At 45.9% G+C, this 288,358-nt stretch overlaps 1 protein-coding gene across 1 annotated transcript; it reads left to right on the forward strand.

The window, feature by feature from the left end:
• The first annotated feature begins 951 nt into the window (after positions 1-951).
• On the forward strand, positions 952-243,501 carry LOC121002843 (cytochrome P450 2C29-like). The gene is made up of 10 exons (XM_040434454.1): positions 952-1,266; positions 75,628-75,809; positions 98,800-98,962; positions 137,953-138,093; positions 141,382-141,542; positions 154,432-154,605; positions 182,281-182,422; positions 188,336-188,523; positions 209,783-209,924; positions 243,280-243,501. Exons 2-10 carry the CDS (start codon positions 75,633-75,635, stop codon positions 243,471-243,473), a joined length of 1,482 nt encoding a protein of 493 aa, XP_040290388.1. The 5' UTR covers positions 952-1,266; positions 75,628-75,632; the 3' UTR covers positions 243,474-243,501.
• Positions 243,502-288,358: the final 44,857 nt, after the last annotated feature.

The following is a 288,358-nucleotide window of genomic DNA, read 5'->3' on the forward strand; positions in this document are numbered from 1 at the left end:
GACCCCCGCCATGATTCACAGTAGGCAAGGTGTTCTTTTCTTCATAGGCCTTGTTATTCCTCCTCCAAACATAGCGTTGATCCATGGGCCCAAAGAGTTCTAATTTTGTTTCATCAGTTCCCAAAACACTATCCCAAAACTTTTGTGGTTTGTCCACATGACTTTTGGCATACTGCAGTCGACTCTTATTCTTTGGAGAAAGCAAGGGGGTGCGCCTGGGAGTTGTGGCATGGAGGCCTTCATTACGCAGTGTGCGCCTTACTGTCTGAGCTGAAATTTCAGTACCCACATCTGACAAATCTTTTTTCAGTTCCTCAGCAGTCACACGGGGACTTTTCTCCACTTTGCGCTTCAGGTAGCGAACAGCAGTCGAAGTCAGCATCTTCTTTCTGCCACGACCAGGTAGCGTTTCAACAGTGCCCTTTGCCTTGATTTGCGAAAGATGCTTCCTATGGTGTCTCTTGGTATGTTTAACATCTTTGCAATCTTCTTATAGCCATTGCCCTTCCTGTGAAGAGAAATCACCTCTTCTCTTGTCTTCCTGGACCATTCTCTTGACTTCACCATGTTTGTAAACACACCAGTAAATGTCTAGAAGGAGCTGAGTATCACAGTCCTTTTACATCTGCCTAATTGGTGCTTATTATGCTTGATTGCTGCTCCTTGACATCCACAGGTGTTTTCAATACCTGATCGAAAACACTTGAATGAACCTCTGTTCTTAAGAGTGGTAGTCTTTAAGGGGTTGAATAATTGTGTCAATGAAGAAATCACAAAAAAAACATTTAATACTGTATTACAAAAACAATTGATGTCATTTTAGTTGCATTTGGTTCTTTAAAAAGTCCTTGTAAGATTTCATTCTGAACACAATTACAAATGTACACTAAATTCCCTAAAACCCTTTACAGCATTGGGGGTTGAATAATTTGGAACACAACTGTAGGTATAGTACATGTGATATTTGCTATTGCTGATTTTTTATTTATTTTTAATCAGTTTGCACATGTGATGAGTTAAGTGGAGTCACGCTGGATAAAAAGAGGCGATTCTGCAATTGTTGAGCACACTCTAAGTAAGAGCTGACACCTAGAAACACGTACAGTAAACCCATTTTATTTTTATGCACAAAAAAAGATCCTTGTCTTATTAACAGATTGATCATTAACTGAGGCTTCATATTATTGTAGAGCGGCAGGAACACATTTTCTTTTGCATATTTGGATCTGGATTGTGGCCCAAGGACGTGGACACAGACAGAACAGGGTGAGTTGTTCATCTTATTGGTATACACTATTGGAAATTATAAAATAATGGTTAGGCTGCCAGTACACATCCAGATTTTGAATTGGTTTTTATTATTTATTGTTTTTTTATGCAGCTTTTGAAACTACCATATTTGTTGGACTATAGGACGCACTTTTTCACACCAAAAGTGGGGGAATAATGTCAATGCATCTTATAGTCTGAATGCTAATGACCGCTTCCTTTATGAAAGCAGTCATTGGTATACAGGAGGTGCGCGGAGCAATAAGGGAAGCACTGCGTTGGTTGTACTCTCTCTGGTCTTATTCTGGGCCACGCTCTGTACTGTGTCTTGACTGCGTACAGCCTCAGAACATAGTGCACATAGGTGATCACTATGACCTGATGTCGTGCGATGTCAGGTCACAGTGTAGAGCGGTCCAGAAAAATAGCAGGGAGTGGTGAGTGAGTGGCATCTGGAGCAAGTTTTATATATATATGTGATCTGAAGTCTGATGGGAGTTTGATCTGAGGCTGATGGGGGTCTAATCTGAGGCTGATGAGGGTCTGATCTGGGGCTCATGGGAGTCTGACCTGAGGCTGATGGAGGCTGGAGGGGTCTGATCTGAGACTTATGGAGCTTGGGGGTCTGATCTTGAGGCCTGATCTGAGGTCTGATGAAGAATGGGAGTCTCTTTTGGGGGTCTGATGAGGATTGGGGGTCTGATCTGAGGTCTGGTTAAAAATATTTTTGTTTTTATTTTCCACCTCTAATTCCTAGGTGCTTCTTATATATTTTTTTTTCTTATAGTCCAAAACTACTGTAAAACCAGGAGTGGAATCAAACAACAGGATATTTTTTTCCTATGTACTTTCTTTCCCTTCTCCATACTTTATTTGAGTTTCAAAGCAGAATAAAAACCTGAGCATGTACTGGTCCCTATGGATAGCTTCACCAGTGGCAGATTTTGATGCAGTATTTTATGTGACTGAAAATGAGCTCCATGTACTTGAATATATCTTGCAGAAATCCATGTGTTGCTGCGATAACAATCCTATTCAGATCAATGGAACTGATTTTCAGCAGCAGAAATGACTGCTCCTCAATCTGCCACGTGTGAAGGCTCCTTATCCGTTATCAGAGGTAGAAATTCTTGTTTAGACTATAACAGTCCTGCAGGATCTCATATAAAATGAAGAGTAATTGCAGTCTTCATTAAGGAATTACAGGAAAAATACTGAATAGTTCTTGCATATTGCAAAAGGTCATGTCCAAGTGTCCATCATGAAGGTGAGGAGGTATTGGAGGTCAGAGATTATTCCCTTGAACTGTTTGTCTCTTCCATATCATCATTATCAGTCCTCTTATGACTGTTACTGTTCAACGTATATAATGAATATTACACTTAGATGTTTTTGTCATATGACTACAAATGTCCATCATTTTTAAGTGAGATTTTCTGTGTTGCTGTAATTTGCACCAAATTGATCAAATTTTGCAAAGTACAATAGATTTTTGATTCTAATAAATGTTATGGTAAACGAAAAGGTTATAAATAGGGATGAGCGAACCTGGACCGTACGGACCATGTATGTATCAGTGGATCACGAGTTGCACCGCCATTCTGCTCTGACTAGTGTAGGGACAGGACGCTTCTGCAGTGAGGGACTGTGTTAGGGTTTTATTGGTTTTTAATAACTCTATGGGTGACCTGTAGGCATTTATGTGGGTGCAATACAGCTCCTGTGCACCAGTGACACAGAAATACAATACTTAATCGGGCTGTTAATTCTGTGGGTGACCTAAAGCCATTTTTGGGGTTCAGAACTCTACATCCTCCGTCGTACTGTTATAGGAGAGTTAAACAGTCTGGTAATTGTGTCGGTGACATAACGCCTTTTTTGAGAGGGAGATACACCTCATCTGCATCTGTGACACGGAAATAAAATAGTTAATCTGTCTGTTAATTATTCTGTCGGTGACCTTTAGCCATTTTTTGGGGTGCAAACACTTCATTTTCACCCGTGACACAGAAATACAATTGTTCGTCTGTTAGCCAATTTTTGGGTTAAAAGTAAACATAATGACAGCTGGGTGTTTTGCGGTCCACAAATTACGGAACCGCAAAACACGGATACCGGCCGTGTGCATTCCGCATTTTATGGAACAGATGGGCCGGCCCCTAATAGAACAGTCTTATCCTTGTCCGTATTGCGCACAGTAATAGGACGTTTTCTACTTTTTTGCGGTGCAGCCATGCGGACATACCGACAAGGAATGCACACAGAAAAAAATATGTTAGTGTGCATGAGCCCTTAGGGAAGATAATAGGTAGTTAGATTGAAATAATGGACAGAAAGACAGAGATAGAGATTGTAGGTGGAGACAGGCCAGGGTCAGTAGAGCAGCCTAGGTGTGTCTGTCACTGGGCTGCTGACAGGCAGGGAGGCTATGATTGCCAGCACACTCATATTTAAAGGTAGAGCCCAATTTATATAGTCACTCACAGACGATACCTTTCTTCTGCCACTATCCCTTGTTGCATCTGCTCTAAAATAAATATCAGGAGGATGTGACATCATTGATGCTGGAGTTGTCCCTACTGACAAATCTGGTGGCCTCCCAGAAAGGCCTAACACGTGTCTCTGATAAGCTGCCACTGCCTGATCAAAATACAATACCTGCTCCCTGCTGAGGTGGTCTTGTGCAGGACAAAATCATTCACACGTTACGCTGCTACAGCAGACGCTCTAGCGCGTACAAAGTGGAATTCCAGGGAGTTGGAACATCACGGATTAAGTGGTGCAATGGCAGACCGTTCTGTTGCTGCAAGTCCAGGAGGGAGTTCCTTGCCACCTAAGAATGGCTGAAATGTGAGGAATGTCTCCTGGACATGGCCAGGATCTACTTCAAGCCATAGTTCTTTTTCAAAACGTGCTGCACCATGAAATTTATCACCTGCACTATGCAGGGAGCATGTGTTATTTTGCTCAAATGCAGCGCAGCCAAGATGTGCGGTATCCTGAAAGCCCACTATATAAGGGTCAATGTAAAGTGACTGCTCTTTATGTACTGTATATCTTAGGAGTTGTGTGCAGAGAACAATAGAAGATTAATGATCAGTAATCTGGTGCTGCAGGTTTTACCACTGACCAACCATCACAGTGTGGGTCACAGACTAAAAGAATTGGGTCCTTGGGCATGCTAACGAGCATGGCAATCTGCATGCTTCATTGCATATGTGGTGGAAAGCTTATCGCTAGCATTATGCAAAGTGGTAACTGCTGGATAGCATGCTTTTAGACCTTCACTATAAACGGAAAATGGGAAAATGTTTTTCTTATTTGGAAAGAGAGATAAAATTTTGCATTACCAGGAGATGGTGTTTCTGCAGTCTTTACCAAGCATACACCTTCTGCACACGTGTCTAACTAGGAGGCTAAACTCTGCCTCCGCTGAGTCACTGATCCATTGCCTCTGCCAGCGCTCAAGATCAGAGGCGGTGGATAGCACATACTGTTGCCAACTAGCAAAGCTGCCCTGGGAACGAGGCCAAACACAGATCCTCGCTCCCGAAGCTAAGCAGCAGGTCTGCGGCTGATGGGAGACCAAGTGCGCTTTCGGCGTCCTGTTACAGTACTTCCTCTTTTACGAGGGGCCACCGGACCCAAGCATTGTGGACGAGGTTTCTCAGGGTGTTCCCGGTGAAATTTAGTAATTAACCTGGAAGCATGCATCCTAGACATACAGTACAGACCAAAAGTTTGGACACACCTTCTCATTCAAAGAGTTTTCTTTATTTTCATGACTATGAAAATTGTAGATTCACACTGAAGGCATCAAAACTATGAATTAACACATGTGGAATTATATACATAACAAACAAGTGTGAAACAACTGAAAATATGTCATATTCTAGGTTCTTCAAAGTAGCCACCTTTTGCTTTGATTATGTCACGAGGGTATCTAGAGCCACGTCTGACTCCGTTATACCCGGGGTCAGGAGGTCGCAGCGGGTGGCTGCGCGCTCTATATCTAAAGATCACGTTGTTTCTTAGTGATTGTTTTCTGTGTTTGTCTTGCTATCCTTTTTGTCTCAATCAGGGATCCGTAGCTTCCCCTCCTCAGCTGTTTCTTGTCTGCCACTCCCAACCTCCTTATATTCTCCCCTCACTCTTCTCTAGTTGCCAGTTATAGAGCTTCCTGCCTGGACATCTATACTGACCCACTGGAGTGGTTAATCCTGGTTGTTGTTCCAGAGTGCTACCCTCCGGATCCCTGTTGGGCTTCTTGTTGTCTCCTGTTGTCGCCCACCTGGGATTATATGTTGAGTTTGTATTGTCTGTCCTTCCCTTGGTGTTTTCCTTTAGAGCTAGTGGTGCGGACTAGTGTTCCCACCGCCCTGTTCACTATCTAGGGCTCAGCTTAGGGAAAGCCAGGGCTTTAAGCACGTGATCGGCGTACAGGTGAGGAACCCGTCTAGGGACGTCAGAGCAGCCAGGTGCCAGCCGCTAGGTGAGTCAGGGGTCACCACCTTCCCTCTCACTTGGTCAGGGCCTTCCTTGTTCCCTCCCTCTGTGTCACGTATGTGATAGTCACGCCGACCGTGATAGATTACTGCTTTGCACACTCTTGGCATTCTCTTGATGAGCTTCAAGAGGTAGTCCCCTGAAATGGTTTTCACTTCACAGGTGTGCCCTGTCAGGTTTAATAAGTGGGATTTCTTGCCTTATAAATGGGGTTGGGACCATCAGTTGCGTTGAGGAGAAGTCAGGTGGATACACAGCTGATAGTCCTACTGAATAGACTGTTAGAATTTGTATTATGGCAAGAAAAAAGCAGCTAAGTAAAGAAAAACGAGTGGCCATCATTACTTTAAGAAATGAAGGTCAGTCAGTCAGCCGAAAAATTGGGAAAACTTTGAAAGTAAGGGCTATTTGACCATGAAGGAGCGTGATGGGGTGCTGCGCCAGACGACCTGGCCTCCACAGTCACCGGACCTGAACCCAATTGAGATGGTTTGGGGTGATCTGGCAGACCTCCGTACATAGTCTGAGCAGGTCATGACAGTACCCCCCCTTCTACGGGTGACCTCCGGACACCCCGGACCAACCTTATCCGGGTGGGATCTGTGAAAAGCCCTAACCAGTCGGCTGGCACTGACATCCAGCTCCGGAACCCACATCGTTTCCTCAGGGCCGTATACCCTCCAGTGTACCAGGTACTGAAGGGAACCCCGAAGAACTCTAGAGTCAAGAACCCTGGAGATCTCGAACTCTAAATTTCCATCGACCAGAACAGGAGGAGGGGGCAATGGCGATGGTTCCATCGGTTTCACATATTTTTTTAGTAAAGACCTGAGGAATACATCATGGATCCTCCAAGTCTGCGGAAGATCCAGCTGAAACGCTACTGGATTGATCACCGCAGATATTTTGTACGGACCAATAAATCTTGGACCCAGTTTCCAAGATGGCACTCTCAGTTTAATATTTGTAGTGGACAACCACACCAGATCACCCACACACAGGTCCTGACCAGTCACACGTCTCTTGTCAGCCATTCGCTTATACCTCTCACTAGAGTTGAACGAACACCTGGATGTTCGAGAAGTTCGGACGAACTTCCCGGGAATGTTCGGGTTCGGGATCCGAACCCGAACCGAACTTCGTCCCGAACCCGAACCCCATTGTAGTCAATGGGGACCCGAACTTTTGGGCACTAAAAAGGCTGTAAAACAGCCCAGGAAAGAGCTAGAGGGCTGCAAAAGGCAGCAACATGTTGGTAAATCCCCTGCAAACAAATGTGGATAGGGAAATGAATTTAAAAAAAAAAAAAAAAAAAATGACCCAATATCAATTGGACAGAGGTCCCATAGCAGAGAATCTGGCTTCACGTCAGCAGAGAATCAGTCTCTTCATGCCATAGCAAAGAATCTGGCTTCATGTCAGCAGAGAATCGGTCTTCATGTCATAGCAGAGAATCAGGCTTCACGTCATCCACCACTGGTACAGGCCACTGTCACACATTTAGGCCCAGGCACCCAGGCAGAGGAGAGAGGTCCCGTAACAGAGAATCTGGCCTTATGTCAGCGCAGAATCTGTCTTCATGTCATAGCAGAGAATCAGGCTTCACGTCACCCACCACTAGAACAGGCCACTGTCACATATTTAGGCCCAGGCACCCAGGCAGAGGAGAGAGGTCCCGTAACAGAGAATCTGGCCTTATGTCAGCACAGAATCAGTCTTCATGTCATAGCAGAGAATCAGGCTTCACGTCACCCACCACTGGAACAGGCCACTGTCACACATTTAGGCCCAGGCACCCAGGCAGAGGAGAGAGGTACCGTAACAGAGAATCTGGCCTTATGTCAGCGCAGAATCTGTTTTCATGTCATAGCAGAGAATCAGGCTTCACGTCACCCACCACTAGAACAGGCCACTGTCACATATTTAGGCCCAGGCACCCAGGCAGAGGAGAGAGGTCCCGTAACAGAGAATCTGGCCTTATGTCAGCACAGAATCAGTCTTCATGTCATAGCAGAGAATCAGGCTTCACGTCACCCACCAATGGAACAGGCCACTGTCACACATTTAGGCCCAGGCACCCAGGCAGAGGAGAGAGGTCCCATAGCAGAGAATCAGTCTTCATGTCAGCAGAGAATCAGTCTTCATGTCATAGCAGAGAATCAGGCTTCACGTCACCCACCACTGGAACAGTCCATTGTCAGATATTTAGGCCCAGGCACCCAGGCAGAGGAGAGAGGTCCCATAGCAGAGAATCTGGCTTCATGTCAGCAGAGAATCAGTCTTCATGTCATAGCAGAGAATCAGGCTTCACGTCACCCACCACTGGAACAGTCCATTGTCAGATATTTAGGCCTCGGCACCCAGGCAGAGGAGAGAGGTCCCATAACAGAGATTCAGGCTTCATGTCAGCAGAGAATCAGTCTTCATGTCATAGCAGAGAATCATGCTTCACGTCACCCAACATTGGAACAGTCCATTGTCATATAATTTAGGCCCTGGCACCCAGACAGAGGAGAGAGGTCCCATAACATAGAATCTGGCTTCATGTCAGCAGAGAATCAGTCTTCATGTCATAGCAGAGAATCAGGCTTCACGTCACCCACCACTGGAACAGTCCATTGTCAGATATTTAGGCCCCGACACCCAGGCAGAGGAGAGAGGTCCCATAACAGAGATTCAGGCTTCATGTCAGCAGAGAATCAGTCTTCATGTCATGGCAGAGAATCATGCTTCACGTCACCCACCACTGGAACAGTCCATTGTCAGATATTTAGGCCCAGGCTCCCAGGCAGAGGTGAGAGGTCCCATAACAGAGATTCAGGCTTCATGTCAGCGACTCGGCAGAGAATCAGTCTTCATGTCATAGCAGAGAATCAGGCTTCATGTCACCCACCACTGGAACAGGCCACTGTCAGATATTTTGAGGCCCCGGCACCCAGACAAAGGAGAGGTTCATTCAACTTTGGGTTGCCCCGCAATATAATGGTAAAATGAAAATAAAAATAGGATTGAATGAGGAAGTGCCCTGGAGTACAATAATACAGTCATGTGAAAAAATTAGGACACCCTTTGAAAGCATGTGGTTTTTTGTAACATTTTTAATAAATGGTTATTTCATCTCCGTTTCAACAATACAGAGAGATTAAAGTAATCCAACTAAACAAAGAAAACTGAAGAAAAGTCTTTTCAAGATCTTCTGTAAATGTCATTCTACAAAAATGCCTATTCTAACTGAGGAAAAAGATAGGACACCCTTGCCCCTAATAGCGAGTGTTACCTCCTTTGGCTGAAATAACTGCAGTGAGACGGTTCTTGTAGCCATCTACCAGTCTTCGACATCGGTCTGAGGAAATTTTACCCCACTCCTCAATGCAGAACTTTTTCAGCTGTGAGATGTTTGAGGGGTTTCTTGCACGTACAGCCCTTTTCAAGTCACCCCACAGCATCTCAATGGGATTCAAATCTGGACTTTGACTTGGCCATTCCAGGACTCTCCATTTCTTCTTTTTCAGCCAATCTTTGGTTGATTTACTAGTATGTTTTGGGTCATTGTCATGTTGCATGGTCCAGTTCCGCTTCAGCTTTAATTTTCTAACTGATGGTCTCACATGTTCTTCAAGCACCTTCTGATACACAGTAGAATTCATCGTGGATTCTATGATGGTGAGCTGACCAGGTCCTGCTGCAGCAAAGCAGCCCCAAACCATGACACTTCCACCTCCATGCTTCACAGTTGGTATGAGGTTCTTTTCTTGGAATGCTGTGTTTGGTTTACGCCAAACATGTCCTCTGCTGTTGTGTCCAAATAATTCAATTTTGGACTCATCTGTCCAAAGAACATTATTCCAGAAGTCCTGGTCTTTGTCAACTTTATCTCTGGCAAATGTCAGTCTGGCCTCGATGTTTCTCTTGGAAAGCAAAGGTTTCCTCCTTGCACACCTCCCATGCAAGTTAAACTTGTACAGTCTCTTTCTGATTGTAGAGGCATGTACTTCTACATCAACAGTAGCCAGAGCCTGCTGTAGTTCTCGAGATGACACTTTAGGGTTTTTGGAGACCTCTTTTAGCATCTTGCGGTCTGCTCTTGGGGTGAACTTGCTGGGGCGACCAGTCCTGGGCATGTTGGCAGTTGTTTTGAAAGCCCTCCACTTGTAGACTATCTTCCGGACAGTGGAATGGCTGATTTCAAAATCTTTTGAGATCTTTTTAAATCCCTTCCCAGACTCATAGGCTGCTACAATCTTTTTTCTGAAGTCCTCTGACAGCTCTTTTGCTCTCACCATGGTGCTCACTCTCACTTCAACAGTCAGGAGCACACCAAACTAAATGTCTGAGGTTTAAATAGGGCAAGCCTCATTCAACATGCAGAGTAACGATCTACTAATTATGTGCACCTGGTGTGAGATCTGAGCCAATTTAAGAGGGAATACATGTGAGGGTGTCCTATCTTTTTCCTCAGTTAGAATAGGCATTTTTGTAGAATGACATTTACAGAAGATCTTGAAAAGACTTTTCTTCAGTTTTCTTTGTTTAGTTGGATTACTTTAATCTCTCTGTATTGTTGAAACGGAGATGAAATAACCATTTATTAAAAATGTTACAAAAAACCACATGCTTTCAAAGGGTGTCCTAATTTTTTCACATGACTGTATATTGTTAAGAGGAGGTAGTTATAAATGGCTAATCTGCACAAGGGATGGACAGGTCCTGTGGGATCCATGCTTGGTTCATTTTTATGAACGTCAGCTTGTCCACATTAGCTGTAGACAGGCGGCTGCGTTTGTCTGTAATGACGCCCCCTGCCGTGCTGAATACACGTTCAGACAAAACGCTGGCCGTCGGGCAGGCCAGCACCTCGAAGGCATAAAAGGCTAACTCTGGCCACGTGGACAATTTGGAGACCCAGAAGTTGAATGGGGCCGAACCATCAGTCAGTACATGGAGGGGTGTGCACACGTACTGTTCCACCATGTTAGTGAAATGTTGGCTCCTGCTAACACGTTCCGTATCAGGTGGTGGTGCAGTTAGCTGTGGCGTGGTGAGAAAACTTTTCCACATCTCTGCCATGCTAACCCTGCCCGCAGAGGAGCTGGCCGCCGTGACACAGCTGCGTTGGCGACCTCTTGCTTCTCCTCTGCCTTCGCCTTGGGCTTCCACTTGTTCCCCTGTGACATTTGGGAAAGCTCTCAGTAGCGCGTCTACCAACGTGCGCTTGTACTCGCACATCTTCCTATCACGCTCCAGTGCAGGAAGTAAGGTGGGCACATTGTTTTTGTACCGTGGATCCAGCAGGGTGGCAACCCAGTAGTCCGCACACGTTAAAATGTGGGCAACTCTGCTGTCGTTGCGCAGGCACTGCAGCATGTAGTCGCTCATGTGTGCCAGGCTGCCCAGAGGTAAGGACAAGCTGTCCTCTGTGGGAGGCGTATTGTCATCGTCCTGCGTTTCCCCCCAGCCACGCACCAGTGATGGGCCCGAGCTGCGTTGGGTGCCACCCCGCTGTGAACATGCTTCATCCTCATCCTCCTCCACCTCCTCCTCATCCTCGTCCTCCTCGTCCTCCAGTAGTGGGCCCTGTCTGGCCACATTTGTACCTGGCCTCTGCTGTTGCAAATAAACTCCCTCTGAGTCACTTCGAAGAGACTGGCATGAAAGTGCTAAAAATGACCCCTCTTCCTCCTCCTCCTCCTCCTCCTCCTGGGCCACCTCCTCTTCCATCATCGCCCTAAGTGTTTTCTCAAGGAGACATAGAAGTGGTATTGTAACGCTGATAACGGCGTCATCGCCACTGGCCATGTTGGTGGAGTACTCGAAACAGCGCAACAGGGCACACAGGTCTCGCATGGAGGCCCAGTCATTGGTGGTGAAGTGGTGCTGTTCCGCAGTGCGACTGACCCGTGCGTGCTGCAGCTGAAACTCCACTATGGCCTGCTGCTGCTCGCACAGTCTGTCCAGCATGTGCAAGGTGGAGTTCCACCTGGTGGGCACGTCGCATATGAGGCGGTGAGCGGGAAGGCCGAAGTTACGCTGTAGCGCAGACAGGTGAGCAGCGGCAGGATGTGAACGCCGGAAGCGCAAACAGACGGCCCGCACTTTATGCAGCAGCTCTGATATGTCGGGGTAGTTGCGAATGAACTTCTGCACCACCAAATTCAGCACATGCGCCAGGCAAGGGATGTGCGTCAAACCGGCTAGTCCCAGAGCTGCAACGAGATTTCGCCCATTATCGCACACCACCAGGCCGGGCTTTAGGCTCACCGGCAGCAACCACTCGTCGGTCTGTTGTTCTATACCCCGCCACAACTCTTGTGCGGTGTGGGGCCTGTCCCCCAAATATATGAGTTTCAGAATGGCCTGCTGAAGTTTACCCTGGGCTGTGCTGAAGTTGGTGGTGAAGGTGTGTGGCTGACTGGATGAGCAGGTGGAAGAAGAGGAGGAGGAAGCTGAGTAGGAGGAGGAGGAGACAGGAGGCAAAGAATGTTGCCCTGTGATCCTTGGCAGCGGAAGGACGTGCGCCAAACAGCTCTCCGCCTGGGGCCCAGCCGCCACTACATTTACCCAGTGTGCAGTTAGGGAGATATAGCGTCCCTGGCCGTGCTTACTGGTCCACGTATCTGTGGTTAGGTGGACCTTGCCACAGATGGCGTTGCGCAGTGCACACTTGATTTTATCGGATACTTGGTTGTGCAGGGAAGGCACGGCTCTCTTGGAGAAGAAGTGCCGGCTGGGAACAACATACTGTGGGACAGCAAGAGACATGAGCTGTTTGAAGCTGTCTGTGTCCACCAGCCTAAATGACAGCATTTCATAGGCCAGTAGTTTAGAAATGCTGGCATTCAGGGCCAGGGATTGAGGGTGGCTAGGTGGGAATTTACGCTTTCTCTCAAATGTTTGTGAGATGGAGAGCTGAACGCAGCCGTGTGACATGGTTGAGATGCTTGGTGACGCAGGTGGTGGTGTTGGTGGTACATCCCATGTTTGCTGGGCGGCAGGTGCCAACATTCCATCAGAGGCGGAGGAAGAGGCCGAGGCGGCGGCAGCAGCAGAAGAAGTAGCAGGGGGAGCCTGAGTGACTTCCTTGTTTTTAAGGTGTTTACTCCACTGCAGTTCATGCTTTGCATGCAGGTGCCTGGTCATGCAGGTTGTGCTAAGGTTCAGAACGTTAATGCCTCGCTTCAGGCTCTGATGGCACAGCGTGCAAACCACTCGGGTCTTGTCGTCAGCACATTGTTTGAAGAAGTGCCATGCCAGGGAACTCCTTGAAGCTGCCTTTGGGGTGCTCGGTCCCAGATGGCAGCGGTCAGTAGCAGGCGGAGTCTCTTGGCGGCGGGTGTTCTGCTTTTGCCCACTGCTCCCTCTTTGTCTTTTGCTACGCTGTTGGCTCGGTCTCACCACTGCCTCTTCCTCCGAACTGTGAAAGTCAGTGGCACGACCTTCATTCCATGTGGGGTCTAGGACCTCATTGTCCCCTGCATCGTCTTCCACCCAGTCTTGATCCCTGACCTCCTGTTCAGTCTGCACACTGCAGAAAGACGCAGCCGTTGGCACCTGTGTTTCGTCATCATCAGAGACGTGCTGAGGTGGTATTCCCATGTCCTCATCATCAGGAAACATAAGTGGTTGTGCGTTAGTGCATTCTATCTCTTCCACCCCTGGGGAAGGGCTAGGTGGATGCCCTTGGGAAACCCTGCCAGCAGAGTCTTCAAACAGCATAAGAGACTGCTGCACAACTTAAGGCTCAGACAGTTTCCCTGATATGCATGGGGGTGATGTGACAGACTGATGGGCTTGGTTTTCATGCGCCATCTGTGCGCTTTCTGCAGAAGACTGGGTGGGAGATAATGTGAACGTGCTGGATCCACTGTCGGCCACCCAATTGACTAATGCCTGTACCTGCTCAGGCCTTACCATCCTTAGAACGGCATTGGGCCCCACCAAATATCGCTGTAAATTCTGCTGGCTACTGGGACCTGAGGTATTTGGTTCACTAGGACGTGTGGCTGTGGCTGAACAGCCACGTCCTCTCCCAGCACCAGAGGGTCCACTAACACCACCACGACCATGTCCACGTCCGCGTCCCTCACTAGATGTTTTCCTCATTGTTACCGTTCACCACAATGAGAAAAATATTATTTGGCCCAATGTATTGAATTCAAATTCAGGCCTTTTTTTACAGGCACCTAACACTATCTGGCTATCTATTTAGGTACCGTATTACACTAATACAGGCACACCAGTAATAAAAGATTTAGCTGAATATAAATTTGAGGCCTATTATTTAGGCGCTGGGTGACAGGTATACGTTTACGGACAGAATTAGACTTGGATATGCACAGTAGCGTGTGTGTGAAGTTATTGAGAATGACCCTATCAGCACCTTTTGAATCTAATATACCCTTTTAGGGATAGATTTAAATAAGCACACTATTGATGGTTAAATGGACTTGGTGGCAGCTTGCCCCTGATGTAGGATATAGCAAAAAAAATAACCACACTATCGATGGTTAAATGGACTTGGTGGCAGCTTGCCCTTGATGTAGGATATAGCCAAAAAATAACCACACTATTGATGGTTAAATGTACTTGGTGGTAGCTTGTGCTGGCGCACCACAAGACACAAAATGGCCGCCGATCACCCCAGAAAAAAGTGACTGAAAAACGCTCTGGGCAGCCTAAAAACAGTGAGCAATTGAATAGCAGCAGTTCAATGATCCACAGCTGTAGATCGATCACTGTCTTAAGTGTTTTTGAGGAGTTAATCACTGCCTAATCTCGCCCTAACGTCGCAGCAGCATCCTCTCCCTACACTTGTAACAGCAGAGTGACGTGCAGCCCTACGTGACCCAAGCTTATATAGAGGCTGGGTCACATGCTGCACTGGCCAATCACAGCCATGCCAATAGTAGGCAAGGCTGTGATGGCCTCTTGGGGCAAGTAGTATGACGCTTGTTGATTGGCTTTCAAAAAGCGCCAAGAAAGCGCCGAACACCGAACCCGAACCCGGACTTTTACGAAAATGTTCGGGTCCGTGTCACGGACACCCCAAAATTCGGTACGAACCGGAACTATACAGTTTGGGTTCGCTCATCCCTAATTATGAACACAAACAAGCCATACCTTATATTTATTGTTCTCACAGATGGGATGGATGTTGGAGAATGAGGAATGGACGTGCCCTGCATGCTCATGTTATTTTATATTATTGACAGCATTCATGCTGTATTCCAGGTTGTGTCAAATATATATATATTTTTTCTGTATACTGGCCTTTGACTATTAAGAGATCTTTATAAGGGGTGTAATATTGGAGATGCATTGCGGGCTCTGTAGAGATAGGCGTGGCGAGTCCCGTCATGCTTGCCGACACATTGAGCCCACTCGGGTGGAGGGTCTGTACCTCTGATGAGATACAGCTTCCCCGTATATTCTCTAAAATACCCTATATCTATGACGTGGTGTATACTGCCATACTCCGTGATGGCGCTGCCCGTATTCCAGCACCAATGGGCATGCGCGCACGGGAGGAGAGGTCTTGACCTATTTTAAAATGGCCGCCGATATGGCCGATAGTTAGAGCGCATGCTCTACAAACGGCACGCTGTGACCTCATGCCGTAGGTCTTTGACGCAACCTGGCGCCTGCGCAACAGCAACTTCCGAACGCCGGGTTTGGCGATAGTTTGCATGTCGGACTCAGGTGTTCTTACAGGGTATGTCATTGTCCTCCTCTTTCTGTTTCACAGATTTTCATGCATCGTATCACTCCTCCCACTCATATTTATTGATGTCATACACCTGTCTTCAATTGTTGGCACTTGGCACTTTATTATGCAACTTATTATGATTGCTATTATGTATGCACTTTATCTTTATATGGATATGTCCTCACATGGACCATATGCACTGTGTATGAAGTATAGGTTTTTTAATGCACTTTTTCACATTTTATTTTATGTAATATGATAATTGATGTATATTGCTTTGTTGATCATTATATGGAGGGGTTGGGCTATATATACCCCATGATGCACTTGTGTTCATTGCTTGAAAAAGGAATACTTGGAGTATACTTGGAGTGCTGTCCGGTTTTCCTATCTATATAATTGGTGGTGGAAGGGAGGCATATTTCCCCAAGATTCCTCTCCTATGTGAAGTAGCAGGTGGAAGGCTCTCACCTGTGAGGTAAGTAATGAAGCAGCACTGAGGGTGGGGATATAACAGAACCAGGAGGTCAGTCTCTCTCTGCCTGTGTGAGTGAGCCAAATGTAAGTAAAAGGTTGCTGAAAGTCTTGTTTTGTGAGCTCACAGGGAGCAGCCCTCCAGCAGATAGACAGGGACGTCTTATGTCTAGTAATTGCCGGGCAGACTAGGTTTTCTTTTGCTGCATTGTTATTTTATCTGCTGCCTTATCGATAAAACTTATACCTCGTTGTTTGATCTGAATTGGATGGAACAGTGTGACGGGGTTCCGAAGGTGCACTCGGTCCCCCATTACCCGCAGACCTGTTGCTTGGCTTTGGGAATGAGGATCTGTGATTGACCTCATTCCCAGGGCGGCTTTACTGCTGGGTGGCTCCCTGCTCCTAAGTCTGCCTTGAGCGCCGAGCTGATCACTAGGTGCTCAACTGGTTGGTCTGTCGATCATGTGACGCTGGCCACGTCACATGACCCTCACTCCCCACTATAAATACAGGCAGCCTGCTAGTCACAGGTTGCCTGTTAATTTCTAGGTTCCTGGCTATTTGTTGGACTACTGAATACTCATCTGATTCTGTTCCCTGACGATCCTTTGCCTGCTCCTCCTGTACTGCTCATCCGTCCTGGTATTGTGACCTTGGCTCCCACCTAACTACTCTCTTAGGACTCCTCTTGTACTTCTCTGCTCTCCTGGTATTTGACCCCGGCTTCTCTTGACCATTCTTTGCTTATACCCTTTGTACTGCGTAGCTCTCTTGGTTCTGACCCGGTCCGTTCATGTTCCATATTTTGTCTTGTCTGTCTTCCCTGCACGTATCCTAAGTTAGGGACTGTCGTCCAGTTGTCCCCTGTCATCAGGACTCGTGAGGCAAGTAGGCAGGGCCAGGGGTGAGGGTGGAGTGCAGTGGTCACTATCCCTCCCCCTGTGTGTGTGTGTGGACGTGACCGTTACAAACAGACCAGTGTCCTTTGCCCCCAGCAAAGGCGATCCTGAGCCTAACCCCTCACAGTGTATATATATATACACTGCGTGCAGAATTATTAGGCAAATGAGTATTTTGACCACATCATCCTCTTTATGCATGTTGTCTTACTCCAAGCTGTATAGGCTCGAAAGCCTACTACCAATTAAGCATATTAGGTGATGTGCATCTCTGTAATGAGAAGGGCTGTGGTCTAATGACATCAACACCCTATATTAGGTGTGCATAATTATTAGGCAACTTCCTTTCCTTTGGCAAAATGGGTCAAAAGAAGGACTTGACAAGCTCAGAAAAGTCAAAAATAGTGAGATATCTTGCAGAGGGATGCAGCACTCTTAAAATTGCAAAGCTTCTGAAGCGTGATCATCGAACAATCAAGCGTTTCATTCAAAATAGTCAACAGGGTCGCAAGAAGCGTGTGGAAAAACCAAGGCGCAAAATAACTGCCCATGAACTGAGAAAAGTCAAGCGTGCAGCTGCAAAGATGCCACTTGCCACCAGTTTGGCCATATTTCAGAGCTGCAACATCACTGGAGTGCCCAAAAGCACAAGGTGTGCAATACTCAGAGACATGGCCAAGGTAAGAAAGGCTGAAAGACGACCACCACTGAACAAGACACACAAGCTGAAACGTCAAGACTGGCCCAAGAAATATCTCAAGACTGATTTTTCTAAGGTTTTATGGACTGATGAAATGAGAGTGAGTCTTGATGGGCCAGATGGATGGGCCCGTGGCTGGATTGGTAAAGGGCAGAGAGCTCCAGTCCGACTCAGACGCCAGCAATGTGGAGGTGGAGTACTGGTTTGGGCTGGTATCATCAAAGATGAGCTTGTGGGGCCTTTTCGAGTTGAGGATGGAGTCAAGCTCAACTCCCAGTCCTACTGCCAGTTTCTGGAAGACACCTTCTTCAAGCAGTGGTACAGGAAGAAGTCTGCATCCTTCAAGAAAAACATGATTTTCATGCAGGACAATGCTCCATCACACGCGTCCAAGTACTCCACAGCGTGGCTGGCAAGAAAGGGTATAAAAGAAGAAAATCTAATGACATGGCCTCCTTGTTCACCTGATCTGAACCCCATTGAGAACCTGTGGTCCATCATCAAATGTGAGATTTACAAGGAGGGAAAACAGTACACCTCTCTGAACAGTGTCTGGGAGGCTGTGGTTGCTGCTGTACGCAATGTTGATGGTGAACAGATCAAAACACTGACAGAATCCATGGATGGCAGGCTTTTGAGTGTCCTTGCAAAGAAAGGTGGCGATATTGGTCACTGATTTGTTTTTGTTTTGTTTTTGAATGTCAGAAATGTATATTTGTAAATGTTGAGATGTTATATTGGTTTCACTGGTAAAAATAAATAATTGAAATGGGTATATATTTGTTTTTTGTTAAGTTGCCTAATAATTATGCACAGTAATAGTCACCTGCACACACAGATATCCCCCTAAAATAGCTAAAACTAAAAACAAACTAAAAACTACTTCCAAAAATATTCAGCTTTGATATTAATGAGTTTTTTGGGTTCATTGAGAACATGGTTGTTGTTCAATAATAAAATTAATCCTCAAAAATACAACTTGCCTAATAATTCTGCACTCCCTGTATATATATATATATATATATATATATATGTGTATTTAATCCTATCCTCTGTAATACTGCCTGCTGAACTGTGTATCTAATCCTATCCTCTGTGATACTGCCTGCTGAGCTGTGTATCTAATCCTATCCTCTGTGATACTGCCTGCTGAGCTGTGTATCTAATCCTATCCTCTATTGGCTGATAAGGGACATGTGACCGTGTGCATGGCAGTTGGGGGCTTGTAATGGCTAACGCAGGTCATTATTATTATTATTTTTTTTTTTTGGGGGGGGGGGATATCTCAGGAACGGTACATCCTAGAGAGCTGAGACGGTCTAAAACCTTCCCTGGCACCTGATGTACCTGTGTGCCAAATTTGGTGAAGATCAGTTCAGTCGTTTGGTCAAGCATAAAGAACAGACAGACAGACGTCGGAACAGATAGATACTCATTTTTATACATATAAGAGAGTAGCAGAAGGACCCGGCTTCGCACGGGTATATTTCATCTATTTAATTTAACATTTCTGTGTGTCATTAAAAGATATCGACAGTATCCCCCATAAAAGTGACCTCTACAGCACCCCGCCCCTTTAACAGTGAACTCCACAGTCCCCTACCCCTTAACACTGACACCCCCCCCACAGTGCCCCGCCACTTTAAAATGCCACCTCCACAGCAGCCCATCCTCTTAACTTTGACCTTCAAAGCAGCCCGCCCCTTTAACAGTGAATTTCACAGCACCCTACTCCATTGACAGTGACCTCCTCAGGGGCCCGCACTATTAATGCAATTGCAGAAAATAATAGGACTAGTGATGAACGAGCATGTTTGGCCGAACACCTGTTCGGCTTGAGCTTCTCGATGCTCGGCACATGGCGGTACTTGGCCGAGTAATGCATGTGCTCGAGCGCATTGCTTGTGTCTCCTCCCCGCACGTTTCGCGGCTACTATGCCGCCAATAAACATGCAGGTAAGTACTGCTCTCACTGTAATGCCAGTAGCCATGTTGGCTATTGGCATTACAGTGATTGGCTGGCCGGAACGAGTCATCGGGTGCTATATAGCACACGATGATGCATTTTCAGCTCATTCGTAGTCAGGGAGAGCTGAGCATAGGAAGGGACAGAGAGTGTAGGGAGTGTAATTTAATTATTTTTTTATTTTTTGGTACAAAAAACATTTCAGAGACCCAAAAGTCCTTGTAAGGACTATTGTGTGTGTGACAGCAGCAATATATGTTTGTAGCGCAACCTGCGCTAAATTGCTCAGTGTTAGGGAAACCTGTGCATAGGAAAGGACAGACAGTGTAGGGAGCGTAATAGGAATATTTTTCTACAAAAAACTTTTCAGAGACCCAAAAGTCATTTTAAGGTCTATTATGTGTGACAGCAGCAATATGAATTTTTAGCTCATCCCGCGCTAAATACCGTGTAATAGGCTGCTGTGGACAGTTAAATTATTCTTGCCACATCTCCTGTGTAAAGTGTGTGTATCCCTAAGATATCAGTGACATCCAGTGTACTTTTTCCGTAGACGGTGTCCGCTGCCAACAGTTAAATTATCCATGCCACATCTCCTGTGTAAAGTGTGCGCATCCCTAAAATATCAGTGAAATCCAGTGTACCTTTTTCTGTAGACACTGCGAAAAGTGACATTACCTGTGGTACCTGTCCTGTATAACGTTTCCTAATCACAAATACAGTCCTGATCAAAAGTTTAAGACCACTTGAAAAATGGCAAAAAATCATATTTAGCATGGCTGGATCTTAACAAGGTTCTAAGTAGAGCTTCAACATGCAACAAGAAACATTTTTTTGAGCATTCAATTTAATGAAAACAGCAAAAAAACTGAAACAGGCTGTTTTTCAGCTGATCAAAAGTTTAGGACCACACCTCCAAAAAAAAACTAAACCCCCCCAAAAGAGAAATCCAACTTCCAAACATGAACTCCGTAATGAGTAGCTCCGCCGTTATTGTTGATCACTTCAAAAATTCGTTTCGGCATGCTTGATGCAAGCGTTTCCATGAGGTGAGTGGGAACATTTCTCCAAGTGGTGAAGACGGCTGCACGAAGGCTATCTACTGTCTGGAACTGATGTCCATTTTTGTAAACTTCCCTTGCCATCCATTCCCAAAGGTTCTCAATTGGATTTAGATCAGGGGAACACGCAGGATGCGCCAAAAGAGTGATGTTATGCTCCTGGAAGAAGTCCCTTGTCCTGCGGGCATTGTGTACTGTAGCGTTGTCCTGTTGAAAAACCCAGTCGTTACCACACAGACGAGGGCCCTCAGTCATGAGGAATGCTCTCTGCAACATCTGGACATAGCCAGCGGCCGTTTGACGCCCCTGCACTTCCTGAAGCTCCATTGTTCCAATGAAGGAAAAAGCACCCCAGACCATTATGGCGCCCCCTCCACTGTGGTGCGTAGAAAACATCTCAGGTGGGATCTGCTTGTCATGCCAGTAATGTTGGAAACCATCAGGACCATCAAGGTTACATTTTTTCTCATCAGAGAATAAAACTTTCTTCCACCTTTGAATGTTTGGTGCTCTCTTGCAAAGTCCAAACGAGCAGTTCTGTGGCGTTCAAGGAGACGAGGTCTTTGAAGACGTTTTTTGTTTTTGAAGCTCTTCAGTCTCAGATGCCGTCTGATGGTTATGGGGCTGCAGTCAGCACCAGTCAGGGCCTTAATTTGGGTCGAGGATCGTCCAGTGTCTTGACGAACAGCCAATTGGATCCTCCAGCTCAGTGCTGGTGAATTTTTTTTGGGTCTTCCATTTGACTTTTTTGTTCTTTAACCCTCAGGATCATTTAAGAAATTCCAAATGACTGTCTTACTGCGTCCCACCTCAGCAGCGATGGCGCACTGTGAGAGACCCTGCTTATGCAGTTCAACAACCCGACCACCTTCAAAAAGGAAGAGTTTTTTTGCCTTTGCCATCACAACATGTGACTACCTGACAGAAAATGACAATGAATCCACAGATTTGCACAGATTTGGCCTTTTTAAAGGCATGTGGTCCTAAACTTTTGATCAGCTGAAAAACAGCCTGTTTCAGTTTATTCGTTGTTTTCATTAAATTGAATGCTCAAAAAATGTTTTGTCTCACTCCCATTTCTTCTTGTTGCATGTTGAAGCTCTACTTGGAACCTTGTTAAGATCCAGCCATGCTAAATATGATTTTTTTTCCATTTTTCAAGTGGTCTTAAACTTTTGATCAGGACTGTACCTTTGTAAATTTCTTTGAGCATACACTTCCAAATCCTACATTACTGTATGTGTGACATACTTTCAAGCATATATCACATTTAAAATGAAGAAGATGAGCAGTAAGGGATAGGGAAGTGGCCGTGATGCTGATGGTGCACGCAGAGGCCATGGCCCTGGGTGCGGAGAAACTGTGCCTGTCGCCAGAGCACAAGAAAACCAATCATCCACGATACCTACCTTCATGTCCCAGTTTTCACGTCATGGCAGGACACCACTCTTGAAGACAGACCAGTGCGACCATGTGGTTGGTTGGATTGCAGCAGATAATGCTTCCAGTCGGTTAAGAACCACCCTGTCTTCCACCAAGTCCAGTCTCAGTAGCCAGGAGTCTGGTCCACACAATCCTCACCCTGATCCTCCTTCCTCCCACCATGTACAGTCTGGCCAAACAAGTGATCCGACACTCGGATATTCTGAGGACCTCTTTTCATCAACCTTAATTGATTTGGCCCTCTCACCAAGCACGCTTGAAGAGGGACATAAGATCTTGTGCCCTGATTCCCAACCTCTTGAGCATCCACAGCCACAAGAACATGATGGTGGGGAATGAAAATTAATGTTTAATGAGGTGGATGATGATGAGACACAGTTGCCAATGAGTCAACCGCAATTACAAGAGGTTGATGAGACAGCGTCAATCACTGACGTTGTGGTTAGGTTAATAAATCAGGAAGATGATAAGCGTGAGGAAGATAAGTTGGTGGATGATGATGTCACTGACTCAACCTGGGAAGGTGGAAAGCCGAGCGAGGACAGCAGTACAGAGGGGGAGGGATCTGCAGCACTGCAACAGGCTGGAAGAAGCAGTGGCGTGCCAAAAGGTAATAGGCGGGCCACACCAAACAGGCCCAAAACTGTTCCATGGAGCACCCCCTTGCGGAACGAGTCGTACCCTGGGATGGCACAGGTGCTACAGATGCCAAGGATTGCAGGCCCTACGGCGATCAGGGTTTCCGCCAGCACCTACGTTAGTGGTTCCAACCCTCACCTCTCCTCCTCCACCTCCTCCTGCACTTCCACCTCCGAATTATCCGCGTGGAGCACCAGTCAGTCATCAGTCAGTAGCTGGAAGCAGTGTAGCACTGCAGTGGGGAAGCGGCAACAGACCATGCTAAAGCTGATATGCTTAGGGGACAAACAGCACACCGCCACAGAGCTGTGGCAGGGGATAAGAGACCAGACTGAGCTGAGGCTCTAGGCACTCAACCTAGAACCAGGCATGGTTGTGTCTGATAATGGCCGTAACTTGGTGGCGGCTTTGGAGCTCGGCAAGCTCAGACACATCCCATGCCTAGCCCATGTCTTAAACTTAGTAGTTCAGCGGTTTCTCAAAACCTACCCCAATTTGCATGAGCTACTGGTGAAGGTGCGCCGCATGTGTGCACATTTCCGCAAGTCATCAACAGCTTCAGCCGGTCTGTCAATGCTGCAGCAGCCCTTGAAATTGCCAGCTCACCAGCTGTTGTGCGACGTGAGCACACGCTGGAACTCTACGTTCCACATGTTGGCCAGGCTTTGTGAGTAGCAGAGGACAGTAGTGGAATACCAGCTGCAACATGGTCGCTGACTTTCCAGTCAGCTTCCGCTATTCACAAGTGAGGAGTGGGCATGAATGTATGAAACTTTGAGGAATCAACACAGATAATGATCTCTGATAACGCTATTATCAGCGTAACTATCCCACTTCTGTGTCTACTCAAACGCTTGCTGCTCACAATTAAGGACGACGCTTTACATGTGGAAGAGGTGGAAATGGGGGAATACATTTACACATGTGATAGCCAGACCAATCTCAGTTTGTCTTCTCAGCGCGAATTGGACGATGAGGAGGAGGAGGAGCAGGAGACGGTTGCCTCCGCTACAGAGGGTAGTACCCATGGAAGTTTAATTCCATCTGTTCTGTGTGGGTGGGCAGAAGAGGAGGAAGAGGATGAGGAGATGGAGAGTGATCCTCCTGATGACAACAGCGAAGTCTTGCTTGTTGGTACTCTGGCACACATTGCTGACTCCATGTTAGGCTGCCTTTCCAGCAACCCGCATGTAATACGCATTTTAGACAACATAGATTACTGGTTGTTCACCATTCTTGACCCCCGCTACAAAGAGAACTTCTCATCTCTCATTCCTCTAGTGGAAAGGATGAGCAAAAAGGTGCAATACCAGAAGATCCTTGTTGAAAAATTGCTCCAAAAATTTCCATCTGACAACGCTGAAGGCAGATTCTGTAGTTCCTTGGCCAACCGAGGAGATGAGACAAGGGGAACACATAGCAGTTCCAACAGAGGCAGTGCAACACTCTCCAAAGCCTGAGACAGTTTCATGACACCCTGCCAGCAGCCTCACCCTGACGCGCGGCCTAGTGTCACAAGGAGGGAAAAATTTTGGAAGATGGTGAAGGAGTACATGGCAGACTGTGTCAGCGTCCTCAATGATCCCTTAGTGCCTTACAACTACTGGGTGTCCAAGCTGGACACGTGGCACAAACTGGCGCTCTACGCCTTGGAGGTGCTGGTCTGCCCTGCCACTAGCATTTTGTCTGAGTGGGTATTTAGTGCTGCTGGTGGCATTATAACAGATAAGCGTATCTGCTATGTCAACTGAAAATGCTGACAGGTTGACTCTTATCAAAATGAACAAGGCCTGGATTGCCCCTGACTAGGGATGAGCGAACCCGAACTGTATAGTTCGGGTTCGTACCGAATTTTGGGGTGTCCATGACACGGACCAGAACCCGAACATTTTCGTAAAAGTCCGGGTTTGGGTTCGGTGTTCGGCGCTTTCTTGGCGCTTTTTGAAAGGCTGCAAAGCAGCCAATCAACAAGAGTCATACTACTTGCCCCAAGAGGCCGTCACAGCCATGCCTAGTATTGGCATGGCTGTGATTGGCCAGTGCAGCATGTGACCCAGCCTCTATATAAGCTTGGGTCACGTAGCGCTGCACGTCACTCTGCTGTTACAAGTGTAGGGAGAGGTTGCAGCTGCGACGTTAGGGCGAGATTAGGCAGTGATTAACTCCTCCAAAAGACTTCATTCTGTGATCGATCTCCAGCTGTGGATCATTGAACTGCTGCTATTCAATTGCTCACTGTTTTTAGGCTGCCCAGAGCGTTTTTCATTCACTTTTTTCTGGGTTGATCAGCGGCCATTTTGTGTCTTGTGGTGCGCCAGCACAAGCTGCCACCAAGTACATTTAACCATCAATAGTGTGGTTATTTTTTGGCTATATCCTACATCGGGGTCAAGCTGAGCCTGTCACGAAGTGCATTTAACTATCAATAGTGTGGTTATTTTTTGGCTATATCCTACATCAGGGTCAAGCTGTCATCAAGTGCATTTAACCATCAATAGTGTGGTTATTTTTTGGCCATATACTACATCAGGGGCAAGCTGAGCCTGTCACAAAGTGCATTTAACCATCAATAGTGTGGTTATTTTTTGGCCATATACTACATCAGGGGCAAGCTGAGCCTGTCACGAAGTGCATTTAACCATCAATAGTGTGGTTATTTTTTGGCTATATCCTACATCAGGGTCAAGCTGAGCCTGTCACCAAGTTATTCTCAATAACTTCACACACACGCTACTGTGCAATTCCAAGTCTAATTCTGTGTGTAAACGTATACCTGTCACCCAGTGCCTAAAAAATAGGCCTCAAATTTATTTTCATCCAAATCTGTCATTATTGCTTTAGCTGGTCAAGTTATTTAGTGTCCGTCAAAGCACAGTTTTTGTTCTGGGTTGAAATACAATTCCCAATTTTGCAATTCTCTAAATTAGTGGTTTCTGCTGTATCAGGCCTACTTTAAATCTATCCCTAAAAGGGTATATTAGATTCAAGGTGCTGATAGGGTAATTCTCAATAACTTCACACACACGCTACTGTGCAGATCCAAGTCTAATTCTGTCCGTAAACGTATACCTGTCACCAAGCGCCTAAATAATAGGCCTCAAATTTATATTCAGCTAAATCTGAGGTTACTGCTGTGCCTGTATTAGTGTAATATGGTACCTAAATAGATAGCCAGATAGTGTTAGGTGTCTGTAAAAAAAAGGCCTAAATTTGAATTCAATACATTGGGCCAAATAATAATTTTCTTATTGTGGTGAACGGTAACAATGAGGAAAACATCTAGTAAGGGACGCGGACATGGTCGTGGTGGTGTTAGTGGACCCTCTGGTGCTGGGAGAGGACGTGGCCGTTCTGCCACAGCCACACGTCCTAGTGTACCAACTACCTCAGGTCCCAGTAGCCGCCAGAATTTACAGCCATATTTGGTGGGGCCCAATGCCGTTCTAAGGATGGTAAGGCCTGAGCAGGTACAGGCATTAGTCAATTGGGTGGCCGACAGTGGATCCAGCATGTTCACATTATCTCCCACCCAGTCTTCTGCAGAAAGCGCACAGATGGCGCATGAAAACCAAGCCCATCAGTCTGTCACATCACCCCCATGCATATCAGGGAAACTGTCTGAGCCTCAAGTTATGCAGCAGTCTCTTATGCTGTTTGAAGACTCTGCTGGCAGGGTTTCCCAAGGGTATCCACCTAGACCTTCCCCAGCGGTGGAAGACATAGAATGCACTAACGCACAACCACTTATGTTTCCTGATGATGAGGACATGGGAATACCACCTCAGCACGTCTCTGATGATGACGAAACACAGGTTCCAACTGCTGCGTCTTTCTGCAGTGTGCAGACTGAACAGGAGGTCAGGGATGAAGACGATGCAGGGGACGATGAGGTCGTAGACCCCACATGGAATGAAGGTCGTGCCACTGACTTTCACAGTTCGGAGGAAGAGGCAGTGGTGAGACCGAGCCAACAGCGTAGCAAAAGACAAAGAGGGAGCAGTGGGCAAAAGCAGAACACCCGCCGCCAAGAGACTCCGCCTGCTACTGACCACCGCCATCTGGGACCGAGCACCCCAAATCAGCTTCAAGGAGTTCCCTGGCATGGCACTTCTTCAAACAATGTTCTGACGACAAGACCCGAGTGGTTTGCACCCTGTGCCATCAGAGCCTGAAGCGAGGCATTAACGTTCTGAACCTTAGCACAACCTGCATGACCAGGCACTTGCATGCAAAGCATGAACTGCAGTGGAGTAAACACCTTAAAAACAAGGAAGTCACTCAAGCTCCCCCTGCTACCTCTTCTGCTGCTGCAGCCTCGACCTCTTCTGCTGCTGCCGCCTCGGCCTCTTCCTCCGCCTCTGGAGGAAGGTTGGCACCTGCCGCCCAGCAAACATGGGATGTACCACCAACACCACCACCTGCGTCACCAAGCATCTCAACCATGTCACACGGCAGCGTTCAGCTCTCCATCTCACAAACATTTGAGAGAAAGCGTAAATTCCCACCTAGCCACCCTCGATCCCTGGCCCTGAATGCCAGCATTTCTAAACTACTGGCCTATGAAATGCTGTCATTTAGGCTGGTGGACAGACAGCTTCAAACAGCAGCTCATATCGCTTGCTGTCCCACAGTATGTTGTTCCCAGCCGGCACTACTTCTCCAAGAGAGCCGTGCCTTCCCTGCACAACCAAGTATCCGATAAAATCAAGTGTGCACTGCGCAACGCCATCTGTGGCAAGGTCCACCTAACCACAGATACGTGGACCAGTAAGCACGGCCAGGGACGCTATATCTCCCTAACTGCACACTGGGTAAATGTAGTGGCGGCTGGGCCCCAGGCGGAGAGCTGTTTGGCGCACGTCCTTCCGCCGCCAAGGATCGCAGGGCAACATTCTTTGCCTCCTGTCTCCTCCTCCTCCTACTCAGCTTCCTCCTCCTCTTCTTCCACCTGCTCATCCAGTCAGCCACACACCTTCACCACCAACTTCAGCACAGCCCAGGTTAAACGTCAGCAGGCCATTCTGAAACTCATATATTTGGGGGACAGGCCCCACACCGCACAGGAGTTGTGGCTGGGTATAGAACAACAGACCGACGAGTGGTTGCTGCCGGTGAGCCTCAAGCCTGGCCTGGTGGTGTGCGATAATGGGCAAAATCTCGTTGCAGCTCTGGGACTAGCCGATTTGACGCACATCCCTTGCCTGGCGCATGTGCTGAATTTGGTGGTGCAGAAGTTCATTCGCAACTACCCCGACATGTCAGAGCTGCTGCATAAAGTGCGGGCCGTCTGTTCGCGCTTCCGGCGTTCACATCCTGCCGCTGCTCGCCTGTCTGCGCTACAGCGTAACTTCGGACTTCCGGCTCACCGCCTCATGGGGATATGGCACACTATATTATACAAAGTAGAAGGCACAGTTCATCGGGGGTATGGCATGGCACAGTGTATAATAAGCAGCAACATGTACAGTTTACCAGAGGGTCTTGCACACTATAAAATATACAGTAAGAGGCACAGTTCATGGAAGGTATGGCACACTATGTAATACGCAGCAGGCCCAGTTCATGGGAGTTATACAGTGGGATGCGAAAGTTTGGGCAACCTTGTTAATGGTCATGATTTTCCTGTATAAATCGTTGGTTGTTACGATAAAAAATGTCAGTTAAATCTATCATATAGGAGACACACACAGTGATATCTGAGAAGTGAAATGAAGTTTATTGGATTTACAGAAAGTGCTATAATTGTTTAAACAGAATTAGGCAGGTGCATACATTTGGGCACCACAAAAAAGAAATGAAATCAATATTTAGTAGATCCTCCTTTTGCAGAAATTACAGCCTCTAAATGCTTCCTGTAGGTTCCAATGAGAGTCTGGATTCTGGTTGAAGATATTTTGGACCATTCCTCTTTACAAAACATCTTTAGTTCATTCAGGTTTGATGGCTTCCGAGCATGGACAGCTCTCTTTAAGTCACACCACATAATTATATTCAGGTCTGGGGGCTGAGATGGCCATTCCAGAACGTTGCACTTGTTCCTCTGCATAAATGCCTTAGTGGATTTTGAGCAGTGTTTAGGGTCGTTGTCTTGTGGAAAGATCCAGCCCCGGCGCAGCTTCAGCTTTGTCACTGATTCCTGGACATTGGTCTCCAGAATCTTCTGATACTGAGTGGAATCCATGCGTCCCTCAACTTTGACAAGATTCCCAGTCCCTGCACTGGCCACACAGCCCTTACAGCATGATGGAACCACCACCATATTTTACTGTAGGTAGCAGGTGTTTTTCTTGGAATTATTAGAATAATTAGTTCTAAAGCTTTTGGTATCAATAAAATGACAACAGTGCCCAAATTTATGCACCTGCCTAATTCTGTTTAAACAATTATAGCACTTTCTGTAAATCCAATAAACTTCATTTCACTTCTCAAATATCACTGTGTGTGTCTCCTATATGATATATTTAACTGACATTTTTTATCGTAACAACCAACGATTTATACAGGAAAATCATGACGATTAACAAGGTTGCCCAAACTTTCGCATCCCACTGTAGCACACTATGTTATATGTAGCAGGTATAGTTCATAAGAGGTATGGCACACTATTTACTATGCAGCAGACACAGTTCATGGGAGGTATGGAACACTTTGTAGTATGCAGCAGACACAGTTCATGGGAGGTATGGAACACTTTGTGGTATGCAGCAGACACAGTTCATGGGAGGTATTGCACATTATTTACTACAAAGCAGAGGCCACATGTTGCACATATGCTGAAAGTATGGTCAATAATTCCAATGTGCGAAGGTAGCGGGCTGGGTGAAGACAGAAGTGATTTTATTGAACATGTCCTGAATGAACAAACACAACACCGTCAGTATATGGGGATACAGGAAATGTAGCAGTAAATCCTGTCCTTTGTATATTAATTCACATCTCTAGTTTATTCTTATGGGGTGCCTATTTTTGACATCTCTTACACACAGTTCACAGGAGTGTGGCAAACTATATAATATACAGCAGCAGGCACAGTTCATGGGGGGTATGGCACAATATGTAAAAGCAGGCACAGTGTATGCTGGGAGGGTGTAGTACTAGACATGAGCAAACTACTCAAAATTTGTGTCAGGTCTGCCTAATTTTTGAAAATGTTCAGTTTCGACCCGAATCATTTCAGGCCACAGCAGTGGTATGTTGATGGCAGCAGCCATACAGAATGTGATGGTAGGCAGGTCACAGCAGTGGGATGATGGCGGCGGCAGCAACTGTACAAAAACGCGATGGTAGGCAGGTCGCAGCAGTGGCCTGATCACGGCAGGAAGGCAGGCAGACAACAGTGGAAAGACAGGGCGCCACCAGCAAGGCTACATGTATTTGACGGAATAAGCTGGAGAAGTGTGAAAAATTCTCCTGAATCCAGGCTTGGATTATTTTGACAAAAATGATGTTTTTGACACTGGCGGAGGACAACTTGGTCCGTTTGGGTGTCACCTCGTCCCCTGCAGCAGACTGAAATGGCTGCTGTTGCTAATGAGTAGTGTTGAGCGCGAATATTCGAATATCGAATTTTTTTTGCGAATATCGGCACTTCGCTAATTCGCGAATATTTCGAATATAGTGATATAAATTCGATATTTCGAATATTCGTTTTTTTTAATTTTTTTTTGTTATATTTTTTTCTTTCCCACTTCCCTAAAGTTGTTCTTACCTGTCCTTTGGATTCCTGGCTGCTCCAGTCAGTGCCCGTTGCCGCTTCTGCCGACTTCCGTGCTCATGGAGCGTCCCCATCACCATGGGAACGTCTCCATATACTAGAATGTACTGTCGGATTTGAGAATTTCGTGAAAAATCGCAATTCGATTTTTTAAAGTTAGAATAATCGAATTTCGATTTTAACTTAGCACTGCTATATTTAATTCTAGTCTAATATGGAGTACAGCAGTGCTAAGTTAAAATCGAAATTCGATTATTATAACTTGAATTAATCGAATTGCGATTTCAACTTGGACCTGGTTTACTATGGTTGGCTTGGTAGAATTAGCGAATATGACGAATGTATTCGTCATATTCCACAAAACGAAGATAACGAAGTATTCTGCATCTTCGTTTTAGCTACCTATTCATCAACTTCGCTAATTCTAGCAAACATATAGGAAAGTTTACTATAGAGACAGCTAAGTTTAATTCGCTATGCGATTATATTACTTTGCTTTTTAAAAAAAAAAAAATTGAATAATTATAATACCTGATAATTATTATAGTTATTCTATTTATAAATAAAAAGCAAAGTAATATAATCGCATAGCGAATTAAACTTAGCTGTCTCTATAGTCAACTTTCCTATATGATTGCTAGAATTAGCGAAGTTGATGAATATGGAGCTAAAACGAAGATGCAGAATACTTCGTTATCTTCGTTTTGTGGAATATGACGAATACATTCGTCATATTCGCTAATTCTACCAAGCCAACCATAGTAAACCAGGTCCAAGTTGAAATTGCAATTCAATTAATTCAAGTTATAATAATCTAATTTCGATTTTAACTTAGCACTGCTATATTCCATATTAGGCTAGAATTAAATATAGCAGTGCTAAGTTAAAATCGAAATTCGATTATTATAACTTTAAAAAATCTAATTGCGATTTTTCACGTAATTCTCAAATCCGACAGTACATTCTAGTATATGGAGACGTTCCCATGGTGATGGGGACGCTCCATGAGCACGGAAGTCGGCAGAAGCGGCAACGGTCACTGACTGGAGCAGCCAGGAATCCAAAGGACAAGTAAGAACAACTTTTGGGAAGTGGGAAAGAAAAAAATATAACAATAGAAAAAAATAAAAAAAATTCAAGTTATAATAATTGAATTTCGATTTTAACTTAGCACTGCTATATTCCATATTAGGCTAGAATTAACGAATATGGAATATAGCAGTGCTAAGTTAAAATCGAAATTCGATTATTATAACTTGAATTAATCGCGTTGCTATTTAAATAGGAGAGTAGCCTTTAAGTTAAAATCGCAATACGCGATTATTTAAATCGCATATTAATCGCGATAACAAGAATAATGACGAATATTCGATTTCGACGAATATAAAACGAATATTCTATCGAATATTCACGAATTTCGTCGAAATCGAATATGGCACCTGCCGCTCATCACTACTAATGAGGCTTCTGCTGCTCATGGCAGCGGGAGTAGGGTGACTCTGTGGAGGGTGGAGAGGGGTCTCTCTTGCAGACATGCTGGCGGCAGGCGGCTGCTTGATGTATGCTGCATACACAGTGTTTCCTGGTAGAGGACAAATTATGTTGCTATTTCTATGAGAGGAAAACATTCCCCTATTTTTCCTTTGTAGCGCGTCAGCTGCTCTTCCGCCATGGTCCCCAGCTGCATGAGTGTCTGTTGTAAGATATATATGAGAAGGATGACATTGTTTGTGCTGTAGTTGTCCCTATTTGAAGGGCTTCAGCACCCGACAGGCGTCTTGGATGAGCTGCCACTGCCTGACCTTGAAGCAACACATGCTCCCTTCTGCTAAGGCTGTCTGGTGCATGACAAAATTGTTCACGGCTTTCCGCTTCTCGTACAGACGCTCAAACATGTGCAATATTGAATTCCATCGAGTTGGCATGTCATGGATTAAGTGGTGTAGCGGCAGGCCATTCTGCTGCTGCAGGTCCAGGAGAGAGTTCCTCGTCATGTAAGAGTGGCTAAAGTGCTTAGACAGTCTCCTGGACTCTTCCAGCACCTTGCGCAAGCCAGTGTACTTCCAATATTTAGAAAGTGCTGCACCACTAGGTTGATAACCTGCGCTATGCAGTGAGCTTGTGAAATGTTGTCCAGATTCAGGGCGCCCACAATGTTGTGACCATTGTCGCTGACCACGTGGCCCAGTTGGAGTCAGCAGGGTGACAGCCAGAGGGATGTTTGCTGCTTGATGAACTCTAGTAACTGCTCACTGGTGTGGCTACTCTCTCCCAGGCCAATCAGTTCCAACATGGCATGGGAACAATTGACTTGAAACACATGATAGGAAAGAGCGACCCTGTGCTCTGCTGTTGGGGATGGGAACGTGTCCATGGAGGAGGAACAAGAAGCGCTTAAGTGCCTGATGTGGGAGCCAGGCAGACACAATCGTGGGGGTGTGAAAAGGACCTGACATCATTGCCAGGGTGCTTCCTCAACTCTACCAAAATAAACACTGACCCAATGGGCTGCGAAAGACATGTACTGTCCCTGCTCATAACAGCTGCTCCAGGTGTCCACTGTGGTGTAATCCTTGCCGCACAGTGAGAATCACTGGGAGCATCCCACGTTGTCCGCCAAGTTAGGCTGTGTTCACACGGGCGAGATTTTTGCGCGGGTGCAATGCGGTAGGTGAACGTATTGCACCCGCACTGAATCCCGACCCATTCATTTCAATGGGGCTGTTCAGATGAGCAGATGTGCGTTGCGTGAAAATCGCAGCATGCTCTATATTCGTTTATTATTAGGAAAAAACAGGAAAAATATATATCATAATTGCAGTTCAGCGGTGAAGTTCCATTGTACTACAGCCATTTACGCGGTGTATTAATAGGATAGATACGTACGTCCTATTAGCCATCCTGCGTTGATTTTACATTGTTTACCGTATTTTTCGCCCTATAAGACACACCTGCCCATAAGACGCACCTAGGTTTTTGGGGCGGAAAATAAGAAAAAATATATTTTTAACCAAAAGGTGTGCTTTTGGTGGGTTTCAACTATTATGGGGGGTCTGTGGATGGCACTGTTATAGGGGGATCTGTGAAGGACACTGTCATGGGGGATCTGTGAAGGACGCTGTTATGGGGGATCTGTGAAGGACGCTGTTATGAGGGGATCTGTGAAGGACACTGTTATGGGGGATCTTTGGTAGAGATGTCCCGAACTATTCGCCGGCGAACAGTTCCCGGCAAACATCGCTTGTTCGCGTTCGCCGCGGCGGGCGAACATATGCGATGTTCGGTCAGCCCCCTATACGTCATCATTGAGCAAACTTTGACCCTGTACCTCACAGTCAGCAGACACATTCCAGCCAATCAGCAGCAGACCCTCCCTCCCTGACCCTCCCACCTCCTATCAAAAAGCAAGGACAGCATCCATCTTAGATTCAGTCGGAAGCTGCAGTGTTAGTGAGAGCAGGGAGAGTGCTGCTGCTGCTGCTGCTGCTTATTTAATAGGGAAATCGTTAGCTAGGCCAGTGTTCTGTGTCCACTCCAGTCCTCAAAGAATCATCTGCTGTAAGGACAGCGTCCTGAACGCACCACAAAAAGCCCTTTTTAGGGCTGGTACATCAGTCTGCTTTATTTTATTTTAATTTTTCTATATATATATATTGCAGTTGCCTGCCAGTGTGTGAGAGGCCACAGGCCCACAGACTGTACTGTGTGCACACCACTCATATCGGGTGGCACAGTACCTTGCAGGCAAAAAAGTCATTGAATTTTTTCTCTGTAATATAATTGCAGTTGCCTGCCAGTGTGTGTCAGGCCCACTGACTATACTGTGCCCACTGCCCACCACTCATATCGGGTGGCACAGTAACTTTCACGTATAGAACCACTAATCTTAAAAAAAATGACAGGCAGAGGCAGGCCACCCCACAGGGGCCGTCGTGGTTGTGGTGCTGTGATTTCCTTTGGCCCTAGAATAATGCCCAGTGTTCAGAGGCCACGTACCCTGAACTCGAAAAGTTCTGAGGACATAGTTGACTGGCTTACACAGGACACCCAATCTTCTACAGCTTCCGCTCGGAACCTTGACGCACCATCCTCCTCCAGCTCAGCTTCGGGCACCTCTCAAGTTACCACTCGCCCGCCTGCCGCCACCACCAACACTAGCACCACAGCCGCATCACTTGATCTGTCAGAGGAGTTATTTACACATCAGTTGGAAGTAATGAGTGATGCGCAACCATTATTGCCAGAGGATGGAGATAACAGGGATATGTCTCAGTCAGGCAGCATTACACACATGGACGTACGGTGTGATGATGATGATGATGATGTTGTTCCCGCTGCTGCTTCCTTTGCTGAGTTGTCAAATACAAGTGAAGCGGTTGACGATGACGATGTGTCCGTGGATGTCACGTGGGTGCCAGCTCGAAGAGAAGAAGAACAGGGGGAAAGTATAGATGGGGAGACAGAGAGGAGGAGGAGACGAGTTGGAAGCAGGGGGAGGTCGTTGCAAGGAGCTAGTGGCACAGTCAGACAGCATGTATCGGCACCCGGGGTCAGCCGGACAGCACGCCAATCAACACATGCTGCTGCCACCACCAGAATGCCGTCATTGCAAAGCTCAGCAGTGTGGATTTTTTTTTTGTGTGTCTGCCTCTGATAACAGCGATGCCATTTGCAACCTGTGCCAAAAGAAACTGAGTCGTGGGAAGTCCAACACCCACCTCGGTACAACTGCTTTGCAAAGACACATGATCTCACATCACAAACACCTATGGGATCAACACATGATGAGTACAAGCAGCACACAAACTCAAAGCCACCATCCTCCTCCTGGTCCAGCATCTTCAGCCATGTCAACCACTGCTGTCCTCCTTGCCCCCTCTCAACCATCCGCCACTCCGCCTCTCACCTTCAGCAGTTCCATCTCATCTGTCCACAGTCAGGTGTCTGTCAAGGAAATGTTTGAGCGTAAGAAGCCAATGTCAGAGTCACCCCCTTGCCTGGCGTCTGACAGATGGCTTGTCGGAACTCTTAGCCCGCCAGCTTTTACCATACAAGCTGGTGGAGTCTGAGGCCTTCAAAAAATTTGTAGCTATTGGGACACCGCAGTGGAAGGTACCCGGCCGAAATTTCTTTTCACAAAAGGCAATCCCCAACCTGTACTCGATTGTGGAAAAGGAAGTCATGGCATGTCTTGCACACAGTGTTGGCTCTGCAGAGGAGTTGGTGACACTGCCACAACTTGCAGGCAGGCCTGCTGCCACCTCCTCTACTCCTTCTACTCCATCCTCTTCGGCTGAGTCCTCTTCTGCTGCTGCGTCTTGGTCCACATCAACTGCACCCCCCCAGCTCCCCAGGGGCTATTCCACATCCCGGATACGACAGTGTCACGCCGTCATGGGCGTAGGAAGCGGGTGGGACGGGGGGGATGGATCCCCCCAGGAAATAATGCGGGGGGGACAAGTTTGGTCAAATCCCCCCCAGCGGCAGTGTGTGCAGCAGTGGCGGCAGGCACTGAAATGAGCGCTTCCATTGTGGAAGCGAAGCGCTCATCTCCATAGTGATCTGTCTGTTTGTATCGCCGTCCTCAGGACAGCGATACAAACAGAAGGCTGCGGAGGAGCAGGGCAGGGAGGTGTGTCCCTTTCCTGTTCCTCTGATAGGCTGCCGGCACTACTAGGCCGGCAGCTTATCAGAGGCCGGCGCAGGCGGCGCGATGACGTCATCGCGCCGCCTGAGCCATACAGCGCTGGAGTCGGGACACAGGCCGGAAGAGGCCTGCATCGCATCGCTCCAAAGAGGTAAGTATAAGTGTTAATTATTTTTTTACTGCCACATAATAGGGGGCCCTATTACTGGCACATGATTGGGGGGGCGGCCTGTTATTACTGGCACATAATGGGGGGGGGCCTGGTTATTACTGGTACATAATGGGGGGGGCTGTTATTGCTGGCACATAATGGGGGGGGCTGTTATTGCTGGCACATGATTGGGGGGGCCCTGTTATTACTGGCACATAATGGGGGGGGGGGCTGTTATTGCTGGCACATGATTGGGGGGGCTGTTATTACTGGCACATGATTGGGGGGGGGGGCTGTTATTACTGGCACATGATTGGGGGGGGGCTCTGTTATTACTGGTACATTATTGGGGGGGGGCTGTTATTACTGGCACATGATTGGGGGGGCCCTGTTATTACTGGCACATGATTGGGGGGGCCCTGTTATTACTGGCACATGATTGGGGGGGGCCCTGTTATTCATGGCACATGATTGGGGGGGCCCTGTTATTACTGGCACATGATTGAGGGGGGGCTGTTATTACTGGCTGATGAGAGGCGCTGGGGGGCTGATGAGAGGCACTGGGGGCTGCTATGAGGCATGGGGCTCTTATCTGAGATCTGATTGGGGGTCATTCATATTGGGGTCTGATCTGAGGTGTGATCTGAGGTCTTATTAACATTGGGGATCTTACTGGGGCTGTTAGATGAGGTCTGATTAACATTGGGGGTCTGATTGGTGGTCTGACCTGAGGTGTAATGAAAAATATTTTTTTCTTATTGTGCCCACTTCCAGCCCGGAGCCCAGAGCACTGATCCGGAGCAGCTTGGAGAAAAAGGCCTCACAGTCTCCCACACTCCTTCTGTCTTCAGAACTGTAAGTTTATACCCGGCGAGCAAAAATGGTGTCCCCCCCCAGATTTTCGGAACCCGTGGTGTTGTACGTGGCTGGGGGGAAGAACAGACCTTCAATTAGATCAGTGAGGATGAGGAACGGGACATGAGTAGCTCGGCATCCAACCTTGTCCAAATGGGGTCTTTCATGCTGTCATGCCTGTTGAGGGACCCTCGTATAAAAAGGCTGAAGGAGAACGACCTGTACTGGGTGGCCACGCTACTAGACCCCCGGTATAAGAGTCGGAAAGGATGCAGCAGTTACAAAACAAGTTAAAAAGTATGCTTTACGCAGCGTATAAGGGTGATGTCACAGCACAACAGGAATCTAACAGGGGAAGAGGTGAAAGTAATCCTCCTCCTACCACGACCACACCGGCAAGGACAGGACGCTTTACAGACGTGTTGTTGATGGAGGACATGCAGAGCTTTTTAAGTCCTACGCATCGCCACAGCCCTTTGGGGTCCACCCTCAGAGAACGACTCGACCGACAGGTAGCAGACTACCTCGCCTTAACTGCAGATATCGACACTCTGAGGAGCAATGAACCCCTTGACTACTGGGTGTGCAGGCTTGACCTGTGGCCTGAGCTATCCCAATTTGCGATAGAACTTCTGGCCTGCCCCGCTTCAAGTGTCCTGTCAGAAAGGACCTTCAGCGCAGCAGGAGGTATTGTCACTGAGAAGAGAAGTCGCCTAGGTCAAAAAAGTCTAGATTACCTCACCTTTATTAAGATGAATGAGGCATGGATCCCGAAGGGACTGACAGTGGGGGATGCATTTGACTAAAAAAGGCCTGGTGATGAGATGCCTTGGGCTAAAAATGGTCCACACGCTGCTGTATTTAATCTCTGCATGCTGGATGACTTGCGTGACTTATCCACCACCAACTAGGGTTCAAGCCGCAATGTTTTAGTGCACTTTCTGCCTGGAAAACATCAATTTTTTCCGGCCGCTGCTACAGCAGCGGCTGCAACAATACCTAATTTTTCAGGCATGTGTACATGCCTAATTTTTCTGGCCTCTGGTGCTGCACTGTGGCTGCAAAAACAAAACAAAAAAAAAGGCACATACAATTGTCAATTCCCCTTCGTGATTGTTACCTTGTTGTGGTGAAGGGGCTTGCGTATCACAATGAAGCGATCACCTCTATGAGTGTGTTGGCAAAGTTGGCACACCCCAGATGATAAGGTCGTTGCTTCATTGTGAACAGACCAAAAGCGATCGGCTGGATAATTTTGCATAGAAAAAACATTAATTTTCTTTGTGATCATCTAAGGTGATCATTAAAGCCTACTAGGCCAACAATGGGCCCACACTGCAGAATCATTGTTTTCTGGGTCACTTAACTGTCACTGAACTACCTCAGCATGACCATAGGCTTTGAAAAACCGCCATCGCCTGCAATCTCCAAAACGTGCGCACGAGCACAGTCATCACTACACCAAGATTGACGCATAGAGGAATAAAATTTATGTCATGAGTGTGTCAACTATTGACAACTCTTTGCGGTTGTCTAAAATCTATTCCATACACGTCCCCTGATAGGGGACATAACAGGGATTAAACTGATAGGAATAGTACTACTTAACACACCACTCATATAGGGTGGCACAGTACATTGCACGGCGCATGCGCCGTGCTCCAAATTGGAAGTAAGAGGACCGACCAACCATCTTTTTCCATCTCCCGGTTCCTAAAATCTATTCCATACACCGGCTCCTGATAGGGGACGTAACAGGGATTAAACTGATAGGAATAGTACTACTTAACACACCACTCATATAGGGTGGCACAGTACATTGCACGGCGCATGCGCAGTGCCCCAAATTGGAAGTAAGAGGACCGACCAACCATCTTTTTCCATCTCCCGGTTCCTAAAATCTATTCCATACACTGGCCCCTGATAGGGGACAAAACAGAGATTAAACTGGTAAACAGATTTTTTTTTATAAAAAAAAAAAGAGGACAGCCTCTGCGGAGCTGGGTATTTTTTGGCCGCGTTACTGAACGCTCATGCACAATGGCTGTAGGCTCATGCGTCCTTTTGCGAAGGTGACAAACCTGGTCAGTCAAACCCAAGGCAACATCATCGACCTCATCCCATATGCGTTTTTTCTGGAGCGTGCCCTGCGAAGAGTGCTGGATCAGGCCGTAGATGAGCATGAAGAGGAAGAGTTGTGGTCACCATCACCACCAGAAGCAGCCTTGTCGTCGTCAATTGCTGGACCTGCGGCAACGCAGAGAGAGGAGTCTGAAGAAGAGGAGTCAGAGGAGGAAGGTGGCTTTGAGGAGGTGGAAGACCAACCACAGCAGGCGTCCCAGGGGGCTTGTTGTCACCTTTCGGGGACCCTTGGTGTTGTACGTGGCTGGGTGGAGGAAGAGACCTTCAATGACATCAGTGAGGACAAGGAACGGGACATGGCTAGCTTGGTATCCAACAATGTGCAAATGGCGAGTTTGCAATTGTGCAAATGGACTGTTTGAAGTGCGTTAAACGGGGAGTTTGGCCTGTCAGAGTTTGGTCTGTCACTGTGAAGCGGGCGTAACCCTTATACTACCTGATCGATACAACATCATACCTGATCGTATACACACACTGGATGTTTTAAAGCACGTTATTCCAAACAATTTAGGAATGTTAGGTTACTGGATTACCTGTTAGTGCCTAAGGAACATATCCAAATATGCAAAGACCCATGCATTGATTCTATCCACATGTCCGATCATGCTCCTATATTCATCTCCATTTCCCCTACAATACCCCCTCACAGAACATTTAAATGGAGACTCAATGAGCAACTCCTTTCCAACCCAAACTATGTGTCCAAGCTAAAGAAAATCCTAGAAGGAATGCCAGAATTTTGAGCACCAGAAAATGTACCAAACTGTGGATGGAACCCATATGCCCCAAACAACTCAGCTAATGACAAAAATGAAGACCACTATTCTCTTCCTGATTCTCTGAAACAAAACATCTCAAGTAAGTCTCCAGATTCTGATTAGTGCGCTCCGTCTGTCCGTTCGACTGAGGATAAAAAGCCGAAGAGAAGGACAATTGTACACCCAGACGAGTACAGAACGGTTTCCAGAATCACCCCACATCAGAGGGAATGTCATGTAGTTTCACAATGTTGTCGACAAACACCTGTGCAAGAGTTTTAGCATTGGGTAGAATAGGTAATGCAGTAAAGTGTGCCATTTTACTAAAACGATCGACAACCACCAGAATCACTGTTTTTCCTGAAGAATTCGGTAAATCTGTGATAAAATCCATGGACAAATGGGTCCAAGGTCTGGACGGGATGGGCAATGGAAGCAGAGATCCAGAAGGCTGAGTATGTGTCACCTTAGCATGTGCACAGGTACCACAGGCTGACACACTTACGCAACCCCGGCCACCAGAAACTGCGAGAGATGAGATCGACAGTAGATCTGCTCCCAGGGTGCCCAGCAAGCACCGTACAGTGATGTTCCTCGAAAACCATGTGACGTAATTCGGAGGGAACAAACAATTTCCCCGGAGGACAAGAGTCCGGAGCATCCTCCTGTGCCTCCAGCACCCTGGCCTCGAGATCAGGATAAAGAGCGGATATGACTACCCTTTCATAAAATGGGACTAGGGTCATTAGACTCCCCCCCCCACCCCCAGGAAAGCTACGTAACAAAGCATCCACCTTGACATTCTTAACCCTAGGGCAGTAAGTGACGATGAAGGTAAATCTGGTGAAAAACAATGACTATCTGCCCTGCCTTGGGTTCAGTCATTTAGCCGACTCCAGGTAGGCCAGATTCTTGTGATCCATAATTACCGTAATAGGATGAATTGCCCCTTCCAACCAATGCCGCCATTTCTCGAACGCCAGCTTAATGGCCAGCAATTCCCTATTCCCCATATCATAATTCCTTTCAGTAGTCGAGAGTTTTTTAGAGAAAAATGTACATGGGCGCCATTTACTGGGTGAAGGACCCTGCGACAAGATTGCTCCTACCCCTACCTCGGACACGTCAACCTCAACAATAAATGGCTGAGACAAGTCCGGTTGCACCAGAATAGGGGCCGAAGCTAAACACTCTTTCACAGCAGAAAAGGCCTGTAATGCCGCATCAGACCAGATAGAAATATCAACACTCTTCCTAGTCATGTCTGTTAAAGGTTTAACCACAGATTAATAGTTCAAGATAAATTTACGGTAGTAGTTGGTAAACCCAAAAACCGCATAAGCGCTTTCCGATTTTCGGGTCGATCGCAGTCCAACACGGCACGAAAACCTGAGGATGAGAGCAGGTAACCCAGAAATTGCACTTCCTGTACAGAAAATACACACTTTTCCATCTTAGCATACAACTTATTCTCTCTTAGGATCTGTAACACCTGTCTCACATGATCCTAATGAGTTTCCATATTAGGAGAATAAATAAGTATGTCATCAATGTATACAACGACAAACCTCCCCACCAGATGATGAAAGATGTCATTGACAAAGTGTTGAAAAACCGCAGGAGCATTGGTTCACCCAAAGGGCATGACCAGGTTTTCAAAATGACCCTCAGGGGTATTAAATGTGGTCTTCCACTCATCCCCCTCCTTGATCCTTAACAGATTATATACCCCCCTTAGATCCAATTTAGTGAACACCTTGGCACCAACAATCTGACTAAACAAATCCGGAATCAAAGGAAGGGGGTAAGGATCACAAACGGTAATACGATTGAGCTCACGGAAGTCCAGACATGGCCCAAGGGTACCATCCTTTTTCTTTACAAAGAAAAACCCAGCAGCCACTGGGGACTTAGATTGTCTAAAATGTCCCTTTGCCAAACTCTCTGTGATATACTCTCACATGGCCTTTCTTTCGGGTTCCGAAAGACTATATAACCGAGATTTGGGCAATTTAGCTCCGGGAATAAGATTGACGGGACATTCATACTCCCGGTGCGGAGGCAACTCCTGATTACCACTATCCGAGAACACATCAGAAAATTCAGAAATGAACGAGGGTACAGCTTTAGTGGTAACCATAGAGAACGATGCATTAAGACAGTTGTCCATGCAAAAATCACTCCAATCGTGAATCTGTCTCGCTTGCCAGTCAATGTTAGGGTTATGTTTGCTTAACCATGGTAAGCCCAAAACCATCGGAGCAGGCAGACCCTCCAACACATAACAGGAGATAGATTCCTGATGCAAATCACCCACTCTTAAATGAATGTCATTCACTACCTGCGACAGGCATTTTTGAGTGAGAGGTGCTGAGTCAATTGCAAAGACAAAAATACTTTTCTCTAATGCATTAGTAGTCAACCCGTGAATGGGTACAAACTGTCCATCAATCAAGTTAACTCCTGCCCCACTGTCGATAAATGCTTAGATTTTTCACAGTTTTGGACTCTGGCGCCACCTCGGCAGGCAGGAGAAATTGGGTACTACCATTAAAAGACAAAAGTACGTTTTCTTGCTCCCCACCAACACCACCAATAGTAATTTGGGGATTAAACATCTTTTTATTTTTGTTTTACACCTTGATGCTGCAAGTACAGCCAAATATTCACAAAATGTCCCTTCTTGCCACAACAAAAGCAGACTCCTTTCACATGACTACTTTTGCCAGTATTTCCAGAAGTAGCTCCTCCTAACTGCATAGGCTCATCACAAGGCGCAACCACCAGTTTCTTTCCACCATAAGTGTCAAAGAAAGCAGTACCCTTGTTGGACAGTATGTCCTGAAGGTGAGGACCCCTAGATCTCTCCCTCAGGTGTCTATCAAGACGTACAGCAAGTGACATAGCTGCTTCCAATGACTCAGGATTTTCATGAAAAGCCAACATGTCCTGCAGCCTCATAGATAGACCCTGACAGAATTGGCTACTGAGAGCAGGATCATTCCACTCTCTATATCGGTAGCCCATCTCTGAAATTCAGGGCAATAAGTCTCCGCGGAACGTTGTCCCTGCTGCAAACCCCGTAACTTGGTCATCGTAGTTAAGACCTAAATCTCTCAAGAATTCATCTACCGACTGGAGGGACGGTGATCCGGTCAGCAGAGAAAAAGCCCAAGATTGGGCGTCCTCTTTAAGCAACAAAATAATCATACCCACACGTTGACAGTCATCCCCAGTAGAGTATGGACGGCCTAAAGTATAATTTACATGACTCCCTGAACCGGATGAAATTGTCACTACCCCCGGAAAACTTGTCCGGGAGAGCCACCTTCCGTTCAGGGAAGGCCTGGGACCCACCACCGGAACCAGCAGCCTGTGGACTCTGAACTGCAAGACCGTCGCGCGGAGGTCTGCTAACTCCAAAGTCAGATTCTGCAGCTGTTCGAGTAGTGCAGACATAGTATTCATAGCTGCACAGATCAGAACAAAAATGGTGGTATAGGTTCTGCATAATGTCACGGATGTAGTAGGGGAGAACACCAAAAGATAACAAGAAGGAAGGGGAAAGACACTAGGCCTCACCGCTAGGGAAGGAAAAGCGTCACCACCTAGAAAACCCTGGTGACCCTTGGATGCCCTAAAGATAATGGCAGGGCAGAGACAACCTGTTCCTTCCCTGGTGAAGGAACCAGCGTCTGGCTGAGGCCTAGTAAACAACCGGGGGGGGGGGGGGAGAATACAAAACACAACCAGCGGAAAACTTAACTTCTGAGGATGATGGATGAACAGGACTTCAACAATAACCATACTCCAGCTCTTCTAAAACCAAATAAAGCTTTCCAGAGCAAGGAGTGATGGGTAAAGTCAGACTAAATAGGGAGAGGTAAAGGTCATATGATCCACACCTGAACAGGAGGTGTGGACATACCAGCAACACACAAAGTGAAACCAAAAGAGGCTCACAGATCACTCATGTGCAGTCAGTCTTTCAGACCTTCTAACACCTGTGTGAAAGACTCCTGCCCCCAGTGTCAGTTACACAACTCTGTAGTGACCTTTAGGAGTCCGTTAGTGCCACTACCAATTATTGAAACTCCCTTTGAGAGGATTGCAATGGATTTGGTGGGACCTCTTGTTAAGTCTGTTAGAGGTTACCAATACATTTTGGTTGACCTTGATTAAGCTACTCGCTATCCTGAAGCAATACCTCTAAGGAAAACCTCTGCAAAGGCTATAGCAAAGGAATTGTTTCAGATATTTACCAGAGTGGGCATACCTAAAGAGGTACTCACTGACCAGGGGACACCCTTTATGTCAAAGGTTACAAAGGAGTTCTGTAAACTATTAAAAATAACTCACTTGCATACCAAAGTTTATCATCCCCAAACAGATGGGGTAGTGGAGAGATTCAATAAAACTTTAAAAGGGATGCTCAGAAAAGTGGTGGCACAGGATGGGAATGACTGGGGTTGTCTTCTACCGTATCTTATGTTTGCTGTACTGAGGTACCTCAAGCATCTACAGGATTTTCTCCCTTCGAGCTAACCCTAAAGTCGACACCCTCAGTGTCTTTTGGATGTTGCCAAAGAGACCTGGGGGAGTGAGGCTACACCCTACAAAAGTGTGATTGAACACATTGCCCAAATGCAGGAAAGGATTGATAAAGTAATGCCCATTCTAAAAGAACACTTGCTGCAAGCTCAAAGTCAGTTTACAACAGGTCTGCTAAAGTAAGAAACTTTAACCCTGGTGATAGGGTACTAGTCCTTGTTCACACTGTAGAAAGTAAATTTTTGGCTAAATGGCAAGGGCCTTATGAAGATATCAAGAAGGTGGGAGAGGAGAATTACCGGGTTCATCAACCATGTAGACGTAAGCCCTACCAAATTTATCATGTGAACCTAATCAATCCCGGGATGGACCTAAAGGTGTTGTTAGCAGCTAATGGTAATTGCAAAAAGGGATGTAGCACTGAGATACCAGAGGTAAAGATTGCAGACACCTTGTCAGGATCTCAAACCCAAGAGACAGGAATTTGTACAGAAAGATAAAGATGTCTTTTCTGAGCTACCTGGTAGAACAGATATAATCAAACATGATATCATAACCGAACCAGGGATCAGAGTAAACCAAAAGCCTTATTGAATACCTGAGGCTAGACGTAAACTGATTTCTCAAGAAATCCAAACAATGCTTCAGTTAGGGGTTATAGAGGAGTCCCATAGTGGTCTAGTCCTATAGTCTTGATTCCCAAACCTGATGGCACCATACGTTTCTGTAATGACTTCAGAAAACTGAATACTGTCTCAAAGTTTGATGCTTATCCAATTCCTCGAGTGGATGAGCTAATTGATAGGTTTGGTAATGCCAGGTTTTTTACCACATTAGACCTTACAAGTACCGTTGACTGATGAGGCCAAAGAAAAAACAGCTTTCAGTGTCCCTGATGGCCATTTTCAATATGTAGTCCTTCCCTTTGGTTTGCATGGAGTCCGAGCCACATTCCAGAGCATGATGGACAACATTTTAAGACCACATCATAAATACGCAGCTGCCTATTTAGACAATGTGATAATCTATAGCCCGGATTGGAAAAGTAATCTACCCAGGGTGCAAGCCGTCCTGAATTCTATTAGGGAAGCGGGTTCGATAGCGAATCCAGAAAATTTGGGCAGGAAACGGCAAAGTACCTAGGGTACACGATTGGGCGAGGTGTTGTAAAACCTCAAACAAAGTTGAAGCCATTCAGAGCTGGCCAAGGCCTTTAAACAAAAAACAAGTCAGAGCATTTCTGAGTTTAGCTGGTTATTACAGGCGTTTCATTGAAAATGTTGCCAGCATTGCTACCCCATAACAGACCTTACAAAAGGGAAGGATTCAACCATGGTCAAAAAGAGTTTGTTGTGCAAACAGATGCCTCAGATGTTAGAGTAGGCACTGTGTTGTCGCAAATGAGAGGTGGTGAAGAGCATCATGTAGTTTACCTGAGTAAAAATTTAATGAGCATGAGAAGAAGTACTCCATTGTAGAAAAGAAGTGTTTAGTAATTAAGTGAGCAGTAGAAGCACTCAGGTACTAATTGGTATGGAGAACATTCTAACTGGTAACTGACCATGACCCCCTCAAATGGATGTGCCAAACACAGGCGAGTGACCAGATGGTTTGTCTTTACAACAAAGACCTGGGCGTCAGCTTGGAAATGCTGATGCCCTGTCTAGTGTACTAAGAGCACAGTGTGTTACTACCCCAAGGTCAAAACGGGGGGGGGGGGGGGGGGCTGGGACATGTGACAGGACCAGGGGAAAAGTGGTAGGAGTCTACATTTCACCTAGGTTCCTGTCTTATACATTCTAAATAGCAGCCAGGGAGTTGAGGCAACAAGGAAAACTGGGGTTTCTGTTTGTACGGGTTTTATCCAAAATCTGGTTAGAAGGGCCTGGCTGCTTGGAGCAGGGATAGTTGGGCGGGTCCCTGCTCCAATTAGCCACTCCAGGTATTCGTGGTAACTGTGGCTAATCACCTGAGAACCTGGGCGTGCTGTAAAAGGGCAGACAGCTCACTAGCTGAAGGCCTCTGCTCCTGGGAAGCTCTGATTTGAATAAAAGCAACTGTGTGTTCTATTTATGGTTCTGGGTACAAGGCTCAGTTTCCTGCTCAATGTCTAGAGGTAGAGGCCAGACGGCCAGGGTTTTCTTTTATTTTGTACTGTTTTGTTCAATACTTTCATCTGCAAAAGCCAATTAAATTGGCTGAGGCCAGTTGCACCATACTCTCTTGGACTGGACTGTGTTTTGTCTGGAAACAGCGCCCGTCTATCCCAGGAGACGGTGATCCCATGAGCAAATCCCTTTATAGTTTTAATTGCCATTCAGCGGTGAAGTAACATTGTACTACAGTCTTTTTGGGGAATATTATTTTAATTTAATTCTTTTATCATACAGTATGTCTGACAGACAGGTAGTGTTGATCGAGCACCAAAGTGCTCGAGTAGAACACCTCGGGATGCTTGGGTGCTCTACCCAGCACCCGAGCACAATTGAAGTCAATGGGAGAACCAGAGCATTAAACCAGGCACCCCCTGGCATTAAACCAGGCACTAGGTCGGAAATTAATAGAAACACCACTGAAATGGTTCGGGAACACCATGTAGACGATGTCTGGAGGCATCTTGGACTCCCAGGTCGCTGCTGGGAACCATGTTGTCCGAGTAGTATGCCAATTTTACAGACTGACAATAATACGCGCAAAACCGAAGATCATATAGATTTTAGAGGAAAATATGTTAGGAAACCTTCTCTCCTGTATATTTACTTGTATATAAAGTGCAAGTGCTGCTAAAAATTACAAGGAAGAGGCACTCCGATACAACCTGTATATCACATAAAGGAGGTCCTCATTCACATTGTAGTACAATTGTTCAGGTAGAGGGTCTCCTACACTCATAAAGCCTATGCATGAAGTGAAAGGGCTGCCAAAAATTACAAGGAACCGGCACTCCAATACACTCTTTATTACACATAACGGAGGGCATCATACACAGCCTTGAAAAATTATGATTGATGGCCTGCTGGTGACTATCAAAAGCATTAGGAGCAAGGGTTTGCTGGTGACTATCTAAAACATTAGGGTTGAGGGTCTGCTGCTGAGCTGATCATCTAAAACATTAGGGGCGAGTGCCTGCTGCTGAGCTGACCATTGAAAAAATTATGGGTGAGGACCTGCTGCTGAGCTGACCATCGAAAAAATTATGGTTGAGGGTCTGCTGCTGAGCTGACCCTCTAAAACATTAGGAGCGAGGGCAGCCCAATAAGCATGTTGATATGATGGAGGAGGAGGATGAGTAAAAGGAAGATTGAACCATATACCCTTTTTTGTGGTGGAAGGGGTGCATGGGAGTACAGTGTATTCAGTATATTATAAAAGCCACATTTAAAGTGCCTTTATGTTCATCTGCTTTCCTCTAGTGGAGTAGAGAAATCAGGGGCAATCCAGGCCTTGTTTGTTTTTATGAGTCAACCGGTCAGCATTTTCAGTTGACAGGATGCACTGATCAGTTATTATGCCCCCAGCAGCACTAAATACCCGCTCTGACAAAATGCTGGCAGCAGGGCAGGCCAGCACCTCCAAGGCGTAAAGCGCCAGTTCGTGCCACGTGGACACCCAATAGTTGTAAGGCACACAGGGATCACTGAGGATGCTGACACGGTCTGCTACGTACTCCTTCACCATCTTCCAAAATGTTTCCCTCCTTGTGATAGTAGGCCGCGCATCAGGGGGAGGGTGCTGGCGGGGTGTCATGAAACTGTCCTAGGCCTTGGAGAGTGTTGCCCTGCCTCTGTTGGAACTGCTGTGTGTTCCCCTTGTCTCCCCTTCTTGGTTTCCCAAGGAACTACGTACTCTGCCGCCAGCATCATCAGCTGGAAGGACCTTCTGGTATTGCACCATTTTGCTAGTCCTTTCCACCACAGGAATGAGAGATGAGAAGTTCTCTTTGTAGCGGTGGTCGAGAAGGGTGAACAACCAGTAATCTGTGTTGGCCAAAATGTGCACAAAGCGAGGGTCACAGGAAAGGCAGCATAACATAACATCAGCCATGTGTGCCAGAGTCCCAACAGACAAGATTTTGCTGTCCTCATCAGGAGGATGACTCTCAATCTCCGCATCCTCTTCCTCCTCTTCTGCCCATCCATGCTGAACCGATTGAATAAACCTACTATGGGTACTACCCTCTGTAGCGGAGGGAACTGTCTCCTGCTCCTCTTCCTCCTCATTCTCATCCAATTCGTGCTAAGAAGACAAAATTAGGGTGGTCTGGCTATCACCTTTTGTGTACTGTCTTCCCCCATTTCCACCTCTTCCACATGCAAAGCATAGTCCTTCATTGTGAGCAGCGAGCGTTTCAGTAGACACAGAAGTGGGATGGTTACGCTGATAATAGCGGCATCGCCGCTCACCATCTGTGTTGATTCCTCAAAGTTACGTAAAACCTCACAGAGTTCAGACATCCATGCCCACTCATCGATTATGAAGAGCGGCAGCTGACTGGAAAGGCGACGTCCATGCTGCAGGTGGTATTTCACTACTGCCCTCTGCTGCTCACAAAGCCTGGCCAACATGTGGAACGTGGAGTTCCAGCTCGTGCTCATGTCGCACAACAGTCGGTGAGCTGGCAATTGTAAGCACTTCTGCAGCGTTGCCAGACCAGCGGCAGCTGTAGATGACTTTTGGAAATGGGCACACATGCCAGTCACGCATCTTCACCAGTAGCTCAGGCAAATTGGAGTAGGTTTTGAGAAACCGCTGAACCACTAAGTTTAACATGTGGGCTAGGCATGGTATGTTTGTGAGCTTGCCGAGCTCCAAAGCCACCACCAAGTTACGGCCATTATCAGACACAACCATGCCTGTTGCCACTTCCCCACTGCAGTGCTACATTGCTTCCATTTACTGACTGATGGCTGACGAGAAAACAGGGGCAAGGTGAAAAATGGCCCGGTCCTTAAGGGGTTAAAAGGACTTCTGTGTCTCTAACACCAACCCTGCCTAACAAAAATAAAATTAAATTGAATCAATTTTCTGAACTATCTGTTCCTTCTACAGCACAGCATTCCCTGACTAACACTGAGCCGAACCACGTGTCATCGGGTGCTTGATAGCACCCGATGACGCGTTCCGGGCAGCCAATCATGGCTACAGTATTACAGTGAGTGGCAGTACTTACCTGCACATTTATTGACTGCGTAGCAGCCAACAAACGTGCAGGGCGGAGACTCCAGCATGGCGCTCGAGCACACGCGGTATAGGCCCAAAAACCACAATATATTACCCAGCATTGTGATGCTCGAGCCGAACTAGTGTTCGGACGAGCATGCTCGATCAACACTGACAGGCCCTTCAAAGGGAACGGGCAGTGGCTAAAATGTTTCTGTCGCAGGCAGCAGAAGAAAGGGGGTGGCAGAGGCTTGAGCTCCCGGTGTCATCTAGCAGTCGTGTATTTACCAGCAACACAGCGGTGCTTGAATGGTTGACTCGGTCTTTGAGTTCGTTGCAAGTGACATCAGACACCTCCAGCCAATAGTCGGTGGGTTCCTCTGACATGACACTTAGCTAGTATGGCCAAGGAGCAGGCCCTGTGCCCCCACCTGTCCTGAACCTTCCTCTGTCATTTTCAGTTCTCTCAGCGTGAGAAGTATTATATGCCGTAGGCTCGGATCTACTTTTCAGCGATGACGAGCTACTAGAGGACAGTCAGCAGCTACTGCCCAGCCAAGATCTGGAGGAGACATCCACCGCTGCCTCCAGTAGGTGGGCAAGTAGTGTCGAGCAAGCATGCTCGGCCGAACTGCTGTTCATGGCGAGCATCGCTATGCTCGGCATACCAGGATTTTGACATATAGCCTTTGTGTGTTTGTCTATTGTATGTCATAGATAATAGGAGTCCAAGAATCATCCAGCCATCCTCTTAATGCTGTTTCGAAACCATTTTGATGGGGTTTCCATCAATTTCTAACCTTTTTTTTTGTGAACCAGACACTATCTTTTCTTCAGAGCAGGGGGTGCCTTGTTTAATGCTCGGGTCTCCCATTTAGTTTCATTTTATTAAATTGTACTCGAGCACCCGCAGTATTCGGCCTGAGCACTGCAATATGCCGTGCATTGTGATGCTCGAGCCGAACAGCAGTTTGGCCGAGCATGCTCGCTCAACACTACTCTTCACTACTTGCCTACCTCTTCTCTTCCGAGCAGGGGGTGCCTGGTGTTCTCCCATTGACTTCCATTGTGCTCGGATGCTCAGTAGAGCACACGAGCACTTTGGTGCTCGATCAACACTAGTGATGAGGAAAGTCGCAGGGGGCAGTTGTTGCTGTTGAGGTGGACATCAGTGACGTGCAGACAGTAGTGAATGATGATTATGTAGCCGATCACACTTGGGAGCCAGGTGAAGAAGAGGCCTCAACATCAGAAGAGCGTGTCAGCTTGTGCGTAAGGCAACAACTGATCCAGCAGGGTGGTAGCGTGGCTGTGAGTCAGCAGAGTGGCAACAGTGGGAGGTCAGGAGCCAAACATGCCCGAGGTGAACCATCCTCTTCGTAGGAGCCTACCGGCCCAGAAAGTAACGGTGCAGGGGTTCGTGGAGGCAGTGGTAGCGGTCAGTCAGCACGGAGTGTTGGTTGGAAAATGCCATACTCGGCGGTGTGGCAATTTTTTGTTAGCCCGCTGGAGCAGGTGAACATGGCCATTTGCCAGATTTGTGGGCAGAAGGTGAAGCGTGGCCAGGGTGCCAATGTTGGCACCATGGCCCTGCCTCAACACATGCAGCCTCACCATAAAGTGGCCTGGGAGAACCATGGCTCCTATGTGGTGCTCCAGCCTGCCACAGCAACCGCTGCATAACCCAGTGGCACGCACCAAATTTCATGCAGTCAAAGCTCCACCACCTCAGCCGAAGGGAGCTGTCTGTCCTTCCCATCATCTGCTGGTCCTGATGCTCCTGCTCCTCCCTGTCAGTCATTCCATCAGCAATCGATTACTGAAGTGATTGCCAAGAGACAACAATATGCGTGCCCTCATCCAACAGCGCAGAAGCTGAATGTGCTCCTGGCCAAGTTGCTGGTGCTGCAGTCCGTCCTTTTCCAAGTGGTGAACTCAACACCTTTCAGAGAACTAATGGCTTGTACCGAGCCGAGGTGGAGAGTACCAAGCTTTTATTTCTTTGCCAAAAAAGCTGTACCAGCCCTGCACACACATGTAGAACAGAAGGTGGGCCAGTCCTTGAGCTTGTTGGTGTCTGCCAAAGTGCACAGCAGCGCCGACTAGAGTTGAGTGGACACCTGGATGTTCGGGTTCGACTGGTTCGGCCAAACTTCACAAAAAAGTTCGAGTTCAGGACCCGAACGCCGTTGAAGTCAATGGGGACCCAAACTTTTGAGCACTAAAATGGCTCTAAAAAAAGGGCTAGAGGGCTGCAAATGGCAGCAAAATGTGGTTAAGAGCATGGCAAGGGCTCTGCAAACAAATGTGGATAGGGAAATGACTTCAAATAACATAAAATACATAAAAATAAAAAATAATAATCTTGATCTAGGAGGAGGAGGTCCATATGGAGTAGGAGGTTGAGGAGGCAGTGGATGTGGTGGTGTAGGTGTAGTGTACGGGGACTGTAATGCCCGTCACTACAGAAGGGTCACTTGCGTGCTGTCGTTCCCCCCTCTTATTTATGGGGAAGTTGGTATAAGTCATTTTTATAAACTGTAATGCTATGTATTTCCCTGTTACTGTGAAACTTGCATGTACAGGCCTGCTAGGGGTGTCATTCCAGCTCTTAGTCACTAGAGGGAGCTAGGGAGCCCTAGGTTATATAAGGCCCAGTCAGGGAAAGGAGAGGCAGTCTAGAGTCTGGAGTTTGGAGTCTAAAGTCAGTCTAGTCTAAAGCCAGTCTACAGCAGTTGGAGTTTAGACTATGTCAGAGTCAAGTCCAGGCCGGAAGCCTGCGGACCAGGAGAGGGTATTGCAGTCCCTGTAACCGGGTTCCAGATCCAAGGAGAAGGTTCCCCTCCTGAAGTTATATATGCAGAAGCAGGAAGACCACTGTTAAACAGCGGTGTGTTCAGAAGTTTCTAGAGCCTGAGGAAGCTGAGAGAGAGACAGAGGCAAAGCTCAGAAAAGCAAGAGGTACTCAAGACAACAGAGGAGGTACTTGATCATTATAAAACCAAGGATATACACCAGAGCTAGGGTATTGGGCCTTGGAGAAGATTTTCTATGTTCCAGGATCAGTCAGGAATAGAGTGCAAGCTGCCTGTACTGCAAGTCCTGTGTTTAACACTCTGAAGTCACCTTGCTATACATATATTGCCTGCATCAACTGTATTGAAAATCAACTGTCTGCAAAGGAACTGCGCTTCCGTTAAGGTCCCTATATGATGACTACTAAAGTTTGAGTTCTGCTTTAACATCACGTGGTTCCTCAGTTATTTCTGCTATCAGCAAACGGCGTGCCACCGTTTAATTGGCACTGGCGTCACGAACATTTCTCATTATCACCTGCCCTTGCAGAGAGTCAGCCGTCTCAGGTTAGTGTCTATTGCACTACAACACCCAGGAACATTTCTACACCTAACTTGAGTACGCTGCACCTTCTCTTTTGGCGTCACGAACAGGATACGCACGCTTTCTAGTGCAAGAAGCGTGAACTTTGTGCCTTATACAGTTGCCCTGTGACCAAAGTGACAAATTGCCTGTTTTTTTAAAGTGGACTTTGGGGACTGAAAAACATACCAAAAGTGTCCCTAAAACCTCCAAAAAGCGCTGTGCAGTGTTGCGCTAACAAGAGGAAGAAAATCGCCACACCGGAGTGTGGTTTTATGGACTTTTTACCATCCTGCTCGCTGTCAGTAAATAGACAGCGTTTCAACCAAAGATGGCCGCTGAGGCTACTGAAATAGCTGCTGCGTCATCTTCATCCCGAAAAAGCGGGAAAAATTGGCGCCTTTCTGAGGAAATAGCGGGAAGGAGTTCAAGGTCAGGCGCCACTGCTTATCTGGACATTTGCATGTCGGCCAGCATGGACTCCGCCTTCCCCATACTGGAATACCTGGGGGGCGGCCTCCCAGTGCAATGGGAGGAGCTGGCTGATCTTATTGGCGCCACCCTATCGCTCTCCAGAGAAGGATCGAGCATGTTGGAGAGTGAGCACCGCTTTGCTGCAACGTCCACGCCTGAAATACCAAAGATGACTGATATTGGTGTAGAGCCAGAGGAGGCTCCGCCGGCCTACTCTCCGGGACCGGAGAAACCCGCCTACCCGCCACGGGAGAAAGAACCGGAGCCCTGCTATGGCTTCTGGAGAGACTTCTTTCAGCCCTCTTTCAAGTGGTCTTCACTAATGGCAGAGATCCGGGAGGCCGCTATCAAGCGGAATACAAAGACTAAAATCTATTATGAGGAATTGACCAAGACTATCCATGAACGACACACCGACACCCAGCCCCGCGTGGAAAGGAGAAAGTGGTTGGTGGTGTCCTTTGACAAAACCCGTGGCTACGGGTTCATCCAAGATTATTTGACTGGCAGAGACTTGTATGTTAACAGAAGATCTGTCAAGAGAGACTACCTCCCTTCCTATCAGCACAGCCTCCGCGAGGGAGAGGAAGTGGAGTTCACCCCTGCCGAGAGCCTGAGAGGCCCTTATGCAACTGCCGTGACCCGTCCCAAGCGAGAACCTGAGGACTGGGAGGCAGAAGAAGACTACTCTGGCTGCGAGCGGGAACCTGAACGCTCTCCAGAGCCGGCCCATCACGCCTTCCAAGAGCGGGGCTCCTTCATTGGGCCTAATGTCTTCTGGCAGCCAACCGTGTTGGAAAAATGGGTGAGCCCTTATCCTTCCCCCGAGCTGCCTCGTCGGGAGAAGACCATACAGGACCTGGAGAACTTAAATGGACTTCGGGTTACCTTGGAGAACATCCGGAAGGGTCGGAGACCCGATGCGCCACCAGAACCTGCAGAGGCCGAGTCCGAGCCATCGTTGACTGTACCTGCGCCGGCGGCGCCAGCAGACGACAGCGACTCCGACACGGAGAGCATCGGTCACCAGATTGTCCGGCTGGAAGAGAAGTTGCGGGAGCTGCGCAAGATCGCGACCGCCAGGATCCGGACGCCGCCAAAGAAGGACGAGGTAAGGGTGCCTGTCACCACCCGTAGACCACCTTCTGTCACCACCGCTCCGTTGCGGCCCCAAAGAGGACCCGCTATTGCTGTGAAATGCTGCACAGAGCCCACCGGACTGCTTGCGGCGGCGGTACCCAATGCAGCATCACCCACAATCAGTATGCCGGGACCGGTACGGTCCACCCGAGGGTTTACCCCTAGGCCCATGGGGCCAATACCTATTAGGGGCCCCTTTACCTTGCAGCTGCCCCCTGACACCGTTATGTGGGCACATCCTCCTGTAGAGGACTACTACAGACCGTACTTGCCAGCAGAGCCGGGTAATTATGACATGCCACTGTGAATCAGCCTACTAGGTCTTTGATTTATTTTGTTAGAAATGATGATGTTGAAAGCTTAACCCTTCCAGGACAGGAGTCCTATGTTTTCTGGTTCTTTGTTGCTGCTGCCAGTTCATCCACGGCTCAGTAGTAGGTGTTAACCACTGAAATCACAAGGTCAACAAAGCCAAGTTTGTTTCCAGGATCTTCTGCCTGCTTTTGCTATCCCACGCCAAGTTGTGCCTGTTCCTTTGTTGCACCTTTTACCCTTACCCCCCTTTTCAGGTTGATCAGGGGTATTACAGCACTTGTTTTATATTGTGCAACTTGATACTAAGGAACCGTGCCCGGAGATAGACTCAAAAGAACCTGAGCCTCTGAGATTCTTACTCTTTTTAAAGGAAATGTGCCCAGAGATGGACTCCACCGCACGAGAGCCTCTGTGATTTAATAGGAAAATAACCTGGGTACGGACTCATGTTTGTTCTTTGAGCCTCCAAGAACTTTTATACTGTTTTATCTATTTTGCTGTTCTATTATGGACTTATTCATTGTCATGGACTATCCTGGTTATAATGTTACGCTGTGCCAGGTCAGCGCCCCAGTTCCATTCACTATCCTGAGAAGAAGAGAACGACGCCCCTTTTCACCAATCTTCACCTTTGCCAATTGGACCTGATATGAATGTAAATGCGGATGAATTACATATATGTATGCCTGCATGTCTCTTTTTCTATTTCAGGTGAAAATTCCAGTTGGGCGGGCCCTGATGGAGTACGAGGTCGTACTCAGCTTAAAGCAGTGGGGTATGTAGTGTACGGGGACTGTAATGCCCGTCACTACAGAAGGGTCACTTGCGTGCTGTCGTTCCCCCCCCTTATTTATGGGGAAGTTGGTATAAGTCATCTTTATAAACTGTAATGCTATGTATTTCCCTGTTACTGTGAAACTTGCATGTACAGGCCTGCTAGGGGTGTCATTCCAGCTCTTAGTCACTAGAGGGAGCTAGGGAGCCCTAGGTTATATAAGGCCCAGTCAGGGAAAGGAGAGGAAGTCTAGAGTCTGGAGTTTGGAGTCTAAAGTCAGTCTAGTCTAAAGCCAGTCTACAGCAGTTGGAGTTTAGACTATGTCAGAGTCAAGTCCAGGCCGGAAGCCTGTGGACCAGGGGAGGGTATTGCAGTCCCTGTAACCGGGTTCCAGATCCAAGGAGAAGGTTCCCCTCCTGAAGTTATATATGCAGAAGCAGGAAGACCACTGTTAAACAGCGGTGTGTTCAGAAGTTTCTAGAGCCTGAGGAAGCTGAGAGAGAGACAGAGGCAAAGCTCAGAAAAGCAAGAGGTACTCAAGACAACAGAGGAGGTACTTGATCATTATAAAACCAAGGATATACGCCAGAGCTAGGGCATTGGGCCTTGGAGAAGATTTTCTATGTTCCAGGATCAGTCAGGAATAGAGTGCAAGCTGCCTGTACTGCAAGTCCTGTGTTTAACACTCTGAAGTCACCTTGCTATACATATATTGCCTGCATCAACTGTATTGAAAATCAACTGTCTGCAAAGGAACTGCGCTTCCGTTAAGGTCCCTATATGATGACTACTAAAGTTTGAGTTCTGCTTTAACATCACGTGGTTCCTCAGTTATTCCTGCTATCAGCAAACAGCGTGCCACCGTTTAATTGGCACTGGCGTCACGAACATTTCTCATTATCACCTGCCCTTGCAGAGAGTCAGCCGTCTCAGGTTAGTGTCTATTGCACTACAACACCCAGGAACATTTCTACACCTAACTTGAGTACGCTGCATAGGTGGAAGCAGCGGTGGAGTTTTTTTTTTTTTGTTTAAATTAGGGTACAACCCAAAACATTGGGAAATATAACCTGTGATAACCCCTTCCAGCCGTGCTAAACAAACGTCCAGAAAATACACTGGTTGCAGGGCAGGCCAGCACCTCCAAGGCATAAAGGGAAATCTTAGGCCATGTGCGCAATTTGGAGACCCAGAAGTTAAAGGGGGCAGACCCATCACTCAGTACGTGTAGGCGTGTGCACACATACTGCTCAACCATGTTGCACGTCCCCGTGACGTCCACTATCAAGGTGGATATCTTTATAAACTTTCAATGTTTTTTTCTGCGCCTACCATGGTGATCATGGGTAGCGGGGAATTAGGGTTCCAGGCCAGAGAGGGAAAAGTAGTGGCGGATGGGCACGATGTACTGTGGGACAGCCACCACCACAAGGCTTTTAAAACTCTCCGTCTCCACCAGACGGAATGACATCATTTCAAAGGACAGTAATTTTGAAATGCTGGCATTCAGGGCCAGGGATCGTGGGTGGGTAGGGAATGTGAGGAATGTGTTTCACTTGTGCGTGTAGCTGGTACATATCCACCACGTCATCTCCCTGCAACAGGAGCTCCACCAGCAGCACCACGACCAGGGCCACGTCCCTTATTTGACGCTCTCCTCATATTTCTCTAATTTATGTTCTTGCCCAAAATGGGTGTTTTTCTAATAGCAGAATAGAACCACAGTATCTAACGGGTGTATCTCACAATGACATATGCAGCAAGAGCTGTAAAATTGTGTATTTTGCCCAAAATGGGTGTTTTTTAAAACCCTGAAAATTATAGCTGTATTTCTAGCTTAAATTGCACACTGACTAATGCTGCAAAGGCACCAGATGTAGGATATTTCCAAAAAAGGGTGTTTTTTTTTTTTAAACCAGATTATTAACCACCTCAGCCCCCATAGCTTAAACACCCTGAAAGACCAGGCCACTTTTTACACTTCTGACCTACACTACTTTCACCGTTTATTGCTCGGTCATGCAACTTACCACCCAAATTAATTTTACCTCCTTTTCTTCTCACTAATAGAGCTTTCATTCGGTGGTATTTCATTGCTGCTGACATTTTTACTTTTTTTGTTATTAATCGAAATTTAACGATTTTTTTGCAATAAAATGACATTTTTCACTTTCAGTTGTAAAATTTTGCAAAAAAAAACGACATCCATATATAAATTTTGCTCTAAATTTATTGTTATACATGTCTTTGATAAAAAAAAAATGTTTGGGTAAAAAAAAAAATGGTTTGGGTAAAAGTTATAGCGTTTACAAACTATGGTACAAAAATGTGAATTTCCGCTTTTTGAAGCAGCTCTGACTTTCTGAGCACCTGTCATGTTTCCCGAGGTTCTACAATGGCCAGACAGTACAAATGCCCCACAGAATTTGATTTCAAACTCTTTACCACACATTTGGGCCCCTAGAATGCCAGGGCAGTATAACTACCCCACAAGTGACCCCATTTTGGAAAGAAGACACCCCAAGGTATTCCGTGAGGGGCATGGCGAGTTCCTAGAACTTTTTATTTTTTTCACAAGTTAGCAGAAAATGATGGTCAAATGCCAACTTTGTATAAAAAAATGGGAAAAGTTGTATTTTGCCAAGATATTTCTCTCACCCAGCATGGGTATATGTAAAATGACACCCCAAAACACATTCCCCAACTTCTCCTGAATACGGAGATACCACATGTGTGACACTTTTTTGCAGCCTAGGTGGGCAAAGGGGCCCACATTCCAAAGAGCACATTCCAAAGTTAGTGGAATATGAGACTTTGTAAGAAGAAAAAAAAAATAAAAATCATCATTTTCCACTAACTTGTGACAAAAAATTAAAAATTTTAGGAACTCGCCATGCCTCTCACGGAATACCTTTGGGTGTCTTCTTTCCAAAATGGGGTCACTTGTGGGGTAGTTATACTGCCCTGGCATTCTAGGGGCCCAAATGACTTTGGAAGAGAACATCTAAACTTTAACTTTTTGAACTGAACATTAACCTTTTTGCTTAGTGGTGTTTTTTTTTGTTTTTGTTTGTTTTTTTACCTTTATAGACCAAACCTCTCCTTCCCCATGGGACAATGTGCAAAGCACAAATCGCCCAAAGATGTGGCGAAGTGCGTTATGCACTTTGTCCCAGGTGAAAGGAGACGTTTGCAGCAGCTGTGAGTGAATGGGCCCTAATAGCCCTGTGTGCCTGTCCTGGTGAGATGTGATCCCTATGCTAGGTGTACCTGTGTGTGGTACTTCCGGAAACACTCTCCTAAGCATAGGGCAGGGTGGTCAGGACAGTCAGGACAGAAATAGCGGGTGTCACGCCTTATTCCACTCCTGCTACAGACACGACATCTTTTTCGGGGTGACGGTTGGGTTGAGGTACCAGCAATGACATTGGGGAAATGTCGCTCGTGTAGACGGCTGACTACACTGGTGGATGGGGCCACGGAACCTTCTGGATACAGGAGGTTCTCGATGATCTCTTCCTGGAATTTGAGGAAGGATCGTGTTCTCCCAGCCTTACTGTAGAGAACAAAACTATTATACAGCGCCAATTGAATCAAATATACAGACACCTTCTTATACCAGCGTCTGGTTCTGCGGGAAACTAAATACGGAGACAACATCTGGTCATTGAAATCCACCCCTCCCATGAGCAAATTATAGTCGTGGACTGAGAGGGGCTTTTCAATGACATGGGTTGCTCGCTCAATTTGGATTGTCGTGTCTGCGTGAATGGAGGAGAGCATGTAAACTTCACGCTTGTCTCTCCATTTCACCGCGAGCAGTTCTTCGTTACACAAGGCAGCCCTCTCCCCCCTTGCAAGACGGGTGGTTACAAGCCATTGGGGGAAGCCCACGCGACTAGTTCGCGCGGTGCCACAAGCGCAAATCCGTTCTAGAAACAAATGCCTAAAGAGGGCCACACTTGTGTAGAAATTGTCCACATAAAGATGGTACCCCTTGCCGAATAAGGGTGACACCAAGTCCCAGACTGTCTTCCCACTGCTCCCCAGGTAGTCAGGGCAACCAACCGGCTCCAGGGTCTGATCTTTTCCCTCATAGACACGAAATTTGTGGGTATAGCCTGTGGCCCTTTCACAGAGCTTATACAATTTGACCCCATACCGGGCACGCTTGCTTGGGATGTATTGTTTGAAGCCAAGGAGCCCGGTAAAATGTATTAGGGACTCGTCTATGCAGATGTTTTGCTCTGGGGTATACAAATCTGCAAATTTCTGGTTGAAATGGTCTATGAGGGGCCGAGTTTTGTGGAGCCGGTCAAAAGCTGGGTGGCCTCTGGGACGGGAGGTGGTGTTGTCGCTAAAATGCAGGAAACGCAGGATGGTCTCAAATCGTGTCCTGGACATAGCAGCAGAGAACATGGGCATGTGATGAATTGGGTTCGTGGACCAATATGACCGCAATTAATGCTTTTTAGTTAGACCCATGTTGAGGAGAAGGCCCAGAAAATTTTTAATTTCGGAAACTTGGACTGGTTTCCACCGGAAAGGCTGGGCATAAAAGCTTCCCGGGTTGGCAGTTATAAATTGTGTGGCATACCGATTTGTTTCTGCCACAACTAAGTCTAAGAGCTCCGCAGTCAAGAACAGCTCAAAAAAATCCCAGGGCCGAACCGATCTGAGCTGTCTCAACCCGAACTCCAGACTGGGCGGTGAAAGGGGGAACTAATGGTGCGGCTGAAGTTGGTGACTGCCAATCAGGGTTTGCCAGCACCTCAGGGATTCTAGGGGCTCTACGGGCCTGTCTGTGCGGTGGCTGCGACGGGGTAACTACTGCACGTGCCACCGTACCAGCTTCAACTGCCCTTCTGGTGCTCGCTACTTCACCATGTTGTACGGCAGTTCTGGTACTAGGTCCAGGGAGGGCTGCGCTGCTGGTGTATGCCTCACCACGTGATCCGACAGCGCCAGCCCCACTCTGCTGCTCTTGAAGCGGATCCTGCGCAACCTGTGGTCTAGCGACACGGGGCCGGGTACGCCTGGTGCTATCAGGGACCTCAGCCTCCTCGTCCGAACTTTGGGTCAGACTGCCACTGCTTTCTACAGGTTCATATTCTGACCCGCTAGATTCGTCAGATGAGGGTTCCCACTCCTCATCCGACTGGGTCAGAATCCTGTAGGCCTCTTCAGAAGAATACCCCCTGTTTGACATTTGGACTACTAAATTTAGGGGTATTCCCTGAGACTACCCAAGAAAAAAAGCAAGCCTGTCTTACAAAGGGGAGGCTAGCGAAGTACCGGAGGCCGCTGCGGTTGATAAAAAATATCAAAACTGATGTTTTTATCGCCGCAGTGCGTGTAAAATGAATGTGCAGTGATCAAAAAAATATATATTTTTTGTCACTGCGGCGGGGCGGGCGTGGGTGAACGCACGTGTGGGCGACCGATCAGGCCTGATCGGGCAAACACTGCGTTTTGGGTGGAGGGCGAGCTAAGGTGACACTAATACAATTATAGATCTGACCGTGATCAGTTTTGATCACTTACAGATACTATAAAAGTACAAATGCTGATTAGCGATACGCTAAACAGCGAATAAGTGACTGCGGTGCGGTGGGCTGGGCGCTAACTGATCCCTAAACTACCTAACCAAGGGGCCTAAACTATCCCTAAAACCTAACAGCCAATACCAGTGGGAAAAAAAAGCGACAGTTTACACTGATCACTTTTTTCCTTTCACTAGTGATTGACAGGGGCGATCAAAGGGTTAATTGGGGTGCAGGGGGGTGATCTGGGGCTACAGTGTACTGTTGGTGCTACTCACAGTTCAGTCTGCTCCTCTGCTGGATCCAACCGACGAAAAGGACCAGCAGAGGAGCAGACAAGCCATATAACAGATCATATTTACTAATATGATCTGTTATACGGCTTGTGATTCGTTTTTTTGAAAATCGCCAGCCTGCCAGCCAATGATCGTTGCTGGCAGGCTGGTGACGAACTTGTACTATAACTTTTGCCGGCCCGCGATGCGCGGGCCGGCTCTGACCGAAATCTCGCGTCTCGCGAGATGACGCACGGATGCGTCCAGGAGGAATGAATCAACCACCTTCCGGACGCATCCGTGCGTTAGGCGGTCGGGAGGTGGTTAATTCAGTATTTCAAGCTAGGATTTGAATGTCACAAAAGCACAGATGCAGTGCTGGTGCACTGAGCTTGCATAAAATGGCCGCCACCGCACACCTAACTAACAAATGGATAAAAGTTATTTTTCTATGTCACTGGGCTCAGGGCAGGGTAAAAAGATTGTAAAAAGATTGTGCACTGCACCCACACAACTAATTTTATGTAGATCGCTGAGTTCAATTGGCGTTCTGATTAAAGATTCTGTCCTATTCTCTCCCTCACAGCAGTCGCATCCTCTCCCTACACTAATCAGAGCAGAGTGAGGTGCAGCGCTACGTGACCCAAGCTTATATAGAGGCTGGGTCACATGGTGCACTGGCCAATCACAGCCATGCCATTAGTAGGCAAGGCTGTGATGGCTTCTAAGGTCACACAGGTAAACGCTTGTTGATTGGCTGCTCTGCAGCCTTTCAAAAAGCGCCAAGAAATCGCCGAACACCGACCCCAAACACAAACTTTTACAGAAATGTTCGGGTTCGGGGTACAAAAATCCTAAAGTTTGGTACGAACCCGAACTTTACAGTTCGGGTTCGCTCAACCCAATTCATTAATTTGTCTGTTACATATTCAGGTGAAATTCACCAATTTTTGGCTGTTATATACCACTGCTATACCTAGTAGACAGGTAAAAATATTTCACTAATTTGTCTGTTACATTCTTGGGTGACATTTGACCATTTTTGCAGTGATTAAATCCCTGCTCTGCATAGGTGACAGGGACATAAATGTAAAAAAATCGTCTGTTACATTGTCTGGTGACATTTTACTAATTTTGCCGTATACAAACCCCTGCTCTGCATAGGTGACAGGGAATTAAATTTCTAAAATTCTTCTTTAATTGATGTGCGCCCCCTCCTTTCATTCAATGCTTAAACTTTAATAACTTGTCCCACATTTGCGCTTCAATAATTTGTCCCACTTTTCCGCTCGATCATATTTAATTTCAAACAATTTATCTCCCTTGGATGTGGTCTCTCTTTCTCACGCTCCCTCTCCGGCGTGGAACCCTGATTCGCCGTTAACCGTGATCAACATGGTAGGCTCAGAAGAGAACATCGAAAGTTGATAGAGAAGATATCCAAATGGATGGTGGACATTACGGTGACGTGCGATCAGGCAGAAGTTATCTAGAGTCAACAAAGCGGCAGCAGGGCCTCTCCTGGCTAACGTTTCCAAATCCTAAATACCACAGTGACATTCCCTATAATTTTTTATTAATCATTCCAATGACAGGGCATCTTAAGAGTCCTGTATTGTTATTTATCGTCACTACCTCCCCGAGTCGGGAGTGGGTAATTGCTGCGCGTCCCCTCCTTTCTTTTGATTCTTCCGTTATAATAGCTTCTCCCACATTTCCGCTCAATCACAATTCAATTTCATCCATTGATCTCCCTTGGATGTACTATCCCTTCCTCACGCTCCCTCTCCAGCGTAGAACCCTGATTCTCTGCTAATCGTGATCAACATGGTAGGCGCAGAAAAGAACATCGAAAGTTGATAGAGAAGATATCCAAATGGATTGTGAACATCACGGGGACATGTGACCTGGTGGAGCAGTATGTGTGCACACGCCTACACGAACTGACTGATGGGTCTGCCCCCTGCAACTTCTGGGTCTCCAAATTGGGCACATGGCCTGAGCTTGCCTTTTACGCCTTGAAGGTGCTGGCCTGCCCTGCAGCCAGTGTATTATCTGAACGTGTGTTTAGCACGACTGCAGGGGGTTGTATTTGCCAGTCAAAAATGCACATATGCTGTGCTGGTGCACTGAACTTGCACAAAATGGCCACCAAAGCCCACCTAACTAACAGATGGATAAAAGTTATTTTCTGTGTCACTGGGCTCAGGGCCTGGGCAAACATAGTCACACAGGGGAGGAACTGCTCCGCATCCTTCATCGAGAAATCAAATTGCTTTCTCCTCGACAAATCAAAATCGGAACCATGGTGGCTGACAACGGGAAGAAGATGGTGTCCGCGCTGCGTCAAGGAGGGCTGAGACATGCACCCTGCATGGCACACGTGTTCAATCTGGTTGTAAAGCGGTACCTCAAATTTTCTGCCCATCTTAAAGACATCCTGAAAATGGCCAGGAAACTTTGCATGCACTTCAGTCACTCGTACACCGCAAAGCACATGGCATCCCCATAATAGGCTGATATGCGACTTTTCCACACGTTGGAATTTCACCATCCATATGTTGGAACGATTATATGAACAGAGAGGCCATAAACAATTTCTTGATGATACAGGCAAACAGAAGTACTCCACTGTAACTTTGATGTTAGCCAGTGGCAGCTTATGTGTGACACCTGCCGTTTGCTCGAGCCCTTTGAGGAGGCCACTTTATTTGTCAGTCACCAGGAATACGGGATGAACAAAGTCATTCCACTGATTCATGTCCTGGAACAGATGCTGCTAATTCTGGCTGGCCAGGGGACAGGAAACGTGGCAACTACATCTTATGGCCACATGAGCCTTGTGGGGGTTGAACTAGAGGAGGAGGACATTTAAGCACAAGCAATGCGTAGAGAAATGGGTGGGTTTTCTACACAGGTGACAGGAGAGGAGGAGCAGGAGCAGCCAGAGGAGCTACAGGATAATGAGGAAGAAAAGGCGGAGGACCCAGACACACCATGGCAGCATGCAGTGGAGATGGAGGCAGGGAGTCCCTCCAAGTCACTTGTGCAGATGGCCTGATGCTGTCACGGCTGAGGATGGGGAAAACCCTCAGCCGTGCGGTATCAGCAGATGGATGGTCAGTGCAAGGCCAGGACAGGAATCAGGGAGCAGGTCACCTCCTATCAATCCCTAATTCTGACCCTGTCTCCTAGCCGTATGAGCCGACCCTGATGGTGGGAGGGCTCATACTCCGGAACCTTGGAGTCCCTTCTGGCCCTCAGGGTGGCCCTAGACTAGGAGCAGGGTAAGACGACCTGTTCCTGCTAGATGCGGAGGAACAGGAGTCTCACTGGCCAATGCTACAAAGACAGGGGAACATAAACAGACATATGGCAATGACAGGTAAGTGAGACTAGTACCACACTTACCTGCCACAGACACACAACCTGGAACCCAAGTACAAGTGCTGCTGTCCACAACAACACAAAGGACACAGCACACAACAGACATCACACGGGGACCCAGGAAACATATGCTGCAATAACAAAAGACCAAAAAAACATCAACTAAACACCATATATGAACTTATGACCACAAGGGTGGCCCCCACTGGCAGATGGTATAACAGGAGGATGTCTCCAGCAACCATGGCTGAAGAACCCCTCAGCTAACTGAAAACAGCAGAGGCTTTATAGCCCAAAGTAGCCACACCCACACTCAGACACACCAGGTGATCACACACACAGAAGGGAGTTAACCCTTCCAACACAAGGCAAGGGAAGACGGCCACTTAAAGGGGAAGTACACACACAAACACACACTTCACCTGTTGCCGCGGGCAACGGCATGCGTGGCAACCATGTCCTGGGGATCAGTCATAGAGCTGAGACACTGCCACCACATGCACACAACACCACAGGTTGCCATGGGCAACCAAGTGAAGGAAAGTGTCTCAAAACACAGCATAGGCCGTGACAGATGCATGCTCACTTGCTTGCGTAGTGACAGCCGAATTGTCACCATTCGGCATAGGGATGACTACTGGCTCTCCACCATGTTAGGACCTCGCTACCGGTCCAAAGCTGATGACCAGTTTTCTTCACCCGCCTACTGAAAAAACTACTCACCAGCAGCAGCAGGTAGTAGACATAGAGCAGAACCTGAACCAGAAGGTTGGGGCATACTTGGAGTGCACCCTTCCACCCCACATCGAAGATCCCCTGGACTACTGGGCAGTCAAACTGGATTTGTGGCAGCAACTCGCCGAGTTTTCCATGGACAAGCTTTCCTGTCCGGCCAGTAGTGTGGCATCAGAGCGGGTGTTTAGTGCGGCTGGGGCCATAGTTACCCCAAGGAGAACTCGTCTGTCCACCCAAAATGTAGAGAAACTGACCTTTGTGAAAATTAATAAAGCGTGGATCAGCCAGGATTTTCAAACCTCAATGCCTGATGCATCAGACTAGATCATCCATGGTGCCACACCAACACTTTGTCAAAAGAGAATTGTTTCTTCTGGCTAACTGCTCCAGCTTCTTTTCTGATGCTGCCACTAGTGATGAGCGTCAGGTGCCATATTCGATTTCGACGAAATTTGCGAATATTCGATAGAATATTCGTTTCATATTCGTCGAAATCAAATATTCGTCATTATTCTAGTTATCGCGATTAATATGCGATTTAAATAATCTCGTATTGCGATTTTTAACTTAAGGCTACTTTCCTATTGGTTTGATAGCTAGAATTAGCGAAGATGACGAATATATCAAATGTATTCGTCATATTCCTCTAAACGAAGATAACAAAGTATTTTCCATCTTCATTTTAGCTACCTATTCGTCAACTTCGCTAATTCTAGCAATCAAATAGGAAAGTTGACTATAGAGACAGCTGTGTTTAATTTGCTATGCGATTATATTACTTTGCTGGAGGCACTCTCAGCCATCCAATTTACTCCTCTACTTGTTCTGGAGTGGTTTCACCATTTTTACAGTGGAATTCGGGCCTACAAAATGTCGTATAACGTCCTGCGTGCACCAGAGGAAGGTGTTTCATTTGTACGCGTACCTGGCTCCACCAACAAGAGCAACATTACGGCCACGTCCCCTAGTCAATGCTTACTCATTTTGTTACAGTCACCCACAAAATTGGCTGACAGACAAACAATTGTATATCTGTGTCACGGATGCAAAAGAAGTGTTTAGCACATAAAAAGTAGGTAGGTCTCACCGACCCAATTAACTGGCTAAATATCTATTATATATTCCTGTAACGGTGCCAAGTACAGTGTTTTTTCAACCAATACAATAGGTAGGTCTCACCAACCCAATTAACTGCCTGGATAACTATTATATATCCCTGTGACGGTGGCAAGTGCAGTGTTTTAAACAATAAAAATAGGTAGGTCACACCGACCCAATAACCGGCTGAATAACTATTATATATCCCTGTGACGGTGGCAAGTACAGTGATTTTTTAACCAAAAAAAAGGTAGGTCACATTGACCCAATTACCCGGCTGAATAACTATTACTGTATTTTTCGCCCCATAAGACGCACTCCCCCGCCCCCCAAACTGAGGGAAAAATGCCCTAGTGTCTTATGGAGCGAATACTAATGAACGCTTCCATTACCGGAGGACCAGGAAGCACTGAAGGCTCTGTACTCACCGCTTCCTGGTCCTCGGCTGTCAGCTGTGCAGTGGCTGCACACAGCGTGAGGGCGCTTTGTGACCTCACACTGTGCGCGCAGTTCACAGCACAGCCGACAGCAGGAGGAAGATGATCGCGCAGGAGGAGAGGAGCGGAGGCATCCAGGAACAGGAGAGGTAAATAGTTTATTTATTTTGTCATCTGAGGCTGGGGGCTGCTAAATAATGGCTGGGGGCTGCTGAATAATGGCTGGGGGCTGCTGAATAATGGCTGGGGGCTGCTGAATAATGGCTGGTGGCTGCTGAATAATGGCTGGGGGCGGCTGATTATATGACTGGGGCGGCTGATTATATGACTGGGGGCTGATTACATATGGCTGAGGGCTGATTACATATGGCTGAGGGCTGATTACATATGGCTGAGGGCGGATTACATATGGCTGAGGGCGGATTACATATGGCTGAGGGCGGATTACATATGGCTGAGGGCGGATTACATATGGCTGAGGGCGGATAACATATGGCTGAGGGCGGATAACATATGGCTGAGGGCGGAATACATATGGCTGAGGGCTGATTACATATGGCTGAGGGCGGATTACATATGGCTGAGGGCGGATAACATATGGCTGAGGGCGGAATACATATGGCTGAGGGCGGATTACATATGGCTGAGGGCGGATAACATATGGCTGAGGGCGGATAACATATGGCTGAGGGCAGATAACATATGGCTGAGGGCGGATAACATATGGCTGAGGGCGGATTACATATGGCTGAGGGCGGATTACATATGGCTGAGGGCGGATTACATATGGCTGAGGGCGGATAACATATGGCTGAGGGCGGATAACATATGGCTGAGGGCGGATTACATATGGCTGAGGGCTGATTACATATGGCTGAGGGCGGATTACATATGGCTGAGGGCGGATAACATATGGCTGAGGGCGGATAACATATGGCTGAGGGCAGATAACATATGGCTGAGGGCGGATAACATATGGCTGAGGGCGGATAACATATGGCTGAGGGCGGATTACATATGGCTGAGGGCGGATTACATATGGTTGAGGGCGGATTACATATGGCTGAGGGCTGATTACATATGGCTGAGGGCGGATAACATATGGCTGAGGGCTGATTACATATGGCTGAGGGCAGATTACATATGGCTGAGGGCTGATTACATATGGCTGAGGGCGGATAACATATGGCTGAGGGCTGATTACATATGGCTGAGGGCAGATTACATATGGCTGAGGGCTGATTACATATGGCTGAGGGCTGATTACATATGGCTGAGGGCAGATTACATATGGCTGAGGGCTGATATGAGGCATGGGGGTCTAATTGGGGCTGTCAGCTGAGGTCTGATTAACATTGGGGGTCTGATTGGTGGTCTGACCTGAGGTGTAATGAAAAATATTTTTTTCTTATTGTCTTACTCTAAAACCTAGGTGTGTCTTATAGGGTGAAAAATACGGTATATATCCCTGTGACGGTGGCAAGTAAAGGTTTTTTTCACCCCAAAAAATAGGTACTGTATGTCTTACCCAGACAATTAACAGACTGATTAACTATATTTCCCTGTTACTGGTGCAAAGTAGTAGGATTGCACCCCTCAATAACGCCTACAGGTCACCAGCACACTTTTTAAAAATAATAAAATCCTGTCTGATTTAAACACCCAATAAAATGCTGGATCTAGAGTGGAAGAAGTAATGGACCATGGTCCTCAGGATGAGGGGACGGAGAAGGAAGATTCAAATGATCTGCCAATTGCGGAACCTACCCCACTAAAAGAAATCTTGGCTACGGTTAACAATAATGGAGCACTAATATAGAACAGCTTGACACAGCTTGGGACGATTCAGAAAGACATGTCCCTAATAAGAGATGGAGGCAAACCAATTCCTGGAAGGCAACCACGGACACTTCTCACAAAGATTCTTGCTTCTCGAGACAGAGATATGATTATGAGGAGGGGGTGAAAGTGTCCTCCTATTCTATACAATGGGAGTAAATTGTCCTTTTTTTCCAGACTTTTCTAAAGAGATCCAGGAAAGAAGATGCACTTTTGTGGCGGTTAAAAAAGCGTCTGCAATAAAAGGACACTTAGTACTCGTTTGTTTACCCAGCTGCAGATTATATCTAATGGTGGAACTCACTTTTTTGACATTCCAGAGTTTTTTTTTAGGGGGAGGGCTTGTGGGAGGGGTTACGATGCATCTCCTAGGTTGGGTTGGACTGTGAGAATCTCTTTGCTATGGGAATTTTGATTGGATGACAGCTAGAATTTTTACTTGGAATGTTCGGAGCCTTGGTGGTAAGATATAAAGACAGACGGTCTTGTACCTGGTTCAGAGACATCTACCAGCGATTGTTTGCTTGGTGGAGACCCACTTCACCGAGGAGTCGGCTCTGCGATCCAATAGGGGATGGGCTGCGCAAACTTACAGTTTTAATCCATAGAGGGATTGATTTTGTCTGTGAGGCATCCTCACAGCATGGGACAAGCATGGGAAATTTGTTTTTCTTTATGGAAAGCTTCTTGGAAGACTATGCATTTTGGCTTTTATTTACATTCCTCCACCCTTTTCTTTATATGTACTTAATTGTTTATTAACATTCATGGATCGATGGCCTAATTGCATCTCGTTAGTTATCGGGGACTTTAATAGTGTTATTAATCCAGAGATGGATAGGATCTCTATGGGTGGAGATATACGTATCCCCACCCAAGGGTCCCCTCTAGCACGCTTCTGTCAGGAATCGGGCTTTGCGGATATATGGGGAACTTTGGGAAAGGGGAAAAGAGTATATTCTTGTATAAGCAAGGCTGGGAATTCCATGTCCAGGATAGACTTGGCCCTGATAAATAAAAATTATTTGAACGGACGGATGAAATATGAGGCCAGGTCTTTATCGGATCATGTTCCCCTTTCTCTAGAATTGATTAGGAGGGACAATAACTACAGGGAAAGAGCCCAATTTAGGTTAAAACCCCACTGGATTACTATAATGGATAATCACAAAGTTATGAAGCAGGAGATTGTGGGCTTTTGGGATAAATAGGGATATTATGCAGAATGCAAGTCAGGCGTATTCTGACTTTCTTCTGGAAAAGGCCCAGCAGAAACTTTTTTTCAAGGGATAAAAATACTTCTCGGAATCGGGTAGACCAGGGAAACTCCTGGCGAGAGTGATATCTAATCAGGAGCAAAAAAAAGAGACAGTCAGTATTAGTTCACCAGAGGGTATAATTATTGAAGATCAAAACTGTATTAAGGAAACGTTTTTGAAGCACTTTTCGGAATTATACAAGTCAGATAGGGTCATCCTAGATGAACTCCTATTTGGATTCTATCTCTCTCCGAGCTCTAACAGAAACCCAAAGAGAATTAGAGGCAGCACTGAAGGCATGTTCTTGAAACTCCTCCCCTAGGTCCGATGGATTCCCATATGAATCTTATCGTAAATATAGAGAGGTTATTTTTCCTCATCTTTTGAAGGTGTTCATCGGATCACTAGAGGAGGGTAGTCTTTCAGAATCAATGACAGAGGCCATAATAACATTAATATTGAAAAAGGGGAAGGACCCCTTAGATATGGGATCATATAGGCCAATCTCCCTATTGAACATCGATATGAAGCTCTTCTCAAGGATTTTGACGACACGGCTATCCAAGGATATTTTATCAATTATACACCCTGATCAGAATGGGTTAATTCCCAATAAAGGTATTCACTATAACTTACATCGGTTGTATGCGAATATTCAGTCCTCAGGGGGGGTATGTCTTTGGATGCCTCCAAGGCGTTTGACAGGGTGGAGTGGGGGTTCCTCTGGAAGGTCCTAGGGAAAATAGGATTTGGCTCTAGATTCATAAATACGATTAAGCTTTTGTATAACTCCCCTATCGTTAGATTGAACATCAATGAGAGTTTGACAAGGAGTTTTTCCTTGAATAGAGAAATCCGTCAAGGATGTCCACTCTCTCCATTATTATTTGATATTTATATTGAACCTCTGGCTGCTAGGGTTAGGCAAGACGCTAGGATTGAAGAGTTTGGGATATTAGGAGTAGAGGATCGTATTTCCTTATATGCAGATTATTTCCTGTTTTTTATAAACCATACTAATATTGTACTTCCATAACTTATCCAAATAGTTAACTCCTTTGGTGCAGTCTCGGGCCTAGACATTAACTGGTCAAAGACAACTCTTATGCCTGTGGAAAGACCTGAATATTCTATTGATGGGCCTTAGAGTATGTTAAAGATCGCAGATTCATTTGAATACTTGGGCATGATGATATATCCCAGGACTGGAGATTTCATTCAGCTCAATTTGATTCCTTTGATTAGTAAATTGAGGTCTAAAATTATGGTATGGCTTCGACTTCCTCTATCTAGAGCTGAAAGAATATCCCTAGTGAATATGGTGATACTACGCCAACTCCTCTATGTCCTTAGGAACTCTCCAATATGGATTGAGGATAAGTTCTTCAAATTAATTGAGAGAATTATTAGTGACCTACTCTGGGGAAGAAAGCGGGTAAGGCTAAAGTTAGAGTATCTCTACAAACCGAGCAAGGAGGGTTAAATATTCCCTACTTTAAGGGCTTTTTTATAGCTGCACAGTTATGGCTTTTTTGCCAATGGGAGAAAAGCTTAGGCTACTTTCACACCTGCGTTCAGGTGTCCGCTCGTGAGCTCCGTTTGAAGGGGCTCACAAGCGGCCCTGAACGCAGCCGTCTGGCCCTAATGCATTCTCAGTGGAGGCGGATCCACTGAGAATGCATCCGTCTGCCAGCGTTCAGCCTCCGCTCCGCTCAGTGAGCGGACACCTGAACGCTGCTTGCAGCGTTCGGGTGTCCGCCTGGCCGTGCGGAGGCGAGCGGATCCGTCCAGACTTATAATGGAAGTCAATGGGGACCGCTTGAAGATGACACCATATGGCTCAATCTTCAAGCGGATCCGTCCCCCATTGACTTTCAATGTAAGGTCTGGACGGATCCGCTCAGGCTACTTTCACACTTAGAAATTTTTCTAAGTTATAATGCAGACGTATCCGTTCTGAACGGATGCAAACGTCTGCATTATAGGAGCGGATCTGTCTGATGAAACATCAGACGGACCCACTCCGAACGCTAGTGTGAAAGTAGCCTTACTTTGTCAGACCTTGGTTAGCAGTGCTTCATACGATAATATATTTATGCTATTGGAGTCTGGCCGGCTATCCACTATCCAACAGGAACATAGAGAGTCTAGGAAGTTATTTACTAAAGTGTGGGGTACTATTAAAGGCAAAAGAAAACTATATTTTTTATGTTGCACAGGTGTTGAGAAATGGAGCTATGCTTTCTTTTTTGGAGTTGGCACAAAGGGAACATATAGTTAATTTATCTTGGTTTAGGTATTTTCAGTTACGTTCGGCACTCATTAGTGAAAAGGATACGTCTATCCTTGAGATAAACAATTCTACACCTTTGAATGATTTAATGGGAAACTTGGGTCGGAAGGTCAAGATTTCCCGACTTTATAAATTGTTATTGGAAGCACTATTTCATAATATACGCTCATCCGGACTAAGGGCTTGGGGAGTGGATTGTTCAATGATTCAATTAGGTGATTGGGGAAACATATTGGGTAACTTAAGATTAGTGTCTCATAACTTTAATCACGTGGTGGTTCAATTTAATATTTTACAGAGAAAATATTTCACGCCAGTATGGCTTAACAAGTGTGGTTTAAGAAATACTTCTAATTGTCCACGGTGTGATTCACCTGGAGCTGAATATGGACATATGTTCAGGTCCTGTAGAGAATTGATAGAATTTTTAAGTTTTCCTGCTTCCTCCTCACCCAGATCCCTTTTCCATCTGTTGATGGAGGGGATAGGAGACGCATCGCAACGAGGAGGGAGTTTTGGGGAAAGGTAGGGGGGTTAGGGTAAATTGGGTGAAAAAGAATAAAAGCAATAACGTTAATGGATTTTTGTATGGTAATTTGTATTTATTTTTTTTTCCAATAAAAACTATAAAAAAAAAAAATAATAATAATAAAATCCTAAGGCCCCTTTCATACAGGCGAGAATTCCGTGCGGGTGCAATACGTGAGGTGAACACATTGCCCCCGCACTGAATCCGGATCCATTTACTGCAATGGGGCTGTGCACATGAGCAGTGATTTTCACGCATCACTTGTGCGTTGCGTGAAAATCGCAGCATGCTCTATATTGTGCGTTTTTCACACAATGCAGGCCCCATAGAAGTGAATGGGGCTGCGTGAAAATCGCAAGCATCTGCAAGCAAGTGCGGATGCGGTACGATTTTCAGGCATGGTTGCTAGGTGATGATCAGGATGGGGACCCGATCTTTATTTTCCCTTATAACACGGTTATAAGGGAAAATAATAGCATTCTTAATACAGAATGCTAAGTAATTAGGGATGGAGGGGTTAAAAAAATAAATAAATTAAACTCACCTCACCCACTTGTTCGCGCAGCCCGGCTCATCTTCTTTCTTCTTCTTTGGGGACCTGGGAGGAAAAGGACCTTTGGTGACGTCACTGCGCTCATCACATGGTCCATCACCATGGCGATGGACCATGTGATGGAGCATGTGATGAGCGCAGTGACGTCACCAAAAGTTCCTTTTCCTCCCAGGTCCTCAAAAAAGAAGAAAGAAGACGAGCCGGGCTGCGCGAACAAGTGGATGAGGTGAGTTGAATTTTTATTTTTTAACCCCTTCATCCCTAATTTACTTCTGTATTAAGAATGCTATTATTTTCCCTTATAACCATGTTATAAGGGAAAATAATATAATCTGACAACACCGATCCCAAACCCGAATTTCTGTGAAGAAGTCCAGGTTGGGGTATGGGTACCAGACCTGCTGATTTCTCTCACGCGCGTGCAAAATGCATTAAAACGCTTTGCACTTGCGCGGAAAAATTGTGCATTTTCCCACAACGCCCATGTGAAAGAGGCCTAACCCTTTCCCTGCCTGCAGCAGCGTCCTGTCCCTACACTAGTCAGAGCAGAATGGATGGCAGCGCACCATGTGATCCAGCATTTATGCATGCATGGTCACATGGTGCGCTGGCCAATCACAGCCATGCCATTACTAGGCATGACTGTGATGATGTCACAGGTGAAGTTGCAGATAGCTGGAACTTATAAATAAACGACCGACTGGCTTGATTCCAAACTAAGGAGCATATAGGTGAGCCCTTTAAAACCCTAAGAGCTCTCCCTGACTGCTAAGCACATGCAAGGGTCTCAATGGTAGACGATTGCATGCCCATGTACCTAAGACTGTTTGACACCTGAAAACCCTATAATAGTGAGGGGACACGACCACCGGCTCCCTGCACTGAATACGGACGGAGTCAGGGTCACCTAGAAACAAGCCAGCAAGGAAACACAATAAAGGAAAAGACTTATCTGAGCAAACAGCAGCAGCAGCCTCCAGCAGTGAACACTTCATCCAGGAAGTAGTATAAACCGCAAAGTGAGGCAGTATGGGAGGGGATATAAAGGAAGACGATTAGTCTAAATAAGTGACACCTGGCAGAATGAAAGGAGCTGACAAAGTGAAACCAAAGCAAAGAACATCATACAAGAGGTAGAGAAGAACGTCTTTCAGACCTTCTCACAGAACTGGCGGTGACAGATGACTTTTAAGTGCCCACAGCTTAAAAGCTTGTTGATTGGCTGCACTGCAGCCTTTCAACAAGCTTTATTTAAAGTACGAACAATGAACCTGGACACGGACTTTGGTGCCAAAATCTGGGTTCGTGTTCGGTACGAAGATACCAAAATGTGGGGTAAGGTCCCGAACGTGGCGGTCCGGGTTTGCTCATAACTACTATGATTCCTTCATCGGTGACTCCTCTGTGCATGGCTCCTGTATCGGTGACTCCTACCTTTATCAGTGCTTCCTGTATTAAGTGATTTCTCTTTTGGGGACTTTTGGATCCATAACACCTGTTTGCTATCAGATGAAATTTTGCAATGCAGTCATGTATCCACATTCATCGGATCCCTTAACGATAAGTAGATCACTTCATATTAGCATAAGGGTACGGCCACACGGTCAGGTTTCCTGAAGTAGTTTTGGAAGCCAAAATCAGGAGTGGATCATAAAAAGGAGAGAACGTATAAAAGACAGGTACAACTTCTCCCCTTTTTCCAATCCACTCTTGGTGGCTTCAAAAACTACACAAGAAAACCTGACCGTGTGGCTTTACCCTAATACTCTGCCTATCACCAAGATGTATGGCAGCATATCGGAATCCAGTACAATAATCCTCCAGTGTGTGGTCAGAATAGGGTTAAACCCCTGAGGATATCTGTTCCATCTCCTTTGGTAAGATAATTGACTGTAGAGATCATTGAGCACCAAGATGGCACTAATCATCCACTTCTCTGTATGTTTCTCATCACAGGAGCCATGGAGCTGCTCACTGTCTTTGCGCTTTACTCTATTCTTATCTTCATTCTCTTTATTCTGCTATCATGGGCCAAACAGAAGTCATACAAGTCATTGCCCCCCGGACCTACTCCAATTCCAGTGCTGGGGACCCCCAAATATATCGACTTAAGAAATCTCACCATGAAGTTCCAAAAGGTAAGTGTTTACAAGGAGACAGAGAGCAGTGCGTGCTGGGTAATGTGGAGAGAGCGCTCCCACAGTGCATAATGTTAATGGGAGGTTGGACGACAATTATATGTTGAAAATTTTGAATCCTTAAACCTTGACCTCAAAGAAAACTGGTAATTTGTTCCAAAGCCGCCAGATGTCTTCAGAAAATAAGACAAAAGGAGGATCATCCACAGAGTGCAATCTCCAGCACAGTGCTGGAACACATAGACAACGGGCACTGCAGCCTCCTGACACCAGCTTTCATCTCCATTGCTGCAGTAATCATGATCCTTTATTTTGGGTTGGGGGCAGGGCTCGTGTAAAGCTGGTCATACACATTAGATGCATGTCAGCCAAACCGCCTGAGATGTTTATGGTGTTTCCCAAATCCTTTCTGACAGCAATTGCACCATCACAACTCCCGCTCATATCCAGAGCTCTTCCTCTCAGGCCGTTGTGTTGACAGAATGCACTTAAGGGGTATTCTGTTTACATTGTTATGCTCTCTTCACTGGGACCCCACAATCACAAAAATGGGGCCCCCATAACCCCTGCAGCCCCTTGAAATGAACAGAATAGCTGGTCAGGCTTGCAAGTGTCTGTTCTATTCATTTCTATGGGAGTTCCAGAAATAGCCAAGTACAGCACTCTGCTATATCCGGAATTCAGATAGACATGGAGCTTGCATGCCCGACCGGACACTCTGTTCATTTCAGGGGCTGCAGGGGATATGGGGACTCTGTTCTCATGATCGGTGGGGGTCCCAGCGGTAGGACTCCAACCATTCTAATAGTTATCGTGTATAGTTGTAAGCCGTGTACCAGGGTGGGCTCCCCAGGGTACGAACTAGGAAAGCAACTCAAACACCAGTTATTTTTTTACTTTAACGTGGTCATGGACGCAACCACAGATGTACAAAGGTTTTGTGTATTAGATTGCATACTGAGATTAGCTGCAGTGCCTTTATAGAAATTGTTCCCCACTATTTCAGTCCAAAATGTATAAAAAGGGGGTTAGGTTAGGGTCTGCGCTGCCATAAAGGAAAGCTTAGGGGTAACACAAAACATCACTAGTTCTTTTTATGCTGCTTCCTCCAATCTCCTCCTTATCCTTCCTCCTTCACAGCTTCTTAGTCTCTGAAGCAACGAGCGGTAGTGGGTATGCCTCTCACGCCTTCAAAGACCTGCATGTAAAATAGTTCACGCTTCTTTATTATACTTACAAAATTGTAATCGTGAACATCACATGGAACATATAATAAAGCTCGACCCAGGTTTCGCTCCTGCTTTGTCTGGGGCGTTTCCGTTTCACTTTCGGGTACGGGCGGTATTTATCACCACGTCACATACTCTCACTTTTTATCTAATTGCTAAAAATGCTCTTATAACATGTCCTCGTTATTATGGGCCTGTTTTCAGTATTGCTTAATCATTTAAATACTTATATGCATATATGTAAAACACTCATAAATAAATTAGAACAACAATAAAAACTTTCTCTTCATTTCCATGTTCACCTGACTACGTTCAAAAATAGCAGTTCCATGCGAAGCAATACTCCTGAACGGATCAGTACCCACATAGCTGCCCCACTTGCTCGTGAATTCCTGGATACTAAGTATCCTGTAAGAAAAATGTAAACTGGTATAGGATACATCAATCCCATCAATGCGACAAGGTCCCGTATCCCGCACCATTCTCTACACACAGAGACTCCACGTGTTCTCACTGCAATCATCTTCCTACAGGACGCCGCTGCACAATAAGTAAAGAGTAGAGTTGAGCGAACACCTGGATGTTCGGGTTCGAGAAGTTCGGCCCAAACTTCGCCCCGAACCCGAATCCCATTGAAGTCAATGGGGACCCGAACTTTTGGGCACTAAAAAGGCTGTAAAACAGCCCAGGAAAGAGCTAAAGGGCTGCAAAAGGCAGCAACATGTAGGTAAATCCCCTGCAAACAAATGTGGATAGGGAAATGAATTAAAATAAAAAATAAAATAAATAAAAATTAACCAATATCAATTGGAGAGAGGTCCCATAGCAGAGAATCAGGCTTCATGTCACCCACCACTGGAACAGGCCACTGTCAGATATTTAGGCCCCGGCACCCAGACAGAGGAGAGAGGTCCCATAGCAGAGAACCAGGCTTCATGTCATAGCAGAGAATCAGGCTTCATGTCACCCACCACTGGAACAGGCCATTGTCAGATATTTAGGCCCCGGCACCCAGACAGAGGAGAGAGGTCCCATTGCAGAGAATCAGGCTTCATGTCACCCACCACTGGAACAGGCCACTGGCAGATATTTAGGCCCCGGCACCCAGACAGAGGAGAAGTTCATTCAACTTTGGGTTGCCCCGCAATATAATGGTAAAATTAAAAAAAGAGGATTGAATGAAGTGCCCTGGAGTACAAGAATATATTGTTAAGGGGAGGTAGTTAATGTCTAATCTGCACAAGGGATGGACAGGTCCTGTGGGATCCATGCCTGGTTCATTTTTATGAACGTCCGCTTGTCCACATTGGCTGTAGACAGGCGGCTGCGTTTGTCTGTAATGACGCCCCCTGCCGTGCTGAATACACGTTCAGACAAAAACGCTGGCCGCCGGGCAGGCCAGCACCTTCAAGGCATAAAAGGCTAGCTCTGGCCACGTGGACAATTTGGAGACCCAGAAGTTGAATGGGGCGAACCATAAGTCAGTACGTGGAGGGGTGTGCACAGGTACTGTCCCACCATGTTAGTGAAATGTTGCCTCCTGCTAACACGTTCCGTATCAGGTGGTGGTGCAGTTAGCTGTGGCGTGGTGACAAAACTTTTCCACATCTCTGCCATGCTAACCCTGCCCTCAGAGGAGCTGGCCGTGACACAGCTGCGTTGGCGACCTCTTGCTCCTCCTCTGCCTTCGCCTTGGGCTTCCACTGGTTCCCCTGTGACATTTGGGAATGCTCTCAGTAGCGCGTCTACTAACGTGCGCTTGTACTCGCGCATCTTCCTATCACGCTCCAGTGCAGGAAGTAAGGTGGGCACATTGTCTTTGTACCGGGGATCCAGCAGGGTGGCAACCCAGTAGTCCGCACACGTTAAAATGTGGGCAACTCTGCTGTCGTTGCGCAGGCACTGCAGCATGTAGTCGCTCATGTGTGCCAGGCTGCCCAGAGGTAAGGACAAGCTGTCCTCTGTGGGAGGCGTATCGTCATCGTCCTACGTTTCCCCCCAGCCACGCACCAGTGATGGGCCCGAGCTGCGTTGGGTGCCACCCCGCTGTGAACATGCTTTATCCTCATCCTCCTTCAACTCCTCCTCATCCTCGTCCTCCTCGCCCTCCAGTAGTGGGCCCTGTCTGGCCACATTTGTACCTGGCCTCTGCTGTTGCAAAAAACCTCCCTCTGAGTCACTTCTAAGAGACTGGCCTGAAAGTGCTAAAAATGACCCCTCTTCCTCCTCTTCCTCCTGGGCCACCTCCTCTTCCATCATCGCCCTAAGTGTTTTCTCAAGGAGACATAGAAGTGGTATTGTAACGCTGATAACGGCGTCATCGCCACTGGCCATGTTGGTGGAGTACTCGATACAGCGCAACAGGGCACACAGGTCTCGCATGGAGGCCCAGTCATTGGTGGTGAAGTGGGGCTGATCCACAGTGCGACTGACCCGTGCATGCTGCAGCTGAAACTCCACTATGGCCTGCTGCTGCTCGCACAGTCTGTCCAGCATGTGCAAAGTGGAGTTCCACCTGGTCGGCACGTCGCATATGAGGCGGTGAGCGGGAAGGCCGAAGTTATGCTGTAGCGCAGACAGGCGAGCAGCGGCAGGGTGTGAACGCCGGAAGCGCGCACAGATGGCCCGCACTTTATGCAGCAGCTCTGACATGTCGGGGTAGTTGTGAATGAACTTCTGCACCACCAAATTCAGCACATGCGCCAGGCAAGGGATGTGCGTCAAACCGGCTAGACCCAGAGCTGCGACGAGATTTCGCCCATTATCGCACACCACCAGGCTGGGCTTGAGGCTCACCGGCAGCAACCACTCATCGCTCTGTTGTTCAATACCCCCCCACAACTCCTGCACGGTGTGGGGCCTGTCCCCCAAACATATGAGTTTCAGAACGGCCTGCTGACGTTTACCCCAGGCTGTGCTGAAGTTGGTGGTGAAGGTGTGTGGCTGACTGGATGAGCTGGTGGAAGAAGAGGAGGAGGAAGCAGAGTAGGAGCAGGAGGAGACAGGAGGCAAAGAATGTTGCCCTGCGATCCTTGGCGGCGGAAGGACGTGCGCCAAAGAGCTCTCCGCCTGGGGCCCAGCCGCCACTACATTTACCCAGTGTGCAGTTAGGGAGATATAGCGTCCCTGGCCGTGCTTACTGGTCCACGTATCTGTGGTTAGGTGGACCTTGCCACAGATGGCGTTGCGCAGTGCACACTTGATTTTATCGGATACTTGGTTGTGCAGGGAAGGCACGGCTCTCTTAGAGAAGTAGTGGCGGCTGGGAACAACATACTGTGGGACAGCAAGCGACATGAGCTGTTTGAAGCTGTCTGTGTCCACCAGCCTGAATGACAGCATTTCATAGGCCAGTAGTTTAGAAATGCTGGCATTCAGGGCCAGGGATCGAGGGTGGCTAGGTGGGAATTTACGCTTTCTCTCAAATGTTTGTGAGATGGAGAGCTGAACGCTGCCGTGTGACATGGTGGAGATGCTTAGTGACGGAGGTGGTGGTGTTGGTGGTACATCCTCTGTTTGCTGGGCGGCAGTTGCCAACGTTCCTCCAGAGGCGGAGGAAGAGGCCGAGGAAGCAGTAGAAGAGGTAGCAGGGGGAGCCTGAGTGAGTTCCTTGTTTTTAACCACTTCCCATCTGGGCCATTTGCCCTCTTCCTGACCCGGCCTAATTTTGCAAAACTGACATATCTCACTTTATGTGGTAATAACTTTTGAACGCCTTTATTTATCCAAGTCATTCAGAGATTGTTTTCTCATGACACATTGTACTTCATGATAGTCATAAATTTGAGTCACCTTTATTTATGAAAAAATCCCAAATTTACCAAAAAATTAAAAAAATTCACAATTTTCTAAATTTCAATTTCTCTGCTTTTAAAACAGAAAGTGATACCTCATAAAATATTTATTACTTAACATTCCCCATATGTCTACTTTATGTTGGTATCATTTTGGAAATGTCATTTTATTTTTTAGGACGTTAGAAGGCTTAGAAGTTTAGAAGCAATTCTTTAAATTTTTAAAGAAAATTGCCAAAACCCACTTTTTAAGGACCAGTTCAGGTCTGAAGTCACTTTGTGGCGCCTACATAGTGGATACCCCCATAAATGACCCCATTGTAGAAACTACACCCCTCAATGTATTCAAAACCGATTTTACAAACTTTGTTAAACCTTTTTTGAGTTCCACAAGAATTAAAGGGAAATGGAGATCAAATCTTTAAATTTCACTTTTTGGGCAGATTTTCCATTTTAATCCAATTTTTTCTTTAACACATCGATGGTTAACAGATAAACAAAACTCAATATTTATTACCCAGATTCTGCGGTTTACAGAAACACCCCACATGTGGTCATAAACTGCTGTATGGGCACACGGCAGGGAGCAGAAGAAAAGGAACTCCACATGGTTTTTAGATGCCATGTCCCATTTGAAGCCCCCTGATGCACCCTTACAGTAGAAACTCCCAAGAAGTGACCCCATTTTGGAAACTAGGGGATAAGGTGCCAGTTTTATTAGTACTATTTTTGGGTACATATGATTTTTTGATCATTCATTATAACACTTTATGGGGCAAGGTGACCAAAAAATTGGTTGTTTTAGCACAGTTTCTATTTATTTATTTTTACAGCGTTCACCTGAGGGGTTCAGTCAAGTGACATTTTTAAAGAGCAGATTGTTACGGACGTGGCGATACCTAATATGTATACTTTTTCTCATTTATTAAAGTTTTACACAATAATAGCATTTTTGAAGCAAAAAAATTATGTTTTAATGTGTCTATGTTCTGAGAGCTATAGTTTTTTTATTTTTTGAGAGATGAGGTGACGGTTTCATTGGTACTATTTTGTGGGACATACGCGTTTTTGATCACTTGGTGTTGCACCTTTTGTGATGCAAGGTGACAAAAATTGCTTGTTTTGACACAGTTTTTTTTTTGTTTTTTTTACGGTGTTCATCTGAGGGGTTAGCTCATGTGATATTTTTATAAAGCTGTTTTTTACGGACGCGGCAATACCTAATATGTATACTTTTTTTTATTTGTTTCACTTTAACACAATAATAGCATTTTTGAAACCAAAAAAATGATGTTTTAGTGTCTCCATGTTCTGAGAGCTATAGTTTTTTTATTTTTTGAGAGATTTTCTTATGTAGGTGCTCATTTTTTGCGGGATGAGGTGACGGGTTTTATTGGTACTATTTTGTGGGACATATGCGTTTTTGATCACTTGGTGTTGCACCTTTTGTAATGCAAGGTGACAAAAATTGCTTGTTTTGACACAGTTTTATTTTTTTATTTTTTTACTTGTTCATCCGAGGGGTTAGGTCATGTGATATTTTTATAGAGCTGGTTTTTACGGATGCGGCAATACCAAATATGTCTATTTTATTTTATTTTTTCTATTTTAATTTTTTTTTTCTTATTCCTTACTTGGGAACTTTTTTTTAATACATGTGAAACTTTTTTTTATTTTATTTTTTCAACCCTTTATTTTATTGTATTTTATTTTACACTTTTCGTCCCCCATAGGGTCATACAAGACCTCTGGGGGACATTTGCTTCACTTTTTCTTTTTTTTTTTCACTGTTGATTTCTCCTGTAACTGGGGCTGACATAGTAGCCCCAGTTACAGAAGAAATGCACCCCCCAGAGAGGCTGTACAGCAGCAATCCAGCGCTGTACAGCCTCAGTGCAGGGCTGATCGAGGTCTCTGAAAGACCTCACACAGCTCCTGCACTCTCCGGTCACGGCGGTCACGGCGGTCAATGCATAGCGCTTCCTGCTCTGCATACACAGCGCTCGGCGAGCGTTGTGTATGCAGCGATCTAGAAGGCAGGGACACCTGGGAACTGTCCCTGCCTTCTCTCTGGGTTGCCCTGCTGTCACTGACAGCGGGCAACCCGATCAGCAGCTGCACGATTAGCGTGCAGCTGCACTTTCTGAACGGACGTTTTAAAACGTGCTTTCAGAAATAGAGGTCCACCCATAGGACGTTTATATCCTATGGGCGGACGGAAAGTGGTTAAGGTGTTTACTCCACTGCAGTTCATGCTTTGCATGCAGATGCCTGGTCATGCAGGTTGTGCTAAGGTTCAGAACGTTAATGCCTCGCTTCAGGCTCTGATGGCACAGCGTGCAAACCACTCGGGTCTTGTCGTCAGCACATTGTTTGAAGAACTGCCACGCCAGGGAACTCTTTGAAGCTGCCTTTGGGGTGCTCGGTCCCAGGTGGCGGTGGCCAATAGCAGACGGACTCTCTTGGCGGCGGGTGTTCTGCTTTTGCCCACTGCTCCCTCTTTTGCTACGCTGTTGGCTCGGTCTCACCACTGCCTCTTTCTCCGAACTCTGAAAGTCAGTGGCACGACCTTCATTCCATGTGGGGTCTAGGACCTCATCGTCCCCTGCATTGTCTTCCACCCAGTGTTCCTCCCTGACCTCCTGTTCGGTCTGCACACTACAGAAAGACGCAGCAGTTGGCACCTGTGTTTCGTCATCATCAGATACGTGCTGAGGTGGTATTCCCATGTCCTCATCATCAGGAAACATAAGTGGTTGTGCGTCAGTGCATTCTATGTCTTCCACCGCTAGGGAAGGGCTAGGTGGATGCCCTTGAGAAACCCTGCCAGCAGAGTCTTCAAACAGCATAAGAGACTGCTGCATGACTTGAGGCTCAGACAGGTTCCCCGATATGCATGGGGGTGATGTGACAGACTGATGGGCTTGGTTTTCGGGCGCCATCTGTGTGCTTTCTGCAGAAGACTGGGTGGGAGATAATGTGAACGTGCTGGATCCACTGTCGGCCACCCAATTGACTAATGCCTGTACCTGCTCAGGCCTTACCGTCCTTAGAACGGCATTGGGCCCCACCAAATATCGCTGTAAATTCTGGCGTCTACTAGGACCTGAGGTAGTTGGTACACTAGGACGTGTGGCTGTGGCAGAACGGCCACGTCCTCTCCCAGCACCAGAGGGTCCACTAACACCACCACGACCATGTCCGCGTCCCTTACTAGATGTTTTGCTCATTGTTACCGTTCACCACAATAAGAAAAAAATTATTTGGCCCAATGTATTGAATTCAAATTCAGGCCTTTTTTTACAGGCACCTAACATTATCTGGCTATCTATTTAGGTACCGTATTACACTAATACAGGCACAGCAGAAACCACAGATTTAGTGAATTGCTAATTTGGGAATTGTATTTCAACCCAGAACAAAAACTGTGATTTGACGAACACTAATTAACTTGACCAGCCACAGCAGTAACTTCAGATTTAGCTGAAAATAAATTGTAGGCCTAGTATTTAGGCCCTGGATGGATGACAGGTATACGTTTACGGACAGAATTAGACTTGGAGATGCACGGTAGCGTGTGAAGTTATTGAGAATTACCCTATCAACACCTTCAATGTAATATACCCTTTTATGGATAGATTTAAACTTGGCCTGATACAGCAGAAACCACTGATTTAGGGAATTGCTAATTTGGGAATTGTATTTCAACCCAGAAAAAAATATATCCTTTGCCAGACAGCAGACAGTATTACAATTGGCTGGCCACAGCTGAAACACCAGATTTAGGGTACTGCTATTTTGGCAATTGTATTTCACCCCTCAATAAAATAGCCCCTGATGTAGGATATAGCAAAAAAAAAAAAAAACACACTATTGATGGTTAAATGGACTTGGTGGCAGCTTGTGCTGGCGCACCACAAGACACAAAATGGCCGCCGATCACCCCAGAAAAAAGTGACAGAAAAACGCTCTGGGCAGCCTAAAAACAGTGAGCAATTAACTAGCAGAAGTTGAATCATACACAGCTGTAGATCGATCACTTCAGTAAGTGTTTTTGATGAGTAAATCACTGCCTAATCTCGCCCTAACAGCAGCAGCTGCAACCTCTCCCTACACTGATCAGAGCAGAGTGACGTGCGACGCTACGTGACTCCAGCTTAAATAGAGGCTGGGTCACATGTTGCACTGGCCAATCACAGCCATGCCAATAGTAGGCATGGCTGTGATGGCCTCTTGGGGCAAGTAGTATGATGCTTGTTGATTGGCTGCTTTGCAGCCTTTCAAAAAGCGCCAAGAAAGCGCCGAACACCGAACCCGAACCCGGGTACGCTCATCCCTAGTAAAGAGCCCTGCATCCTTATTCTTATACTGATAACTAGTACAGTCATTTTCTCCTACTTCCCTCTATGCGTACTACCCTCCTGTCCTTCCCTTACAGCCCCAGTCCCTCCTTCTTTTCCATATATGTGACCTTACTATTTTAATATCCATAGCTATCATAATGCTATCTCCTGGTATTGTGAGTACTATGTACTGTAAGGCCAACCAAACTATAAAGCCCTTCTTTTTCTTTGAATTAGGAAATACCTGTCCCTGCACTCTCCCTAAGTAAGACCTCAGCCCAGGGACGTCCCCTGATGGTGGGGACTCCCTGTCCTTGAACCTGGACTGACTGCCCTTAGCACACTCTACTGCTAACATACGATCAGTTTGACAGTTTTTCACCCATGACTGGCTTTATACCCCCTGATGAACCCATGAATAGGGGAAACGCGTCAGGGTTGTCACGGGTGATATTGTGAACCCGTGACACAGATTCTGTCTTACCATAGTGTACCTTCATATCGTATGTTAGCAGTAGGGTGTGCTAAGGGCAGTCAGACCAGGTTCGAGGACAGGGAGTCCCCACCATCAGGGGACGTCCCTGGGCTGAGGTCTTACTTAGGGAGAGTGCAGGGACAGGTGAGACTTTTTGACACTCCCCAATTCTGCCCTGGTTACACTTATCTGCATGACCGGCTCAACGGCTAGATACAAAAGACGGGGACATACAACAAACAAAATACAAATAGGGAAGATGACACTTAACTTCACGCGGAGCAAAGGAGCTCAACCGAGATCCGACAACAAGCTAGCCCAGAGTCGAGAAACTGAAGTTATAAACCACACCCCAAATAGGGGTAAGCAGTAATAAATAGGGGAAGCTAAATAACCAAACCAACAACACCTGCCAGAGGTGTGGTCATTACCAAAACAACACAAACACAAATGATCCACAAGGAACCATTTAGATTAACACACGTGTTGCTAGTCTCTCTGATCTCCTGGCACCTGTCACGGGAGTGTCTGTGACGCTACCTCAGTACATGCAAACAGATTTTATATCCCACTCTATATTTAACCTGTTGAGGTGTAATGTGTTCATATTATGAATCCATTCTGCCTCCTTCTTATTTATATATTTGACAGTTTCTCCCCCTCTCCATTTATTCCATACTAACTCTAACAGCATAAATTTCAGACCATCTGGATTCTTATTATGAACTTTCTTAAAATGTGCCAAAACCATATGCGTCTTCAGCCCCTTTCTGAAGTTTCTTATGTGTTCACTGATTCTTATCTTCAGTTTCCTGAGTGTTCTTCCTACGTATTGGAGTTTACAGGAACACTCCAACACGTATATAACTCCTGTACTTTCACATGATAGGTGACCTTTTACTTTCAATTCCTTATTATTTGCCGTTGCAACCGTTTTATTTCTGTGCCTACTCCTTCTTTCTCCTTTCGGCCTGTTTTTACATCCAATGCAGAAGCTGCACCATGTGAACATGCCACTTATGGGCTGCGGTTCTCCTTTCTGCAAGCAGCTATGTATGATCTTATCTTTAATTCTTGGGGCTCGCTTAAATATAAACAGAGGTCTCTCTGGAAAAGAATGCCCTAACCACAGATGCTGGCAACACACAACACAAATAAATTTACATACACCCAGCCAGGAGGCTGAGGCCCTTGTGCTGTACAGCGCGGTGCCCCCCCCCCCCCCCCCCCCCCGGTGGATGCTGGAGGTATTACTGGTAAATTCACCAGGGCTTAAATAGATTAGCCGCACCTTACCTGTTATTACCCTAGAGTCAGGAACAATTGTTGGCTGCGTAATGCGGGATATCCTGTGGTACAGCACAATGGCTTACAATCTTATTATACTCTATATTATTACCCCTCCAATAACTGGTCATGTAGCACATGTGTTAGTGTTTCTTCTGAGTAAACGCCAGCCTGGCTTGAGTTTGTGGTGAAGCTTCTCAGATCTCAGGTATGAATTGACACTTTAAACATGAAGTCCTTGTTAAGATCTGTTAACAACAATTGTGGCCTGACACAAACAGCAAACCTAACTGACTATAGGCCTGGTCTCAGTCTCTAGGATCCTGTATGAGATGAGTGCACGATTAGTCTTACCGACCCAGGTCTGCTTTGTGTAAGCTGGAGACTGTGGATGGAACAAGGGTTTCTCCAACCAGCATGCGGTACTGCATTGTCTGTGACTTTTCTCATCAGCTCTCATCGGCGTTCCTGGCAGCAATTCATCTTCCTCTTGACAAGATCAGGGTCATGGACACAATCAGCTTCACTTCACTCACGCTTGGATGTCGATGGATTCTCCTGAATGCCTCTTCCAAGCTCATCCTAAGATGGCTGCTTCCTTCCTCTCTAGGCTTTGTAACTCCACCCCCTGAGAGTTTTCAACATCACATGACTCTAAAAATGCAGTCTTTTTAGCTATGCTTAGGAAACAGTGGCCTCTTGTGGCCAAAGAGCAAAATGTCAGACCAAATATCCCTGACCTTTTGTAAGTAGTGAATATTTAGTTGAATTACATTGAATTATTAGGTAGAATGTCATGTTTTATCATTAGGGACAGAATAGGGAACATTAGTGTTGTGTCTTACAGGCAGGGCAGGAGCTGTTCACAAATTACATCTATACAGGCTAGTGCACTGCTACAAAGAGATCCTTAACCCCTTAGTGACCACCCATATGTGTTTTTACGGTGGTCACCAAGGGGCCTTGGGCTGGAGCGCTGCCTTTTTAGGGCGGCACTTCAGCCCAAGTTAGCGTTAAAATCAATCGCTGCAGCGATTCTTTAAATTAATAGAGAAAATTTTTAACGATCTACTCTGGGGTAGGAAACGTGTCAGACTTAAATTAGAGCATTGGTATAAAACCTTGGAGAGGGGAGGACTTAATCTCCCCTGCTTCAAGGGATACTTCTTGGCCATTCAGCTTTGCTTTTTCCGGGAATGGAATGATAGCCCACTATGTAGGTATTTGCTGAAAAAATCCCCATATGATAACTTTTTTTCGTTCTTGGAGTCAGATCAACTGACCTACTCCGATAAGGAATTTAAATCCTCCAGGAATCTTTTTATGAAGTCATGGTATTGTATTTGATTTTGGTTGGGATTGAAGGGTTCAATAGGATGTACTCCTTTGTGGTACAACAGGCACTTTCAAACTTTAGTTGAATTAGATAGAGATCCATATTGGCAAAAAAATTATATATTACACGTCACACAGGTAGTAGGTAATGGGGATATAGTTTCATTTACGGTATTATCACAAAAAGAAAAAACACTGAAATTAACATGGTTTCGTTACATAAAGTTAAGATCGGCACTATTAAGTATTTAAAAAAAAAAGATAGGCTTGAAATACACAATTCTACACAGCTTAATGATTTAATAGGGAATTTGGGGTATAGGATGAAGATTTCCCAACTTTACAGAAATATAATTAGAGCACGATTTGTAGATACCCTTTCTCCAGGACAGAGGGCTTGGCAAAATGAATGTGCAATGACTTCTCTGGATGACAGGGAAGAGGTATTTCAGGATTTAAAAGTGGTTTCACATAATTTGAATCACGTTGTGGGGCAGTTTAATATTTTGCATAGACTCTATGTTACACCTCTTTGGCTTAGGAGATGTGGTATTAGGAGTGATTCCAACTGCCCGAGGTGTGATACTCCTGATGTGGATTATTTGCATATTTCCTGGTTCTGTTCAGAGTTGAAACAGTATTAGGGGACTATTCATGAATACATAGAGGGAAAGCTGAATGTCAAGATACCCATTACTGCTGAATGTTGGGTATTGGGTAATCTTGCCAAGGTGGGATGCCAGCGGGATAAAAAAAAACTTCTCTATAAGATAATGTTTTCGGACAGATTGTTAATAGCGCGATCTTGGTTTGCTCGAGATGCTCCTAGTATGAATATATGGTTAAACATGATAAACACTAATAAGAGATATGAATATATTTTATATAAGCAAAGAAATAGCGAGACAAAATGGCTTTGAATTTGGGGAAATTGGAGCCCTTAGAGCTTCCTTCGCTCTCTAGTCCTCTAAATCTCTCCCCCGTCTTGTTATGGGGCGGAGGCGGTGAGGGAGGACGCACCATGGGAGGGGATTGGGAGGGACTGGGAGGTTACTTTTGTTTGGAAAAAATTTTAAGATTTATATATTTTTATTTTGTTGTTGTTAAGATTTGAAACACAATAAAGAAAGTTGAAAAATAAAAAACTATTTTAACTATAAAAAACTATTTTAAAAGCAGAGAAATTGAAATTTTGAAAATTGCAAATTTTTCCAAATTTAAATTTGGTATTTTTTATAAATAAAAATGAAATATTTTGACTAAAATTTACCACTGTCATGAAGTACAAAATGTGACGAGAAAAACAATCTCAGAATGGCTTGGATAAGAAAAAGCGTCTTAAAGTTATCACCACATAAAGTGACACATGTCGGATTTGCAAAAAATGGCCTGGTAATTAAGGTGAAAAATGGCTGTGTCCTGAAGGGGTTAATTGAGAGGGTCTATAAGCATGGGTATTCAGTAATCATCAGACTGCTTGATGTAAATCATATGCTTGTCACTACATAAACAAGCATACAGCTAGCTATTTTGGCCAGTATGGCCGAGGACCCAGTTCTTTCAGGCTCCACCCCCACTGAGATGAATAACTGTTGTGATCGTCATCATCATCAGCCAATCCTGCTCCTCCTTCACCACAAACTCCCCCTTCGCTTCCTCGAGTGGTAGCTCCTTCTCCTTCTTGGGACTTTCCATGTGGGTCCCCAACAGGGTCGATAGGCATCTCTGCTGAGCTGCCACTGCCTGACCTCGAAACAACACCTGCTCCTTGCTGAGGCGGTCTGGTGCATGACAAAATCACTCAAGGCTTTATGCTGCTCATACAGATGTTCCAGCATCAGCAAGGTCGAATTCCAGCGAGTTGGAATGTTGTGGGTCAAATAGTGCAATTGTCACAGGGTTCCGAAGGTGCACTCGGTCCCCCATTGCCCGCAGAACTGTTGCTTAGCTTTTGGAATGAGGTTCTGTGTTTGACCTCATTCCCAGGGCGGCTTTACTAGCTGGGTGGCTCCCTGTTCCTAGTCTGCCTTGAGCGCCGAGCTGATCACTCGGTGCTCGACTGGTTGGTCTGTCGGTCATGTGACACTGGCCACGTCACATGACCCTCACTCCCCACTATAAATACAGGCAGCCTGCTGGCTACAGGTTGCCTGTTAATTTCTAGGTTCCTGGCTATTTGTTGGACTGCTGTATACTTACCTGATCCTGTTCCCTGACCATCCTTTTGCCTGATCCGCCTGTACTGCGCATCCGTCCTGGTATTGTGACCTCAGCTCCCACCTGACAACTCTCTTAGGACTCCTCTTGTACTTCTCTGCTCTCCTGGTATTTATGACCCCGGCTTCTCCTGACAATTCTCTGCTTGCTCCATTTGTACTTTGCAGCTTTCCTGGTGTTGACTCGGTCCGTTCACGTCCTGTTGTTTGTCTGTCTGTCATCCCTGCACTTATTCCAAGTTAGGGATTGTCGTCCAGTTGTCCCCTGTCATTAGGACTCGCGAGGCAAGTAGGCACGGCCAGGGGTAAGGGTGGAGCACAGTGGTCACTTCCCTCCCCCCTGTGCGACCGTTACAGATTAACAGGCCCAATAACCACTGTATTATGAATCCTCTGGTGACCCTGACTGACCATGTCTCTAATCTGACGCAGAGGGTGCAGGAGTTAGGGGAAAAACTCAGTTCTTTTGAGTTAGGGCAAGGTTCTTCCACTCCTCAGGCCTCCAGTCCACATTTTGAGCCCCAGATTAAGCTCCCAGAACCCTTTTCTGGAGACCGGAGGAAGTTTCTCTCTTTTAAGGAGAGTTGCAAACTTTACTTCCGTTTGCGCCCCGTGTCCTCTGGCCCCGAGAGTCAACGCGTGGGCATTATCATTTCCCGATTACAGGGTGATCCCCAGGACTGGGCGTTCTCTTTACCTGCTAGCACCAGTTGTTTATATTCTGTGGAGGGGTTCTTTCAGGCCTTGGGTACCCTCTATGATGAACCAGACAGGGCTCTAGTAGCCGAGACGGCTCTAAAGGCACTGGTTCAGGGCAATTTACCAGCGGAGGATTATTGCACCCAATTCAGAAGGTGGTGTGTCCCCTCAGGATGGAACGAACCAGCCCTGAAGAGTCAGTTCAGGTCAGGTCTGTCTGATAAATTAAAGGATCTTCTGGTCAGTTATCAACTTCCAGAGACCTTAGAGGAGATGATGACCCTTGTTGTCCGACTTGACCGACGGGTTAGAGAGAGACGACAGGAACAACAGTTCTCTTCCCAGATGGTGGTCCAGCCAGAGGCCTATCCCAGAGACAATGCTGAGGTCTCCACCGAGGAACCCATGCAGGTTGGCATGACCCGAGGGAATCTTCGCCGCAGACGTGGAGAATGCTTTTACTGTGGAGATCCTGACCATTGGATCAACCAGTGTCCTAAAAAGGTCCTCTCTGTCAAGTCTCCTAAGACAAGGCAACCTAAAGACCAGGTACACCCTGAATTTTCTAAATGTAAGTTTTCGGTACCCATTACGATTTCTCTGGGAGTAGATAAATGGCCGGGTAAGGCCTTTATTGATTCTGGCTCAGCGGCTAGCTTTATTGACTCTGAGTATGCTGTAAGATTGGGTATTCCTATGTTTGCCTTACCAACTCCTATCCATGTCATGGCTATTGATGCTACTCCTCTTATTGGTGGTACGGTGAGCTTATGTACCTCGGAGATTTCTCTAACCGTGGGTGTGTGCCACTCAGAGAGATGTTCGCTTCTAGTCCTGGAGAACCTACCTGCTGAGGTGGTACTAGGGTTGCCATGGCTCCGACTACATAACCCCACTATAGATTGGTCCAATGGGGAGTTGGTGAGATGGGGGCCTAAGTGTGACTCGTGCTTGTCCGTGGTACAGGCTGGGGTCTCAGTAAAGTCTGATACTTTACCCTCTGTTGTTAGAGAATATTCTGATGTATTCTCATCACCAACCCCGGAGGTTCTACCCCCCCATAGACCTTATGATTGTACCATAGAGCTAGTAGAGGGGGCCAAGTTTCCTAAAGGACGAATTTATAATCTTTCTATGCCCGAACGCAAGGCCATGGAAGATTACATTAAGGAGAGCCTTGGTAAAGGGCATATTAGACCTTCTGTCTCTCCTATGGGGGCGAGGTTTTTCTTCGTTAAGAAAAAAGATGGTGGTCTTAGGCCATGTATCGATTGCCGGAGATTAAATAAAATCACTGTCCAGAATAGATACTCCCTCCCATTGATTCCGGATTTATTTAACCAGGTTCTGGGGGCAACCTGGTTTTCCAAAATTGACCTGAAAGGGGCATACAATCTAATCCGAATCAAGGAGGGAGACGAATGGAAGACGGCGTTCAATACTCCGGTAGGACACTTTGAATATCAAGTGATGCCTTTTGGACTCAGCAATGCCCCAGCTGTGTTCCAAAACTTCATGAATGACATTCTTAGGGAGTACTTAGGTAAATTTGTTATTGTCTATCTTGACGACATTTTGATATTCTCTCCTGACTTCGAATCCCATGTGTCTCATGTTAAACAAGTATTTGAGGTGTTGAGGGAGAATCAGCTATCCGCTAAACAAGAGAAATGTGTCTTTGGTGTACAGGAGATTCTGTTTCTAGGGCATGTTCTGACTCCTCACGCCTTCAAGATGGATCCTGGTAAGGTACTAGCAATTAAGGAATGGGTAAGACCTTCATCCTTAAAGGCCTTACAACGGTTCTTAGGTTTCGCCAATTACTATCGTAAATTTATTATGAATTTTTCCGAAATTGCTAAACCGTTGACCGACCTTACTAAGAAAGGGGCGGATTTGGAGAATTGGTCTACTGAGGCCATTTCTTCATTTGAAAAATTAAAAAAGGCATTCAGTAGCGCTCCCATTCTGATCCAGCCTGATCAGGAGAAACCTTTTATTGTGGAGGTGGATGCGTCCGAGGACGGCGTAGGAGCAGTCCTTTCACAAGGTCCTGCTAGCCTCACTAATCTGAAACCATGTGCCTTCTTCTCCAGGAAATTCTCTCCCACGGAGAGAAACTACGACATAGGGAATAGGGAGCTGCTGGCCATTAAATGGGCATTTGAGGAGTGGAGGCATTTCCTGGAGGGGGCAAGACATTGTGTAACTGTTGTCACTGACCATAAAAACCTTATGTTTCTCGAGTCTGCTAAGAGGTTGAATCCCCGTCAAGCCAGATGGGCTCTGTTTTTTACTCGTTTTGATTTTTCCATCACGTTCAGGCCGGGAAGTAAAAATGTGAAGGCGGACGCATTATCTCGGAGCTTCCAGGCTTTTCAACCTACTGAGGTACCACCTGAATCCATCCTACCAGCAAAAATCTTCTTAGCAGCTCTTACCCAGGATATCTCGGCTCGCATTATGTCTGAACAACATCTGGCACCGGTATCCACCCCAACAGATAAGTTGTTTGTTCCCGTACAATTTCGTCTCCAGCTGTTGGGTGAGTGTCACGATTCTGCCTTTTGTGGACATCCGGGTGTTGAGGGCACTAAGGATCTGGTTTCTAGATCTTATTGGTGGCCCACTCTAACTAGGGATGTCAAGTCCTACGTGTCAGCCTGTGAGGTTTGTGCCAGGTCCAAGACACCTAAGACTCGCCCTGCTGGTAACCTACGACCCCTACCCATTCCCAGTAGACCCTGGTCCCATATCTTGATGGACTTTATAACTGACCTACCGCTGGCGGAGGGTAAGACTGTGGTTTGGGTAGTGGTCGATAGGTTTAGCAAGATGGTTCATTTCATTCCCCTGTCTAAACTTCCGAATGCTAAAACCCTGGCGTCTATTTTTGTGAGAGAGATTGTTCGTTTACATGGCATCCCGGAAAATATTGTTTCTGACAGGGGTGTGCAGTTTGTGTCCAAATTCTGGAGGGCCTTCTGTCAAAGATGTATAATTTCATTGTCTTTTTCTTCCGCCTACCATCCTGAGAGTAATGGGCAGACTGAACGCCTTAATCAGTCTGTGGAACAATTCTTGAGGTTGTATGTTGCTGATGACCAGCAATTATGGGTCAAATTCCTTCCGTTGGCTGAATTTGCTTTGAATAACCTGGTCAATTCTTCTGCTGGGGTCTCCCCTTTCTTTTGTAACCATGGTTTTCATCCCCGTTTTCATTCTGGGTCGTCCGTCTTCTCCTCTAACCCTGAAGCGGATAAACTCTCCTCCGAACTGTGCACAGTTTGGGCCCGGGTTCAATCGAACCTAGAAAAGGCTCAATGTTCTCAAAAACTCAAGGCCGATAGGAGACGTTCAAGGGGGGTAAACTTTCAGGTTGGGGATAAAGTATGGTTGTCCTCCAAGAATCTATCTCTCAAGGTAACTTCTAAAAAATTTGCTCCTCGTTTTATTGGACCATATAAGATCACGGAAGTGATTAACCCGGTATCTTTTAGGTTGGAGCTGCCTGAGTCATTCCACATTCATAATGTGTTCCATAAATCTCTGCTTAAAAAATATTTTGAACCGGTAGTACCATCAAAAGCCTCGCCTCCGCCGGTTCTTGTTAATGATGCTGTCGAGTATGTGGTGTCTCAAATAGTGGATGTCAGGAAGGTGCGTAATTCCTTGCAGTACCTGATTCACTGGAAGGGGTATGGACCTGAAGAGAGATCTTGGGTACCTGCCAGGGAGGTTCATGCTCCTAGACTTGTTCGTAAATTTCATTTAGAACACCCTGAAAAGCCATCGCCTGAAGTCTTGGGTCCGGTGGCCCCTCGTAAAAGGGGGGGTACTGTCACGGGGTTCCGAAGGTGCACTCGGTCCCCCATTGCCCGCAGAACTGTTGCTTAGCTTTTGGAATGAGGTTCTGTGTTTGACCTCATTCCCAGGGCGGCTTTACTAGCTGGGTGGCTTCCTGCTCCTAGTCTGCCTTGAGCGCCGAGCTGATCACTCGGTGCTCGACTGGTTGGTCTGTCGGTCATGTGACGCTGGCCACGTCACATGACCCTCACTCCCCACTATAAATACAGGCAGCCTGCTGGCTACAGGTTGCCTGTTAATTTCTAGGTTCCTGGCTATTTGTTGGACTGCTGTATACTTACCTGATCCTGTTCCCTGACCATCCTTTTGCCTGATCCGCCTGTACTGCGCATCCGTCCTGGTATTGTGACCTCAGCTCCCACCTGACTACTCTCTTAAGACTCCTCTTGTACTTCTCTGCTCTCCTGGTATTTATGACCCCGGCTTCTCCTGACAATTCTCTGCTTGCTCCATTTGTACTTTGTAGATTTCCTGGTATTGACTCGGTCCGTTCATGTCCTGTTGTTTGTCTGTCTGTCATCCCTGCACTTATTCCAAGTTAGGGATTGTCGTCCAGTTGTCCCCTGTCATTAGGACTCGCGAGGCAAGTAGGCAGGGCCAGGGGTAAGGGTGGAGCACAGTGGTCACTTCCCTCCCCCCTGTGTGTACGCGACCGTTACAGCAATGGCAGACTGTTCTGTCGCTGAAATTGTAAGAGAACTTTCCTTTCCACATAGAAGTGGCTGAAATGCTAGGGCAGTATCCTGGACATCGCCAGCACCCTCTCCAACCCACCGTATTTATTTTTTAAAAAGCATTGCACAACTAAATTGATCATGTGCACTGTTTAGGGAGCTTGTGTTATTTCCCCCAGGTTCAGCACGGGCACAATGTTCCTGCTATTGTTGCTGATCACCTTGCCCAGTTGGAGTTGGTAGGGATACAGCCAGCAGGATGTTTGCTTCTTAAAGCACTTTAGCAAGTGACACCACATGTTAACAATTCTCTTTACACATTTATAGGAGAGAGGATGAGTGGAAGCAACATCCTGCCCTGCTTCTTTTGGGGACAGGAGGATGTCCATGGAGGGAGATGTGGAGGAGGCAGATAAGTGCCTGGTGTGGGAACCAGATCAACACAATCGTGGAGGTGTTAGCTGTCTTGTTTCTCTGGCGCTGCCTTGCTGCTGCTGCTGCTACACAAAATGTTGACCCAGTGGGTCATGAAAGACGTGTATTGTCCCTGCCCATGGCAGCTGCTCCAGATTTCCACCTTGGCGTGCACCTTGCCGCACAGTGAGAATTGCTCACCTTCTCCGCCATGTTACAGAACAAGACAGGGATGGTTTTTTGAGAAATAATGGAGGCTAGGTGCAGTATCTTCCAGCAAGGCTGAGTGCATTCCATTAGCTTCCTAAAGGCATCAGAATACACTAAGTGGTATGGCAGTAACTGCACAGCCAGCAACTTGTCCAGGAGAGAGTTAAGCTTAAACACTAGTGGATTGTTGGCCATATAGAGTTATTTCTATATGGTCATATTCCATTATCAGTAATCAGAAAATAGGTCAGGACAGGTGGCACATGGTCAGTCCTGTAAACTGGCAGAGGTCAGGCATGGAAAACAAAATTAAACAGCAGCACATCTTTGCAGCACTAGACAAGCTAGGAATGCATAGGTCAGTCACCTTCCCATAGGCGAGATTATATGCCTCATCGACCTCTGGCATTGGGGATAGATTAGCCAATTTATACTGTATGTTGGCTCCTTAAAATCCAGCTCCTAAGGAAGTGAAGGAAGCAGGCAGGGAAAGCTGTGAGCAACCTGCAGTGTTGAGCATCGAGGAGGGTGAGTAGTCATGCCAGCAAAGAGAGGGGAGATGCTAGTAAGCACAGACTGCCGCTATCACAATATGTACAATACACTTGTGTGTGTAGCCAGTTATTTAGTGTAAAGGAACACTTTGAAAAAAATCTGTAAAAACCATAGCGCTACAGGGGGAGTTCAGGAATAAACATGTAATTATCCAAGAGTAAGACAGACCTGCCGGAGTGGCCAACCTGCATTGGAGATCACACTTACCTAGTCCTAACCGATGGGTTCGGTGTACAACACTCCTGGGCTGGCTCTTCCTCTCCCTGCCACACTGATCTCAACATCTGGCAACGGGAGGAGATGTGACCACTGTATCCAATCACAGGCCACAGCAGTGACCTGCTTATACTTGCATCACGACTAGTGTTAACTGTTCAAATTTGATTAGCCTTGAAGCCGAATTTCCTTGTGCTTTATGGAAAAGAATCGATTTTCCCTGAAATGGGGTAAAAAAAAAAAATATATATCATACTCACCTCATCAGTTTCAGCACAAAGAGCCAGCCGTCACCATCTTTATTGAAGATCCCACACAAAATATTGTGCGCAGTGATGTATGATTTCACTACGTCGGACGAGGTGATGACGTCATCACGTGCCATGCTTGATTTCGCACTGGATCTTCAATCAAGATGGGAGCGGGCTCTTCAAATTCAAATGAATAGACCTTAATATTAATGTCAGATGCTGCTATCAGTGATGAACGCAGCATCTGAGGGGTAGAATGACGGAGAGCAGCGCAACTGCCGTTTCCTGTCATTGCACCCAATACTTACAAATAAATGCGCTTCGTGACAAATTACTTTGGCGAAGTAGCCAAATAGAATTTTCAAGAATTTTGCTCATCTCTAATCACGACAACTATGTAGAGAAATCTGCAGCACTCGTCCAATTCAATCAGTGGGGTGTTTTATTCAGTAGTTAGGCAGCATAAATAGCGACGTTTCGACCCTCGGGTCTTTATCAAGGGTTGAAATGTCACTATATATGCTGCTTAACTACTGAATAAAACACCACTGATTGAATTGGATGAGTACTGCAGATTTCTCTACATTGCTGTTCTTACTGGGATCCCGAGCCAGGACCCCTCACCGCGTGCACCGCATTGCCCTGGATGCATGCCAGGTGACTTGAACATTGAATATGGATTTATCCCACTAAGTGGCTTGGAGTGCTGATTATCCTTTTTTTTGTATCTAATCAACAACTAGTCATGTGACACAAGGTGAGCAGGTCACCACTGCGGCCTGCCTTTGGCTGCTGTGGTCCAATGTCCTCCTATCGACGGATGTTGATCTAAGTGTGGCAGGTAGAGGATGAGCCGGCCCAGAAGCATCAAACACCAAACTCATCGGTGGGGACCAGGTAAGTATGATCTCCACTGTGGTTTGGCCACTCTGATAGATCTGTCTTACTCTAGGATTACCCTTTTAAGAAAAAAAGGTAGATAAAATAGAAAACAAGTAGAAAAAAGACCTCTTATACATATTTAGACATTAACCCAACTGATCATAGACATCTCATTCTTTAAATGAAGATATAGCATCACCATAACTGTTCATAGGATGAATGAATTATGGTTTGCCAAAACAATAATTGGAAAGCTATAAGCTAAGCCAGTTAAAATTCACTGCATATCGCAGACTATGCCTGTGCTAGTGATTCTCTTCTGTGGTCCTCATCATGTGGGACAAATAATGTTCCGGGAGGTGTATAATCCAATAGAAGTGGACCACTTATTTCTGCTAGTTCTGAATAAGTTACAGTGATGTCACCGCAGTCAGTATAGATATTGATGAAGAGGTCCTACCTATTTCCTATTTTATCTACCTTGGATGGGTGAAGTAGCTCATTCTCAGTGGCATTTCCCTCACTATGTGTTTTCTCCATCAGCTCAGCCAGGAATACGGCACAGTTTTCACCATTTGGAAAATGTCAGAACCTGTGATCGTTCTGTATGGTTATGAGACGGTGAAAGAAGCCCTTGTAGATTATGATGATGTATTCAGTGGACGACCAAATATCCCTGCCATGCACGCCTTCAGCATGGGATACGGTGAGATTAGCACAATATATGTTTATGTTCATTTAATTTACGCAGTTTGGAAAAAGCCACAAGTCTATTGTTAGGACCGTTCTTCAATGAGCTCCTATGAGCACTCCTGGACTGAAACGTAAGTTAATCGCAACGACCTGAGAAGGAAGAAAACGTAATCTGTAGACAGTTTAAAACTAGTTCTGAAGTTTATTGTAAAGTCACAGGAATATCTGTGCAGTTCTTATCATTGTACATCCAACTGTTATTGTGTCAAAAGAAGTATAGAACTTGGAAGAAATAGGTACATAACTGGCCATAGTGCCAGGACATCTGAAATGTACTTTTTAACACATTCCTTAGATATAGATAATAACAGAAGTTATTATGAAAAAAATGAAATGAAAATGAAGTGGCTGCTTGTTTGAACCTTGGCATCACTATCCTTTCAGGAGGATAGGAGTAGTTTATGTGCACTGTAGGAAGGTGCAAGGGTCCGTCGTTGAAGGAAGGTATGTGTCACCGAAGTTCCTGGCCTCGGTGAAGTAAGAGCCGGTATTTTCAAGTGTCAGCGGCAGCTAGTGCTGGTTGACACGTTGTTATGTTAGTATGGCTGTAAGGTGATCCGGGCCGGCTCTTACTGGGAGTAGCCAAAGTGCTGGGTGGGTGGCTCCTCCCACGCTCCAGGCCGGGTCTTTACTGGCCTATATCAAACCCAGCCAGCAGTCACAGCTGGGTGTGGATTACTGACAGTGGAGCGCTGTCAGTCCCTTTGTGTTTTGGGATATGAAAACTTATGTCGTGCAAAAGGGCTGGGAGCCGCATGCTGAGAAACAGGCCCCTAAAGCCTGCTGTGGACCACAGGTGGAGAAACTGCAAAACAGGTGAAGGTTTTTTGTTCTGTGGACTTTTCATGGTGTGAACAAACACATAGACTGCAAAATGTCACTTTTTGTTTTTCCTTATGTGTGAATAAAACACTGGACTGTTTAAGGGTACTTTCACACTCTCGGCAGGACGGATCTGACAGGCCGCTATTTTGCCCGGCCGCTGTAATGCCGCTCTGTCCACATTGACTATAACCAGGCTGCGTGGTGGCCACTGAGAACGGTTCACTGATGCTAGATGAACCCTCAACAAGTAACAACAGAAACAAAGATTGGCGCAGAGAGGACAATCCAGGCTTAAAGGGCTGATTTCACACGAAACGTTTCTGTCATATTCACACATTTGATATGCTATGAACTCCTCAAAATTCATCAAAATTCTAGATTTACAACCAAATTAGCAAATTAGAATTCTTTGGGATAAATTACACAAGTTTATAAGTTCATTAGAGCCTTGCTGCCACTTTTGTGTACGTGTTACAAAGAATTTTCTTCTGGACACAGCAGGGGCGTAGCTAGAAATGCATGGGCCCCATAGCAAAAGAAATTTATGCCCCCCCACATATCTATCGGGCCTCCCACCACCCCTTCCAGAGCTCCCACCCAGTCAGGCAAGCGACTGAGCAGAGACCAGAGCAGCGGAGCGGCCGAGCCAGGAGGCGGAGTGGGGAGGGAGCACGTAAGTCAGTGCCAAGTGCTCACTACTTCCTCCGTCCTCAGCGCGGCCGACAGTCCGGCAGGCGCGGCAGCAGCAGCGACATGGTCAGTGCAGTGGTGTATCTTGGTTTTGTGCTGCCCTAGGTGAGAGTAAACTCGGGCACCCCCTAATATAAATTGGACCCACCCCTTCCTGTCAAGGCCAAACCCCTTTCTCTCTAAACCCCAACCCTTCCTATGTACCATCCACAGATCCCCCTCCCCTAAACAGTGCCATCCACAAATCCCCCTCCCCTAAACAGTGCCATCCACAGATACCACTCCCCTAAACATTGCCATCCACAGATCCCCCTCCCTAAATAGTGCCATCCACAGATCCCCTTCCCCTAAATAGTGCCATCCACAGATCCCTCTCCCCTAAACAGTGCCATCCACAGATCCCCCTCCCCTAAACAGTGCCATCCACAGATCCCCCTCCCCTAAATAGTGTGATCCACAGATCCCCCTCCCCTAAATAGTGCCACTGCCATCCACAGATCCCTCTCCCTAAACAGTGCCATCCACAGATCCCCCTCCCCTAAACAGTGCCATCCACAGATCCCCCTCCCCTAAATAGTGTGATCCACAGATCCCCCTCCCCTAAATAGTGCCACTGCCATCCACAGATCCCTCTCCCTAAACAGTGACATCCACAGATCCCCCTCCCCTAAATAGTGCCATCCACAGATCCCCCTCCCCTAAACAGTGCCATCCACAGATCTCCCTCCCCTAAACAGTGCCATCCACCGATCCCCCCCCTAAACAGTGCCATCCACAGATCCCCCTCCCCGACGCTCACAGAGTACATTTATAAACTAATCAGTAACTTTAACTTAAATCATTGCTGATCTCTTTACTTGGATTGGATACCTTACTCTGTCTTAGCTCCGGTAACAGTAACAGCAGGCAGTGGGGGCGGGCGGCGATCACTCACTGACGTCACGCGCCTGCGCCGCCTAGTGGGAGGAGCAGGCGTGTGACGTCAGTGAGTGAGCGCCGCCCGCCCCCGCACTGCCTGCTGTTACCGGAGCTAAGACAGAGTAAGGTATCCCAGTAAAGAGATCAGCAATGTCAATGATTAAAGTTAAAGTTACTGATTAGTTTATAAATGTACTCCTGTGAGCGGCGTGGCCCTGTATATTCTAACCCCCAGGCAAGTTTCCCTGTCACCATGGGAACGCCTGGGGGTTAGAATATACCATCGGATTTGAGTTTTCACGATCTCAATGAGAGCGTGAAAACTCAGATCTAATGGTATATTCTAACCCCCAGGCAAGCATCCCCGTCACCATGGGAACGCCTGGGGGTTAGAATATACCATCGGATCTTCTGAGTTACTCAGTGGCCTGGCTGGAGCCTCCGCAGCCTCTGTGTCGGCCCGGCCCTGCGTGCGCCCTGCTCCAGTCCTGACTCCTTCTCCCCAGCCAGGCCTGGGCCGCGGACCGCCCGCGCCCCGCCCACTACACTAGTCTAGTGTAGTGGGCGGGCGGTCCGCGGCTCGGGCCTGGCTGCCTGTGTGTAGTGTGTGTAAATAAAAAAAATATATAAAATCAACAGAAGGCGGCACGGACGGGCCCCCAGTGGCGTAGGGCCCCATAGCCACTGCTATGGTTGCTATGGCGATCCCTACGCCACTGCGACACAGGATAAAACTATGCAAACTCCCCTCTGCCCTTTTTTTGTTCTCTTATCTGTACAACTAAGACAAGTTAAAGCCTATATTTTTTTTTCTGCACAACCCTGGTGTCATGAGATCACACACGCAACACAACTGCACATGAGGGGGCACTCTGGCATTCACTGCACTTGTGACTCTGGATGTTACTGAGAGGAACTTCACTTCCACACTCGCCTATCACTAGTCTACTAAGAAGGTAAGAGACCCCCCCAAAAAAAAAACACATCCACACACAATGCTGCCACTGTCTGTCAATGGCACAGTGGAGGGAACGCCTCGGTTACACAGCACTCACGGGAACACACTGCATTCTAGCATACGACAGCAAAGTGGTACTGCAATGAGCATGGGGACATTTAGTTTAAAGCAGCAAGGAACAACTTATTACATTTTAAGATTTAATATACAAAAAAGTAAAGTATATTAACATTACTTGCGCTATACCTCCTGTTTAACGTGTGCGCATCCAAAAAATATCTGTGACATTCTGTGTACTTTATTTGCGCATACACTTACAAAACCTGTGCTACTGTACGTGTGACATACTTGCAAGCATATATACAATTTAATTTGTGGTCAGGACCTAAACGATTGGAAGATGCCCAACCACCACCCCCCTACCTAATTGGCCTGAGGTGTGCCTTGGCCTCACTAGGTCGGTATGCCTGAAAAAGGGGGCATACCCTGAATGTGATGGTTGAATGACTGAATGAAGAATGGGAATGGGTGGGCAGGGGACGTCCGAATGCCGACGTGCTGCCTGGGAGAGCCAGACTGCTTAAGACAGGTACCGGCCCCTCCCACAAATCCAGGCTAGCCTGCGGCCAGCCTTAACACTTGTGGTCAGGACCTAAACGATTCGAAGATGCCCAACCACCACCCCCCTACCTAATTGGCCTGAGGTGTGCCTTGGCCTCACTAGGTCGGTATGCCTGAAAAAGGGGGCAAAACCCACCAGTGAGGAAAGGATTGGCCTGAGGTGCTACTCTGCCAATGTACTGAATGCTTGGACCAGCTCCGCTTGTGGCTCCGGGATATACCGTACAAAGCACCCCGAGCGCCAGCGCCCCAAGTGTTCAATGATATGCACAGGGACTCCATGCTGGACGCTGCGGATGCCGCACCGATGCGGAAAGAATGCCCCGAGAATTGAGCCGGATTCAATCCTACACTGGTCAACAGGATGCGAATATGTTTGATGAACTGGCTGGACGTCAGTGGACCAACAGGGAATGGAAGTAATGGGTCGGTGGGGCTGTGAAGACTGAGGGCCAGCAAGAGGTTGTCCAAGACTGTCACTGGACACCATGCGTTTGTGGTCTGGAAGAACTTTAACTACATGGCCGGGACCTACCTGCCTTGTTCTGTTGTGAGGCAACTGCAAATGAGTTACTGCCCATCCTGACTAAATCTCCCTTGCGGAGAGCCACCGCCCCTTGTCTGGCCTGTGTCACTTCACCTGGTCTTAAAAACCCGTAAAACGCCAAGTACATCGCCGCCTTGATCACCAGGCTGGGAAGGACTCCGAATGGTGACAATGTGAGAACTTCCGACAGGCTATGAAACGTGTCCCCCTTGATAGGTCGACGGACCAACTTGACCGTGACCTGGCTTTTTTGAATGCCTCTGAGGATGGCCTTGATCGGGTGAGCTGAAAATATAGAGGGTCTGTCTGGCTCTTGAAGTGCCAAAAAAAATGCTGCACCCCAGCCAAATATAGCCTAATGGTGTTGTAGGATAAAGCCAATACCGAATGACAATAAGACACGAAAGCCACCATATACTTGACCTGACCTGTGTCACCTCTAGGATATGCCAACTTAAAGTTCGAAAAACCACCCACGCTCGGCGGTACGACCGCAACGTACTGGCCGACAAAGACTTGGTAATGAGTGAACTGGCGACCCCAATCAGAGAGTCTAATCCAAGACCAGCAGCCGCCAGTCCGGTACCGGGGTGCCCACTGAGTCTGCTTCTGGGTTCTGTAAGAAAAAGCGAGAAAATCAAAACGAGATAAAGCATCAGCTGCAACGTTGCTGACCCCGTCCAAAAACAGGGCATGAAAATGAAACCCCTGTCCCAGAGCTATCCAGGTCAATCTACGCATGAAAGACCTGATGAGTAACGATTTAGATCTGCCCTTGTTAATGATCTCTGCGGTCGCCATGTTGTCAGTGTGGAAAACCACCGTGTGACCCGACCACCTATGCCCCCAGACTATAGCAGCTGCTACGATAGGAGAGATCTCGAACAATGCCGACATCTGAGAAAACCCCGGCACCTGTAGCACGTGTGTGGGCCATGAGCCGGCGCACCAATGTGAGCCAAATATGGCCGCAAAACCTACCGAGGCAGCCGCGTCTGAAAATACGTGTGGAGAATCAGAAGTGGCCCTCGGAATAACCATGGAAATGCCGTTCCACCCACTGAGAAATCTGTCCCACATGAACAGATCTGCTCGGGCGTTCGCATTAAGATGCACTGATGCGTCCAAATCACTGGTCTGTTGTAATAAGACTAGCAATCTTGAAATGAATGATCTACCCTGAGGAATGATCCTAATGGCAAAGTATAACATGCCCAACAGAGACTGCAATTCTCTCTTGGTGCAAATCTGACACATGAGCAAGGAACGGACACCTGATTTGATTATGTCGAGTTTGTCTTGTGGCAGACTGGCTGACATAGCACGTGAATCCAGAGAGATCCCCAAGAACGTGACAACCTGCGCAGGCCCTTCTGTTTTGTGTTCGGCCACTGGAATGTTTAACTCCTTGAAGACCTGCAAGTCAACAGGTGCCTGTGAGGGTTCTTCGATCAACAGAAAATCATCCAGGTAGTGAATGACATTCTGGCAACCCTGTTCCAACAAAATCCATTCCAGTGCCTGCGCTAACCTGTCAACAGACTGGGGCTGCTCTAGGAACCAACGTCAACTTGGTGGGGAATAGTACGCATCTCTCCATTTGATGCCATGCCACTGCCAGAGAGATGGGCTAATGGGCAGCAGTTTGAACGCATCAGAGACATCTGCTTTGGACAGCCAAGCCCCCATGCCTGTCTGAAGAATGACCTGGATAGCCTGGTCTACGGAAGTATACTTCAAGGAAAATTCCTCGGACGGAATCAACGAGTTGGGACTAGGAACGTGGGAAGAATGTGTAGCAGACAAATCATGAATCAAACAAATTTATTGGAATATTTTCCCTGCACCACCCCCACCGGGCTCACCCTCCAAGTGCAGAAAGGAGGGGACTGGAAAGGACAATGATGAAACCCTTGTCCAGCTCAACTGCCAAGAGTGAATCCACCAGACCAGCATGTTTAGAAGCCGACTGCAAGTTGGGGCATTCATGAGTCTGCTGGGGCAGGTTGATGAGCCCAGTGTGAAACCCCCGTGAAACCCTTCCACCAGGAATGTACGGAACGGCTGAACCGGATGAAGCTGCAGCAGCTGGTCTAGTGCCTCCACATTCAACCGGCTCAGTCACGCCGGCTTCAATGTGCAGACCGTGACCGGATGTGCCCTAAAACATGTGGCACAGACATGCAGGAGCCTGCACTGGCTGAAGTTGCAGATGGCGTAGACCACTGCAAACAACACAACAACACCACAAAACAACAACAATAAAAAACAAAAAAAAACAACCTGTTAACCCTACGACCTGCTGCCCGTAAGCTGACAAACAAAATGACGGAATCTAAGCCCCTCCCCTTCCCCCCCCCCAGCAGCGTGAAACGATTGAACGAAAAGCCTTCGAGGCTGACAGGGAGTATGATAGTCGTTTCCACTGACGTATGAAGCGAGCCCGAGTTTGTGCGAATCTGTGACGTGGCAGATTAATTAAAAACGAATACCGCGGGCTAAAGAACCTACAGACGTGGTAGGTGATGTATGTAAGTATAGGATTTGTGGAAAACAGACCGTATGACGTATGACACTAGTCTACGAGATGAAACGGGGTGTGTATGTCGTGCGAGCGTGTAGCTGTATTGGCGGATGTACCTATGCTAGAGGTGTATGGATGAAGCTTGGTGGATAAAGGTTTTTTTTTTTATTTAACAATCCACTTGTACCTTTTTTTTTTTTTTTTTTTTCATTTGAACAACCCATTTTTTTTTTTTTTTTTTTTTGTTTGTTTTAACTTTATTTAACAATCCACTTGTACCCCTTTTTTTTTTTTTTTTTTTTTCTCATCAAACTGCCTGATGTGCGAACTATGTGTCTAAGGTATGTATGTAGTGTATGTGATGAGTGTCAAACATGTGCACAAGCAGCAACTTTGTAAGTAAGCAGCGTGAAACGATTGAACGAAAAGCCTGCGAGGCTGACAGGGAGTATGATAGTTGTTTCCACTGACGTATGAAGCGAGCCCGAGTTTGTGTGAATCTGTGACGTGGCAGATTAATTAAAAACGAATACTGCGGGCTAAAGAACCTACAGACGTGGTAGGTGATGTATGTAAGTATAGGATTTGTGGAAAACAGACCGTATGACGTATGACACTAGTCTACGAGATGAAACGGGGTGTGTATGTCGTGCGAGCGTGTAGCTGTATTGGCGGATGAACCTGTGCTAGAGGTGTATGGATGAAGCTTGGTGGATAAAGTTTTTTTTATTTATTTTTTTTAACTTTATTTAACAATCCACTTGTACCCTTTTTTTTTTTTTTTTTTCGTCAAACTGCCTGATGTGCGAACTATGTGTCTAAGGTATGTATGTAGTGTATGTGATTAGTGTCAAACATGTGCACAAGCAGCAACTTTGTAAGTAATCAACTCAGTAATGGCACCAGGACCCAGCTGCCAGAGTTAAACCTGCTGAGCCCAGATGACTCGCAGCCCCTGTGTGAACTTAGATACAGGTTATGCTGAGACAGGCAATGAGCTCCAACTATGTGACAATGCTGCCCATTGGTGCCAAAACTTGAATTGCATGTGCCTGAACGCAGTGAGGAGAAGCGATCCTCCGGCACACTTCCCCCTCTCTACACACCCTCCTACCCTCCTCCACGTTGCCACGCTCCCCAAACAAACCAGTTATCTTGGAAAACGACCTGAACAGCTTGCAGACTGAAGGGAAAGGTACACCCGGCTTCTCTGAGATCTGACCCGTGCAGGACGCTTGCTGATGACGTCACACCCGGAAGTAGCAGACGTCCGAATGCCGACGTGCTGCCTGGGAGAGCCAGACTGCTTAAGACAGGTACCGGCCCCTCCCACAAATCCAGGCTAGCCTGCGGCCAGCCTTAACACATGTGCAAGGCGAACGGTAAGGGACGGGAAAGTGGTTGTGCTGCTGATGGTGCCCGCAGAGGCCGTCGCCCTGGGAGCGGTGAAACTGTGCCTGCTGCCAGAGCACAAGAAACACACTCATCCACAGTACCTAGCTTCATGTCCCAGTTCGAAGTCAGACCAGTGCGACCAGGTGGTCGGTTGGATTGCAGCTGATAATGCTTCTAGTTGGTTAAGCCCCACCCTGTCTTTCACAAAGTCCAGTCTCATTAGCGTCTGGTCATCAGAATCCTCACCCTGATCCTCCTTCCTCCCACCATGGAGAGTCTTGGCAAACAAGTGATCCCACACTCGGATATTCTGAGAAGCTGTTTTCATCCCTTAATTTGGGCCTCTCGCCAAGCCCGCTTGAAGAGGGACATGAGGAGATTGAGAGCACTGATTCCCAAACTCTGGAGCATCCACAGTCAGAAGGAGATGACTGTGGGGAACGACAATTAGTGTTTCACAAGGTAGATAATGATGATGAGACACAGTTGCCAATAAGTCAACCGCAATTAGTCCTGCCATGCACCTGGACCTTCGCAAGCACCATCAGCTAGCACATCCACTTCTGTGTCCCAGCGCACTGTACAGATGTCTATACCCCAGTCCTTTGAAAGAAACCGCAAATATCCATCCACCCACCCACAGGCCATAGCACTAAATGCGCACATTTCCAAATTGCTGGCCCTGGAAATGTTGCTATTTAGGCTTGTGGACACTGAGGCTTTTCACAGCCCAATGGAGGCGGCTGTACCGTGGTACTCTGTCCCCAGCCGCCACTTTTTTTCCACAGTGTGCAGTCCCAGCCTTACACCAGCATGTGTCCCTTAACATCACACGTGCCCTGACCAATGCAGTTAATGGGAAGTTCAACTTAACGACTGACACATGGACAAATGCTTTTGGCCAGGGATGCTACATTTCCCTGATGGCATACTGGATGAACGTTGTGGAGGCCGGGAGCGAGTCGCACCCTGAAATGGCACGGGTGCTACCAACGCCAAGGATTGCGGGCCTTACTTCCATCGGGTTTTCGCTGCCACCTATGTTAGTGGCTTAAATTCCCCCTTCTCCTCCTCCACCTCCTCCTCCAATTCCACATCTGAATTATCATCTTGCAGCACGAGTCAGACATCAGTCAGTAACTGGAAGCAGTGTAGCACTGCAGTGGGGAAGCGGCAACAGGCCGTTCTTAAACTGATCTGCTTAGGTGACAAACAGCACACCGCCGCAGAGCTGTGGCAGGGGATAAGGGACCAGACTGAGCTGTGGCTTTCACCACTCAACCTACAACCAGGCATGGTTGTGTCTGATAATGGCCGTAACTTGGTGGCGGCTTTGGAGCTCAGCAAGCTCACACACATCCCATGCCTAGCCCACGTGTTCAACCTAGTGGTTCAGCGGTTTCTCAAAACCTACCCCAATTTGCCAGAGCAACTGGTGAAGGTGCGCCGCGTGTGTGCCCATTTCCGCAAGTCATCGACAGCTTCTGCCGGTCTGGCAAGGCTGCAGCAGCTCTTGCATTTGCCAGCTCATCAACTGTTGTGCGACGTGAGCGCGTGCTGGAACTCCACGTTCTACATGTTGGTCAGGCTTTGAGAGCAGCAGAGGGCAGTAGTGGAATACCAGCTGCAACATGGTCGTCACCTTTCCAATCAGCTTCCGCTCTTCACAAGCGAGGAGTGGGCATGGGTGTCTGACCTCTGTGAGGTTTTACGCAACTTTGAGGAATCAACACAGATGGTGAGTGGCGATAACGCTTATATCAGTGTCACCATCCCACTTCTGTGTCTACTCATATGCTCGTTGCTCACAATTAAGGCAAACGCTTTGCATGTGGAACAGGTGGAAATGGGGGAAGACAGTACACAGGGTGATAGCCAGACCACCCTCTTAGTCTTCTCAGAGTGAATTGGATGATGAGGAGGAGGAGGATCAGGAGACGGTTGCCTCCGCTACAGAGGGTAGTACCCATGGAAGTTTTATTCCATCTGTTCAGCGTGGATGGGTAGAAGAGGAGAAAGAGGATGAGGAGAATGAGAGTCATCCTGCTAATGAGGACAGCGAAGTCTTGTCTGTTGGGACTCTTTGTCTCAGTGCTGGCATTTTGGCCAACACTGATTACTGGTTATTCACCCTTCTCGACCCCCGTTACAAAGAGAACTTCTCATCTCTCATTTCTGTGGTGGAGAGGATGAGCAAAATGGTGCAATACCAAAAGGTGGAAAAATTGCTTCAAAAATTTCCAGCTGACAACGCATAGTTCCTTGTTCAAATGACGAAGGGAGACAAGGAAAACACACAGCAGTTCCAACAGAGGCAGGGCAACACTCTCCAAAGTCTGGGACAGTTTCATGACACCCCGCCAGCACCCTTAACCTGATGCGCGGCCTAGTGTCACAAGGAGGGAAAAATTTTGGAAGATGGTGAAGGAGTACGTAGCAGACCGTGTCAGCATCCTCAATGATCCCTGTGTGCCTTACAACTATTGGATGTCCAAGCTGGACATGTGGCCCAAACTGACGCTCTACGCCTTGGAGTTGCTGGCCTGCCCCGCCGCCATCATTTTCTCAGAGTGTGTTTTTAGTGCTGCTGGGGGCATTATAACAAATAAGCGTATCCGCCTGTCAACTGAAAATGCTGACCAGTTGACTCTTATAAAAATGAACAAGGCCTGGATTGCCCCTAACTTCTCTACTCCAGAGGAAAGCGGCTGAACATAAAGGCACTTTAAATGTGACTTTTATGGTGTGTTGAATACACTGTATTCCCATGCACCCCTTCCACCACTAAAAAGGGTATATGGTTCAATCTCCCTTTTCTCGTCCTTCTCCTCTTCCATCATATCAACATGCTTATTAGGCTGCCCTCACTCCTAATGTTTTAGAGGGTCAGCTCAGCAGCAGGACCTCACTCCAAATGTTTTAGAGGGTCAGCTCAGAAGCAGACCCTTGCCCCTAATGTTTTAGAGGGTCACCAGCAGGCCCTCACCCATAATGTTTTAGACGGTCACCAGCAGGCCCTCACCCATAATGTTTTAGAGGGTCACCAGCAGGCCCTCACCCATAATGTTTTTGAGGGTCACCAGCAGGTCCTCAACCATGATGTTTTAGAGGGTCAGCTCAGCAGCAGACCCTTACCCCTAAATTTTTAGATGGTCAGCTCGGCAGCAAACCCTTGCCCATAACATTTTTTAGATGGTCAGCTCGGCAGCAGTCCCTCGCCCAAAATGTTTTAGATGGTCAGCTCGGCAGCAGGCCCTCGCCCACAATTTTTTTTAGATGGTCAGCTCGGCAGCAGGCCCTCACCCCTAATGTTTTAAATGGTCAGATCAGCAGAAGGCCCTCGCCCCTAATGTTTTAGATGGTCAGATCAGCAGCAGGCCCTCGCCCCTAATGTTTTAGATGGTCAGATCAGCAGGCCCTTGCTCCTAATGTTTTTGAGGGTCACCAGCAGGCCATCAATCATAATTTTTCAAGGGTGTGTATGATGCCCTCCTTTATGTGTAATAAAGGGTGTATTGGAGTGCCGGTTCCTTGTAATTTTTGGCAGCCATTTCCCTTAGTGCATAGGCTTTATGAGTAGGGTTGAGCGAACCCGAACTGTAAAGTTCGGGTTCGTACCGAACTTTAGGATTTTTGGACCCCGGACCCGAACATTTCAGTAAAAGTTTGGGTTCGGTGTTCGCCGAACACCAGTTAACTGTCTGACCTTAGAAGCCATCACAGCCATGCCTACTAATGGCATGGCTGTGATTGGCCAGTGTAGAATGTGACCCAGCCTCTATATAAGCTGGAGTCATGTAGCGCTGCACGTCACTCTGCTGTTACCAGTGTAGGGAGAGGATGCTGCTGGTGATTTCAGGGAGAGAATAGGACTGAATCTTTGCTCAAAATCTGAATCTAACTCAGCGATCTACATGCATTGTGTTTTGTGGGTGCAGGGCACAAATTTTTTATCCTGGTCTGAGCCCAGTGACCGAAAAAAAAATAACTTTAATAAGTCAGTTAGGTGGGCGGCGGTGGCCATTTAATGCAAGCTTAGTGCACCAGCACTGCAACATTGAAAAATCCAATTTTTTTGGGCAATTTACAACATCTGGTGCATTTTCAGGCTTAGTCAGTGTGCAATTTAAGCTAGAAATACAGCCATCATTTTCTGGGTTTTTCAAAACACACTTTTTTGCCAAAAATCACTTTTTTCCTGATCTGCAAGTGTAAAATTCAAGTTTAATATATACAGGTTTCATATTGTGTTACCAAAAAAACACTTTTTTGGCAATATACAAAATCTGGACTAGTCAGTGTGCAATTTAAGATAGAAATACAGCCATCATTTTCTGGGTTTTTAAAAACACACTTTTTTGCCCCAAAAAAACTGTATTTTCCTGATCTGCAAGTGTTAAATTAAAGTTTAATATATACAGCTTTCATATTCTGTTACCAAAAAAACACTTTTTGGCAATCTACAACATCTGGATTAGTCAGTGTGCAATTTAAGCAAGAAATACACCCATCATTTTCTGGGGTTTTAAAAACACACGATTTTACCAAAAAAACTGTATTTTCCTGATCTGCAAGTGTTAAATTCAAGTTTAATATATACAGCTTTCTCTACGTCTCACAAGCGGCCCAAAACGGATCAGTTAAGCCCCAATGCATTCTGAAAGGATAAGGATCCGCTCAGAATGCATCAGTTTGCCTCCGTTCAGCCTCCATTCCGCTCTGTAGGCGGACACCAAAACGCTGCTTGCAGTCTGACGAAACTGAGCCAAACGGATCCATCCTGACTTACAATGTAAGTCAATGGGGACGGATCCGTTTTTAATTACACAATATGGTGCAATTGAAAACGGATCCGCCTGCCATTGACTTTCAATGTAAGTCAAAACGGATCCGTTTGCATTATCATGATCAAAAAATAAATAAAAATTATTATTATTATTTTTTTTTTCCATGGTAATGCAAACGGATCCGTTCTGAACGGATACCAGCGTTTGCATTATAGGTGCGGATCCGTCTGTGCAGATACGAGACGGATCCGCACCTAAACGCAGGTGTGAAAGTAGCCTTAGGCCTCCTGCACACGACCGTTGTGTGCACCCGTGGCCGTTGTGCCGTTTTCCGTTTTTTTTCGCGGACCCATTGACTTTCAATGGGTCCGTGGAAAAATCGGAAAATGCACCGTTTTGCAGCCGCATCCGTGATCCGTGTTTCCTGGCCGTGAAAAAAATATGACCTGTCCTATTTTTTTCACGGCCAACGGTTCACGGACCCATTCAAGTCAATGGGTCCGTGAAAGAACACGGATGCACACAAGATTGGCATCCGTGTCCGTGATCCGTGGCCGTAGGTTAGTTTTTATACAGACGGATTCGAAGATCCGTCTGCATAAAAGCTTTTTCATAGCTGAGTTTTCACTTCGTGAAAACTCAGAACCGACAGTATATTCTAACACAGAGGCGTTCCCATGGTGATGGGGACGCTTCAGGTTAGAATATACTAACAGAACTGTGTACATGACTGCCCCCTGCTGCCTGGAAGGTGCTGCCAGGCAGCAGGGGGCAGCCCCCCCCCCCTGTAGTTAACACATTAGTGGCCAGTGTGGCCGCCCCCCCCCCTCCCTCCCCTGTAGTTAACTCATTGGTGGCCAGTGGGCCCCCTCCCCTGTAGTTAACTCATTGGTGGCCAGTGCGGCCGGCCCCCCTCCCTCCCCTGTAGTTAACTCGTTGGTGGCCAGTGGGCCCCCCCCCTCCCTCCACTGTAGTTAACTCGTTGGTGGCCAGTGGGCCTTCTCCCCTCCCTCCACCTCCTAATTAAAATCTCCCCCCTATCATTGGTGGCAGCGGAGTGTACCGATCGGAGTCCCAGTTTAATCGCTGGGGCTCCGATTGGTAACCATGGCAACCAGGACACTACTGCAGTCCCGGTTGCCATGGTTACTTTGCAATTTGTAGAACCATTATACTTACCTGCGAGCTGCGATGGTCTGCGTCCGGTCGGGAGCTCCTCCTACTGGTAAGTGACAGGTCATGTCACTTACCAGTAGGAGGAGCTCCCGGCCGGACGCAGAGATCGCAGCTCGCAGGTAAGTATAATGGTTCTACAAATTGCTAAGTAACCATGGCAACCGGGACTCCAGTAGCGTCCTGGTTGCCATGGTTACCGATCGGAGCCCCAGCGATTAAACTGGGACTCCGATCGGTACACTCTGCTGCCACCAATGATAGGGGGGAGATTTTAATTAGGAGGTGGAGGGAGGGGAGAAGGCCCGCTGGCCACCAACGAGTTAACTACAGGGGAGGGAGGGGGGGGCCCACTGGCCACCAACGAGTTAACTACAGGGGAGGGGGGGGGGCCGTCCGCACTGGCCACCAATGAGTTAACTACAGGGGAGGGAGGGGGGGGCGGCCACACTGGCCACCAATGTGTTAACTACAGGGGGGGGCTGCCCCCTGTGCTGCCAGGCAGCAGGGGGCAGTCATGTACACAGTTCTTTTAGTATATTCTAACCTGAAGCGTCCCCATCACCATGGGAACGCCTCTGTGTTAGAATATACTGTCGGATTTGAGTTTCACGATGTAACTCAAATCCGACAGTATATTCTAACATAGAGGCGTTCCCATGGTGATGGGGACGCTTCAAGTTAAAATATACCATCGGATTGGAGAAAACTCCGATCCGATGGTATAATAACTCCTGACTTTACATTGAAAGTCAATGGGGGACGGATCCGTTTGAAATTGCACCATATTGTGTCAACGTCAAACGGATCCGTCCCCATTGACTTGCATTGTAATTCAGGACGGATCCGTTTGGCTCCGCACGGCCAGGCGGACACCAAAACGACTTTTTTTTCATGTCCGTGGATCCTCCAAAAATCAAGGAAGACCCACAGACGAAAAAAACGGTCACGGATCACGGAAAAACGGAACCCCGTTTTGCGGACCGCAAAAAAATACGGTCGTGTGCATGAGGCCTTAAGCTAGAAATACAGCCATCATTTTCTTGGTTTTGAAAAACACACTTTTTTGACAAAAAACACTATTTTCCAGATCTGCAAGTGTTAATTACAAGATTAATATATACAGCTTTCATATTATGTTAACAAAAAAACACTTTTTTGGCAATATACAACATCTGGATTAGTCAGTGTGCAATGTAAGCTAGAAATACACCCATCATTTTCTTGATTTTTAAAAACACATTTTTTTTGCCAGATTCCACAATTTTTCTGGCCTTGCAGCTTCAGCACGTGTGAAATTCCAGGGTTATATACTGCTGTCAAATTCAGTTATTAAACAAACACCCATTTGGGCAAAAAAAAATTAGTTGGCAGCCTTTGCTGCAGATGTCATTTCTATTCAGTTATTTTAAATAAAGCCATTTTGGGCACAATTCTTTGATAGTGTCCTAGTGTGGATCAGGGCGTGTGAGATACACCCTTTAAATACAGGGGTTCTATTCAGGTATTTGAAATAATTTGAAATACAGCCATTTTGGCCAACAAATTAATTGCGGCCTTGTGTGGATCAGGGCGTGTGAGATACACCCTGTATAAACAGGGGTTATATTCAGGTATTTGAAATACCTCCATTTGGTGCACAAACTATATACTATGTGTATATACAGGGCTTATATCCTTCTATTAATAAAACACCCTTTTTGGGGCAAAATACACAATATTTCAGGCCTTGCAGCATCTTGACGTTTGAAATTCCAGGGTTATATACTGCTGCCATATTCAATTATTATTTGAAATACCGCCATTTGGTGCACAAATCTTTAATTCAGGCCTACTGTGGGTCAGGCCGTGTGAGATACACCATTTAAATACAGAGGTTTGATTCAGTTATTTGAAATACAGCCATTTTGGGCAAACAAATTTTTAATTGAGGCCTAGTCTGGTTCAGGCCGTGTGAGATACACCCTGTATATACAGGGGTTTGATTCAGGTATTTGAAGTACAGCCATTTTGGGCAAACAAATCTTTAATTGAGGCCTAGCCTGGTTCAGGCCGTGTGAGATACACCCTTTACATACAGGGGTTTGATTCAGGTATTTGAAATACAGCCATTTTGGGCAAACAAATCTTTAATTAAGGCTTAGTCGGGTTCAGGCCATGTGAGAAACACCCTTTACATACTGTCGTTCTATTCTACTATTAATTAAACACCCATTTAGGGTAAGATCCTAAATTTGAAAATATGAGGAGAGCGTCAAATAAAGGACGTGGCCCAGGTCGTGGTGCTGCTGGTGGAGCTCCTGTTGCAGGGAGAGGACTTGGTCGATCTGTCCCAGCTACATGCACAAGTGAAAACCTTTCCTCAGGTGCGAGTAGGCGACAGAACCTTCAGCGGTATTTGGTCGTGCCTAATGTGGCTCTACGAATGGTGAGGCCTGAACAAGTACAGGCGATAGTAGATTGGGTTGCTGACAGTGGATCCAGTTCCTTCACATTGTCTCCCACCCAGTCTCCTGCTGAAAGACCACAGTTGGCACCTGCAGCCGATGTCCATCAGTCTTTCACTTCACCCCCTTGCAAATCAGCCAAGCAGTCTGAGCCCCAAGTCATGCAGCAGTCTCTTCTGCTTTTTGATGACTCTGTTAGCAGGATTTCCCAGGGCCATCCACCTAGCTCTGCCCCAGAAGTGGAAGAGATTGAGTGCACCAATGCCCAACCACTTATCTTTCAAGATGAGTACATGGGAGGACCATCGCAGCACGTCTCGGATGATGATGAAACATAGGTGTCAACTGCTAGGGCTTTCGAAAGTGTACAGACCGACAAGGAAGGCAGGGGTGAAGACTGGGTGGAAGATGATGTGGAGGACGATGAGGTCCTCAACCCCACATGGAATCAAGGTCATGCGAGTGACCTATGTAGTTCGGAGGAAGAGGCGGTGGTCGCACAGAGCCACCAGAACAGCAGAAGAGGGAGCAGGGTGCAAAAGCAGAGCTGCCCTCCTCTAGACAGTACGCCTGCTACTGCCCACCGCAGCAAGGGACCGAGCACACCAAAGCCAGCTCCAAGGAGTTCCCTGGCGTGGCAGTTCTTCAGACAATGTGCTGACGACAATACACGAGTGGTTTGCACGCTGTGCAATCAGAGCCTAAAGCGAGGCATAAACGTTCTCAACCTGAGCACAACCTGCATGACCAGGCATTTAAGTGCAAAGCATTAGCTGCAGTGGAATAGACACCTCAAAAACCATGAAAGGTCTCTGGCTCCTCGTGCTTCCTCTTCTGCTGCAGTCTCGGCCTCTTCATTCACCTCTGGAGTGACAGTGCCACCTGCCACCCCGCAAACAGAGGATCTGCCAGCAACACCAACAACTGGGTCACCAAGCATCTCCACAATGTCCCACGGAAGCATTCAGCTCTCCAACTCCCAAACGCCGGAGAGAAAGAGGAAGTACCCCCCTACCCACCTGTGATCCCTAGCCCTGAATGCCAGCATTTCTAAATTACTGGCCTTTGAAATGCTGTCATTCCGTCTGGTCGAAACGGATAGTTTTAAAGGCCTTATGGCGGTGGCTGTCCCACAGTACGTCGTGCCCAGCCGCCACTACTTTTCCAGGAGAGCCATCCATTCCCTGCACAACCAAGTAGGGGATAAAATCAGGTGTGCACTGCACAACTTCATTGTAACGGATGTAGTTGCAGATAGCTGGAACTAATAAATAAACGACCGACTCCACAATCCTAGAGACCTGAAATTCAAGATTACATCAACAAAAATTGGAGGAGGAGGCAAAGAGGAGGGTACAGTGGGTTGGACATAAGGTTTTAATAGGGACCTGTGAAAAACATTATGGATCTTCCAAGTCTGAGGAAGATCAAGACGGAAGGCAACGGGATTGATGACGGACAAGATCTTATAAGGCCCAATAAACTTAGGACCCAACTTCCAGGAGGGAACCTTCAGTTTGATATTCTTTGTAGACAACCACACCAGATCACCCACATTCAGGTCCGGACCAGGCACACGTCTCTTATCCGCCACACGCTTATATCTCTCACTCATCCCCTTCAGATTACCCTTAATCTTTTGCCAAATAAATGACAAAGACGAGGAAAATCTCTCCTCATCAGGTAAACTAGAAGACCCCTCTCCAGAGAATGTCCCAAACTGCGGTTGAAACCCATATGCACCAAAAAATTGTGACTTATCAGAGGACTCCTGACGACGGTTATTTAAAGAAAACTCAGCAAGGGACAAAAAAGAATACCAATCCTCCTGATTCTCCGACACAAAACAGCGCAGATATGTCTCCAGATTCTGATTGATGCGTTCAGTCTGACCATTCGACTACGGGTGAAAATCAGAAGAGAATGACAACCGAACCCCCAAGCGAGAACAGAAGGCCTTCCAGAATCTGGAAACAAATTGCGTGCCCCTATCAGAAACGATGTCTGAAGGAATGCCATGCAATTTAACAATGTGATCAACAAACGCTTGCGCGAGCGTCTTGGCATTGGGTAACCCAGGAAAGAGAATGAAATGCGCCATTTTGCAAAAACGGTCCACTACCACCAGAATCATAGTCTTCCCCGAGGAACAAGGCATGTCCGTAATGAAGTCCATGGACAGATGCGTCCAAGGACGGGAAGGAATGGGTAACGGGAGGAGAGAACCTGATGGCCGTGAATGAGGGACCTTGGCACGAGCACAGGTCTCGCAGGCTGGCACAAAACCCTAAACCGTCTTACAAAGAGCCGGCCACCAGAATCTTCGAGCAATGAGATCCACTGTGGCTCTACTCCCCGGGTGCCCAGCAAGGACAGTATTGTGGTGCTCCTTAAAAACCTTGTGACGTAAAGCGACAGGCACCAACAACCTCCCAGGAGGACAAAGATCAGGAGCCTCTGCCTGGGCTGCCTGAACCTCTGCCTCCAAATCAGGATAAAGAGCAGAGACGACCACCCTATCAGCCAAAATGGGACCCGGGTCTTCAAAGTTCCCCCCTCCCGGAAAACAACGTGACAGGGCATCCGCCTTCACATTTTTAACCCCAGGCTGGAACGTAACAACAAAATTAAACCTAGAAAAGAAAAAAGACCATCTGGCCTGTCTCGGGTTCAGACGCTTGGTCGATTCCAAGTAGGCCAGATTCTTATGGTTGGTAAACACAGTAATAGGGTGTCTGGCTCCCTCTAACCAATGGCGCCATTCCATCAAATTTGATGCCAACAACTCCCTATCTCCCGCATCGTAATTTCTCTCTGCAGAGGAGAGTTTCCTTGAGAAAAAGGCACATGGTCGCCATTTGGCAGGAGAGGGACCCTGAGATAAGACCGCACCAACACCCACCTCAACAATAAAAGGTAGAGAGACATCAGGTTGTACCAAAATGGGAGCAGAAGCAAAACACTCTTTAATACTAGAAAAGGCTTTAGGCGCATCTACCGACCACAAGGAAAAATCCACCCCCTTTTTAGTCATATCAGTGAGTGGCTTAACAACAGAGGAATAATTCAAAATGAACTTTCTTTAATTATTGCCAAAACCCAAAAACTGCATCAGCGCCTTCTGATTCTCAGGAAGCTCCCAATCAAGCACAGCGCGGACCTTCTCAGGGTCCATCCGAAAACCAGAAGCGGAGAGAAGAAAACCAAGAAATTGAATCTCCAGAACTGCAAACACACATTTTTCCAGTTTAGCATACAATTTATTCTCCCGCAGAATCAGCAAGACCTGACATAGGTGGTCCCAATGAGTCTTGAAATCAGGAGAAAAAAATCTAAATGTCATCTAGATACACCAGTACAAATTTCCCCATTAAATGATAGAGAATGCTGTTCACAAAATGTTGAAAGACGGCCAGAGCATTCATCAAACCAAAGGGCATAACCAAATTCTCAAAATGACCCTCAGGGGTATTGAAGGATGTCTTCCATTCGCCCCCTTCCCTGACCCTGACTAGGTTGTATGCCCCTCTTAAATCCAACTTAGAAAAAACTTTAGCCCCAACAATCTGGTTAAACAGGTCCGGGATCAGAGGAAGCGGATTTGGGTCACTAATCGTGATACGGTTCAGCTCCCTGAAATCCAGACAAGGTCTTAAAGAAGCATCTTTTTTCTTAACAAAAAATACCCAGCCACAACAGGTGACTTCGAGGGTCAGATGTGTCCCTTTCTCAGGCTCTCAGAGATATAAGTACGCATAGCGACTCTTTCAGGTTGGGAGAGATTGTATAAACGTGATTTTGGCAGCTTGGCGCCTGGGATGAGATTAATAGGGCAGTCGTACTCCCGGTGAGGGGGCAACTCCTGGAAAACACCACTCTCGGAAAACACATCAGAAAATTCAGAGAGAAAAGATGGCACAGTCTTGGTAGAAACCTCTGAAAGAGACGCCGAGAGGCAATTCTCTCTGCAAAAGTCACTCCAACCATTTATTTGCCTTGCTTGCCAATCAATAGTGGGGTTATTTTTTGTGAGCCAGGGTAGCTCCAACACTAGAGGAGTAGGTAATCCGCTTAAGACGAAACATGACATATCCTCAACATGAGCGTCACCCACAGTCAAACGGATATTGTGAACTATGCCCTTTAACAATCTTTGAGAAAGCGGAGCGGAATCAATAGCAAAAACGGGTATATCCTTTTCCAAAGTGCACACCTGGAAACCATGCGTTGTTGCAAATTGATTATCAATTAGATTGACAGCTGCTCCACTATCTACAAAATTTCTCACAAACAATGTTCTTGCTGTCTAGCGCCACCCTGGCAGGTAGGAGAGAACGGGAACTACAAGCAAACGGCAAACCTTCAAATTCCGCATCAACCTTGTCAAAAGTAGCAAATGGAAAGTTTTTAGAGGGTTTCTTTTTTCTTTTTTATTACCCTCAGAAAACTCCATGAATCTCCTAGAGGGGCAAACATTAGCCAAATGATTTATACCCCCACAACAGAAACAAACCCTCCTCTGAGAGCTGAATCCTCTACTATCAGAGGCAAGCCAACCCAGCTGCATGGCCTCCTCCTCAGAGGGGATTGAGATAGACTAAGACCCCTGCGCACTGAATAAAACAGCCCCAAGGTCCTTGGGCTGAATATAACAGGAAAGAGTAGTCTCCTCTCTCTCTCTAAGACGCCTGTCAATACGAACAGCTAGAGACATGGCAGACTCTAACGACGCTGGTCTCTCATGAAAATCAAATGCATCTTTCAATCTTTCTGAAAGACCATGGCAAAATTGACTTCGGAGTGGAGCATCATTCCAACCAGTATCAGCTGCCCATCTCCGAAATTCAGAACAATATATCTCTGCGGACTGTTTACCCTAGCATAAAAGACGCAGTTTAGATTCAGCCAGAGCAATACGATCCGGGTCATCCTATATCTGCCCCAGGGCTACAAAAAATTCATCCACCGATCGGAGGATATATTGTTCTGAATTTCTGAGATGGGCAGCTGATACTGGTTGGAATGATGCTGCACTCCGAAGTCAATTTTGCCATGGTCTTTCGGAAAGATTGAAAGATGCATTTGCTTTTCATGAGAGACCAGCGTCGTTAGAGTCTGCCATGTCTCTAGCTGTTCGTATTGACAGGCGTCTTAGAGAGAGAGAGGAGACTACTCTTTCCTGTTATATTCAGCCCAAGGACAGTGGGGCTGTTTTATTCAGTGCGCAGGGGTCTTAGTCTATCTCAATCCCCTCTGAGGAGGGCAGCGAAAAGGCCCAAGACTGAGCGTTATCCCTGAGCAGCAAGATGATGATCCCCACCCTCTGCTCCTTATCACCAGATGAATGGGGAAGTAGGCAAAAATGGAGTTTGCAAGCCTCTCTAAAGCGAACAAAATTCTCACTACCCCGGAGAACGTATCCAGAAGCGAGATCTTAGGCTTGGAACAAACTCCATGAACGCCAGCAGAACCGGTCACCTGAAACTGGGACACAGTTTTACGGAGATCTGCTACCTCCAGCGAAATACCTTGCATGCGGTCAATCAAGGCTGAAACCGGATCCATGCTTAAGACGGTTTGGGCGGTTTATAATGTCACGGATGAAGTTGCAGATAGCTGGAACTAATAAATAAACGGCCAACTGGCTTGATCCCAAACTAAGGAGCATATAGGTGAGCCCTTTAAAACCCTAAGAGCTCTCCCTGACTGCTATGCACATGCAAGGGTCTCAATGGTAGACGATTGCATGCCCAAGTACCTAAGACTGTGTGACACCTGAAACCCTATAATAGTGAGGGGACACGACCACCGGCTCCCTGCACTGAATACGGACGGAGTCAGGGTCACTTAGAATCAAGCCAGCAAGGAAACACAATAAAGGAAAATACTTATCTGAGCAAACAGCAGCAGCAGCCTCCAGCAGTGAACACTTCATCCAGGAAGTAGTATAAACTGCAAAGTGAGGCAGTATGGGAGGGAATATAAAGGAAGACGATTTGTCTAAATAAGTGACACCTGGCAGAAGGAAAGGAGCTGACAAAGTGAAACCAAAACAAAGAACGTCATACAAGAGGTAGAGAAGATTGTCTGTCAGTCCTTCTCACAGAACTGGCGGTGACAGTCATCTGTTCCAAGGTGCACCTCACTACGGATACGTGGACCAGTAAGCACGGTCAGGGACATTATATCTCCATAACAGCACACTGTGTAAATGTAGTGGCGGCTGGGCCTGAGGCGGATAGCAGTTTGGCTTATGTCCTTCCACCACCGAGGATTGTAGGGCGCTTCAGTTTGCCTCCTGTTGCTTCCTCCTCCTACTCTGCTTCCTCATCCTCTACCAGCTCCTCATCTGGTCAGCATAACAGCTTCACCACCAACTTTAGCACAGCCAGGGGTATACGACAGGAGGCAGTTTTAAAATTATCTGCTTGGGGGACAAACCCCACACCGCGCAGATGCTGTGGACGGGCCTTGAACAACAGACCGATGAGTGGTTTGTGCCAGTCAGCCTCAAGCCTGACCTGGTGGTGTGCGATAATGGGCAAAATCTCGTAGCAGCTCTGGGACTAGCTGGTTTGATGCACATCCCTTGCCTGGCGCATATGCTGAATTTGGTGGTGCAGAGATTCCTTAAAAATTACCCCGATATGTCAGAACTGCTGCATAAAGTGCGGGCCGTCTGTGCGCGCTTTCAGCGTTCTCACCCTGCTGCAGCGTAACTTCGGCCTTCCCGCTCAACGCCTCATATGCGACGTGCCTACAAGGTGTAACTCCACCTTGCACATTCTGGCCAGACTGTGCGAGCAGCAGCAGGCGATAGTGGAGTTTCAGCTGCACCACTCACGGGTGAGTCTCTCAGCGGAACAGCACCACTTCACCACCAATGACTGGGCCTCCATGCGAGACCTATGTTCCTTGTTGCGCTGTTTCGAGTACTCCACCAACATGGCCAGTGCTAATAATGCCGTTCCCAGCATTACTATCCCACTTCTATGCCTCCTTGAAAAAACGCTCCTGGCGATGATAGAAGAGGATGTGACACAGGAGGAGGAGGAGGAAGAGGGATCATTTCGTAGGGTTTCCAGCCAGTCATTCCCAAGTGGCTCCGAGGGTGGGTTCCTGTACCCACAAACGCCAGGTACACAATTGTCCTTTCTGGAGGATGACAAGGTGGAGGATGAGGAGGAGGAGATGGAGGAGGAGGAACCATGTTCACAGCAGGGTGGCACCCAGACCAGCTCATGGCGGTCACTGGTGCGAGGCTGGGGGGATACGGAGGAAACAGACGAAACACCTCCCACAGAGGACAGCTTTCTGTTGCCTCTGGGCAGCCTGGCACACATGAGCGATTACATGCTCCAGTGTCTCCGCAACGACCGCCGAGTTGCCCATATTCTAACTTGTGTTGATTACTGGGTGGCCACGCTGCTGGATCCCCGTTACAAGGACAACGTACCGTCCTTAATTCCGTCACTGGAGCGTGATCATAAGATGCGCGAGTACAAGCTCACGCTGGTAGACGCACTGCTGGTGGCATTCCCACCGGACAGCGGGGGCATGGTGGAAGCACAAGGACCGCCAGCACCTCAGAAGGCAGGGGTAGCATTGCCGAAATGTGGAAAAGCTTTGTCAGCACGCCACAACAACCAGCACCACCAGCTGATATGGAACGTCTTAGCAGGAGGCAGCATTTCAGCAACATGGTGGAGCAGTATGTGTGCACACGCCTACACGTACTGAATGACAGGTCTGCCCCCTTCAACTTCTGGTTCTCCAAATTGGGCACATGGCCTGAGCTTGCCCTTTACGCCTTGGAGGTGCTGGCCTGCCCTGCAGCCAGTGTATTATCTGAACGTGTGTTTAGCACGGCAGGGGGCGTCATCACAGACAAGCACAGCCGCCTATCCACAGCCAATGTGGACAAGCTCACGTTCATTAAAATGAACCAGGCTTGGATCCCACAATACTTGTCCGTACCTTGTGCAGAATAGACATGTATACCGACACTAACCAGCCATTGTTATACTGCAGCGCAATTGCTCATTCTTGTATTTTGGATATTTCACACTCTTTTAGAGTGTAACCTAATTAAAAAAAATAATAATTTAAACCAAAGACCTGTGTTGGCTACCTCGTCCTCCTCCACCGTCGCTTCCACCTACACCGCTACGTCCACCGCCTCCTCAAACTCCTACTCCATATGGAACTCCACCTCATAAATCAATATTTTTTTTTTTATTTGTACGTATTTTATTTTCACTTTTTTGTCAGTTACATTTTCGGGTGAAATTCACCAATTTTTGGGTGTACAGTCGTGGCTAAAAGTTTTGAGAATGACACAAATATTAGTTTTCACAAAGTTTGCTGATAAACTGCTTTTAGATCTTTGTTTCAGTTGTTTCTGTGATGTAGTGAAATATAATTACACGCACTTCATACGTTTCAAAGGCTTTTATCGACAATTACATGACATTTATGCAAAGAGTCAGTATTTGCAGTGCTGGCCCTTCTTTTTCAGGACCACTGCAATTCGACTGGGCATGCTCTCAATCAACTTCTGGGCCGATTCCTGACTGATAGCAACCCATTCTTTCATAATCACTTCTTGGAGTTTGTCCGAAATAGTGGGTTTTTGTTTGTCCACCCGCCTCTTGAGGATTGACCACAAGTTCTCAATGGGATTAAGATCTGGGGAGTTTCCAGGCCATGGACCCAAAATATCAACGTTTTGGTCCCCGAGCCACTTAGTTATCACTTTTGCCTTATGGCACGGTGCTCCATCGTGCTGGAAAATGCATGTTACGCTGAGCGCTCCGGGTCCCCTGCTGGTCTCGGAGCGCTCACAGCGTATGTCCCCAGGCAGAACTCCAGTGTCTCGGCGTGTGCGTCCTCGCTCTCTAGGGCGCGCGCGCTCCGGGACTCTTAGATTCAAAGGACCAGTGCACCAGTGATTGGTGCCTGGTCCAAAGGGGTTATTAAGGGTTAAGGTTGTGAGAGGCAGTGCTGACTTAATTAGGCTGCACCTGTGCACTGCCCATTTATACCTTCTCCTCCCACAGCCTTCTGCCGGCTCTTTGTGCCTTGTGCCTCAGAGAAAGCGTTCCCTATGATGTTAGTTTGCCTTACCTGTTGCCGTACCCGTTGCTACCGTCCACTCGCCTTTGAACCTTTGCCGCATGCCCTGACCGCTGCTTCGTCCGACTATGCTCTTGCCTTCTCCCTGTGTACCACGCCTTATCAGTTGCCAGAGAGGTCGAGTTGTTACTAGGGGACACGACCTGGTAGTTACCGCCGCGGCAAATCCATCCCGCTTTGCGGCGGCTCTGGTGAAGACCAGTAACTGCTTAGAACCGGTCCTCTAGTACAACCCGCGCCATCGCCTCTCTGGTGCAGAGGATTCACTACCTGTCCTGCCGGTTCGTGACAATGCATTGTTCTTCACCAAACTGTTGTTGGATTGTTGGAAGAAGTTGCTGTTGGAGGATGTTTTGGTACTATTGTTTATTCATGGCTGTGTTTTTGGGCAAAATTGTGAGTGAGCCCACTCCCTTGGATGATAAGCAACCCCACACATGAATGGTCTCAGGATGCTTTACTGTTGGCATGACACAGGACTGATGGTAGCGCTCACCTTTTCTTCTCTGGACAAGCCTTTTTCCAGATGCCCCAAACATTCGGAAAGAGGCTTCATCGGAGAATATGACTTTGCCCCAGTCCTCAGCAGTCCATTCACCAAACTTTCTGCAGAAGATCAATCTGTCCCTGATGGTTTTTTTGGAGAGAAGTGGATTCTTTGCTGCCCTTCTTGACACCAGGCCATCTTCCAAAAGTCTTCGCCTCACTGTGCGAGCAGATGTGCTCACACCTGCCTGCTGACATTCCTGAGCAAGCTCTGCACTGGTGGTACTCCGATCCCGCAGCTGAATCCTCTTTAGGAGACGATCCTGGCGCTCGCTGGACTTTCTTGGACGCCCTGAAGCCTTCTTAACAAGAATTGAAGTTCTTGATGATCCTATAAATTGTTGATTGAGGTGCAATCTTAGTAGCCACAATATCCTTGCCTGTGAAGCCATTTTTATGCAACGCAATGATGGTTGCACGCGTTTCTTTGCAGGTCACCATGGTTAACAATGGAAGAACAATGATTTCAAGCATCACCCTCCTTTTAACATGTCAAGTCTGCTATTTTAACCCAATCAGCCTGACATAATGATCTCCAGCCTTGTGCTCGTCAACATTCTCACCTGAGTTAACAAGACGATTACTGAAATGATCTCAGCAGGTCCTTTTAATGACAGCAATGAAATGCAGTGGAAAGTTTTTTTGGGGATTAGGTAAATTTTCATGGCAAAGAAGGACTATGCAATTCATCTGATCACTCTTCATAACATTCTGGAGTATATGCAAATTGCTATTATAAAAACTTAAGCAGCAACTTTTCCAATTCCCAATATTTATGTCATTCTCAAAACTTTTGGCCGCGAGTGTATAGCACCACTGCTATACCTAGTAAACAGGTTAACAGGTTAAAAAAAATATATAAATTGTCATTTACATTTTCGGGTGAAATTCACCAATTTTTGGGTGTGATGTACCACTGCTATACCTAGTAGACAGGTAAAAAAAAATAATTAAAATTGTCATTTACATTTTCTGTTGAAATTCACCAATTTTTAGGTGTGATGTACCACTGCTATACCTAGTAGACGGTAAAAAAATAAATAATAAATAAATAAATAATTGGCAGTTACATTTTCTGGTAAAATTCAGCAATTTTTTGGTGTGATCGACCACTGCTATACCTATTTGACTGGTTAAAAAAAAAACATTTGTCAGTTACATTTTAGGGTCAAATTCACCAATTTTTGGGTGTAATATACCCCTCCTCTACCTAGTTGACAGCTTAATAAATTTCCATAATTTTTATTTTACATTTTCGGGTGACAATAAACAATTGTTTTCTGTCATAGACCCCTGCTCTACCAAGTAGACAGGTTAATTAATTTCTGTAATTTTTGTGTTACGTTCTTGGGTTGACATTATACAATTTTAGAAGTGAATAAACCCCTGCTCTGCATAGGTGACAGGGAATAAAATTTCTGAAATGCTTCTTTAATTGATGCGCGCCACCTCCTTTGATTCAATGCTTAAACATAACCAAGTTGTACCACATTTGCACTTCGATAATTTGTCCAACATTTCCGCTACACTCTTTTGGCCAACATTTGCGCCTCAATAGCTTTTCCCACAATTCTGCTTGACTCTTTTGGCCCACATTTGGGCTTCTGTAATCTGTCCCACATTTGCGCCTCAATAGCTTTTCCCACATTTCTGCTTGATCCCAATTTATTTTAATAAATTTATCTCCCTTAAATTTGGTCTCTTTTTCTCACGCTCCCTCTCCGGCGTGGAACCTTATTCGCCGATAACCGTGATCAACATGGTAGGCTTAGAAAAGAACATCAAAAGTTGATATAGAAGATATCCAAATGGATGGTGGATGTCACTGGGGCACCTCTACATAGGTGACAGGAACATAAATTTAAAAAAATCGTCAATTACATTGTCAGGTGACATTTTTTAAATTTTGCCGGATAGAAACCCCTGCTCTGCATAGTTAACAGGGAATAAAATTTAAGAAATTCTTCATTAATTGATGCGTGCCACCTTCTTTCATTCAATGCTTAAACTTTAAAAAGTTGTCCCACTTTTACGCTTTAATACTTGTCCCATATTTCTGCTGTATATTTTTAAATTTGAAAAAATTAATCCTCCCTTGGATGTGGTCTCTCTTTCTCACGCTCCCTCTCCGGCCTGGAACCCCGATTCCCTGCCACCCGTAATCACCATGGTAGGCGCAGAAAAGAACATCGAAAGTTGATAGAGCAGATATCAAATTGGATGGTGAACATCACGGGGACGTACGACATGGTGGGGCAGTATGTGTGCACACGCCTACACGAACTGACTGACAGGGTTCAGCCCCTGCAACTTCTGGGTCTCCAAATTGGGCACATGGCCTGAGCTTGCCCTTTACCCCTTGGAGGTGCTGGCCTGCCCTGCAGCTGGTGTATTGTCTGAACGTGTGTTCTCCATATGGACCTCGTCCTCCTAGATCAAGATTATTATTTTTTATTTTTACGTATTTTATGTTATTTAAAGTTATTTCCCTATCCACATTTGTTTGCAGAGCACTTGTCATCCTCTTAACCACATTTTGACGCCATTTGCAGCCCTCTAGCCCTTTCCATGAAATTTTTACAGCCATTTTAGTGCTCGGGTCCCCATTGACTTCAATGAGGTTCGGGGTCAAGTTCGGGTCCTGAACTCAAACTTTTTTCTGAAGTTCGGCCGAACCCGTCGAACCCGAACATCCAGGTGTCCACTCAACTCTATTTATGAGTGTAGGAGTCCCACTACCTGACCAATTGTACCACAATGTGAATAAGGCCCTCCTTTATGTGATATACAGGTTGTATCGGAGTACCTCTTCCTTTTTACAGCTCTTGCACTTTATATACAAACAAATATACAGGAAAGAATGTTTCCTAACAATTTTTCCTCGAAAATCGATTTTATCTTTGGTTTGGTGCGTATTATTGTCAGTCTGTAAAAGTCGCGTACTACTCGGACAACATTGTTCCCAGCAGTGACATGGGAGTCCAAGATGCATCCAGACGTCCTCCCCATGCTGTTCCTGAACCATTTTGGTGGTGTTTCCATCAATTTCTGACTTTTTCCTGTGAACCAGACGCCCTCCCCTCTTCAGAGCAGGGGCTGCCTGGTTTAATGCTCGGGTTCTCCCATTGACTTCCATTCTTCCGAGCACCCGAACACCCGATGCTCGATCAACACTACTAATAAGCCATTTTTTCCCACTACTACACACAACAAAGACCTTTAGAACACATAACTGCACCGCGCAAGGGCAAATAAGACGTAGAAGTATTTCCTTCTAATAACCCTTGTTAATGCCTGTATCACACAGCACTTGCACCCCAATAACAAGAACGGTTTGCTGGAATTACAGAGCTGTATAATGGCAGTTTGGGTCCCCAGTCAGTGCAGCAAGGTGTAATAGGATTGTTCCTATTACCCAGGCGGTAAACTCCCCTACTGACCCCTGTTCAACATACAGGTGAAACTCAAAAAATTTGATTATCGTGCAAAAGTCCATTTATTTCAGTAATGCAAATTAAAAGCAATTGCATTAATGCAGCTTAAAATTTGAATTTTGTGAAAAGGTTCAATATTCTCGGCTCAAAGTGTCACCCTCTAGTCAGCTAACTAATCCATATTCCCTGAGCAAAGGGTACCTCGAAACTGTGACTTTGGGGTTTCATAAGCTGTAAGCCATAATCATCCAAATTATGACAAATAAAGGCCTGAAATATCTCGCTTTGCCTGTAATGAGTCAATCTCAGATATTAGTTTCACCTTTTTAGTTGCATTACTGAAATAAATGGACTTTGCACGATATTCAAATTTTTCAAGTTTCACCTGTAAATGCTGTGGAATGATTCCTCCCCGTCCTTTCCCGACACCTTGAATAATCTTTCTCTGACCTTGTAAATCGCTTTTTTTCCAGCACAATAAAGTCTTTCCTAGCACTGTCCCTAGCGCCTGCTGACGTCTCTCCCTGCACTAAGTGCACTGGAAAATGGCAGAATCCAAGATGGCTGAGGCTATTTATAGGGCTGTGACATCATAGGGCTGGCTGCTGATTGGCTGCACGCATGGCATTATGGGTGATCCTGCCTTCCCAGAGTTCCTTGCTCCATGTCCTCACACATGCAGTAGCCATTTTATGAAAAAATTTGATTCGTTACCACGTATCGCGAGGAAATTCGGCTTCGATGCGAATCAAATTTTTCCTGAAATTCGGATCGAATTCCACTTCGTCAGCTTCGATTCGCTCATCTCTAGTATAGACATATGCCTCAAGGTACGTCACCTGATCGCATAAATAAGATCCTTATATGATGTGTAGGTATACATATTAAGGGTTCTTGCACAGGACCCTTATGTATTTTGCGGTCCGCAAAACACGGATCCACAGAAAATACAGAAGACGTCTATGTGCGTTCTGTATTTTTTGGAATAGTTGGCCCCTAATTGAACAGTCCCATCCTTGTTCATAATTCGGACAATAATAGGACAATATTTTTTTTGCAGAACTGATATACGGAAACAGAATGCACAAGAAGTCATTCCGTTTTTTTGCTGCCCCGTTAAAGTAAATGGTTCTGCATATGGGGCGCAAAAAAATGCCGAATAGACACGGAACCAAAATACTCTCATGTGCATGAGTCCTAATAAATACAATAAAAATATATGCAAAAAACTATCGCTATATATGCAATAGTGGAAGAGACTCATTTACATTATAAATGCATTCGTTTCATTGCGAACATTATATCCCAGTGGTCCCAATTAGGGATGAGCAAACCCGAACTTTAGGATTTTTGGACAACGGACCCGAACCTGAACATTTCCGTAAAAGTTCGGGTTCGGTGTTCGGCGCTTTCTTGGCACTTTTTGAAAGGCTGCACAGCAGCCAATCAACAAGCGTCATACTACTTGCCCCAAGAGGTCATCACAGCCATGCCTACTATTGGCATGGCTGTGATTGGCCAGTGCAGCATGTGACCCAGCCTCTATATAAGCTTGGGTCACGTAGCGCCGCACGTCACTCTGCTGTTACTAGTGTAGGGAGAGGACGCTGCTGGACTTGTGATTTCAGGGAGAGAATAGGAGAGAATCTAACTCAGCGATCTACAGACAAATAGTTGTGTGGGTGCAGGGCACAATCGTTTTACCCTGCCCTGAGGCCATTGACCAAAAAAAAAACCTTTTGAACTTTTAGAATTCTGTTAGTTAGGTGGGTGGCGGCGGCCATTTTATGCAAGCTCAGTGCACCAGCACTGCATCTGAGCTTTTGGGACATTGCAAATCACCATTTTTTGGGGGCAAACCACAACATCTGGATTAGTCAGTGTGCAATTTAAGGTAGAAATACACCCATCATTTTCTGGGGTTTGAAAAACACACAATTTTTTTTTTCAAAAAACAGTATTTGACAGATCTACAAGTGTTAAATTCAAGTTCAATATATACAGCTTTCATATTATGTTACCAAAAAAAGACTTTTTGGGCAATCTACAACATCTGGATTAGTCAGTGTGCAATTTAAGCTAGAAATACACCCATCATTTTCTGGGGTTTGAAAGGCAGTAAAAGGCAGTAAAATGTGCCTAAGAGCATGGCAACTGCTCTGGAAACAAATGTGGATAGGGAAATAACTTAAAATAAAATAAAATAACTAAAAATTACTAATTATTAACCTGCAACACAAAGAAGGAGGTGGATATGGAGTCGGAGGTTTAGGAGGCGGTGAATGTGGTGTTGTAGGTGGAGGCAGCAATGGAGGAGGAACAGGTAGCCAACAATGTATTTTTTAAATTTTTTATTGGGGTAGGTAGCCCCCAAAATATTGGGACAAATAAAAAAGAGAAAACAAAGAATCATTGCACTTGACTTGAGTACAAGAATGTATGTTTGATGGTGGTATACATGTCTATTCTGCACAAGGTACAGACAAGTCTTGTGGGATCCATGCCTGGTTCATTTTAATGAACGTGAGCTTGTCTGTGATGACGCCTCCTGCCGTGTTAAACACACGTTCAGATAATACACTGGCTGCAGGGCAGGCTAGCACCTCCAAGGCGTAAAGGGCAAGCTCAGGCCATGTGCCCAATTTCGAGACCCAGAAGTTGAAGGGGGAAGACCCGTCAGTCAGTACGTGTAGGCGTGTGCACACATACTGCTCCACCATGTTGGTGAAATGCTGCCTCCTGCTAAGACGTTCCATATCAGCTGGTGGTGCTGGTTGTTGTGGCGTGCTGACAAAGCTTTTCCACATTTCGGCCATGCTAACCCTGCCTTCTGAGGTGCTGGCGGTGCCCCAGCTGCGTTGGCGACCTCTTCCTCCTCCTCTGCCTTCGCCTTGTGCTTCCACTGTGCCCCCGCTGTCAGGTGGGAATGCCACCAGCAGTGCGTCTACCAGTGTGCACTTGTACTCGTGCATCTTACGATAAAGCTCCAGTGACTGAATTAAGGACGGTACGTTGTCCTTGTAACGGGGATTCAGCAGCGTGGCCACCCAGTAATCAGCACAAGTTAGAATGTGGGCAACTCGGCGGTCGTTGCGGAGACACTGCAGCATGTAATTGCTTATGTGTGCCAGGCTGCCCAGAGGCAACGAAAAGCTGTCCTCTGTGGGAGGTGTATCGTCTGTGTCCTCTGTATCCCCCCATCCACGCACCAGTGATGGCCAATTTAAAAATAAAAAATAACACAAATCAGTGTTGGCTACCTATTCCTCCTTCACCGCCGCTTCCACCTACACCACCACATCCACCCTTCCACCGCCTCCTCAACCTCCTACTCCTAGATCCAGATTGTTATTTTTAATTTTTCTGTATTTTATGTTATTTTAAGTCATTTCCCTATCCACATTTGTTTGCACATTTGTCCTAGAACTAGAACTTTTTTTTCAAGTTCTGCCGAACTCGTCGAACCTGAACATCCAGGTGTCCGCTCAACTCTAGTCCCAATGCTTCAGCACGTATGATCAAGGCTGCCGCAGCAACCTCTCATGTCTCCTCTTCACAATTTTAACTCTCAATAGGCCTGTAGACTTTACATTTGATGTTTTGCTTAATGATGTTCCCTCACATGTTGAATAAATCTCATGGCTAATTTTCAATTAGTTTGCTTTATATAATAAAAACCACCAGGACACACTATCTACAGTAATACACTTCAAAATCCAACCAGCTAGAAATGAATTCTCTGACCTCAAATGGTCACAAAAAAAAATAAGATCCTCACCTGTGGTTACCATTCAGAACTGACTGTTCCAACCACCTTTTTTCGTTCTGATCTATACTGATTCTTCACTAGTTCATTGCGTAAATTTCGACTGTGTTTAAATTAAATAATAGGTTTATGGCTTTTTCTCAGATCTGGGTCACTTTAGATCTCGGACAGTCACAAAAGAGTGATTGGCGAAGTTCTGAAAAATTTGATTCAGCTGCTTTGCCAAATTTCACAAAGAAATTTCATTTGTGACTAATTACTTTGTCACAAAGCGCATTCCTTTGTATGTAGTGGGTGCAATGGCGGGAAACGGAGATCGCGCCGCCCCTTGTTATTGAACCCCTCAGATGCTGAGTTCATCGCTGATCGCGGCATCTGATGCTACAATTGAGGCCTTTCAGGCGTTAATCAGGTAAAAAAAAAAAAAACATACTCACCTTATCCATTTACACGTGGAAAGGCCGTCGCTGCCAACTTGATTGAAGACACCGTGCAAAATCTCACACGGTGACGTGATGATGTCACTGCACATGCAGATTTGGCATAGTATCTTCAGTCAAGATGGCCGCGACAGCCTCTTTCCGTGAGAAAATGGATTAGGTGAATAGATTTTGTTTTTGTTTTTTTGCCAGCATTTCATGAAAAATAGATTTGTTAACACGAAGTTAGAATCAAAGTCAATTTGCGTGTGCTGGAGGAGATTAGCATTGGGCTGATTGCTCAGCTGCTAGTGTTTCTGACTAATGGAGCGCCAAGTCAGGACCGATCACATTCTGATCCTGGAACTCTGTGTAAACCCTTTACTGGCCATACACCACTGCCAGTGATAGTCTCTGACTCACTAGCTGTGTTCCTGGTTCATTTTTTGGATTGCTCATTCCTCTGATGCCGGCTTGTCCTTTGACTACTTTCTGTCTCTCGTTTGGTACTACGTTGTCCGTCTGGTTCTGATCTCGGAATGTCTTCTGACCATTCTCTGTCTCTCGTTTGGTACTGCATAGCCTGTCTGGTTCTAACCCATTTACGTATGAACCTGTTTTTGTGTTGTTTTGTCTCTGCACCTTAGTAGTATAGGGATTGTCAACCAGTTGCCCCCTAGGACATGTACTGCAAGTAGGTAGGAAAAGAGGGCTGGGTTCTACCGTAGGTCAGGGATCACTGTCCACTTCAAAATCTGAGCCATAGGATTAAATTAAAATGAAATTAAAAAGGCACAATTAAATGTCCCTGCCCTTTTTACAAACACACTGCACACTGGTATTGACAATTTTTAATTGTAATAATGCCGTTTTTGTATTAAAATGAGTTTGCTGTAACTAAACAACATATTTCAGTAATATACAAGGTGCTTGCTAACATGGTTATAATGCATATACCCAATAAGAAAGGTGCAATTCTTCAGCAAAATGTATGTTATTGGGGTGCTGATAATAAGCCTATGAACTGTAGAAACTTAACCAAAAGAAATATGACTGGTTGTCCAAACAGAAAAATATAAGATTATTGCAGGATATTGTAATGCGGGACTTGCCAGCAAGCTGTAAGAAACAACTGAGACAGTGACCAGTCTCTCATTCTCTGTGCTAAGCTTTCTGTGATAAAACTTCTACCCAATAATATTTCCTTTTATTTCCCTACAGTGTCCATAGTAACTGGCTTGTGTCTGCAATAGTTTTTTGGCAGACACAGCCACAACACATCCTATCACATCCACAATTCAAAACAGAATGACATCTTGCTGGTTCTTAGCAGAATGGACCTACAGTATCTGCATACTGTCCTCTGAGTGGCTGATCATGCTGTCAACCTCCGAGCCAATCATGGCAAGCCCCTCTTCCTCGCCACTTCCTCCCATAGTCATGTGATCCTCCATCTTCTTCCTTCCTCCTGTTTTCCTCACCAATATACATAGTCTGTTTACACAATTCATATGAAATTAATCGCTAAAACTTCAGATTCAATTGTTTAGAATCGATTGTACATCCCTAATCTATATGCCCATCTTTTACGATTGATATGAACTATGAATGAGAATCCCTGTGTAAGAGGTCCATCTTTAGTATGTGGATCCTGACATGGTACCTCACTAGGGATGAGCGAACCCGAACTGCAAAGTTTGGGTTCGTACCGAACTTTGCAAGTTCGGGCACCCAGAACCGAAGCCAGATTTTTTCACTGAGGTCCGGGTTCGGTGTTCGGGTCATTTTATTATTCTCAGTCATAACATGGTTATAGCGGAAAATAATAGCATTCTTAAGACAGAATGCAAAAGAGCATAGCAATTTAGGGGTAAAAAAAAAAAAAAAAACTCACCTAATCCACTTGATCGCGTTGCCGCATTGTCTTCTATCTTTATTCAGCAGGACCTGCAAAAGGACCTGCGATGACGTCACCGCTCTCAACACGTGGTGAGCGCGGTGATGTCATCACAGGTCCTTTTCCAGGTCCTACTGAATGAAGATGGAAGGACCTGTGATGACGTCATTGTGCTCACCAAGTAGTGAGCACGGCGATGTGATCACAGGTCCTTTGGCAGGTCCTGCTGAATAAAGATAGAAGGACCTGCAATGACATCACTGTGCTCACCACGTGGTGAGCGCGGTGACGTCATCACAGGTCCTTTTCCAGGTCCTGCTGAATGAAGATGGAAGGACCTGTGATGACGTCATTGTGCTCACCAAGTAGTGAGCACGGCGATGTGATCACAGGTCCTTTGGCAGGTCCTGCTGAATAAAGATAGAAGGACCTGCAATGACATCACTGTGCTCACCACGTAGTGAGCGCAGTGACGTCATCACAGGTCCTTTTGCAGGTCCTGCTGAAAGAAGATAGAAGACACTGCGGCAGTGCATACAAATGGATGAGGTGAGTTTTTTTTTTTTTTACTTCTAAATTGCCATATTCTTTTGCATTCTGTCTTAAGAATGCTATGATTTTCCGCTATAACCATGTTATAATGGAAAATAATAAATTGAAGTTCTGGTCCCTATTGACTTCAATGGGGTTCGGGGTCAAGTTTGGGTTCTGAACCCGAACTTTGACCTGAAGTTCAGCCGAACCTGGCAAACCCAAACTTCCACAGGTTTGCTCATCCCTATACCTCACTCATGAATAGCGTAATAACGGAGGCAAAAAAAAATAAAATTACAAGTGTACTCCGGCTTATGGTACTCAGGTTATTTATATGTAAATAGATATTGATATTAATATATACCTGTATTCTTCCACACACTTTCAGTAATCTTCATGGTTTATTCACACAGCAAGGTCAAAATGCTGTTTTAGGAACACCCTTCGTGGGATCAGAACAAAATGCCATAGTTACTGTGTGCGAATCACAGGAAAAAATGTGATATGACTGCACAGTGTGGATATTAACACCTAAATCTTCAGGCTACAATGGTCCAGTCCCTGGTGTAATTTACATGGCCAGATAAGTATCTGAATCCAAGATGGATAATGATGGACTTTGCTGCTTGGAAACCAGGATACGTCTTTGGACCTGATAACACGAAACTGGTGCAGGCGCACAAGACGCTGACCTTACAGAATGCCTAGGGAGGTAAAATGAAGAATACGCAAGCAGGGTTAAAACCAGGATGGACAGACACAATGAATACAATACTGTCACCGCCAGACATCTGAGAAGCTCTGACAGACGTTCTTCAGAACCTCCTGCTTGAGGTTCTTTTGTTTTGCTTTCATTTTGTCATCTCGTTTCCCTCTCTCAGCTGTCATCTAGTTGCACTGATTGCATCCCTTTAAATCCCCTCCCATACTGCATCACTTTGCGGTTTATACAACTTCCTGGAGTGTGTGCATGCTGGATGCTACAACTGATGCTTCTACAGATAAGTCTGTTCATTTATCTGTGTTTTCCTGTTTGCTTGATCCTAGGTGACCCTGACTCCCTCCGTATTAAGTGTAGGGAGCTGGTGGTCGTGTCCCCTCACTATTATAGGGTGTTCAGGTTTCATACAGTCGAGGAACGAGGGTATGCAATTATTTACCATAGAGATTTTTGCATAGGCTGAGCAGTAAGGGAGAGAGCTAGGGCTGTCGCAGGGCTTACCCTTTGGTTCCTTAGTTTTGGATCAAGTCAGTCGGATCTTCATTTGTGTCTTCTAGTTTTCTGTAACACCTTCCGTAACAAATACACAAGGGGTTAAATCCAAATATAAGCCAGGGTTAGTTTCCAGGAAAGTAAATATAAGAAGAAACAGCAGCCGCAAGGATAATCCAAAAATAAGCCAGAGGTCAAAACGGGAAATTAAGCAGAAGCCTAGCCCCCAGATATTTGGGTATTATCCAGTGCCTGGGGAGATAGAAGATGAGTGAATCCCAGTAACAGTTTTTTATACCATACACACACAAATATTTCTGTGTCCAGACCCCACCTCTGATGTCACGAACAGGTCGGACTCTAGGAATTTGCATATATGACCCTTTTTCATGATCCTGTTTGACTCAGGCCTTCTCTTACTATGACATCTCTTCCTTTGAGCAAATACCAGAATCATAATAATGCATTCTTCAAACTCTTCAGAAGAGTCTGCCCGTGTGCCTGCCGGACAGGAATGGTCGGAATGTCTCATTTTAGGAGTTCAGATAAATCCAAGAGGGCAAACAAAACACTGAGATGTAACTGGGTTCCATGATTACCTAATTATATAGAGACCTCTACAAATATGGATTATGCTGACCATCTCTTTGGTGTATTAGGTCCTATGCTAAATATTATAGGCCCAGAAGATCGTCAGCTTCTCCAAGCCAACAAGTGCTGATTGGAAACCTTATCTCTGCTGTAATGTATAGCATCAAAGGGATGCAATTCACAGAGCCTAGATGACAGGACAGACTATCTATACAGGAATCGCTTTGACGAATACAATTGACTGGCATTGTAGGGTCTAGGCCTAAATTGATGTTCATATTTTGCTGCAAAGTTATTCAGAATTACACCATGATTCAATATGGGCAGGCCTAAAAACTTAAACCACATAAAATGAAGGGAAAAGTAAAATATGATGTGGAGTAACACTATTCACCCTCGAGCATCTCCAGACATTTTGTAAAATATAGTTTATAGTCTACTCAAGTGGTTATGACATTGTTGTGCTGATCTTTTGGAATAATAGTATTCAGCAATTAATATCTTCATGTCCTTCTCTCCTCAGATATTAATGGAGCGCGATGGCGCTCACTCCGGCGTTTCACCTTGACAACTCTTAAGAATTTTGGGATGGGTAATAAAGCCTTGAAGATGAGATTATTGTCAGAGTCCAAGTGTCTAATCCAGGCTATGTCAGAGACAGAAGGTGAGTGTCTGTTCTTCTTCTGACCTTTCTTGGTGATGACTGTCATGTCTCATGGTTTTATTCACTGTCTTGTATCCTTGCTGTCTCCCTGTAGCCTTGCTCTGATGCAATTAGCCCTCTCTTCTTCACGTCCCTGGTATGCATTTTGATTTATGATGTTATAATGTTTGCAACTTCTCTTGTATCCTGGCTGACAAAAAATCTACATCATCCTTAGCGATAAGAGAAATCCAGAAATTCATATCAGTTTTCATTTGATCACAATAGTATTGAAAGGAACAAATAGATAACGGTCCGGAAATGATCCCTTTTTGGTGTCAGTGTTTGAGCACCCATGGTGAAATTGCAAGAAGCTATGGTTAAATGGGTTAAATAAGTGGCCCAAAAATGATCTTTTCATAAGAAGCAACAAGTTTGGAGTTTTGTTAAAGAAAATATACACCTACTACCCGGAAATGAAAAAAGAACACCTTGAAAACTTAATGTGATTGAGCTAAGATTGTCAAAGTATAAACTGCTGGTGTTGCTTGGTTACTGATCACGCAATCAAGGCCCTTTATTTTGGGTTCTTCAGCAGAGTATATGTGGAGGTCACTTTGATACTGGGTGGCATCTCTCCTTACTGCGATACAATCTGACACTCTGGCAGTAATGGTCTTACAGATGCTGGATATACACTGCGTGCAGAATTATTAGGCAAATTAGTATTTTGACCACATCATCCTCTTTATGCATGTTGTCTTACTCCAAGCTGTATAGGCTCGAAAGCCTACTACCAATTAAGCATATTAGGTGATGTGCATCTCTGTAATGAGAAGGGGTGTGGTCTAATGACATCAACACCCTATATTAGGTGTGCATAATTATTAGGCAACTTCCTTTCCTTTGGCAAAATGGGTCAAAAGAAGGACTTGACAGGCTCAGAAAAGTCAAAAATAGTGAGATATCTTGCAGAGGGATGCAGCACTCTTAAAATTGCAAAGCTTCTGAAGCGTGATCATCAAAATAACTGCCCATGAACTGAGAAAAGTCAAGCGTGCAGCTGCCAAGATGCCACCTGCCACCAGTTTGGCCATATTTCAGAGCTGCAACATCACTGGAGTGCCCAAAAGCACAAGGTGTGCAATACTCAGAGACATGGCCAAGGTAAGAAAGGCTGAAAGACGACCACCACTGAACAAGACACACAAGCTGAAACGTCAAGACTGGGCCAAGAAATATCTCAAGACTGATTTTTCTAAGGTTTTATGGACTGATGAAATGAGAGTGAGTCTTGATGGGCCAGATGGATGGGCCCGTGGCTGGATTGGTAAAGGGCAGAGAGCTCCAGTCCGACTCAGACGCCAGCAAGGTGGAGGTGGAGTACTGGTTTGGGCTGGTATCATCAAAGATGAGCTTGTGGGGCCTTTTCGGGTTGAGGATGGAGTCAAGCTCAACTCCCAGTCCTACTGCCAGTTTCTGGAAGACACCTTCTTCAAGCAGTGGTACAGGAAGAAGTCTGCATCCTTCAAGAAAAACATGATTTTCATGCAGGACAATGCTCCATCACACGCGTCCAAGTACTCCACAGCGTGGCTGGCAAGAAAGGGTATAAAAGAAGAAAATCTAATGACATGGCCTCCTTGTTCACCTGATCTGAACCCCATTGAGAACCTGTGGTCCATCATCAAATGTGAGATTTACAAGGAGGGAAAACAGTACACCTCTCTGAACAGTGTCTGGGAGGCTGTGGTTGCTGCTGCACGCAATGTTGATGGTGAACAGATCAAAACACTGACAGAATCCATGGATGGCAGGCTTTTGAGTGTCTTTGCAAAGAAAGGTGGCTATATTGGTCACTGATTTGTTTTTGTTTTGTTTTTGAATGTCAGAAATGTATATTTGTGAATGTTGAGATGTTATATTGGTTTCACTGGTAAAAATAAATAATTGAAATGGGTATATATTTGTTTTTTGTTAAGTTGCCTAATAATTATGCACAGTAATAGTCACCTGCACACACAGATATCCCCCTAAAATAGCTAAAACTAAAAACAAACTAAAAACTACTTCCAAAAATATTCAGCTTTGATATTAATGAGTTTTTTGGGTTCATTGAGAACATGGTTGTTGTTCAATAATAAAATTAATCCTCAAAAATACAACTTGCCTAATAATTCTGCACTCCCTGTAATCCTGTGCTATGTCATTCCAAGCTCTTTTCACCTGGACCCATAGTTCAGCCAAGGTGGTTGTCAGATGGTGTGCATGGAAGACCCGTAATTCCATCTAGCCCCAGACACTCTTGATTGGGAGTGATCTGGTGATTGAGCTAACAGGGGGAGCTGTTGGATACACTGAAGAAAAAATTGTGCTGCATGGGTAATGTGTGGACCAAAAAAGACATCCCAAAGGCAGGTAAATGTTCCCTCCACGAACACCAGACTTCAACTAGTATGATAGCTAATGGTGCCCCATATCATGAGACCTGGTGTTATGCAAACACATCTCTGCATAGTGCATGATGGCAGTAAGTGCTCTCCAGCCCTCTTAAGAAATCTGATGTAGCCATCATTAGTACCAAGGAAGAACCTGTTTTCATCACTTGAACACTATTGTTTAGCTGTTGATGGCCGCATCAGAGTTGCTCCTATCATGCATAGTGTGGAAACAGACAAGACCAACACTAGGTGTCATAGTGTGTAACGCCATTAGCTACCATGGCTTTTACTGTATAGTGTTCGTGAAGAAAACATTGACCAGCCTCCAGTATGTCCAATACATCGTGGAATCAATCCTGTTGCCTTTTTTGACTCAGTTACAGTAGGTGAGGTGGTGTTCCATCAAGATACCATCCCTCACATTTAGCTACACAACATGCTCTCCAAGGTGTCCAGCAGCAACCCTGGCCGGCTTTTGATCGCTATATCTCTCACTCATTGAGAATGTCTGGGACTGAATAGGGTGAAGAATCTACCATGCAAAGCAGACAGCAACCACCTTGGCTGATACCATGCAGCCACAAGCTTATAGGATGGGGACATGAAGACCACTGAAGGGAGCAAGGAAGAAAGGAAGACAGAACAGAACAGCAGGCACAGCAGGCTATAAACATTTTTCCAATAGTCAGGGTGCACCCACTTATACAATGCAGCACCTTGCTGACTATATATGGCACATCTTGTTGGGTATTTTCCCTATGCCTGATTCACTTACACACTTATAATAAAAATGTATGAGCTGCAGCAAAGACTAATGGTGACTCAATGACTAGAGGTTATGACATTTTCATTTTCTTGTTTTCTGCAGGGAAACCCTTCAACCCAAGAATGTTCCTGGCCTGTGCTTTGGGAAACATCATTAGTTCTGTACTGTTTGGGGAGCATTTTGATTACCAGGATGAGAAGCTGCAGAACCTTCTTGCGTATACATCCAAATTTATTACAGCGATCAAATCTCCACTAAGCACGGTTGTCTATCATTATATTATGCAACTTTTGTTGTCATTTCCACCAGATTATCAGTAGAGATGAGCGAATTTTTGAAAATATTTGCTTTGATCAGAATTTATTCAAGGCGAATCGCGTTAAAAAACTGCTATTTCCTGGCTGCAGAGAGCCTTTATAGTGGTGCCTTGCAGTAACACGCATAGGGAGTCTGCTGTGGTAGTGAAACAATACTGTGAGTCCGTATGACATGCAGATGACAGGCGTCGCTCTTAGAATCACTGCACACTTCACTTATTTGGGCAGTCATGGGGCCAAAACTGACCAAATAACTCAAGTGTGAACTCAGCCTTACAGGTCGATGTTAGCGCCAAGAAGAAGAGCACTGCTTTTACACCGTCGTCAGCTGATTCCACATAGATGTCTACAGAACCTGTTCTATTAAACGCTTATACAAGTAGAGCCCCCGACAGAGTGGAGAGGGGGTCAGCAGTAAGTTTGTGTTGACGTCACTGATTATTTTGTCCTTCCTCTGATCCTTTAGAACAATAATCCACAAAAAGCGGATCCTGTCTGTGGAGCCTCCGCCTTCACTCGGTCAGCATTTGGTCAGTAATCCATCAGTATTGCTAATGCCAAATAAAACAGGAGTGGATCTAAAACAGAGATAACACGTGAATGGAATATTTGCATGTCTTCTATGTTTTGTACCCACTCCTGCTTTTAGCTACCAAATCACAAGCCAATTCGGATGGGACCATACAGACCTTACAGCTGCTACACTGACAGGATCCGTCGTGCATCTCATTTTTCCTTCCTTCTGACAGATCAGGTCAAATAAATGATGATGTAAGCCAGGCCGAAAGCCAAAATAGTGGCCCAGTCATGAAGTGGGGATGGTGGAAACAGCACAGAGTGGCCCTATGACATAGTGGTGAGGTGAAAGCAGCATGAGGAGACCATAGAGTGTTCCAATGATGGAGTCTGGAGGTGTCGGCAGCATCAGGAGGCCACAGAGTGGCACAATGACAGTGTGGAGGTGGCAGCAGCATCAGAAGACCACGGAGTGGAAAGGTGACATAGTGTGGAGGTGGCAGCAGCATGAGGATACCACAGAGTGGCAAGGTGCCATAGAGTGGAGGTGGCAGCAGCTTGAGGAGACCACAGAGTGGCAAAGTGACATGGTGTGGAGATGGCAGCAGCATCAGGAGGCCACAGAGTGGCAAGGTGATATAGTGTAGAGGTGGGTGACAATACCAGTTCCCGCTTAAGATGGTAGATGAAAGAAGGAGCACTGGGCATCAGATTTGTGGTGTCAGGCGGGTGACCGAATCAGAATAGTAGCTGAGGAAGGTAGCCCCCCCTCCCCTCTCCATCAGCCATGGCAGTGGAACGTGAGCGCAGAGGGCCCCCCGGTCACACCTGTGTGAGGATGGGCGATGGCACACATAGGCAGCGGCCAACTGACTACATAGGATGTGTTCTGTTTTCATATACATTCACAGTGTGCAGTCTGACATTCAGCATAAACCATTCCTGTCTTCCAAATAAGAGGACTGTTCTTTGTAGTCTAACTTGTTTATTGGCCAACAAGTTGTACTCTCTGCACAATGCGCGTGAGTGAGAGATTGTACATTTGATTGGTAAAACTACAAGAATGCAAATAGCAAGTATAAGTATGCAAGAATGCAAAGTATATAAGAATGCAAATAGCAAGTATAGATAGCATGTACTATAATATTAAATTAACACTGAAGCACATGGTAAAATGGCTGTCTGTACAAAAGATTGCATGGTTAGCTATCAGTAATAACAAATCCCTGAATAACAGTTATAACTAACTGAACAGCTCTGCATAACATGATATCTCTGAAACAAAGGTAAATCTCTCACCAGATATGCTTTTACAAGGATGGTGGAGTTTGAGAAGGAGACATGCCTAGGACAGCTCTGTACTGTGTCCTGAAGACTTTTCTTTCCCAGGATGCTTTGCACTCCCACAATGATTTGCACCACCCACAATGCAGTAGTCTTTCTAACAAGAAAAACAAAGTACAATACAATTTTTAACACCGCTATAACCACATTAATCACTACAGGAATACCAAAACTAAGGCAGACGTGATCTGAAATCATTTTCCCTAACTCTGCTGGGCAGAACAGGATGTCTCTCTAGTAGTTCAGTTTGTCCTCCCCCTCAGCAGCTGTATAAAAGGCCCCCATTTTGGACCGGTAGCAAGGGTCCAACAAAGTGGAGAGCCAGAAGTCATCCCTCTGCCAAATGGTGACAATTCTGCTGTCACTAAGCAAGCAAGAGAGCATGCATTGGGCCATTTGCACAAGTGACTCGGAGGGACTCCCTGCCTCCATCTCCACTGCATACTGCCACGATGTGTCTGGGTCCTCTGCCTCATCTTTCTCATTGCCCTGTAGCTCCTCTGCCTGCTCTTCCTCTCCTGTCACTTGTGTACAAAAACCACGCTAAACATTGCTTGTGCTCCAATGTCCACCTCCTCCTCCAGTTCAGCCCCACAGGGCTCATGTGGCCATGAGATCTAGGCGCCACGTCTCCAGTCCCCTGACCAGTCAGATTTACCTGCATCTGTTCCAGGACATGAAGCAGTGGAGTGACATTGTTCATCCCGTAGTCCTGGTGACTGACAAATAACATGGCCTCCTTAAAGGGCCTGAGCAAATGGCAGGTGTCATGCATGAGCTGCTACTGACATCTAAGTTACACCGGGTAGTACTCCTGTTTGCTTGGATCATCAGGAAATCGTTTATGGCCTTTCTCTGTTCGTACAGTCGGTCGAACATATGGAGGGTGGAAACGTCGCATATTAGCCTAGGGGGGATGCCGTTCTGCCGCTGCAGCTCAAGGAGGGTTTGCTTTGTGGTGTACGAGTGGCTGAAGTGCATGCAAAGTTTACTGCCCATTTTTAGGATGTCTTGCAGATGGGTGGAAGACCTCAGGAACCGCCACAAGGTCCCTAGCATGGCGGTCCCCTTGCTCCGCCTGGCGGCGTCTCCCCCGCCTTGGGGGCTCATCATCATCGCTAGATGATGAGGAGGGCGCGGATGACAAAAGGAAAGTGGGGTCATCCTCGTCCTCACTGGGACTCTCGGACTCGGAGGCAAGCTGGGCGTATGCCTCCTCGGCCGTGAACATCCTTCGGGCCATAGAGGAGTGTGTGTGTGCATGTGTGCATGCGTGGAAAACTTTATTTGGTGTGCGTGTGTGTGGGGGCACGGGTGTTCGCGAACTCACCCTAAACCTAACAGACAAAAAAAAAAAGAAAAAGACTAACTAAAAAAAGGGCAAAAAATGCCTTTTTTTTTTTTTCTAAATCGATGATCAACCGTCCGAAGTTGATCAGCGGTGGGGTGTGCGATGCTCTAACAGTGGCCGGACGCTAAGGCCTCTTTCACACGGGCGTTGCGGGAAAATGTGCGGGTGCGTTACGGGAACACCCGCCATTTTTCCGCACGAGTGCAAAACATTGTAATGCGTTTTGCACTCGCGTGAGAAAAATCGCGCGTGTTTGGTACCCAAACCCGAACTTCTTCACAGAAGTTCAGGCTTGGGATCGGTGTTCTGTAGATTGTATTATTTTCCCTTATAACACGGTTATAAGGGAAAATAATAGCATTCTGAATACAGAATGCATAGTAAAACATCGCTGGAGGGGTTTAAAAATAATAATAAATAAATAAAATTTGACTCACCTTAGTCCACTTGTTCGTGGCCCGGCATCTCCTTCTGGCTTCATCTGATCTCTGTGCAGCAACAGGACCTTTGGTGACGTCATTCCGGTCATCACATGATCCATCACCATTGTAAAAGATCATGTGACATACCATGTGATGACCGGAGTGACGTCATCAAAGGTCCTGTAACTGTATTTAATGCTCACCACAGGTCCTATTCAACAAAGGAGACAGAAGTAGATGCCGGCTACGCGATCAAGTGGACTAAGGTGAGTTAAATTTTTTATTTTATTTTTTTAACCCCTCCAGCCCTATTTTACTATGCATTCTGTATTCAGAATGCTATTATTTTCCCTTATAACCATGTTATAAGGGAAAATAATAATGATCGGGTCTACATCCCGATCGTCTCCTAGCAACCATGCGTGAAAATCGCACCGCATCCGCACTTGCTTGCGGATGCTTGCGATTTTCACGCAACCCCATTCACTTTTATGGGGCCTGCGTTACGTGGAAAACGCACAAAGAGGAGCATGCTGCGATTTTCACGCAACACACAAGTGATGCGTGAAAATCACTTCTCGTGTGCACAGCCCCATAGAAATGAATGGGTCGGGATTCAGTGGGGGTGCAATGCGTTCACCTCACGCATCGCATCCGCGCAGAATACTCGCCCGTGTGAAAGGGGCCTAAGAGTGCCAGCCACAGTCAGCGTACGCACAAAAAAAATAAAAAATAATGCTTGCACCCAAAAAAAAGTTGAGGGGGGGGGGGCAGGGGGGCAAGCTGCAGCACCCCTGGGGGGTCTAGGGTTACACAGCTGTGGTGTGGACCCCAGACACCCGATTTTGGGTGATGCAATAAAAAAAAAATTTTTTTTTTTTTCTTATCATTAACTTTCCCTAAAATATCCCTGCCTAATCAAACCTGTCCCTAGCCTTTCCCTAATTACCTGTGTGCTGGGGGTGCTTGGGCACAGATGGGTGCTGGGGTGCTGGCTGGAGATCCGTGCAGCTCTGGAGATCCGACAACGTGCAGCACTCCTCTCTCCTCAGCTCCCCGGACACAAAAGGAGGAGGAGAGGAGCGCTGCAGTAATTTGAACCTCCCGCCCAGCCGACCAATGAGAGCGATCCTGAGAGGTGATGTCACCATCACCTCTGAGGATCGCAGGATGGTGATTGGTGGTGTATTATCACACCACCGATCACCATCCTGTTCCAGGTTATCGGGTCCCCAGAGACCCGAATAACCCGGAAAAGCAGCAAACCGTAGGTCTGAATTGACCTGCGGTTTGCTGCGATCGCCGACATGGGGGTTCACAGGACCCCCCCGGCGCATTGAGCCAAGGTGCCTGCTCAATGATTTCAGCAGGCACTGGGTTCTGATCACCGCCAGGCGGCGGTGATCGGAACTATACATGACGTACCGGTACGTCATGTGTCCTTAAGTACCGGGACAACATGCTGTACCGGTATGTCATGTGTCCGGAACAGGTTAACAGTGACTTCGGTGACCGACCCTTTAACAGTGACTTTCAAAATGGACGCCCCTTTAACAGTGACCGCCCCTTTAACAGTAACTTTCACAGTGTGGCCACCCATTTAACGGTGACCGCCCCTTTAACAGTGACTTTCACAGTGGCCGCCCCTATAATTGTGACCGCCCCTTTAACAGTGACTTTCACAGTGGCCGCCCCTTTAACGGTGACTGCCCCTTTAAGAGCGACTTTCACAGTGGCCGCCCCTTTAAAGGTAACCGCCCCTTTAACAGTGACTTTCATGGTGGCCGCCCATTTAATGGTGACCGCCCGTTTAACAGTGACTTTTACGGTGGCTGCCCTTTAGCAGTGACCGCCCCTTTAACAGTGACTTTCACTGTGGCCGCCCCTTTAACGGTAACCTCTCCTTTAACAGTGACTTTTACGGTGGCCGCCCCTTTAACAGTGGCTTCCATTGTGACCGCATCTTTAACAGTGACTTTCACGATGGCCGCCCCTTTTTTCAGTGACTTTCACGGTGGCTGTCCTTTTAACAGTGACCACCCCTTTAACAGTGACTTTCACAGTGGCCGCCCCTTTAACAGTGACTGCCTCTTTAACAGTAACTTTCACAGTGGCCGCCCGTTTAACAGTGACCGCCCCTTTAACAGTGACTTTCACAGTGGCTGCCCCCTTTAACAGTGACCACCACGGTGTCTGCCCCTTTAACAGTGACCGCCACGGTGTATGCCCCTTGAACAGTGAACTCCACGGTGCCCGCCTCTTTAACAGTGAACTCCATTGTGCCCGCCCCTTTAACAGTGAACTCTACAGCGCCCGTCCGTTTAATAGTGGCCCCTGCCCCCCATTAGGGTTGCCACCTTTTCTTAAAGCCAAACCCGAACAGAAGGGAGGGAGGGTGGGCGACCCTTTCCCCCATGCATGTAGCAGTGTAGTTGTGCCTTCATACGTCATATGACTTAATATTTCAGGACCTGCAAACTGCTAAAACCTGTGATCAGTTGTTATGGCAACCTGGAGTAGGACCTGCGAGCTTCTATTGGCTGATAAGGGACATGTGACCGTGTGTATGGCAGTTAGGATTTAGGTGAAAGGCTTGTATTGGATAATGCAGGTAATTTTTTGGGAATATCTCGGGAACGGTACGTCCTAGAGAGCTGAGACCCCCGCAAGAATTCTTTCCAGGTAGCAAGGGATGTGTATACCAAGTTTCGTAGAAATGGATGGTTGCGTTTTAGAGTTTTCGCGGAACATACACATATACTTCCTTTATATATTGTAGGAAGGCGCAAGGGTCCGTCATTGACGGAAGGTAATTGTCACCGAGGTTCCTGGCCTCGGTGAGATAAGAACCGGTTATTTTATGTGTCAGCCACAGCTAGTACTCGCTGACACTGTTTATTCTTAGTGTGGCTGAAAAGCCGAATCGGGCCGGTTCTTATTGGGAGCAGCCAAAGAGCAGGGTGGGTGGCTGTTCCCCACGTCCAGGCCAGGTTTTGGGCTGGGGTTTAAAAACCCAGCCAGCAGCTCAGCTGGGTGTGGTATGTTCCTCCAAGTGAAAGTGGAGCTGTGAAGGCTCTGTGTCTCTTGGAGCTGCATGAGAGCCACCAGCTGGAAGCCAGGCGCCCTAAAGCCTGCTGTGGATATCCAGGTGACATGTTTGTTTTGAGTTCTGTGGACTTTGGCCGTGTGAAATAACACGAGGAATTCCTGTGGTGTGAATTAACACCAGGACTCTGCAAAGTGTTTGTGTTATGTTTTTCCTTGGGTGTGAATAAACACTGAACTTTTTGCTTTACTACCATGTTCTTGCCTCTGTACTGCGTCCGCTTACCCTGCCTACCAGAGCAAATCCCTACAATATATATATATATATATATATATATATATATACAGTACAGACCAAAAGTTTGGACACACCTTCTCATTCAAAGAGTTTTCTTTATTTTCATGACTATGAAGGCATCAAAACTATGAATTAACACATGTGGAATTATATACATAACAAACAAGTGTGAAACAACTGAAAATATGTCATATTCTAGGTTCTTCAAAGTAGCCACCTTTTGCTTTGATTACTGCTTTGCACACTCTTGGCATTCTCTTGATGAGCTTCAAGAGGTAGACCCCTGAAATGGTTTTCATTTCACAGGTGTGCCCTGTCAGGTTTAATAAGTGGGATTTCTTGCCTTATAAATGGGGTTGGGACCATCAGTTGCGTTGAGGAGAAGTCAGGTGGATACACAGCTGATAGTCCTACTGAATAGACTGTTAGAATTTGTATTATGGCAAGAAAAAAGCAGCTAAGTAAAGAAAAACGAGTGGCAATCATTACTTTAAGAAATGAAGGTCAGTCAGTCAGCCGAAAAATTGGGAAAACTTTGAAAGTAAGGGCTATTTGACCATGAAGGAGAGTGATGGGGTGCTGCGCCAGATGACCTGGCCTCCACAGTCACCGGACCTGAACCCAATCGAGATGGTTTGGGGTGAGCTGGACCGCAGAGTGAAGGCAAAAGGGCCAACAAGTGCTAAGCATCTCTGGGAACTCCTTCAATACTGTTGGAAGACCATTTCAGGGGACTACCTCTTGAAGCTCATCAAGAGAATGCCAAGAGTGTGCAAAGCAGTAATCAAAGCAAAAGGTGGCTACTTTGAAGAACCTAGAATATGACATATTTTCAGTTGTTTCACACTTGTTTGTTATGTATATAATTCCACATGTGTTAATTCATAGTTTTGATGCCTTCATAGTCATGAAAATAGAAAACTCTTTGAATGAGAAGGTGTGTCCAAACTTTTGGTCTGTACTGTATATATATATATTTATATATATATATATATATATATATATATACTACAGAGGATAATCGTATAAAGCTACGGCACTCCAATGATTCTTTATCTTCTAAAGTTTATTTGCACCGAAAATAGCAACGTTTCGACCTATCCGGTCTTTATTAAGCTTGATAAAGACCGGATAGGTCGAAACGTTGCTATTTTCGGTGCAAATAAACTTTAGAAGATAAAGAATCATTGGAGTGCCGTAGCTTTATACCATTATCTGACGTTTGTGGGGACCAAAAGGCTGGGACTTGACGCTGCAAGCACCACCACAAATTGGATCAGCTGGAAGTGTCCAGTGAGTAGTGCTGTCTTATTGCTATATTATATACTACAGAGGAGGCGTGAGTAGAGCAGAGAAGTGGCAGATAAGGTTTAACACTGACAAATGTAAGGTTATGCACGTAGGAAGGAATAATGCAAGTCACCCGTACATACTAAATGGTAAAACACTGGGTAACACTGACATGGAGAAGGACCTAGGAATTTTAGTGGACAGCAAACTAAACTGTAGAAACCAGTGTCAGGCAGCTGCTGCCAAGGCCAATAAGATAATGGGCTGCATCAGAAGGGGCATAGATGCCTGTGATGAGAACATAGTCCTACCACTTTATAAATCACTAGTCAGACCACACATGGAGTACTGTGTACAGTTCTGGGGTCCTGAGAACAAGGCAGACATAGCAGAGCTGGAGAGGGTTCAGAGGAGGGCAACTAAAGTAATAACTGGAATGGGGCAACTACAGGTCCCAGAAAAATTATCAAGATTAGGGTTATCCATTATTATATTATTATTAAAATTATGTTTAAAAAACAGAAAGGAGATCAAATAAAAATGTATAAATACGTCAGGGGGCAGTACAGAGATCACTCCCATCATCAGACTTAACATGGTGTATGATCTGTGACATTACACTGTTTTCCACAACCTCACTTTAGTAGAGTTTGGCTGTTCCTTACCAGGTTTTAAGCCTCCTACACAGTTTTTTTTGTTTCTGTTAATGACCATGTTTAAACCTACATACGAAAATGAAGATCATTATTACATGTTTGGTTCTGTATAATTGTTTCATTCTGCACATGACCGCAATCCTACAAAATCCTTGACCTTGTGCACGTGTACCTAGAAGAATGTGTGCTGTTTTAAAGTAAAAGGGTGGTCACACCAAATATTGTGTGGTGATGTGTACAGTGCTGTATATCCCACCCAGATACCTCAGCTGGGTGAGATAAATAAATTCCAGCAAGCTTAGTTTGCTGATACAGTTTTGTCTACGTTTTGTTCTGGGCTGGATTTTATTTGGACTGGTGGATAGATTTGGTAGTGGGATCTGCCAGTCCACAACCTTATAGTACGGGTGTTGTCTTTTGCCAGAGGTGATCGCAGGTGAGGTCTGCTGTAATCAAGGAGGGATAAAACCAAGCCTCTGTGTGTCAGTCTGGGGAGAGAGGACTTGGAAACAGAGGCCTGTGGAGGCTCTGGGTGGTCTCAGCCAGGAGGGCTGAGGGGCAACGAGGCTGTATGTAGCCGGATCTCTTCCCTGTATGGACTTGTGTTCGATGAGCGGATCTGTTAAGGCCTGGACCTTGAGACCCTGTGTATAAGCTGTGATTAGAGGTGAGTCAGGAAGCAAACTTTGTATTAGTTAGAGCCCAGACGGGCAGGAGTTTATTTTGATGCTTATGTTTGTGCGTGTGCTGAAGTGCCATAATAAAGCACCAGTGTGGACATTACATCCTGTTGTCTGCGAATAAGTCTGTGATTGCAACCCCCTGAGAGAGAGCGATACCTTACAATTGATTGAACTTAAATTTCTCTTTTGTTTATTCACTTTCCTTTTTGTTACTTGATTAAAAACAACTATTAACACTTCTATTTTAAAAACTTACTTTTTAGGTTTTTAAAACCTTCCTAAAACTTCAGTACTACAGTACTGTACATGATAGTAAAAGGAGATCTGTAGCTTTATATGTCTTATACTGTAATCATATTGTGTGTTACTTCACATGCTGTGTACACCAATTAGCCATTAGAACTGAAATTAAGTTGCCATATATCAATAGAAGAATAATTATGTAGATTTGTCTGGGGGTAAAACCCCCCCAGGGCCTCAACCAAACACCAAACCAGTATCTGAAAACCGAAGGATGGCAGTACTCTTAAGTAAGGAAATATAATAAGCAGTGGGTATGGACCCACTGTACCAACTATCCAGTTTGTCTTTGTTCTAGTACTAAGGGCATTATCTTGGCAGTCCTCTGGTTTTTACCCTTTATCCCCTGTACAGATATCTTTTATTTGCATCTGGGGAGCCACCAGGCTTTTGGCAGTTGACCCATGGGGGTCAGAGACATCAGTTTGAAGCACCAAGGGATTAGGCAATACTCTTAATCAGTTAACAGACATAGTTCAGGGCAGGCAGAGTTTGTGCATATCTGTAAAACAATCCAAGGTTCGGGTAGCAGAGAGTATGGTAGACAGGTCAGGGCAGGCAGTGGAATATCAGAGCCGGTTAACAGGCATATGTTCAGTACATGGGCAGACAAAAAGGATAGCACATCTTCACTGGCTAACTAGAAATTATTATCCTAAAGCTCAGGCACTTTCCACTAGAGGAGGGACCCATTAATACCCAGAAGTGACCTGTGATAGGACAGGGAAGAATAAGGGCACATACTGGCCCTTTAAGGCCAGACACACACAAGTGAGTTGAATTCAATAAACCTGTAGCATATTTCAGTGAGAGGTTCCATTCTGGCTTTGCTCCTTATGACAGAATTGCACAGCATTAAAGTGATTTATAATGCTGTGTAACCCTGAAAGTCCTGAAATCTCCTGACTTGCACTGACATATTGCTGTCAGTGTAATACAATACATTCCAGGACTTTCAGTTTAAGGTCTCTTTCACACTACCGTTTTTTTTTTATGTTTTGCGGTCCGTTTTTTGCGGTCCGTATACGGTCTGTATACGGAACCATTCATTTCAATGGTTCCGCAAAAAAAACGGAATGTGTTACGTATGCATTCCGTTTCCGTATTTCCGTTTTTCCGTTCCGTTGAAAGATAGAACTGTCCTATAGATGTCCTATATTTGGCCGCAAATCACGTTCTGTGCCTCCATTAAAGTCAATGGGTCCGCAAAAAAAACGGAACACATACGAAAATGTATCCGTATGTCTTCCGTTTCCGTTCCGTTTTTTCTGAACCATCTATTGAAAATGTTATGGCCAGCCCAATTTTTTCAATGTAATTACTGTATACTGTATATGCCATACGGAAAAACGGAACGGAACGACGGAACGGAAACGGAAACACAACGGAACCAAAAAAACGGAACAACGGATCCGTTAAAAACGGAACGCAAAACACTGAAATGGACATACTGTAGTGTGAAAGAGGGCTAATGCTGTGCAATCTAGTCAAGAGGAGCAAGGCTAGAACGGGACCTCTCACTGACATAGTGGTGTCGATGCCAGTGACGGCAGGCCAAGGCCTAGTGTAGGCCATAGGACTGCCTCCAGTGTTTCCTAAGACGCTGCACCTCTCTGGTGCACCCTGCTGGTGAATGTCAGAATAGCACTGACATTAAAATACATTATAGGAATTGTGCAATGTATTTTAGAAGCAATCAAAAGATTGGCAATTATAGTCCTCTTGTGGACATATATACATATATGGTATTGCCGTGTCCGTTATGACCTGCACTACACAATTATCATGTAATTTATCCCATATGGTGAAGGTCATAAAAAAAGGAATTGCTGCTTATTCGCCACAAAAACAAATAAAAAGTGATCAAAAAGTGTTATGTACCCCAAAATGATACCAATGAAAACTAGAAAATCACAAGTTGTCTCACAAAAATCAAGCCCTCACACAGCTCTGTAGAAAGAATAATCAAACCACTATGGGTCTTGGGATGCGGTGATGCAAAAACATTTTCTACTTTTTAAAAAAAGGGTTTTTATTGTGTAATAGTAGTAAAACGTAAAAAAAAATTGTAAATGCTGTAATTGTACTGAACCAGAAAATAAAGTAATCATGTTACTTATGCCGAAAAATGAACACCGCAAAATTTATGACATAAAAACTCACTGGCAGTATTGCTGTTTTTTTCCCATCTCTCTCCAAAAACGAGTTCATAAAAGTTATTCAGTAAGTTTTTTGTAGACCAAAATGGTGCCATTAATAACTACAATGTGTCCAGCAAAAAAACAAGCCCACCATACTGCTACATAGACAGTAAAATAAAAATAGTTATAGCCCTTGGAAGGTGACAATGAAAAAATAAAAAAAATATCTCTTTGCCATTAAGGCCCAAACAAGCTAGTCACTAAGGGGTTAAAGCCTCAAATAAGTTAAAAATACTGTATACAATAGAGACCCTATGAGGGACCAAGATCCAACCCTACGTATTAAGGCACACCAAGTTCCCAATAAGAACAATGATGACGCCCAGACAATCCATAGGTCAAAAAAGATATCCTAATTGAATAACATAGCATTTCGTGTTATAAGACATCTATGAGGAGGTGCGCACATTTTCGATACACGTGGGGAAGAAAAGTTGGGCACATTAATAACATAAATTGGTTTCCTAAACACCTAAGGATCCTGAATTAGCCCCTTCTCTGCTCTAGACCAGCAAATATGCAGTCATTAAACCCCTCACTGCCTTATCCCTAATTTATTTGCTGTTGTTCTGGGTTGCCCAGTTTGGAGTGAATCATGTCCACTGAACGTACTGGCCCGCTCACTTAGACGGAACATTGCAATACATTTATGTCTTCTTGCTTTCTTGGACAGCTCATTCTTATATGTAATCCTCATGTTCATCTTTTCTTCTTGTCCTCTCTCTGCAGCTCTGCAATACTGTCCCAGCTCTTCTGAAGGTCCCGGTCATCAGACATCAAGTCCTTAAAAGAACAAAATTTCTTTCAACATTTGTGAAAAAGTATATAAAGTATCACAAAGAGACTTTGAATCCGGAATCACAGCGGGATTTCCTGGACCATTACCTGATGAAGATAAAGGAGGTAAGGGAATTTTTGAGGGTGACCTGAGAAAATGTAGTCTACATGACCTCAAATTGTTGCTTAATCTTATTTGACTCGAGTCCTAAATGACAGCCTAATTAAATTTGAGATCTTCAGTTACAATTGTGCAAGTTTCTGAGATGATCCTTCCATACACACACATGAAGCTAATATAACAAATAGTGATGATCAAGCACCAAAGTGTTTGGGTGTTCTGGCCGAACAAATTGCTTTATTTGTGTGCTCGGCCAAGCACCCGAGTATAATGGAAGTCAACGGGAGACAACCAGTCACCCCCTGCTCTGAAGAGGGTAGGGTGCCTGGTCCATTGGAAAAGGTCAGAAAGTGACAGGAACACAATGGGGACAATGTCTGGATGCATCTTGGACTCCCAGGTCGCTGATGGGAACCATGTTGTCCGAGTTGTAGGCCACTTTTACAGACTGACAAAAATACGCACAAATCACCCCCCCAAAAAATCAATTTTACAGGAAAAATTGTTCGGAAACATTCTTTCCTGTATATTTAATTGTATATAAAGTGCAAGTGCTGCAAATATTACAAGGAAGAGGCGCTCCGATACAGCCTGTATATCACATAAAGGAGGGCCTAATTCACATTGTGGTACAATTGTTCAGGTAGTGGGACTCCTACACTGACAAAGCCTATGCACTAAGTGAAAGAGCTGCCAAAAATTACAAGGAACCGACACTACAATACACCCTTTGTTACACATAAATGAGGGCATCATACACACCCTTGACACATTATGATTGATTGCCTGCTGGTGACCCTCAAAAACATTTGGAGCAAGGGCCTGCTGATCTGACCATCTAAATCCTTAGGGGCGAGGGCTGCTGCTGCTGCTTTAGTAACTCTAGATAACCTCTGGTCGATTGCACGTCCCCGTGACGGCGACGATCCATTCGGATGTCTGCCCTATCAGCTTTCGATGTTCTTTTCTGCGCCTACCATGGTGATCACGGATAATGGGGAATCAGGGTTCGATGCCGGGGAGGGAGCCTGAGAAAGGGATACCACATCCAAGGGAGGTCAATGGCTGAAATCTGATTGGGTGGAGAGGGTGGGTCAAGTTATTAAAGCGGAAAAATCGAAGGAAGGCAGCAGGCGCGCGGTAATTACCCACGCCTGACTCGGGGAGGTAGTGACGATAAATAACAATACAAGACTCCTAAGATGCCCTGTTACTGGAATGAGTAATAAAAAATTACAGGGAATGTCACTGCGGTATTTTGGATGAGGAAACGTTATAGAGGAGAGGCCCTGCTGCCGCTTTGTTGACTCTACATAACTTCTGCCTGATCGCACGTCCCCGTGACGTCCACGATCCATTTGGATATCTTCCCAATCAACTTTTGATGTTCTTTTATGCGCCTACCATGTTGATCACCGGTAACGGGGAATCATTGTTCGATTTCGGAGAGGGAGCCTGATAAACGGCTACAGCTACTACTTCAAAGTAAGGCAGCATGAGTTGCGGGCCTGCATGTGAGTTGACCATGTAAAAGATTTAAGACGCAGGCCTGCATGTGAGCTGACCCAGTAAAAGATTTTAGGTGTGGGCCTGCTGGTGAGCTGAGGTGGAACCGACAAACCCAACTTGAATTGGATGGCTGCATTAGTCTGCAGGTGACCGTGATACAGCTCCACAGATTAGTCTTTAATCCAGACTCAGTCATTGTGCCACTATGTGGCCTCCTCATGCTGCCATCTCTAAACCATGTCACCTCGCCACTCATTTTTATCACCATGCTGCTGCTGATGCTGCTTAAAAGACCTTAAACTGATCACCAGGCCCACAATTAAATTAAGGCTTGCTTTTGTGGGCAGCATCAGTGGCGTAGCTAGAATTGACTGGGCCCCTCAGCAAATTTTTGAATGGGGCTCCATCCCACAGTAATTTTTTTGGCGACCCCTTCCTTTCATGCCGCCCCCATTCCTGTGGCTAGTAAAGATCGCTTTATCAGACCAGGCCAGCAGCTGTTCCATCCGTTTTATACACTGTCTATGCTGTCACTGTATCTTATTTCATTGTGTAATACTGTTGAGGGGGCCCTGACCAAATCCTTTAGTCCTGCTCCTCCTGGATGGGCCCCTTCTGGGTCAGGGCCCAAAAGCTGCAGCTTCCCCTGCTGCCCTTATAGCTACGCCCTGGTCTGCATTAATCTGCAGGTGATCGTGATACAGCTCCACAGATTGTTTCCATCTGCATCTTTCTCAACAATCTGTGGCCTCAGTCTTTTATCCAGACTCAGTCATTGTGCCACCATGTGGCCTCCTCATACTGCCATCTACACAGTATGTCACCTTGCCACTCATTTTTATCACCATGCTGCTGATGATGCTGCTTAAAAGGGCTTAAACTGATCACCAGGCCCACAATCTACAGGGTGGGCCATTTATATGGATACACCTTAGTAAAATGGGAATGGTTGGTGATATTAACTTCCTGTTTGTGGCACATTAGTATATGTGAGGTATGTGAGGGGGGAAACTTTTCAAGATGGGTGTTGACCATGGCGGCCATTTTGAAGCCGGCCATTTTGAATCCAACTTTTGTTTTTTCAATAGGAAGAGGGTCATGTGACACATCAAACTTATTGGGAATTTCACAAGAAAAACAATGATGTGCTTGGTTTTAACGTAACTTTATTCTTTCATGAGTTATTTACAAGTTTCTGACCACTTATAAAATGTGTTCAATGTGCTGCCCATTGTGTTGGATTGTCAATGCAACCCTCTTCTCCCACTCTTCACACACTGATAGCAACACCGCAGGAGAAATGCTAGCACAGGCTTCCAGTATCCGTAGTTTCAGGTGCTGCACATCTCGTATCTTCACAGCATAGACAATTGCCTTCAGATGACCCCAAAGATAAAAGTCTAAGGGGGTCAGATCGACCAATCCACTTTCCAGGAAACTGTTCATCTAGGAATGCTCGGACCTGACACCCATAATGTGGTGGTGCACCATCTTGCTGGAAAAACTCAGGGAACGTGCCAGCTTCAGTGCATAAAGAGGGAAACACATCATCATGTAGCAATTTAGTATATCCAGTGGCCTTGAGGTTTCCATTGATGAAGAATGGCACCACTATCTTTGTACCCCATATACCACACCATACCATCAATTTTTTTGTTCCAACAGTCTTGGAGGGATCTATCCAATGTGGGTTAGTGTCAGACCAATAGCGGTGGTTTTGTTTGTTAACTTCACCATTCACATAAAAGTTTGCCTCATCACTAAACAAAATCTTCTGCGTAAACTGAGGGTCCTGTTCCAATTTTTGTTTTGCCCATTCTGCAAATTCAGTGCGCCGATCTGGGTCATCCTCGTTGAGATGCTGCAGTAGCTGGAGTTTGTAAGGGGCCATTTGTGAGTAGCTAATATCCACCGAAGGGATGTTCGACTAATGCCACTCTCCAGTGACATGCGGCGAGTGCTACGCTGTGGGCTCTTGCTGAATGAAGCTAGGACAGCCACTGATGTTTCTTCATTAGAGAGAGATTTCATGCGTCCACATTTTGGCAAATCCAACACTGAACCAGTTTCACGAAACTTAGCAAGCAGTTTGCTAACTGTAGCATGGGAGATGGGTGGTCTCGTAGGGTGTCTTGCATTGAAATCTGCTGCAATGACCCGGTTACTGCGTTTACTAGACATCAACACAATTTCTATCCGCTCCTCACGTGTTAACCTCGGCGACATGTCAATGGCTGTAAGCAAAGAGAAACTTGTAAATAACTCATGAAAGAATAAAGATACGTTAAAACCAAGCACACCATTGTTTTTCGTGGAAATTACCAATAAGTTTATTGTGTCACATGACCCTCTTCCTATTAAAAAAACAAAAGTTGGATTCAAAATGTCCGACTTCAAAATGGCCGCCATGGTCACCACCCATCTTGAAAAGTTTCCCCCCTCACATATACTAATGTGCCACAAACAGGAAGTTGAAGATAAAAGATATAGTGGTTTTTGAACCCTATTTGCGGCGCTGAAAACAGGAGGCAGATTCTCGTGAAGTCTTTTTAAAAAAAATTGAATAGCTTATTTATTCTTTTGTCAACGCGTTTCAAGGGCGCACAGCCCTCTTCGTCAGGACAATAAAAGCATATGCTTTTATTGTCCTGACGAAGAGGGCTGTGCGCCCTTGAAACGCGTTGACAAAAGAATAAATAAGCTATTCAATTTTTTAAAAAAATACTTCACGAGAATCTGCCTCCTGTTTTCAGCGCCGCAAATAGGGTTCAAAAACCACTATATCTTTTATCTTCATTCTTATTTCTCCTGCCACCGTCTGGGGCAGAGAAAAAGGAACCCTTGGCAGCAGTACAGGACCCCGCATGCTGGACGGGAGAATACCAGCACAAGCTTTCTACAGTTGTTGTGGCTTCACACAACAATATACGGATAAGCGCTTCTTGTATACAGTGCGTTTAAACCAAATATACAGCCACACACACGAGGCGCGGCCTCCTGGCTCTTTCTTCTCTCCTTTTCTCTATACAAACAGGAAGTTAATATCACCAACCATTCCCATTTTATTAAGGTGTATCCATATAAATGGCCCACCCTGTAATTAAGGTTTTACACACAAAACCAAAGTAAAAAATCTATTTTATAGGAAAAATTGATTGAAAACATTCTTTCTTGTATATTTACTTGTATAGAAAGTACAAGTGCTGTCAAAAATTACAAGGAAGAGGCACTCCGATACAACCTGTATATCACATAAAGGAGGGCCTCATTCACATTGAGTTGCAGGCCTGCAGGTGAGCTGACCAAGTCAAAGATTTTAGGTGCGGGCCTGCATGTGAGCTGACCCTCTAAAACATTAGGGGCGAGGGAGTGCTGCTGAACTGACCTTCTAAAACATTAGGGGTGAGGGCCTGCTGCTGAGCAGACCCTATTAAAAAAAATTATAGTGAAGGGAATATAGACAATCTGGATGAGGAGGAGGAGGACGTGAAAACAAAATTCAACCATATATTCTACTTGTGGTGGAAAAGGTGCATGGGAATACACAACAGTAGATTGAGTACATTATAAATGATAAATTGAAATTACCTTTATGTTCATCTTCAGCTCTGCTCTCCTCTGGTGGAGTTGAGAAGTCATGGTCAATCCAGGCCTTGTTCATTTTTATGTGAGTCAACCTGTCAACATTGCCAGTGGACAAGCGGATACGCTCATCTGTTATAATGCCACCAGCAGCACTAAATACACGCTCAGACAAAACGCTGGCGCAGGGCAGGCCAGCACCTCCAAGGCGTAGAGCGCAAGTTCGTGCCACATGTCCAGCTTGGACACCCAGTAGTTGTAAGGCACTGAGGGATCATTTAGGACGCTGACACGGTCTGCTATGTACTCCTTCACCATCTTCCAAAACTTTTCCCTCCTTGTACCACTAGGCCGCGCTTTAGGGTGAGGTTGCTGGCGGGGTGTCATGAAAGTCTCTAATGCCTTGTAGAGTGTTGTCCTGCCTTTGTTGGAACTGCTGTGTATTCCTCTTGTCTATCTTCCTCAGTTGCCTAAGGAAGTACGGACTCTGCCACCAGCGTTGTCAGATGAAAAATTTGCACCATTTTGCTCGTCCTCTCCACCAGAGGAATGAGACATGAGAAGTTCTCTTTGTAGCGGGGGTCGAGAAGGGTGAACACCCAGTAATCCGTGTTATCTAAAATGCGTATAACGTGAGGGTGGCAGGAAAGGCAGCCTAACATGAAGTCAGCCATGTGTGCCAGAGTACCAACAGGCAAGACGTCAATGTCAACATCAGGATGACTCTCCATCTCCTCATCCTCCTCCTCTTCTGCCCATCCACGCTGAATAGATGGAATTAAATTTCCATGAGTACTACCCTCTTTAGCAGAGGCAACTGTCTCCAGCTCCTTCTCCTCCTCTCCATGGTCCAATTCGCGCTGAGAAGACGTACTGAGGGTGGGCTGGCTATCAACCTGTGTAATGTCCTCCCCCACTTCGTCGTCTGCCACATTCAGAGTGTCGTCCTTAATTGTGAGCAGCGATCGTTTGAGTAGACACAGCAGTGGGATGGTTACGCTGATAATAGCATTATCGCCACTAATCATCTGTGTGGATTTATCAAAGTTTTTTAAAACCTCACAGAGGTCTGCCATCAATGCCCACTCCTCGCTTGTGAATAGTGGTAGTTGACTCTAAAGGCAACGACCATGTTGCAGCTGGTATTCCACAACTGCCCTCTGCTGCTCACAAAGCATGGCCAACATGTGGAACGTAGAGTTCCAGCGGGTGCTCACGTCGCACAACAGTCAGTGAGCTGGAAGCCGCAAGCAGAAATGGGCACACACGCGGCGCACCTTCACTAGTAGCTCTGGCAAATTAGGGTAGGTTTTGATAAATCGCTGAACCACTAAGTTTAAGACGTGGGCTAGGCATTGAATGTGTGTCAGGTTGCCGAGCTCCAATGCCGCCACCAAGTTACGGCCATTGTCAGACACAACCATGCCTGGTTGTAGGTTGAGTGGCGAGAGACACAGCTCGGTCTGGTCCCTTATACCCTGCCACAGCTCTGCGGAGGTGTGCTGTTTGTCCCCTAAACAGATCAACTTCAGCACGGCCTGTTGACGCTTACCCACAGCAGTGCTACAACTGTGGGTTGCAAACTACTACTCTTTTGTTGTCTGCACTTTCCTCAAAAAAGCGCCATACTGCGAAACACCTACCCCTTGGCAAGGTAGATTTATGCATGGGGTTGCTCGGTGTAATGGTTTCGGGCCTGTTTGGTGTGGGCCGACTTCTCCCTTTTGCAACACCACTGCCTCTTCCAGCCTGTTGCGGTGCTTCGGATCCCTCACCCTCTGTACTGCTGTCCTCGCTCGGTTTTTCACCTTCCCATGTTGGATCAGTGACCACATCGTCAACCACCTCCTCTTCCACTTCCTGACTCTGCTCATCCTCCTGACTTGACCTAACCAGAACCTCAGTGATTGGTAACTGTGTCTCACCGTCAGCTTCTTGAGACTGTGAAGGCTCAAGTGGTTGGGAATCAGGGCACAATATCTCAGGTCCCTCTTCAAGTGTGCTGGGCGTGAGGGCCAAATGTAATAGTGGTGCTGAATAGAGCACCTCGGAATATCCGAGTGTGGGATCACTCGTTTGGCAAGTGTCTCCATGATGGGAGGAAGGATTATCAGAGAGAGTATTCGGTTGACCAGACTCTTGGCTACAGAGACTGGACTTGGTGGAAGAGAGGGTGGTGCTTAACCGACTGGAAGCATTATCTTCAGCAATCCAACCGACCAACTGTTCGCAGTGGTCCGACTTGGACAGTGTTGTCCTGCGCCGCCCAGTTAAGTTGGACATGTAGCTGGGTACGGTGGATGTTTTATTTTTTCTGGTGCACTGGCAGCAGGCACAGTTTCATTGCGCCCATCAGCATCTCACCCACTTCCCTGTCCCTTAGTGCTCAACTTCTTCATTTTATTTGTTTTGTCACTAGATGTGGTGCAGATTGTTTTACAGTCCACTAAAGACACAGTTTTCTGATGCAGGACAGTATACTGTATGTCACAGAAACACACAAAATATGGACACTGGATTAGGCACAGATTTTTGGATTTTGCTCTGAAGAAACAGTTTTCTGATGCAGGACAGTATATGTCACAGAAACACACAAAATGTGGACACTATTTTAGGCCCAGATTATTGGAATCTGCGGTACAGACACTGTTTTCTGATGTTTACATTTATTTTCTTCCCTATATCTGGGCCTGACAACAACAAAATGTATTGAAGCGCAGATCATACAATTCATTGATTACACCGTTGACAGCAAAAATGTGGATAGATTATTAGAAAAAAAATAGTGTTTTCTGTATTCTAATTTCTTCCCTATATCTGGCACTGACAACCACAAAAAGTATTGCGGAGCAGATCTGACAACTCACGGATGAGCAAAAATGTGGATAGATTAGGGGAAAAAAATTATTGTTTTCACTAATATTCTTCCTATCTCTGCCTCTGACACACAGAAGGTATTGCATAGATGTCACAAGTCACTTCAGACACCCTCTATATAAAAAAAGAATCGCTATTTTGCAAAGTATGTAGAAAAATATGTGAGTGCTACTTTGCTAAAATAAATTGATGCCAACCACACAAAATAGTCCTTAAAAGGACTTTTGGGTCTGTGAAACGTTATTCACTTGAATAAAATGTGATCACAATCTCCCTACACTGTCTGTCCCTTCCTAAGCGCAGCTCTCCCTGACTCGCAATTAGCCGAACCCATGTCATCGGGTGCTATATAGCACCCGATGACGCACTCCGGCAAGCCAATCACTGTAATGCCAGCTGCCAAGATGGCTACTGGCATTACAGTGATGGCGGTACTTACCTGCACGTTTATTGGCTGCTTAGCAGCTGCGAAACGTGCGGGGAGGAGACTCGAGCATTGCCACTCGAACACATGTGGTACTCGGCTGAGTACTGCCATGTGCCGAGCATAGCGATGCTCGAGCCGAACAAGTATTCGGCCGAGCATGCTCGCTGATCACTAATAACAAAGCAATGCATAAAGATTAAAGAAGCATGACATTCCTGAAATCCATTCCAGGTCTTATTCTGACATTTTAGTTATCAGATTCTATATGGTCTGAATCTGAATAAATTTGTTCCAAATCAAAAGTGTCCTGATTGCCCTGAAAAGTCGTGTATGACACTCGATAGTCTCCTTAGACAGTATCCAGCCACTTTCAAGCTCTTTAATGCCAAGAAAGCATTAGTAAAGTCAGAGTGACAGTGAGGTATATAACAATGGGCAAATGGATGGGAGCCGCTGGTAATAGAGTTGAGCGGACACCTGGATGTTCGGGTTCGGCAGGTTCGGCCGAACTTAAAAAAAAAGGTTTGGGTTTGGGACTCGAAGTTGACCCGAACTTGACCCCGAACCCAAACCCCATTGAAGTCGATGGAGACCCGAACTTTTGGCCACTAAAATGGCTCTAAAATAGCCCTGGAAAGAGCTAGAGGGCTGCAAAAGGCAGCAAAATGTGCTTAAGAGCATGGCAAATGCTCTGCAAACAAATGTGGATAGGAAAATTAATGAAAAAAACATAAAAGACCTTAAAAAAATAAAAATAAGGAATGATGTAGGAGGAAGAGGTTGAGGATGCGGTGAATGGGTGGATGTGGTTGTGTAGGCTCACGTGGCGGTCTAGGTGGAAGCGGCGGAGAAGGAGGAATAGGTAGCCAACACAGATGTGTGTTATTTTGCATTTTTACATAGGGGTATCATCCAAAATATTGGGACATATAAAAAAAAAAAAGGAATAAGTGCACTTGAGTACAAGGATGGATGGTTGAGGCTGTTAGAACTGTCTATTCTGCACAAGGTACAGACAAGTCCTGAGGGATCCAGGCCTGGTTCATTTTAATGAATGTGAGCTTGTCCACGTTGGCTGTGGACAGGCGGCTGCGTCTGTCTGTAATGACGCCTCCTGCCGTGCTAAATACACGTTCAGAGAGTACACTGGCTGCAGGGCAGGCCAGCACCTCCAAGGCATACAGGGCAAGCTCTGGCCATGTGGACAATTTGGAGACCCAGAAGTTGAATGGGGCAGAACCATCAGTCAGTACGTGTAGGCATGTGCACAGGTACTGTTCCACCATGTTGTTCAAATGCTGCCTCCTGCTAACACGCTCCATATCAGCAGTTGGGGCCGGTTGTTGCGGCGAGGTGACAAAGCTTTTCCACATGTCGGCCATGCTAACCCTGCCTTCTGAGGTGCTGGTGCTGACACAGCTGCGTTGGCGACCTCTTCCTCCTCCCCTGCCTTCGCCTTGTTTTTCACTTGTCCCCCGGCGTCAGTCGGGAATGCCTGTAGTCGCGCATCTTCCGATCACGCTCCAGTGAGGGAAATAAGGACGACACATTGTCTTTGTAATGGGGATCCAGCAGGGTGGCCACCCAGTAGTCCGCACACAATAAAATGTGGGCAACTCTGCTGTCGTTGAGCAGGCACTGAAGCATGTAGTCGCTCATGTGTGCCAGGCTGCCCAGAGGCAAGGACAAGCTGTCCTCTGTGGGAGGCGTATCGTCTGCGTCCTCCGTATCCCCCCATCCACACACCAGTGATGGGCCTGAGCTGCGTTGGGTGCCACCCCGTTGTGAACATGCTTCATCCCCATCCTCCTCCTCATCCTCCTCGTCCTCCAGTAGTGGGCCCTGTCTGGCCAAATTTGTACCTGGCCTCTGCTGTTGCAAAAAAACTCCCTCTGAGACACTTCTAAAAGACTGGCCTGAAAGTGTTAGAGATGACCCCTCTTCCTCCTCCTCGTCCTGAGCAACATCCTCTTCCATCATCACCCTAAGTGTTTTCTCAAGGAGACATAGCAGTGGTATTGTAACGCTGATAACGGCGTCATCGCCGCTGGCCATGTTGGTGGAGTACTCGAAACAGCGCAACAGGGCACACAGGTCTCGCATGGAGGCCCAGTCATTGGTGCTGAAGTGGTGCTGTTCCGCAGTGCGACTCACCCGTGCGTGCTGCAGCTGAAACTCCACTATGGCCTGCTGCTGCTCGCACAGTCTCTCCAGCATGTGTAAGGTGGAGTTCCACCTGGTGGGCACGTCGCATATGAGGCGGTGAGCGGGAAGGCCGAAGTTACGCTGTAGAGCAGACAGCCAAGCGCCGGCAGGATGAGAACGCCGGAAGCGCGAACAGACGGCCCGCACTTTATGCAGCAGCTCTGACATGTCAGGGTAGTTGTGAATGAATTTCTGCACCACCAAATTGGGATGTGCGTCAAACCGGCTAGTCCCAGAGCTGCAACGAGATTTCGCCCATTATCACACACCACCAGGCCGGGCTTGAGGCTCACTGGCAGCAACCACTCGTCGGTCTGTTGTTCCGTACCCCGCCACAACTCCTGCGCGGTGTGGGGCCTGTCCCCCAAACACATCAGTTTCAAAGCAGCCTGCTGACGTTTATCCCTGGCTGTGCTGAAGTTGGTGGTGAAAGTCTGTCGCTGACCGGATGAGGAGGTGGTAGAAGAGGAGGAGGAAGCCGAGTAGGAAGAGGAGGCAACAGGAGGCAAAGAATGATGCCCTGCAATCCTTGGCAGCGGAAGGACGTGTGCCAAACAGCTCTGCGCCTGGGGCCCAGCCGCCACTACATTTACCCAGTGTGCAGTTAGGGAGATATAGCGTCCCTGGCCGTGCTTACTGGTCCACGTATCTGTGGTTAGGTGGACCTTGCCACAGATGGCGTTGCGCAGTGCACACTTGATTTTATCCGATACTTGGTTGTGCAGGGAGGGCACGGCTCTCCTGGAGAAGTAGTGGCGGCTGGGAACGACGTACTGTGGGACAGCAAGCGACATGAGCTGTTTGAAGCTGTTCGTCTCCACCAGCCTGAATGACAGCATTTCAAAGGCCAGTAGTTTAGAAATGCTGGCATTCAGGGCCAGGGATCGAGGGTGGCTAAGTGGGAATTTACGCTTTCTCTTCAAGGTTTGTGAGATGGAGAGCTGAACGCTTCCGTGTGACATGGTGGAGATGCTTAGTGAAGGAGGTGGTGGTGTTGGTGGCACATCCTCTGTTTGTTGGGCGGCAGGTGCCAACGTTCCTCCAGAGGCGGAGGAAGATGCCGAGGCAGCAGCAGAAGAGGGAGCAGGAGGGGCCCTTTCTTGGTTTTGAAGGTGCTTACTCCACTGCAGCCCGTGTCTCGCATGTAGATGCCTGGTCATGCAGGTTGTGCTAAGGTTCAGAACGTTAATGCCTCGCTTCAGGCTCTGATGGCACAGCGTGCAAACCACTCGGGTCTTGTCGTCAGCACATTGTGTGAAGAAGTGCCATGCCAGGGAACTCCTTGAAGCTGCCTTTGGTGTGCTCGGTCCCTGGTGACGGTGGCCAGTAGCAGGCGTACTGTTTTGGTGACGGCTGCTCTGCTTTTGCACCCTGCTCTCTCTTTTGCTACGCTGTTGGCTCGGTATCACCACTGCCTCTTCCTCCGAACTCTGAAAGTCTGTGGCTCGACCTTCATTTCATGTGGGGTCTAGGACCTCATCGTCTTCCACCCAGTCTTCCTCCCTGACCTCCTTTTCGGTCTGCACACTGCAGAAAGACGCAGCAGTTGGAACCTGTGTTTCGTCATCATCAGAGACGTGCTGAGGTGGTATTCCCATGTCTTCATAAGGAAACATAAGTGGTTGTGCGTCAGTGCATTCTATGTCTTCCACCCCTGGGGAAGGGCTAGGTGGATGCCCTTGAGAAACCCTGCCAGCAGAGACTTCAAACAGCATTGGAGACTGCTGCATGACTTGAGGCTCAGACAGGTTCCCCGATATGCACGGGGGGGATGTGACAGACTGATGGGCATGGGTTTCAGGCGCCACTTGTGCGCTTTCTGCAGAAGACTGGGTGGGAGATAATGTGAACGTGCTGGATCCACTGTCGGCAATCCAATTGACTAGCGTCTGTACTTGCTCAGGCCTTACCATCCTTAGAACGGCATTAGGCCCGACCAAATATCGTTGTAGATTCTGGCGGCTCCTGGGACCTGAGGTAGTAGGTTCAGTAGGACGTGTAGCTGTGGCAGAACGGCCACGTCCTCTCCCCGCACCAGAGGCTCCACCAACACCACCACCACGACCATGACCGCTTCCCTTATTAGATGTTTGCCTCATAGTTAGCGTTCACCAAGCAAAGTAAAAAGTGGTTAAGTCTGTTAAAAATAATTAACCGCCAATAAAAACCCTGATGCAGGGTATTGCACTCTTTTTTTTTTTTAACTTATATGACAGCGGTATTTGTGGCCTAAATTTCACAGTAAATTATGCACGTCTAATCCCAGATGTGCAGTATATCAGAGTTTTTTTTTACCCCAGTAAGCAAAAAGACGAATTTGTGGCCTAAATGTGACACTCACTTATGCACGTCTAATCCCAGATATGCAGTATATCTGAGGTTTTTTTTTAAGCCCAGTAAGCAAAAAGCCTATTTGTGGCCTAAATGTGACACTCACTTATGCACGTCTAATCCCAGATGTGCAGTATATCAGAGGTTTTTTTTTAACCCCAGTAAGCAAAAAGCCGTATTTGTGGCCTAAATGTGACACTCACTTATGCAGTCTAATCCCAGATGTGCAGTATATCAGAGGGTTTTTTCACCCCAGTAAGCAAAAAGCTGTATTTCTGGCCTAAATGTGAAATTCACTTATGCACATCTAATCCAAGATGTGCACTATATGAAACAGATTTTTTTTTTCACCCCAGTAAGCAAAAAGCTGTATTTCTGGCCTAAATGTGACACTCACTTATGCACGTCTAATCCCAGATGTGCACTATATGAAACAGGTGTTTTTTTTCCACCCCAGTAAGCAAAAAGCTGTATTTCTGCCCGAAATGTGACACTTACTTATGCACGTCTAATCCCAGATGTGCAGTATTATCAGAGGGTTTTTTAACCCCAGTAAGCAAAAAGCCTTATTTGTGGCCTAATTGTGACACTCACTTATGCACGTCTAATCCCAGATGTGCACTATATGAAACAGATGGGTTTTTTTCACCCCAGTAAGCAAAAATCTGTATTTCTGGCCTAAATGTGACACTCACTTATGCACGTCTAATCCCAGATGTGCACTATATGAAACAGGTGTTTTTTTTCCACCCCAGTAAGCAAAAAGCTGTATTTCTGCCTGAAATGTGACACTTACTTATGCACGTCTAATCCCAGATGTGCAGTATTATCAGAGGGTTTTTTAACCCCAGTAAGCAAAAAGCCTTATTTGTGGCCTAAATGTGACACTCACTTATGCACGTCTAATCCCAGATGTGCACCATATGAAACAGATGTTTTTTTTTCACCCCAGTAAGCAAAACCAGTAAGCAAAAAGCTGAATTTATGGCCTAAATGTGACATTCACTTATGCACGTCTAATACTAGATGTGCACTATATGAAACAGATGGTTTTTTTTTTCACCCCAGTAAGCAAAAAGCTGTATTTCTGGCCTAAATGTGACACTCACTTATGCACGTGTAATCCCAGATGTGCACTATATGAAACAAATATTTTTTTCACCCCAGTAAGCAAAATGCTGGATTTCTGCCCGAAATGTGACACTCACTTATGCACGTCTAATCCCAGATGTGCAGTATATCAGAGGGTTTTTTAACCCAAGTAAGCAAAAAGCCGTATTTGTGGCATAAATGAGACACTCACTTATGCATGTCTAATCCCAGATGTGCAGTATATCAGAGGGTTTTTTAACCCCAGTAAGCAAAAAGCCGATATTTGGCTCAGGGCAGGCTTAAAACAATTGTGCACTGCACCCACAAAACACTTTTTCTGTAGATCGCTGAGTACATAAACCAGTTCTTGATAAGATTTCTCCCTGATCTCTCCCTCACAGCAGCTGCAGCTTATCCCTACATTGATCAGAGCAGAGTGACGTGCAGCGCTACGTGACTCCAGCTTAAATAGAGGCTGGGTCACATGCTGCACTGGCCAATCACAGCCATGCCAATAGTAGGTATGGCTGTGATGGCCTCTTGGGGCAAGTAGTATGACGCTTGTTGATTGGCTGCTGTGGAGCCTTTCAAAAAGCTCCAAGAAAGCGCCGAACACCGAACCCGAACTTTTACGAATATGTTCGGCTTCGTGTCCGGGTGCCGAAAAACCTAATGTTCGGTACGAACCCGAACTTTACAGTTTGTGTTCGCTCAACTGTAGCTGGTAACAAACAGCCTGTTTAATAACACACTGCACTGTCTGCCAGATATCTGCTGGTGTTTAGACACATGTAGTGGTATCAGAAGAAGAAAAGGCTTGTTTTTAGCAAGTGGTTTGGTGTTAAAGAAAAAAATATATACAGTGCCAGTTACCAGTTACCATGTTTGGACACACCTTTTTATTCCATTTTTATTTTTTATTTTCTATATTCTGTATATTCATGGTGAAGACATGAAAATGATGAAATAACATTTATTGAATAAAGGAGTAAACAAAAAATTGCTAAACAAACCAGAATACACTATGTTTTTTATTTTAGATTATTCAAAGTAGTCCCCATTTTGCTTTGGTGATAGTTCTTGTCATTCTCTCAATCAGGCTCATGAGGTAGTCGTCTAGAATGATTGTCCAACAGTCTTGAAGGAGTTCTCAAAGGTGCTGAGCACTTGTTTGCTGTTTTTCTTCACTCTGTAGTCCAACTCATTCCAAATCATCCCAACTGGGTTAACGTCCAGTGATTGTGAAGGCCATGTCATCTGATGCAGTACTAATATTAACAAACAATAGGATCCCACAGGAGGTTGCCACGCTGTTAATTGGAGAGGAAAGAGAGATTAGGTGGTCTCTAGGACCTTAGCGTGTTTCTGCAACCTCACTGACAATATACTAAAACTAAATCTTTATTATAATTGCTAAAATGACATATAAACCTCTTGGGATCGAATGGTTAAAACTCTCAGGAATGGGTTAGTTGCGGGGTAAGGTCTCTGGTACTGAAAAGTGATTCACATGTTGATTCATGTCATCCCCGAGGGGTTGAGCTGTACTCTGGATGCTTAAGTGCATTTATTAGAGATCCCCATCTACCCTTCCTGCCTAAAATCTGAAACCTGCTTCACTACATGTTTTGCCGAGCGATTTGGCGTCTTCAGGGGAAACTACACATCTGATGTAGCACGTCACCACTCTCTTTCTTGGTCAGATTGCCCTTACGTAGCCTGGAGTTGGGTTTTTTGTGATTGTCCTGTTGAAAAAAAAAATGACAATCTCTCAAGACAAAAACAAGATGGGATGGCACGTCAATACAGAATACTGTGGTAGCCATACTGGTTAAGTCTTTCTTGAATTTTGAATAAATCACCAGGAGTATCACGTGAAAAGAACCTGACACCATTACACCTCCTTCTCATGGTGCTTCATGATGAGAACCACACATGTAAAACAATCTGCTCAACTTTTCTGCATTTTACAAAGACATGGTGGTTGGAAGGTGGAACTAAAAATCTAAAATTTTGATTAATCAGACCAAAGTATAGTTTCCACTGGTAAATATGCATTCTTTGTGATTCTTGTCCCAAGCATTCTCTTCTACTTATAGTTGTTCCTCAACAGTTATTTTTTAGATGTGTCTGGTACTTGATCTCTGTAAAACATTTATGGAGGTTTTAATTTTAGTTAATTTCTGTTAATTTGCAGCCTCTGAGGTTGGTAACTAGAGATGAGCGAAGTTTTAAAAAATTTTATTCGGTCTCTGAATTTTTCCAAAAAACTAGCTTTGATCCAAATTAATTAGGCAGGAAGGCCATTAAATCCATTCTGGCCTCTAGTTAAACTTTAGGGAGAATGTATCCTGGTGTACATCACTGTGGAACAAAATAAGGACATGGAGGCAGCAGCAATAAAGTAGCGGAGAAAAAAAAAAGGTTCTTTTAATATATGTTATTGCCGTGCAAACACATGCTTTTGAATACCTTCTGTTAGCTGTAGAATGGATGTCCATCACTATAAGGCTTAGTTCATACTTCACTTATTTGGTCAGTAATTATCAGCTCAAAGCAGGTGTGGGTCAAACCCACAGAACAGGTACAGATTTGTTCATGATAATTATTCAGAGAGTAGGCTTGGCTCCTGAATTCCCCTCACAATAAATTATAGAAATAACTGACCAAATACAAACAAAAGTGTGAACTCTGCCTTACAGGTCAATTTTAGCGTCAGATCTAATTTATCGGCTTGGATTTAACTGTGCAATGGCCAAAAATTCAAGAAGTGGCCCCATAACAGTGGGGAGGGTGTTAGCAATAATGCTGTGTTTACATCACAGTTTATTTTTCCGTTCTTCTTATACATCAGAAGCACAGCCCAAAGAAAGTGGATCTCTTCGTTTGAGTATCCGCCTTCACACAGTCGGTATTTGGTCAGCATTTGATCACTATTGGTAAGGCAAAAACAGGAGTGGGTCCAAAACAGAGATAACATGTGATGGAAATATTTGCATGTCTTCTGTGTTTTGGACCCATTCCAGCTTTTGACATCCAAATTATGATCAAATCCTGACTGTATGATAGAGGCCTCAAATGACAGGTTGTTTTTGCATTTTTTTCTTCTGATTGATCAGAAGAATGGAAAAATAAACTGTGATGTATACACGGCCAAACAGGGACAGTAGTGGCCCCGTAACAGACTAGTGAGGGTGGCAACAGGAGGAAGAGTCACAATAGAACAGAGTGGAGGGGGGGGGGGGCAACAGCCGTGACAGTAACAGCACAAGATGGTGGCAGATCACAGTCGGGGCAGATGGCAGTAGAGGCAGCAGGTGTGTGGCATTAGGCGAGTGACAGCATCAGAATAGTGACAGCAGGATGTGGACAGAAGTATTTGTCACAATGTTCTGGTGTGGCAGCAAACTACAGTCAGATAATGACTGCCAGAATGATCTAGTCTGTTGTATCAGGCACTGGTGTCTGGAAATCCTGGTTGATCCAGGCCTGATTCATTTTTATAAAGGTTAGTCTCTCAACATTTTATATTGAAAGGTGAGTTCTCTTTGGGTTTGCTATGACACCTGCCACACTAAACACCAGCTCTGATGCCACACTACTGGCTAGGCAGGAAAGCTTGCCCATGGCAAATTCGGCCAGTTGCGGCCACAATTCAAGTTTAGTTGTCCAGTAGTGCAAGGTATCTTGGATTTGGAGTGACAGGGGGCACTTCAAGTATGCCACTACCTGCTGGTTCAGGTTCTGGTTCATGTCCTGCTGTTGCTGGGTGGTTTCTTCAGTAGGCAGGTAAAGAAAAGTGTTCATCACAAACTCAAGATTTAAATTGCTGCTGATGGAGCTGGTGCTGCTCCTGCCCCACCACCCCCTCCAGCAGTCATGGCAGTGGAGCGTGAGCTCAGAAGGTCCCCCGGTTACACCTCCACGAGGAATGGCGATGGGGCGCATACGCAACGACCAACCAACTACAAAGGATCTCTCGATAGTAGTTGAGTTTTTCATCCCTCACATAAGGTGTAAAAATGGCCCCCAATTTGGACCGGTAGTGAGGGTCTAACATTGTGGAGAGCCAGAAGTCATCCTTCTGTTGAATAGGTATAATGTGGCTGTCACTACACAAGCAACTCAGCATTCATTTGACTATTTGCGCAAGGGACTCGGAGGGACTCCATGCTGTCACGTCCACTGCATACTGCCACAGTCTGTCGGGATCATCTGTCTTACTTATGGGGCCGAGTCTTCCGATCATGCTGGCGTGGACTAGCCTCACCATGCTGCCGGAGTCCAAGAGGGCTTTGGCCGGGAGATGGTTCACCCAAATTTCACACTCGAATTGATCGGCAGTTAGGTCAAGATGTGTGACGCATGCTCGCTGTGCATACAGGGAGACTGCCCCACGTGCCAGCTAACAGCCCCAGTGTCACACTATCGGAACCCCCTGGTACCTTTGCCCATAATCGAGGTGCCGTTTTAGTGGATTGCCATGGACCTGGTGGGGCCGTTGGTAAAATCAGCACGGGGACATCAGCACATACTAATTGTGGTAGATTACGCAACCAGGTACCCAGAGGCGGTCCCATTAAGGAACACCTCCTCTAAGGCCATAGCTCGGGAATTGTTTCAGATGTTTCCCACACGGGGCTGCCCAAGGAGATCCTGACGGACTAGGGCACCCCGTTTATGTCGAAAGTCATGGCGGACCTCTGCAAGCTGTTTCAGATCCGACAGTTGTGGATGTCCGTCTATCACACACAGACGGATGGCCTTGTAGAGCGGTTCAACAAAACATTAAAGCTCATGTTAAAAAGAGTAGTCTAGAAGGACGGAAAAGATTTGGACATGTTGCTACCAGCCTTGTTGTTCGCCATACGGGAGGTCCCGCAGGCCTTCACGGGATTCTTGCCATTTGAACTCCTGTATGAATAAACTAAATAAGGTTTCAAAGTTTGATGACTACCCGATGCCCCAGGTAGATGAATTAATCAAGAGATTAGGACCTGCCCAATATATTACTACGCTGGATCTCACAAAAGGGTACAGGCAAATTCCTCTCACCCGGGAAGCCAGAGAAAAGACGGCATTCTCCACTCCGGAGGACCACTGGCAATACAAAAGGATGCCCTTCGGCTTACACTCTGCCCCTGCCACATTTTGAAAGAGCTATGGACAAGATATTGCGGCCCCAAGGATGGTACGCATCAGTATACATGGATGACAATCATTTTCAGTACCGATTGGGAATCCCATTGTAATGACCGGCGTCACGCAAAGGGAGGGAAATGGGAAGGCCCTGTCCAAGGGAGAGGGAAAGGTGGTGACCCCTGACTCACCTGGAGGCTGGCACCTGACTGCCCTGACGACCCTAGACGGGTTCCTCACCCGTATGCCGATCACGTGCCTAAACCCTGGCTTTCCCTAAGATGAGCCCTATGTAGTGAACGGGGCGGTGGGATCACTAGTCCGCACCACTGACACTAAAAGGAAAACACCAAGGAGAGGACAGACAATACAGACAAACATATAATCCCAGGTGGGCGACAACAGCAGACCCCAAAGGCCCAACAGGGATCCGGAGGGTAACGTTCTGGAACAACAACCAGGGAACACAGCTACACAGCTCCAGTGGGTCAGTATAGAAGTCCAGGCAGGAAGCTCTATATCTGGCAACCAGAGAAGTGAGAGAGGGGAATATAAGGAGGTTTGGAGTGCTGGACAAGAAACAGCTGAGGAGAAGAAGCTATGGATCCCTGAGTGAGCCAAAAATGGTTGCAAGGCAAACCCAGAAAGCTACCATTAAGAAACAGCACTATCTTTATACATAGAATGCGCAGCCACCCGCTGCGACTTCCTGACCCCGGGTATAACGGAGTCAGACGTGGCTCTTGACACCCTCGTGACACCCATCTCCCTCGGGTCCAGGGAAGTCCAAGACTCTTTGAAAGGGGCAGGGTTTACAGTGATCCCGGAAAAGTCCTCTATTGGGATGAAGGAAGCAAAGTACCTGGGATTACACCGTAGGCTGAGGGCTAGTAAAGCCGCAGATGAGTAAGGTAGAAGCCATACAGAACTGGCCTCGACCTCTTACCAAGAAGCAGGTTCGGGCGTTCTTGGGGATAGTGGGCTACTACAGGAGATTTGTCCCCGAGTTTGTCACTATTGTGGCCCCTTTGACGAACTTAACAAAGGAATGAAATCCGTCATGATCAAATGGAGTAGGGAGGCTGAGGAGGCTTTTCAGAAACTTAAACGGGCCTTATGTGAGTCTCCGATGCTTGTCGCACCGGACTTCTCGAAAGAATTTGTGGTCCAGACAGATGCTTCAAGTGCAGGTCTAGGTGCCGTCCTGTCTCAGGTGGTCAATGGGGAGGAACACCCCGTGGTCTTTCTCAGCAGGAAGCTGACAGCGGCAGAGAGGAACTATGCTGTGGTAGAGCGAGAGTGTCTGGCCATCAAGTGGGCTCTGGACTCTCTGGATATTTCCTACTGGGTAGGAAATTCCACCTGGTGTCCAACCATGCCCCATTGACCTGGATGAGACAGCACAAACAGAACAATGCCAGGGTCACGAGATGGTTCCTATCTCTCCAGGATTTCAACTTTGTGGTCGAACATAGGGCGGGGAGTTAACATCAGAATGCTGATGCTCTCTCCCGGGTACATTGCATCTTGTCCACAAGTGCCTCCGCCACCCCCGCGTCGGGGCAGAGGGTGGGTGATATGTAGAGGACGCCAAGGTTGGGTCCTCAGTGACATATATATCGCCACTATTTGGGTTGTGGTGCCTTTAGGAAAGCACTACCTGGGATCCAGTACCCACAGGGTTAATTCACTCTCCTGATAAGAGGAAAAGGAAGTGAGACTGTGTGGTGTGGTGGACACACTGCTGTGGGTGGCTGAGAGCAGAGCTGGAATCTGATGACACGTGGAAAGCTTTGCAGGAAAGCTGACTGAAAACTACCACAAACTAAAAAGAACCCAGGGTAAAAATACCTTTATTTTGAACGGACTGTTCTACTGTTTATGTTATGATGAACTAAGAAGACTTGAAGTTGGGTTTTGACCTTGGCTGCTGGAAGCTGTGCCTATTTTCGGTTTGTTTGGAAAAAAAACACCTGTTTTCTTTAACCCTGGGCTGGCTCATGCACCTGGTTTGTTGGAGCGATCTTCCCCGTATTACATCTGTTATTAAAAAAAACACGCATTTTTGGGAAAAATACTAAATTTGCTGCATCTGTCAGTGTGAAATACACGCGTTAGATACTGCTGTTATCATCTGTTATAAAAATAAAAAAATTGGGCAAAATACTAAATTTGTGGAGAATGAGGAGAGCGTCGAATAAGGTATGATGTGGCCCCGGTGAAACACCTTCCTCAGGTGCGAGTAGGCGACAGAACCTTCAGCATTATTTGGTCAGGCCTAATGCGGCTCTATGAATGGTGAGGCCAGAACAAGTACAGGCGATAGTAGATTGGGTTGCTGACAGTGCCTCCAGTTCCTTCACATTGTCTCCCACCCAGTCTCCTGCTGAAAGATCAGAGTTGGCACCTGCAGCTGATGTCCATCAGTCTTTCAACTCACCCCCTTGCAAAACAGCCAAGCAGTCTGAGCCCCAAGTCATGCAGCAGTCTCTTCTGCTTTTTGAAGACTCTGACAGCAGGGTTTTCCAGGGCCATCCACGTAGCCCTGCCCCAGAAGTGGAAGAGATTGAGTGCACCGATGCCCAACCACATGTGTTTCAAGATGAGTACATGAGAGGACCACTGCAGCACGTCTCGGATGATGACGAAACACAGGTGCCAACTGCTGTGGCTTTCTGCACTGGGCAGACCGACAAGGAGGGCAGAGGTGAAGAATGGGTGAAAGATGATGTGGAGGACGATGAGGTCCTTGAGCCCACATGGAATCAAGGTCATGCTAGTGACCTGTGTAGTTCGGAGGAAGAGGCGGTGGTCGCACAGAGCCATCAACACAGCAGAAGAGGGAGCAGGGTGCAAAAGCAGAGCGGACGTCCCCTATACAGTACGCCTGCTACTTCCCACTGCAGCAAGGGACCAAGCACACCTGTCACGGGTGGTGATGCAGAAAGCTGAAACTTATAAATAAACATCCGACTGGCTTGATCACAAACTAAGGAGCATATGGGTGAGCCCTATAAAACCCCTAGAGCTCTCCCTGACTGCTATGCCCATGCAAAGGTCTTTGTGGTAGACGATTGCATGCCCACGTACCTTATACTGTGTGACACCTGAAAACCCTATAATAGTGAGGGGACACGACCACCGGCTCCATGCACTTAATATGGATGGAGTCAGGGTCACCTAGAATCAAGCCAGTAAGGAAACACAAATAAAGGAAAAGGACTTATCTGAGGAATCAGCAGTAGGAGTATTCCACCGGCGCGCCTAAGCCCTGAAGTCACACCCCGGGCCCGGCGCCGAGTAGGGAGCCCCCCTGTGGACCCTCGGCGGCGGAGAGCGGCCGCTCAGCCTTCTGCGAGCCGCTCTCGCCATGGGAGGAATCCCGATACGCGGCGGGGCCCTGTGAGGAGTGGGACGCCCCTTCCCCCGCTCCCTGCGGCTGTGCAGCTGGATTCGGGACCAGGTACGGTGGACTGGCCCAGTCCCTCCTTTAGCAGGCGGTCCACTCGGCTGTTTGATGATGTCCGGGTTCCTCGGACTGCGCTGGTGGAGGACGAATACCAGCGCAGGTCCAGAGAAGATTTGAGCAGCGTGGAGGAAGGTCCCCTTGCAGTGTTGGAGGCCGCGGTCTCGTCCCGGTGTCCGGCCAGTGTGGTGCAGAGGGTCGTGCAAGTGGTCCAGGAGGAGCAACCGTCGACGTCCAGGAGCTATGATGGGGCAGTGTCCATGCGGCAGGAGTCAGGATCTACGGCAGCGGGAGTCACAGCGCCCGTGGTGCCTGGTGAGATTGCTTGGGGCTCCATGTTAGCGCAGGGTCTCCCGGTTGGTGGGGGGGGACCATGGGGGATTTTAGTAAGGGTTTGGGGCAGTTTTTGGGGGGATTGGCGGGATGGTTGTCAGGTATGGGAGCTGGCGGGGGTCTCCGTTGCCTGGGTGGGGAGTGGTGCCGGGGTCAGGGGCTGGTGCGCAAGGTGTTGCGGCGGGGTTGGGGTCGGTGTCGGTGGAGACGCAGGCTGGTGGAGAAGGGGAGGGGCAGAGGTTAGATGATAGGGCTCGTGGGGAGGTGTATGTGTGCTTTGAGGGGCCGCTGGGGGCTCATTTGAAGCAAGAGGTGAGGGAAAAGATTTGGAAAGGTGAGTACGTGGAGATATTCTCGCTGCTCCCATTAGAAAGGTTTAATTTGGATAGGGGTAAGAAGGACGAGGGAAAAAAGGAGGAGGAAGAGAAGCGGCGGCACCGTTTGATCCCACGTACTTTTGCTAATTGGCTTCAGGCGTTTGCCATATTAGCAAGTGTCATTGGGGAAAGGGCTCCGGAATGTTGTTCGGCGCTTTTTTGCTACCAGGACGCTATTGGGGAGGCTTATAGGGTTTATGGGGGGGTGGGCTGGCTCAGGTACGATGAGCAGTTCCGGCAGCGTAAGGCGGTGAGGCCTGATATCCGGTGGGATCTTAAGGATATTGGGTTGTGGTTGAGGGTGACGGCGCCTCCTAGGGCTGGGCAGTCCTTTCGGGGGGAGTCCGGGGGATCATCCCCGGGGGCGTTGGCAGCGGCATCGGCAAAAGGGTTGTGTTTCCTTTTCAACTAAGGAAATTGCAGATTTGGGGCCAAGTGCAAATTTAAGCACGAGTGCACGGGGTGTGGGGGAGCTCATGGAGCTAACCGTTGTTTCAAAGGGGGAAGGAATAAGGGGGGTGATGGTTCTGGAAAAGGGACGGACGCCGGTGCGGGTGGAAGAGATGCAGGTGTTCCTAGATAGATACCCGGATCGGGTTGCGGCTGGTTTGTTGGGGGATGGTTTTAGGTTTGGTTTTTGGATTCCATCGGTTGTTACGGCGGGGCCTATGGTTCATAAGAATCTTAGGTCTGCGCTTGTTCACGCGGAAGTAGTGACGGAGAAGTTGAGGAAGGAAGTGGAGTTGGGGCGGATGGCGGGTCCATTCAAGGAGCCGCCGATTGGGGGGTTGAGGGTGTCTCCGCTGGGGGTAGTGCCGAAGAAAGAGCCGAACAAGTTTTGGCTCATTCATCACTTGTCTTACCTGAAAGGTGCGTCGGTCAATGATGGTATAGATCCTGAACTTTGTTCGGTTGTCTACACTTTATTTGATGCGGCTGCAAAATGGGTGAGGCGGTTGGGGCGGGGGGCATTGATGGCTAAGGTTGATGTGGAGGCGGCTTTTCGCTTGCTTCCGGTACACGTAGAGAGCATGGGATTGTTGGGTTGTTTTTGGGATGGGGAATATTTTGTGGATAGGTGCTTGCCGATGGGCTGCTCTCTTTCGTGTGCGTATTTTGAGACCTTTAGCTCATTTTTGGAATGGGTAGTGGTGGAAGTTTCAGGTTGTTCATCCGTTATCCATTATTTAGACGATTTTTTATGTTTAGGGCCGGCGAATTCACGGGTTTGTTCTTTGTTGCTGCATACAGTGCAGTCGGTTTTTGCACGCTTTGGGGTACCGTTGGCGCAGGAGAAGACGTTGGGTCCGGTGACGGAATTGTGTTTTTTGGGGATTGTTATAGATACGGAACGGATGGAGTGTAGGCTTCCCCAGGATAAGTTGGTGGATTTGCGTCAGGAGATTGATAGGCCCATTGGGAGGGAGAAGATTAGGTTGCGGGAGTTGCAGTCATTGTTAGGTAAATTGAATTTTGCGTGTCAAATTATGCCTATGGGTAGAATTTTTTGAAGAAGATTGGCCGCGGCTACGGCGGGGGTATCGGTGCCGTATCATTTTATCAGGTTACGTAAAGAGTTAAAAGGGGATCTGAGAGTGTGGGCGGAGTTTTTGGGTCAGTACAATGGTAGGTCTTTGGTGATGGCGGAGTTGTGTGATAGCGTGGATTTTGAGTTATATACAGACGCGTCAGGGGGGGTGGGTTTTGGGGCCTATTGCCAGGGACAATGGTGTGCAGGCGTGTGGCCAGAGTCGTGGGTAAGTCGTGGGTGGGTAAAAAACATGGCCTTGTTAGAACTTTTTCCCATTGTAATGGCGGTGGGGCGAGAAATTGGAAAACAGGAAGGTGCGCTTTCATTGTGACAATTTGGGGGTGGTTCAGGCTATCAACAGTTTGTCCGCATCTTCCCCGCCGGTGGTTAGGCTGTTACAGTTTTTGGTATTGCGATGTTTGTCGATTAACGTGTGGTTGGTGGCAGAACATGTGGCTGGAGTGGCTAATTCAGTGGCGGATTCTCTTTCTCGTTTACAGTGGGAGCGGTTCCGGCTTCTTGCGCCAGAGGCGGAGGTGGAGGGTCTGGAGTGTCCGTCGTGGCTGTGGGCGATCCTGGAGGAGAAGTGATGGGGTTGTTGAGGGATTCGTTGAGTCCGGGTACTTGGAGGGAGTATGGTAAGGCGTGGACGACCTGGGAGGCGTGGAATGGGACTTGGGGTGCTGGTGGAGTGGATGGTGATGTGCGGTTGTTGATGTTGTTGGGGCAGTTGAAGAGCAAGGGGTGGTCGGTGTCAAAGGTGAATCATCTTATTTCAGGTATAGCGTTTGGTTTTAAGTGGCGGGGGTTACCTGATTTGACTAAGAGTTTTTTGGTGCGACAGGTTTTGAAGGGTTGGCGTAGGGGTGCAGGCAGGGTGCCGGACTGTCGGAGGCCGGTGTCTTTTGAGTTGTTGGTGCAAATGGGTGATAAGTTGAGTGGTGTTTGTAGTTCAGGGTGGGAGCTGGGGCTGTTTAAGGCTGCGTTTGCTTTGGCGTTTCTTGGGGCTTTCCGCTTGGGGGAGTTGGTGTGTGATAGTGTTAGGAGAGCGGGGGGCCTTAGGAGTGAGGATATTGAGTGGGTGGGGGATAGGTTGCATGTCCGGATTCGCAGGTCAAAGACGGATCAGGAGGGTAGGGGGCAGCGTTTTACGTTGTTTGCAGTGCCGGGGTGTAGTATGTGCCTCATGAGGTGTGCGGGATCGTATGGCGCGAGTCTGCAGAGGAACGAGGTCCCGTTTTTGAGGCATGAGGACGGTTCCTTTTTGTCTAGGTTTCAGTTTCTGGCGGTCTTTAAAAAATGTTTAAAGGTTTTGGGGGTGCCGGTCAAAGATTATTCTGGGCATTCATTCAGAATTGGTGCGGCAACTGAGGCAGCCAGGTTGGGCGCCAGTGAGGAGGTGATTAGGAGGATTGGGCGTTGGGAGTCGGTTCGTTTTAAATCGTATGTGCGGCCTGCATTGTTGTAGAGTAAGGATGTAGGTAGGTGATGTTGATTTTGTTCTTTTGTGTTCACAGGTCGAATGATGGCGGCGTTGGTGTGGATTTTGGGGCACTCCTATGTGTTCTGGGGTGCGATCAGAGCGGATGTGAGGCCGAGTGGGCGGCAGTTGGGTGTGAGTCCGGAGTTGGCTACGGTCAGGTGGTTAGGCGTCAGAGGTATGTTGTGGGGCGGAGTGTTGCGGGAGGTGCATCATTTCGTTCGTTTAGATCGTCCTCCTGATGTGTTGGTTTTGCATGTGGGGGGGAATGATTTAGGAAAGCGTCCGTTTAGGGAATTGGTTCGGGATGTCAAGTTTGACTTACTCAGGATTTGGGCGTTGTTTCCGGGGGTGATCATTGTCTGGTCTGACATTGTGCCGCGGAAGGCATGGAGAGGTGCGAGGTCAGTGGAGAGCCTTAATAAGGCTAGGATAAAGGTAAACAGAGCGGTGGGCCGTTTTATGGCAAGGAATTGTGGTGTGGTGGTGCGGCATGAGGTATTGGAGAAGGGTGAGGGTGCGTTTTGGAGAGCAGATGGAGTGCACCTGAATGCGGTAGGTACGGATTTGTGGGCTCTGGGGCTCCAGAGTGGAGTGGAGATAGCTTTGCGGATGTGGAGGGACGCGCAGGGTTGAGGTAGTCAAGCTGCGCGTTCTTGGAGGCGGGGGAGGTCCTTGAAGTGGTGAAATATGGTGGTACCTGAGGATGGGAGGGCCCCGCGGGAGGGGCTGGACTCTCATTGAGGAGCTGGTAGGAACTAATTACGCGTCCATCTGCTTGGCACATGAAATTATATTGTTGATTTGATTATCTAGAGTTGATTTCCTGCTACAATAGTGCTCCTCACTTTCGATTCTGGGTTCTAACAATGGCTTTGGATGCTATATATCTGGATGATGGTTTTCATGGACACTCCTCTGAGTTATTAGACTACATCCCTTTCTACACTTTCTCATGAGAGGTCCGACACTGTTTGGTTGACTTTATTTTATTTAGATGCCAGATTCCAAAAGATTTATGTGCCATCTATAAACATGTGTTGTTTTTTGTTAATATCTTTAAAAATAGTAAAAAGAGAATTTACAAAAAAGTGATCATAAACCACAAGCCTTTTATCTACCTCACCCTCAGTTGGACAAGCCCAAAGCATGTTTAGCCATATCACCAATGATCATTATAGCCAAGCATGTTCTGGTACCTGCTTAGGTTTGCCTGGTGCTGATCTTGGTGGTGAAGAAGAGCATAGCTTACCTGTCATGTACTGTACACCATAATAAAGACATATCCAACATAATAATCACATTCCTGACCATGTTTTTTGCTTCCTCAGGTGGAACATGAGATGGATCCAGATTTTTGTGACACCAGTCTCCTTGCAATAGTTACAGGACTATTAGCTGCAGCAACTGATACGATGACTTCTACCCTAAAATTCAGCCTGGTGCTCATGGCCCATTATCCAGAGATACAAGGTATGAACATTACTGGCCATGTAGTTAGAACTTTTTAAGAAATGCAGAATAATAGAGGAGTGAAAATAAGGAATTCTCAAAACTTTGCGAAGCAACAATACAGGGTAAAGAGTCTGAAGAAACTGGATCCTCATGTTGGCTCCTTACACTGACGAGCTAAAGGGTAACAATGTTTTGAACTTTTGACTTTCAGGCTCCAAATCTCACCATCCACTACAGCTTTGAATGTGAGACTCCCATTATCCTATATACAATAATCTTGGCTATCTCAGAAATAAATTGGACTTGCGAGTATTTAGCATATGATTAGTTCTTCAGATTTTTGTCATTTAACTTCATTGTTGCTGTTTTGCTTCTAAAATTCTAAATTAAAATTTTTATTATTTTGTTAGTATTTTCTTAATCCACCTTTGGCTTTCAACACTGCCTGAATCCTTCTGGGCATGCTTTCGATCAGATTCAAGACCAAATATGTTCCCAGGACTCTTCTACACGTTCCCAATGTTAATGCATACTGGTCAACTGACTTGGGTACGAATACAGCTTTTTCTTCAACTCTACCCACAAGTGTTCGATTGGGTTGAGGTCCGTGTTTTTCCACATGTAGTGCCTGGCTGAGGCCAGTCAGCAAGCCTACAGCTCCAACCTCAACGCCCAGGTTCAAGCCTACCGAAACTATGGCCAGTCTCTGTTGCATACCCAGTTCCCTGTCCACATGGATCTTTTGGGCAGGCAGACTGTAACAGTGGCCCGAAGTGGCACAGCACTCTCTCTTTCTTCTTTCTTGCCCTGCTCCAGTGTCATCTTAGAGAGGTTTTTCAGAATAGCGGTTGGTGTAGTGACACCCAAACGGACCAAGTTGTCCTCCGCCAGTGTCCAAAACATCACTTTTGGCAAAATGAACCAGGCCTGGTTTCAGGATTTTCACACTCCTCCTGCTGATTCCACACGGTTGAAATTGGATTTTTTTTTTGCGGGGGTAGGGAGTTTAACACTGTTGAAATTGAATTTATTTTTTAGGGGGGCTAACACGGTTTCAATTTGTAACTTTTTTTTTTAGGGGGGGGTTAAATTTCATGAGGTGACATGTACATGATTACTGTATTAATATAGAAATTTTTTCACAGTCCAGTCAGGCTCCATGCGATCAATAGACCTCTTCTTGCTCTTGTTGCCATCTTGCCACTCTTGCCATCTGTCTGCCTGCCTGCCTACCATCACGTTCTGTATGGCTTCTACTGCGGCCTGCATCATGCCACTAATGCTACTTTCCAACCATCCTGTTCCCCAAGGATCCTTTTTTTTTAATCCCATAACACCGTGTGTATTTACACATAATTAGTAAGAAAATACCACCGCACACTCGAAGCTTATATGCAAATAAAAATTATTTTATTGTGACATATCCTCCATATAGTATAAGGGTAAGTGAGAAAATGCCTGTAATTTAATTGTGACTGAATCTTGACATTCCGGTCAATGACAGGCCTTGGTCAAAAGAGTCACTAAAAGAAAACAAAAGCACATTAATAATGTGCAGAGGAATTTTCGCAAGCTGTAGCATAGTGGGTCTGTTATATGGGGAAAGCTAAATGAAAAAAGAGGGGCAAAATGAAACCTAGTACATAGAGAAAAGGGAAAGTACAGGTCAAGGCCTGTATACATGTTTACTAAAGTGTGGCCAGAGTAATTACAGCTATAGTGTGGGCCCAAGACTGAATAGAGACATGGGTAGTATTGGGCCCACACTATAGCTCTATTTATACATGTCCGGGTCACTCAGACATTATTTACTATTGCTGTCATTGCGATCCAGAGCTTGGGGAGGGGGAAAAAAATCATTAAAAATAAATGTAAAAGAGATAACAAGTTTTTCTTAAAAATTGAGTTCTAGAAGGGGTCATATACCAACTTTCAGGGCAATTGGAGCAGCTTCAGTTTGGCCCAAATCGACTCAGGCCCGAACCAAATTTTTTCAAAAAGTTGGCGAACCTGACTCAAAACGAATCTCTCCTGGTTCACTCCTCCACTTCTAATTCAGGTTGAATTTATTAAAGGGGTTTATGTCATCAAAGGGGTATGTAAAGGGTATAGGTGATCAGTATCTGATTGTTGAGGGTCCCCCCCCCCCCCCCCGCAGATCAGCTGTTTGAGAAGGAACTGGCACTCCTGTGAGCACAGCAGCCTTCTCTCTGCTTTCTCTAGGCCACGTGACGTCACGTTTATCAGCCACGTGACATCACGTTTATCAGTCACGTGACCTAGGAGCAGCTCAGCCTCATAGAAGTGAATGGGGCTGGGCACCATACCAAGCATGGCCACTATACAATCGACTGTGCTCTGCTTGGTACTACAGTGAGTGCCGGCGCCTTCTCAAACAGCTAATCAGCGGGGGTGTCAGATCCCGATCAGATACTGATGACCTATCCAGAGGCAGATTTGCAAGTGGAGGCTTCCATCTTAGGACAGGTTGCTTGTGGCCATTTAAATCTCAGTTTTTTTGGAGACAAGATTAATTTTTTTATGACAAAAACACAATTTTCTTCAATTTTCTGAAGACAAAATACAATAAAAGCCAGCACTACACAGAGCCCTCACATGTAATGATCACATCATTTCTGCCACCACCATTCCCACTACCTAAGCTTGCCCTAGGTCTGACATAGTATCTAATGCTACGTTATACGGTAACTGTGAGTGTGCTACAGTGCCTTGAAAAAGTATTTATACCCCATTAACTTTTCCACATTTTTTCACATTACACTCGCAAACTATTTTGGGATTTTATGTGATGTGATAGACGAACACAATGTAGCAAGTATTTGTGAAGTGAAAAGAAAATAATTGGTTTCAATTTTTTTTTATAAATACAAAAATCTGGAAAGTGTGGTGTGCATTTGTATTCAGCCTCCTGTACTCTGATACCCATAAATAAAATCCAATGTGACCAATTGCCTTTAGAAGTCACCTAATTAGTAAATAGACTCCTCCTGTTTGTAATGTATTCTCAGTATAACTCCAGCTGTTCTGTTAAGGCCTCAGAGGTTTGTTACCAAGGAACACACCAGACAGGTCAGGGATAAAGTTGTGGAGAAGTGTAAAGCAGGTTTAGGTTATAAAACATGAAGCACTGTTCAATCCATCATCCGAAAATGGAAGGAGTATGGCACAACTGAAAACCTACCAAGACATGGATGTCCACCTAATCTGACAACCCGGGCAAGGAGAGAAGCAGCCAAGAGGCCCAAGATCACTCTGGAAGAGCTGCAGAGATCCACAACTCAGGTAGGAGAATCTGTCCACAGGACAACTATTCATCGTGTACTCCACAATAGTGTTAATCGAGCACCAAAGTGCTTGTGTGCTCAGGTGCTTTGGCCGAACACATCGGTATGCTTGTGTGTTATACCAAGCACAATGGAAGTCAATGGGAGAACCCCAGACACCCCCGCCTCAGAAGAGAAGAGGGTGTCTGATTCACAAAAAAAGGCTAGAAATTGATGGAAACCCCATCAAAATGGTTTGGAAACAGCATTAAGAGGATAGCTGGATGCGTCTTGGACTCTATTTGGCGCTGTTCATGAGTAGTGTAGATCGTGAATATTCTAATCGCAAAATTTTATCGCAAATTTTCCATGCAAAAAGCCACGCTAATAGTCTTGTCATAAGACTATGAAACCAATAGATTGTGCTGTTCATGAGTAGTGTAGATTGCAAATTTTCCATGCAAATGGTTTTTCAGCTGAAAAACAAGGCAGATTCTGCTCATTTGCATGTCTTTCCCATATGCCCCTGTTTATACAAATTAGTTTTTACATGACAAAACTGTATAGAAAGGTTATTGAATATTATGTTAGGACAATCAGAATTTTTTTTGTCTCTCTAATGATATTAATCTATGTCCACCCAAGCCATCCAACAGATCTGAAGTAACTTTGAGGCTTACTGGCTCTCAGTCAGATGAGAGCTGGTTTGGAATGTCTCATAGTGCACAAGGCTGCCATTGTAAGGTATGCTGACTAAGCCTGTCATCTGTCGCATGGATAGATTGATGGCTTGCATATTCTGTACCTGGCTTTTGGCATATAGCCTTTGTGTGGTTGTCTATTGTATGTTGCAGATAATAGGAGTCCAGGATGCATCCAGCCATCCTCTTAATGCTGTTTACAAACCATTTTGATGGGGTTTCCATCATTTTCTAACCCTCTCTTTTTCAGAGCAGGGGGTGCCTGGTTTGATGCTCGGGTTTCCCATTGACTTTCATTGTATTAAATTGTACTCGAGCTCAACACTACTCCACAAATCTGGCCTTTATGGGAGAAAGAAGAAAGCCATTTTTGAAAGTTCCATTTGCAGTTTTCCACATGTCATGTTGGGGACACAGCAGACATGTTGAAGAAGGTGCCCTGGTCAGATGAGACCAAAGTGGAACTTTTTGGCCAGAATGCAAAATGCTATGTGTGGTGGACAGCTAACACTGCACATTACCCTGAACTCACCGTGAAACATGTTGGTGGCAACATCATGCTGGGGAGAAGCTTTTCTTTAGCAGGGACAGGGAAGCTAGTCAGAGTTGATGGGAAGATGGATGGAGGTAAATACAGGGCAATGCTGGAGGAAAATCTGGCAGAGGCTGCAAAAGACTTGAGACTGGGGTGGAGGTTCATCTTCTAGCAGGACAACATCCCTAAACATCCAGCCGGAGTTACAATGGAAGGGTTTAGATCAAAGCATATTCATGTGTTAGAATGGCCCAGTCACAGTCCAGACCTAAATCCCATTTAGAATCTGTGGCAAGACCTGAAAATTGCTGTTCACAGACGCCTTCCATCTAATCTGACTAAGCCTCTTGATGTGCAAAGCTGGTAGAGATATACCCCAAAAGACTTGTAGTTGGAAGGTGGTCCTACAAATGATTGACTAAGGGGGATGAATAAAAATGCACGCAACACTTTTGCAAGCCAGATTTTTATTTATAAAAAATTATGAAAGCCATGTATCATTTTTTTTTCCACTTCACACATACCTGATACTTTGTGTTATTCTCTCACATAAAATCCTAATAAACTACCTTTAAGTTTGTGGGTGTAAAGTAAAAAAATTTGGAAAAGTTGAAGGGGTATGAATACTTTTTTAAGGCACTGTAAATAGGACTTTGTAACAAAATACTTTTTTTTTTTAAATGCACAATTGGACATAGGCCACATCAAAAATATATGGTGCTAGTGATGCTGGAAAATACGCTTATTAATTGTGGAAACTTTGCAACAGGTTTTTCAGAAGAAAATGCACAATTGTACATCTGAGGCAAAAATATATGCATGCCGATGACCCTGGTAAATAAGCTTATGTCAACTAGTAGATTTCGGGTGCCTTCACACACGGCAGATTTTGTGGCAGAAAATTCTGCGATTGAAAATCGGTTCCATTCTTTTGAATGGTGCAGCAAGCCCATGGATTTCTGCAAGCCTCATTAAGGTGAATGGATCTGATTTTCTGCCACGAAGTCTGCCGCGTGTGAAGGCGCCCTTAGGGGGATTTTTTATATTACATGGCTGAAGAGGATCAGGTGACTATACCCATGCTTGAGAAGGAAAAAAAAACCTTGAACTGGAAGATGAGGCTGGAGAACCGGAGTTATGTGAAGCAGGTAGGTAGATCATTCTAGTAGAAGACACCAGCACCTGTTATAAACTATGTATTATCGGACAACCCCTTTAAACTGTTTCACACTTTCAACACTTATGTAGCTATCACATTCTGATTCAGTGAAACAAAGCCACTTGAAAAACATGAAACAAATATTTGGATACTTTAGGTGGCCATCCCCTGTGAGGCCATCCGGACTACCAATGTTATAAAACATCATTGGTTCCAACTGCTCACACAGATGATTTCATCTTTGTCTCACAGCTAAAGTGCAGCAGGAGATAGACGAATTGACCAAGTCCTTGCGTCCTCCTGAGATCACAGACAAACCCCATCTGCCGTATACAAACGCTGTCATCCATGAAATACAAAGAGTCCTCGACCTCACACCAACTGCACTTTTCCATGCCACCAATGAAGATGTCAAGTTCAGAGGTTACACCATCCCAAAGGTACCGAGTATTCTCTACATTGCACAGAAAGGAATCCAATGTATATTTGACAGCAGGCATTTGGCCTAATTTTTCTCCTTCTACAATCAAAGAGTGAAAACCTGCTCTAACCTAGTCCCGCTCACACAGCTGACAATCTTGTTACAATGTATCAGTGAAGTCAAAATTTCAAATTGGCAGAAATTTTTAATCTACTATTGCTGTAATGTTATTTCTATGACTGGTGGTGACTCATGTCTTACAATGGAATGTGAGTGGAGTAGAGACTAGATTGGGGATTACAGCATTTGAATTAATGAAATGGTGCCTTCTTGGTATTGTCTACCTCCTGGAGATCCTGTTATCTTCAAAGCTAGAGATGAGTGAATCGAAGCTGACGAAGTGGAATTCGTCCCGAATATCAGGAAAAATTTGATTTGCACCTAATGCGAATTTCCTCGAGCTTCGTAGTAACAAATTGCATTTTTCCTAAAATAGCTGCTGCACATGTGAGGACATGGAAAAAGTAAGTCTGGGAAGGTATCACCCATACTGCCATGCATGCAGCCAATCAGCAGCCAGCCAGCCCTGTGATGTCACAGCCGTATAAAAGGGTAACCATCTTAGACTCTGCCATTCACCAGCGTACTTAGTGCAGGGAGAGACGTCTGCAGGCGCTAGGGACTATGATAGAAAAATCGTCATTGTGCTAAAAAAAAAAGATTTACAAGTGCAGGGAAAGATTATTCAAGGTGCAGGGAAAGGATAGGGAGGAATCATTCGACTGCATTTCTGTAGAACAGGATCTAGTAGGGGATGTTACAGCCTGGGTAATAGGAACAATCCTATTACACCTTGCTGCACCGACTGGGGACCCAAATTGCAATTATACAGCTCTGTAATTCCAGCAAACCGTTCTTGTTATTAGGGTGCAAGTGCTGTGTGATACAGCCATTAACAGGGGATATTACAAGGAAATATTTCTATGTTTTGTTTACCCTTGTGCGGTGCAGTTATATGTTCTAAAGCATTTTTTGGCTATTATTAGTGGGGGGAAAAAAGGGCTTATTAGCCGTTGTGTGGTGAAGTGCGAAAATGGCAGCCCTTTTTGTCGTGTATTAGTGGCAAAAGTAAAATATCTTTGCCGCTCAGCGGTGCACTTATCTGTTTTCAAGCCCCTTTTTGCATGTATTAGTGGAAAAGGGGAAAATATTTTTGCCGCCTGGCGGTGCAGTTATCTGTTTTAAAGCTCTTTTTTGCGTGTATTACTGGAAAAAGAAAAAAATATCCTTGCCGCTCATCGGTGCAGTAAGATATTTTACAGCCCAGTTTGCCGTGTATTACTGACTAAATACAAATATATTCGCCTTTCATGGTTACACTTATCTGTTGAAAAGCTTTTTGTGTAATAATAGAAAAAAAATTGGGCCTAATTGCCGTTCTTCAGTGCCGTGATATATTTTACAGCCCAGTTTGCCGTGTATTACTGGCAAAATACAAATATATTAGCCTTTCATTGTTGCACTTATCTGTTGAAAAGCCTTTTGTGTGATAGAAAAAAACTTGGGCCTAATTGCCGTTCAGCGTTGCAGTGAGATATTTTAGAGCCCAGTTTGCCGGGTATTACTGGCAAAATACAAATATATTTGTCGTTCATGGTTGTAGTTATCTATTGAAAAGCCTTTTGTATAAAAATAGAAAAAAAACTTGGACCTAATTGCAGTTCAGCGGTGCAGTGAGATATTTTACAGCCCAGTTTTCAGTGTATTACTGGGGAAATACTAATATATTCGCCTTTCATCGTTGCACTTATCTGTTGAAAAGCCTTTTGTCTAAAAATAGAAAAAAAAACTTGGGCCTAATTGCCGTTCAGCTGTGCAGTGAGATATTTTACAGTCCAGTTTGCCGTGTATTACTGGCGAAATACAAATATATTTGCCTTTCATTGTTGCACTTATCTGTTGAAAAGCCTTTTGTGTAAAAATAGAAAAAAACTTGGGCCTAATTGCCGTTCAGCGGTGCAGTGAGATATTTTACAGCCCAGTTTGCCGCCAATTACTGGCGAAATACAAATATATTTGCCGTTTAAGGTTGTACTTATCTGTTGAAAAGCCTTTTCTGTAAAAATTTAAAAAAATTAGGGCCTAATTTCCATTCAGTGGTGCAGTAATATATTCTAAAGCACTGTTTGCTGTATATTAGTGGCAAAATAAAAAATATTTAATCTAACATTTAGTTATTTGGTCAAACAGTATTTTAAGCAGAGAAGTACCAGGCCCTGCACATGGGAGTGGCAGAGGCCTAAATGTTTCTGGCGCAGGCAGAGGTCGCAGCAGAGTAAGGGGCCGTGGCAGCAGGGGTCACTTCGGGAGGCCTGAGCTCCCAGTGTCAGGTAGCAGTCGTGTCCTGAACAGCAACCCAGTGGTTCTTGAGTGGTTGACTCGATCTTTGAATTCGTCTCAAGTGACATCAGACACCTCCAGCCAAGAGTCAGTGGGTTTGTCAGACACAACTCTTAGTTGGCATGGTCCGAGAGCAGGCCCTGTGCCTTTACCTGTCCTCAAACTGCCTCTGTCATTTTTCTGTTCCCTCACCGCAAGAAGTATTATATGCTGTAGGCTCTGCTCCACTTTTCAGCAAGGAAGAAGTACTAGAGGACTGTCACCAGCTACTGCCCAGCCAAGATGTGGAGGAGACATCTGCCGCTTCCTCAGCTTGGCGGGCAAGTAGCGATGAGTAGAGTGGCATGGGTGCTGGTGTTAAGAGCGGTCAGGCTTCTGACCCAGAGACGGTTGAGGAGGACATCACGGACGTGCTGACACTATTTGATGATGATGATTTAGCTGATCACACTTGGGAGCCGGGTGGCGAAGGGGCTTCATCTTCATCGGGAGAATAGGGTGGCAGCCTGCCTGTGAGCCAGCAAGTCGCTAGCGTGGCCGGGAGTCAGCAGGGTGCCAGCAGTGGGAGGTCGGGAGTGTCATGGTCTTACCTTCTTGCTGTTCTCCTTCGTTTGACATGTGCTGGCGGCCATCTTGGTTTCTGGGTTTCTTGTAGCCTCCCACCCTGCGGCTCCTTCTTCCCACTGGGAGGAGCTGGATGCCTAGCTCATATATATAGGAGGTCTGTGGCTTCAGTTCCTTGCTTGGTCCTCCTGTGTTCACATGCTTCTAAGACTGCTGCTGCTTCTGGTTCCTGATCCTGGTTTCGTCCGACTACCCTGCTGGTTCCTGATCCTGGTTTCGTCCGACTACCCTGCTGGTTCCTGATCCTGGCTTCGTCTGACTACCCTGCTGGTTCCTGATCCTGGCTTCGTCTGACTACCCTTCTGGTTCCTGACCTCTGGCTTCGCAAAGACTCTGCTTCGGTTTCGCCATCCGTTTGGACTTTTGCTTTACAGCTTTATTTTCAATAAAGCCTTCTTATTTTCACTTATCTCTTGTTGTACGTCTGGTTCATGGTTCCGTGACATTAGGACCAAGCCATGAATTCTGACGGTACAGGGCCATCCTCGCTACCCACGCTGGTTGCCAGACTTGATCAGCAGGATCACCTGTTGGGTCGGTTCGCTGTGGCGTTGCAAACCCTGCTTGAACGCACGGCTCATTTCGCTCCCGTTGCCGCTCCTGGGCCCGCTCCTACTGCCGCTCCGGTTGTTGCGCCAGAGTCTACCTCCACACCTGTTGTTGCACCTGCGGTGTTTCGGGGTATGACCGGTTCTGCCCCTCTTCCACAGCGCTTTGGGGGAGAGCCAACTCAGTGCCGAGGTTTCCTTAACCAGGTGGGCATTTATTTCGAGTTGCTGCCACATGCCTTTCCCACTGAGAGATCAAAGGTGGGCTTCTTGATCTCGCTGCTCTCGGACAAGGCCTTGGCCTGGGCCAGCCCTTTATGGGAGAACAACAATCCGGTGGTTGCCGAGTTTTCCGGTTTTGTTGCTTCTCTTCGGAAGGTATTCGATGTGCCGTCTCGTGCTGCCTCTGCTGCGAAGCTCCTTATGTCCATCAGACAGGGTTCACGATCCGTAGCTGAATACGCCATTGAGTTTCGTACCCTGGCAGCAGAGGTGGGCTGGAATAATGAGGCTCTGGTCGCTGCTTTCTCTCATGGTCTCTCGGATGCCTTGAAGGATGAGGTTGCAGCTAAGGACCTACCAGTGGAGCTCGAGTCTCTTATTTCTTTCCTGATTTTGATTGACACCAGACTCAGGGAGAGACCTTCCTTTAAGGAGAGCCTGCGGAGGTTTTCTAACAGATTGGCGCCTACGTTTGCTGTCCCACCCGTGCCTCCCTCTCCTCCCACGCCTCCTGGGGATGACTTGTCTGGAGGTGAACCCATGCAGCTGGGGTTTGCTCGCCTGTCCGAGGGGGAGAGGGTACTCCGGAGACGCGAGGGCCGATGCATGTACTGTGGTCTCGGTGGGCATTTTCGGTTGGCATGTCCGAACCGTCCGGGAAACGCTCGCACCTGAGATCCTGTCGGGGGCAGATCTTGGGTGGAGTCTCCTCGTCCCCGGTTTCCCGTGTTGACAAACCACTGATCACTGTTGTCCTCTCCTGGGTCGGGGGCTCGGTGACGACCCAGGCGTTGGTGGACTCTGGTGCTGGTGGTTTGTTCATTGATAGTGTGTTCGCTGCCGCCAATTCCATTCCTCTGCAGGCTCGAGGTTCCCCACTGGCTCTTGAGGCGATAGACGGCAGACCCCTTCTGCCGCCACACGTGACTCATGAGACCCTTCCAGTGGGGATAGCCATTGGTGCCGTTCACAGAGAGTCGGTCTGCCTCCAGGTTATTTCGTCTCCACACTACTCGGTGGTCTTGGGGTACCCCTGGCTCCGGAAGCATAATCCGTCTTTCGATTGGAGATCGGCCGAGATCCTCTCGTGGTCACCGCAGTGTGGGGCTAGTTGCATCCATGGGTCTGTCAAGTTGCTGTGTACTTCCTCGGACTCTCTGTTGCCTCCTGAATACGAGGAGTACCGGGATGTATTCGATAAGGTGCGCGCGGTTGCCCTACCTCCGCACCGCCCATACGATTGTGCCATAGAGTTACAATCTGGTGCCGTTCCTCCTCGTGGCAAAGTCTATCCACTGTCGGTAGCGGAGAATGAGGCCATGGAGGAGTACGTGAGGGAGGCGCTTTCACGCGGACACATTCGCAAATCCTCGTCCCCGGCAGGGGCTGGATTTTTCTTTGTGAAAAAGAAGGGCGGTGAGTTGAGGCCTTGCATCGATTACAGGGGCCTCAATCGCATCACGATCAAGAACGCTTACCCGATACCCTTGATTTCCGAGCTGTTCGATCGCCTTAAAGGGGCCACGGTCTTTACCAAACTCGACCTGAGGGCGGCATATAACCTGGTAAGGATCAAGGCGGGCGATGAGTGGAAGACCGCGTTTAACACCAGGACCGGTCATTATGAATCCTTGGTTATGCCCTTTGGGTTGTGCAATGCGCCCGCAGTCTTTCAGGAATTCATCAACGATGTTTTCCGTGACCTGTTGCAGCAGTGTGTGGTGGTCTATTTGGATGACATCTTGGTATATTCTGAATCCATGGAGGCCCACATTCTGGATGTCAGACGAGTGATGCAACGGTTACGAGAGAACAAGCTGTTCGGTAAGCTTGAGAAATGCGAATTTCACCGATCCCAGGTAACCTTCTTAGGTTACATCATTTCCGCTGAGGGGTTCTCCATTGATCCTGAGAAGGTTTCAGCTGTCTTATAGTGGCCCCAGCCCAGTGGTCTTCGGTCGCTGCAGCGCTTTTTGGGCTTCGCCAATTATTATCGGAAGTTCATCAGGGACTTTTCCATGCTAGCCAAGCCTCTCACGGATCTGACCAGGAAGGGCAGTAATTCCCAGGTCTGGCCGCTCGAGGCCATCCGAGCTTTTGAGGCTCTAAAGTCCGCCTTTGTGTCGGCTCCGATTCTGTCGCATCCCAACCGTGGGTTGCCCTTTGTCCTCGAGGTGGACGCGTCTGAGACGGGAGTAGGCGCCCTTCTGTCTCAGCGTAGAACACCAGAGGGTCCTCTGCTTCCTTGTGGGTTTTACTCCCGGAAACTGTCTTCCGCGGAGTGCAACTATCAGATTGGTGACAGGGAGTTATTGGCCATCGTGCAGGCCCTTAAAGAATGGAGGCACTTGCTCGAGGGTTCGGTGGTTCCGGTCCTCATCCTGACGGACCACAAGAATCTGACCTACCTTTCTGAGGCCAAGAGATTGACACCACGTCAGGCCAGATGGGCTCTGTTCTTGTCACGTTTTAATTACGTGGTCTCCTACCTACCCGGTTCCAAGAACATCAGGGCGGATGCCTTATCACGGCAGTACTCCGAGCTGTCCAGGGAGGAGTCGATTCCGACTTCGGTCATACCTCCGAATCAGATCTTGGCCGCCATTCGCACCAGCCTGACCTCTCCCCTGGGTGAGCAGATTTTGGCGGCTCAATCTGGTGCTCCCTCTGGGAGACCCAACGGCAGATGTTTTGTGCCTGAGGAGTTGCGCACTCGGTTGTTGCGAACCTACCATAACTCCAAGACCGCGGGGCATCCTGGAAAGAATCAGCTGTCCTGGGCTGTTTCACGTCTGTTCTGGTGGCCTTCCCTACGTTCCGACATCGCCGCATATGTAGCGGCATGCTCCGTTTGTGCCCAGAGTAAGTCCCCTCGGCACCTTCCGTTGGGCCTTCTGCAACCCATAGCCACCGGGGAGCGCCCATGGTCACACCTGGGGATGGATTTCATTGTGGACCTCCCTGCATCCCGAGGCCATACGGTCATTCTCATGATTGTGGATCGGTTTTCCAAAATGTGCCACTGTGTTCCTCTCAAGAAGTTACCCTCTGCACAAGAGTTGGCCACGATTTTTGCCAGGGAGGTCTTCCGGTTGCACGGTTTGCCCAAGGAGATTGTGTCGGATTGGGGGGAGTCAGTTTGTGTCCAGGTTCTGGCGCGCCTTTTGCTCCCAGTTGGGGATTCATCTCTCCTTCTCCTCGGCCTACCACCCTCAGTCCAATGGGGCCGCAGAACGATCCAATCAGGCCTTGGAGCAATTCCTTCGTTGCTATGTCTCCGATCACCAAGACAATTGGGTTGACCTCCTGCCTTGGGCTGAGTTTGCCAGGAACACGGCGGTGAACTCTTCCTCTGGGACGTCTCCCTTCATGGCCAATTATGGGTTCCAACCTGCCGTGTTACCGGAGGTATTCTCTCCCCAGGATATTCCGGCTGTGGAGGATCACCTTTTCGTCCTACGTGCTTCTTGGGTACTGATCCAGAAGTCCCTTGAGGTCTCTGCGCAGCGCCAGAGACTCCAGGCTGATCGCAGACGAGCGCCTGCTCCTTCCTACCAGGTCGGAGACCGTGTATGGTTGTCCACCCGCAACCTCAACCTTCGAGTGCCCACTCCCAAGCTGGCGCCTCGCTTTGTTGGTCCCTTCCGAGTGCTTCGCAGGGTAAACCCGGTAGCCTATGCCCTTGCGCTTCCTCCTGGCATGCGGATCTCCAACGTGTTTCATGTCTCCCTGTTGAAGCCACTGGTGTGTAATCGTTTCACTTCCTCGGTTCTTCGGCCTCGTCCGGTCCAAGTGGGCAATCGTGAGGAGTATGAGGTGAGCAATATCCTGGACTCACGCCTGGTCCGCGGTCGGGTGCAGTTTTTGGTCCATTGGCGTGGTTATGGTCCAGAGGAGCGTTCCTGGGTTCCCTCCGCAGATGTCCATGCTCCTGCCTTGCTCCGAGCCTTCCACGCACGCTTCCCTCAGAAACCGTTCTTTACTCCGCGGAGGAGGGGCCCTTGAGGGGGAGGTACTGTCATGGTCTTACCTTCTTGCTGTTCTCCTTCGTTTGACATGTGCTGGCGGCCATCTTGGTTTCTGGGTTTCTTGTAGCCTCCCACCCTGCGGCTCCTCCTTCCCACTGGGAGGAGCTGGATGCCTAGCTCATATATATAGGAGGTCTGTGGCTTCAGTTCCTTGCTTGGTACTCCTGTGTTCACATGCTTCTAAGACTGCTGCTGCTTCTGGTTCCTGATCCTGGTTTCGTCCGACTACCCTGCTGGTTCCTGATCCTGGTTTCGTCCGACTACCCTGCTGGTTCCTGATCCTGGCTTCGTCTGACTACCCTGCTGGTTCCTGATCCTGGCTTCGTCTGACTACCCTTCTGGTTCCTGACCTCTGGCTTCGCAAAGACTCTGCTTCGGTTTCGCCATCCGTTTGGACTTTTGCTTTACAGCTTTATTTTCAATAAAGCCTTCTTATTTTCACTTATCTCTTGTTGTACGTCTGGTTCATGGTTCCGTGACAGGGAGCCAAACTCGCCCGGGGTAGACCACCCACTTCGCAGGAGCCTACCTGCCTGGGAAGTAGTGGTGCAGGGGCTCAAGGAGGCAGCAGCGGTAGCAGTCAGTCAGTGCATAGTGTTGTGGGTCAAGTGACCTACGCGGCGGTGTGGCAGTTTTTTTTTTAAGCCTCCGAGGAGGTGAACGAACGTGGCCATATGTAGAATCAGTGAGCAGAGGGTGAAGCGTGGACAGGGTGCCAATGTTGGCACTATGGCCCTGCGTCAACATATGCAATGTCGCCATAAAGTAGCCTGGGAGAACCGTGGCTGCAATGTGGTGGTCCAACCTGCCGCAACAACCGCTGCATCACCCACTGTCACGCACCCAATTTCAGGCAGTCAAGGCTCCACCACCTCAGCCAAAGGGAGCTGTCTGTCCTTCCCATCATCTGCTGGTCCTGATGCTCCTCCTCCTTCTCCTCGTCAGTCATTCCGTTAGCAAACGATCACCGAAGCAATTGCCAAGAGACAACAGTATGCGTGCACTCATCCAACGGCGCAGAAGCAGAATGTGCTCTTGTCCAAGTTGCTGGTGCTGCAACCCGTCTCTTTCCAAGTGGTGGACTCTGCACTTTTCAGAGAACTGATGGCTTGTGCCGAGCTGAGGTGGAGAGTCCCAAGCTGTCATTTCTTTGCCAAAAAGGCAGTACCAGCCCTGCCCACACATGTAGAACAAAAGGTGGGCCAGTCCTTGAGCCTGTCAGTGTCTGCCAAAGTGCACGGCAGTGCCGACGTGTGAAGCTGTAACTAAGGTCAGGGACAATACATGTTCTTTACGGCCCACTGGGTGAAAGTGGTTCCTGCACAGCCATGGCAGGGCACACGTGTTAAATAGTGTTGATTGCAAATATTCTAATCGCAAATTTTTATCACGAATATTGGCACTTCGAGAATTCGCGAAGATGTAGAATATAGTGCTATATATTCGTAATTGCGAATATTCTAGATTTTTTTTTTTTATCAGTAACCTCCCTTCTTGCTTGTGGGCCAATGAAAAGGCTGCAATATCTTTGTCAGAGCTTAGCAACATCCCTAGCAACCAGTAGGAAAGTTGCCTACCCCTTACTATATAGGAAATTTTTGTGACTCTCATCTTCTTTATGTGGTGACAAATCAGTTAGAAGTATAAGTATGTACTTATCATACTGCTTTCATAATAAGACCAGACACACCAGTTGGTTTCATTGAAGCATCTTCTCATCCCCCTGAGCCAGAACAAGAGAAACTTTATTCAACTTACATTAACTTAAATAGCAGACATGACATCACAAAAAGGGTGTTCCTTAAGAAGAGACTATTGGCTCCTTAAACTGATAGGAGTGGTTTCAGCAACTTCAACTCTGAGTTCTTAGGTAGAATTGAAAACTGCAACCTAATCCCCCCTTCCCCCTCCCCTATTGACCATAAGACAAAAGAATGCACACATGGTTCATATAGTCAGGTTCATAAATATTGGGACATCAACACAATTCTAAAATTTTTGGCTCCATACACCACCACAATGGATTTGAAATAAAACAAATAAGATGTGCTTTAACTGCAGACTGCTTTAATTTGAGGGTATTTACATCCAAATCAGGTGAACGGTGCAGGAATTACAACAGTTTGCATATGTGCCTCCCACTTGTTAAGGGACCAAAAGTAATGGGACAGAATAATAATCTTAAATCAAACTTTCACTTTTTAATACTTGGTTGCAAATCCTTTGCAGTCAATTACACTCTGAAGTCTAGAACGCATAGACATCACCAGACGCTGGGTTTCATCCCTGGTCATGCTCTGCCAGTCCTCTACTGCAACTGTCTTCAGTTCCTACTTGTTCTTGGGGCATTTTCCCTTCAGTTTTGTCTTCAGCAAGTGAAATGTATGCTCAATCGGATTCAGGTCAGGTGACTGACTTGGCCATTGCATAACATTCGACTTCTTTCCCTTAAAAAACTTTTTGGTTGCTTTTGCAGTATGCTTTGGGTCATTGTCCATCTGCACTGTGAAGCGCCGTCCAATGAGTTCAGAAGCATTTGGCTGAATATGAGCAGATAATATTGCCTGAAACACTTCAGAATTCATCCTGCTGCTTTTGTCAGAAGTCACATCATCATTAAATACAAGAGAACCAGTTCCATTGGCAGCCATACATGCCCACGCCATGACACTACCACCAGCATGCTTCACTGATGAGGTGGTATGCTTAGCATCATGAGCAGTTCCTTTCCTTCTCCATACTCTTCTCTTCCCATCACTCTGGTACAAGTTGATCTTGGTCTCATCTGTCCATAGGATGTTGTTCCAGAACTGTGAAGGCTTTTTTAGATGTCGTTTGGCAAACTCTAATCTGGCCTTCCTGTTTTTGATGCTCACCAATGGTTTACATCTTGTGGTGAACCCTCTGTATTCACTCTGGTGAAGTCTTCTCTTGATTGTTGACTTTGACACACATACACCTACCTCCTGGAGGGTGTTCTTGATCTGGCCAACTGTTGTGAAAGCTGTTTTCTTCACCAGGGAAAGAAATCTTCGGTCATCCACCACAGTTGTTTTACATGATCTTCCGGGTATTTTGGTGTTGCTGAGCTCACCGGTGCGTTCCTTCTTTTTAAAAATGTTCCAAACAGTTGTTTTGGCCACACCTAATGTTTTTGCTATCTCTCTGATGGGTTTGTTTTGTTTTTTCAGCCTAATGATGGCTTCACTGATAGTGACAGCTCTTTGGATCTCATCTTGAGAGTTGACAGAAACAGATTTCAAATGCAAATAGCAGACTGGAAATGACCTCTGGACCTTTTATCTGCTCATTGTAATTGGGATAATGAGGGAATAACACACACCTGGTCATGGAACAGCTGAGAAGCCAATTGTCCCATTACTTTTGGTCCCTTAACAAGTGGGAGGCTCATATACAAACTGTTGTAATTCCTACACCGTTCACCTGATTTGGATGTAAATACCCTAAAATTACAGCGGACAGTCTGCAGGTAAAGCACATCTTGTTTGTTTCATTTTAAATCTATTGTGGTGGTGCATAGAGCCAAAAATGTTAGAATTGTGTTGATGTCCCAATATTTATGGACCTGACTGTACATCTGGTTTGCGGCCATCTAGTGGACAAAAATGTGTAACTACAGAATGTTCACATTTTATATATATATATATATATATATATATATATATATATATATACAGTACAGACCAAAAGTTTGGACACACCTTCTCATTCAAAGAGTTTTCTTTATTTTCATGACTATGAAGGCATCAAAACTATTAATTAACACATGTGGAATTATATACATAACAAACAAGTGTGAAACAACTGAAAATATGTCATATTCTAGGTTCTTCAAAGTAGCCACCTTTTGCTTTGATTACTGCTTTGGTCACTCTTGGCATTCTCTTGATGAGTTTCAAGAGGTAGTCCCCTGAAATGGTCTTCCAACAGTCTTGAAGGAGTTCCCAGAGATGCTTAGCACTTGTTGTCCCTTTTGCCTTTACTCTGCGGTCCAGCTCACCCAAAACCATCTCGATTGGGTTCAGGTCCGGTGACTGTGGAGGCCAGGTCATCTGGCGCAGCACCCCATCACTCTCAAATAGCCCTTACTTTCAAAGTTTTCCCAATTTTTCGGCTGACTGACCTTCATTTCTTAAAGTAATGATGGCCACTCGTTTTTCTTTACTTAGCTGCTTTTTTTCTTGCTATAATACAAATTCTAACAGTCTATTCAGTAGGACTATCAGCTGTGTATCCACCTGACTTCTCCTCAACGCAACTGATGGTCCCAACCCCATTTATAAGGCATGAAATCCCACTTATTAAACCTGACAGGGCACACCTGTGAAGTGAAAACCATTTCAGGGGACTACCTCTTGAAGCTCTTCAAGAGAATGCCAAGAGTGTGCAAAGCAGTAATCAAAGCAAAAGGTGGCTACTTTGAAGAACCTAGAATATGACATATTTTCAGTTGTTTCACACTTGTTTGTTATGTATATAATTCCACATGTGTTAATTCATAGTTTTGATGCCTTCAGTGTGAATCTACAATTTTCATAGTCATGAAAATAAAGAAAAATCTTTGAATGAGAAGGTGTGTCCAAACTTTTGGTCTGTACTGTGTAACTTCAATGTCAGCCAGTGGCAGCTAATGCATGACACCTGCCATTTGCTCAGGCCCTTTGAGGAGCCCACGTTATTTGTCAGTCGCCAGAACCACAGGATGAACGACGTCATTCCACTGCTTTATGTCCTGGAACAGATGCTGGTAAATCTGGCTGGTCAGGGGACAGTAGACGTAGCGCCTAGAAAGATGGAGGCAGAGTTTGAGACATTTGTCTGTCAAGATCTCTGTTTTCAGTTAGTGAATGGGAATATCATTGATCTCAAGGATATGCAAACACCAACCGATGGGGTGTTAACCCCCAGAAGTAGATCATCGGCACAATCCACGCTTTGCTCCTTCAAAAACAATGGACTCTGTACAGCGTGACACCGATGTATAATTTCTTATACACCAGACTGAAAGAGTATTCCAAGCACCTGTCTGCCCACATAGCTGCCAAGAAGCAGACGGGTCTTGCCATTGAAGTGGGCTCAGAGTTGATCCTAAAAGACAAATTTTCCTGTTTACCCGGACTCAAAGGAAAGGACAGAGATCCACTGGCTGTGCTCATACAGATTTTATCCAAGCATCCACTCACCAAGGCAAGCACAGAGGACCGGATTGTGTGGATTAGTTGGTTCTGTAGGACGTACACAAAGGACGATCTATTGGAGGTATTACCAAAGACATTTAATTGTCTCCCATTCTTCAATTGCCTCCCACTCTTCCTGTATAACGGTTCCGAGGCGCTCACGGCTATCGTAGTGACGTGGTTCCAAAGAAACTTTTGTTGTTTCGGTAATCTGGTGATCATTTCTCAGGACCTTACATGGCTAGTAGCGATGTGGACTGGGTATGACGTGTCTGGATCAGTGTCGGCCACAGAGCTTGTTTTCTCTGAGCCCGTCGAACCTCGCATGGACATTTCTTATGCCATACACGCAGAGGACTTCAAGACTTTATGGAATGATATTCATAAATCAAAGGACAAGGTCACGTTGGAGGAAGTGGACAATTTATTCCAATGTCTTTACTCACATTTCTTCAGACACTTTAGAATCCACTTATGAGCAACCCAGTTCATCAAGGAATGAGCTGGAGTCGGCTTGTTTGCTGGACTGTCCTCCAGTTATCAGCCATAACCCCATACATTTCATGATCAATATGCATTACCATCGTGGTCTTCCCGACACTAGTCGTCAATCCTTTCTTTTTTTTCCAGTTAGTCTTTTAAATATTGTGGTTTTGCCCCTTCTGTGTTGTATTATATGTGTGTTAATGTCCTTTTTGTTATATAAACGTTGTTTTTTCTCCCCGGTTCAAAAAAATAAAGAATTGGCTTGTGATTTGGTAGCCAAAAGCAGGAGTGGGTACAAAAAACAGAAGACATGCAACTATTCTGTTCATGTGTCATCTCTGTTTTGGATCCACTCCTGTTTTTTTTGCATTAGCAATACTGATGGATTACTGACCAAATGCTGACCGAGTGAAGGCGGATGCTCCACAGACAGGATCCGTTTTTTGGGGGTTATTGTTCTGACTGATCAGAGGAAGGGCAAGATAATCGGTGACGTCAACACAAAGTTACTGCTGACCCCCTCTCCGCTCTGTCGGGGGCTCTACTTGTATAAGCGTTTAATAGAACAGGTTCTGTAGACATCTATGTGGAATTAGCTGACGACCGTGTAAAAGGAGTGCGCTTCTTCTTGGCGCTAACATCGACCTGTAAGGCTGAGTTCACACTTGAGTTATTTGGTCAGTTTTGGCCCCATGACTGCACAAATAAGTGAAGTGTTCAGTGAGTCTAAGAGCGACGCCTGTCATCTGCATGTCATACTGACTCACAGTATTGTTTCACTACCACAGCAGATTCCCTATGCGTGTTACTGCAAGGCACAGTGTTCTACACCACTATACAGGCACAGTGTTCTACACCCCTATACAGGCGCAGTGTTCTACACCGCTATACAGGCACAGTGTTCTACACCACTATACAGGCACAGTGCTCTACACCTCTATACAGGCATAGTGTTCTACACCGCTATACAGGCACAGTGTTCTACACCGCTATACAGGCATAGTGTTCTACACCGCTATACAGGCACAGTGTTCTACACCGCTATACAGGCGCAGTGTTCTACACCGCTATACAGGCGCAGTGTTCTACACCGCTATACAGGCGCAGTGTTCTACACCGCTATACAGGCGCAGTGTTCTACACCCCTATACAGGCACAGTGTTCTACACCGCTATACAGGCACAGTGTTCTACACCCCTATACAGGCACAGTGTTCTACACCACTATACAGGCACAGTGTTCTACACCCCTATACAGGTACAGTGTTCTACACCCCTATACAGGCACAGTGTTCTACACCGCTATACAGGCACAGTGTTCTACACCACTATACAGGCACAGTGCTCTACACCTCTATACAGGCATAGTGTTCTACACCGCTATACAGGCACAGTGTTCTACACCGCTATACAGGCATAGTGTTCTACACCGCTATACAGGCACAGTGTTCTACACCGCTATACAGGCGCAGTGTTCTACACCGCTATACAGGCGCAGTGTTCTACACCGCTATACAGGCGCAGTGTTCTACACCGCTATACAGGCGCAGTGTTCTACACCGCTATACAGGCGCAGTGTTCTACACCGCTATACAGGCGCAGTGTTCTACACCGCTATACAGGCGCAGTGTTCTACACCGCTATACAGGCGCAGTGTTCTACACCGCTATACAGGCGCAGTGTTCTACACCGCTATACAGGCGCAGTGTTCTACACCGCTATACAGGCGCAGTGTTCTACACCGCTATACAGGCGCAGTGTTCTACACCGCTATACAGGCGCAGTGTTCTACACCGCTATACAGGCGCAGTGTTCTACACCGCTATACAGGCACAGTGTTCTACACCCCTATACAGGCACAGTGTTCTACACCCCTATACAGGCACAGTGTTCTACACCACTATACAGGCACAGTGTTCTACACCCCTATACAGGCACAGTGTTCTACACCCCTATACAGGCACAGTGTTCTACACCGCTATACAGGCACAATGTTCTACACCGCTATACAGGCACAGTGTTCTACACCCCTATACAGGCACAGTGTTCTACACCGCTATACAGGTACAGTGTTCTACACCACTATACAGGCACAGTGTTCTACACCCCTATACAGGCACAGTGTTCTACACCCCTATACAGGCACAGTGTTCTATACCACTATACAGGCTCTCTGCAGCCAGGAAATATACATTTTTTTAACTTAATTTGGCCCAAATTTATTCAGATCTTTATTTATTTTTTATTTGCTCATCCCTACTTATGAGATAAATTACATTTTTCAGAAATTTTATGCCACTTTATATTCTACTTATGCATCCTCGCATGGAGGTTCAACTCTTCTCAATAAAATATCCTCGCCGTCTATTTCCCCAGACGACATATTAGAGCTGACTAAACAGATTACTGAGGAAGAAATAAAGGCGGTCATACATATTCTCCATAACTCTAAAGCTCATGGCCCCAGGTTTGGTATCTTTTCCATTAAGTAAAGGTACATGCCAGGTATGTCTCCTTTCACCCCTATTGTTTAACCCCTTAGTGACAACCAATATGCCTTTTTACTGACGTAAACAAAGGGGGATTTAAGACAGATAGCCGGTGTTAATCAATGATTATATGTACCCAAAATGGTGCATTAAAAACTGTAACTTGTCCTGCAAAAAGTGAGGCCTCAAAGGTATATTGATGAAAAAATATATAGCTCTTTGAATGCAATTTTGAAAAAATGTGTGTGGTCACACATAAAACCATAGAACCCCTAGCCCACTATTTAGAGACAATTCCATTTGTACAAGGGCATATTGGTGGGTAGTCATGAAGAGAAGGTCACTTTTATCCACAGATGATGTTCTCTTAATTTTTTGTGACCCCAGAGGGACATTCAAAAGACTTTACAATTCATTTCTGATTTTGAAATACCCTCAGGATATCTTATTAGCTCCAGAAAAAGTTAGCAGCTGGGGAAACAATTACCGCCTGGTTTCTGGGAAACTTCGGGTAAGGCCTCTTTTAGACGAGCGTATTGAAATCTGTCAGTATTCTGGATCAGGATACACCATCAGTATTGTCATCAGGATTGCTTCAGGATTTTATCAGGATTTACATGTGTATTTCTTCCTTCCTTCATTATTTATGAACTGCACCGACTGTAATTTGGAAACAAATCCACACAAAACGTTCAGGAGCTTAATAGTGTCTTCATACGTTTTATTTGGGGTGACAAGCGACCCAGTATCGCATTGCAGAAACTCATCAATACCAAATGAGTGGGGGGAATAAACTTCCCAAACATCAGGGGATATTATATTGTGTGCCTGATGAGGCATGTGATTGACTGGAAGCATTCAACATCCATTTATTCCTGTCTTCCACTGGATCAAGCGTTGGCCTCGCCCTGGAATCTGGTGTCTCTACTCCATGCTTGATGCTCATGTTTGCCTTAGGCCTCTGGCCCACAAACGTAAGGGCTCTGTGCAAATTGCGGTCTGCAATACACGGGGCACTGTCTGTGTGCATTCCGCATTGAAATTCCGGAACGGAAGCACGGAACAGAACCCCACAGAAGCACTACGGAGTGCTTCCATGCGGTTCCGTTCCGCAAAAAAATAGAACTTGTTCTATCTTTTTGCGGAACGGACGGATCTCGGACCCCATTCAAGTAAATGGCTCCGCGATCCGCATGCGGCTGCCCCACGGGCGGTGCCCGTGCATTGCGGACCGCACGGAGCCCTTACTTTTGTGGGCAAGAGGCCTTAGGCTACTTTCACATCTGTGTTTTCAATTACGCTATTGAGATCCGTCATAGGATCTCAATAGAATAAGAAAACGCTTCAGTTTTGTCCTCATTCATTGTCAATGGAAACAAAACTGAACTGATCGGAATGCTCCAAGCAGCGTTTTTCTGCCCGCGAAGTGGTGCAGAGCAAGACGGATCCGTCCTGACACACAATGTAAGTCAATGGGGACAGACACAATAGAAAACGGATCCGTCCCCCCATTGATTTCCAGTGGTGTCCATGACTGATCCGTCATGGCTATATAAGACATAATACAAACTGATCTGTTTATGACGGATGCATGTGGTTGCATTATTGTAACGGAAGCGTTTTTGCAGATCCATGATGGATCCGCAAAAAAAAAAAACGCTAGTGTGAAAGTAGCCTAAGTTGGTGAAACTCTGTGATATTGTGGGACACAATTGCAACCTGGAAGGAAATACGAAACATTTTCAGTTACCTTTCTTGATCTCCAAGTAAATGCCCTTTTGGGGCCACCCCGAATTACCCCCTGAACATAGTCCCATTTCATTTAGTCTCTGGAAAGACAAAGGTATTATGACCCCTTTTTCAGCTCACAAATGCCTCTAGAAAATTTTGGTATTTGTACAGAGACCATTCCTCAGATGCCCAACTCATGTTTCCTTCAATTCATGCAGCTTTCCTCTTTCATTCAGAAGAGACTTAGGATTGTAGACCAAGAGGTAGTCAAAAATTCCCTGGTTGATGACATCATCAATAGGCCTGGGCATCACCACTCCATATTATCCCTATACCTGGCTCTATACCTGACGCTTGGGGACTGTCTGCTACCCACACATCCCTCCTCCATTTTTAAACATTGGTCCAAATCTTGCAGGGGTCTGACATATCTGATCATTAGTGTTGAGTGAATCGAAGTTTCTGAAATCGACTTAGAATTTCAGGGAAAATTTGATTCGTTGCAAAGCTGAATTTCCTTGTGCTTCATGGCAACAAATAAATTTTTCTTGAAATGGGGTAAAAAAATAAAAAAATCATACTCGCCTCCTCCCTTTTCAGCGTGAAAAGCCCGCCGTCCCATCTTGATTAAAGATCCTGCACAAAATCTCGTATGGGGTGACGCATGACGTCACCATGCCGGCCGATGTGAGGACGTCATCAAGTGCTGCACGAGGTTTTGCAAGTAATTTGTCACAAAGCTAATTTTATGGTAAAATTTGGCGAACGGCCGAATCAAATTTTCAAGAACTTCAGTCATCTTTACTGATCGTATTTTGCAAGGATGGGAGCAGATACGAAAACATGTGGTCTCGGAGATCTGGAGAGAGTTTTTTCATGGGGCTATTTATGGTTTTGCCTTTACAGTGAAGTCTGCAAAGCCTCACCATCTGACCCAGGTGCAAAGCCCCCTTTACCGATTTGTGGCACGGCTTTTGGACTTGCCTGTGAATAGTCCTGTATTGGGAGCAGGAGATTTTATTTGTAAAAAACCTATGGGATGTACTGGACCGAGACCCATTATTATTACTCTTCCAGTCTTTAGATACAAGCCACCTGCAATGCTCACGGGAGAGCCAGAGAGTACCCCCACTGTTGCATGTAATATGGTTGGTTGCTAAGAGATATATCCTGAAGGATTGGCTCTCCACCTCCATTCCCTCCAAGCATTTCCTTATTTCCCAATTACATCAACTCTTCAGTCTGGACTGTCTCACTACCATCCAGCGTAAAGAAGCTTTGACAGCCAAATTCTTCCTGAAATGGAGGCTGTAGCAGGGAGACAGTATAATCCACAATAACCCCGCTGGTAGACAGGAACAGCATACAATAATCCAGGTAGCGTTACAATAATCCCTTTTTCCCAAGAACTAGACGACACATAGCTTGGGAGTCAACTAACTTTATTTAGGCGTAGCACACCTAGTTTAACCCCCCCAACAGCCTCATTTACATACAATAGGTACATAGATGACTATGGTACAAGGAAGGGTGGGGTCAGACAATAGCAAGGGCTGATGGGAGATTGAGGAGGGACAGAGCAGCTAGTTTAAACTGGTCTCCCAGTGTCCCTGAGACAACACCCTGCTGGGGAAACAATGGGACAGGAAAAAGGGGGAGGGGAAGGGGAACAGAAAAGCAATACATTTAACATAGTGCACAGTAAACAAACTGAGCCGTACAGACAGCCTAACAAAAGGGAATAAAAATGTAGCCAGAGTATCCATTCTGCTACACAGACCATACAGGCAATAACATTACAGTAAGAGCAAGATATATGTAAAGACATTCTGTAAGTGGCTAGGTTTGCCACAGAGGCCCTTTATTATTACATTTTTGACAGTGGGGGAGATCCAGTCCCTTGTGAAACCCTTTAAATTCACCCAATGGTATTTTACTAAACAATTAAAGAGGGCTTGGTGCCTTTGCTCTACCATAGCTGATTCTCTGGGGCTGGAAGAGGGGAGCGAGCTAGTCATGCAGTCATTATTCTCCAGGGCATGGCTAATTTAATATTTTTCTGCAACACTTGGACAGTTGCGTGAGATGTGTCGTTGGCTGCCTTAGATCTGTCATGGATGTGTAAAATGAGTCATTGGCTTCCTGAGATGTGTCGTTGGCCTTGTGAGATGTGTCATTGACTTCCTGAGATGTGTCATTGACTGTGTGAGATGTGTCATTGACTGCCTGAGATGTGTCGTTGGCCTTGTGAGATGTGTCATTGACTTCCTGAGATGTATCGTTGGCCTTGTGAGATGTGTCATTGACTTCCTGAGATGTGTCGTTGGCTGCCTGAGTTGTGTCATTGACTTCCTGAGATGTGTTGTTAACTGTGTCCGTGTAATACAATAGATTTCAGGACTCTAAGGTTTAAAGTACTGTATAATGCTGTGCAATCCTGTCAGAGGAGCTGAGCCAAGAACAGGACGTCAAAGTGACACACGCTGAGATTTTATCGCATTCAACTCACTTGTGTGTGTCTGGCCTTAGGGTCTTTTACACACATGAATTTGGCTCTGGTGTTTTTTTTTTTACCACTAAGAAAACACCAGATTCCCCACAGTTGTTTTTTTTCTTCCATTTTTTTACGGTCACTTGTGACTATTCTAGTCTTTAAGGAAAGTTACAAGTCCTTTTTTTACCGGCTGTGCGTCAAAATTTTGTTGCACAGAATGTTTTACTTTGTGCTCGACAGTTGGGCAGCACAGGGTCCCCAACACATTTACTAACATTTACGCCAGGAAACAGGGGCTGTAGTCGTGTTTATGCCAGGCTCACGGACTGCCGTAGATGCTTGTAATTTATAACAAGTTCTGGACCTCATCAAAAATTTGCAGAATCGTACGGAAGAATAGGGGGGAATCTAAGACCGGGGTAAAAAAAAAAAAAGTCTTAGTAAATGACCCCCATATGTCTTACCACTAGTGTTTTCTTGATGGCAATTTCCCCCCTAAACAGAAGGTGTTGACAAAAAAAACCTAGGAGCTGCAGCATGCTACATTTTTGAAAATAAAGCAAAAAACACCACCTAATGAATAAAAATGGCAGGTGTAAAACCAACGCTTGTGTGGCCTGTGCTTCATATTTCCCATAGACCTTCAGCAAACATCTTGAGGTGGCATGTTTGCAGCAAAAGATTCTGAAAAACATGACTGAAAACCAGTATTAAAAAAGTCTGTAGAAAAAGTTTGATGTGAAAGTGCCCTTAGTGAATGGCGTGCGCTGTGGTAACCCTGATCACCTGCAGGGAGGAACTTTGAATGGGCTGAAGCACTAAGCCTGTAATGCGGCCACTTATCTTGTAGGGTGAGTGGTGGTTTATTCCATATGACAGTCACTTTCTGAGACGGTATAACCCTTTAATCACTTGGATAATATAAGCTGAGCTGTATTCTAGCTGCATATAATATAATATAATACTTGACTAATGGTGGAAAATAGGGAAATCATCGGTAAACTACAATCGTCATAACTGAGATACATTTAGATAACACATGTGCTTTCCTGTTATCAGGGAACAACCGTGATCCCCTTCATCACCTCCGTCCTGATGGACCCATCTCAGTGGGAGACTCCAGAAGAGTTTAACCCCGGGCATTTCTTGACTGAAGACGGGGAGTTCCGCACCAGGGCTGCCTTCTTGGCTTTCTCAGCAGGTAAGAACTGAAGACACTAAGATGTAACTGCACAAGAAGAGAAGATGAACAGAGAGTCCTACAGATATCATTAATGAATGTACTAGTTTCCTAAGGAGTCACTTGCCACAGTAAAAAAAAAACTGTGGATGAATTCAGTGCAGCCGAATATGAATTTGCTGATCTTGCAATCAATTCCGGACAGTATTCCCCATCCTTTTTTGGAACTTTTCCGAATAGCTAGATGAATATAATCCAAATTGCACTCTTCATTGGATTAGAAAGTAGAGGTGAGCAAATCAATCCTAAATTAATCTAATTCATTCTGAATTCCCAAAAACTTCGGTTTTCAACTAACCCAATGTTTTTGGGATTCATCCCACACAAATCAATCAATATGGCATCCACCATTTTACATATTAGAATACAAGGAGAATAAGAAGATGAAGGAGGAGGATCACATGACCCTGTCCTGGCAGGATGCCCATAATGCCTTGCAGTCAGCTTCAGCCAATCATGGGGGACTATAGCTGTGAGGTCAGTAGATGTCTCAAAGGCAGTGGGAGCAGCAGCAGTACTATGTGGATGTGGAAACTTATGGACAAGTAGAGTATAGTTAAATACCCTCTCTGACAGTACACTGGAGGCCGAACAAGACAGGACACTGATAGCAAATCAGTTCCTGCCACTGGTCCAATCAAGTGTGTGCTGGAGAAATATTGCAGCCCAGGTAGGACTGATCCTGGTTGTTCAAGTGGTGCTTATGTATATGATGATGTCAACTTGGCATGGCACTTGAAAATACTGCTCCATAATGTTCATCAAATTGAACTGACTGCTGCTGGTCCTCCAGTGGCTTCTTCTACTTGTCATAGCAGAGGGATGATGATGATTTGGCAGGAAGGGGAGCAGAGAAGGGCCTCTTTGTTGGGCACATGAGCAGCAGGCGTCTACATGATAAAAACTGCTGCAAGTGTACAGAACATACAGTATCCTAGTAAAAAAGCAATATTACCTCCCTTTCAGCATCAGGAAAACATTCATCAATTTGCTTTGACAGGAAGGGTCTAACATCATGTCTATCCAGTAGTCATTACTTTGCCTCCAGCAGTGTCATTGTCATCATCATCATCAGCAGCAGCAGACATGTCCTCCACCAATTCCTGCTCCTCCTGCTTCTCTTTCTCCTCCAGTGGTACCTCCTCAACCTCCACTTCCTCCTTCATTGGACTTAGTACAGGTCCCGAACAGCTACAAAGTAGCAAGATGAGGAAGATGTTCTTCCACCATCCCTTGTTGCACCAGTGTGAGCTTCTGCTCCAATATAAATATCTGGCGGATGACATCATTAATGCCTCTGTTGTCCCTACTGACAATACTGGTGGCCTCTTCGAAGGGCCAGAGTGCGCGACATGTGTCACTAATGAACTGCCACTGCCTGACCTCAAAATAACAAACACTTCCTTCTGTGGTTGTCTCATGCATGATAAAATCATTGACTGGTTTATCATGATTATACAGACACTCTAGCATATGCAAGGTGGAATTCCAGGGAGTTTGAGAAATAAAGGCAGCTAGGTATCTTCCTTCAAGGCTAAGCCCATGCTGTCAGTTCCCTATAGGAAGTGGCATCCACTAAATAGTACCGCAGCAACTGCAATGCCAGCAACTTAGCCAGGTGGTAGTTCAGCTTGGTGCGTATAGCTGTTCCCTGATCAAACATTTTAGTATTGATGACTCACGATAGAGTGGAGGAGGAGTGATCTAAGCAGGAGAAGCAGTAATTAAAAATCAAGATGATAGAGACACTTTACTACAGGTGGAGGTGGTTCAGCTGCTGAAATGTAGATCTGGTGATGCTGCCTCATGTTCTGCAGTAGAGCTGTGGTGTGGGTTGTTTCATCCTGCAGATCTTGCACATGGCAGTGGTTTTGTCTGCAGGCACTCTGGACAAAAATTCCTATATGGGAGATATCCACACGGAGCTACCAGCAACCAAGCTTATCCCAGGTTTGGCACATTTTGAGCCTTGGCCATTAGCATCAGGGGCATCACCAATTTTCAATCTAACCATAATAGAAGTAGATCTGGCCCTGGCAGTTTTTTTTTTTATGTTTTAGCCATAAGCTGCCTCTGCTCTTTTTTGCTGTCATGGCCACAACTCTCCTCCTCTAATGTGATCCTATCATCATCACCCTGATCCACTTTCCAGGTCCTTTCCAATACATGATTATCATCATTAGTGTTCAGCGAACACAAGGAAAAATTTGATTTGCAATATATCTATTTCCTTGTGCTTAGTGGTAACGAGATGTTTTCTTTCTAAAATAGCAGCCAGCTACATGTGTTACAAAGTGAAAGTAAGGAGCCCAGGAACGCGAGATCACAAATGATGCCGTGCAGACAGCCAATCAGCAGCTAGCCGGCCCCTGTGATATCACAGCCCTTTAAAAGCCTCATCCTGCACGGTCTCCGCCATTTCACTGTGAGCTGAGCATAGAGAAAGACGTGACAAGTGCCAGGGACAGTGTTGCTGAAAGTTTTTAGTTGTGGAATATTGGATAGGGAGAGTGCAGGGACAGTGTAGGGAGATCGTAGTGAGAGTTTGTACTCACTGTTGGGAGATTCCAGGGACAGTGCAGGGACAGTGTAGGGAGATCGTAGTGAGAGTTTGTACTCACTGTAGGGAGAGCATAGGGACAGTGCAGGGACAGTAATCTGAAGCTGAATGGATCCATAGGAGACGGCGCAGTTTGCATCAATCCCTGTGTGGGGCACAGTGATATCTAATTGACCAGTGTCCACCTTGTTTAATAGATCAGCAATTCTATTACGCCTTGATTCTCAAATTGGGGTGAATAAGCTGTCTAGTTCTGCTGTTATTGGGGTGTCCACTTTCTTTAACCCCTTAACCTCTTAAGGACATAGGGCGTACAGGTACGCCCTTGTGCCCTGGTACTTAAGGACACAGGGCGTACATGTACGCCCTGTGTATTTTCGATCACTGCCGTGCGGCTGGCAGTGATCGGAACCCGGTGCCTGCTCAAATCATTGAGCAGGCACCTAGGCTAAATGCGCGGGGGGGTCCCGTGACCCCCCCATGTCGGCGATCGCGGCAAACCGCAGGTCAATTCAGACCTGCGGTTTGCTGCGATTTCTGAAGTTTCTGGTCCCCGCGGTCCCTGACCGCGGGGATCAGAAACTTTATATGCCTAAAAAAAAAGTTTTATTCACCCCCCCCTGCACCCCCGAATGATTTTTATGGTGGCGGGAGGTGCAGGGGGAGGGTTGCGGGCGGTGTGGGCGGTGCGGGAGGCGGGCGGTGCGGCAGGCGGGATCGCGATCCCCCGCCCGCCTCCCCTTGTATAATCGTTGGTGTCTAGTGGGGATACCAGGGTGCCAGCACATTGCTGGCACCCTGGTATAAACGGCTGACATCTGCGATGCGATGTCAGCCGTTTAACCCTTTCCATACAGCGGTCCGTACGGACCGCTGTATGGAAAAGGTTAACAGCGCAGGGAGCTCCCTCCCTCTCCCATCGGGGGGCTGCTGTGCCTTTGCAGCCCCCCGATGGAGAGGGAGAGAGCCCCCAGAGAGCCCCCCGAGAGATCCCCTCCTTACCCTTCCCCGTCTGCGAAGTTCTGAGCAGACGGGGAAGGTTCCCATGGCAACAGGACGCCTCTCAGGCGTCCTGCTGTCCATGGTGCTGAACAGATCTGTGCTGAAAGGCATAGATCTGTTCAGTGTAAGTAAAATACAGTACAGAACAATATATATTGTACTGTACTGTATTATACAGACATCAGACCCACTGGATCTTCAAGAACCAAGTGGGTCTGGGTCAAAAAAAAGTGAATAAAAGTGAAAAAAAAGTAAAAATCAAAAAACACATTTATCACTGATAAAAAATGAAAAAAATAAAATTCCCTACACATGTTTGGTATCGCCGCGTCCGTAACGACCTGATCTATAAAACGGTCATGTTACTTTACCCGAACGGTGAACACCATAAAAATAAAAAATAAAAAACTATGATGAAATTGAAATTTTGCCCACCTTACTTCCCAAAAAAGGTAATAAAAGTGATCAAAAAAGTCGCATGTACGCCAAAATTGTAACAATCAAACCGTCATCTCATCCCGCAAAAATCATACCCTACCCAAGATAATCGCCCAAAAACTGAAAAAACTATGGCTCTTAGACTATGGAAACACTAAAACATGATTTTTTTTGTTTCAAAAATGAAATCATTGTGTAAAACTTACATAAATAAAAAAAAAGTATACATATTAGGTATCGCCGCGTCCGTATCGCCCGGCTCTATAAAAATATCACATGATCTAACCCCTCAGATGACCACCGTAAAAAAATAAAAATAAAAACGGTGTAAAAAAAGCCATTTTTTTGTCATCTTACGTCACAAAAAGTGTAATAGCAAGCAATCAAAAAGTCATATGCACCCCAAAATAGATGCCAATCAAACCGTCATCTCATCCCGCAAAAAATGAGACCCTACTTAAGATAATCGCCCAAAAACTGAAAAAACTATGGCTCTTAGACTATGGAGACACTAAAACATTTTTTTGGTTTTAAAAATGAAATCATTGTGTAAAACTTACATAAATAAAAAAAATTGTATACATATTAGGTATCTCCGCGTCCGTGACAACCTGCTCTATAAAATTACCACATGATCTAACCTGTCAGATGAATGTTATAAATAACAAAAAAAAAAACGGTGCCAAAAAAGCTATTTCTTGTTACCTTGCCGCACAAAAAGTGTAATATAGAGCAACCAAAAATCATATGTACCCGAAACTAGTACCAACAAACTGCCACCCTATCCCGTAGTTTCTAAAATGTGGTCACTTTTTTGGAGTTTCTACTCTAGGGGTGCATCAGGGGGGCTTCAAATGGGAAATGGTGTCAAAAAAACCAGTCCAGCAAAATATGCCTTCCAAAAACCATATGGTGTTCCTTTCCTTCTGCGCCCTGCCGTGTGCCCGTACAGCAGTTTACGACCACATATGGGGTGTTTCTGTAAACTACAGAATTAGGGCCATAAATAATGAGTTTTGTTTGGCTGTTAACCCTTGCTTTGTAACTGGAAAAAAAATATTAAAATGGAAAATCTGCCAAAAAAGTGAAATTTTGAAATTGTATCTCTATTTTCCATTAAATCTTGTGCAACACCTAAAGGGTTAACAAAGTTTGTAAAATCAGTTTTGAATACCTTGAGGGGTGTAGTTTCTTAGATGGGGTCACTTTTATGGAGTTTATAATCTAGGGGTGCATCAGGGGGGCTTCAAATGGGACATGGTGCCAAAAAAACAGTCCAGCAAAATCAGCCCTCCAAAAACCAAACGGCGCACCTTTCACTCTACGCCCCGCTGTGTGCCCGTACAGTAGTTTACGGCCACATATGGGGTGTTTCTGTAAACAGAAGAGTCAGGGCAATAAAGATACAGTCTTGTTTGGCTGTTAACCCTTGCTTTGTTAGTGGAAAAAATGGGTTAAAATGGAAAATTAGGCAAAAAAATGAAATTCTCAAATTTCATCGCCATTTGCCAATAACTCTTGTGCAACACCTAAAGGGTTAACGACGTATGTAAAATCAGTTTTGAATACCTTGAGGGGTGTAGTTTCTTAGATGGGGTCACTTTTAGGGAATTTCTCCTCTAGGGGTGCATCAGGGGGCTTCAAATGGGACATGGTGTAAATAAACCAGTCCATAAAAATCAGCCTTCCAAAAACCAAACGGCGCACCTTTCACTCTACGCCCCGCTGTGTGGCCGTACAGTAGTTTACGGCCACATATTGGGTGTTTCTGTAAACGGCAGAGTCAGGGCAATAAAGATACAGTCTTGTTTGGCTGTTAACTCTTGGTTTGTTAGTGGAAAAAATGGGTTAAAATGAAAAATTAGACAAAAAAATTAAATTCTCAAATTTCCTCCCTATTTGCCAATAACTCTTGTGCAACACCTAAAAGGTTAACAACGTATGCAAAATCAGTTTTGAATACCTTGAGGGGTGTAGTTTCTTAGATGGGGTCATTTTTGGGTGGTTTCTATAATGTAAGCCTCGCAAAGTCACTTGAGACCTGAACTGGTCCCTAGAAATTGAGTTTTTGTAAATTTCGGAAAAATTTCAAGATTTGCTTCTAAACTTCTAAGCCTTATAACATCCCCAAAAAATAAAATATCATTCCCAAAACAATTCAAACATGAAGTAGACATATGGGGAATGTAAAGTCATCACAATTTTTGGGGGTATTACTATGTATTACAGAAGTAGAGAAACTGAAACTTTGAAATTTGCTAATTTTTTTCAAATTTTTGTTAAATTTTTGGTGCAAAAAAAATTATTTTTTTGACTCCATTTTACCAGTGTCATGAAGTACAATATGTGACGAAAAAACAATCTCAGAACGGCCTGGTTAAGTCAAACCGTTTTAAAGTTATCAGCACTTAAAGGGACTCTGGTCAGATTTTCAAAAAATGGCCTGGTCCTAGGTGTAAAGAGGCTGTGTCCTTAAGGGGTTAAGCCACCGTGATGTACCGGTACGTCACAGTGGTGCAGGGGATGTATGGAGTGGGCCGTATCATACAGCCCGCACCCAGCCTCACTGACAGGGAGCGGAGATCTCATTACCCCATCAATTTAACCCCTCAGGTGCCGCGATCAACGCTGATCATGGCACCTGTGAGTGAAGGAAGAGGGATGCAGCTCCCATACTGGCTTTCTCCATACTGAGCTATGCACGAGGCTTTGCTTAGAATGGAGAGTGTAAAAATCCTATTCACCCTAATAGATCTCTATTAGGGTGAATAGGAGAGGGGGCTAATAGTTAAAAAAAAGAAAAGTAAAAAAAAAAAAAAATTAAAATAATATTAACATTAAATTCTAAATCACCCCCTTTACCAATTTTACATATAAAAACATATATACAATAAAAAAATAAACATATTAGGTATCGCTATGTTTAAAAATGTCTAAACTATTAAAATATATATTTTTTTAATCCTGTCCAGTAAACGCTGGAACATAAAAAATGAAAAACACACAATTCGCAATTTTTTTATCACCTTTCTCCCCCGAAAAAATTTAATAACGGTGATCAAAAAGTCGTACGTATGTAATGCAAAAATGGTACCAATAAAAACTAGTTTATTATGCCAAAAACAAGCCCTCATACATCTCTGTAAAACAAAATATAAAAAAGTTATGGCTGTCAGAAAATGGCGATGCAAAGAAAAGTTAGATTTTTTCAAAGGTTTTTATTTTTTTAAAGTAGTAAAAAAATAAAAACCTACACAAGTTTGGTATCGCTGGATTTGTATTGAGCTGCAGAATAAGAAAGTCATGTTATTTTTAGCGTACCGTGAATGCTGTGATGTCAAAACACAAAAAACCTTGGTAGAAGTGTGTTTTGTTTTTTATTATTTAACCCCACAAAGATTTTTTTCCTGTTTTCCAATAACAGAAATGATAAATTAAATGGTGCCCTTAAAAAAAATGCATCTTGTCACGCAAAAAATAAGCCCTCATATGGCTATATGAATGAAAAAATAAAAAAGTTATCGCTATTGGAGCGTGGGGAGGAAAAAACGAAAATGCAAAACCAAAAATGGGCCTGGTACTTAAAAGGTTAATAGATAAGCAATTCTATTACGCCTTGATTCGTGAATTGGGGTGAATAAGCTGTCTAGTTCTACTGTTATTGGGGTGTCCACCTTGTTATATCATATAATAATATCATATGAGTGCGGGACAATAGTCCCGTGTGCGGCCCGATGCGCACAGCATCATAGTTACCTATGATGCTGTGCGCTCCCGTGCGCACGATGTATGCCGCTCCGGGACACATGGCACATTCACGGACCATATGTCTCGGAGGGCATACGGTCGTGTGCATGAGCCTTATGCATAGGGTCAGTTTTTTTACAGGATCCAGTAAAAAAAAAAAGGTATCCTGTTGCATCAGTTGTCATCCGTTTGAGCCATTTCCATCTGAGATTCATATTTTTTCCAGTTTAGAAAACGATTCTCAGACGGAAATGGCTCAAACGGATGACAACTGATGCAACAGGATCCGTTTTTTAAAGGATCCTGTTTTTTTCTTCTCTCTTCTTCTGACAGATCAGAAGAACAGAAAGCTAAACGGTGATGGGATCTCAGCCTTATTGGGGTGTACTCATTGACATTAAGTAACTTATTTTACAAATACAGTTAGTGTTACTGTACAGTATGTTCAACAGACAGTTGCCAGGGCCCTCCAAAGGAACGGGCAGTGGCAAATATGTTGCTAAAGCCGGCCGAAGTAGCAACAGAAGAAGGGGGGTGGTAGCAGCCGCCACAGCAACAGCCCAGAGCTGTCAGTGTAATCCAGCGGTCGTGATTTGATGATCAATCCCGCTGTTCTGGAATGGTTGACTTGGTCTTCAACATCACCTTAACTCACATCACACACCCACAGCCAGGAATTGGTGGGTTCCTCAGTCACCACACTTAGTTGGCATGGCCCAGAAACAAGCTCTGTGCCCCCACCTGTTTTTTTTTTTTTACCAATTATACATGCAAGAAATAGAGATGAGCAAATAGAAGCTGACAAAGTGAAATTCGATCCAAATTTCAGGAAAAATTCGATTGGCTACGAATCCGAATTTCCTCACGCTTCATGGTAACGAATCACATTTTTCCCTAAAATGGCTGCTGCACGTGTGAGGACATGGAGCAAGGAACTCTGGGAATTCGGGATCACCCATAATGCCATGCATGCAGCCAATCAGCAGCCAGCCAGCCCTGTGATGTCATAGCCCTATAAATAGCCTCAGCCATATTTGATTCTGCCATTTTCCAGTGCACTTAGTGCAGGGAGAGACATCAGCAGGCGCTAGGGACAGTGATAGGAAAGACTTTGTGCTAAAACTTACAAGTTCATGGAAAGATTATTTAAGGTGAAGGGAAAGGATAGGGAGGCATCATTCCACAGCATTTATGTTGAACAGGGTTCAGTAGGGGAGGTTACAGCCTGGGTAACAGGAACAATCCTATTACACCTTGCTGCACTGACTGGGGATCCAAATTGCCATTATACAGCTCTGTAATTTCAGCAAATCATTCTTGTTATTGGGGTGCAAGTGCTGTGTGATACAGGCATTAACAGGGTTAAAAAATAAAGGCCTATTTGCCATTCAGCGGTGCAGTTATATGTTCTAAGGCATTTTTTAGCTTGTATTAGTGGGGAAAAAGGGCTTATTATCCGTTGTGTGGTGAAGTGCGAAAATTACAGCCATTTTTGGGGTGTATTAGTGGCACAAAAATATTTTTTTATTTGCCGTTCAGAGGTGCAGTTATATGTTCTAAAGCCAATTTTGTCGTATATTAGTGGCAAAAGAAAAATATATTTGCCATTCAGCGGTGCAGTTATATGTTTTAAAGCCCTTTTTTGCATGTATTAGTGGCACAAAAAAAGTATTTGCCGTTGTGTGGCAAAGTGAGAAAATTACAGCCCTTTTTGGCTTGTATTAGTGGGGAAAAAAGGGCTTAGCCGTTGTGTGGTGAAGTGAGAAAATTACAGACTTTTTTAGGGTGTTTTAATTTCGTTTTTATTTATTTGATCTAACAGTATGTCAGACAGAGAAGTGCCAGACCCTGCACAGGGGAGTGCCAAAGGGCTAAATGCTTCTGGCGCAGTCACAGGTTGCAGCAGAGTAGTGTTGATCACAAATATTTGAATTTCGCAAATATTTCGAATATAGTTATATATATTCGTAATTTTGAATATTCGATTTTTTTTTCGATTTATTTTTTTCGATTATTATTTATATATTTTTTAATCAGTACACATGATCCCTCCCTGCTTCTATCTTGTGGGCCAATAAGAAGGCTGCAATATACTTGACTTTAGGAGTAGTAGTGTTTGCGAATTTTGCTCTATATTCGTTTTTTTTAAATATTCGCTATATTGCTATATATTCTTGTTTTAGAATATTACGAATATTCGAAAAAACGAAGTTATAGCAATATAGAGAATATTCTAAAAAAATCGAATATAGAGCAATTTAGCTAATATAGTGCTATAGTTGAAAAATTGTCAATAAAAAATTTTAATCCGAAAATTCGCATATTACACAATCATTACCTTTCCGATTTTTCGAGTAAAAAAAAATCGTGAATTTTCGAATTTGCGAATATTCGACGAATATTCTACAAAATATTCACGAAATATCGCAAATTCGAATATGACCCCTGCCGCTCATCACTACAGCAGAGTAAGGGGTCGTGGCAGCAGGAGTTGCATCGAGACGCCTGAGCTCCCGGTGTCATCAAGCGGTTGTGTCTTGACCAGCAACCCAGTGGTTCTTGAATGGTTAACTCGGTCATCCACTTCGTTCCAAGTGACATCAGACACCCCCAGCCAAGAGTCGGTGGGTTCGTCAGACACAACCCTTAGTTGGCATGGCACCTGTCCTCAACCTGCCTCTGTCCATATCTGTTCCCTCAGCCAGAGAAGTATGATATGCTGTGGGCTCAGCCCCACTAAACAGCGAAGACGAACTACTAGAGGACAGTCAGCAGCTACTGGCCAGCCAAGATGTGGCGGAAACATCCGCTGCTTCCTCCGCTAAGCGGGCAAGTAGTGATGAGGAGAGTGGCGTGGGAGCTGGTGTTGTGAGCGGTGAGGCTCCTGACCCAGAGACCGTTGAAGAGGACATCAGGGACTTGCAGACAGTACTCGATGATGATGATATAGCTGATCGCACTTGGGAGACGGGTGAATTAGGGGCTTTATCATCATCGGGATAAAAGGGTGGCAGCTTGCCCACGAGCCAGCAGCGGAGCCAGAAAGTTGCTAGCATTGCCAGGAGTCAGCAGGGTAACAGCAGTGGGAGGTCGGTAGCCAAACATGGCCGGGGTAGACCACCTGCTTCACAGGAGCCTACCTGCCCGGAAAGGAGTGGTGCACGGGTTCACGGAAGCAGCAGCGGTAGCAGTCAGTCAGTGCGTAGTGTTAGGGTTTAAATCACCTACTGGGCGGTGTGCCAGTTTTTTGTTTAGCCGCCGGATGATGTGAACATGGTCATATGTAGAATCTGTGGACAGAAGCTGAAGCGTTGCCAGGGTGCCAATGTTGGCACCAAGGCCCTGAGTCAACATATGCAGCATCATCATAAAGTGGCTCCAATGTGGTGGTCCAACCTGCCGGAGCAACCTCTGCATCACGGAGTGGCACGCACCCGGTTTCAGGCAGTCAATGCTCCACCACCTCAGCCGAAGGAATCTGTCTGTCCTTCCCATCATCTGCTGGTCCTGATGCTCCTGCTCCTCCTTCTCCTACTCCTCATCATCATTCCATCAGCAATCGATTACTGAAGCGATTGCCAAGAGACAACAGTATGCGTGCACTCATCCAATGGTGCAGAAGCTGAATGTGCTCCTGTCTTAGTTGCTGGTGCTGCAGTCCCTCCCTTTCCATGTGGTAGACTCTGCATTTTTCAGAGAACTGATGGCTTGTGCCGAGCCGAGATGGAGAGTCCCAAGCCGTCATTTATTTGCCAAAAAGGCAGTACCAGCACTGTACACACATGAAGAACAGAAGATGGGCCAGTCCATGAGCCTGTCTGTGTTTCCCTAGGTGCACAGCAGTTCCAATGTGTGGAGCTGTAATTACGGTCAAGGACAATATATGTCCTATACGGCCCACTGGGTAAAAAAGTTTCCTGCCCAGCCACACCAGCAACTTGGCCAGGTGACCCCACTTCCGCCTCCATGTTCTCACGCCGTTTGTCCTGCTACAATGTCAGCCTCTGCCTCCTCATCCTCCACTGTGTCCTCAGCCTCCACAGCAGGAACAATTCACAATGCCCCTCCAGCATACCACAAGTGCAGGGAATGGCGGTGTCACGCTGTTTTGCACCTCGTTTGCCTGGGCGAACGGAGTCACAAGGGGAGGAACTGCTCCATGTCCTTCATCAAGAAATCGAATCCTGGCTTTCTCCTCGACAACTAATAATTGGAACCATGGTGACCGATAACGGGAAGAAAATGGTGTCTGTGCTGGGTCAAGGAGGGCTGAGCCATGCGCTCTGCATGGCACACGTATTCAATTTGGTTGTCAAGCGGTATCTGAAGTCTTCCACCCATCTGCAAGACATCCTAAAAATGGACAGGAAACTTTGCATGTACTTCATCCACTCGTACGCTCCAAAGCACACCCTCCTTGAGCTGCAGTGGCAGAACGGCATCCCCCAACATAGGCTGATATGCAACGTTTCCACCCTTTGGAATTCCACCCTTCATATGTTGGACCGACTATACGAACAGAGAAAGGCAATAAACGATTTCTTGATGATGCAAGCGGACTGGAGTACTCCCCTGTGTAACTTCGATGTCAGCCAGTGGCAGCTCATGCGTGACACCTGCCATTTTCTCAGGTGCTTTGAGGAGGCCACGTTATTTGTCAATTGCTAGGACTACGGGATGAACAATGTCATTCCACTGCTTCATGTCCTAGAACAGATGCTGATAAATATGGCTGGTCAGGGGACTGGAGACGTGGCACCTAGATCTTACAGCCACATGAGCCCTGTGAGGGCTGAACTGGAGGAGGAGGAGGACATTGGAGCACAAGCAAAGTGTAGCAAAATGGGTGGTTTTTACACACAGGTGACAGGAGAGGAGGAGCAGGAGCAGCCAGAGGAACTACAAGGCGATGAGGAAGACGAGGACCCAGACACACCGTGGCAGTATGCAGTGCAGAAGGAGGCAGGGAGTCCCTTCGAGTCACTTTCACAAATGGCCCGATGCATGCTCACTTGCTTGAGTAGTGACAGCCGAATTGTCACCATTCGGCAGAGGGATGATTTCTGGCTCTCCACCTTGTTGGACCCTCACTACTGGTCCAAAATGGGGGCCTTTTGTACTCCCGCTAAGAGGGAGGACAAACTGAACTACTATAGAGACATCCTATGTAGTAATGTCACGGCTGAGGATGGGGAAAACCCTCAGCCGTGCGATGACAGAAGATGGTGGTCGCTGCTAGGCCAGGACAGGAATCAGGGAGCAGGTCACCTCCTAATACGTCCCTAATTCTGACCCTGTCTCCTAGCCGTATGAGCCGACCCTGATGGTGGGAGGGCTCATACTCTGTAACCTATAATCCCTACTAGCCCTCAGGGTGGCCCTGGACTAGGTGCAGGGTAAGACGACCTGTTCCTCCAAGACACGGACGAACAAGAGTCTCACTGGCCAGACTGCAAAGGAAGGGGAACATAAACAGCATATGGCAATGGCAGGTAAATGAAACAAGTACAACACCTACCTGCCACAGACACACAGCCTGGAACCCATGTACAAGTGCTGCTGTCCACTACAACACAAACGGACACAGCACACACAACACACCACACAGGAACCCAGGAAACCATAGCTGCAATAAACAAAGAGAACACAGAAACATCTTCATAACATCATACATAACTTTTATGACCACAAGGGTGGCCCTCACTGGCAGATGGTATATAACCTGGAGGATGACTCCAGCTAACCATGGCTGAAGTACCCCTCAGAGTCTGGCATCCAGCCGGAGCTAAATAGCCCCAAGTGGCCACACCCACACACAGATACACCCAGTGTTCACACACAAGGAAGGGAGTTGACCCTTCCTACACCAGGCAAGGGAAGACTGCCACTTAAAGGGGAAGTGTACAACCAAACACACACTCCACCTGTTACCACCGGCAACGGCATGCATGGCAACCATGTCCTGGGGATCAGCCAGAAGGCCGAGACACTGCCACCACGTGCACAATACCACACGTTGCCACGGGCAACCACAAGTGAAGGAAAGTGTCACTATGAGCACATACAAAACCTTGTGCGCAACAAAACGGGAAAGTGCACACATACAAAGAGAGGTTGCCAGATGAAACCGCATGCACTTGACAGCAAGCTGCCTAGCAACAGCTCAGGCTGCTATACTGCCAAATACAATCATGTTGCCAACGGCAACCACACGTGAGGAAACCACAAGCAGCCCTCACCATGTGGTTGACAATAAAACCAAACCGCAGGCAACTGTATGCGGATCCAGGAGTCATGACCATAAACATGGTCGTGACAAGTAAATTGGCTGCTGCCTATCTTCACCATCATTCATCCTCTTGCAGGTCTGACTGGGGGGGCCCCCTGCTCTCACTTTCCACTGCCATAGCTGCTGGGGCAGGGTGGGGTGGGGGGTACCAGCAGTTCCAGCTCCATCAGCAGCAACTTGAGTCTAGAGTCGCTGATGAGCAGCGTTCTTCACCTGCCTAGTGAAGAAACTACTCATCATCAGCAGAAGCTAGACCTGGAGCAGGATCTGAACCAGCAGGTGGTGGCATACTTGGACAGTATACTGCCACCCCACATTGAAGATCCGCTGGACTACTGGGCTGTCAAACTGGATTTGTGGCACAACTAGCAGAGTTTGCCCTGGAAAAGCTGTCCTGCACGGCCAGTAGTGTGGCATGTTTAGTGCGGCGGGGCCATAGTTACCCCAGGAAGAACTCGCCTGTCCACTCAAAATGTGGAGAGACTGACCTTTGTCCAGATAAATCAGGCACGGATCAGCCAGGATTTCCACCCACCAATGCCCTATGCATCAGACTAGATCATCCATGGTGCCACACCAACACTTTCAGCTACTATTCTGATGCTGCCACCCGATGATTCCACACATCTGATGCCAAGTACTCCTTCTTTCACCCACCATCTTCAGCTGGTACTTGTATTGACACCCACCTCCCCACTCTGTCACCAGGTCACTCTGTGATCTCCTAATGCTGCTGCCACCTCCTCACTATATCACCTTGCCACTCTGTGGTCTCCGGATGCTGCTGCCAACTCACCACTCTGTCACCGGTCACTCTGTGGTCTCCTGATGCTGCTGCCTTCTCCACTCTGTCACCTTGCCACTCTATGGTCTCCTGATGCTGCTGTCACCTTCACATTATGTCACCTTGCCAATTTGTGGTCTCCTGATTCTGCTGTCATATCCATACTATGTCACCTTGCCACTCTGTGGTCTCCTGATGCTGCTACCACCTCCACACTATGTCACCTTGCCACTCTGTGGTCTCCTGATGCTGCTGCCAACTCCCCACTCTGTCACCAGGTCACTCTGTGGTCTCCTGATGCTGCTGCCACCTCCACACTGTCATTGTGCCACTCTGTGGCCTACTCCTGATGCTGCCGCCACCTCCAGACTCTGTCATAGGGCCACTCTGTGGACTTCTCATGCTGTTCCCACCCTCCCCACTTCATGACTGGGCCACTATTTTTCCTTTCGGCCTGGCTGACATCATCATTTATTTGACCCTTCTTCTGATCTGTCAGAAGGACGGAAAAATGAGACGCACAATGGATCCTGTCTGTGTAGCAGCTGTAAGGCCTGTATGGTCCCTTCAGAATTGGCTTATGATTTGGTAGCCAAAAGCAGGAGTGGGTACAAAACACAGAATACATGCAAATATTCCATTCACATGTTATCTCTGTTTTGGATCCACTCCTGTTTTCTTTTGGCATTAGCAATACTGCTGGATTACTGACTAAATGCTGACCGATTGAAGGCAGAATATCAACATACAGGATCCATTTTTTGGGGGTTATTGTCCTGATGGATCAGAGGAAGGGCAAAATAATCGGTGACATCAACACAAACTTACTGCTGACACCCTCTCCACTCTGTCGGGGGGCTCTACTTGTGTGAGGAATATGGATCATTATTTACTGGCAGCCCTGATTTTCATCTAATTTACCTTTGTCAGTGTACATGCAAAATAAGTTCTCACTTCAACCCTCTGCTTGTCAGATAGCAGAGGTAGTGAACTCCACAGGGGTTCTGGCTTCAAAGAGGCCACATGCGTACGAATTCACACCTCAACCAGTCAGTCAGGAAGAATCTCTCAGCATGAGGTCTAGTCTATTCCCCAGTTCAGTCAAATCTAGCAGACAGCATGAAACTGGCGATTTATAAGGAATTATGAATCGCCCGGCCATCACAGGCACAAATCACATACATATTTGTGTCCCTGTGGCCACGATAAACAGGCCCGTGGTCATGGTTTGGTGGTGGGATGCCAGGGAAGGGAGATATACATACCTCACCACAGAAACTAAATAACGGTACCATGCTTGGACTCTACTTGTAGCCGGAACCCAAGCGGGTCTGTTGGTCCCAGAACCATCTCCCTGTGACCTTCTGGTCTGGAGCTATGAACCCTAAAGTGTTTTGTCGGTCATTGAGCTGCCAGGGTCAGCAGGGAGGGGGGGACCCTTCCCAGAGGCGGGAAGAGGAGGGGCCGGCTACAGTTTAAAAGGCTTGTGCCAGCCAGCGGGCGTGTCTTTCTCTGAAAGGGGGTCATATCATGCCATGTGTTTGAAGAGATCTGGAAACTGCTGACATCACTACCCCCACGTGACTGCAGCCAAGGACTATTCCACCATCATAACCCAAAGGAACATTCATCTACATGGTAACTGATTTGTATTCTGCTTTACCCTGTTTGTACCATACCACCTGTATTTGTAACCTCAGACCACTGTATATATTCTTTGTGTATAGTGTGTTATTTAGTTTGCTCTTAAGTAGATTAAATATATAATTTAATCTTGTGCTGTCTTGTATCTCGATCACGAATCCCCACGTCCATGTTTCGGCCTAGTTATAAGCTACCGCGGGTTGGTTTCTCACCCTATATAATCCCATTAGCGGAACAGGCTTATATCAAACGAGAAGCTGGTGGCAGATTTCCCAGGCTGAGGAAGAGCTGTTTCACTCGGGCAGTGAAAAGGCTCGTTGCCTCTCTGTGCCCGTGTGGACAGGAGAAGTCTGTAAAAACTGTACCAAGACTGACCTTAACCGCTCCTCCAGGAGGGCATAACATCACACCATGGTAACCAGTGACCATACCGTATCTCGTGAGCTCGACGTAGTTGACATCTGATGTCAGTCGAGGCACGAGGGGTACAGTATTCCTCACAACTTGTATAAGAGTTTAATAGAACAGGTTCTGTACACATCTATGAGGAATCAGCTGATGACATTGTAAACGGAGTGGGCTTCTTCTCGGCGCCAACATCAACCTGTAAGGCCCCTTTCAGACAAGCGAGTTTTACGCGCAGGTGCAATGCATGATACAAACACATTTTGCCCACATTGAATCCGGACCCATTCATTTAAATTGTTCTGTTGTACATGAGCATTGTTTTTTACGCATCACTTGTGCGTTGGGTGAAAATCGCAGCATGTTCTATATTAGCATGTTCTATATTCTGAGTTTTTCACGCAACGTTGGCCCTATAGAAGTGAATGGGGCTGCTTGAAAAATGCATCGCATCCGCAAGCATTTTTCACTGATGGTTGCTAAGAGATGTTGTTTGTAAACATTCATTTTTGTATCACGCGCGTGAAAAACGCATCAATGCGCTTTCACCCGCACAATAAAAATTGAACAACTGAACGCAATCGCAAACAAAATTGATTGAACTTGCTTGCGAAATGATGCGAGTTTTCCTGAACGCACCCGGACCTAATACAAATCGTTCATGTGAAAGGGGCCTAAGGCTGAGTTTATTCTTGAGTTATTTGGTCAGTTTTGGCCCTGTGACTGCCCAAATAAGTGAAGTGTGCAGTGACTCTAAGTGCAACGCCTGTCATCTGCATGTCATATGGACTCACAGTATTATTTCACTACCACAGCAGACTCCCTATGCGTGTTACTGCAAGGCACAGTGTTCTACACCACTAGAAAGGCCCTCTACAGCCAGGAAATAGAAGTTTTTAACACAATTCGCCGCAAATAAATTCAGATCGAATGACATTTTTTTTTTTTATTTGTTGAACTGGCCAAATCGAATTTTTGAAAAATTCCCTTATCTCTAACCAGAAAGTACCACATGTAAAGATAAAGAAAAACTACCCAACAAAGTACAGTTGCAAGAAAAAGTATGTGAAACCTTTGGAATGATATGGATTTCTGCACATATTGGTCATAAAATGTGATCTGATCTTCATCTAAATCACAACAATAGACAATCACAGTCGGCTTAAACTAATAACACACAAAGAATTAAATGTTACCATGTTTTTATTGAACACACCATGTAAACATTCACAGTGCAGGTGGAAAAAGTATGTGAACCCCTAGAATAATGACATCTCCAAGAGCTAATTGGAGTGAGGTGTCAGCCAACTGGAGTCCAATCAATGAGATGAGATTGGAGGTGTTGGTTACAGCTGCCCTGTCCAATAAAAAACACACACCAGTTCTAGGTTTGCTTTTTTACAAGAAGCATTGCCTGATGTGAATGATGCTGTCACAAGGGTGTCAAGAACCACGCCTGACTCCGTTATACCCGGGGTCAGGAAGTCGCAGCGGTTGGCTGCGCGCTCTATGTAAGATAGGGCTGTTTCCTTATGGTAGCTTTCTGGGTTTGCTTTGCAAACCTTTTTGGCTCACTCAGGGATCCGTAGCTCCTTCTCCTCAGCTGTTCCTTGTCCAACACTCCCAAACCTCCTTATATTCCCCTCTCACACTTCTCTGGTTGCCAGATATAGAGCTTCCTGCCTGGACATCTATTCTGACCCTCTGGAGCTGTGTTGCTGCGTTCTCTGGTAGTTGGTCCAGAACGTTACCCTCCGGATCCCTGTTGGACCTTTGTGGTCTATTGTGGTCGCCCACCTGGGTGTATGTGTTTGTCTGTTTTGTCTGTCCTCTCCCTGGTGTTTCCCTCTTAGTGACAGTGGTGCGGACTAGCGATCCCACCGGCCCGTTCACTATCTAGAGCTCATTTTAGGGAAAGCCAGGGTTTAGGCACGTGATCGCCGCACGGGTGAGGAACCCGTCTAGGGACGTCAGGGCAGTCAGGTGCCAGCCGCAAGGTGAGTTAGGGGTCACCACCTTTCCCTCTCCCTTGGGTAGGGCTTTCCCTTTTTCCTCCCTGTGCGTGACGCTGGTCATTACATTATATCTGGCCCTTATTTTGTGAAGGTAAAAAAAAAAAATTTTTTTTTTTTACCTACTTAGAATCCAGTATGGATCAAATTGCTGCTCTGTCCAAACAATTTCATGGCCTGTCTTGTGAGGTGGCAGGATTGAAGGCATCGGTCCTCCAGCAACAGCAGCAATTACAACTGACCGCAAGCCCAGAGGTTGCTACTGGTAACCAGGTTGTTGCGGAACCCAAGGTCCCTCTCCCTGACAGATTTTCTGGGGAAAGGGAAAAGTTTTTGACATTCCGTGAGGCCTGTATATTATATTTTAAACTGCGCCCTTACTCCTCTGGTAATGAAGAACAGCGGGTGGGGGTTGTTATTTCCCTGCTGCAGGGGGACCAGCAGTCCTGGGCGTTCTCTTTACCTACTGATTCCCAGGCTCTTCGGTCAGTGGATGAGTTTTTCGGGGCCTTGGGTCTCATATATGACGACCCTGACCGAGTCTCACTGGCTGAATCAAGATTACGGAGACTCCTACAAGGAGAGCGGCCGGTAGAGGAGTATTGCTCAGAATTCCGTAGGTGGGCTACGGATACCCAATGGAACGACCCGGCTCTCAGGAGTCAGTTCTGCTCTGGGTTATCCGAAAGGGTTAAGGATGCGCTTGCATTATATGAGACCCCCTTTTCCCTTGATGCGGTTATGTCCCTTTCTATCCGAATAGATAGACGCCTTAGGGACAGGTTGAAAAAACCGGAGCAATTGGTAACCCCTTCCAAGCAGCAGTTAGTCTGTACGGACTTAGACGAGCCTATGCAGCTAGGAGGAACTACTCGTCAGGCCCGTCCTCCTGAGGCTCGCCGTAGGCGTGTTTTTTTTTTTTGTGGGGAGAGGGGTCATTTCATTAATGTCTGTCCTTCTTTCCTCAGAAACAAAAGACCGTCGGAAAACTACTAACCCCAGGCTGTGTGGAGGATGTCAGCCGGGGGGTATACGTTTCCTCCATACGTACATCGCAATTTGTGTTGCTAGCGGTTATTGTTTTTGGTGATAAGACGGAGACTATTTCTTTCTTTCTAGACAGTGGAGCAGGGGTAAATTTGATAGATGCCCATTTTGCCCGCACTATGGGTTTGTCTCTCTGTACGCTACAGAGACCTATTCCCATATTCGCTATTGATTCTGCTCCTCTGTCTCAGAGAAACCTCAACCACATTGTTCATAATTTACACCTTCGGGTAGGGGACCACCATAACGAGATGCTTTCATGTTATGTTCTGGAGGGGCTTCCCACTCCGGTAGTGCTGGGCCTTCCCTGGTTGGTAGCGCACAATCCAGTGGTGGATTGGCAGGCCAGGGAGATATTGGAGTGGAGTGAGCAGTGCAGAGAAAATTGCTTAAATAGCAATTGCTTAGTCGCCTCCATAACTACCCTACCTACATTTATTTCGGATTTAGAGGATGTTTTTTCTGAAAAGGGTTGTCAGAAGTTACCACCTCATCGTCCTTATGATTGCCCGGTTAACCTTATTCCCGGCGCAAAATTACCCAAGACCAGATTATATCATCTTTCGGGTCCAGAGAGACAAGCCATGAAAGATTATATCTCCGAGAGCTTGGCTAAGGGACACATCAGACCCTCTTCTTCACCCATGGCTGCAGGGTTTTTCTTTGTTAAAAAGAAAGATGGGGGCCTGCGTCCTTGCCTAGATTTTCGCAAATTAAATCGGATAACCATCCGAGACCCATACCCTCTTCCTCTCATTCCTGACCTGTTTAACCAGATTACGGGTGCTAGGTGGTTCTCCAAACTTGATCTTAGGGGGGACTACAATCTGATTCGTATTAAGGAGGGGGATGAGTGGAAGACAGCTTTTAACACCCCTGAGGGGCATTATGAAAATCTAGTTATGCCTTTCGGTCTGACCAATGCTCCTGCCGTCTTTCAACATTTCGTTAATGATATTTTTAGTCATCTAATCGGCAGGTTTGTGGTAATATACCTAGATGATATTTTAATTTATTCGTCTGATCTGAGAACACATGAGGTGCATGTCATACAAGTACTGCAGGTCCTACGGACGAATAAATTATATGCTAAAATTGAAAAATGTGTCTTCGCCGTTCAGGAGATACAATTCCTAGGTTATTTTTTATCTGCTTCAGGTTTCCGTATGGATCCTAGGAAGGTCCAGGCAATTTTAGATTGGGATCTTCCTGAGAACCTCAAAGCACTTCTTGGGCTTCGCAAATTTCTATAGGAAATTCATTAAAAATTATTCACTTATTGTAAAACCGCTTACTGACATGACTAGGAAGGGGACTGATTTTTCTAAATGGTCTGACGCCGCTAAAGTTGCTTTTTCCTCTCTAAAAGAGAGGTTTACCTCAGCACCTGTACTAGTCCAACCTGATTTCTCTCAGCCTTTTATTGTTGAAGTCGATGCGTCAGAGTTGGGAGTGGGGGCGGTGCTGTCTCAGGGTCCGTCGCCTGGCAAATGGCGTCCTTGTGCTTTCTTTTCTAAAAAACTATCTGCAGCAGAAAAGAACTACGATATTGGCAATAGGGAACTATTAGCTATTAAACTTGCGTTTGAGGAGTGGTGTCACTTTTTAGAGGGGGCAGTCCACCCCGTCACTGTGATTACGGACCACTAAAATCTTCTGTACCTCGAATCAGCTAAGCGTCTCACCCCTAGACAGGCTAGGTGGTCGCTATTTTTTACCAGGTTTAACTTTGTGATTACTTATCGTCCTGGGGCAAAGAATACCAAGGCTGATGCACTATCTCGTTGTTTCCCTGGAGGGGGTAATGTGAGTGATCCGGTGCCCATTCTTCAAAGAGGAGTGGTTGTTTCTGCGGTACACTCTGTTCTGGAGGGGAAGGTGTTAGAGGCCCAGGGGGATGCCCCGGTCTCTTGCCCCTCAGAGAAATTGTTTGTACCATTGAACCTACGTTTCGAATTATTAAAGGAACATCATAATTCGGCACTTGCTGGGCACCCGGGTAGTAAAGCAACCTTGGAGCTATTGTCTCGTCGTTTTTGGTGGCCAAGGTTGCGTCAGGATGTATTGGATTTTGTGTCTTCTTGTTCTACCTGTGCGCGCACAAAAGTTTCACATACACGTCCTGCAGGGTCTCTATTACCACTCGTCATTCCCAATAGACCGTGGACACATCTGTCAATGGATTTTATCACTGACTTACCTTTGTCTGCAGGTAAAACAGTTATTTTGGTAGTAGTGGACAGGTTTAGCAAAATGGTACACTTCATTGCGTTACCCGCACTACCTAATGCTAAGACTCTTGCTCAGGTATTCGTCAGTGAAATCGTGAAGCTTCACGGGGTCCACTCCGATGTTGTTTCGGATCGGAGTACCAAGTTTATTTCTAAATTTTGGAAAGCTTTTTGTTCCCGTTTGGGGGTACACTTGTCCTTTTCCTCAGCTTTCCATCCTCAGTCGAATGGACAGACTGAGCGTACCAACCAAAACCTTGAGACATATCTAAGATGTTTTGTGTCTGAAAACCAAGAGTTGTGGTCATCATATTTACCGTTAGCTGAGTTTGCCATAAATAATCATCGTCAGGAATCCACTGGCAAGTCACCATTTCTTGGTGCATATGGTTTTCATCCCCAATTCTGTACTTTCAAAGAGGGGGGGTCTTCTGGGGTTCCCGAAGAGGAACGGTTTTAGTCATCTCTTTCATCGGTATGGCAGAAGGTGCAAGCTAACTTGAAAAATATAGGAGGTAAATACAAATGCATGGCTGATAAGAGAGACGGTCGCCAGGTCCGGACCTAGGAGTGAATGACTATGTGTGGTTGTCTACTAGGAATATTAAATTGAAGGTTCCCTCTTGGAAACTGGGTCCTAGGTTTATTGGCCCTTACAAAATTGTAGCCATCATCAACCCTGTGGCTTTTCGCCTGGAGTTACCTCAGACTTTTAAAATCCATAATGTTTTTCATAAGTCGTTACTCAAAAAGTATGTTCCACCTCTAGAACCGTCACCGCTGCCACCCCCTCCTGTTGACGTGGATGGTAATCTAGAATGTCAGATATCCAAAATTGTTAATTCTCATCGGGTCCGCCGCTCTCTTCAATATCTGGTGCATTGGAGAGGTTACGGTCCCGAGGAAAGAATGTGGGTTCCTGCGTCTGAGGTAAACGCCGACAGGCTAGTTCGGGTTTTTCATGCCCCTCATCCTGAGAGACCTGGTCCTGAGTGTCTGGAGGCCCCTCGTAGAGAGGGGGGTACTGTCACGAGGGTGTCAAGAACCACGCCTGACTCCGTTATGCCCGGGATCAGGAAGTCGCAGCGGTTGGCTGCACGCTCTATGTAAGATAGGGCTATTTCCTTATGGTAGCTTTCTGGGTTTGCTTTGCAAACCCTTTTGGCTCACTCAGGGATCCGTAGCTCCTTCTCCTCAGCTGTTCCTTGTCCAGCACTCCCAAAACCTCCTTATATTCCCCTCTCACACTTCTCTGGTTGCCAGATATAGAGCTTCCTGCCTGGACATCTATTCTGACCCTCTGGAGCTGTGTTGCTGCGTTCTCTGGTAGTTGGTCCAGAACGCTACCCTCCGGATCCCTGTTGGACCTTTGTGGTCTATTGTGGTCGCCCACCTGGGTGTATGTGTTTGTCTGTTCTCTCCCTGGTGTTTCCCTTTTAGTGACAGTGGTGCGGACTAGCGATCCCACCGGCCCGTTCACTATCTAGGGCTCATTTTAGGGAAAGCCAGGGTTTAGGCACGTGATCGCCGCACGGGTGAGGAACCCGTCTAGGGACGTCAGGGCAGTCAGGTGCCAGCCACGAGGTGAGTTAGGGGTCACCACCTTTCCCTCTCCCTTGGGCAGGGCTTTCCCTTTTTCCTCCCTGTGCGTGACGCCGGTCATTACAGATGCCTCGCACAAAAGAGCTCTCAGAAGACCTACGATTAAAAATTGTTGACTTGCATAAAGCTGGAAAGGGTTATAAAAGTATCTCCAAAAGCCTTGCTGTTTATCAGTCCATGGTAAGACAAATTGTCTATAAATGGAGAAAGTTCAGCACTGCTGCTACTCTCCCTAGGAGTGGCCGTCCTGTAAAGATGACTGCAAGAGCACAGAGCAGACTGCTCAAGGAGGTGAAGAAGAATCCTAGAGTGTCAGCTAAAGACTTACAAAAGTCTCTGGCATATGCTAACATCCCTGTTAGCAAATCTACGATACGTAAAACACTAAACAAGAATGGATTTCATGGGAGGAAACCACAGAGGAAGCCACTGCTGTCCAAAAAAAACATTGCTGCACGTTTACAGTTTGCACAAGAGCACCTGGATGTTCCACAGCAGTCCTGGCAATATATTCTGTGGACAGATGAAACCAAAGTTGAGTTGTTTGGAAGAAACACACAACACTATGTGTGGAGAAAAAGAGGCACAGCACACCAACATCAAAACCTCATCCCAACTGTGAAGTATGGTGGTGGGGGCATCATGGTTTGGGGCTGCTTTGCTGTATCAGGGCCTGGACTGATTGCTATCATCGAAGGAAAAATTAACTCCCAAATGTATCAAGACATTTTGCAGGAGAACTTAAGGCCATCTGTCCAACAGCTGAAGCTCAACAGAAGATGGGTGCTGCAACAGGACAACGACCCAAAGCATAGAAGTAAATCAACAACAGAATGGCTTAAACAGAAGAAAATAAGTCTTCTGGAGTGGCCCAGTCAGAGTCCTGACCTCAACCCAATTGAGATGCTGTGGCATGACCTCAAGAAAGCGATTCACACCAGACATCCCAAGAATATTGCTGAACAGTTCTGTAAAGAGGAATGGTCAAGGATTACTCCTGACCGTTGTGCACGTCTGATTTGCAACTACAGGAAATGTTTAGTTCAAGTTATTGCTGCCAAAGGAGGTTCAACTAGTTATTAAATCCAAGGGTTCACATACTTTTTCCACCTACACTGTGAATGTTTACATCGTGTGTTCAATAAAAACATGGTAACTGTCACGAGGGTGTCAAGGACCACGCCTGACTCCGTTATACCCGGGGTCAGGAAGTCGCAGCGGTTGGCTGCACGCTCTATTTAAGATAGGGCTGTTTTCCTTATGGTAGCTTTCTGGGTTTGCTTAGCAAACCCTTTTGGCTCACTCAGGGATCCGTAGCTCCTTCTCCTCAGCTGTTCCTTGTCCAGCACTCCCAGACCTCCTTATATTTCTCTCTCACACTTCTCTGGTTGCCAGAGATAGAGCTTCCTGCCTGGACATCTATTCTGACCTTCTGGAGCTGTGTTGCTGCGTTCGCTGGTAGTTGGTCCAGTACGCTACCCTCCAGATCCCTGTTGGACCTTTTTGGTTTATTGTGGTCGCCCACCTGGGTGTATGTGTTTGTATGTTTTGTCTGTCCTCTCCCTGGTGTTTCCCTCTTAGTGATAGTAGTGTGGACTAGCGATCCCACCGGCCTGTTCACTATCCAGGGCTCATATTAGGGAAAGCCAGGGTTTAGGCACGCGATCGCCGCACGGGTGAGGAACCCGTCTAGGGACGTCAGGGCAGTCAGGTGCCAGCCGCAAGGTGAGTTAGGGGTCACCACCTTTCCCTCTCCCTTGGGCAGGGCTTTCCCTTTTTCCTCCCTGTGCGTGTCGTCGGTCATTACATTATCTCTGGCCATTATTTTGTGTAGGTAAAAAAAAAATAATAATTTTTTACCTACTTAGAATCCAGTATGGATCAAATTGCTGCTCTGTCCAAACAATTTCATGGCCTGTCTTTGGAGGTGGTAGGATTGAAGGCGTCGGTCCTCCAGCAACAGCAGCAATTACAACTGACTGCAAGCCCAGCGGTTGCTACTGGTAACCAGGTTGTTGCGGAACCCAAGGTCCCTCTCCCTGACAGATTTTCTGGGGGAAGGGACAAGTTTTTGACATTCCGTGAGGCCTGTAAGTTATATTTTAAACTGCGCCCTTACTCCTCTGGTAATGAAGATCAGCGGGTGGGGGTTGTTATTTCCCTGCTGCAGGGGGATCCGCAGTCCTGGGCGTTCTCTTTACCTACTGATTCCCAGGCTCTTCGGTCAGTGGATGAGTTTTTTGGGGCCTTGGGTCTCATATATGATGACCCTGACCGAGTCGCCCTGGCTGAATCAAGATTACGGAGACTCTTACAAGGAGAGCGGCCGGTAGAGGAGTATTGCTCTGAATTCCGTAGGTGGGCTACGGATACCCAATGGAACGACCCGGCTCTCAGGAGTCAGTTCTGCTCTGGGTTATCCGAAAGGGTTAAGGATGCGCTTGCATTATATGAGACCCCCTTTTCCCTTGATGCGGTTATGTCCCTTTCTATCCGAATAGATAGACGCCTTAGGGTCAGGTTGAAAAAACCGGAGCAATTGGTAACCCCTCCCAAGCAGCAGTTAGTCTGTACGGACTTAGACGAGCCTATGCAGCTAGGAGGAACTACTTGTCAGGTCCGTCCTCCTGAGGCTCGCCGTAGGCGTGGGGTTTGTTTTTTTTGTGGGGAGAGGGGTCATTTCATTAATGTCTGTCCTTCTTTCCTCAGAAACAAAAGACCGTCCGAAAAACTACTAACCCCAGGCTGTGTGGAGGATGTCAGCCGGGGGGTATACGTTTCCTCCATACGTACATCGCAATTTGTGTTGCCAGCGGTTATTATTTTTGGTGATAAGACGGAGACTATTTCTTTCTTTCTAGACAGTGGAGCAGGGGTAAATTTGATAGATGCCCATTTTGCCCGCACTTTGGTTTTGTCTCTCTGTACTTTACAGAGACCCATTCCCATATTCGCTATTGATTCTGCTCCCCTGTCTCAGAGAAACCTCACGCACATGGTTCATAATTTACACCTTCGGGTAGGGGACCACCATAACGAGATGCTTTCATGTTATGTTCTGGAGGGGCTTCCCACTCCGGTAGTGCTGGGTCTTCCCTGGTTGGTACCGCACAATCCAGTGGTGGATTGGCAGGCCAGGGAGATATTGGAGTGGAGTGAGCAGTGCAGAGAAAATTGCTTAAATAGCAATTGCTTAGTCGCCTCCATAACTACCCTACCTACATTTATTTCGGACTTTGAGGATGTTTTTTCTGAAAAGGGTTGTCAGAAGTTACCACCTCATCGTCCTTATGATTGCCCGGTTAACCTTATTCCCGGCGCAAAATTACCCAAGACCAGGTTATATAATCTTTCGGGTCCAGAGAGACAAGCCATGAAAGATTATATCTCCGAGAGCTTGGCTAAGGGACACATCAGACCCTCTTCTTCACCCGTGGCTGCAGGGTTTTTCTTCGTTTAAAAGAAAGATGGGGGCCTGCGTCCTTGCTTAGATTTTCGCGAATTAAATCAGATAACCATCCGAGACCCATACCCTCTTCCTCTCATTCCTGACCTGTTTAATCAGATTGCGGGTGCTAGGTGGTTCTCCAAACTTGATCTTAGGGGGGCCTACAATCTGATTCGTATTAAGGAGGGGGATGAGTGGAAGACAGCGTTTAACACCCCTGAGGGGCATTATGAAAATCTAGTTATGCCTTTCGGTCTGACCAATGCTCCTGCCGTCTTTCAACATTTCGTTAATGACATTTTTAGTCATCTAATCGGCAGGTTTGTGGTAATATACCTAGATGATATTTTAATTTATTCGTCCGATCTGAAAACACATGAGGTGCATGTCAGACAAGTACTGCAGGTCCTACGGACGAATGAATTATATGCTAAAATTGAAAAATGTGTCTTCGCCGTTCAGGAGATATAATTCCTGGGTTATTTTTTATCTGCGTCAGGTTTCCGTATGGATCCTAGGAAGGTCCAGGCAATTTTAGATTGGGATCTTCCTGAGAACCTCAAAGCACTACAACGGTTCTTGGGCTTCGCGAATTTTTATAGGAAATTCATTAAAAATTATTCACTTATTGTAAAACCGCTTACTGACATGACTAGGAAGGGGACTGATTTTTCTAAATGGTCTGACGCCGCTAAAGTTGCTTTTCCCTCTCTAAAAGAGAGGTTTACCTCAGCACCTGTACTGGTCCAACCTGATGTCTCTCAGCCTTTTATTGTTGAAGTCGATGCGTCAGAGGTGGGAGTGGGGGCGGTGCTGTCTCAGGGTCCGTCTCCTGGCAAATGGCGTCCTTGTGCTTTCTTTTCTAAAAAACTATCTGCAGCAGAAAAGAACTACGATATTGGCAATAGGGAACTATTAGCTATTAAACTTGCGTTTGAGGAGTGGCGTCATTTCTTAGAGGGGGCAGTCCACCCCGTCACTGTAATTACGGACCACAAAAATCTTCTGTACCTCGAATCAGCTAAGCGTCTCACCCCTAGACAGGCTAGGTGGTCGCTATTTTTTACCAGGTTTAACTTTGTGATTACCTATCGTCCTGGGGCAAAGAACACCAAGGCTGATGCACTATCTCGTTGTTTCCCTGGAGGGGGTAATGTGAGTGATCCGGTACCCATTCTTCAAAGAGGAGTGGTTGTTTCTGCGGTACACTCTGTTTTGGAGGGGAAGGTGTTAGAGGCCCAGGGGGATGCCCCGGTCTCTTGCCCCTCAGAGAAATTGTTTGTACCGTTGAACTTACGTTTCGAATTATTAAAGGAACATCATAATTCGGCACTTGCTGGGCACCCAGGTAGTAAAGCAACCTTGGAACTATTGTCTCGTCATTTTTGGTGGCCAAGGTTGCGTCAGGATGTATTGGATTTTGTGTCTTCTTGTTCTACCTGTGCGCGCGCAAAAGTTTCACATACACGTCCTGCAGGGTCTCTATTACCACTCGTCATTCCCAATAGACCGTGGACACATCTGTCAATGGATTTTATCACTGACTTACCTTTGTCTGCGGGTAAAACAGTTATTTTGGTAGTAGTGGAAAGGTTTAGCAAAATGGTACACTTCATTGCGTTACCCGCACTACCTAATGCTAAGACTCTTGCTCAGGTATTCGTCAGTGAAATCGTGAAGCTTCACGGGGTCCCCTCCGATGTTGTTTCGGATCGGGGTACCCAGTTTATTTCTAAATTTTGGAAAGCTTTTTGTTCTCGTTTGGGGGTACACTTGTCCTTTTCCTCTGCTTTCCATCCTCAGTCGAATGGACAGACTGAGCTTACCAACCAAAACCTTGAGACATATCTAAGATGTTTTGTGTCTGAAAACCAAGAGTTGTGGTCATCATATTTACCGTTAGCTGAGTTTGCCATAAATAATCGTCGTCAGGAATCCACTGGCAAGTCACCATTTCTTGGTGCATATGGTTTTCATCCCCAATTCTGTACTTTCAAAGAGGGGGGGTCTTCTGGGGTTCCCGAAGAGGAACGGTTTTCGTCATCTCTTTCATCGGTATGGCAGAAGGTGCAAGCTAACTTGAAAAATATGGGAGGTAAATACAAATGCATGGCTGATAAGAGACGGTCGCCAGGTCTGGACCTAGGAGTGAATGACTATGTGTGGTTGTCTACTAGGAATATTAAATTGAAGGTTCCCTCTTGGAAACTGGGTCCTAGGTTTATTGGCCCTTACAAAATTGTAGCCATCATCAACCCCGTGGCTTTTCGCCTGGAGTTACCTCAGACTTTTAAAATTCATAATGTTTTTCATAAGTCGTTACTCAAAAAATATGTTCCACCTCTAGAACCATCACCGCTGCCACCCCCTCCTGTTGTCGTGGATGGTAACCTAGAATTTCAGATATCCAAAATTGTTAATTCTCGTCGGGTCTGCCGCTCTCTTCAATATCTGGTGCATTGGAGAGGTTACGGTCCCGAGGAAAGAATGTGGGTTCCTGCGTCTGAGGTAAACGCCGACAGGTTAGTTCGGGTTTTTCATGCCTCTCATCCTGGGAGACCTGGTCCTGAGTGTCCGGAGGCCCCTCGTAGAGAGGGGGGTACTGTCACGAGGGTGTCGAGGACCACGCCTGACTCCGTTATACCCGGGGTCAGGAAGTCGCAGCGGTTGGCTGCACGCTCTATTTAAGATAGGGCTGTTTTCCTTATGGTAGCTTTCTGGGTTTGCTTAGCAAACCCTTTTGGCTCACTCAGGGATCCGTAGCTCCTTCTCCTCAGCTGTTCCTTGTCCAGCACTCCCAGACCTCCTTATATTTCTCTCTCACACTTCTCTGGTTGCCAGATATAGAGCTTCCTGCCTGGACATCTATTCTGACCTTCTGGAGCTGTGTTGCTGCGTTCGCTGGTAGTTGGTCCAGTACGCTACCCTCCAGATCCCTGTTGGACCTTTTTGGTTTATTGTGGTCGCCCACCTGGGTGTATGTGTTTGTATGTTTTGTCTGTCCTCTCCCTGGTGTTTCCCTCTTAGTGATAGTGGTGTGGACTAGCGATCCCACCGGCCTGTTCACTATCCAGGGCTCATATTAGGGAAAGCCAGGGTTTAGGCACGCGATCGCCGCACGGGTGAGGAACCCGTCTAGGGACGTCAGGGCAGTCAGGTGCCAGCCGCAAGGTGAGTTAGGGGTCACCACCTTTCCCTCTCCCTTGGGCAGGGCTTTCCCTGTTTTCCTCCCTGTGCGTGTCGTCGGTCATTACAGTAACATTTAATTCTTTGTGTGTTATTAGTTTAAGCAGACTGTGATTGTCTATTGTTGTGACTTAGATGAAGATCAGATCGCATTTTATGACCAATTTGTGCAGAAATCTATATCATTCCAAAGGGTTTACATACTTTTCTTACAACTGTATATACCTGAGCACGTTTCTTCACCCGTCTACTGAAGAAAGCACCAGCAGCTGCAGAACATGTCACACCAGATCCAAGATCCTCTGGACTACTGGCAGCCAAACTTGATTTGTGGATATAATTGAGAGTTTGCCCTGGACAAGCTTTCCTGCCCGGCCAGTAGTGTGGCATCAGAGCAGGTATTTAGTGTGGCGAGGTGCATAGTTACCTGAAAGAGAACTCGCCTTTCAACACAAAATATTAAGAGATTATCCTTTTATAAAGATGAATCAAGCTTGGATCAGCCAGGATTTCCACACGCCAGTGCCTGATGCATCAGACTAGATCATTCTGGCAGTAAGTCCTGACTTCACTGTGCTGCCACAACAGAACATTGTGAAATATGGCTTGTTAATTCTAGCCACATGCTTCAGCCACTATTCTGATGCTGCCACTCACCTGTTGTCACACACACACCATGTTCTTCTACTGCCACCATCTTGTGCTGTTATTGCCACTGCATTTACCTTCGACCTCATCACTCTGTGACGGGGCCCCTATGTTGACTCCTCATGCTGTTGCCACAGTCACCAGTCTGTTCTGGGGACGCTCGTGTCACTGTTTGGCCTTTTTGACATCACCATTTATTTTACCCTTCTTTTTTGTCAGAAGAACTAAAAATGAAAAACACAACAGATCCTGTCTTTGGAGCATCTAAAAGGCCTCAATCACACGGTCAGTATTTTGCATTAGGATTTGCTCATGATTTAGAAGTCATAAGCAGGAGTGGGTCCAAAACACAGAAGACATGTAAATAGTTCCTTCACATGTCATCTCTGTTTTGGACCCACTCCTGTTTTTGCCTTACAAATACTGATCAATTACTGATCACATACTGACTTTGTGAAGGATGATGCTCAAAAGACAGGATCCTGTTTTATTTTGGGTTGTTCTGATGGATCAGAAGAAGGGAAAAATACACAGTGACATCAACACAAACTTCCTGCTGACACTCTCCCCACTCTGTCAGCACTACTTGTATCAGTCGCTAACAAAATAGGTTATCTATAGATCTATGTGAAAGCAGCAGATGGTGTAAAATGAGACCACTCTTTCACTATGTAGTAGAATGTTGGGTCACTGCACGGTTAAATTCATTATACCTGATGCCAACATTGACCTGTAAGGCTGAGTTCACACCAGTTATTTGGTCAGTTAATTCCAGTCATTACTGTATGGTCAGATAAGATCTGCACCTGTTCTGTTTTTGACATATAACTGACCAAATAAGTGAAGTGTAAACTGAGCCTAATAGTTATGCACACTATTCTACAGCTAACAAAAGTAATTCAAAAGCATGTTTTTGCACTGCCACAACATGACTTAAAGAGTATCTAAACTTTTACTGTCTTGTTAAAATGTCCCTAATGCCCTAATACTTTTATAATATACTTGATTAATGCATTTTTAATTTGTAATAGAGTCCCCCCCAAAGCACACCTTTACCTGTCCGCTTGAAGGGTTTGTACAAGTATTTTTTTTTTGTTCTTTGTATGTTTCTAAATAATCAACTGTAAAGGCTTTACCATGCACTTACTGCATCTTCAGTGGCTGATTTCTCGGATTTCACATGACCTATGATGTCAGCTTCTCTCCCTGCTCTGATAATGTTTCGTGCACAAGCCTGAAAGAGCAGATATGTGTCTGTACAGGAGATGTCAGTGTGCTGGCCACGCCCTTCTGCACTGCCATTCTTCAGGAAAAACTTTAACCCCTTCAGCAGCACAGACTCAGGGCTGAAGTCTTTACTGAGTAGCTGCAGACAGTGAGGAGACAAATGCTGGACACAGGAGCTGACAGACTGGAGGAGTTCTGCAGAGCATTGCACAAGAACAGGTAGGGGAGAGATCCTGTGTGTATCTGCAGTGTCATTGTACAGCTGGGACTTGTAGTACTACACATACAACATGCTGCTCAGTATCCTAGCAGGCAGACATGTCACTCAGGACAAACTTATTCACTTCTTTTGCAGAGCAAGGTAGGGGGTCACAAAAAAAATATTTCCTCTTTTCCCTGGTTCTCTGCTGGCCCTTTGTTTAAGTGCAGAGGGAAAGGTGTGTTTTAAGGTAAAGACTCAATTAAAAATTAAAAATGCATTAATCAAGTATATTTTATTATAAATTAAAATTTATTTATTTTTTAACCGGCCTACTAGGTATAGCAGTGGTACTATACACCCCAAAAAATTGGTTATATTTCACCCGAAAAAGTAAATGACAATTTTTTTTGTTTTGTTTAAGAGAGATACTGGAAACAACCTGTGATACATGTTTTGTTTATTTTCTTGGAGGATATCACTCTCCTCCGAAAGTTATCTATGTTCTTGCCTACAATGTAATATCTCGACAAAGAATATCAGCCTAAGTATAATAACAACCGCATTTCTTGAGCTGTTTAAGGCCCAAGTTAGTCCAAGTGAAATAATTAATGCTACTGATATCTATGCTTTGCCAAATTGATTATTTTGACGAGCGCTTGTTATGTATGACTATTTTTCTATATTTATCTATATTTTCGACCATGTGAAAAAGAATATGTAACTTTGCACTATTCTGTAACATTGCAAATAATGACTATATTTTCTTTGTGAAAAACAAATAAACAGATATTTGTTAAAAAAAAAAAATGACCTGATTATTTCATTATTTGTGTTATTCTTCTAGGGAAGAGAGTCTGTCTTGGAGAGCACCTGGCCCGTATGGAAGTCTTCACGATCTTCTCCACGCTTCTCCAGAAATTCACCTTCACCCTCCCCTCGGGGACAAAATGTCAGGACGCTAAATTTCTGAATGTAAACAAGGATGAAATAATTGAATCAGGCAAGATATGTGCTGAGCTTCGCTCCTTGTCCAAGTGACCGCTTGCTGTCCATCTATATATCTTAGAAGACACCTCTTATGTCCATCTATATATCTTAGAAGACATATCTTTTGAAATCCACCTCTGTATATGGAGCTGGTAGCCAGGAAAATGCTTCCATTTTTGACATGTACAATATAACCTAACTTGCAAACGGAATGAAATAAAAGAACTACGATATTGGCAATAGGGAACTATTAGCTATTAAACTTGCGTTTGAGGAGTGGCGTCATTTCTTAGAGGGGGCAGTCCACCCCGTCACTGTAATTACGGACCACAAAAATCTTCTGTACCTCGAATCAGCTAAGCGTCTCACCCCTAGACAGGCTAGGTGGTCGCTATTTTTTACCAGGTTTAACTTTGTGATTACCTATCGTCCTGGGGCAAAGAACACCAAGGCTGATGCACTATCTCGTTGTTTCCCTGGAGGGGGTAATGTGAGTGATCCGGTACCCATTCTTCAAAGAGGAGTGGTTGTTTCTGCGGTACACTCTGTTTTGGAGGGGAAGGTGTTAGAGGCCCAGGGGGATGCCCCGGTCTCTTGCCCCTCAGAGAAATTGTTTGTACCGTTGAACTTACGTTTCGAATTATTAAAGGAACATCATAATTCGGCACTTGCTGGGCACCCAGGTAGTAAAGCAACCTTGGAACTATTGTCTCGTCATTTTTGGTGGCCAAGGTTGCGTCAGGATGTATTGGATTTTGTGTCTTCTTGTTCTACCTGTGCGCGCGCAAAAGTTTCACATACACGTCCTGCAGGGTCTCTATTACCACTCGTCATTCCCAATAGACCGTGGACACATCTGTCAATGGATTTTATCACTGACTTACCTTTGTCTGCGGGTAAAACAGTTATTTTGGTAGTAGTGGAAAGGTTTAGCAAAATGGTACACTTCATTGCGTTACCCGCACTACCTAATGCTAAGACTCTTGCTCAGGTATTCGTCAGTGAAATCGTGAAGCTTCACGGGGTCCCCTCCGATGTTGTTTCGGATCGGGGTACCCAGTTTATTTCTAAATTTTGGAAAGCTTTTTGTTCTCGTTTGGGGGTACACTTGTCCTTTTCCTCTGCTTTCCATCCTCAGTCGAATGGACAGACTGAGCTTACCAACCAAAACCTTGAGACATATCTAAGATGTTTTGTGTCTGAAAACCAAGAGTTGTGGTCATCATATTTACCGTTAGCTGAGTTTGCCATAAATAATCGTCGTCAGGAATCCACTGGCAAGTCACCATTTCTTGGTGCATATGGTTTTCATCCCCAATTCTGTACTTTCAAAGAGGGGGGGTCTTCTGGGGTTCCCGAAGAGGAACGGTTTTCGTCATCTCTTTCATCGGTATGGCAGAAGGTGCAAGCTAACTTGAAAAATATGGGAGGTAAATACAAATGCATGGCTGATAAGAGACGGTCGCCAGGTCTGGACCTAGGAGTGAATGACTATGTGTGGTTGTCTACTAGGAATATTAAATTGAAGGTTCCCTCTTGGAAACTGGGTCCTAGGTTTATTGGCCCTTACAAAATTGTAGCCATCATCAACCCCGTGGCTTTTCGCCTGGAGTTACCTCAGACTTTTAAAATTCATAATGTTTTTCATAAGTCGTTACTCAAAAAATATGTTCCACCTCTAGAACCATCACCGCTGCCACCCCCTCCTGTTGTCGTGGATGGTAACCTAGAATTTCAGATATCCAAAATTGTTAATTCTCGTCGGGTCTGCCGCTCTCTTCAATATCTGGTGCATTGGAGAGGTTACGGTCCCGAGGAAAGAATGTGGGTTCCTGCGTCTGAGGTAAACGCCGACAGGTTAGTTCGGGTTTTTCATGCCTCTCATCCTGGGAGACCTGGTCCTGAGTGTCCGGAGGCCCCTCGTAGAGAGGGGGGTACTGTCACGAGGGTGTCGAGGACCACGCCTGACTCCGTTATACCCGGGGTCAGGAAGTCGCAGCGGTTGGCTGCACGCTCTATTTAAGATAGGGCTGTTTTCCTTATGGTAGCTTTCTGGGTTTGCTTAGCAAACCCTTTTGGCTCACTCAGGGATCCGTAGCTCCTTCTCCTCAGCTGTTCCTTGTCCAGCACTCCCAGACCTCCTTATATTTCTCTCTCACACTTCTCTGGTTGCCAGATATAGAGCTTCCTGCCTGGACATCTATTCTGACCTTCTGGAGCTGTGTTGCTGCGTTCGCTGGTAGTTGGTCCAGTACGCTACCCTCCAGATCCCTGTTGGACCTTTTTGGTTTATTGTGGTCGCCCACCTGGGTGTATGTGTTTGTATGTTTTGTCTGTCCTCTCCCTGGTGTTTCCCTCTTAGTGATAGTGGTGTGGACTAGCGATCCCACCGGCCTGTTCACTATCCAGGGCTCATATTAGGGAAAGCCAGGGTTTAGGCACGCGATCGCCGCACGGGTGAGGAACCCGTCTAGGGACGTCAGGGCAGTCAGGTGCCAGCCGCAAGGTGAGTTAGGGGTCACCACCTTTCCCTCTCCCTTGGGCAGGGCTTTCCCTGTTTTCCTCCCTGTGCGTGTCGTCGGTCATTACAGTAACATTTAATTCTTTGTGTGTTATTAGTTTAAGCAGACTGTGATTGTCTATTGTTGTGACTTAGATGAAGATCAGATCGCATTTTATGACCAATTTGTGCAGAAATCTATATCATTCCAAAGGGTTTACATACTTTTCTTACAACTGTATATACCTGAGCACGTTTCTTCACCCGTCTACTGAAGAAAGCACCAGCAGCTGCAGAACATGTCACACCAGATCCAAGATCCTCTGGACTACTGGCAGCCAAACTTGATTTGTGGATATAATTGAGAGTTTGCCCTGGACAAGCTTTCCTGCCCGGCCAGTAGTGTGGCATCAGAGCAGGTATTTAGTGTGGCGAGGTGCATAGTTACCTGAAAGAGAACTCGCCTTTCAACACAAAATATTAAGAGATTATCCTTTTATAAAGATGAATCAAGCTTGGATCAGCCAGGATTTCCACACGCCAGTGCCTGATGCATCAGACTAGATCATTCTGGCAGTAAGTCCTGACTTCACTGTGCTGCCACAACAGAACATTGTGAAATATGGCTTGTTAATTCTAGCCACATGCTTCAGCCACTATTCTGATGCTGCCACTCACCTGTTGTCACACACACACCATGTTCTTCTACTGCCACCATCTTGTGCTGTTATTGCCACTGCATTTACCTTCGACCTCATCACTCTGTGACGGGGCCCCTATGTTGACTCCTCATGCTGTTGCCACAGTCACCAGTCTGTTCTGGGGACGCTCGTGTCACTGTTTGGCCTTTTTGACATCACCATTTATTTTACCCTTCTTTTTTGTCAGAAGAACTAAAAATGAAAAACACAACAGATCCTGTCTTTGGAGCATCTAAAAGGCCTCAATCACACGGTCAGTATTTTGCATTAGGATTTGCTCATGATTTAGAAGTCATAAGCAGGAGTGGGTCCAAAACACAGAAGACATGTAAATAGTTCCTTCACATGTCATCTCTGTTTTGGACCCACTCCTGTTTTTGCCTTACAAATACTGATCAATTACTGATCACATACTGACTTTGTGAAGGATGATGCTCAAAAGACAGGATCCTGTTTTATTTTGGGTTGTTCTGATGGATCAGAAGAAGGGAAAAATACACAGTGACATCAACACAAACTTCCTGCTGACACTCTCCCCACTCTGTCAGCACTACTTGTATCAGTCGCTAACAAAATAGGTTATCTATAGATCTATGTGAAAGCAGCAGATGGTGTAAAATGAGACCACTCTTTCACTATGTAGTAGAATGTTGGGTCACTGCACGGTTAAATTCATTATACCTGATGCCAACATTGACCTGTAAGGCTGAGTTCACACCAGTTATTTGGTCAGTTAATTCCAGTCATTACTGTATGGTCAGATAAGATCTGCACCTGTTCTGTTTTTGACATATAACTGACCAAATAAGTGAAGTGTAAACTGAGCCTAATAGTTATGCACACTATTCTACAGCTAACAAAAGTAATTCAAAAGCATGTTTTTGCACTGCCACAACATGACTTAAAGAGTATCTAAACTTTTACTGTCTTGTTAAAATGTCCCTAATGCCCTAATACTTTTATAATATACTTGATTAATGCATTTTTAATTTGTAATAGAGTCCCCCCCAAAGCACACCTTTACCTGTCCGCTTGAAGGGTTTGTACAAGTATTTTTTTTTTGTTCTTTGTATGTTTCTAAATAATCAACTGTAAAGGCTTTACCATGCACTTACTGCATCTTCAGTGGCTGATTTCTCGGATTTCACATGACCTATGATGTCAGCTTCTCTCCCTGCTCTGATAATGTTTCGTGCACAAGCCTGAAAGAGCAGATATGTGTCTGTACAGGAGATGTCAGTGTGCTGGCCACGCCCTTCTGCACTGCCATTCTTCAGGAAAAACTTTAACCCCTTCAGCAGCACAGACTCAGGGCTGAAGTCTTTACTGAGTAGCTGCAGACAGTGAGGAGACAAATGCTGGACACAGGAGCTGACAGACTGGAGGAGTTCTGCAGAGCATTGCACAAGAACAGGTAGGGGAGAGATCCTGTGTGTATCTGCAGTGTCATTGTACAGCTGGGACTTGTAGTACTACACATACAACATGCTGCTCAGTATCCTAGCAGGCAGACATGTCACTCAGGACAAACTTATTCACTTCTTTTGCAGAGCAAGGTAGGGGGTCACAAAAAAAATATTTCCTCTTTTCCCTGGTTCTCTGCTGGCCCTTTGTTTAAGTGCAGAGGGAAAGGTGTGTTTTAAGGTAAAGACTCAATTAAAAATTAAAAATGCATTAATCAAGTATATTTTATTATAAATTAAAATTTATTTATTTTTTAACCGGCCTACTAGGTATAGCAGTGGTACTATACACCCCAAAAAATTGGTTATATTTCACCCGAAAAAGTAAATGACAATTTTTTTTGTTTTGTTTAAGAGAGATACTGGAAACAACCTGTGATACATGTTTTGTTTATTTTCTTGGAGGATATCACTCTCCTCCGAAAGTTATCTATGTTCTTGCCTACAATGTAATATCTCGACAAAGAATATCAGCCTAAGTATAATAACAACCGCATTTCTTGAGCTGTTTAAGGCCCAAGTTAGTCCAAGTGAAATAATTAATGCTACTGATATCTATGCTTTGCCAAATTGATTATTTTGACGAGCGCTTGTTATGTATGACTATTTTTCTATATTTATCTATATTTTCGACCATGTGAAAAAGAATATGTAACTTTGCACTATTCTGTAACATTGCAAATAATGACTATATTTTCTTTGTGAAAAACAAATAAACAGATATTTGTTAAAAAAAAAAAATGACCTGATTATTTCATTATTTGTGTTATTCTTCTAGGGAAGAGAGTCTGTCTTGGAGAGCACCTGGCCCGTATGGAAGTCTTCACGATCTTCTCCACGCTTCTCCAGAAATTCACCTTCACCCTCCCCTCGGGGACAAAATGTCAGGACGCTAAATTTCTGAATGTAAACAAGGATGAAATAATTGAATCAGGCAAGATATGTGCTGAGCTTCGCTCCTTGTCCAAGTGACCGCTTGCTGTCCATCTATATATCTTAGAAGACACCTCTTATGTCCATCTATATATCTTAGAAGACATATCTTTTGAAATCCACCTCTGTATATGGAGCTGGTAGCCAGGAAAATGCTTCCATTTTTGACATGTACAATATAACCTAACTTGCAAACGGAATGAAATAAAATGATACTAAACCTCCATACCTATATATTTTCTAAATGTTTTGAAATTCAACACTTCAGTGGTGGAAATACAGTGCCTTTGAAAAGTTTGTCACATGTCAGTAGCTACAACAAATTCCTGGGTCTGTTTGTGGTTATCTATCTTGATGATATTTAAATTTTTTCTTCTGACTGGGCCTCTCATGTTATGCATGTGAAAAAGGTTGTATGCAAATGTGTCTTTGGTGTAAGAGAAGTCTCTTTCCTGGTTTATATAATATCACCTAAAAAAAAAATTATGGACCCAACTATAATGCAAATCGTTGTTGATTGGGCTAGACCCATTTCCATCAAAGCCCTTCAGACATACCTTGGTTTCGCTAATTATTATATCAATAATTTCAATCATTGCCAATCTGCTTACTGACTTAAGCAGGAGGGGGTGGACCTTATTCATAGGTCCACTGGCACATCTGCTTTTGAAGCTCTGAAAGAGAGTTTCATTCGTGCTCTGATACTTTTTCAACCTGATGTCACCAAACAATTCATTATTGTATTGAGGGGGATGCTTCAGAGATAGAAGTGAGTTGTATTGTCTGTTATCTTCCTTGACTTATCTACAGCCATGGGATTTCTTTTCTAGAAAATCTCCCTCTGTAGAGAGGAATTATGATATTGGCAATCAAGAATTATTAGCCATCAAATGAGCCTTTGAGGAATGGCGACATTTTCTTCAATGGACTCTTCAGAAAATTATTGTACTCATAAGAATCTGATATGTCTTGACAGTGCTAAACGTTTGAATCCTAGACAACCAGATTGGGCCTTGTTCTTCACTTGGTTTAATTTTATTGTTTCTTATCTTTCTGGGTCTGGTAATCTAAAAGCAGATGCTTTATTAGGTAGCTTTGGTACCTCTGATTCTATTGACACCAAGCCTGTTAACATTCTTCCTCCTGGTATTGTCTTTACTGCCGTTAATCCTGATCTTGCCTCTGAAATACAATGTGGTTAGGATTTGGCTCCCAGTAATCTTCCTTCTGGTAAATTGTTTGTTCCTCCAAATCTTCAACTTAGGGGTTTGGAGGAGTCTCATTGCTCTGTACTTGCAGATCATCTGGGAATTGCTGGTACTAGACATTCGGTTTCAAGAGATTACTGGTGGCCTACTTGGTCACGAGATGCGATAGCCTTTGCCTCTGCATGTAATGTTTGCACAAGAGCCAAGTTACCCAGGAGGCGTCCTGGGGGTCTACTTTGCCCCTTGCCCATTCCACAGAGACTTTTGACCCACATCTTTATGAAGACGGTCATCTGGGTGGGCATTGATAGGTTTTCAAAAATGTGTCACCTTATTCCGTAAAAAAAAAAATTGCCACTTTGTTTGCTGACAATATTCAAAACTTACATGGGATACATGATTCCATTGTCTCAGATAAAGGAGTGCAGTTCGTCTCGAGATTCTGGATAGAATTTAGTAAGAAACTAGGGATCAAACTGTCTCTCTCATCTGCATTACCTCTGGAGAAAAAATGGTCAAACTGAAAAGGTCAACCAGGTTTTGGAACAGTTCCTAAGATGCTTTGTGTCTGTCAGAACAAGTGGAAGAGGTTTCTGTCTCTAGCAGAGTTTACTATCAATTACCACGTCAGCTCCTCTAGTGGCATTTCTTTTATTTTTAAAATCTTTTCATTGATTTCCAAGAGTAAACATAACTTACACCAGTATCCATGACAATTACAGATGCAGTTGAACAAAGTCCACATCTTGTTTATACATTACAGAGACCAAGAACACTCTCAAACAAGTATGCAATCAGAGATAGGGGGCTCATTCTCCGTTGTTGTCTTGTGAATTCCCCTGGTCACTCTATAGTGCATTCGTAAATAATGTAAACAAAGATGAAACAATAGGTAAACAACGTAACAGATGGGGGTAGACAAAGAAGGGAAGGGGCAAAGGGGGAAGGGGGAGGCCGTCACAATCTGGGGGTCTAGATGATAGATGCCATAGAGTTAGTGAGAGTAATGGTATTGAGAGGGGTGGCCTACCTTAGTTATTAGTTCTCCATTTCACCCATGGTGTCCGTGTTGTGGCATATTTATGGTGGGATTTCTGTTCCCAATGTGAGAGTTCCTCTAAACAAGAAAGAGATTCCATTTGTCTAGCCATCGTGCTATGGGCGGGGTCACCTTAGACTTCCAGTTGGAGGCGATCAGTAGTCTAGCTGCTGCTATCATTGTCCTCAATAAGCATTTTTTTGAGTTTGGTAGTGTTCCCGGCAGCAAGGTGAGCAATGCAATTTTGGAGCACATCAGTAATGAGGTGTTGTTTAGCTTGAGAATGTTTCTCATGTTATCAAATATCTGTTTACAAAAGGTCACCAACGAGGGGCAAGACCACCAGATATGTAGAAATGTACCTTTATTGTCCTGGCATCTCCAGCAGAGGTCAGATGAGGATCCATACATCATTTTTAGCTTAACTGGGTCAACTACCATCTGGTCAAGACTTTATGAGTTTTCTTGGATGGTGGTGCACCTCGAAGCGAGCTTAGGAGCCAATAAGATATCTTGAATGTCCAAGAATTACGTAGCCAGGTCTCTTTCCCACTCTCTTATATAGTAGGGCGAGGATGTGGGGCCTGACTTAAGTAAGTTTTGGCAGATAGTGCAAATTTGTTTAGATGGATATTGTGTCTGTGCCAACAGTCACTCGAACCATGTAATGGTGATGGCAGATTATCCTGAGACAACACCCTCCTGAGGGAAGAACGAAAGATTGCGTGTTGTAACTCATTTAGGTGAGGTAATTGAAATTTCATTCTAATAGTGGAGGTGTTCAGAAATGCTCCCTCTTGATCTAGCAACTCTTTTGATGGTAACCTAGAATTTCGAATTTGGATTGGTACGGAGAAGTAATCTTTTCCTGAGGACAGAAGGCAATCTCCAATAGAGAGCACAGCTGAAGGATATCTGAAGCATATCTCTCTTATCTCAGGGAGTCTCCAGATCGATAGGGTTGCCAACAGGAGGGTGTTATCCTTCGGAATCTGTGCAGAGTCACCCGGGTCCGAGAAGATCAGGGCTCTTAGTGGGTATTTTGACAAGCACTTCTCTTGTAGTATCCACTGTTTGTAGGTTGGTTTTCTGACCCAGTCTATTATTCTGCTGAGGTGAACTGCCCGGTAATATCTCTTAAAGGAGGGGAGCCCAATCCTGCCCCTGTAAAATGGGAGCAGAAGGATTTTATTGCTCTCTAAAAGTCACATAGACAGGAGCATGATCTGAATGGACCATTGGGCCAATCTGTGCTTCTGTACAGAGATGAATTTGGGCTGCTGGAAAAAGAACATAGTCTATTCTATGGTATGTGCTGTGAGGGGGGGGGGGAGGTAAAGTCATGTGTGTTCGGGTTTAAGGTGCGCCAAGCATCAATGAGCGTGCTTATGTATATAAAAAAAAATTATACTGTTCAGCATCCTTTTTGGTACTGCTGTCCTGCCGGAGGAGGTGTCTGTTTGGGGGTTTGAGGGAAACACTGAAATCTCCAGCTAAAACTACTAAGCCCTCTTTAAACTTTTCCAGTTGTTGCCAAAAGGCCTCAAACCATTGTCTATGTGCAACATTAGGAGCGTAGATGTTGACGAAGGTGTAGAGTTGTGTATTTATTTTCCCTTTCACCAATAAAAAACATCCTTCTTTGTCTGATTTTAAATCTATCAGTGAAAAATCTGTATGTTTATGAATTCCCAAGCTCACCCCCAATCTGTTGGAATGAACTGAGGAACTATGATACCAAAGATTATAACGAGCGCGCGAGAGGTTAGGTATCTTGTTGTGTTTAAAATGAGTCTCCTGTATAAAAATAATATTGGCTTTTTCTTTATGTAACTGCTGTAAAATTTTGAACCTCTTTGCAGGAGCTTTAAAGACTCTCACTTTATATGTAGCTATTCGGAGTGCCGCCATAACAGAACATAATATGGCATAATCTGGATGGACCCAGAGCGACTGCCGGTCGGGTGAAAGTAGGTGCTTGACGTTCAGTCTTGGGAAGATGGGTAAGGAAAGGGGGGACAAAGAAGGAGCTACAACACATAAAATAAGACAAATGTTAACAATAATACAAATAATCCTACATTTCAAATAGACTCTAGGGAGGACTTTAAACCTGAGTTTAAACCAAATAAGGTCAAAACTTTTGAACGTGGTCAAAAGTTGGCCGCTAACTGTGAAGTCAGGAAGCGGCATATGTTGAACCATACGGAGAGCATACAGTACTAGGAAGGGGTGACATCAAATTTGCAACGAGTAAGGTTAAGCTAAATTAAGAGTTTTACATTATGAAATAACCACTGGTAAGCTGAACATAATCAAGACCAGTGTTCCCATGTCCGACCGGCCAAGATCCAAAATAAACAGCCCTAGCTATAACAGCTGGTAAAAGGCCGGGAAGGTCAAGCAAGTGGGGTCCCCAAATGTACCACAAGGGTCTGGTACAATTGTGGCAGTGTGGTGAATCCACATATGCCAGAGCTAACTTAATTCCCCAATACTAGCGAGAACCTTCAATCATCTTCTGAGATGATGTGTCTTGGGGTCAATTTTCCTTGTTTCTTCTTTTTTTTTTTGTTTAAATTTTTTTATTTAAAATTATAAAACATAACATAACAAGGTACATATAAATGTATCATATATATCAAGGTACATATGAATGCATCATACATATATATCTCAAGCACGACATAAGTGCCATTATACATCAAAGCAATATCCCTATAAATAGGGTTACTTACATATAAAGATAAGCAAATATAAGTACAATACTACCCTTTATAACTTATCTAGTAAGTGGTAGAAGCCTTCTCAACCTTTCGCATTACATGAGGAGTCTTAACAGGGGACAGGGCACCTATGTTAATGAAAGTTTGTATAGTCGTAAAATTAGTTATCTCGGCTAGGGTGTCTATATTCAGACCACTTCTTCCATTGTTTAGAGAATGTGTTGTGAGTCCGTGTTTCCCAAGAGGAAATCTCCTCAAACCTGAACAGTTGGTCAACCTTCAGTTTCCATTGTTCCAAAGATGGAGTAGAGGTTGATAACCAGAGTTTAGGTACTAATAAGCGTGCAGCAATCAATAATTGTCTAAATAGAAAGGAGGGATGTGGGGGCGTTGTGTTGATATCTATATTGAGTAAAGCTAGTGAAGGGGACATCTGTATATTTGTGTGACAAATCAAATTGCTTAAGTCAAATATGGATTTCCACCATTTGTTAATTATGGGACAGGACCACCATATGTGAAAGAATGACCCTCTATCCTCAAGGCATCTCCAACATTGGTCCATCGCTGTGTCTGAGTAAAGAGATGTCACATCTGGCGTTCTGTACCATCTGGTTAAGAGTTTATACCCATTCTCCTGTATACGCACACAGCGAGATGACTTGTGCGGAGAAAGAAGTATCTTTGGTAAGTTGGGCAATGTGAAATCAAGGCTCAGGTCTTTTTCCCAGTTTCTAATAAAAGCTGGTTTGACTAATGACGGAGGGTTGTTAAGTTTTCTGTATAATTGTGAGATTAACTTTTTTGGTGGGTTAGGGTGGGCGAAAAGCGATTCAACCCAAACCAAGGGTCTAAGCTGATCCCTACTAGAAATGTGTAGTGAAACATAAGAGTGAAGATATAGGATGGCTGGTAAAAACTGTTTACGGGGGTTAAGTTTAGTTTGGATCTCTTTAATTGTGGGGAGGGTATCCTCAGACTGATGAAGGGCAAAAATGGAGATAGTAGATTCTCTAATGTCTCGTGGAGTGCAGTCTCTTATTACTGGGAGAGAAGTGCCTAAAACATCCCCCACCGATAGAGTCGGTGATGGGAAGGGTATTGCGCAATGCGAGGATTGGAGATGCTTCCATGCATTAAGGGTAGCTTGTATTATTGGAAATGAACAGGAGGGGATTTTATTCAGACTGGAGTTCCCTAACAGAAGTGACCGAAAGGGTGGACCTACAAGTTCTTGCTCCATCGCTACCCAAGATTTAGGATTGGGTGTTCTAAGCCAATCTATTGCTCTTGATAGCAAGACAGCCCTGCCATATGTTTCTGGGTCTGGGAAAGCTATACCTCCTGAATGCTTAGGGTGTGTTAATAGGGAGTAGGAGAGTCTTGGCTTTTTTTGGGTCCAAATAAACAAGCAAAAAAGTTTTCTGAGGGAGACATAATAAGACTTAGGGACAGGGATGGGTAAAACCTGTTGGAGATAAGTAAGGCGAGGTAAAATTAGCGAAACCAAAAGGTTTTTACGACCAAACCAAGATATAGTAGGGATATTTAGTCTATTTATGTCAGCAGTGATGGATTGTAAAAGGGGCAAATAGTTAAGTGCAAATAATTCAGACGGGTTAGGGCTTATCTTGATCCCCAGGTAAGTGATGTATGGAGATGACCAATCGAAGGGAGAGTTCTCTTTTAGGCTCAATTGGTTTCGATGGGAAATCTTCACGCATTTCACTAAGGATTTTTGTTTATTTATCTTAAAATTTGACAAAAGGCTGTACGTATCTAGGTATTTTTGGATTAAGGGGAGTGAAGTATTAGGGTTGGATGTCATAATCATTATGTCATCTGCAAAAGCCGCAAGTTTGTGGTTTTGGCCACCTAGCATGATTCCATGGATGTCCCGATCCGCTCTCAGTCTAGCAAAAAGGGGCTCCAGGGCTAAAACAAAAAGTAAGGGTGATAGGGGACATCCCTGACTGGTGCCATTTTGTATTCTGAAGGGGTCGGTTAGGTCTCCATTTATCAATACCGATGCTGAAGCCTGGGAGTACATTGCGAAAGTAGCTTGTACAAAGGGATCAGGCAGGCCAAACCTAAACAAGATTTGTTTCAGATATTCCCAACCTATTCTATCGAATGCTTTTTCTGCATCCGTGCTTAAAAGAAGCAGCGGCTTAGACCTCAAAACGGAATAGAATATCACGTTTAGGACCCTAGCCGTGTTGTCTCTACCCTCTCTTCCTCTGACAAAACCCACCTGATCCCCATGTACAAGCAAGGGAAGAAGGGTCGCAAGGCGATTGGCCAACATTTTCGCAAGTAATTTAAGGTCAATATTAAGAAGTGAGATGGGCCTATAGCTTGCGCAATGTTTTGGGTTTTTCCCCTCTTTGGGAATTAAAGTTATATGGGCCATTGTCATATCTCTAGATAAATGTTTCCCCTGTAAAGCCATGTTGCAGACTGAGAGCAGATGCGGGAGAACCACTTGTTGGAATGTCCTGTAATAGAGTACTGGAAACCCATCAGGGCCAGGGCTCTTGCCATGTGGGGATTGAGCTAATGCCTTAGTCAATTCCTCTAGGGTAAATTGGGAGGCCAACATAAGTTTATTTTCAGGGGTTAAAGTAGGTAGGGAAATTGAATCCAGGAAGGATGCAAGGAGATCTGAGTGGGTTTCTGGGTTCAAGGTATGAGGAAGGTTATATAGTGCTTCATAAAATGTGCGGAATTGAGTTCCTATAAGTTTTGAAGAATACAGGGGAACACCCTGGGGGGATTCCAGTTGGTGTATATAGTTTGTGGATCTTCTATCTTTTATTCTTCGCATCATGAATTTGGACGCTTTGTCCCCATGAGCATAGAACTTGTGTTGAGAATTTAAGAAATATTTGGCGGTAGACTGTTGTAATAGGGATTTCAGTTCTGCTTTTAGGGATGAAAGCTCTATAAAGTGGGACTTTAATAGGGATTTTTTATGTATTTTTTCTAAGGAGAAAATCCTACTACTCAAGGAGTCTATTTTTTTATTCCTCTCTTTTTTTAGAAATGCCCCAAGGCTAATGAAGTGTCCTCTAATATAAGGCTTATGGGTGTCCCAGTGTCCCAAAGCGACTGATCTGAAGTTTCGGGTATTTTATTAATGGAAAAATATTCCTTAAGTAAATCCGATATCTTCTCCCTGATCTTTTGGTTGCTCAATAAGGACTCATTTAGCCGCCATTTAAATTTACTTGGGTTAGGTGTGGGTGCTGAAATTGGTAAAAATATGGGAGCATGGTCCGACAAGAGTATAGAGCCTATTTTGGGTCCATGACAGAGCTGAAGGTGTTCCTTAGACACAAAGAGGTAATCCAATCTGTGATATGATTGGTGGGGGTGAGAGTAGAAGGTATAATCTTGTGTGTCTGGGTTGAGTATACGCCATACATCCATAAGATTTAAGTTCCAGAAGCCATCTTTTATGAAACGAAGTGTCCTAAGAGACAAACTCGATTTGCGGGATGAGGAGTCTAGGGTTGGATTTAAAGTAGCGTTTAGGTCTCCTCCAACTACTGTCAAGCCTTCAGCAATGGATTCTATTAGGGGAAAACAAATCCTTGTTTTTTCTTGACTCTGTGTTCTATCAGAGGTAACTGTCTCCCATGAGGTCGACGGCATGATTTCAGAAGGAATTCACACATCATTCGTCGTAGACCAATCCGGAATGTCTACATCTTCTATTTCCAGGGCAGCGAAGATATCCGGAAGGTCCTTTGGGGATCTGACGACATACTTCTTTTCTTTCCATGTAATTAACATCCCAAAGGGAAACAGTCAATGGAAGGCAATCTGTTTGTGTCTCAGGTAGTCTGTGAGTGGTTTGAGAATGCATCTCTTGTTTAGAGTAGCAGGGGCTAGGTCTTGGAACAGAAAAATCGGCGAGCCTTCATATACTATTTGGTTGCTTTCTTCATCACTTGTTCTTTTTGTGTGAAGTTTAGGAGTTTGCAGATTATGTCTCTTGGTGGTTCATTAGGTTTAGGACGTAAGGCTCTGGGGGATCTTTCAATAACAATGGGTTCGGAATAGTCCGTGCCAAGCAGCAAGAGGCATATTTCAGACACTGCTTTAGGTATCGCTTCAGCTGTGACAGATTCCGGGACTCCTCTGAGGTGGATATTCTTTCTCCTCCCTCTATTTTCTTGGTCCCCTGTATCTGCCCACTTTCACCATATAAGTGCAAGAGGACCTGGACCTCTGTAAAGCTTGCAACCATTCCTTCCAAAAATTTATGATGTTATGACATGCTGATTTATGGATGAACAATAAACAACTGAGGAGGGAACAGTTCTCACATCATCCACTTCAATCAGCTGGATAGCAATGGCTCTAGGGATGGAAAGTTTGAGGCCTAGCAGCTATTCACTCTGACTACCTTGCAGTCAGAAAAAAATTGGATTGATGGCCCTTTAAGAAGTAATAGTTATGGCAGACCTCTGTAATGTGGGTTAGGAGGTCCCAAAAAAATTTAGCCTATTTATTACAGTATAATGGTAGGCTATTTAGGGGGGTGCAAAGATATTATGTAATAAGCAGAGAAGACAAAAAAGGGAGGGGGGAATAGGTAATGGGTGGGAGAACGTGACTTAAAACGCTGGTAATTCACTAGCCCGGAAGGCTTTAGTGATCCCCCTGGGTATCTCCGGAGTGACCCGTTTTTAGAGAGTCCTGGGCGCTGTATATTGCAGATGCGTCACTGCACTATGGAGCCTTGCTGCGCCTGTCAAGATAGTGGACTGGCCCCGGAGGATGTAAGTGTTCTCAGGGCTGTTATTACCTTGGATATTCTCTCTGGTGGTCACCCGTGGGAGCCTTGTGGGTGTTCGGTAAGGCGGGGTGACTCTGACGAGGTGGTGCTTGACCTTTGAGCTTGCGCGAGCTGTCACTCTAGTCCGCGACTCTCCATCAGAAGTAGGCCCAAGCGGTAACTCCGGTTTTATTAGGTAAAATCACTCGGGAGTCAGGTCAAAATGATGGAGTTGTTTTTAGCAGTTCTGAGTCGAATTGAAGCCAAGATGATGCTTGAAGAGGGTAGATGGCAGTGGATTTAGCATTCACTGAGCGGAACTGTGCTGATATCCAACTTCACTCCTAGGCTTCCAGTCAAGCCCCCTCTAGTGGCATTTCACTAGGGTTGAGCGAACCCGAACTGTAAAGTTCGGGTTCGTACCGAACTTTAGGATTTTTGGAACCCGGACCCGAACCCGAACATTTTAGTAAAAGTTTGGGTTCGGTGATTTCTCTGCTCTTTTTGAAAGGCTGCAGAGCAGCCAATCAACACGCGTTTAACTCTATGCCCTTAGAAGCCATCACAGCCATGCCTACTAATGGCATGGCTGTGATTGGCCAGTGCACCATGTGACCCAGCCTCTATATAAGCTGGAGTCACGTAGCACTGCACGTCACTCTGCTGTACTTAGTGTAGGGAGAGGATGCTACTGGTGATTTCAGGGAGAGAATAGGAGAGAATCTTTGCTCAAAACTTGAATCTAACCCAGCGATCTACATACATTGTGTTGTGTGGGTGCAGGGCACAATTTTTTTTATCCTGCCCTGAGCCCAGTGACGGAAAAAAAAATAACTTTTAGAAGTCAGTTAGGTGGGCGGCGGCGGAGGCCATTTTATGCAAGCTCAGTGCACCAGCACTGCATCTGAGCTTTTGGGACATTGAAATCCAAGCTTTAAAAACAGCACAAATAATCAGTTTTTTTAAAAAAAATAATTTTTGGGCAATTTACAACATCTGGTGCCTTTGCAGGCTTAGTCAGTGTGCAATTTAAGCTAGAAATACATCCACAATTTTCTGGGTTTTTAAAAACACACTTTTTTGCCAGATTATATACTGCTGTCAAATTCAGTTATTAAACAAAAACCCGTTTGGGCAAAAAAAAATAAGTTGGCAGCCTTTGCTGCAGATGTCATTGTGAGATACCGCCTTTACATACTGTCTTTCTATTCAGTTATTTGAAATAAAGCCATTTTAGGCACAATTCTTTGATAGCGTCCTAGTGTGGATGAAATAGAAATATCAATAGTTGTAATCTGCTCTCCAATGTCTTTGTGTAAGGAAAGGTAAAAATCTCAACCGCAGTCAGCCAAAGGTGCTTTCATGTTGAATTCTTGCTGAGCAACTCCTCTCCTCCCTGCCCAGTCTGTTCACTTTTATTTACTCACAAAAGGTGTAAAAGGGGCTGGCCCATTACAAGGATGCAGGAAGTGATGACATACAGGAAGTGATGACATAGGAAGACACCATCATTTAGAATACCCTAGCTAACAAACACATGTATGCAATAATCTACCATTAGCACTGGAGCGAACCTTATCTAGCCTTGCTCAGTGATCAATGCCAAATAAAGTTACAATGATCCTCATGCATGTTTATTTACAGGACAGCGTCATTATCTCCAGCGGCTGATCAGGCGCACTAGAGACAACAAACGCACGTTCCTTTCGTTATATTGTTCTCTTAACAAATGCATTCACGCCAAGCCAATAAATCCGCGTCTTGTGCGGGGGCCCTAGCCGGCGTCCATACATCAGCCAGCAAAACACTGCTCAGCTGAACACATCAGTCTTCCCCGGCCCACAGCCCAGTGCTTAGCACATGGACCATTCGCCGACGGAGACCTCTGTGCCCAGCAGCTGTGACAGGACATACACGGGAAGATATCTACTCCAATGGTTTACCCTGACACTGAGAGACATGATGACAATACACAATATATTAAATACACATCTTAATAAAATTTCCACAACATGGATCAGGGCGTGTGAAATACACCCTTTAAATACAGGGCTTCTATTCAGGTATTTGAAATACAGCCATTTTGGGCAAACAAATTTCATTGCGGCCTAGTGTGGATCAGTGCGTGTGAGATACACCCTGTATATACAGGAGTTCTATTCAGGTATTTAAAATACAGCCATTTTGGGCAAACAAAATTAAAAGAAGGCCTAGTCTGGTTCAGGGCGTGTGAGATACACCCTTTAAATACAGGGATTTGATTACTTTATTAATAAAACAACTTTTTTGTGCAAAATACAAAATTTTTCAGGCCTTGCAGCATCTTGACGTTTGAAATTCAAGGGTTATATACTGCTGCCATATTCAGTTATTAAACTAACACCCGTTTGGGCAAAAAAAAGTTTATTTGGCAGCCTTTGCTGCAGATGTCATTGTGAGATACACCCTTTATATATTTGGGTTATATTCAGATATTTAAAAATACCGCCATTTTGTGCACAAATCTTTAATTGAGGCCTAGTGTGGGTCAGGCTGTGTGACATACACCCTGTATATACAGGGCTTATATTCTTCTATTAATAAAACACAATTTTTGGGGCAAAATACACAATTCTTCAAGCCTTGCAGGATCTTGACGTTTGAAATTCCAGGGTTATATACTGCTGCCATATTCAGTTACTGAACAAACACCCGTTTGGGCAAAAAAAAAGTTTATTTAGGAAGCCTTTACTGCAGATGTCATTGTGAGATACACCCTTTATATATTTGGTTTATATTCAGATATTTGAAATACTGCCATTTAGTGCACATATCTTTAATTGAGGCCTAGTCTGGTTCATGCCGTGTGAGATACACCCTTTAAATACAGGGGTTTGATTCAGGTATTTGAAATACAGCCATTTTGGGCAAACAAATTTAATTGAGACCTAGTCTGGTTCAGGCCGTGTGAGATACACCCTGTACATACTGTTGTTCTAGTCTACTATTAAATAAACACCCATTTAGGGCAAGATCCTAAATTCGAGAAACATGAGGAAAACGTCAAATAAGGGACGTGGCCCAGGTCGTGGTGCTGCTGGTGGAGCTCCTGTTGCAGGGAGAGGACGTGGTCGATCTGTGCCAGCTACACTCACAAGTGAAAACCCTTCCTCAGGTGCGAGTAGGCGACAGAACCTGCAGCGGTATTTGGTCGGGCCTAATGCGACTCTAGGAATGGTGAGGCCTGAACAAGTAAAGGCGATAGTAGATTGGGTTGCTGACAGTGGATTCAGTTCCTTCACATTGTCTCACACCCAGTCTCCTGCTGAAAGACCACAGTTGGCACCTGCAGTCGATGTCCATCAGTCTTTCACCTCACCCCCTTGCAAATCATCCAAGCAGTCTGAGCCCCAAGTCATGCAGCAGTCTCTTCTGCTTTTTGATGACTCCTTTAGCAGGGTTTCCCAGGGCCATCCACCTAGCCCTGCCCCAGAAGTGGAAGAGATTGAGTTCACCGATGCCCAACCACTTATCTTTCAAGATGAGTACATGGGAGGACCATTTCAGCACGTCTCGGATGATGACGAAACACAGGTGCCAACTGCTGGGGCTTTCGAAAGTGTGCAGACCGACAAGGAAGGCAGGGGTGAAGACTGGGTGGAAGATGATGTGGAGGACGATGAGGTCCTCGACCCAACATGGAATCAAGGTCATGCGAGTGACCTATGTAGTTCGGAGGAAGAGGAGGTGGTCGCACAGAGCCACCAGCACAGCAGAAGAGGGAGCAGGGTGCAAAAGCGAAGTGGCCTTCCTCTAAACAGTACGCCTGCTACTGCCCAACGCAGCAAGGGACCGAGCACACCAAAGCCAGCTCCAAGGAGTTCCCTGGCGTGGAAGTTCTTCAGACAATATGCTGATGACAAGACACGAGTGGATTGCACGCTGTGCAATCAGAGCCTGAAGCGAGGCATAAACGTTCTCAACCTGAGCACAACCTGCATGATCAGGCATTTAAGTGCTAAGCACGAGCTGCAGTGGAGTAGACACCTCAAAAACCAAGAAAGGTCTCTGGCTCCTCCTGCTTCCTCTTCTGCTGCAGTCTCGGCCTCTTAATCCACCTCTGGAGTGACAGTGCCACCTGCCACCCCGCAAACAAAGGATCTTTCAGCAACACCATCACCTGGGTCACCAAGCATCTCCACAATGTCCCACGGAAGCGTTCAGTTCTCCATATCCCAAACACTGGAGAGGAAGAGGAAGTACCCCCCTACCCACCCATGATCACTAGCCCTGAATGCCATCATTTCCAAATTACTGGCATTTGAAATGCTGTCATTCCGTCTGGTGGAGACGGATAGTTTTAAAGGCCTTATGGCAGTGGATATCCCACAGTACGTCGTGCCCAGCGCCACTACTTTTCCAGGCGAGCCATCCCTTCCCTGCACAACCAAGTGGGGGACAAAATCAGGTGTGCACTGCGCAACACCATCTGTGGCAAGGTACACCTCACTACGGATACGTGGACCAGTAAGCAGGGTAAGGTACGTTATATCTCCATAATAGCACACTGGGTAAATGCAGTGGCGGCGGGGCCTGAGGCGGATAGCAGTTTGGCGCATGTCCTTCCACCACCGAGGATTGCAGGGCACTTCAGTTTGCCTCCTGTTGCTTCCTCCTCCTACTCCACTTCTTCATCCTCTACTGGCTCCTCATCCGGTCAGCGTAACACCTTCACCACCAACTTCAGCACATCCAGGGGTAAACGACAGCAGGCTGTATTAAAACTTATCTGTTTAATGGACAAACCCCACACCGCGCAGGAGCTGTGGACGGGCCTTGAACAACAGACCGATGAGTGGTTTGTGCCAGTGAGCCTCAAGCCTGGCCTGGTGGTGTGCGATAATAGGCAAAATCTCGTAGCAGCTCTGGGACTAGCCGGTTTGACACACATCCCTTGCCTGGCGCATGTGCTGAATTTGGTGGTGCAGAGACTCTATAAAAATTACCCCGATATGTCAGAGCTGCTGCAGGAAGTGCGGGCTGTCTGTGCGCGCTTTTGGCGTTCTCACCCTGCTGCTGCTCGCCTGTCAGCGCTGCAGCGTAACTTTGGCCTTCCCACTCACCGCCTCATATGCGACGTGCCCACAAGGTGGAACTCCACCTTGCACATGCTGGCCAGACTGTGCGAGCAGCAGTAGGCGATAGTGGAGTTTCAGCTGCAGCACGCACGGGTGAGTCACTCGGCGGAACAGCACCATTTCACCACCAATGACTGGGCCTCCATGCCAGACCTGTGTTCCTTGTTGCACTGTTTCGAGTACTCCAACAACATGGCCAGTGCTGATAATGCCGTTCTCAGCGTTACTATACCACTTCTATGCCTCCTTGAAAAAACGCTCCTGGCGATGATGGAGGAGGATGTGGCACAGAAGGAGGAGGAGGAAGAGAGTTCATTTCGTAGGGTTTCCGGCCAGTCATTCCCAAGTGGCTCCGAGGGTGGGTTCCTGCACCCACAAACGCCAGGTACACAATTGTCCAGCCAGGTGTCACGACCATGGTCATGGCCGTGACTCCTGGAACCGCAGGCAGCTGCCTGCGGTCTTGTCTTGTTGTCAATCACAGGTTGAGGGCTGTAGTATGTTGCCTCACCTGTGGTTGTATATGTGTGTGGCAGTATAGCAGCCTGAGCTGGTGTTAGGCAGCTTGCTGTAAAGTGCATGCGGTTGCACCAGGCACCTGTGTTTGTATGTGTGCACTTTTGTTGTTTTGGTGTGCACGGGATTTATGTTATGAGTACACTTCCCCTTTTAGTGGCTGTCTTCCCTTATCTGGTGTAGGAAGGGTTAACTGCCTTCTTTGTGTGAACACTGGGTGTGTCTGTGTGTGGGTGTGGCTACATGGGCTATTACGCCTCAGTGGAGACCTGTAGCGGAGGGGTACTCCACCCTTGTAGTAAGCTGGAGGCATCCTCCTGGTCTCTAATACCATCTGTCAGTGAGGGCCACCCTTGTGGTCATAAATGTTTATATGTGATGTTAAGTTGATGTTGCTTTCCTTTCATGTTTAATGCAGCTATGGATCTAGGTTCCTGTGTGTGTGTATGTGTGTTTGCTGTGTCCATTTATGTATGGTCTGGACATCAGCTTGTGAGCACGGGATCCAGTCAGCAAGGCTGTGGCAGGTAGGTTTGAACTAGAGTTGTTCTACTGCCATATCCATAGGTCTGTTTATGTACCCCATCTCCTTGCAGCTTGGCCAGTGAGACTCCTGTTCCTCCGTATCCAGGAGGAACAGGTCGTCTTACCCTGCTCCTAGTTCAGGGCCACCCTGAGGGCTAGTAGGGACCCCAAGGTTTCCGGTGTACGAGCTCTCCCACCATCAGGGTTGGCTCATACGGCTAGGAGTCAGGGTCAGTATTAGGGACGCGCTAGGAGGTGACCAGCTCCCTAATTCTGTCGTCCTGGTCGAGCAGCGACCAAACATCTTCTAGCATTGCACGGCTGAGGGTTTCCCCCATCCTCAGCCGTAACACGAGGGCTCAGTTCTTGAGGATGATGAGGTGGAGGATGAGGTGGAGGATGTTCACAGCAGGGTGGCACCCAGACCAGCTCATGGCCATCACTGGTGCGTGGCTGGGGGATACAGAGGACACAGACGATACACCTCCCACAGAGGACAGCTTTTCGTTGCCTCTGGGCAGCCTGGCACACATGAGCGATTACATGCTGCAGTGTCTCCACAACGACCACCGAGTTGCACACATTCTAACTTGTGCTGATTACTGGGTGGCCACGCTGCTGGATCCCCGTTACAAGGACAACGTACCGTCCTTAATTCCCTCACTGGAGCGTGATCGTAAGATGCGCGAGTACAAGCACACCCTGGTAGATGTGCTGCTGGTGGCATTCCCACCTGACAGCGGGGGTAAAGTGGAAGCACAAGGCGAAGTCAGAGGAAGAGGTCGCCAACGCAGCTGGGACACCGCCAGCACCTTAGAAGGCAGGGTTAGCATGGCCGACATGTGGAAAAGCTTTGTCAGCACGCCACAACAACCAGCACCACCAGCTGATATGGAGCGTGTTAGCAGGAGGCAGCATTTCACCAACATGGTGGAGCAGTATGTGTGCACACGCCTACACGTACTGAATGACGGGTCTGCCCCCTTCAACTTCTGGGTCTCCAAATTGGGCACATGGCCTGAGCTTGCCCTTTACTCCTTGGAGGTGCTGGCCTGCCCTGCAGCCAGTGTTTTATCTGAACGTGTGTTTAGCACTGCAGGGGGCGTCATCACAGACAAGCGCAGCCGCCTGTCCACAGCCAATGTGGACAAGCTCACGTTCATTAAAATGAACCAGGCATGGATCCCCTCAGGACTTGTCCGTACCTTGTCCAGATAGACATGTATACCGGCACTAACCAGCCATTGTTATACTGCAGCTACCCTAATTTTTTAAAATGTAATTAAAACAAAAAACCTGTGTTGGCTACCTCGTCCTCCTCCACCGCCGCTTCCACCTACACCGCTACGTCCACCACCTCCTTAAACTCCTACTTCGTATGGAACTCCACCTCATAAATCCATTTTTTTTATTTGTACGTATTTTATTTTATGTCATTTCACTACTTTGTCATTTACATTTTCGGGTGAAATTCACCAATTTTTGTGTGTATAGTACCACTGCTATACCTAGTAGACCGGTAAAAAAAAAAAAATTAATTTACATTTTATGGTGAAATTCACCAATTTTTGGGTGTATAGTACCACTGCTATACCTAGTAGACAGGTTAACAAAAAAAAATTGTCATTTACTGTACATTTTCGGGTGAAATTTTTGTCATAGACCCCTGCTCTACCAAGTAGACAGGTTAATAAATTTTACTAATATTTCTGTTACATTCTTGGGTTGACATTATACAATTTTAGACGTGAATAAACCCCTGCTCTGCATAGGTGACAGGGAATAAAATGTAATATTTTTTTTTAGTAATTAATGCGCGCCACATCCTTTCATTTAATGCTTAAACTTTAAAAAGTTGTCCCACTTTTACGCTTTAATAATTTCTCCCATAATTCAACTTGCCCTTTACCCCTTGGAGGTGCTGGCCTGCCCTGCAGCCAGGGTATTGTCTGAACGTGTGTTTAGCACGACTGGAGGGGGTTATCACAGGTTATATTTCCCAATGTTTTGGGGTGTACCCTAATTTAAAAAATTTAATTTAAAACCGAAAACCAGTGTAAGCTACCTCCTCCTCCTCCACCGCCACTTCCACCGACACCACCACATCCACCGCCTCCTCAACCTCCTATTCCATATGGACCTCGTCCTCCTAGATCAAGATTATATTTTTTTATGTTTATGTATTTTATGTTATTTGAAGTCATTTCCCTATCCACATTTGTTTGCAGAGCACTTCCCATGCTCTTAACCACATTTTGATGCCATTTGCAGCCCTCTAGCCCTTTCCGTGACATTTTTACAGCCATTTTAGTGCTCAAAGGTTCGGGTCCCCGTTGACTTCAATGGGGTTCGGGTTCAGGGTCAAGTGCCGAACTCAAACTTTTTTCCAAAGTTCGGCCGAACCCGAACATCCAGGTGTCCGCTCAAATCTACATTTCACCTTTTTATTATTATGGTTTTAATCCACGTTTTCATAAGTTTCTGGGTTAAGCTTTGTGAGTCCTGAAATGGATGATAATATTCAATCTGAATTAATTTGTGACGAAGTGCGTTAAAAATCTGCTATTTTCCGGCTGCAGGGAGCGTGTATATTGGTATATATTACAGTGCATTGCATAGCTAGTCTGCTGTGGTAGTGAAACAGTCACTGTGCGTCAGTATGACAGGCAGGTGACAGGCGTCACTCTTCGAATCAGTTCACACTTCACTTATTTTGTCAGTTACAGGCCCAAAGCTGACCGAAAAACTGAAGTGCGAACTCAAACTTACAAGTCAATGTTAGCATTAGGTATAAAGGCCTTAACCGTGCAGTGGCCCAAGATTCTACTATAGAGTGAAAGAGCGCTCTCATTTTACACCGTCTGCTGATTCCACATAGATGTCTACAGAACCTGTTCTGTTACACACTGATACAGGTAGAGGCCCCGACAGAGTGCAGAGGGTTATATGAGAAAATCTCTAGTACTCCAAAATATTTTAGTAATGCTTTAATTCATATTCATACAATCAATTCATATCCAGAATTTTCACATAAATGTCTTGTCGTTCATACTGCCAACGTTTCGGTCAAGGAGACCTTTCTCAAGGGATCTGTAGGAAAATATTTAATTTCACTATGGATATACAGTATGTCACGGCCTATGGTGTACGCTGTGACACTTATGCCACGCTTGCTGTTGCCTGTGGCAACGTTTTGCTGTTAGAGCATGCGGTGGCAGTGTCTCGGCCTTCTGGGTGATTACAATGACATGGTTGCCACGCATGCTGTTGCCGGTGGCAACATGTGGTTTGGCATGCTTGTGTGTGCACTTCCCCTTTAAGTTGCAGCCTCCCTCTGTCTGGTGCTGTTAGGCGTCTTTCACACGGGCGATGCGGGAAAATGTGCGGGTGCGTTACGGGAACACCCACAATTTTTCTGCGCGAGTGCAAAACATTGTAATGCGTTTTGCACTCGCGTGAGAAAAATCGCGCATGTTTGGTACCCAAACCCGAACTTCTTCACAGAAGTTCGGGCTTGGGATCGGTGTTCTGTAGATTGTATTATTTCATAACATGGTTATAAGGGAAAATAATAGCATTCTGAATACAGAATGCATAGTGCAATAGCGCTGGAGGGGGTTAAAAAAAAAAATATATATTTTTTTTAACTCACCTTAGTCCACTTGATAGCGCAGCCAGGCATCTCCTTCTGTCTCCTTTACTGAACAGGACCTGTGGTGACGTCACTCCGGTCATCACATGATCAATCACATGATCTTTTACCATGGTAAAAGATCATGTGATGATCGGAGTGACGTCACCACAGGTCCTGTTCAGTAAAGGAGACAGAAGGAGATGCCGGGCTGCGCTATCAAGTGGACTAAGGTGAGCTAAATTATTTTTAATTTTTTTTAACCCCTCCAGCGTTATTTTACTATGCATTCTGTATTCAGAATGTTATTATTTTCCCTTGTAACCATGTTATAAGGGAAAATAATAATGATCGGGTCTCCACCCCGATCGTCTCCTAGCAACCGTGCGTGAAAATCGCACCGCATTCGCACTTGTTTCACTTCTATGGGGCCTGCGTTGCGTGAAAAACGCAGAATATAGAGCATGCTGCGATTTTCACGCAACGCACAAGTGATGCGTTAAAATCACCGCTCATGTGAACAGCCCCATAGAAATGAATGGGTCGGTATTCAGTGAGGGTGCAATGCGTTCAACTCATCGCATCCGCGCGGAATACTCGTGTGAAAGGGGCCTTAGGGTTATCTCCCTGACTGGGTGTGGTCAATTGGCTTATATCTTCTGTGGTTTCCTGGCTGGAGTCAGTTGTATTTCAGCTGTTGTTGGTGCTGGAGCTCTGCTCCAGTCCAGGGTGTTCCATCTGTCCAGTGAGGGCCACCCTTGCGGTCATCAATGTCATCCCGGTGTCTCCTTCCCTTCCTGTCCCTATTTTTATGGAGTGGGTTAGGTTCATGGTGTTTGTATGTCTAGTTTGGTGTTACATGTCTTGTGGTGTTTGGTGTCATGTTTGCTAGACATTACCCTGTTCCATGTTTATTGCAGCTATGGAAGTCCTGGGTTCCTGTGTGGTTTGTGGTGTGTGCTGTGTCCTTTAATGTTGGTGTGGACAGCAGCAATTGTGCACGGGTTCCAGTCAGTGTGTCTGTGGCAGGTAAGTGTGTTATTGGTTTTGCTTACCTGCCATTTCCTTAATAAAAAATAAATAAAAATAGAAAAATAATCATACCCTGGATACCTTAGACCCTGAGTCGCCCTGAGAATCCCTCACAAAGGAGCTGAGGAGAGGCGCCCTGTTCTTCCAGGACACGGAAGAACAGGAGTCTCAAAAGGCCTAGAAGCAGGGAAAGGAAAAAGACAATATGCAGCAAGAGAATCGGCAGGTAAGAAAACAAGACGACACACTTACCTGCCGCTGCCACCACGACTGGAACCCGTGAATACTTACCGGAGCCCTAACACCAAACAGGACACCATACCAGCAACTCACACAGGTATCCAACACACCAGACTCCGCCAGGACCCCCATGCCTCAAGGTGCATGGCAGCCCCAGGTGGCACTGCATACAGGCTAGGAAGTCTAGCAACCATGCTGGAAGATAACACCAAACATACCAGACAAGGAACACCAGGCTAGACATTACAACACACCAAATAATAACCCCACACCAAACATACAACACATGTAAAGGAGAGAAGACATCGCTGGAGACCTCAATGTCCCACTAGGAGGCCCTCACTCTGGGAGATGGAACATGAAGACCAGGAGCATAACTCCAACACACACCATGGCTGGAGTACCACAGACTCCTGGCCTCTAGCCACAGGTAAGATGAAGCACCTAGTGACCACGCCCAACAAGGTGGTTAACCCCTCCAGCACCGGACAGAGGAGGAAACAACTGAAAGGGGAAGTGCACACACCAGTATAAAAAGCTACACGTTGCCGCAGGCAACAACATGCAAGGCAACCATGTCACAGCACACACCACAAAGGCCGTGACACTGCCCCCGCATGATGAAACTGCAAAACGTTGCCACAGTCAACAGCAAGCGTGGCATAAGTGTCACAGCGCACACCAAAGGCCGTGACAATATATTGCCGATATCTCTTTCTTATGATTGTTGCTAAAGTATCGAATTGAGGCATCAGACTTCTCTACAGGGGCAATTGCCCTTGCTTACAACTAATAATTAAGAATCTATGTGATTTACAATTTTATGGACTATTATGGATCCTAGTAGGTCCCAATTCTTTACAATATTATTGACTTCAAGCAGTAATGTGCATGTCACTTTTACCTTCTTTCCGAGTAGTTGGCATTTACCCTTGTTAACCATATATACAGTACATACTTACCTCTCCTTATTTTACATACATATTTGTACTATAATATATCCATAGTGAAATTATATATTTTCCTACAGATCCCTTGAGAAATGTCTCCTTGACCGAAACGTTGGGACTATGAATGGAGAGTGGGGAGGGTGGCAACAACAAGAGGAGTCAACAGTGTCCCAGTCACAGAGTGGGGAGGTAGGGGGCCAAAGCAGTGGCAGTAACAGCACAAGATAGTGGCAGTAGAAGATGGCAGCAGAGGCAGCAGGTGTGTTGCATCAGGCGGGTGGTAGCATCAGTGGCCAGAATTAATGGGCCATTTTTCACAATGCTTTGGTGTGAATGATCTAATCGGAGGCATCAGGCACCGGTGTGTGGAAATCCTGGCTGATCCATGCCTGATTCATCTTTACAAAGGTTAGTCTCTCAACATTTTGTGCTGAAAGGTGAGTTCTCTTTTGACTAACTATGCCCCCGCCGCACTAAACACCTGCTCTGATGCCACTGATCAGGCAGGAAAGCTTGTCTAGGTCAAACTAGGTCAGTTGCAGCAACAAATCCAGTTTGGCTGATCAGTAGTCGAGGAGATCTTGGGTCTGGGGTGGCAGGGTGCACTCCAAGTATGCCACCACCTGTTAGTGGTTTCTACGAAATATGTCCCTCTTATGAATAATATTTTTTTATTGATTTTGTAATAAAGCGTATAACACCATAAAGTAACCAAGTTACAGCACAAACGTGTTGGAGAATAGAGAACTGATATAACACTATAAACAGTGTGAGTGAGGGTGAGGCACAGGATCCTCAGCGAGCCTCAAAGCAGTGACAATTACTCAGGATATGGAATAGTACTCGAAGTAACAATGAACTTATGTTCTGTTAATAGGGTCTAAAATAGAAGTATAAAACTCTAAGCAAAAGAGGAGAGAAGTGAAGGGTCAATTGAGCAGCACAGCAGCCTGACCGAACTCATGAGTATTATGTTTATTCATGGATTGTAATGAGAATACAACATCCAAGGGGACCAAGTTTTATCCCTTATGGTCGAGTTCAACACGGAATCTGGGAGGAGCTTCTCATATCCACACGTAGCGTTCAGAGTTTGAATCACCTCCGAGAAAGCCGGTGGGCCAACCTCCTTCCAATGTCTTGTGATTACTAATTTAGTAATATTTAGTAAAATATGTCCTGTAATGCGCCTGTGGTCATAGGGAAAATCATCAATTATGGAGGAACAGAAGTGCTAAGGCTGGGGATGGGGCCACCCGGAAACAATAACTGGCGTAATCAATTCAAAGATCGATCGTCAATATGAAGTAAGTTTTGGGCACGACCAGAAAATGTGAAGAAGAGATCCGGTGTCGTCACACTCCCACCAGCAGCAAGCTGGTGCTCCTGGATACATGAGGCTTAGACGGTAAGGGGTAAAGTACCACCTAAGCAAGGTTTTAATCCCAGCCTCATAATGTGTGACACATTTAAATGTAGACCCAATAAAGCGGACTGCCTGAGCCCACCTCTCCTCTGAGAGCGTTAGTCGTAATTTGCTTTCCCATTTCAGTAATGGGGGAGATTTTTAAAATTTGGATTTATTGTTCATGATGTTGTATAAATGATGAGTGATATGTTGTCTGAATAAAGATGGAGTTTGAAAGATCTTAATGGTATCAGGCTTGGATAGGGGGGGGTGAGGAGAAGGGTGCTGAGGCAGTGGCGTACTCTCATGTAGGATAGAAATTAAGAGGTAGGCAGATGGTGAACATGGCGGAGCTGATCAAAAGAAATCATTTCTGAGTTATCCACTAGTTGAGCGGCTGATAGAACACCTGCCGCTGTCCAGGTGGAAAGGTTGATATCACTTATAAACCTGCCAAGGGTAGACATTGATATAAGTGGTAATATATTGAGGTTAGCAGTACCTTGGGATAAGTCAAATCGGGACCATACTGTGGTGGCATGTTTCTCTATGATCAAAGGATGATCAACGACTCCAGGTTTCAGTAGGGATAAACAGAGGAGGTCTTTCAGTGAACCCTCTGGCGTTAATTGGGATTCCATTTTGACCCATGGTTTTTCTGAGGAGGAGTTCCACCACTCTCTAAGAAAAGAGAGGCTGATGGTATAAAAGTAATCTTTGATAGGGGGAAGACTGGGTAGAACTGTACACCAATGAAAAATACCAAGGTAACCAACAAATCACGGATATTCACTTTACAGATAATAGTAATTTAAAATGTATTTTCACAAATGCCAGAAGTCTAGCTAGCAAAATGGGGGAGCTGGAGGCTATGGTACTAGAAGAACACATAGATGTAGCTGGTGTGGCTGAGACATGGTTGCACTCTTTGCATGACTGGGCTGTTAAAATTGAGGGTTTTACACTATTTAGGAAAGACCGGGTAAATAGAAAAGGAGGTGGCGTGTGCCTGTATGTGAGGAGTGATCTGAAGACAAGTGTAAAAGAGGCAATTGTGGGTGCGGATGGTGAAGATGTGGAAACCTTATGGGTGGAAGTTCAAAGGGATATAAACACTGAAAAAATAATACTTGGTGTAATCTATAGACCCCCTAACATCCCAGAGGAGATGTTGCTGGTTTGTGTGCGAATGCACACAGTAGGGTATTTGCTTGGCGCACAAAAGGACGACCTCAGTCAGCGGACTTTGGTGAAATAGCTGTTTTTATTGTTCAGTAGACAACGCGTTTCGGAGTTTATAACTCCTTTATCAAGTCTTAATCGGGCGTCAGCAGAGAGACTGGCCAGATGGCTGGAGCGTCTGGCGGCGCTTCCAGCACAACCAGACGCTCCAGCCATCTGGCCAGTCTCTCTGCTGACGCCCGATTAAGGCTTGATAAAGGAGTTATGAACTCCGAAACGCGTTGTCTACTGAACAATAAAAACAGCTATTTCACCAAAGTCCGCTGACTGAGGTCGTCCTTTTGTGCGCCAAGCAAATACCCTACTGTGTGCATTCGCACACAAACCAGCAACTTCTTCCTTCACAGTCCCTAGGAGTCCTGGCAACTCCACCCTAAGGGACCGAACGGGTATTGGCAGCACCGACCCTCCCAAAAATACCAACGCCCCCTTATTTCTCCACGTGTACCTACCTCCACGGAAGGTGTGCTCCAACCAGCACAACACCAAAAGGTGAGCACACTTCGACCATTACGCAAAACAACACAACCGCCACCCACCACCCTATGAGCGCCTCTCCCTTCTCTTTTCTCTCTTGCCAAATTGCTGTATCCCAGAGGAGATGGAAGCTCAAATGTATAACCAAATAGAGCGGGCGGCACAGGCGGTACAGTGGTCATAATGGGAGATTTTAACTTCCCAGCCATTGACTGGGGTCATGTTTCTGCCTCAACCTCAAAGGGGAGAAAATTCCTCAAATTGTTGAAGGACAACTTTATGAGCCAATTTATAGAAGATCCTACTAGGGGCGATGCTCTGTTGGATCTGGTAGTTTCTAATGATGCAGAGCTTGTTGGAAATGTTACTGTTCGAGAAACACTCGGTAATAGTGACCACAATATAATTATATTCCCCCTAAACTATAAGAAGCAAACTCTGTCAGGCAGAGCAAAGACACTGATATTTTTTTTTTAAATCTTTATTAATAAAATAACATATACAAACCATTCTCATTCTCATTCAAAGTTACAGAATCAAATTATTATTATTTTAAGTTCCCCACAACCAACCAATTCCCACCCCTACCTACCCTTGCAAAGCGTGTCAAAGAGACTCCATCAACCCACTCAGGGAACAAAAGGGAAAGAAAAGAAAGACCAAAAAAAAAAGAAAGTAGGATAGAAGAAAAAGAAAAAGGAAACAAAAAATTGGGGACGAGAAGGATTCAAGCCTCCAGGCCTCCGATATCCTAGTCCACTTCTTCTGACAATTTTTTTGCCTGTGTAGGACATTCTCATAATTTTTAACCCTATTAACCAGATTTAAACATGTATTCAAATTTGGAACATCTTGTGAGAATCGAACCCGAGTGATCAGAAGTCTCACTAAGAACAATATTCTCCAGGCATGCTCAACCTGCGGCCCTCCAGCTGTTGTAAAACTACAACTCCCACCATGCCCTGCTGTAGGCTGATAGCTGTAGGCTGTTCAGGGATGCTGGGAGTTGTAGTTTTGCAACAGCTGGAGGGCCGCAGGTTGAGCATGTCTATTCTATTCAAAATAATCTTCCTATACTTATGGCAATTTACATTGGAGAGATCACTCAATATGCAACATTCAACCATAAGTGGAATAAGGAGTCTCAATTTCTGATTAATAAAATGATTAATTGCAAACCAGTATTCTTTTCATTCTGGACACAACCAGAGCATATGTAGGTGGTCAGCACTGAATTTTAAAAAGTCTAATTTCCCTGGGTTGAGGGCAGCATTTCAGGGCATTCTACAGCCTTCTACCTACTTTCTCCCTTTCTCTCTAGGAGAGAACTGCCAATCATCAGCAGATGGGTGAGAGAGCAGGAGATTATGAATAACCATGACTCTTCTCAGGAAGATTTGACTCTTTTCAATGCTGCAATGATTATGATGCTGGTGTGGCAGGTGCAGCACTATGAAATGCCTTTTGAGCTGTGGCATTAGAAGAATTTTGATATCTCTGACTTTTAGTCTAACCAGACTGTCTATTACTCTGTAATTCCTCGAGCACCGTTCTATGGAAACAGTAGGTTTAAAGAGCACACCAAATGCTTGAAATAACTTCTTTATTAACTTAAACTTTTCTTCATATATAACACTGCCGCCTCCGCAGCAGACAGTCCATGTACATAACACGTGTTGAAAAGATGGTGGTTCAACTATTCAATCTTGTCATTCAACATAAAATGGTGGATATATTTCTCTCTTGAATATCTGTACTCTCACTTTAAGTTATTTAAGCACTTTATGATCTCTCTGAGGTATATCTGAGGTTAACCAATAGTTCACTTGCTCTACTTGGTTTGCAGTTTGCTCTATACAATTAATTATGATCTGGTATGAGCAGTTCGCATTTGTTTGGATTGTATGATTGTATGGTTGTAATTTGTATGGTGGAACTGTAGTTTGCAATTGGTTGAACTGTAAGTAAATACACATATAACTGGTTCAGTATACAGTTCTAATCACAATATTAACAGTAGGAACATTATATAACAGTTTTAAATATCTATTTTGGCCTCTCTGCTTCCATAAAACACAGCTCTTAGTGGAGTGAATGTCTGTTCAGCGTCTCTCAGTGGTGTAATGATTCTAGCAGTTTTCCCACACAGGCTGTGTGTGAGGCTGGCTGTGATTGGTCAAAACTCCTGCTGTGTGTGAGGCTGGCTGTGATTGGTCAAGACTCCTGCCCAGCAATAACAGTTTAACTCAATGCTTTCTGTTGTTTCTGCTGTGTCATTGAGCTTAACTCACATCCATATAATGAATCTTAAAGGCATATTATATTTTCTGCTTCTGTGAACACAATATATAACAGTTATATGACATCCAAACATGAAGTCACAGTAAATAACTCTGCTTTTGTCTTTAACACACAAACATAGGAACTGTATTAAGGTTATTGGCAGGTCCAGCTGTATAAACATATAAGCAACCTAGGACAGGTCTTAGCTGGCCAGCTACAGCTGGTTCTCGGCAACCACTTACTTTTAGCTCATGAGTGACACACCGCTGAAATCAGCATTTCTGTCACTAATTTATGCTGCCATCAGTGAGGTCAGCATAAAGTTGATGACAGGTTCCCTTTAAATCCACATTGAGTAATTGCACAAAAAAAAAATATTCCTTCAGGTAACAAGTGTAAACGGCTAAAATTAACACCCCCCCCCCCCATGACTTACAGCAACTGTAAAAATGGAAATAAATGACAAAAAAAGGCATTTACAAAATACAAATCTCTGGGGTCAGATGTAGCCTTTGAAGTTTACAAAGGGCTTAACAAAATCTGTAAAAAGAAGATAAAATTTGCAGAAAATACAAAACGAACAGCAGATGACAAAAGAGTGCAAAATAAATTGCAGAAAATTCTTTAAATGTATAAATGCTAAAAAACCAAAGCCGGGGGGGGGGGGGGGGGGGCGGAGCTAGCTCCGGACCGAGATGGCTGCTGAATTCTGAGCTCCGCAAAGATGATTCCCCTAGCACGAGCCTACAGCTGCAATAAGAAGGAAGAATGGTAAAGATCGGCAACCCCAAACCCGGGGACCATTCCTCTACCAACAAGTTACAGATAGCAAGCGGTGACATGGACAAATTCATTAAAAAAGCTGCCTCCACGTTTGTGGCGCGGGAAACAAAGATGGCGCCGACACATCCCCACAAGGCGAGTGTCACGGCTGTATGTGAGCAACAAGAGCATACACAGTGAATTAGCTACTGACCGGACCCAAACTAGGGAGGATAAAGGGTGACCCCTGTCAGACCCTAAAAGCTCTCCCTATGCTGCTAAGCACATGTCCAGATCCAGATGGTGGATCGAGACATGCCCGCGTACCTAAGGCTGATGACCACTGTAACCCCTACAATAGTGGAAGGGGCACGGCCACCGGTGCCCTGCTCAGAATATGGACGGAACCGGGGTCGCCTCGGATCCAGTCAGCAAACAAACAGAAACACACAATGTCTGGACACTTAACTGAAGGAGCTGCAGCAGCAGTCAAAACAGATCCAAAGTCAGCAGACAATATCCGAAGTACTTGCTTCAGCAGAACTCAGGTCCATTGAAAGATATCACACAAGTGAAGATACTCAAGCGAGAGATACAGCTCAAATGATAAGTATAATCTGCACCCTACAAAGGAGGAGGGGTGATTTAAAGGCAGAGAAATCAAACACAGGAGGGGCAGCTGGGAGGAAGGTAACAGAAAGTAAAGACCTCAACACAGGGGCGGAGAAACAGAGCAGAGAGAACTCCTCCAAGCTCTAGTAGTGACACCATCACAGGGGTGGAGAAACAAAGCTGTGAGAACGTCTCAAAGCTCTGGTAGTGACAGCGAGTGAGCGCACCGATGAAAAATCGGATGAGGACAGCGATAACAAGGAGCCGCAAAGCAGAGGTGCCCTGCCGATTACTAGGCACTACCTGAAGAAAGCCCTCTGTAAAGCCATGGAACTGGTCCTCAGGGAAATCTCAGCGCTTCGCCAGAAGATGAGGCAAGTCGGGGACCGAGTGGAGGTTCTGGAGTCCCATCAAACCACGATTCTGGCTCACCAGACAGCTACCACGCGATCTTTTGAAAGGTGCAGTACCTACCTAAATGACTTGCATAACGCTCTGGAAGACCAGGAAAATAGGGGGCGTCGCAATAACTTGCGCTTTAGAGGGATCCCAGAGTCTGTGCCAACAGGGGAAAAACCTGCGACAGTTAAATCAATCTGCAACTCCCTTTTGGGCCCAGAAGCACCCCCTGATATTGTCATTAAGAGAGCTCACAGGGCTCTGCGCCGCAAGCCAAAGCCTGAAGACCCACCAAGGGATGTGATATGTAGATTTCTTAACTTCCAGTTTAAATCGGCTATTCAATATGCCGCAAGAAACTGAGCTAACCTGTCATATGAAGGCGCACAAATCGCAGTATACCAGGATCTCGCATCCTCTACTTTGAGAAAACGTAGAGCTCTGAAGCCTCTGACCGACTGGCTTAGATCCAACAAGACCCAATATAGATGGAACTTTCCGTTCGGTCTTTCCTTTTTCTATGAGGGACGCCATTTTAACATCTCGGCCTACACAGATCTAGATGCAGTATACGATCATTTGCAAATCCCTCCGCTGAATGTGGAGAATTGGAAACTTCCAAGATTTAGCGACACTACCTGATGTTCCCACTTTCGCTCCCTTTGCTCCGCAATGCACGCCGAAAGCTCAGAGAACTGGGAGAAGGAACTGATCGTTGACGTCGAAGAAACTGGCGCATGATTCCTAAACTCTTCTTCACACTCAGTTCATATACTGCTCACTCTATCATATTATTAACCCCCTTAATCTTCACAGGTTGCATTTATCATAAGGGTCTTACTAATAATCTTGCAAGTGCCTGTCTCTTTAAATATGTGTCCTCTCATAATGGGGTTAATATTATTCATCTATTCTGCTCCTTTTTTCCAATCTCAAATTTCTGCCTATAGTGCCGGGGAAGTCATACATGGGTCTCTAGCCCATTTTCCCCCAAACTGCTCTTTTTCCTCATATGCATTGTCGTTTCAATGTTTAAGTTTGTTTATTGTTTAGTTTTTGTATTCATTCTTTTCCTTTGTACTAGGTGGTACTTGAAGTACAGAGTATCTTTATGCTTGGTTATCAGGACAATATGTGTTTCCTCCTGGGCCTTTTCTCGTCCCCTAGGGGGGCGGAACCTCTCCCAACACAAGCATGCGTCTACCTGGATGGAGCCCTCCCTGCATAAAGGTAACAAAAAATATCTTAGTCCCCATGGTTGACTTACACATTGCATCTTACAACGTCAAAGGCTTCAATTCTCCATCTAAGTGTAGTCAAATCTTCACCATGCTATGTAAATCTAGGGCCGGTGTCCTGCTTGTTAGCCCAGCGGCCTGTGCCGGCGTCGCTGTCCCTATCAGCAGTCACGGGCGCCGAGCTCCCTCTTTTCCCTCCTGACGCCCAGTTGACAAACACGGGCAGCAACCAACTTAACTCTGCTACATATGTTCCATGCCAGAGTTTCCTTCCTGCTGGAGACTTGCATTAGTGTTGAAGCTTGCATGGGTGTGTCTCTCTTCACCTAAGAGGCAACACACACACGACCTCTGTCTCAGCAGCCTATGGCTGGATTGCAGCAGGTATTTAAAGGCACTTCCTACTACAGGAAGTTGCCTGAACAACCTCAGTGTCTAGCTTGTCTAGTCCCTGTGCAAAGATGTTTATCTTGTCTGCCTTCCTGTGTACCAAATCCTGCTATTGTACTCCTGGACTTTGCTTTCTGCAGCCTGCCTCTGACCTCAGACTTCGTTTATGGACTTTGCCTGTTTGCCACCTGCTCCTGACCTCGGATCTTGTTTGCTGACTTCGCTTGATTGCCGCCTGTCCTGACCCGTACCTACAGGCCTCGTACGTCCCCTTGGTGCTTGCACCGGGCACTCTGACCCCCTGGTCAGCTGCCACTGACTTGGGGACTACTCTGGAGTGGCACCTGGCACCTACCCTTCGGCCCAAGCCTATCCCCACCATCAGGGGCTCTAGTGAATACCAGGTAGCTGCTTAGTTACGCCCCTCCAGAGTATACCCAGTCAGTGGCGCAGTGGGTCCACACCCCCTTGCATAACAGTTTGCTCAGGCCATGGACCCCGCTGATCCGATCCCTCCCAGTAGCATTGAGATACACCAGGAGTTGGCCCAGCAGCGTGAGTGTCAGGATCAAATATTGTCCTACCTACGCAATGTGAATATGCGTCTAAACAGGGGAGGCACTGGCCTGGTTCAATCCCCTCTGGGAAAGGAATGACCCAGTCATAATGAATCTACAGGCCTTCCTAGAGGCCTTCCGCAAGGTGTTCGCCGTGCCCGGACGCACCTCCTCCGCCACATCCTCCCTACTGCGGTTGCATCAAGGGAACTAATCTGTGGGCAGTCCAGTTCCGTATGCTAGCCTCTGAACTCGGCTGGAATAATGAGGCACTTGTGGCCACCTTTTGGGAGGGCCTCTGTGGGAGAATTAAAGATGAATTGGCCGGACGGGATGTTCCTTCCACCCTCGATGACCTCATCTCCCTGGCTACTCAAATTGATTTACGGTACCTAGAATGTGCCAGAGAAGTGGCATGTGAGAAGAAGCCTTGTCATCTGGCATCTTCCCTTCTGCAAGCCTCTAACCCTTGCCTTCCATGTTGTCTGCAGTTCCTGAACCCATGCAGGTCGACCGAGTTAGGCTATCTGAACAGGAACGTGATCACCGCCGTGCCAAAGGACTTTGTTTCTATTGTGGTGGTTCTGATCATGTGCTCTGTGCTTGTCCCCTGAAGCCAGGAAAGCCTAGGGTCCGTTGGAGAGGCGGCTCTAGGTGAAGATAATTCCTATCCACCCCTGACTCTGCCGGCAAACTTGTCGTTTGGAAATAATGGGTTCACGAAGACGGCTCTTGGATTCTGGATCAGCAGGAAACTTCCTGCAGCAAGCCATAGTGGATCAATATCGTGAGTCAGTACAATTTTGTACTGAACCTGTAAGACTACAGGTGGGAGCTCTTCATATAAAAGAGATTTTGCTCCTGGTTCTTCAAAGTCTTTCTCATCCTCTCCTTTTTGGGCTTCCATGGCTCCGTACCCATGAACCTGTTCTTGATTGGAAGTCTGGAGAGGTGCTTCGTGGGGGACAGTACTGCCTTGGAAAGTGTCTTTCTCCTGTTCGGCCTGCTCGTTTACCCCGGGTACCACCAAATCTTGAAAATCTGCCTGCAGCATACCATGCCTATGCCGAAGTCTTTAATAAGAAGGAGGCTGAGAAGTTACCTCCTCACAGGCCTTATGATTCTCTAAATTAGATCTGCGTGGGGCCTACAACTTGATCCGAATTCATCAAGGGGATGAGTGGAAGACCGCCTTCAACACCCGTGACGGTCACTATGAATACCTGGTGATGCCGTTTGGACTAAGCAATGCTCCTGCAGTGTTCCAAGAATTCGTTAATGTTATTTTCAGAGACTTGTTATATTCTTGTGTTGTGGTTTATCTAGATGATATCCTTGTCTTTTCTCCAGATTTAGCTACTCACCAGAGTCAGGTTTGCCTGGTCCTTTAAAGGCTAAAAAAAAAATCATCTGTATGCCAAGTATGAAAAATGTCTCTTCGAACAAACCTCGCTTCCATTTTTGGGGTACATAATATCTTATACTGGCCTACAGATGGATCGTGAAAAGCTGTCTGCGATTTTGAAGTGGCCCCTTCCTTCTGGTTTAAAGGCTATTCGACGCTTCCTGGGGTTCGCCAACTACTACCGCCAGTTCGTGCCACACTTATCTTCTTTGAAAGCCCCCATCTCAGCCTTGACACGTAAAGGGCGAATCCCAGAATTTGGACTGCTGAGGCTGAATCAGCCTTCCAAGCCTTGAAACAGGCCTTCTCTGCGGCTCCAGTACTCCATCTTGCTGATGCCAGTAAGCAATTTTTCTTGGAGGTGGATGCATCAGCTATTGGAGCTGGGGCGGTGCTTTCACAAAGATCTCCCTCAGGTAAGATGACATCATGTGGCTTCTTCTCCAGGGCCTTCTCCGCTCTGGAGCGCAACTACTTGATCGGGGACAGAGAGTTGTTGGCCATAAAAATGGCATTGGAGGAATGGCGATACCTTCTGGAGGCAGACAGTCATCCGGTAGTGATCTATACGGACCACAAGAATCTCACCTATCTACAGTCTGCACAGAGACTTAATCCACGCTAAGCTCGATGGTCCCCTTCTTTGCTCGTTTTGATTTTGTTCTTTACTTTCGTGCTGCAGATAAGAACATCAAAGCAGATGCTCTTTCAAGATCCTTTGATTCCACTGACCAGGAGGAGGAGCCCCAATTCATCATTGATCTCACAAAAATCTCAGCCTGTCCAGTCAAGCTATCCAAAATTCCTCCTGGAAAAACCTTTGTTGCAGAATCTCTCAGAGAGCGAATCTTACTATGGGGTCATTCATCTAAAGTGGCGGGTCATGCTGGTCAGAGGAAGACCTTCAGGTTCATTGCACAGCGGTACTGGTGGCCAACCATGCGACAAGACATCCTAGAATTTGTAGCTGCTTGTCCATCCTGCGCGCAAAGTAAAACTTCCAAACAGCGTCCAAACATTTCCTCCCTCTGCCTGGTCTTCCTGCTGCTCCCCAACTGGCCAAGAAATTTATCGAACTCATTTTTCGTCTCCATGGCTTTCCACTCCGTATTGTGTCCGATAGAGGCGTACAGTTCACGTCTAAATTCTGGAGAGCTCTCTGCAAGCTATTAAATGTATCTCTGGACTTCTTGTCAGCATACCATCCTCAGTCCAGCGGTCAGGTGGAGCATGTTAACCAAATTCTGACAAACTTCTTGCGCCACTTCAGTAACAGTCATCACGACAACTGGGTCGAACTATTGCCTTGGGCTGAGTTCTCATACAACAATCATGTCATCGAGTCTTCCAAGAAATCTAAATTTTTTGTTGTTTATGGCCAACAACCAAATATCTCACTCCCGGTGTCTCCTTCTTCCGGTATCCCTGCTGCAGACGCTACCTCAAGAGAGTTCTCTAAAATCTGGGAGGAGACTAGGGGAGCTCTGAAAGAGGCTTCTGTGCGCATGAAAGAGTCCGCGGATAAAAAAACATAGAACTTCTCCAAAATGCCGTCCTGGTGATAAAGTCTGGCTCGCTTCCAAATACATCCGGCTCAAAATACCCTACTACAAATTGGGTCCTCGCTTCATCGGTCCATTAGAAATTCTTGAACAAATCAATGATGTTTCCTACAAGCTTAAGCTACCAGCCTCTCTCCGGGTACCGAATTCCTTCCATGTCTCCCTGCTGAAGCCCGTGATCCTAAATCGCTTTTTCAAGAAACCGGTCTTTGCTCCTGTTGCGGTCAGTGACCAGAACGTCTATGAAGTAAAGGCCATTCTGGGGATGAAGAAGAGTAGAGGGAAAATATGTTTCTGGTGGATTGGAAGGGGTTTGGCCTTGAGGAGAGATCTTGGGAACCCAGGGAAAACATCCATTCCCCTCTTCTGCTGAAAAAATTATTGTCTAGGACCAGGCCTAAAGGAGAGGGGGCGTAAGGGGGGGGAGGGGTACTGTTAGCCCAGCGGCCTGAACATCAATGCCCCTATCAGCAGGCACGGGCGCCGGGCTCCCTCTTTTCCCTCCTGCCGCCCAGCTGACAAACACGGGCAGCAACCAGCTTAACTCTGCTACATATGTTCCATGCCAGAGTTTCCTTCCTGCTGGAGACTTGCATTAGTGTTGAAGCTTGCATGGGTGTGTCTCTCTTCACCTAAGAGGCAACACACACACACGCCCTCTGTCTCAGCAGTCTATGGCTGGATGGCAGCAGGTATTTAAAGGCACTTCCTACTACAGGAAGTTGCCTGAGCAACCTCAGTGTCTAGCTTGTCTAGTCCCTGTGCAAAGGTGTTTATCTTGTCTGCCTTCCTGTGTACCAAATCCTGCTATTGTACTCCTGGACTTTGCTTTCTGCCACCTGCCTCTGACCTCAGACTTCGTTTATGGACTTTGCCTGTTTGCCGCCTGCTCCTGACCTCGGATCTTGTTTGCTGACTTTGCTTGATTGCCGTCTATCCTGACCCATACCTCCAGGCCTCGTACGTCCCCTTGGTGCTTGCACCGAGCACTCTGACCCCTGGTCAGCTGCCACTGACTTGGGGACTACTCTGGAGTGGCACCTGGCAGCTACCCTATGGCCCAAGCCTATCCCCACCATCAGAGGCTCTAGTGAATACCAGGTAGCTGCTTAGTTACGCCCCTCTGGAGTATACCCAGTCAGTGGCGCAGTGGGTCCACACCCGCTTGCATAACACAGCTCCTCCAGGAGCCGCATTTTAGATTTAATAAATACCCTAATCTATCTTTCTCACACTATCCGCAGTGGTATCCTTGTGGGGGGGTTCTTCTGCCTCGGGGTGGGGGGGTTCTTCTGCCTCAGGGGGGGGGGGGGGCATCGGCTTCCAGAGGAAAATCCCCTTTAAGTACATCAGACACATCCAGGACAAGGAAGGGAGAGTATATCCTGGTTAAGGGGCAAATAGGCAATCAAGTTTATACTTTTATAAACATTTATGTGCTGAACACTAGACAAGCTCACTGGTTCTCTCATACACTACCCACTATTGACTCCTTTAAGGAGGGTATTGTGATATTGGGTGGGGACCTGATGGTCACCTTGAATCCGCAGTTGGATTCTCCATCCCATAAGTCTGCTCTATCTGCAAACTCATTATGTGCTATTAGAGAAGGTTTTTGGAGTTTGCATCTAGTGGATTCTTTCCATCCCAGCACAATTGATTATACTTTTTATTCCCATGTTCATGGTTCGTACCATCGATTAGATTATGTGTTCATCTCAAAGGAACATCTCCAATTATGCTCTGAAGCTAAAATAGGCTCCATTCATTTATCGGACCATGCTCCGGTCCTTTTATTGGTCAGAGAGCCTGTTCGTTGCCCAAGACCCCCCAATTGGCGCCTAAATTAATCCTTATTAGATGATATGAAAACTAGGGATAAAATAGCAGCCTTGTTAGAGGAATACTTCTCTCTCAACTAGCACTCTGTCCAGTCAGCGCTGTCACTGTGGGATGCATAAACCTTTCATTAGAGGTCACTTCATTAGGATTGGAACTCATCTGAAAAAGGAAAGAGAGAAAAAGATAGATGCCATCCACTTAAAAATCCAGGCCCTTGAATCCCCACACAAGCGTTCCTTCTCAGATTCCCAACTACACGAATTAACAAGCTTGAGAGCGGAACTAAAAGCCCTTTTACAAAACAGAGTAGCTAAATACTACTTAAACTCTCAACACAAATATTTTGCACATGGGGATAAAGCCTCCAAATTCATGATACACAGAATAAAAAATTGGAGATCAGTGAACTATGTTCACCAGCTATTTACACCATCAGGTGACATAGTATTTTCCCCTACAGAAATAGCGGCCCAATTTAGGGACTTTTACGAAGATGTTTACAACCTGCCCTCTCCGCTTCCCCCAGACACTCATGGTTCCCGTGTCTCCTCTTTCCTGGATTGACTCTCTCTGCCAACTCTCTCGGATCCCCAGAAGGGGTCCCTAGCTTCCCCTTTCACATTAGATGAGCTGTCCAATGCTCTTCACCAGATGCCAACAGGCAAAAGTCCAAGCCCTGATGGCCTTCCTGCCACATACTATAAAGCTTTCCAGAAACAGCTTCTGCCTCGCCTCCTTGACGTCTGTAACGTCTCCTTGAGGGGTGTCTCACTCTCTAGAGACATGACAACTGCTCATATTACTCTTATTCCCAAGGAGGGAAAATACCTAAGACAGTGTTCCAACTATAGACCCATCTCACTCCTTAAAGGGAACCTGTCACCAGGATTTTGTGCATAGAGCTGGGGACATGGGCTGCTAGATGGCCGCTAGCACATCTGCAATACCCAGTCCCCATAGCTCTCTGCTCTTTTATTGTGTTAAAAAACCTTTTTGATCAATATGCAAATGAACCCGATATGTGTCCTGTGTCCGGAGATGAGTCAAGCGGAAAGGAGCCCAGCACCGCCCCGTGTCCTCCGAATCTCCTCCTTGCTGACTGACGTCACAGAGCTGGAGCGCCGAAATCTCGCGATGCGCGAGCTAGCGCATGCGTAGTTCGTTCCCTGTGCTGATGCCAGCACAGGGAATGAACATGATGCTGACACTGCGCATGCGCCAGCTCGCGCTTCGCGAGATTTCGGCGCTCCAGCTCTGTGACGTCAGCCAGCAAGGAGGAGATTCGGAGGACGCGGGGCTGTGCTGGGCTCCTTTCCGCTTGACTCATCTCCGAACACAGGACACATAACAGGTTAATTTGCATATTGATCAAAAAGGTTTTTTAACACAATAAAAGAGCAGAGAGCTGTGGGGACTGGGTATTGCAGATGTGCTAGCGGCCATCTAGCAGCCCATGTCCCCACCTCTATGCACAAAATCCTGGTGACAGGTTCCCTTTAACTTAGATCTTAAACTTTTAGCAAAAATGTTGGCTATTCGCCTTGCCAATTTTCTCCCTCAGTTGGTGCATGGGAATCAGGTGGGCTTCCTTTGCAACAGAGAGGGTAGGGAAAATACGTCCAGGGTGATTAATGTATTATGCCACGCTTCTTCTTCCTCTAAATAACTGCTTTTCTTGAGCACTGACGCAGAGAAAGCGTTTGATAGGATTAACTGGGCATACCTGAAAGAGGTGCTCTTGCGGTTCGGCCTTCCTGATCCCTATGTACAAGCTGTCTTTGCAATGTATTTGCAGGCAATAGCTCTCGTCATGGCCAATGGAGATCTGACGGCCTCTTTTCGTATTTGCAATGGTACCCGGCAATGGTCTCCTTTGCTCTTTGTTCTAGCTTTGGAGCCCCTGCTGGTTACACTGAGAGACGACTCGGACGTCAAGGGGGTGAGGCTGGGGATACAGGAACACAAATTAGCCGCTTTCGTGGACGATGTTCTGATAATGACCACTAATCCTCCCTTCCTATAATACAAAAACATCTTATCTATAGCACAATCTCCAATTTCAAAATTAACGCAAAAAAATCCTTTATACTCTGCTCCGGGATCCCTGAACTGACTAAACAAAAATGAATGAAAGACTCTTCATTTGATTGGATGTCCCCATACGTGACCTACCTGGGGGTGAAAGTCAGCCCTAACATCTCTGAACTCTTCTTCCTCAATTATATCCCTCTACAACAATTAATGTTTAGGACAACCTTAACACTAATCTCCCAACACTTTCCTGGTTTGGTCGTAAGAATCTCCTCAATTCACTAATTTTGCCTCGCCTCACCTATCTCCAACAAGCTCTCCCAATTCCAACCCCCAAGCCCTACTATGACTCAATCAGGAAAAAAATGTAGATCCTTTATATGGAACAGAAAAAAAACTTGAATATCACTCTCCCTTCTCTCTAGGCCAGTAGGGTGTGGAGGGATAGGTCTCCCAGATCCTGAACTATACGTTAAAGCAATTATTTTGTCTAGAGTAGTAAAAAGGCTACGGTTTAATCCGGATAAACTATGGGTCCCCCTTGAACAACATTTAATGGGTAGTTCCCTGAGTTCCCTTCTTCTAGGAAACTCAAGCTTACCTTCTACTCCCTTATCCTCATACCCAGTGCTTCGGGCTACCATAGACGCTTGGAAATGGTTAAGTTCTACACACTGCTCTGTCCCTTTTCCTTCTCCTCTCCTTCTAGTCAGTGATATAGTGGGCACAACCACCCCAATTAGGATAGATTCCACCCCACAGGAATTACAGAAATCTTCCATACCCTTAACTTCCTTCATAGAACCCAACGGTAAAATTATGGGTATAAATGAGATGAAAGAGATCCTAAACCCCAATCCTTGCGGTCTACCTCTAATCTCTTTCCTTAGATCTTTCTTGTTGAATAACAATCTAAGAGGCATTGCCCACTGGGATGGTTCGAGTCTTTAATAATAGATATATATAATAGTTTCACAACTTTACAACAGATTGAGATCTGGCCCAATACTTACAAAGCCTGCATTCATCCGTAGTTGGGAGAAAGACTTAGGAAGAGAATTTCCCCTTCTTATTCTCCCCAAACTCTTTCGGTCCACCCTTAGAATCTCTAGGTGTGTCCGGATTTAGGAGAACAGCTATAAACTTCTCACTAGGTGGTATATAACACCAGACAGGTCCTGCTTGTTTTCCGAGGACGCCTCCCACAGATGTTGGAAATGCCATGGGGACAAGGGAACGTTTATTCACATTTGGTGGGACTGTCCCTCAATAAAGAATTGGTGGAGTGACATTTTTTGTATTAGTAACCAAATCTGCCACACTTCCATACAGGCTTCACCCTCCATGGCCCTACTTTCTCA

This window comes from Bufo bufo, chromosome 5 (assembly GCF_905171765.1).
Source record: "Bufo bufo chromosome 5, aBufBuf1.1, whole genome shotgun sequence".
In the NCBI taxonomy this organism is placed as follows: Eukaryota; Metazoa; Chordata; class Amphibia; order Anura; family Bufonidae; genus Bufo; species Bufo bufo.

Excerpts from the sequence above, each read along its gene's own strand:
- LOC121002843 (XM_040434454.1), top strand. The coding sequence starts at position 75,633 with ATGGAGCTGCTCACTGTCTTTGCGCTTTACTCTATTCTTATCTTCATT. Across the intron at positions 98,963-137,952 it reads CGCCTTCAGCATGGGATACG|ATATTAATGGAGCGCGATGG; the intron begins GTGAGATTAGCA and ends TTCTCTCCTCAG. Across the intron at positions 141,543-154,431 it reads TCAAATCTCCACTAAGCACG|CTCTGCAATACTGTCCCAGC; the intron begins GTTGTCTATCAT and ends CTCTCTCTGCAG.